The sequence below is a fragment of the Salvelinus fontinalis genome, chromosome 34, assembly GCF_029448725.1.
Source record: "Salvelinus fontinalis isolate EN_2023a chromosome 34, ASM2944872v1, whole genome shotgun sequence".
Lineage (NCBI taxonomy): Eukaryota > Metazoa > Chordata > Actinopteri > Salmoniformes > Salmonidae > Salvelinus > Salvelinus fontinalis.
In genome coordinates this window covers 36849186-37135182 of record NC_074698.1, presented here as the reverse complement: position 1 = coordinate 37135182, position 285997 = coordinate 36849186, and the positions used below count along the sequence as shown (strand labels likewise).

General features: G+C 43.2%; 20 protein-coding genes, 3 non-coding genes and 1 pseudogene across 33 annotated transcripts in view; 6 read left to right on the top strand and 18 right to left on the bottom strand.

Moving 5' to 3' along the window:
* LOC129833807 (septin-9-like) overlaps positions 1 to 30770 on the bottom strand; it is a 148901-nt gene extending 118131 nt beyond the window's left edge. The window contains exons 1-3 of one of the 2 annotated variants that reach the window (XM_055898613.1): positions 30447 to 30770; positions 28876 to 29003; positions 2713 to 2784 (exon numbers count right to left, since the gene is read on the bottom strand). In XM_055898613.1, the coding sequence (XP_055754588.1) occupies positions 2713 to 2784; positions 28876 to 28912 (109 nt within the window). In that variant the 5' untranslated portion in view covers positions 28913 to 29003; positions 30447 to 30770. The remainder of the gene's footprint in view (positions 1 to 2712; positions 2785 to 28875; positions 29004 to 30446) is intronic. The other variant, XM_055898614.1, reaches the window with a different exon arrangement.
* Positions 30771 to 44661: 13891 nt separating this feature from the next.
* LOC129833806 (uncharacterized) lies at positions 44662 to 51784 on the bottom strand. Its single transcript, XM_055898612.1, has 4 exons — positions 49750 to 51784; positions 48542 to 48874; positions 47685 to 47818; positions 44662 to 45527 (listed from the first exon to the last, which is right to left on the bottom strand). The coding sequence occupies exons 1-4, from the start codon at positions 49814 to 49816 to the stop codon at positions 45417 to 45419; spliced, it is 645 nt and encodes a 214-aa protein (XP_055754587.1). The 5' UTR covers positions 49817 to 51784; the 3' UTR covers positions 44662 to 45416.
* Positions 51785 to 56022: 4238 nt separating this feature from the next.
* LOC129833805 (uncharacterized) lies at positions 56023 to 68901 on the bottom strand. Of its 2 annotated transcripts, XR_008756110.1 has the most exons (9): positions 68726 to 68901; positions 58647 to 58788; positions 58120 to 58488; positions 57490 to 57639; positions 57082 to 57120; positions 56823 to 56974; positions 56453 to 56699; positions 56258 to 56348; positions 56023 to 56181 (listed from the first exon to the last, which is right to left on the bottom strand). XR_008756110.1 is itself a non-coding variant. In XM_055898611.1 (8 exons), exons 2-6 carry the CDS (start codon positions 58711 to 58713, stop codon positions 56611 to 56613), a joined length of 714 nt encoding a protein of 237 aa, XP_055754586.1. In that variant the 5' UTR covers positions 58714 to 58788; positions 68726 to 68896; the 3' UTR covers positions 56023 to 56181; positions 56258 to 56348; positions 56453 to 56610. The 2 variants fall into 2 exon arrangements, 1 of the variants encoding a protein (XP_055754586.1); XM_055898611.1 differs by lacking the exon at positions 56823 to 56974 and having other exon boundaries at positions 68726 to 68896.
* A 4063-nt stretch (positions 68902 to 72964) lies between these two features.
* On the bottom strand, positions 72965 to 76927 carry LOC129833803 (uncharacterized protein K02A2.6-like). Its single transcript, XM_055898610.1, has 2 exons — positions 73712 to 76927; positions 72965 to 73170 (listed from the first exon to the last, which is right to left on the bottom strand). Exon 1 carries the CDS (start codon positions 76646 to 76648, stop codon positions 75026 to 75028), a length of 1623 nt encoding a protein of 540 aa, XP_055754585.1. The 5' UTR covers positions 76649 to 76927; the 3' UTR covers positions 72965 to 73170; positions 73712 to 75025.
* A 1038-nt stretch (positions 76928 to 77965) lies between these two features.
* On the bottom strand, positions 77966 to 79125 carry LOC129833804 (uncharacterized; annotated as a pseudogene).
* Positions 79126 to 103253: 24128 nt separating this feature from the next.
* On the top strand, positions 103254 to 105128 carry LOC129833801 (uncharacterized). Of its 2 annotated transcripts, XM_055898609.1 has the most exons (8): positions 103254 to 103422; positions 103510 to 103686; positions 103777 to 103838; positions 103921 to 104001; positions 104089 to 104130; positions 104199 to 104372; positions 104452 to 104487; positions 104587 to 105128. In XM_055898609.1, the coding sequence occupies exons 1-7, from the start codon at positions 103359 to 103361 to the stop codon at positions 104485 to 104487; spliced, it is 636 nt and encodes a 211-aa protein (XP_055754584.1). In that variant the 5' UTR covers positions 103254 to 103358; the 3' UTR covers positions 104587 to 105128. The 2 variants fall into 2 exon arrangements, with proteins under 2 accessions (XP_055754584.1, XP_055754583.1); XM_055898608.1 differs by lacking the exons at positions 104452 to 104487; positions 104587 to 105128 and having other exon boundaries at positions 104199 to 104440.
* An 8936-nt stretch (positions 105129 to 114064) lies between these two features.
* LOC129833800 (uncharacterized) lies at positions 114065 to 116819 on the bottom strand. The gene is made up of 6 exons (XM_055898607.1): positions 116701 to 116819; positions 116034 to 116175; positions 115485 to 115865; positions 115011 to 115166; positions 114555 to 114593; positions 114065 to 114394 (listed from the first exon to the last, which is right to left on the bottom strand). The coding sequence occupies exons 2-6, from the start codon at positions 116098 to 116100 to the stop codon at positions 114330 to 114332; spliced, it is 708 nt and encodes a 235-aa protein (XP_055754582.1). The 5' UTR covers positions 116101 to 116175; positions 116701 to 116819; the 3' UTR covers positions 114065 to 114329.
* Positions 116820 to 117113: 294 nt separating this feature from the next.
* LOC129833799 (jupiter microtubule associated homolog 1-like) lies at positions 117114 to 128193 on the bottom strand. 2 transcript variants are annotated; one of them, XM_055898606.1, is made up of 5 exons: positions 127985 to 128193; positions 125515 to 125654; positions 122099 to 122226; positions 121844 to 121871; positions 117114 to 117617 (listed from the first exon to the last, which is right to left on the bottom strand). In XM_055898606.1, exons 1-5 carry the CDS (start codon positions 128038 to 128040, stop codon positions 117487 to 117489), a joined length of 483 nt encoding a protein of 160 aa, XP_055754581.1. In that variant the 5' UTR covers positions 128041 to 128193; the 3' UTR covers positions 117114 to 117486. The 2 variants fall into 2 exon arrangements, with proteins under 2 accessions (XP_055754581.1, XP_055754580.1); XM_055898605.1 differs by having other exon boundaries at positions 117114 to 117620; positions 127985 to 128192.
* A 645-nt stretch (positions 128194 to 128838) lies between these two features.
* Positions 128839 to 134255, bottom strand: LOC129833798 (small ubiquitin-related modifier 2). Its single transcript, XM_055898604.1, has 4 exons — positions 134149 to 134255; positions 131891 to 132022; positions 129765 to 129836; positions 128839 to 129480 (listed from the first exon to the last, which is right to left on the bottom strand). The coding sequence occupies exons 1-4, from the start codon at positions 134167 to 134169 to the stop codon at positions 129418 to 129420; spliced, it is 288 nt and encodes a 95-aa protein (XP_055754579.1). The 5' UTR covers positions 134170 to 134255; the 3' UTR covers positions 128839 to 129417.
* An 835-nt stretch (positions 134256 to 135090) lies between these two features.
* LOC129833793 (nuclear pore complex protein Nup85-like) lies at positions 135091 to 147767 on the top strand. Its single transcript, XM_055898599.1, has 19 exons — positions 135091 to 135282; positions 135568 to 135661; positions 135773 to 135929; positions 136126 to 136196; positions 136290 to 136333; positions 136556 to 136625; positions 137563 to 137684; positions 138695 to 138829; positions 138973 to 139095; positions 142847 to 142978; positions 143114 to 143220; positions 143461 to 143544; positions 143852 to 143917; positions 144213 to 144364; positions 144601 to 144718; positions 145110 to 145210; positions 146300 to 146451; positions 146812 to 146907; positions 147563 to 147767. The coding sequence occupies exons 1-19, from the start codon at positions 135250 to 135252 to the stop codon at positions 147659 to 147661; spliced, it is 1956 nt and encodes a 651-aa protein (XP_055754574.1). The 5' UTR covers positions 135091 to 135249; the 3' UTR covers positions 147662 to 147767.
* A 214-nt stretch (positions 147768 to 147981) lies between these two features.
* LOC129833792 (ADP-ribosylation factor-binding protein GGA3-like) lies at positions 147982 to 157837 on the bottom strand. The gene is made up of 17 exons (XM_055898598.1): positions 157750 to 157837; positions 157011 to 157095; positions 156812 to 156887; positions 156558 to 156656; positions 156330 to 156453; positions 155850 to 155953; positions 155467 to 155547; positions 154638 to 154775; positions 153592 to 153673; positions 153386 to 153502; positions 152889 to 153158; positions 152169 to 152251; positions 151851 to 152008; positions 151245 to 151549; positions 150882 to 151051; positions 150453 to 150563; positions 147982 to 150044 (listed from the first exon to the last, which is right to left on the bottom strand). The coding sequence occupies exons 1-17, from the start codon at positions 157814 to 157816 to the stop codon at positions 149934 to 149936; spliced, it is 2181 nt and encodes a 726-aa protein (XP_055754573.1). The 5' UTR covers positions 157817 to 157837; the 3' UTR covers positions 147982 to 149933.
* An 89-nt stretch (positions 157838 to 157926) lies between these two features.
* Positions 157927 to 161483, top strand: LOC129833795 (28S ribosomal protein S7, mitochondrial-like). The gene is made up of 5 exons (XM_055898601.1): positions 157927 to 158073; positions 158349 to 158540; positions 158674 to 158737; positions 160397 to 160564; positions 160868 to 161483. The coding sequence occupies exons 1-5, from the start codon at positions 158030 to 158032 to the stop codon at positions 161087 to 161089; spliced, it is 690 nt and encodes a 229-aa protein (XP_055754576.1). The 5' UTR covers positions 157927 to 158029; the 3' UTR covers positions 161090 to 161483.
* LOC129833796 (MIF4G domain-containing protein B) lies at positions 161480 to 167645 on the bottom strand. Of its 2 annotated transcripts, none has more exons than XM_055898602.1 (6): positions 167337 to 167645; positions 166411 to 166504; positions 166053 to 166162; positions 165471 to 165626; positions 164654 to 164746; positions 161480 to 164346 (listed from the first exon to the last, which is right to left on the bottom strand). In XM_055898602.1, the coding sequence occupies exons 2-6, from the start codon at positions 166487 to 166489 to the stop codon at positions 164119 to 164121; spliced, it is 666 nt and encodes a 221-aa protein (XP_055754577.1). In that variant the 5' UTR covers positions 166490 to 166504; positions 167337 to 167645; the 3' UTR covers positions 161480 to 164118. The 2 variants fall into 2 exon arrangements, with proteins under 2 accessions (XP_055754577.1, XP_055754578.1); XM_055898603.1 differs by having other exon boundaries at positions 167380 to 167645.
* Positions 167646 to 167742: 97 nt separating this feature from the next.
* LOC129833794 (mitochondrial thiamine pyrophosphate carrier-like) lies at positions 167743 to 176984 on the bottom strand. Its single transcript, XM_055898600.1, has 7 exons — positions 176833 to 176984; positions 175402 to 175563; positions 173102 to 173257; positions 172576 to 172746; positions 171985 to 172165; positions 171587 to 171717; positions 167743 to 169489 (listed from the first exon to the last, which is right to left on the bottom strand). Exons 2-7 carry the CDS (start codon positions 175531 to 175533, stop codon positions 169310 to 169312), a joined length of 951 nt encoding a protein of 316 aa, XP_055754575.1. The 5' UTR covers positions 175534 to 175563; positions 176833 to 176984; the 3' UTR covers positions 167743 to 169309.
* Positions 176985 to 179042: 2058 nt separating this feature from the next.
* Positions 179043 to 209401, top strand: LOC129833784 (testis-expressed protein 2-like). 3 transcript variants are annotated; one of them, XM_055898589.1, is made up of 12 exons: positions 179048 to 179578; positions 195460 to 196993; positions 202721 to 202921; positions 203037 to 203337; positions 203681 to 203859; positions 204488 to 204649; positions 205715 to 205814; positions 206355 to 206496; positions 206729 to 206878; positions 207159 to 207362; positions 207535 to 207655; positions 208049 to 209401. In XM_055898589.1, exons 2-12 carry the CDS (start codon positions 195734 to 195736, stop codon positions 208190 to 208192), a joined length of 2964 nt encoding a protein of 987 aa, XP_055754564.1. In that variant the 5' UTR covers positions 179048 to 179578; positions 195460 to 195733; the 3' UTR covers positions 208193 to 209401. The 3 variants fall into 3 exon arrangements, with proteins under 3 accessions (XP_055754565.1, XP_055754564.1, XP_055754563.1); XM_055898588.1 differs by having other exon boundaries at positions 179048 to 179842; XM_055898590.1 differs by lacking the exons at positions 207535 to 207655; positions 208049 to 209401 and having other exon boundaries at positions 179043 to 179842; positions 207161 to 207354.
* Positions 209402 to 209824: 423 nt separating this feature from the next.
* On the bottom strand, positions 209825 to 218896 carry LOC129833786 (60S ribosomal protein L3-like). The gene is made up of 11 exons (XM_055898591.1): positions 218789 to 218896; positions 217561 to 217789; positions 215375 to 215567; positions 214826 to 214994; positions 214486 to 214621; positions 212992 to 213178; positions 212338 to 212498; positions 211945 to 212046; positions 210955 to 211050; positions 210631 to 210750; positions 209825 to 209973 (listed from the first exon to the last, which is right to left on the bottom strand). The coding sequence occupies exons 2-11, from the start codon at positions 217561 to 217563 to the stop codon at positions 209911 to 209913; spliced, it is 1230 nt and encodes a 409-aa protein (XP_055754566.1). The 5' UTR covers positions 217564 to 217789; positions 218789 to 218896; the 3' UTR covers positions 209825 to 209910.
* Positions 210322 to 210447, bottom strand: LOC129834040 (small nucleolar RNA SNORA71). The gene has a single exon (XR_008756168.1). It is a non-coding gene; the product is annotated as a small nucleolar RNA SNORA71 (small nucleolar RNA).
* Positions 218897 to 219245: 349 nt separating the features above from the next.
* Positions 219246 to 224366, top strand: LOC129833789 (NADH dehydrogenase [ubiquinone] 1 beta subcomplex subunit 10-like). The gene is made up of 4 exons (XM_055898596.1): positions 219246 to 219475; positions 220034 to 220172; positions 221426 to 221565; positions 223907 to 224366. The coding sequence occupies exons 1-4, from the start codon at positions 219328 to 219330 to the stop codon at positions 223990 to 223992; spliced, it is 513 nt and encodes a 170-aa protein (XP_055754571.1). The 5' UTR covers positions 219246 to 219327; the 3' UTR covers positions 223993 to 224366.
* Positions 224367 to 226310: 1944 nt separating this feature from the next.
* Positions 226311 to 228520, bottom strand: LOC129833787 (40S ribosomal protein S2). Of its 2 annotated transcripts, none has more exons than XM_055898592.1 (5): positions 228341 to 228520; positions 227781 to 227870; positions 227206 to 227647; positions 226837 to 226928; positions 226311 to 226434 (listed from the first exon to the last, which is right to left on the bottom strand). In XM_055898592.1, the coding sequence occupies exons 1-5, from the start codon at positions 228482 to 228484 to the stop codon at positions 226354 to 226356; spliced, it is 849 nt and encodes a 282-aa protein (XP_055754567.1). In that variant the 5' UTR covers positions 228485 to 228520; the 3' UTR covers positions 226311 to 226353. The 2 variants fall into 2 exon arrangements, with proteins under 2 accessions (XP_055754567.1, XP_055754568.1); XM_055898593.1 differs by having other exon boundaries at positions 227781 to 227840.
* On the bottom strand, positions 228035 to 228171 carry LOC129834064 (small nucleolar RNA SNORA9). The gene has a single exon (XR_008756192.1). It is a non-coding gene; the product is annotated as a small nucleolar RNA SNORA9 (small nucleolar RNA).
* A 792-nt stretch (positions 228521 to 229312) lies between the features above and the next one.
* Positions 229313 to 233594, bottom strand: LOC129833788 (RING finger protein 151-like). 2 transcript variants are annotated; one of them, XM_055898594.1, is made up of 4 exons: positions 233103 to 233594; positions 232194 to 232363; positions 231786 to 231888; positions 229313 to 230084 (listed from the first exon to the last, which is right to left on the bottom strand). In XM_055898594.1, the coding sequence occupies exons 1-4, from the start codon at positions 233103 to 233105 to the stop codon at positions 229626 to 229628; spliced, it is 735 nt and encodes a 244-aa protein (XP_055754569.1). In that variant the 5' UTR covers positions 233106 to 233594; the 3' UTR covers positions 229313 to 229625. The 2 variants fall into 2 exon arrangements, with proteins under 2 accessions (XP_055754569.1, XP_055754570.1); XM_055898595.1 differs by having other exon boundaries at positions 231786 to 231882.
* Positions 233595 to 233698: 104 nt separating this feature from the next.
* Positions 233699 to 262475, top strand: LOC129833791 (transducin beta-like protein 3). Its single transcript, XM_055898597.1, has 23 exons — positions 233699 to 233877; positions 233983 to 234034; positions 234173 to 234268; positions 234441 to 234488; positions 235051 to 235192; positions 237973 to 238057; positions 238628 to 238798; positions 239956 to 240031; positions 240145 to 240241; positions 240573 to 240796; positions 241799 to 241940; positions 243397 to 243455; positions 243977 to 244083; positions 244199 to 244334; positions 246396 to 246638; positions 247646 to 247716; positions 247950 to 248106; positions 251678 to 251736; positions 253618 to 253721; positions 256919 to 256990; positions 258225 to 258383; positions 259902 to 259995; positions 261157 to 262475. The coding sequence occupies exons 1-23, from the start codon at positions 233846 to 233848 to the stop codon at positions 261560 to 261562; spliced, it is 2832 nt and encodes a 943-aa protein (XP_055754572.1). The 5' UTR covers positions 233699 to 233845; the 3' UTR covers positions 261563 to 262475.
* Positions 262476 to 263195: 720 nt separating this feature from the next.
* On the bottom strand, positions 263196 to 268097 carry LOC129833782 (NADPH oxidase organizer 1-like). Of its 2 annotated transcripts, none has more exons than XM_055898585.1 (8): positions 267951 to 268097; positions 267631 to 267711; positions 267440 to 267512; positions 267147 to 267330; positions 266796 to 266983; positions 266503 to 266613; positions 266118 to 266235; positions 263196 to 264870 (listed from the first exon to the last, which is right to left on the bottom strand). In XM_055898585.1, the coding sequence occupies exons 1-8, from the start codon at positions 268014 to 268016 to the stop codon at positions 264102 to 264104; spliced, it is 1590 nt and encodes a 529-aa protein (XP_055754560.1). In that variant the 5' UTR covers positions 268017 to 268097; the 3' UTR covers positions 263196 to 264101. The 2 variants fall into 2 exon arrangements, with proteins under 2 accessions (XP_055754560.1, XP_055754561.1); XM_055898586.1 differs by having other exon boundaries at positions 267631 to 267658; positions 267951 to 268021.
* A 7160-nt stretch (positions 268098 to 275257) lies between these two features.
* On the bottom strand, positions 275258 to 275410 carry LOC129834062 (5.8S ribosomal RNA). The gene has a single exon (XR_008756189.1). It is a non-coding gene; the product is annotated as a 5.8S ribosomal RNA (ribosomal RNA).
* Between the last annotated feature and the right edge of the window lie 10587 nt (positions 275411 to 285997).

Here is a 285997-nt window from a genome sequence, read left to right as displayed (position 1 = left end):
AGTGGCTATATCCAGGAAAGCCAAAGTTCCAAAAGCTGGGCCTAAAATAGTGTATGAGAGATCATACAAAAGATTTTGCTGTGACTCTTATGTGGATGTTAAAAATATTTGTTGGGCTGATGTCTTTAATAGGGAGCATCCAGATGCTGCACTTCATGAATTTATGAAATTGCTTCTTCTAGTTATTGATAAACATGCACTTGTTAAGAAACTGACTGTTAGAAGTGTTAGGGCTCCATGGATTGATGAGGAAACTGTATGGTTGAAAGAGATGAGGCAAAAGGAGTGGCTGATAAGTCTGACTTCACATCTGACTGGCTGACTTACTTCAAACTGAGAAATTATGTGACTAAACTCAACAAAAAGAAAAAGAAACTGTTTTATGAAGCCAAGATTAATGATATAAAGAAACTTTAAATGAAACTATGGGCAGAAAGACAAATTCAACTCTATCTTTCATCGAATCAGATGGCTTTTTCATCACAAAACCATTTAATATTGCCAAATATTTTTATGATTACTTCATTGTCAAAGTGGACAAACTTAGGCAGGAAATGCCAACAACGAACAGTGAGCCATCGTATTCATGCATAAAAAAAAACAAATAATGAAAGAAAAGCATTGCAAGTTTAAAATTGTAAAGTTAGTGTGGGAGAGGTGGAAAAATGATTGTTATCGATCAATAATGACCAACCTCCTGTCATTGACAACTTAGATGGAAAGCTACTGAGCTATCTGTCATATCTTTAATCTGAGCCTAGAGGAAAGTCTTTGTCCTCAGGCCTGGAGGGAAGCCAAAGTCATTCAGCTACCCAAGAGTGGTAAAGCGGCTTTTACTGGTTCTAACAGCAGACCTATCAGCTTGCTGCCAGCTCTTAGCAAACTGTTAGAAAAAATGGTGTTTGACCAAATACAATGCTATTTCTCTGTAAACAAATTAACAACAGACTTTCAGCATACTTATAGAGAGGGGCACTCAACATGTACTCCACTGACACAAATGACTGATGATTGATTTAAATAAATTGATAATAAGAAGATTGTTGGAGCTGTACTGTTAGATTTCAGTGCAGCCTTTGATATTATTGACCATAACCTTTTGTTGAAAAAATGTTATGGCTTTTCAACCTCAGCCATATAGTGGATTGAGAGCTATCTATCTAATAGAACCCAAAGGGTTTTCTTTAATGGAAGCTTCTCTAATGTCAAACATGCAACGTGTGGTGTACCACAGGGCAGCTCTCTAGGCCCTCTACTCTTTTCCAATGACCTGCCACTGGCATTAAACAAAGCATGCGTGTCCATGTATGCTGATGATTCAACCATATACTCATCAGCAACCACAGCTAATTAAGTCACTGAAACTCTTAACAAAGAATTGCAGTCTGTTTTGGAATGGGTGGCCAGTAATAAACTGGTCCTGAACATCTCTAAAACTAAGAGCATTGTATTTCGTACAAATTATTCCCTAAGTTCTAGACCTCGGCTGAATCTGGTAATGAATGGTGTGACTGTTGAACAAGTTGAGGAGACTAAATTACTTGGCATTTCCTTAGATTGTAAACTGCCATGGTCAAAACATATAGATTCAATGGTTGTAAAGCTGGGGAGAGGTCTGTCCATAATAAAGAGACGCTATGCTTTTTTGACACCACACTACAAAAAGCAAGTCCTGCAGGCTCTAGTTTTGTCATCTCTTAAATATTGTCCAGACGTGTGGTCCAGTGCTGCAAGGAAAGACCTAGTTAAGCTGCAGCTGGCCCAGAACAGAGCGACACGTCTTGCTCTTCATTGTAATCATAGTATAAATACTATGCATGCAAGTCTCTCTTGGCTAAGAGTTGAAGAGAGACTAACTGCATCACTTCTTTTTAAAAGAAACATTCATGTGTTGAAAATCCCGAATTGTTTGCAAAGTCAATTTATACACAACTCTGACACACACACTTACTCCACCAGACATGCCACCAGGGGTCTTTTCACAGTCCCCAAATCCAGAACAAATTCAAGAAAACGTACATTATTGTATAGAGCCATTACTGCATGGAACTCTGTCCCATCTCATATTGCTCAAATACACAGCAAACCTGGTTTCAAAAAATAGATAAAGCAACATCTCATGGAACAACGCCTCTGTGTATGTATTGCTATGTGTGCTTCAAAACCATTTTTTGATGTAGTTCTGTTCTTGTCTATTAATGTTCTGTATTATGTCATGTTTCATGTTTTGTGTGGACCGCAGGAAGAGTAGCTGCTGCTTTTGCAACAGCTAATGGGGATGCTAATAAAATACCAAATATCTCAATCTCTCTCCATCTCACCCTCACTGTGACTCTCTCCATCTCACCCTCACTGTGTCTCTCTCCTCTCTCAAGGGGAATATTTGTGATTCCTTCCTACCTGTTCACTGTAACATATCGCTCCATCTGTGCTGCAGGACCTGTTTCGTGGCTCACTTCTCAGAAACCCTGATAAAGTCTGATTGCTGACAGAATACAGTTAGTTACAGTCACTAAATCCAATGAAAAGTGTGAAGGGCAGTCTACAGTGCCTTGTCAACCCGCACTTCACCAATTCAGCTGTGCATTTTGCTCAGCCCACAACATGAACTCAGTAGCATTAATCAAAGTCCTTGTGTTGAGGCCAACAGATGTATGTAAGTAATAATGTGTGTGTATGGTGGATGCCTCAGATAGAAACAGTATGACTTACTGGGACTGGTGATGGCAGAAGAACCTTCTCTGTCTGTCCTCCTCAGTCTCCCACTGGTGGACCTGGCAATACCTGTCACACAGAGGAAGATAGAGAGAGAGAGGAGGGAGGGCGATCAATAAAGGTCATCCATTCTATGTTGCATAATACCATTATAACATAACACTACATATGCCTGCAAGTTAACAACACTAAAACCCACATGGCTGATAACCTGACAACAGAGAACCCAGTGACAGCCATCACAGATCCTAGGTGACACTGAGCAGCTCTGGAATCACTGGAATGTCTTTCGGGCGTTCCACTACGGCTTTCCATACAATGCTGACTGGGAGCTGCCTATTCCATTACAGATCAATACAGGGTCTGTTCTGTTGTGCTCTGTTCTGTACTGATCATTCCTTATTCCAGGCCAAGAGAGTTGAGGTGTTGGAGTGTGTGTGTGTGTGTGTGTGTGTGTGTGTGTGTGTGTGTGTGTGTGTGTGTGTGTGTGTGTGTGTGTGTGTGTGTGTGTGTGTGTGTGTGTGTGTGTGTGTGTGTGTGTGTGTGTGTGTGTGTGTGTGTGTGTGTGTGTGTGTGTGTGTGTGTCTCCAACCTGTGGTTACTGAGTCAACTGACCCATCCTGTTCTGGCTCCTCCTCTTATTGAGACACTTCCTTTCTCAGTTCTGTCCTGTATGACATCGTTCACCATCATGACCAAGAGATGTGGATTCCTCTCTGAAGTGTCACCAGTGTTTTTAAAGAGACATAGACAGCTGAGGGAGAGGAAGGAAGTCTAAAGGGGTTCTGACTGTATGTTACTGAATACTGTGGGAGGAGGAGCCTGCAAGACGTACGTGTGTGTGTGTGTGTGTGTGTGTGTGTGTGTGTGTGTGTGTGTGTGTGTGTGTGTGTGTGTGTGTGTGTGTGTGTGTGTGTGTGTGTGTGTGTGTGTGTGTGTGCGTGTGTGCGTGCGTGTGTGTGTGTGTGCGTGCGTGTGCGAGTTATAAGATAAAGGATGCCCGACAGACAGAAGAGCACCCAAGACACATGCGTAACATGTGAGCTCATCTCTCTCCCTGTTACATACAGTACCTATAATCCATTAACTTCTCTAGGATAGGGGGCAGCATTTTCACGTTTGGATGAAAAGTGTGCCCAGAGTAAACCGCCTCCTACTCAGTCCCACATGCTAATATATGCATATTATTAGTAGTATTGGATAGAAAACACTCTGACGTTTCTAAAACTGTTTGAATCATGTCTGTGACTATAACAGAACTTATTTGGCAGGCAAAACCCCAAGGACAAACCATTCAGAATCTATTTTTGAGGTCCCTCTCTTTTCAATGGGTTTTCATTGGGAATCCAGATTTCTAAGGGACCTTCCTGCAGTTCCTATCGCTTCCACTGGATGTCAACAGTCTTTAGAAATTGGTTGAGGTTTTTCCTTTGAGAAATTAAGAAGTAGCCATGTTCAGAATGAGGCTCCAGTGAAGTGTACTGTTTGTTAGAGGCGCGTGACCAGAAAGCATGCTACACATTGTTTTCCTCCGGTATTGAACACAAATCATCCCGTCTTCAATTTTATTGATTATTTACGTAAAAAAATACCTAAAGTTGTATTACAAAAGTAGTTTGAAATGTTTGGAAAACACTTACAGGTAACTTTTGAGATATTTGTAGTCACGTTGTGCAAGTTGGAACCGGTGTTTTTCTGGATCAAACGCGCTAAATAAATGGACATTTTGGATGTATATGGACGGAATTAATCGAACAAAAGGACCATTTGTGATGTTTATGGGACATATTGGAGTGCTAACAGAAGAAGCTCGTCAAAGTAAGGCATGAATTATATCTTTATTTCTGCGTTTTGTGTCGCGCCTGGAAGGTTGAAATATGATGGTCTGTGATTGTTAGCTGGGGTGCTATCCTCAGATAATAGCATTGTTTGCTTTCGCCGTAAAGCCTTTTTGAAATCTGACACGTTGGCTGGATTCACAACAAGTGTAGCTTTAATTTGGTATATTGAATATGTGATTTCATGAGAGTTTAATTTTTATAGTAATTTATTTGAATTTGGCGCTCTGCATTTTTACTGGATGTTGGCCAATTGGTACGCTACCGTCCCACATATCCCAGAGAGGTTAAAGCACAGCTCTCTCTCACACACAAATTGATGGTTTGGACATCCTAGGCATACTTGATAAGATGACAGGGCATGTACGTCTTTGGTTGTAAGACAGAAGAGAAGAGAGGGTCTGTCTGTTAAGTCTTTCTCAATGTCTGTGTGTGAGAGAGCAAAGAGAAATTAGGAAAAAAACTACCATCCACTGGATCCCACAGACTGCCGTTTGCTCTGGAATTTGTCTCTGTGGCCACAGAAAGCAATGCCTGGCTCTCCCAGACTGACCGACATCAGAGAAACCAACAGTCCAGTAACTTCAGAGCAGCAGTAGCAGCACAGCCACGCTCTAATTCCTCCTCCTACTGACCAAACAACAGACCGGCCAGAGAGAGGCTACCAGACCAGACCAGCTGAGCCCAGAGCCAACACACTCATTCACTCCTCCTGCCAGATAGATACAACTAACATTCAGAGACCCAGTGAAGCTACCAGTACCAGACCAGACCAGCTAAACCCAGAGAAAACACCCTCACTCAGCTAACCAGACCCCGGTAACATTGTACTGAAGCAGGGTTGGATGAGAGCTCGACAGAGCGACTACTCTCCCCTGCCACTCACCAAACGTGCCTCTCCTCCCTGCTCCTCTAGATCACAAATGGCCCAGTCACCATAGCAACAGTAGCAACAGGTCTGTTTTTTCAGGGAGGCGGTGGTAGTGTTGTAACAGGAGGATAAAACTATGTGGCACACACACACACACACACACACACACACACACACACACACACACACACACACACACACACACACCTCTGCTAGCTCAGACAACTGCTTATTTATTTACTGTAATCCCTCACTTAGACTGAGTTTGCTTCCCAAATGGCACCCTATTCCCTATATAGCCATTAGGGTCCTGGTCAAAAGTAGTGCACTACAAAGGGAATATGGGTGCCTTTTGAGACGTATCACAGATTGACTCACCATTCACTGTCACTGTAAGTAATGGCGATGAATGATTTAAATTGGGAATTGATCTCATTGTTATCTAAACTGTGGCTTGGCAGAGAGATTTAGACTAGGGCTTTGAATCAAAATGATGTAAGTCCTGGAGAGGCTATGGTTGTTCTAGAACAATGTTCAAACAACCTGACAATAAGGACATGAACTGAACAGCTGTGAGTCAATGAGGGATGTTGACATGTCAGTAAAGTACACACACCTGACCTGGGACAGGCAGCACATATATTTACAGTTATGAATGATGAGCAAGGCAGAAAAGCAAGTCCATGCTTTACCTTATTCTATAACTAATGCTGGAGAGCCACAGAGAGCTACAGCTCGTGAAAGGTGAATGGTGAGTCTAGAGTCTCTAGCACAACAACAGAAAGGCAGGGGAGGTGGTACATAAACGCAACATAGCTGACACTGCAGAACCTCAACAGGAAACTAACAGACGCTAACTAATGAGATAACTAGAGACAGCTAAATATGTACTACAACAACAAACAAATAGATAAGACATTAATACAACATGTATGCAGTACAAAAACTATCAAATAGATAAATATTGCATCCAAACTTTGTGAGACAGCGTAACACATGTAGGCCTAAGGTATACAAAACAGCCAACAATATACGGCATCAATTTGACATTCAGAATATGTTCAACTGAAAAAAACATGCAACATCCAAACCCATATGGCATCATTTAGTCAATGCTGCCAGTAGCTATAGGAGTCACATTGAGTTTAGGGAGTGGACAGATAGATCATAGGTACACTGGCAGAGTACAACAGTGTTTGAGCCAATCATCAACTCCTGTAAAGCCTGAATGAAAAAAAAAAAGTGTGAGCAACCCCAGAGCGGAACCCACAGTGTTGTCGGAACAAAAGAGATGTGTGTGAGAGAGAGTGTGTGTTGTTGAAAAGCCCGGGACAAGACTGAACAGGTGAGTGAAGCGCTACAGGGCCCTCTACAGCTCCACACACAAAACAACCACACAGAGAGACAGATGTGGCCTTCTTCACAACCACACAGAGAGACAGGTGTGGCCTTCTCTACAACCACACAGAGAGACAGGTGTGGCCTTCTCTACAACCACACACAGAGACAGATGTGGCCTTCTCCACAACCACACAGAGAGACGGGTGTGGTCTTCTCCACAACCACACAGAGGGACGGGTGTGGCCTTCTCCACAACCACACAGAGAGACGGGTGTGGCCTTCTCCACAACCACACAGAGAGACAGGTGTGGCCTTGTCCACAACCACACAGAGAGACAGGTGTGGCCTTGTCCACAACCACACAGAGAGACATGTGTGGCCTTCTACACAACCACACAGAGAGACAGGTGTGGCCTTCTCCACAACCACACAGAGAGACGGGTGTGGCCTTCTCCACAACCACACAGAGAGACAGGTGTGGCCTTCTCCACAACCACACAGAGAGACGGGTGTGGCCTTCTCCACAACCACACAGAGAGACAGGTGTGGCCTTCTCCACAACCACACAGAGAGACGGGTGTGGCCTTCTCCACAACCACACAGAGAGACAGGTGTGGCCTTCTACACAACCACACAGAGAGACATGTGTGGCCTTCTCCACAACAACACAGAGAAATGGGTGTGGCCTTCTCCACAACCACACAGAGGGACGGGTGTGGCCTTCTCCACAACCACACAGAGAAACAGGTGTGGCCTTGTCCACAACCACACAGAGAGACAGGTGTGGCCTTCTACACAACCACACAGAGAGACAGGTGTGGCCTTCTCCACAACCACACAGAGAGACAGGTGTGGCCTTCTCCACAACTCTACTCAGAGATAGGTGTGGCCTTCTTCACAACGCTACACAGAGAAAGGTGTGGCCTTCTCCACAACTCTACTCAGAGACAGCTGTGGCCTTCTCCACAACGCTACTCAGAGACAGGTGTGGCCTTCTCCACAACGCTACTCAGAGACAGGTGTGGCCTTCTCCACAACTCTACTCAGAGACAGGTGTGGCATTCTCCACAACTCTACTCAGAGACAGGTGTGGCCTTCTCCACAACTCTACTCAGAGATAGGTGTGGCCTTCTCCACAACCACACAAAGAGACAGGTGTGGCATTCTCCACAACTCTACTCAGAGACAGGTGTGGCCTTCTCCACAACGCTACTCAGAGACAGGTGTGGCCTTCTCCACAACCACACAAAGAGACAGGTGTGGCATTCTCCACAACGCTACACAGAGACAGGTGTGGCCTTCTCCACAACGCTACACAGAGACAGGTGTGGCCTTCTCCATAACTCTACAAAGAGACAGGTGTGTCCTTCTTCACAACTCTACACAGAGACAGGTGTGGCCTTCTCCACAACTCTACTCAGAGACAGGTGTGGCCTTCTCCACAACCACACAAAGAGACAGGTGTGTCCTTCTCCACAACTCTACTCAGAGACAGGTGTGGCCTTCTCCACAATGCTACACAGAGACAGGTGTGGCCTTCTCCACAACCACACAAAGAGACAGATGTGGCATTCTCCACAACTCTACTCAGAGACAGGTGTGGCCTTCTCCACAACCACACAAAGAGACAGGTGTGGCATTCTCCACAACTCTACTCAGAGACAGGTGTGGCCTTCTCCACAACTCTACAAAGAGACAGGTGTGGCCTTCTCCACAACTCTACAAAGAGACAGGTGTGGCCTTCTCCACAACTCTACAAAGAGACAGGTGTGGCCTTCTCCACAACTCTACTCAGAGACAGGTGTGGCCTTCTCCACAACGCTACACAGAGACAGGTGTGGCCTTCTCCATAACTCTACAAAGAGACAGGTGTGTCCTTCTTCACAACTCTACACAGAGACAGGTGTGGCCTTCTCCACAACTCTACTCAGAGACAGGTGTGGCCTTCTCCACAACCACACAAAGAGACAGGTGTGTCCTTCTCCACAACTCTACTCAGAGACAGGTGTGGCCTTCTCCACAATGCTACACAGAGACAGGTGTGGCCTTCTCCACAACCACACAAAGAGACAGGTGTGGCATTCTCCACAACTCTACTCAGAGACAGGTGTGGCCTTCTCCACAACTCTACAAAGAGACAGGTGTGGCCTTCTCCACAACTCTACACAGAGACAGGTGTGGCCTTCTCCACAACCACACAAAGAGACAGGTGTGGCCTTCTCCACAACTCTACTCAGAGATAGGTGTGGCATTCTCCACAACTCTACTCAGAGACAGGTGTGGCCTTCTCCACAACTCTACAAAGAGACAGGTATGGCCTTCTCCACAACCACACAAAGAGACAGGTGTGGCATTCTCCACAACTCTACACAGAGACAGGTGTGGCCTTCTCCACAACCACACAAAGAGACAGGTGTGGCCTTCTCCACAACTCTACTCAGAGATAGGTGTGGCCTTCTCCACAACCACACAGCGAGACAGGTGTGGCCTTCTCCACAACCACACAAAGAGACAGGTGTGGCATTCTCCACAACTCTACTCAGAGACAGGTGTGGCCTTCTCCACAACTCTACTCAGAGACAGGTGTGGCCTTCTCCACAACCACACAGCGAGACAGGTGTGGCCTTCTCCACAACCACACAAAGAGACAGGTGTGGCATTCTCCACAACTCTACTCAGAGACAGGTGTTGCCATCTCCACAACTCTACTCAGAGACAGGTGTGGCCTTCTCCACAACTCTACAAAGAGACAGGTGTGGCCTTCTCCACAACTCTACAAAGAGACAGGTGTGGCCTTCTCCACAACTCTACAAAGAGACAGGTGTGGCCTTCTCCACAACTCTACTCAGAGACAGGTGTGGCCTTCTCCACAACGCTACACAGAGACAGGTGTGGCCTTCTCCATAACTCTACAAAGAGACAGGTGTGTCCTTCTTCACAACTCTACACAGAGACAGGTGTGGCCTTCTCCACAACTCTACTCAGAGACAGGTGTGGCCTTCTCCACAACCACACAAAGAGACAGGTGTGTCCTTCTCCACAACTCTACTCAGAGACAGGTGTGGCCTTCTCCACAATGCTACACAGAGACAGGTGTGGCCTTCTCCACAACCACACAAAGAGACAGGTGTGGCATTCTCCACAACTCTACTCAGAGACAGGTGTGGCCTTCTCCACAACTCTACAACGAGACAGGTGTGGCCTTCTCCACAACTCTACACAGAGACAGGTGTGGCCTTCTCCACAACCACACAAAGAGACAGGTGTGGCCTTCTCCACAACTCTACTCAGAGATAGGTGTGGCATTCTCCACAACTCTACTCAGAGACAGGTGTGGCCTTCTCCACAACTCTACAAAGAGACAGGTATGGCCTTCTCCACAACCACACAAAGAGACAGGTGTGGCATTCTCCACAACTCTACACAGAGACAGGTGTGGCCTTCTCCACAACCACACAAAGAGATAGGTGTGGCCTTCTCCACAACTCTACTCAGAGATAGGTGTGGCCTTCTCCACAACCACACAGCGAGACAGGTGTGGCCTTCTCCACAACCACACAAAGAGACAGGTGTGGCATTCTCCACAACTCTACTCAGAGACAGGTGTGGCCTTCTCCACAACTCTACTCAGAGACAGGTGTGGCCTTCTCCACAACCACACAGCGAGACAGGTGTGGCCTTCTCCACAACCACACAAAGAGACAGGTGTGGCATTCTCCACAACTCTACTCAGAGACAGGTGTTGCCATCTCCACAACTCTACTCAAGAGACAGGTGTGGCCTTCTCCACAACGCTACACAGAGACAGGTGTGGCCTTCTCCACAACTCTACTCAGAGACAGATGTGGCCTTCTCCACAACTCTACTTAGAGATAGGTGTGGCCTCATACAGGTGTCATGTGAATCTCCTCACACAAAGCTAGAATGGCCCTCTTAACTCTGAGGGACTGCTACAAATCAGTTACAATATGTCAGGTTTATGATGGTGGTATGTAGGTTTCATGGTGGTAAATAGCCCTGCCACATGGCTGTTGACTCCCTCTTAGACGTCACCTAGGATTCAACAGCCATGTATCAGGGCTATGTGGTAAAGTTTAAAACACAAATACCACACACTGTTTCACAACAGCTTCACCACATTTTTCCCCCGACGGTTATACAGGTGAAGTATTTTCATGTTTTCATATGAACAATAAAGCTTCCTTTGGTACTTCCCCAGTCCTTTGTTATTAGTGAACTGAAGTGTCTGAACAGCCGTGCTTCAGAACAATCAGTGTGTCATGTAGTGTGATTGAGTGATCTGACCGGTCAAGTGAAGGCCTCGTCAAACATGTGAAACGATGAGTTATTGGTTCTGGAGGACTGAGGAGAGAAAACAAGAGGAATGGGGGGAGAGGGCTCGTCTCCTGCACTTTAAACCCTGTGACCCTGTAATACACTCTCACACTAGTGCGTGTGCACACAAGCACACACACACACACACAAACACACACACACACACACACTCCTCAATGGCCCTTGATCCTTCTTGACTATATTTGTAAAGGAGGCTAGTCACTGTTTGAGCAGGAGGGCAGAGTTGAGCACGATCCATCCCCCCTTTCCCCATCCCCCTCCCTCCTTCCCCCATCCCCCCTCATTCCTGCCCCCAACCCTCCTGCCCCCCACCCCCCGCCCCCCCCCCCCCCTTCTCCCCCATCCATCCCTCCTTCCTCCCCCCAACTCATCCATCTGACCCATTGTGTTTTTATGGCCCTCATTACACATGTTCAGAGCATGCTGCAAACACCACGCAGAGTTTACACAGTTTCACAACTGGCCTGTGAAACAGAGGCTGGGGATGGACAACCAGGGGAAATGACTGGAGAGATGGTCTTTTTTCATGTGTTTTCACAGCCCACAGATCCCAGATAAGGTCTTTACCTGGAAATCTCCTACCTTGAGTAATGACCACACAGAATGGTACTGACCGTGAATAGTACTGACCGTGACTAGACTGTGAATAGTACTGACCGTGAGTAGACTGTGAATAGTACTGTGAATAGTTCTGACCGTGAGTAGACTGTGAATAGTACTGTGAATAGTTCTGACCGTGAGTAGACTGTGAATAGTACTGTGAATAGTTCTGACCGTGAGTAGACTGTGAATAGTACTGTGAATAGTTCTGACCGTGAGTAGACTGTGAATAGAACTGACCATGACCCTGGACCGCACCAGGCTCAGATTAATTTCTAAATGGCAATAAGACCTGTGAGCACTGACAAAGCTCATGCTGTTAAAGGGACATTCCTCTCCAAAATCTACGTTTGTCAGATGTTTTCATAACCCAAAAGTGGTGTTCTGTCGGGATAAGTTGACATCCAGGCTTTCTGTTGTGTAGATTGAGCTACATGCCACAATCTAAAATGAATGGAAAAGATAAGCTCCTTGTAGGTCTAGTTTCCTGGTTTGTGGTGCTCATATTTTCCATTCATTTGGTGTTGAGGCATATACAGTAGTTGGATCTACACAGCCGATGGCATGGGATGTGGACGCATCTGGACATTAGAAAACATCGAACAAACGTTGAATTTTATTCAGAGTATAATGCCCCTTTAAACATGAAACCCGGTTTTATGAAAACTGAAAACTTTTAACACAAGCCTTTCTCTCACTCATCAAAACTCACCCAGGATGTTATCACCACTACTGACACAGGTGTGTTTAGTCATGATAAACTATCACAATCACACCAAAAACAGTAAAAATCATATCAGTGAAGCAACATGATGGAAACAGATTTTTAAAGCCAGTTTTTATGAGCTCAATGGGGAAACAGTCTGGAAGTAAGAGCAGTGTATAAAACAATGGCTTGTAGTGTAACAGATATGGATCGGCCTTCCATCTTGGCAGGTAGAGTAGAGATCAGTAACTAAAAATAACTGTATCCCAAATGGCACCATATTCTCTATGTAGTACACTACCTTTGACCAGGGCCATAGGGCTCTGCACTATTATAGGGAATATGGTGCCATTTGGGATGCAAATCAGATTTTAAAAAAATGTTTTAAAAAGTCCATTGAGTTTCTGGGTTTTAAATTCTCTCTGGAACACTTGGTTCCTAGCCTGGAATACATGTTGATATGTTCTGTTTCACCAGAATTGAGAGCCCTTTGAAGAGTCCTTTTTGGTTCTAGGTAGAACCTAGAAGAGTTATCATATGGGGACAGCTGAAGAACCCTTTTTTGAGAGAGAGAGAGAGAGAGAGAGAGAGAGAGAGAGAGAGAGAGAGAGAGAGAGAGAGAGAGAGAGAGAGAGAGAGAGAGAGAGAGAGTCGCCTTGCTATTGAGAAAGGTCGCCGTAGGCAGACCTGGCTCTCAAGAGAAGACAGGCTATGTGCACACTGCCCGCAAAATGAGGTGGAAATTGAACTGCACTTCCTAACCTCCTGCCAAATGTATGACCATATTAGACACATATTTCCCTCAGATTACACAGATCCACAAAGAATTCAAAAACAAATCAAATTTTGCTAAACTCCCATATCTATTGGGTGAAATACCACAGTGTGCCATTACAGCAGCAAGGTTTGTGACCTGTTGCCACAAGAAAAGGGCAACCAGTGAAAAACAAACACCATTGTAAATACAACCCATATTTATGTTTATTTATTTTCCCTTTAGTACTTTAACTATTTTCACATCGCTACAACACTGTAAATAGACATAATATGACATTTGAAATGTCTTTATTATTTTGGAACTTGTGGGAGTGTAATATTTACTGTTCACAATAAACTTTTTTGTATTTATTTCACTTTTGCTTAATATCTATTTCACTTGCTTTGGAAATGTAAATGTTGTATGTAAATATGTTTCCAAATTCCAATAAAGCCCCTTACAGTTTTTAACAATCACTTTGGCACTCATTTCAGAAACATGTGGTCATTTTTCAAAACTCTAGACACAAAACTCAAAACGGTCATCACTTGTAACACAGGCTGTCCAATGTTCAAAACATTGCATTGTGCATTCATATCTTTAAAGAAAACTTTCACTTGCAGAATCATTGGTTCAAATAACTAATTTATCATGAAATACCATAGGAACATTAATTTAGATCACCCACACACACGGTTAAATTCGAACAGCGAATCATGTGGCTGCCTGCAACTCAATATATAGAGTATATAGAGTAGAGAGCTTAAGATGTTGTTCGACCAAACATTAGAACGGGCAAGATGAGTAATCTAAGCAACTTTGACCGTGGTATGATTGTTGATGCCACACATGGTGATTCCAGCATCTCAGAAACAGCTGCCTTCCTGGGATTTTTACGCACTACAGTCTCTAGAGTTTACAGAGAATGGTGCGATAAACAAAACACATTCAGTGAGCGGCAGTTCTGTGGGCAAAACACCTTGTTAATGAGAGAGGTCAGAGGAGAATGTCCAGACTCATTCAAGCTAACAGAAAGGCCACAAACGCTCAAATAACAGCTGTTTAAAACAGTGGTGTGCAGAAGGGCATCTCTTAACGTACCACACCGTGAATAATTCAGGCTGTTGTGGAGGCAAAAGGGGGTCCTACCCAGTACTAGATAGGTGTACCTAATAATGTGGCCGGTGAGTGTACAGTAATGTCAAATCTGAAAACATGGTCTGGAAAAGTGGTACATGGGACCAAAGAAACTGTGTCTGATAAAGAATGATGATGAAATATTACATCCATAGATAATGAAGTCCAATTGGTGTCAATGGATCTCGTTATCCTGAAACTTTCATGATCTAAACATGGAATATTGTTTGTCAGTTTCCGTAACACTATGCATTAAAAGTAACGCAACAGTCACTTATCATTTTGAGCAGTTGCATCAATTGATAGTTAGATCATTGTAATGAAATGAATAGACAGTCATCTCAGATGTAATGTGTGAATTGCATTTTGAAATGGTAATACTTTGATGTTAAGTTGTGTCATTTTGAATAGCTGATTTTAGTTCAATGAACAAATGATCTTAGCTTTATGTGTATTGTATCCAAGCAATTGGAAAAAGTGTTAGAGTTTTGAAAAATTTGCATTTTGATCATTGGTTGTTAGTTTTGTGTCTAGAGTTTTGAAAATGACATCAAGGTTCCGAAATTAGTGCCAAAGTGATTGTAAAAAACTGTAAATTGAATTGAGAGGGGGGGGCTATCTACAGTATATTAACTATAGGGTCATCTAAGGTTAGAGGGTAACATATTTGTTTGTTTGTGTGTGTGTGTGTGTGTGTGTGTGTGTGTGTGTGTGTGTGTGTGTGTGTGTGTGTGTGTGCGTGCGTGCGTGCGTGCGTGCGTGCGTGCGTGCGTGCGTGCGTGCGTGCGTGCGTGCGTGTGCATGCATGTTTGCGACACCAAGAGAGATATGTGAGACACAGAGAGCGAAACAAAAAGACAGACGGACAAAGCTCTTGGCCTCATACAGTATGTGTCACTATGTACTATAGAAGACACTAACATAATCTGTTACAGCTCAGTCAACCCCTCCCCTGGCATCATCTCACACCCCTGACAGACAGCTATCATCACAGAGCTGCATTCCTGTCTTGAGTCCCAGATAAACACAGAGTGGACACTTCAGACCTGGCTCCATACAGTATATAGAGCACAGCATATGGTAGGAAATGGAGACTAGGGCCTGTAGTGTGTGTAGAGTAGATCACAGGACCAGGGGGAAAGTGGGGACACTATATACAGTATAGATAGAGATGGAGATGCAGCATTTAAAGGCAATGTTTCCACATTTACGGTAAACGGTGCGGCTGTCAACCCAATCGGAAATTACCTGTAAATGTCAAGTGATCTACAACACGGCTCGGATTGAATCCTGGCCGTAGTCTAGAATAGATTCCCTCTGTCTCTCAGAGTGGGAGAATGAAAAACGTAGCTCAGCTGTCGTCTATTCTTCTCTATACAAGACTCAACATCCAGAAGAAGTGGGAAAACAAAGTTGTTGTCTTTATCTTAAAGCTGGCCAGGCCTTCTGATGTGATGATAAACCACGTCATTAAACCCTGTCCATGTCTGGGCTCCCACGGACATCTCATCAGCATAATCATCCCCGTCAACATCCGCCTGTTTAAGCTAGAGATATCATTTTTTTTGCACGGGCTGCGTCTCAATCCACCACATCCGTATCTGTGGTGGAAGGTGGCCTAGCTACAGTGGTGTTTGTCAGACCTTGAGACATCCAGAAAGTGCCATGGGACTCATCTGAAGTCAGTACCGTCGATCTGCCAACTTCTGTCTGTAGCGCCTGTAACAGTTTGGGCTAATATGACCCCTCTATGAAAAGGTGAGTTTCCCATGAACGCGTACATGTTGTTTTGCTCTAGGAAGCCCACAAGCCTCACAAGACACGTCTGAAAGTAGCCGGGTACCAGCTAAAAATAATTATGGAAGTACACTACCGGTCAAAAGTTTTAGAACACCTACTCATTCATGGGTTTTTCTTTATTTTGACTATTTTCTACCAGGTTGAATAATAGTGAAGACATCAGATCTATGAAATAACACATATGGAATCATGTAGTAACCAAAAAAATGTTTAACAAATCCAAATATATTTTATATTTGAGATTCTACAAATAGCCACCACTTGCCTTGATGACAGCTTTGCACACTTTTGACCGGTAGTCTATATATGGAAGTAGTTTGGTTGTAAAATATGGGTAAAAAAATAGAAATAAATAATTTCCTGATTGATTTATTTTTTGACTATCTGTTGTTCCATGTCTGAATCTGTTATTCAATGCGTTTCTATTGGCTAATAGCAGTAAGGCCAAATTATTTTTTATACCTAAAGGAGTCCTAAAATCGCCCATCTTAAAGATACTGGCAAAGGACACACGATAAAGTAAGTGTAAGTGTAAGTGTGTGTGTGTGTGTGTGTGTGTGTGTGTGTGTGTGTGTGTGTGTGTGTGTGTGTGTGTGTGTGTGTGTGTGTGTGTGTGTGTGTGTGTGTGTGTGTGTGTGTGTGTGTGTGTGTGTGTGTGTGTGTGTGTGTGTGTGTGTGATAAGATAAAGGATGCCCGACCGACAGAAGAGCACCAAAGACACATGCATAACATGTGAGCTCATCCCTCTCCCTGTTACATACAGTACCTATAACCCATTAAAGCACAGGCCTCTCTCACACACAAATTGATGGTTTGGACATCCTAGGCATACTTGACAAGATGACAGGGCAAATAGTGTGTCTCAACAGAGTTTATAGGTTGACTTTCAAGTTCCATCTAATAATATCTTTACACACAGCAAATCTAAGCTTGTCTGCGGATATAAACAATGTTAAAAGCCATAATGCAGAGCGGTGCTTGCAATAAGTCAGAGAGGTAGTAGTAGTGTGTTTGGGGTTGGACTTGAAAGCGCATACCAGACCCAGCGATATCCTATTATGAGTAAATCAGTGCTGTGGGCTCTGTAAATTATGAGCCTGTGTGTGTGTGGGTGGGTGTGCGTGCATGTGTGTGTGTGTGTGTGTGTGTGTGTGTGTGTGTGTGTGTGTGTGTGTGTCCTAGCCTCTTCTTTGTGTGGTTGTTATTCATGTGGAGGTTACTGACTGATCCACCAGGCTGAGGGAGTGGCGTACAAGGCAGAGAGCAGCTCCACATACAGGGCTCAGCTACCAGGGTCAGACACTCACACACTGACACTAGCATGTGTGAGGTGAGCACCTTGATTTACAGTCTATGATGAATGCAGTCAGACAAATATGCACATTGCACTCTCTCACATACACACACACACATTCTGAAATACTGTAAAATAATACTGAGAGAAACATACAGCTCACAGTGTGTGTGTATACAGTATGCATCCCCACACAGACCCATATCCCTGTACAGTATCTCCACACACAGTTTCAGTTCTGATGTCAAAACCCCATTGTCTGATGGTAGCCCACTCCAAACACCCCCACACTGATCCTGAAGACAACCTTCTCCAAACACCCCCACACTGATCCTGAAGACAACCTTCTCCAAACACCCCCACACTGATCCTGAAGACAACCTTCTCCAAACACCCCCACACTGATCCTGAAGACAACCTTCTCCAAACACCCCCACACTGATCCTGAAGACAACCTTCTCCAAACACCCCCACACTGATCCTGAAGACAACCTTCTCCAAACACCCCCACACTGATCATGAAGACAACCTTCTCCAAACACCCCAACACTGATCATGAAGACAACCTTCTCCAAACACCCCCACATTGATCCTGAAGACAACCTTCTCCAAACACCCCCACACTGATCATGAAGACAACCTTCTCCAAACACCCCCACATTGATCCTGAAGACAACCTTCTCCAAACACCCCCACACTGATCATGAAGACAACCTTCTCCAAACACCCCCACACTGATCATGAAGCCAACCTTCTCCAAACACCCCCACACTGATCATGAAGACAACCTTCTCCAAACACCCCCACACTGATCATGAAGCCAACCTTCTCCAAACACCCCCACACTGATCATGAAGCCAACCTTCTCCAAACACCCCCACATTGATCCTGAAGACAACCTTCTCCAAACACCCCCACACTGATCATGAAGACAACCTTCTCCAAACACCCCCACACTGATCATGAAGCCAACCTTCTCCAAACACCCCCACACTGATCATGAAGCCAACCTTCTCCAAACACCCCCACACTGATCATGAAGACAACCTTCTCCAAACACCACCACCACCACGGTGTTATTGTTATTAGTCAATATCCTGTCTCCAGAGCTGAACAAATATGCCCAGAATGTGACAGCAGCTCCGCACACGTTCCGGCGGGAGACTAACAGGACAGATGACGACGACATGACCAGACATGCACTCCCTGCTCCGATGCAAACTGTGGGAAGGGAGTTGTTGGGAAAGGAGACATTCAATGGGAATGGGTTGTGTACACTACACAGAGCAGCACAGAGCCAAGGGCTTAGGGTTAGAGACTGTGGAGACTCAGGTTGCGCCCCAAATGGCCTAGCCCCTATGGGCCCCTGTCAAAAATAGTGCACTATATAGGGAATAGGGTGCTATTTGGGATGCATCCTCAGAGAACGGAAGCTGTAGGTTAAAGCAAATAGAGTGGGTTCTAGGAGTGGGTGAGTGAGTGAGAAACCGTTAAGGGTGAAAGAGTGGGTGAGTGACTGAGACACCATTAAGGGTGGAAGAGTGGGTGAGTGAGTGAGCCACCATTAAGGGTGAAAGATTGGGTGAGTGAGTGAGCCACCATTAAGGGTGAAAGATTGGGTGAGTGAGTGAACCACCATTAGGGGTGAAACGTGATGCTGGATACAGGCTTGTCTCCATGCTGAGTATCATGGATGGATGGATGGATATAACACCTTGTCTCCATGCTGAGTATCATGGATGGATGAATATAGCACCTCGTCTCCATGCTGAGTATCATGGATGGATGGATATAGCACCTTGTCTCCATGCTGAGTATCATGGATGGATGTATATAGCACCTCGTCTCCATGCTGAGTATCATGGATGGATGTATATAGCACCTTGTTTACATGCTGAGTATCATGGATGGATGTATATAGCACCTCGTCTCCATGCTGAGTATCATGGATGGATGTATATAGCACCTTGTTTACATGCTGAGTATCATGGATGGATGGATGGATGAATATAGCACCTTGTTTACATGCTGAGTATCATGGATGGATGGATGAATGAATATAACACTTTGTCTCCATGCTGAGTATCATGGATGGATAGATGTAATATAGCACCTCGTCTACATGCTGAGTATCATGGATGGATGGATGGATGAATATAGCACCTCGTCTACATGCTGAGTATCATGGATGGATGGATGAATATAGCACCTCGTCTACATGCTGAGTATCATGGATGGATGGATGGATGAATATAGCACCTCGTCTACATTCTGAGTATCATGGATGGATGAATATAGCACCTTGTCTCCATGCTGAGTATCATGGATGGATGGATGAATATAGCACCTCGTCTACATTCTGAGTATCATGGATGGATGAATATAGCACCTTGTCTCCATGCTGAGTATCATGGATGGATGTATATAGCACCTTGTCTACATTCTGAGTATCATGGATGGATGAATATAGCACCTTGTCTCCATGCTGAGTATCATGGATGGATATATATATAGCACCTTGTCTCCATGCTGAGTATCATAGATGGATATATATATAGCACCTTGTCTCCATGCTGAGTATCATAGATGGATGGAATGAATATGACACCGTGTCTCCATTCTGAGTATCATGGATGGATGAATATAGCACCTCGTCTACATGCTGAGTATCATGGATGGATGGATGAATATAGCACCTCGTCTACATTCTGAGTATCATGGATGGATGAATATAGCACCTTGTCTCCATGCTGAGTATCATGGATGGATGGAATGAATATAGCACCTTGTCTCCATGCTGAGTATCATGGATGGATGGATGAATATAGCACCTCGTCTACATTCTGAGTATCATGGATGGATGAATATAGCACCTTGTCTCCATGCTGAGTATCATGGATGGATGGATGTATATAGCACCGTGTCTCCATGCTGAGTATCATGGATGGATGGATATAGCACCTTGTCTCCATGCTGAGTATCATGGATGGATGGATATAGCACCTTGTTTACATGCTGAGTATCATGGATGGATGGAATGAATATAGCACCTTGTCTCCATGCTGAGTATCATGGATGGATGGATATAGCACCTTGTCTCCATGCTGAGTATCATGGATGGATGGATATAGCACCTTGTTTACATGCTGAGTATCATGGATGGATGGATGGATATAGCACCTTGTCTCCATGCTGAGTATCATGGATGGATGGATGAATATAGCACCTTGTCTCCATGCTGAGTATCATGGATGGATGGAATGAATATAGCACCTTGTCTCCATGCTGAGTATCATGGATGGATGGAATGAATATAGCACCTTGTCTCCATGCTGAGTATCATGGATGGATGGATGGATATAGCACCTTGTCTCCATGCTGAGTATCATGGATGGATGGAATGAATATAGCACCTTGTCTACATTCTGAGTATCATGGATGGATGTATATAGCACCTTGTCTCCATGCTGAGTATCATGGATGGATGGAATGAATATAGCACCTTGTCTACATTCTGAGTATCATGGATGGATGTATATAGCACCTTGTCTCCATGCTGAGTATCATGGATGGATGGATGTATATAGCACCTTGTCTCCATGCTGAGTATCATGGATGGATGAATATAGCACCGTGTCTCCATGCTGAGTATCATGGATGGATGGAATGAATATAGCACCTTGTCTCCATGCTGAGTATCATGGATGGATGGAATGAATATAGCACCTTGTCTCCATGCTGAGTATCATGGATGGAGGGAATGAATATAGCATCTTGTCTCCATGCTGAGTATCATGGATGGATGAATATAGCACCTTGTCTCCATGCTGAGTATCATGGATGGATGAATATAGCACCTTGTCTCCATGCTGAGTATCATAGATGGATGGATATAGCACCTTGTCTCCATGCTGAGTATCATGGATGGATGGATGGAATATAGCACCTTGTCTCCATGCTGAGTATCATGGATGGATGGATATAGCACCTTGTCTCCATGCTGAGTATCATGGATGGATGGATGGAATATAGCACCTCGTCTACATGCTGAGTATCATGGATGGATGGATGAATATAGCACCTTGTCTCCATGCTGAGTATCATGGATGGATGGAATGAATATAGCACCTTGTCTCCATGCTGAGTATCATGGATGGATGGAATGAATATAGCACCTTGTCTCCATGCTGAGTATCATGGATGGATGGAATGAATATAGCACCTTGTCTCCATGCTGAGTATCATGGATGGATGGAATGAATATAGCACCTTGTCTACATGCTGAGTATCATGGATGGATGGAATGAATATAGCACCTTGTCTCTATGCTGAGTATCATGGATGGATGGATGGATGGATATAGCACCTTGTTTACATGCTGAGTATCATGGATGGATGGATATAGCACCTTGTCTCCATGCTGAGTATCATGGATGGATGTATATAGCACCTTGTCTCCATGCTGAGTATCATGGATGGATGGATATAGCACCTTGTCTCCATGCTGAGTATCATGGATGGATGGATATAGCACCTTGTTTACATGCTGAGTATCATGGATGGATGAATATAGCACCTTGTCTCCATGCTGAGTATCATGGATGGATGGATATAGCACCTTGTCTCCATGCTGAGTATCATGGATGGATGGATATAGCACCTTGTTTACATGCTGAGTATCATGGATGGATGGATGGATGAATATAGCACCTTGTCTCCATGCTGAGTATCATGGATGGATGAATATAGCACCTTGTCTCCATGCTGAGTATCATGGATGGATGAATATAGCACCTTGTCTCCATGCTGAGTATCATGGATGGATGGATATAGCACCTTGTTTACATGCTGAGTATCATGGATGGATGGATGGATGAATATAGCACCTTGTCTCCATGCTGAGTATCATGGATGGATGGATGGATGTATATAGCACCTTGTCTCCATGCTGAGTATCATGGATGGATGAATATAGCACCTTGTCTCCATGCTGAGTATCATGGATGGATGAATATAGCATCTTGTCTCCATGCTGAGTATCATGGATGGATGAATATAGCATCTTGTCTCCATGCTGAGTATCATGGATGGATGAATATAGCACCTTGTCTCCATGCTGAGTATCATGGATGGATGGATGGATGTATATAGCACCTTGTCTCCATGCTGAGTATCATGGATGGATGGATGGATGTATATAGCACCTTGTCTCCATGCTGAGTATCATGGATGGATGGATATAGCACCTTGTCTCCATGCTGAGTATCATGGATGGATGTATATAGCACCTTGTCTCCATGCTGAGTATCATGGATGGATGTATATAGCACCTTGTCTCCATGCTGAGTATCATGGATGGATGGATATAGCACCTTGTCTCCATGCTGAGTATCATGGATGGATGGATGGATATAGCACCTTGTCTCCATGCTGAGTATCATGGATGGATGGATGGATATAGCACCTTGTCTCCATGCTGAGTATCATAGATGGATGGATGGATGAATATAGCACCTTGTCTCCATGCTGAGTATCATTGATGGATGGATGAATATAGCACCTTGTCTCCATGCTGAGTATCATGGATGAATGGATGTAGCACCTTGTTTACATGCTGAGTATCATGGATGGATGAATATAGCACCTTGTTTACATGCTGAGTATCATGGATGGATGAATATAGCACCTTGTTTACATGCTGAGTATCATGGATGGATGAATATAGCACCTTGTTTACATGCTGAGTATCATGGATGGATGTATATAGCACCTTGTCTCCATGCTGAGTATCATGGATGGATGGATATAGCACCTTGTCTCCATGCTGAGTATCATAGATGGATGGATATAGCACCTTGTCTCCATGCTGAGTATCATGGATGGATGAATATAGCACCTCGTCTCCATGCTGAGTATCATGGATGAATGGATGTATATAGCACCTTGTCTCCATGCTGAGTATCATGGATGGATGGATGGAATATAGCACCTCGTCTCCATGCTGAGTATCATGGATGGATGGATGGAATATAGCACCTTGTCTCCATGCTGAGTATCATGGATGGATGGATGGAATATAGCACCTTGTCTCCATGCTGAGTATCATGGATGAATGGATGTATATAGCACCTTGTCTCCATGCTGAGTATCATGGATGGATGGATGGAATATAGCACCTCGTCTCCATGCTGAGTATCATGGATGGATGGATGGAATATAGCACCTTGTCTCCATGCTGAGTATCATGGATGGAGGGAATGAATATAGCACCTTGTCTCCATGCTGAGTATCATGGATGGAGGGAATGAATATAGCACCTTGTCTCCATGCTGAGTATCATGGATGGATGGATGGAATATAGCACCTCGTCTCCATGCTGAGTATCATGGATAGATGGATGGATGAATATAGCACCTCGTCTCCATGCTGAGTATCATGGATGGATGGATGGATGAATATAGCACCTCGTCTCCATGCTGAGTATCATGGATGGAGGGAATGAATATAGCACCTTGTCTCCATGCTGAGTATCATGGATGGATGGATGGAATATAGCACCTCGTCTCCATGCTGAGTATCATGGATGGATGGATGGATGAATATAGCACCTCGTCTCCATGCTGAGTATCATGGATGGATGAATATAGCACCTCGTCTACATGCTGAGTATCATGGATGGATGGATGGATGAATATAGCACCTCGTCTCCATGCTGAGTATCATGGATGGATGAATATAGCACCTCGTCTCCATGCTGAGTATCATGGATGGAGGGAATGAATATAACACCTCGTCTACATGCTGAGTATCATGGATGGATGGATGGATGGAATATAGCACCTCGTCTCCATGCTGAGTATCATGGATGGATGGATGGATGAATATAGCACCTCGTCTCCATGCTGAGTATCATGGATGGAGCGAATGAATATAACACCTCGTCTACATGCTGAGTATCATGGATGGATGGATGGATGGAATATAGCACCTCGTCTCCATGCTGAGTATCATGGATGGATGGATGGATGAATATAGCACCTCGTCTCCATGCTGAGTATCATGGATGGATGGATGGATGAATATAGCACCTTGTCTCCATGCTGAGTATCATGGATGGATGGATGGATGAATATAGCACCTTGTCTCCATGCTGAGTATCATGGATGGATGGATGGATATAGCACCTTGTCTCCATGCTGAGTATCATGGATGGATGGATGGAATATAGCACCTCGTCTCCATGCTGAGTATCATGGATGGATGGATGGATGAATATAGCACCTTGTCTCCATGCTGAGTATCATGGATGGATGGATGGAATATAGCACCTCGTCTCCATGCTGAGTATCATGGATGGATGGATGGATGAATATAGCACCTTGTCTCCATGCTGAGTATCATGGATGGATGGATGGATGAATATAGCACCTTGTCTCCATGCTGAGTATCATGGATGGATGGATGGATATAGCACCTTGTCTCCATGCTGAGTATCATGGATGGATGGATGGATGGATGGATGAATATAGCACCTTGTCTCCATGCTGAGTATCATGGATGGATGAATATAGCACCTTGTCTCCATGCTGAGTATCATGGATGGATGGATGGATGGATGGATGAATATAGCACCTTGTCTCCATGCTGAGTCTCATGGATGGATGAATATAGCACCTTGTCTCCATGCTGAGTATCATGGATGGATGGATGGAATATAACACCTCATCTACATGCTGAGTATCATGGATGGATGGATGGATGAATATAACACTTTGTCTACATGCTGAGTATCATGGATGGATGGATATAGCACCTTGTCTCCATGCTGAGTATCATGGATGGATGGATATAGCATCTTGTCTACATGCTGAGTATCATGGATGGATGGAATGAATATAGCACCTTGTCTCCATGCTGAGTATCATGGATGGATGGATGGATGGATATAGCACCTTGTTTACATGCTGAGTATCATGGATGGATGGATATAGCACCTTGTCTCCATGCTGAGTATCATGGATGGATGTATATAGCACCTTGTTTACATGCTGAGTATCATGGATGGATGGATGGATGAATATAGCACCTTGTCTCCATGCTGAGTATCATGGATGGATGGATGGATGAATATAGCACCTTGTTTACATGCTGAGTATCATGGATGGATGGATGGATGAATATAGCACCTTGTCTCCATGCTGAGTATCATGGATGGATGGATGGATATAGCACCTTGTCTCCATGCTGAGTATCATGGATGGATGTATATAGCACCTTGTCTACATTCTGAGTATCATGGATGGATGTATATAGCACCTTGTCTCCATGCTGAGTATCATGGATGGATGGATGGATATAGCACCTTGTCTCCATGCTGAGTATCATGGATGGATGAATATAGCACCTTGTCTCCATGCTGAGTATCATGGATGGATGGATGGATATAGCACCTTGTCTCCATGCTGAGTATCATGGATGGATGGATGTATATAGCACCTTGTCTCCATGCTGAGTATCATGGATGGAATGAATATAGCACCGTGTCTCCATGCTGAGTATCATGGATGGAGGGAATGAATATAGCACCTTGTCTCCATGCTGAGTATCATGGATGGATGGATGGATGAATATAGCACCTTGTCTCCATGCTGAGTATCATGGATGGATGGATGGATGGATGAATATAGCACCTTGTCTCCATGCTGAGTATCATGGATGGAGGGAATGAATATAGCACCTTGTCTCCATGCTGAGTATCATGGATGGAGGGAATGAATATAGCACCTTGTCTCCATGCTGAGTATCATGGATGGATGGATGGATGAATATAGCACCTTGTCTCCATGCTGAGTATCATGGATGGAATGAATATAGCACCGTGTCTCCATGCTGAGTATCATGGATGGATGGATGGATATAGCACCTTGTCTCCATGCTGAGTATCATGGATGGATGGATGGATGGATGGATGAATATAGCACCTTGTCTCCATGCAGAGTATCATGGATGGATGAATATAGCACCTTGTCTCCATGCTGAGTATCATGGATGGATGGATGGATGAATATAACACTGTCTCCATGCTGAGTATCATGGATGGATGGATGGATGAATATAGCACCTTGTCTCCATGCTGGGTATCATGGATGGATGGATGGAATATAACACCTCATCTACATGCTGAGTATCATGGATGGATGGATGGATGAATATAACACTTTGTCTCCATGCTGAGTATCATGGATGGATGAATATAGCACCTTGTCTCCATGCTGGGTATCATGGATGGATGGATGGAATATAACACCTCATCTACATGCTGAGTATCATGGATGGATGGATGGATGAATATAACACTTTGTCTACATGCTGAGTATCATGGATGGATGTAATATAGCACCTCGTCTACATGCTGAGTATCATGGATGGATGGATGGATGGAATATATCACCTTGTCTCTATGCTGAGTATCATGGATGGATGGATGGATAGAATATATCACCTTATCTCTATGCTGAGTATCATGGATGGATGGATGAATATAGCACCTCGTCTCGATGCTGAGTATCATGGATGGATGGATGGATGGATGGATATAGCATCTTGTCTACATGCTGAGTATCATGAATGGATGGATGAATATAGCACCTCGTCTACATGCTGAGTATCATGGATGGATGGATGAATATAGCACCTCGTCTCCATGCTGAGTATCATGGATGGATGGATGGAATATAGCACCTCGTCTACATGCTGAGTATCATGGATGGATGGATGGATGGATATAGCACCTCGTCTCCATGCTGAGTATCATGGATGGATGGATGGATGAATATAGCACCTCGTCTACATGCTGAGTATCATGGATGGATGGATGAATATAGCACCTCGTCTACATGCTGAGTATCATGGATGGATGGATGAATATAGCACCTCGTCTCCATGCTGAGTATCATGGATGGATGGATGGATGGATGGATATAGCACCTCGTCTCCATGCTGAGTATCATTGATGGATGGAATGAATATAACACCTCGTCTCCATGCTGAGTATCATGGATGGATGGAATGAATATAACACCTTGTCTCCATGCTGAGTATCATGGATGGATGGATGAATATAACACCTCGTCTCCATGCTGAGTATCATGGATGGATGGATGAATATAACACCTCGTCTCCATGCTGAGTATCATGGATGGATGGATGAATATAACACCTCGTCTCCATGCTGAGTATCATGGATGGATGGAATGAATATAGCACCTTGTCTCCATGCTGAGTATCATGGATGGATGGAATGAATATAACACCTCATCTCCATGCTGAGTATCATGGATGGATGAATATAGCACCTCGTCTACATGCTGAGTATCATTGATGGATGGAATGAATATAACACCTCGTCTCCATGCTGAGTATCATGGATGGATGAATATAGCACCTTGTCTACATGCTGAGTATCATTGATGGATGGATGGATGGATATAGCACCTTGTCTCCATGCTGAGTATCATTGATGGATGGATGGATGAATATAGCACCTCGTCTACATGCTGAGTATCATTGATGGATGGAATGAATATAACACCTCGTCTCCATGCTGAGTATCATGGATGGATGAATATAGCACCTTGTCTCCATGCTGAGTATCATTGATGGATGGATGGATGAATATAGCACCTCGTCTACATGCTGAGTATCATGGATGGATGGATATAGCACCTTGTCTACATGCTGAGTATCATTGATGGATGGAATGAATATAACACCTCGTCTCCATGCTGAGTATCATGGATGGATGAATATAGCACCTTGTCTCCATGCTGAGTATCATTGATGGATGGATGGATGAATATAGCACCTCGTCTACATGCTGAGTATCATGGATGGATGAATATAGCACCTTGTCTACATGCTGAGTATCATTGATGGATGGAATGAATATAACACCTCGTCTCCATGCTGAGTATCATGGATGGATGAATATAGCACCTCGTCTCCATGCTGAGTATCATTGATGGATGGAATGAATATAACACCTCGTCTCCATGCTGAGTATCATGGATGGATGAATATAGCACCTCGTCTACATGCTGAGTATCATGGATGGATGGATGGATGGATATAGCACCTTGTCTCCATGCTGAGTATCATTGATGGATGGAATGAATATAACACCTTGTCTCCATGCTGAGTATCATGGATGGATGGATGAATATAGCACCTCGTCTCCATGCTGAGTATCATGGATGGATGGAATGAATATAACACCTCGTCTCCATGCTGAGTATCATGGATGGATGAATATAGCACCTCGTCTCCATGCTGAGTATCATGGATGGATGGATGGATGGATATAGCACCTTGTCTCCATGCTGAGTATCATTGATGGATGGAATGAATATAACACCTTGTCTCCATGCTGAGTATCATGGATGGATGGATGAATATAATACCTCGTCTCCAAGGCTCTTCGAGAGTAACTTTCCTCATCCACCACCCATGTATGGCACCTCTCTGGCACACATTCTGACGGCAGACATTTAGGACCAGAGCAGACGATCTGTTAGCCAATCCTCATCACCTATAGACCAGATATGAAGTAATCTGATGAGGGCTGTATATTGTATACCACAATACATTTACATTTGACATTTGAGTCATTTAGCAGACACGCTTGTCCAGAGAGACTTACAGTTAGTGCCTTCATTTTAAGATAGCTAGTTGGGACGACCACATATCACAGTCATAGTAAGTACATGGAGAAGATGACATGTTCACATCCGTCCATTGGTGAAACAAATGAATAGTGTTGCTGGACACAACCCTTGTCTTTCTGCAGGGCAGTGGAGAGGAAGCAGTGATGAGAGGTCCATCAACCTGTCAATCAACTGGATTTGCAACCAAACTGTCAAGAGACAACATTATCTCAAATGGAAACACACTCTACCACATCAATGTATTATTCATCTCTAATCTACATACAATGATACATAGAGACCATACTGCAAGTAAACATCATATTCTTCTTGAGGTTTTCATTAAGTATCTTAGGCCATTGTGTGATGTTCAGACCTTGAAAAGCACCTCTCATTATACCAACAGATTAGAGGTCAGGTAAGTTCACTAATGGCTCTTGTTAGTACTTTGCCATTCACGACAAAGTTTTCAAACATCTTGTGAATTATTTGACAGCAAGAATACAGACAGACTTAACTATTGTGAATAGTCAGACATTGTTTAGTCAAAGACTAACAGAAATGGCCACGCCTGGCTCCATGTGTGGCTCATTGAAAGGGGAAATTCACAACAAGGGTAACTTGATGATCAACTACCTTTAAGTAATAAGGCATCTCAGGGTTTGTGGTATTTGGCCAATATACCACGGCTAAGGGCTGTATCCAGGCACTCCACGTTGCGTCGTGCTAAGAACAGCCCTTAGCCGTGGTATATTGGCCATAATATACCACAACCCCCCGAAGTGCCTGATTGCTGTTATAAACGGGTTACCAACGTAATTACAGCAGTAAAAATCCATTTTTGTCATATCGATCGAATTTCAGGGCTGGAATCACCCAGTTTATAATATCTGATAACTGATCACAATCAACAGGACAGCAACATGTGTTGAAACAGTATATCACTCAACACTTAGACGATGAAGGTGGGCTGGTGGGATACTGTCAAGTGGTTGGAGCTTAGTGACTCATTCAGGGATCAAGGTGGCAATCATAACTGACCTTTAGAGTACAGGAAAATAAATCATTACCCCATGCCCATCTACATGTATCTCTCTGGGGCACGTTCACTTTCCCTCAACACAGATAACCTACGCGCACGCGCGTACACGTATCCTACAGTTACATATTTACAAGTAACCTAAAGTTACGGAATTGAAGCTGATACTGTGCACATTTAGATGGACAACTGTAAAATAACAATGTAAAGTGTTATAATAACATTACAGCAAAGTACTAAGAACAACAGGAGTATCCATAATAAATATTCCATCAAATGGCACACCTACCTGAATATCCGGATTTCTTCATGATGATCCTTCGTACAGAAACGACTTGCTTTAAGCCTCGATATGAGTTGCTATTTTAGCCAGGCAATGTCTCAGACGTGTTCGATGTTGTCCGTGGCAATCAGATCCTCATTTACAACCGTAGTTTCACAGGTATCTCGGTGCGCGCTTTTCTCCTTATTCCTCCCAATCCTGGAACGTTAAGCTTTCCGAACACACCTGGCTGCGGGGAAAATCAGGGGAACCTCTACTTCGTGTACTTGAAGTAAATTAGTGAATTATTTAATATATCAGGATCGAACGCGGACAACAGGGAGTTAACCTCGGGGCCAGGCTATCTCTAGATAAGTAGAATGGATACAATCACACCTGCGCTACCAACGCACGCCCAATCTGAAGGCGGGACTTGGAGCAATATACTGTACACAGTAATCAGAGGAAGTTATGTCAAAGTTCACGGTGATGACACTGGGCTAACCCATTGACAAAATATACATTTAGAAATCACAGTCTGACAACAAACAATTGCTTACGGCAGTAGGGTGGATCATTACTTACTTTAAAATATGAATCCACATCAGTGTTTGATTGTAAATAGGCTACAGTTGTAATATCCTTTTCGGGTACAGTATCACTTTAGTATGAAAAGACTTCGGCAAAGACGTTTTGCTGAAGTCAAAATTCTCGTGCTTATACTACAACAGATGTGTGAAAAGACCCAATTAACAGGTGATTAATGAAGGATGCAGCCAGTAGCTCATTCCACTGTGGGAATTATGTTATGTCAATCATATCAAAGTGTACAACTGTCAGTGTCATTCAATCATGCAAATAAGACTTGATGAAAATGATAATCCTCGACCTCATACAATGTGCTGCTATTCTGATCTGAGGAGACCTCTTGTGGACGTTTCTTGAAGGACAAACATTTGACATCCTGTGTACTTCTTCTAAAACCTAGGTGAATAGAAGCAAGTATGTAGATTGTTTTAATTAAATGTAAAAATAAGAAGCAAGTATGTGTAGCTGCTGTCCAATATGGCGACCTTCGTATAGGTTACTGGGTGTGCAGGGGCGAAAATCTGAGATCAACCTTGGAGGGGACAATTACATTAAATTTTATCAAGAGCAATTCCTGAGGGGGACACCAAAAGTAGTGCTGTAACACATAGCATACGTTGTTAAATGTATATTGAGGAACCATAATTCCTACAACTGGATAATTGATAGGTACAGTAGTTAACTGAAGGGTTTTCCCAACTTGTTCAAATGTTTAAATCATTATAATTCTACTACTAATAATAGTTATAGCAGTGCTCCTTACCAGTCCAGTATGTATGCAGGTATTCGTACTTACAACCAGCAATATCAAGAAAGGTCAGTAGGTGACAATGGTACTGTACACTGTATGGGTGTAGTTTTCATAAATACAATGAACATGGTGTGATCACATCTAAAAGAATCTCCATTGAGAACAATCACAAAGTTGGTCTCCGTATTGAATTGACCTTTTAATTTGACTTTTTCTGATACATTTATATAGTCATTAAATATGTGCACCTGGCCTGAGTCTACAATATCTTTGCAAGAACAAAAAGCTTAAAATAAGTACAGTTCTAAAAGCAAAATAACTACTTCAATGAAAAACCCAAATAAATCAAACAAAATATCCTTCAGTCAGTGTCTCAACTCTTCAAACAGCAGCTATGGACAAGTATGTTGCACAAAGTATGCCATTTTAAATAAAATAACATGAAATAAATCATTTGTAAGTGTACTGAAAACTACTAAACAAAAGAACAACTATCAATTACACCATGGGTTCTCAAACAGGGGTCCATGGACTAATTGCAAGGGGTCCGTGAAATAAAAAAGTGTAATGAATGTAGTCAGTACCACAAGGTTTCCAGTAAGTTTACATATAATATAGAGGGGGTGGAGGTCCCTGAGGACCACTCAAAACCTTGCCTGCCTTGCCTCAAAATATGCAGGGGTTCCAGTACCCCAAAAAGGTTGAGAACCACTGCTATAGACACTACTGAACAAAAGAACCAAGCATATGTTTGCGGGTTTCCTCAAAAACACATCAGTTGGCACTTTCGCAATGCCCTCGCCTGTTGTCTCCGACACCCTGTATAGCCCAATAAACTCCTTGTGAGGGACAAGGTCATGGTCAACATAACGCAGACAGACATTCTCCTGTTCAGCACCAGAGACATCTTGAGTACCATCAACAATTAATGAAAATTGTACAATCGGAAGAGACCTAATCTCAGCTGCAATGCCTCGAATGACTATTGGCCATGATGTTCAGAATTTCATTCTGTGCTTTTGGGCCTGTGTACATTGTGGTACGCTCTGTTAACCACTTCAGTAAAATGGGATCATCCTCTTCTGCCCTAAGTTTCAAAATCTGGTATAAATTCCCACTGTCATCCGTGTGGCCTCTAAAGGCTTGTCCCTGTCTTACTACATGCCGCACCGAACTAACAATTTTCATCAAGCAATGCCTTGCGTCATCCTGCTGTTTACCCCACGCGCTGGACATAACTGGACACTGATTGGATTTAGCTGGTGTGCTGTTACAATTACAAAGTGGCGGTGGGTTTGGCAATTTTGATGTGCTGTGAATTTTTCAATGGCTTTTCTCCAGTTCCTAAATCCTGCACTAATGAAGGCAGCATCAGCTCTTTGGCCAAAAGATGGCTGGCTTGAAAACCCTTGGCTACAGTGAAAACACAACACTCCTTTTATTGATGGATTATAATGTAGCCAGGAGAAATCGCGAAACCATCTCTCTTGAAACGTCAACACTCTGTTGGCAAGAGTTTGCGGTTCTATAAATTGTGGGTGTGGCTGATATGGTTTTGTGCCATCACTGTGGTAACTGGACAATGCTGTGCCACTGTCCCCTATACTGGTGCTGCTGGCAACAAGGGTGACACTTGGTCCTGCCGTGGCTGTGACACTCTCCTCTGAAGTCTCTCTCCCTGGCTCTTTCCCTTTCACCACCCTAACTGACTCAGTCTGTCTCCTAGAAAATAAATAAGGTGTTTGCCGTACTCCTAACTACCGGTACCCAAAACTACACAATTAATCACAACAGCAATACCATTGCCGTAAACAAATCTTAGTTTAGTCACCAGTTTAAGTTGAGAGTGGGGGTATCCATGGCATTTTCCAATTATGTCCCTATTTTACAAGTTAAAAAAATTGAGAACCTTTCATAATGTTGCCAAACAAAGACTCAACAAACTTACCTGAGACTCCCTGTCTGCCAATCTGTCCCTGCATATCTGTCCCCAACTCTGCTGTCTGTGTGCCATCTGTTGCCTGCTCTGCCTAATGACATCATTGTGAAACATTTCCATTAGCATTTCACTTCTTTCTTATGAACATTTTATCAACTAGTCTTTGAGATATTAGGATACTAGAGTTCTTTCTATGCGTTTTGGTGTACTGACAAATACTCTGATGTCCGTCTTCTTACTTTTTTCTGCCATTTTTCTACCTGGCTGGCTGGCTGGCCTAGCTGCACACACACACATTTACACAACACATGCTGCAACCTTTTGTAATTTAAATAGTTTGTTTCATATTGTCTGGCTTCCAACAATAGCTGAATTTGTAAAGCTAGCGAGCACCAATTCCGTTTCTGTGTGTTTGCTACAATCTTTGCTACCTGGATAAATAAAGGTGAAATAAAATAAAATAAAAAAAGTTCACTAGCGACAATTTATCTTTTGCAACGAGACCATTATATATATTTAAGACAATGGTAGAAGAGAGTGTAGTTCTGTTCTGTTCAGTTTGGACTTCAGTTTATTGCTAACCTTATCACAGGGACGTCGAAGCACTACAGCTGCATGCTGATCTTGGAATAAACTGACGATAGCAAAGATTCCATCTTTGACGACGCCACATAAATGGAATAGGTACTAGCTAGCTTGATAGTTAATGTTTGCTTTAGTTTGCGCGCTAGCTCTGCAAATTCCCCTAGTGTGTGAACCCTGCCAACATAAAAATAAATAAATAACATTGCTATGGACCTGCTATGGATTGACTGGATTAACCTCACGTCAGTTACGTACATGTGCCTTTCGGACAGTAGATACGAACCCTCTATTACCTTGCCAGCTAAAGAACTGGCAGTGGATCAAACCATTGTGCGGCAAAGGGCGGGGGGGGTCGCAATCTTTTGAAATTTAAATGCGCTATTAAGTGTCTATAATCAGCACAAGTGCTTTCATTGCGTATTATTAATATTATTGAAATTACATAGTTATGTTTACAGTGATATATTGGGGGGGACAAATCATATTTTTCCCAAGATGGGGGGGTCGTGTCCCCCCCGTCCCCCCTGGGATTTCCGCCTATGTGGGTGTGTCGAAAGGAGTGGGTGTATGTGCCTGCTGACCTGGCTGAGGTGCTTTCCACTGGGCAGCTGTATCACGATGTCGCCGGCGGTAGCTAACATTGCGACCAGTGCACCAGTGTTGTGTCAAGGTGCCTGCTGACCTGAGGTGTTTCCCTCTGGGCAGCTGTATCACCCCTACAAGCTCTCACAGTCTCATGTCAGAATTAGACGTTCATCCATGTTTCTCAAACGTCAAATTTTGAAGTTGTTCAAAACACCATATTTAGTGTTTAAGGTTAAGTTTAGACATCTCACTAAAGGCTTCAGTCATACAAAAGTTATACTTAAATCCGAACTGGTTCCCTAGCAGATTAGTAAGAATGTCTCACCTCATGTTCACGAATGGTCTTTTTACCTTTATTCAGATTACAACCTCTCAATTTCGGTTATTTGAAAATGAAATAAACTCCAAAATATGGCTATTTTTAAAACAAGCCATACAAAGTTGGTTGCAGTTTCACTTTAATCCATCAGGAAAAAACAGAACAAATATTACAACAAATATTATGGTTAAACTCAAATATACTAATTGATTTGAAAAAATCTACAGTACTGGTCAAAAGTTTGGACACACCTACTCATTCAAGGGTTTTTCTTTATTTTTACTATTTTCTACATTGTAAAATAATAGTGAAGACATCTATGAAATACCACATATGGAATCATGTAGTAACCAAAACAGTCTTAAACAAATCAAAATATATTTTATATTTGAGATTTTTCAAAGTAGCCACTCTTTGCCTTGATGACAGCTTTGCACACTCTTGGTGTTCTCTCAAACAGCTTCATGAGGTAGTCACCTGGAATGCATTTCAATTAACAGGTGTACCTTGTTAAAAGTCCAGTTGTGAAATTTATTTCCTCCTTAATGCGTTTAAGCCAATCAGTTGTGTTGTGACAAGGTTGGGGTAGTATGCAGATTATAGCCCTATTTGGTAAAAGACCAAGTCCATATTATGGCAAGAATTGCTCAAATAAGCAAAGAGAAACGGCAGTCCATCATTACTTTAAGACATGAAGGTCAGTCAACCCGGAAAATGTCAAGAACTTTCACATTTTCTTCAAGTGCAGTCACAAAAACCATCAAGCACTATGATGAAACTGTCTCTCATAAGGACCACCACAGGAAAGGAAGACCCAGAGTTACCTCGTCTGCAGAGGATAAGTTCATTGGAGTTACCAGCCTCAGAAATTGCATCCCAAATAAATGCTTCAGAGTTCAAGTAACAGACACATCTCAACATCAACTGTTCAGAGGAGACTGCGTGAATCAGGCCTTCATGGTCGAATTGCTGCAAAGAAACCACTACTAAAGAACACTAATAATAAGAAGAGACTTGCTTGGGCCAAGAAACAGGAGCAATGGACATTAGACCGGTGGAAATCTGTCCTTTGGTCTGATGAGTCCAAATTTGAGATTTTTGGTTCCAACCTCCGTGTCTTCGTGAGAGGTGAACAGATGATCTCTGCATGTGTGGTTCCCACGGTGAAGCATGGAGGAGGAGGTGTGATTTAGGTCAGTGATTTATTTAGAATTCAAGGCACACTTAACCAGCATGGCTACCACATCATTCTGAAGCCATACGCCATCCCATCTGGTTTGCGCTTAGTGGGACTATAATTTATTTTCATTGGTCAATGACCCAACACACCTCCAGGCTGTGTAAGGGCTATTTGACCAAGAAAGTGAGTGATTGAGTGCTGCATCAGATGACCTGGCCGTCACAATCACCCGACCTCAACCCAATTGAGATGGTTTGGGATGAGTTAGACAGCAGAGTGAAGGAAAAGCAGCCAAACAAGTGCTCAGCATATGTAGGTACTCCTTCAAGACTGTTGGAAAAGAATTCCAGGTGAAGCTGGTTGAGAGAATGCCAAGCGTGTGGAAAGCTGTCATCAAGGCTAAGGGTATTTACTTTGAAGAATCTCAAATATAAAATATATTTTGATGTGTATAACACTTTTTTGGTTACTAGATTATTCCATGTGTGTTATTTCATAGTTTTGATGTCTTCAATATTCTACAATGTAGAAAATAGTACAAATAAAGAAAAACACTTGAATGAGTAGGTATGTCGAAACCTTTGACTGGTACTTTATATATACAACCTATCCGCAATATTAAAGCTGATCTACCCACAAAAAAATCAATTGAAAAGAACACAAAAAAAGTTTAGACATGAACTCAGAATTTTTAAGTTACATTTACATTTAAGTCATTTAGCAGACGCTCTTATCCAGAGCGACTTACAAATTGGAAAGTTCATACATTTTCATTTTGGTCCCCCCGTGGGGAATGAACCCACAACCCTGGCGTTGCAAGCGCCATGCTCTACCAACTGAGCCACACGGGACAAGTTAGGGTTAAGTTTAGGCATTAACTCTGAATTCTTAAGTTTAGACATTAACTCTGAATGGTTAAGGTAAGGGTTAAGGTTTGGGATAGACTCAAAACCAAAATATCAAAACCAACTTTCTGTCGCTGGATTCGAACATGCAACCTTTAGCATTAGATTCAGATGCATCCACAACACCCTAGCAAAAACAGAACCTACTTGAAGGTAACACTACTCATAATTACTCCTAGTGGCTGGTTTACACGTCATCTCCCGACTATAGTATGTGAGCGGAGTTGAGCGTTCTGAAATCCCGCTCATCACTCAATGTCCTTTACTCCTTTACTCATTATTTTTGTGACTACTTGGACCTACCAGTTGTTTTTTTAGTACTGAAACCAAACCATATGATTTGAATGAAACATATTTTAATAAACAACTGTAAAACGTGACTATAGGCTGCATGTCATATCAACAGCATATACAGTAAACACTAAATAAGTCCAAATCCAGACAGGGGACGAAAAGGAATTATTTGGGCTATATTATTTCAAATATTTCAAGGCCACAGCCTATAAATAAACACATTGTGAAGCACTTGCGTGTGATACACACTAGGCTGGCAGTGACATTAAGCACTCAGGATTTAAACAACATTTCTTTGTATTAAATCATTATAGTCTACAAATTGCACACATGACTTACTAAGAATCAAATACAAAATAAACGAAATATGCCTTATTACTCTCCATCTACAGTGGCTTTGAATTCGTTTTTAGAAACATGAGTTTTGCCAGTCTGTGGCTTCATGCTCATGCGATGGTGCCTGGAGAGCAGGCGGAGAATACCCTCTCAGCGCTTGCAGAGCCAATGGGGATGCTAAACACCCTTCGGGACACTTTTGTCAGACTGGGAAGGGATATGTAGTTTTTTTTTTTCTGTAGGTAGGATTTTAGATAAAATAACCCTTTCAAAACAGGGTTATTTCCTTGAAAGAGATAACATGCCAGGACTATTGGGCCAAAATCAATATGGCCTATTGTATAGATAATAGAACAAATTTAGAAAAAAGAAGAAACCCGCACACTGCTCTTGATAGCATCACTGTTCTTTAATAAGCTTTACATATTGGGCACACGGCCTTCTTCAGAGCTTTTGTGAGTTTACTTTTTCGTCAATAGCGGCCTTGTGTAGACATAGCCCCACCCAGATCCGTTCCACGCATCGAATGGGGTTGGAGTCGAGGGAAAACAAATCAATTCTACCAAATATAACAATGTGCATTTCATAAATATTCGAATAAAGTGTGTACATAAAACGTATTAAACACGTCTGTAAAACCACAATGAGGACATGTCCTACCAAGCAAGTTGTCATAAATCATTTGGTACAGCACAAGAAAAACGTCAGAGTAATCTGAAATGGGTGCATAATTCATGTTCACATGTACAACATAACATGCATGGGCATTTCATCATTAAACCCTCTAGGAAATAACGTCTGGAGGGTGAAAATCCCAAAACATTATCTTTTGCTCGGAGTATTATTTATATCACCTCTCCTGTCTGATATATTCACTTTCTCTATGCCACAAATCTAAAGGTAGAAATGTCATGTTTTAGGTCATTAAAATGTACTGCGACTGGATAATCCCTGTCCTTTCTCCTGATTGAACTTTTATGTTCACTAATTCTGTTTGAGAGAACGAGAGGTTTTACCTACATAACACAGCCCCCATGGACATTTAATCATGTATATAACATTGGTGGTTGAGCACGTAATAATGTAATTTATTTGGAACCATTTTCCTTTATGTGGGTGGCAGAAATATTCACACTTCATCATATTGTTGCACTGTGAGCAACCTCTGCATTTATAGCTACCGTTCGGGAGAGGGCGTAAAAGAGCCTGGCTCATTTTCTTTAGTGGCTGGCAGTTGGCATGGACCAATTTATCGCGTAAATTGCGACCTCTCCTACATACAATAAGTGGTGGATTCTTAAATTCAGCTGGCAGAGCTGGGTCCGATGATTAAACATTATGGTGTTTCTTGACAGCATCTTCCAATTTTCGCAATTTCAGAGTATATGTGGTTGTGAACATTACAGTGTTCTTAAACTGTAGTTCGTCTTGTAATGCCATATTAAGAGCTTCATCCACACATTGTGGAGAGTAGCCTCTTCTTAGAAACCTATTGCGCATCTCCGCTGCTTTTTCTAGATAGTCCTCTGTGGAGTGGCATATACTGCGCAGTCTGAAAAACTGGCTTCTTGGAAGTCCTCTTTTTAACGGCTCAGGGTGGAAGCTGTCCCCCTGTAACAGAGTGTTTATGTCAGTTTCTTTTCTGTACAGAGTTGTAAACAGGGTTCCATTTGATTTCTCAATCCACATATCGAGGTAATGAACACGTTTAATGTCACATTCAACAGTGAATTTGAGATTGGGGTCAATGTCATTGAGTAATGCCATAAATGTCACATCTGCTCCTGCCACGCCCTCTACTGCTCATCCTGTGACTCCTTGACCTGCCACCATTCCCCCAGTGCTCTCTCTCTCTCTCTCTCTCTCTCTCTCTCTCTCTCTCTGTCTCTCTCTCTCTCTCTCTGATTGTGTGGGCGGAGACAGGTGTGCTGGAGTCAGAGCAGATCCCCACCAGCTGAAACCTGTTCCATAAGCAAGACCTCAACAAATACTCAGTAATCTCTGCTCAGTCAGTCTACGGTTCTAGCCGTTTGTTACTGTTTAGATCATGTTATGCCTGTTTTCCTTGCATGATGCTGTTTTCCTCTCCGCTACACTTCTGCCCGCTCTGACTCTGGTCCCTGTCTCCAGTCCCACGTCTTGGTTACCTTGGTTACTTCATCCCAGTCTCCTCGTCTGAGTCTGCTCTTGGGTTCCCCTGTTCCACTCCACGTAACAAAGTCTGACAGATCTTCTCCCGTTCCTCCCCATATGCAAAACGTTGCCAATATATCAATACCACCTCAGGATTTTGATGGGTATTCGCTAGTATCTCTGTCTCTCAAATAGTGAGCTCGGGCTGCCAGCCCCCGTATGGGGGAATGCTGGTATATAGACTCTCAACATCTAATGTGACCAAAATGCAGTTTTATGTTAATCCCGTTATTGGTGAGATCTTGTTGATGAAGTTTTGAATCTTTCACATATGATGGCAATGCTTGCGCATGAGATTTAATAAGAGTCTACGAAGGTCGACAATGGCTCTAGCATTGAGCCTATTCTTGCAACCACTGGTCTGCCTGGATAATTGCCTTGTTTTAGGTTTGTGTAATTTCGGCAAAATGTACAGGCATGGACGTATGGCACATTTGCAGCAAAGCTATTACTATTCGGGTTTTGAGATAAGGTTATTTAATAGGGCTCCAGTTTAGAGTGTATCTCCCTTTGGAACACCTGTGTGATCAACAATCCATTTTCTATAGAAATGTTCATTACTGAGTTGTTGTCACGTTCTGACCTTAGTTCTTTTGTATTTTCTTTGTTTTAGTATGGTCAGGGCGTGAGTTGGGTGGGTTATCTATGTTTTGTGTTTCTATGTTGGGTTTTTCGTTTGACCTGATATTTTTCTCAATCAGAGGCAGGTGTTAGTCATTGTCTCTGATTGGGAACCATATTTAGGTAGCCTGTTTTCTGTTGTGTTTTGTGGGTGGTTGTCTTCCGTGTTTGTGTGTTCCACACGGAACTGTTTCGGTTTTCTTATTCGTTTCACTTTGTTATTTTTGTATTGTTGTCGTGTTCAGTATTATTAAATATAATGGACACTTACCACGCTGCGCATTGGTCCGACCTTTCTTACTCCTCGTCAGATGAGGAGGACGAATTCCGTTACAGTTGTCTCTCAATCTCTTTGTATTTTTCCATAGTCTGAAATTACCACAGCACCACAGCCCTTGTCTGCAGGTTTGATAACCAAAGATGAATCTTTCACTAGTTCATTAAGTGCCTGTTCTTCTGTCCTTGTGAGGTTTTTCTGAATGTGGTTTGTTTTCTCCTGTATACTGACATGGCTTCTTGTTCGACTAATCTACAAAAGGTATTAATCGAGTTGTTAACTATAGGACAGAATGGGCTTTTGGGCTTTGTTGGTTTTTGTTGGTTCTTTGTTGGTTTTCTAGACCCGAAACAGTGTTTTGAGAAAAGGTGTTTAAGGCCGTGTGGCCGATACATAAAGCTGATTAAAGAACATCAAGAGCGGTGTGCGGGTTTCTTCTTTTTTCTCATTTTATTCAACTGTTAACATGCACCTGCAAAAAAGATAGCTTAGATGTGCCTTGCCTTTTGAATTTTATACATAATAGAACAAAAATGGACGGAACATTTAACAGATCCGATTATTTTGTTTGTAAATGCTTTGCTACAATGACACACTTAGCTAGCTACCCGCCTCGTTCCTTTCTGTTAGCATGTGCACATATTAAGTACACCATCATGCTTTAGGGATACCTGTCTTTTCAGATTCCACAATTATTCTTTAGTTGTGGACACTACATAACTGCACTCCCTATCTTGCTATTGGTCCTCATCTTTGTAAGCCACCTTTATTTTTCACCTGTGTGTTTTATCAGTTTCTTTGTGAAAAATGTAGCATAGTAGATGACAGTCGCTAAAGCAAGGAGCTATAGCAGCACACAAGTAGACTACAAATGCATGCTGGGCCGGGCACGCCCTGAGCTACTGGAGGGAAATTGGAGCAGCGAGAAGGCTGATGCTCCAGCCTTTGGGAAAGCCGCTCCACGCTCCAGTCAAATTGGGCACGCTAAGCTCCTCACCCCAGCTCTGCTCCGCTCACATACTCTGCTCCCGAAGTCCTCAGACATAGATGGACGTTGAATACTTACTTGTACCACGGGTGACCTGCCTGCTCACCCATGATCAGTACTTTTAATACAAAACAATCAGTTGCAAACTTAACTGATGATCCTATCAATTCTTTCTTATCTATGTTTTGAAATTACTGTATGTAGGTTACTGCATCTAGTATGAAACTGGTGTTATCACACCAGAGATAATGTAGGCTGTTATAACCACATCCTCTCAGTCAGATGCAGCCCCATGTATACTGATCCAAAATATGAACACAACATGCACTAATTTCAGAGATGTTACTGAGTTACAGTTCATATAAGTAAATAAGTCAATTTAAATAAAAATGAATAAATAATGCCCAAATCTATGGATTTAACATGACTGGGCAGGGGTGCAGCCATGAGTGGGCATGGGAGGGCATAGGCCCACCCACTAGGGAGCCAGGCCCAGCCAATCAGAATTAGTTTTTCCCCACAAAAGGGTTTTACTACAGACAGAAATACTCCTTTTTTAATTTCAGCTCATGAAAAACAGGACCAACACTTTCCATGTTGCATTTATATTTTTGTTCAGTATACAGTAGTTCAGCTCAGCCTTCCCCCTTTCAGTGTCGGACTAACACATCAACTGACTAGTGTTGTCAGCCAAGCAATTCATTCTGTATGTGCCAGTTCAATGTGGACCCTAAGAGAGCCAATTGACAGGGCAAGGAGAAAAACGTTACATAATGGCCATGTTGAGAGCCAGACCAGATATCGGAATGAATCATTGAAGGTTATCTTGACTCATTGGAGGACAACTACAGTGTAATAATAATGTAAAGTACTTTACATTGAGGAATTTTGGGGACTTTTCTTCCATCAGTCCAGGGTTGAGGTTCTACGAGACATCACAAGAAAGTAGGTGTAATGTTATGGGTGCTGCAGCCTCGTTGAAACAACGTTTCCATGATGAGCTGTTACAAAATCTCTCGACAGAGCACTTACACAGTACACACATTCTTATTTCCCAGTATCTCGCACACCCTTGTTTTTTCCTCATGAGAATGTCTTCTGGGTCGTTCCATATGATTTCCATCCCTTTCTGTCTGCACCCCTTTTGATTTGAACACAACGTTTCATACATGTTTGGCCATGGTGGAAGTGGTCAGAAAGGGACAGTTTGGACCTGAATGCCAAAACACTCAGGATAGAGGTGCTCAAAGTTGACCCATTTTTTACAGTTTGACAAGCCTGTTCGTAAACTTTCAAATGATGTCAAACTCAACCGTTCAGTGATGAAGACATGGCTGTCTCATGGTAGGGTGGGGAATGCAAAATGGGTAAACTTTTAATGTTTTGGCATTCAGGTCAAAAAGTCACTTTGAGCTCTTACTCTATGGGCAAACATGTATGTAAAGTTTCATTCAAATTAAAGGAGTGCAGTCAGAAAGTGATAGGAACTTCTTTTGAATTGACGTACAGGCCCATACTTCAGAATCAGCAATGTTACAGCTAAACAGGAAATGACTGGCTGTGAGTGTAACACATAATTTAAAGTATGTTTGTTTTTTCAGAAATTGAAGAATGTGAAATTGTCCTGAGAAATATGATGGATTGAAATCACTGTAAACATCAGCAGGGACTGAGTGAAAGAGTTACTTGGCCAGTTTGTGGTGAAGGTTATGACTGTTGACCTTTAATCAAGTTAGTCAACATCATGGTTGTGTGGGTAAGTAAGTGTAACCCATGTTGTATTCCTGTAAACGGGGTCTTGACTTCCACTCTGCTTGCAGTTTCGACCACCCGCTGCATCAACACACGTGCACAGACAGGAAGTCTCGTCTCTATGCCATCTCTAAGCCATCTCCATGCGCACACAAACACACACATACCACTACCATCAAACAAAGACACACACACACACACTACTACCATCACACAAAGACACAAACACACACCATTACCATCACACAAAGACACACACACCTCTGTACATGCACGGTACACTTGCTGCACTATATAAAAAACACTTGGGTTCACAGCGAGAGAAGAAAGTCACAGCTTTAACCAAACTTCCACCACACGTAAGTGATGTGTACAATGAAAACAACATGCACCTCCACTGTGGTCTGGTGTTGTGCATGCTCTAGTGACAAACAGTGTGACATTTAGGCCCTTGCCTTTTGACTCATGGAAAGACTGCCTTGCAAGGCTTTAGATGTAACGAATCTCTAGCTGTAACGATTAACCTTTTTGTCGCAGAGACTGAGCAAGCAATGGCTCCTCTCCCCATCCAAAAATGCTTTGATTAACACAAACTAGGTCAAACTTAATTTGTGTCAGCCAACCATCTGAGGGACCAGTCACTAACATCTCAGGGAACAGTGGTGGTCCACAGACCAGGGGTTGAAGACTACTGCTCTATTGGAAACCCTGAACACAGCTATTAAGTTGTTGTAGAATGACAATCCACTTGAAAATGATTCTGCATTAACACACATTAGTATAATCGTAATGCAGTATAACACTTGCGGTAAAAATACACTAATATTCCTTTAGACAGACGAGCCCTGCTGATGTGAGTTCTTAAAATGCAAACATCACAAAACTGCTGTGAAAAACATGAGATGCCACAATGACCACAGAAACGGAACTGTTAGTCTTATGACTCATTTATTATTTAAAAAAATAGACTATCATTACAGGAACAACATGATCAGTACAGGAACTAAAGAATGCAAAAGTATTACAATAAAATAGCAGTAAAAGTTGCCAGGCGCCTGAAAAATAGGCATAGGCCCAATGCAATCAAATATGTAAAAACATATATACAATAGAGAATCAATTCAACATTTAAAAGTTGTTAAAAAAAGATATTGTCAATCTATAAAGAAAAATAGAATGTACAGCTAAAGACATTGAAATTCCATGCACAGCAATCAGTGCTATTTTCAAGTTAAATTGTGGTTGTAATTACAAGACTCAAATTCTACCTGCTGCGTCAGGGTCAAGGACCATAAAAAACCTCTGTATGAACAACCATCTACAGTGTGTGATGTCAGCTGTGTACTTACTTAAGTAGCTACAGTATATAGGTAGCTTACCTTGAGGTTGAATGACTGACATAAGTGCACATCATTGATGCAAGCCCTTGCTACTTAACACAACCTGAGAATATATCTTTCAAAGTCCTTCGTTGACATCATGTATTACAGTATGTTGACATAATTGTCTCCTAGTCAGCTGACATGAGCTTCCATTTGGACCCAAATTAAAGATGGCTGCCGTGCATCATCAGTAACAAGCTGTCTGAAGGTCGTGCCCAAAGTAAAGATGACTGCCATGCAACATCTGTAACAACCTGTCTTAGGTTGGTGCCCAAAGTAAAGATGGCTGCCGTGCAACATCACTAATAACCCATCTGAGGGGGGTGTGCACGTCTGATGGTGGTGCGCATGTCTTCATAGACATCGCTAGTCTTGCCCTGTGTTGGTCTAATCGTTGCACGCCATGCCTTTAACTGGGAAGACAAGAGATATTGGTCAGATAAGGTACGGTTAGTACGCTATATTATTAACATTTAACTGACACTCTTATCCAGAGTGACTTACAGGAGCAATTCGGGTTAAGTGCCTTGCTCAAGAGCACAGCAACACATTTTTCACCAAGTCTGCTCGGGGATTCTAACCAGCGCCTTTTCTGTTACTGGCCCAACGCTCTTAACCTCTAGGCTACCTGTCACCCGTGTCTTTAGAAGGGGGAGGGATGTGGTCTTGTGTTTCAGTAAATATCTTTTGTATGGAATTGAAATGAATTGAACTAACATTATCATCAACACATTGCAAATGTCAAAAATGTACATGTATACTGTAAACACACACGCGCGAGTTAGATGAGACGGAATATGCAGGGGCAGAATTTGAGCAAGACCGCAGAAGCAGTTCATAACTCATGAAATACGATCAATGTAGATCAAATCAAACAATACCACTGAACATGTCTAGTATAAGGAGCTATTTCCTGTCAAATATGTTGTTACCTGTACTGATAATAGAACTTCCCCAACAGATTCCATCAGGTCTACATATATGAGTCAAAGCAAAAGGCTGAAGTTAAAAACGGTGCATTTCCCCACCAAAGTCAGGTCAGTGGAGACAGTGCTGAGGTGGCAATCTTGCCACCCGACACACACACTCAAACACCTACACACAGATTCACAAGCTTAAACACCTACACACAGATTCACAAGCTTAAACACCTACACACACACACACAAAAAAAATACTATAGTATAATATACATACTGTGGTATTCGCTGTAGTGTTTTTGTGGACTAAAGTAGTATTTACTGTAGTATTTACAGTTAACTATAGTATAAATACTGTAGTAAAAGAAAATTGTATTTTATACTATAGTATTTACTGTAGTGTTTTTGCGGACTGTAATATACTTGTCACGTTCCTGACCTTATTTCCTTTGTTCAGTATTGTTTAGTTGGTCAGGACGTGAGCTGGGTGGGCATTCTATGTTATGTGTTTCTATGTTGGGTTCATTGTATTAGCCTGATATGGTTCTCAATCAGGGGCAGGTGTTTTACGTTTCCTCTGATTGAGAACCATATTAAGGTAGGCTGTTCTCACTGTTTGTTTGTGGGTGATTGTTGCTGTGTCTGTGTTTGTTCGCCACATGGTACTGTTTCGTTTCGTTCATTTGTTCCTTCATGTTCGTGCGTTCATTTTTATATGTTCTCAAGTTCAGGTCTGTTCACGTCGTTTATTGTTTTGTAGTTTGTTTAAGTGTTTTTCCGTCTTCGTTTACATACTAAATAAGTATGTATTCAAACCACGCTGCATATTGGTCCGATCCTTGCTCCTCCTCAGACGAGGAGGAAGACGAGCGTTACAATACTGTAGTATTTACAGTAGTGTTTTTGCGTACAAAAGTAGTATTTACTGTATTATACTTTAGTATTTACAGTTAACTATTGTAAAAATAATGATGTAAATTAACTGTATTATATAATAAACTATTTAATTAAGTGTTTTTGCAGAGTGTAGTATTTACTGTAGTATACTGTAGTATTTACTGCAGTGTGCTTGCGGATTGTATACTATAGTATTTACTGTCGTGTTTTTGCGGACTGTAATATACTGTAGTATTTACTGTTGTGCTATTGCGGACATTACTGTAGTATTTACTATAGTTTTTAGTTTTATTATCTTTGACATAGAAGTGGAGGCCTTTTCCTTGAGGAAACCTACCGGAGAAATACTAAAAGAGAACATTTTCCATAACCTGTAGGTAGGTAGGTAGGACTGGGGTCTGAAAAGATATAGAAAAAAGCAGAAGCTCTGAACTAACCTAGCACAAATGTGGATATGGGGAGGGGAATGGGCAGGGGTTATGCATATTAAATACTGTAGTATTTACTATTGTTATAGTTTAGTGTTTTTGCGGACTGTAGTGTTTTTGGGGACAATACTGTAGAATTTACTCAGGTTTTTTCAGATAATACTGCATTATATAACAACATTATATAGTAAGTACTACACATGATCGAGGGGTACTACAGTGTATTGTACAGTATACTACAGAATTCTATAGTAACTACTGTAGTATTCTATAGTAAACTGCAGTATTTTTCATGTGGGCACACACACTTTACTGTAGTACTTACCCTGGGGATGACCCAGATGAAGAGGATGAGCAGACTCAGGAGAAGCACAGAGCCAGCAGTGACAGCTGAGACCAGGACCAGATACCAGGACATTCCTAGCCCTGAGGACGCGTCATTCTGGTCACACTCCTCATCTGTAGCACAGCAACACACCAGGGTAGCACACATGTTTTAATTCAGTTCAGTCCAATACTACTCAACAAACGGACCAGTCTGAACTTGTATAGAAGTTACAGCCTGGTAGCTCAAGTTAGGATTAGTTCCTATGAGACTGCGCTGCTCAGAGATCACATTAAGACAATGGTCCTGAATCATTCCCTAACCCTCCTCTTGACCCCATTACCCTTCAATATTTGCAGATCTGAAGGATCTGGACAGGTATAACGAGTGGAGCAGCTTCCAACGTACAGATCTGTATCCAGGACGTACATGCCAGGCAGTCTGAGAAAGGCCAGAAAAATTGCCGTCTGGCTGACGGTACCGGTCCATCAAGGCTCAGACCAACAGGCTCCTAAACAGCTTCTGTCCCCTGGCCATAAGACTGTTCAATGGTTCATAACTACTGCTCCCCCTTTGGATTAGATTTATTACTACCACTACACTACTGTTCATGGATTACTGATTTCCATTCATATCTATTTATCCAGCTCCCTATCTTATTTCTCATGTTGTTTTCTATTTCATTTCTTATTAGTTATACTATTTTGATATTGAATGCTGCACCGTAGGGTAAGGCTTACAAGTTAAGCATTTCACTGTACTTGAGCATATGACCACAAAAAACTTGAACATTGAAGGGTGCAGTAAGTGCCAAATGGAGGGTTAGGGAACTAATCAGGACTGGCTGAGACACTCACCATTCACCACCACCAAAACAGCTCCTTCCCCCTCAGTCTTCTCAAGCTTGGGTGTCTTATAAACACTGTACACACACCAGTAGGCCCCAGAGTCTTCTATGGTCAGGTTTGTGATGGTGATGTCCATTTTGTTGAGTCTTCCATTAGTCATCAATCTGAGTTTGAACCTCTCGTTTTGGGTTAATTTTTCTGTTTCCTGGTGAAAGTAGAGGACTTGAATCTCTTTTGTCAGGCGCATGTACACACTCAGGTCTTCTTGGTCTGGCAGAGAGGTGCTGCAGTGGATGGTCATAGTGTCTCCCTCCTGCTTTCGGACCAGCAGTCCCTTGTTCCCTTTCATGAGCAGATGGGAGAATGGAAGAAAAAAACACATAACATGTGTCAAATCTTTAGTTTTAATGATAAACCAATACCAACCAGTTAAGGAGATCTTCACGACCCAAAACTACTTTCACACAAGTCTGGGTCTATTTTTGGAAATGGATTATGAATACAAGGAACCATCTACTACTCTAATTTGAATATTACACTTGAAAAGTAAATGACTTGAAAACAGCATCTTGTACATCTATGATATTGCAACTCTATAGATTACAGTGGACTCTATAGATTACAGTGGACTCTATAGATTACAGTGGACTCTATAGATTACAGTGGACTCTTGATTACAGTGGACTCTTGATTACAGTGGACTCTTGATTACAGTGGACTCTTGATTACAGTGGACTCTTGATTACAGTGGACTCTTGATTACAGTGGACTCTTGATTACAGTGGACTCTTGATTACAGTGGACTCTTGATTACAGTGGACTCTTGATTACAGTGGACTCTTGATTACAGTGGACTCTTGATTACAGTGGACTCTTGATTACAGTGGACTCTTGATTACAGTGGACTCTTGATTACAGTGGACTCTTGATTACAGTGGACTCTTGATTACAGTGGACTCCTGAAAAAGGCAATGTCTTGGGACTGTTGTGCCAGATATGCAGTTATCAGGAGCACGCTATTAAAAATCATGTAATTGAAATGAGACTGGAAAACTGTATTGTACTTATTCAAGGTGCACTAATCAGGAGTCAACTGTACATAATATATTTTAAATGTAAAATTGACGAGATGAAATGTTAAATGAAAAAACACCCCTTTCCATGAACTCAAAAGGATGTCCACCTCCCAATAGAAAATTAAAATAAACACCACTCACCTTTCTCAGCCAGGGTGCTGCAAAGGAGACAGAGGAAGATTGCACAACACAGAAAGGGTGCAGACATCGTGCTAAAACAACATGAGCTTCACATCACAACTAAACTGAGCCTTCAAATAACAGGAAATATACAGTATGTCTATACCACAGTGGCGTCTGCTCTAGAACCTCTCCACCAATAGGAACACAAGGTAGGCCTACTTTACTGCTAGGTTCTGAACAAACAGAGTAAAATCTCTCCACCAATAGGAAAACGAGGAGGGCCTACTAAACCAAGAAATTACATTGAAACATACAGAGAATCAAGACCTGAAGATATTTCAGTTGCAATTGTGGGTGTCAGTGTGTGAAAGAGTCATAGGTTAGGGATAAATGAGGTTAAACAACAAAACACAATTATTTTCTGAGCATTCATTTGAGGGTTTGTCATTCAAAGACAGTCACTTCAAGTACAACTGGAATAGTACGATACAACAACCACTTCAAATGGACACGCCATCAACTTTTCAAAGTTAGTTCACACTGGTGTGACCTGTTATTAGTGAGACTATAGGCAGGTAAATATAACAAACCAGAGTGTGTGACAACAATGACTTCAAACTCTACTGATGCTTTCTATGTGCAACCTGGGATCAGGTGATGTGTGTAACACTAGACTCCCTACTGCCAGAATGGTTCACTACATAACATATCCTCTACTCCCAGACATGAGAGGTGAATGGTTCACTACATAACATATCCTCTACTCCCAGACATGAGAGGTGAATGGTTCACTACATAACATATCCTCTACTCTCAGACATGAGAGGTGAATGGTTCACTACCTAACATATCCTCTACTCCCAGACATGAGAGGTGAATGGTTCACTACATAACATATCCTCTACTCCCAGACATGAGAGGTGAATGGTTCACTACATAACATATCCTCTACTCTCAGACACGAGAGGTGAATGGTTCACTACATAACATATCCTCTACTCTCAGACATGAGAGGTGAATGGTTCACTACATAACATATCCTCTACTCCCAGACATGAGAGGTGAATGGTTCACTACATAACATATCCTCTACTCTCAGACATGAGGTGAATGGTTCACTACATACAGTGGCAGAAAAAGTACCCAACTGTCATACTTGAGTAAAAGTAAAGATACCTTAATCGAAAATGACTCAAGTAAAAGTAGTCACCCAGTAAAGTTCTACTTGAATAAAAGTCTAAAAGTATTTGGTTTAAAATATACTTAAGTATGAATAGTAAAAGTATAAATAATTTAAAATTCCTTATATTAAGCAAACCAGATTGCATAATTTTCTTGTTTTCTAAATTTACGCAAAGCCAGGGGTACACTCCAACACTCAGACATAATTTACAAATAAAGCAGTTGTGTTTGGTGAGTCCGCCAGATCAGAGGCAGTAGGGATGACCAGGGATGTTCGGTTGATAAGTGTGTGCATTTGACAATTTTCCTGTCCTGCTAACCATTCCAAATGTAGTACTTTTGGGTGTCAAGGAAAATGTATGGAGTAAAAAGTACAATATTTTATTAAAGAATGTAGTGAAATAAAAGTAGTCAAAAAATATAAATAGTAAAGTAAAGTACAGATACCTCAAAAAAAGTAGCACTTTAAAGTATTTTTACCTAAGTCCTTTACACCACTGACTACATAACATATCCTCTAGTCCCATACATGAAAGGGGTGAATGGTTCTCTACCAGTGGTGTAAAGTACCTAAGTAAAAATACTTTAAAGTACTACATAAGTAGTTATTTTTAGTTATTTGTATTAATATTTTTGATTACTTTTACTTCACTACATTCCTAAAGAAAGTAATGTACTTTTTACTCCATACATTTTCCCTGATCCCCAAAAGTACTTAAATCATGCCGTCTGGTTTGCTTAATATAAGGAATGTGAAATTATTTATATTTTAGCAATTACATTTACCTTTATTTTACTGGTTGGCTTATTTTACTGGTTGGCTTTCACCTTGACTTGAGTCATTTTCTATTAAGGTATCTTTACTTTTACTCAAGTATGACAGTTGGGTATTTGTTCCACCACTGTTCACTACATAACATATCCTCTACTCCCAGACATAGAGGTGAATGGTTCACCACATAACATAACCTCACCACAACATATTTAACAGCAAAGAAAGCCACACTGTGGAGGAAGTGTGTATACACACCTGATTCAATAATTATGGTCTAAATTGAAGACCATGGTAAATTGCTTATTGAATCAGGTTAGAGTGGGTCTGGTCAATTGCTTGTTGAATGGGGTTAGAGTGGGTCTGGTCAGTTGCTTATTGAATCAGGTTAGAGTGGGTCTGGTCAGTTGCTTATTGAATCAGGTTAGAGTGGGTCTGGTCAGTTGCTTATTGAATCAGGTTAGAGTGGGTCTGGTCAGTTGCTTATTGAATCAGGTTAGAGTGGGTCTGGTCAGTTGCTTATTGAATCAGGTTAGAGTGGGTCTGGTCAGTTGCTTATTGAATCAGGTTAGAGTGGGTCTGGTCAGTTGCTTATTGAATCAGGTTAGAGTGGGTCTGGTCAGTTGCTTATTGAATCAGGTTAGAGTGGGTCTGGTCAGTTGCTTATTGAATCAGGTTAGAGTGGGTCTGGTCAGTTGCTTATTGAATCAGGTTAGAGTGGGTCTGGTCAGTTGCTTATTGAATCAGGTTAGAGTGGGTCTGGTCAGTTGCTTATTGAATCAGGTTAGAGTGGGTCTGGTCAGTTGCTTATTGAATCAGGTTAGAGTGGGTCTGGTCAGTTGCTTATTGAATCAGGTTAGAGTGGGTCTGGTCAGTTGCTTATTGAATCAGGTTAGAGTGGATCTGGTCAGTTGCTTGTTGAATCAGGTTAGAGTGGGTCTGGTCAGTTGCTTATTGAATCAGGTTAGAGTGGATCTGGTCAGTTGCTTGTTGAATCAGGTTAGAGTGGGTCTGGTCAGTCGCTTATTGAATCAGGTTAGAGTGGGTCTGGTAAGTCGCTTGTTGAATCAGGTTAGAGTGGGTCTGGTCAGTCGCTTGTTGAATCAGATTAGAGTGGATCTGGTCAGTCGCTTGTTGAATCAGATTAGAGTGGATCTGGTCAGTCGCTTATTGAATCAGGTTAGAGTGGGTCTGGTCAGTCGCTTATTGAATCAGGTTAGAGTGGGTCTGGTCAGTCGCTTGTTGAATCAGGTTAGAGTGGGTCTGGTCAGTCGCTTATTGAATCAGGTTAGAGTGGGTCTGGTCAGTCGCTTGTTGAATCAGGTTAGAGTGGGTCTGGTCAGTTGCTTGTTGAATCAGGTTAGAGTGGATCTGGTCAGTTGCTAATTGAATCAGGTTAGAGTGGGTCTGGTCAGTTGCTTATTGAATCAGGTTAGAGTGGGTCTGGTCAGTTGCTTATTGAATCAGGTTAGAGTGGGTCTGGTCAGTTGCTTGTTGAATCAGGTTAGAGTGGGTCTGGTCAGTTGCTTGTTGAATCAGGTTAGAGTGGGTCTGGTCAGTTGCTTGTTGAATCAGGTTAGAGTGGGTCTGGTCAGTTGCTTGTTGAATCAGGTTAGAGTGGGTCTGGTCAGTTGCTTATTGAATCAGGTTAGAGTGGGTCTGGTCAGTTGCTTATTGAATCAGGTTAGAGTGGGTCTGGTCAGTTGCTTATTGAATCAGGTTAGAGTGGGTCTGGTCAGTTGCTTGTTGAATCAGGTTAGAGTGGGTCTGGTCAGTTGCTTATTGAATCAGGTTAGAGTGGGTCTGGTCAGTTGCTTGTTGAATCAGGTTAGAGTGGGTCTGGTCAGTTCCTTATTGAATCAGGTTAGAGTGGGTCTGGTCAGTTGCTTGTTGAATCAGGTTAGAGTGGGTCTGGTCAGTTGCTTATTGAATCAGGTTAGAGTGGGTCTGGTCAATTGCTTGTTGAATCAGGTTAGAGTGGGTCTGGTCAGTTGCTTATTGAATCAGGTTAGAGTGGATCTGGTCAGTTGCTTATTGAATCAGGTTAGAGTGGGTCTGGTCAGTTGCTTATTGAATCAGGTTAGAGTGGGTCTGGTCAGTTGCTTATTGAATCAGGCTAGAGTGGATCTGGTCAGTTGCTTGTTGAATCAGGTTAGAGTGGATTTGGTCAGTTGCTTATTGAATCAGGTTAGAGTGGGTCTGGTCAGTTGCTTATTGAATCAGGTTAGAGTGGGTCTGGTCAGTTGCTTGTTGAATCAGGTTAGAGTGGGTCTGGTCAGTTGCTTATTGAATCAGGTTAGAGTGGGTCTGGTCAATTGCTTGTTGAATCAGGTTAGAGTGGGTCTGGTCAGTTGCTTATTGAATTAGGTTAGAGTGGGCCTGGTCAGTTGCTTATTGAATCAGGTTAGAGTGGGTCTGGTCAGTTGCTTATTGAGTCAGGTTAGAGTGGATCTGGTCAGTTGCTTGTTGAATCAGGTTAGAGTGGATCTGGTCAGTTGCTTGTTGAATCAGGTTAGAGTGGGTCTGGTCAGTTGCTTATTGAATCAGGTTAGAGTGGGTCTGGTCAGTTGCTTATTGAATCAGGTTAGAGTGGGTCTGGTCAGTTGCTTATTGAATCAGGTTAGAGTGGATCTGGTCAGTTGCTTGTTGAATCAGGTTAGAGTGGATCTGGTCCGTTGCTTATTGAATCAGGTTAGAGTGGGTCTGGTCAGTTGCTTATTGAATCAGGTTAGAGTGGATCAAATCAAATCAAATTTTATTTGTCACATACACATGGTTAGCAGATGTTAATGCGAGTGTAGCGAAATTCTTGTGCTTCTAGTTCCGACAATGCAGTAATAACCAACAAGTAATCTAACCTAACCTAACAATTCCTGGTCTGATCTGGTCAGTTGCTTGTTGAATCGGGTTAGAGTGGGTCTGGTCAATTGCTTATTGAATCAGGTTAGAGTGGGTCTGGTCAGTTGCTTGTTGAATCAGGTTAGAGTGGGTCTGGTCAGTTGCTTATTGAATCAGGTTAGAGTGGATCTGGTCAGTTGCTTGTTGAATCAGGTTAGAGTGGGTCTGGTCAGTTGCTTATTGAATCAGGTTAGAGTGGGTCTGGTCAGTTGCTTGTTGAATCAGGTTAGAGTGGGTCTGGTCAGTTGCTTGTTGAATCAGATTAGAGGGGATCTGGTCAGTTGCTTATTGAATCAGGTTAGAGTGGGTCTGGTCAGTTGCTTGTTGAATCAGGTTAGTGTGGGTCTGGAACTAAAGCCAGTGCACACAGCACCTACTGTTGGTAAACCTCAAGTCAGGGTGTGAGAACAACGCTCTCTAGTGGGGGGGAGAGGTGTTTGCATAAAGCCAACAATTTGGGTACTTTTGAGGGCCAGGCCTCAGAGAGCTGGAAACACAAAAGGAAATATTATTATTCATTTTTTTAATTTTACCCCCTTTTCTCCCCAATTTCTTTTTGTGGTTTCCAATTGCTAGTAATTACTATCTTTCTCATCGCTACAACTCCCGTACGGGCTCGGGAGAGACGAAGGTTGAAAGCCATGCGTCCTCCGAAACACAACCCAACCAAGCCGCACAGCTTCTTAACATTGCGCGCCTAGAACCCGGAAGCCAGCCGCACCAATGTGTCAGAGGAAACACCGTGCACCCGGCTCCCTTGGTTTGCGCGCACTGCATCCGGCCCGCCACAGGAGTCGCTGGTGCGCGATGAGACAAGGATATCCCTACCGGCCAAACCCTCCCTAACCCAGACGAAGCTAGGCTAATTGTGCGTCGCCCCACGGACCTCCCGGTCGCGGCCGGCTGCGACAGAGCCTGGGCGCGAACCCAGAGTCTCTGGTGGCGCAGCTAGCGCTGCGATGCAGTGCCCTAGACCACTGCGCCACCCGGGAGGCCCTAAAAGGAAACATTTCTGGGCCAAACACTGGAGAAAATATCCTCTTAGAAAACAGTTCATCACAGATCTCAAGTGAGGTACCCATACACAAAAGTTGTATATTGAAATACTGTATATGGTGGTACATTAAAAATGCTTTTCTATATTTTTTGTAATGCATGTTCATATATTAATAAAATATTGATTTACATATTGTACATCTGTACAGTGATGATGATGGAACATACAGTATATTAAATGAATGTGAACATCAAGACATGAAGTAGAGGGATACTTGTTTCAATAGTTTTTCTATGCTGAAATATTCATGTGGATATGGTCCCTCGGGGCAAATGGCCTGTGAGACAAAATGAAAAATAGTGCTACTGCTACTTCAACCACTTGCTATACAGCTGTAAAAAGCTCCGTTTATGAAATCAATTAACTTTGGAAGGATTCATACCAAAGTAGGGTAGAGTTCCAGGGGCAAGTTTCTGTCATCTGTGCCATGAGGGTGGAGTGTTGGGCGGGGAACTGTCAAGGGAGCTGGCTAGGTGGTGTTGAGGTGGTCCCATCAGAGTAGAGCATCCTGGGATATTTTTCCCATAGACCTGCTGTTAGACTAGAGGAAAGAGTCAGGAGATCACCAGAGAAAGCGATGATTGGCTGGCACAGTATTTCAATTAAACCATATTCACCTGCTTTCCTGAAGTAAGGATTCACCCCTTTGGGAAGACCAGAGTTCCCCAGATACATTCCCATCGGGGGAGGAGGCGGTACAGGCTTGTTCTGTAAACCACATCAACAAATTCTCCAAATGATTAGTACCATTCTCACAGTTAAAATACAATGATCAGCCGCTATTTTTAACTGAGATGATTTAAAGTGAATACCTCAGCCTGGGGGTCAGTTTTGTGTCTCCATAGAATATTTAAACAGGTTCCATACAGAGTTGTCTTTCTCATCAGATAGATGAATCTCCTTTCCTCTCCTGAAGATCCAGCTGAGCCATCCTCCACTGTTCTGAAGCGCTACAGCAGGGGTCTCAGGCTCAGCCCCCAGCCGGCTGCCAGTCTGGCTCTGAGGGTTGGCCTCGGTGATGGTCATTATGGAACAATCCACCACATCTACTCTGGATATCTGTGACAAGTGGGAGAAGTCAGTCCACTCATGTCACCATACAGAACAACCACTAATTAAATGTTTTATTTAACCTTTATTTAACTAGGCACATCAGTTAATTAAGAACAAATTCTTATTTACAATGACGGCCTACACCGGCCAAACCCGGACGACACTGGGCCAATTGTGCGCCGCCCTATGGGACTCCCAATCACGGCCGGATGTGATATAGCCTGCCAACCACGGGAATGCCTGGAATGTTCTTGTGCTGGGCATGCTGGTGGTTGGTGGAGCTGTACACATTTTATAAAGTGCATTTTACTATACATTTGATACACTTTGATAGTTCGGACAGGAATCCCTTTTCCATTAGGTAGACAAATAATATACTCAAACATACCTTCTGGCACAACAGAGTCCTCTGGTATCAAGGACTCATCTGGAAAGAGAAACCAGAAGCAACCTTTTACAGTGCTCTACCATGCTTTGTGATTTATCACTCACTGACAATACAATAACAAATCCTGTATTCCTATCTGGGAAGGAGGAGAGCAATAGAGAAAGTAAAACAATTCAAAAACTAAGTTCAGTCCTCTTGTCTGAGCAGTTAGTTCCACTTATTCTATTGCAATTCTACCAATCTTCCCAGACCTCTGCATTCCTTTCTGCGGAGACTGTGAAAAGCAGGGTCATGTTCACTAGGCATGAAAAGGAAAGAAGCAGTCTGAAATGGGGAGGAACTATCTGAATAACATCTTGAAGCATTTTGCAACAGTGTGCCCTAATGGACATGACCCTGGGTGCTCACGTTGTCTGAGTCTTCTGGCTTGAAACAGCTTGAGAAGCGGCAGTCCAATGGCAAGAGAGCCTACTACCACAAATACAGCAGCCACACTCATGTAACTGTTCTTTGGAATTTCCTTTCGATTCGCAGGATTTTCAGGAACCTGGTCTCGTACTGTAACACACAAAATCAGAATCATTTTAAATGAAAATCATGTCACATTCAGGTTTTCGATCAGGGATGCAATCAATTAAGTAATGTTTGTAGGGTATTTGGTTTAAAGGTAGCTAAGTCAATTTATATAACATATGGATACTAATAGAGGATAACATCAGAAAAGAAAGAATTCTTGATGGATCCTCTGCACAGTGGAAATCATGACGCAAAAAGGAGAATACTATATTGTTACACTGTGAGGAGATATCCCATGCACTGTGTGACAGCCACACTGGTGCCACAGCTGTCTCTATACATTAACTCCAATGAGTAGACACAAGCACTGAGAAAATCCTTGCCATAGACATACAGTAAATGCTTACAAGATTTTCCCCTAGTAGGCCAGTCTAACTGTAATCATCCATTCACAAGGAATGACCCCCCCCCAGCCCCCTTGAGCTGTCCATGTGTTCTATGTAAGAGGATTACTGAGCTCACCTGTGACCTCCAGCATGAATTTACAATTTGTGTTTCCACTGTCAGTGTTCACTACACACTCATATGTACCCTCGTCTTCAGGCTGGGTTTCTTTGACCAACAGGGACACAACTTTGTCTTTCTCATTGGCAGGTGGCATGGAATGCTGATATTTTTGGCTCTGCGGCATCCTGGGATTGGAGGATTGTTGAGTGTATTTGAACACAGGTTCACCTTTGTGACTACTATTCTGGTGCCGCCTCCACAACTGGACCCGCTCTATGTTTACATTACCAGGGGATTCCGCACTGAACTTCACAGAGCACTCTAGGACTGCATCCTTCCCAGATTCCACCTGGATTACCTTCAACTCTGAGCACTGACTTAGACCTGTTTAAGCAATAGATAACAAAATTAAACAGTACTGTAGTACGGAAAATGTCACGCCTGATAAATGTAGTTGGATAAAACAAAACTCCTAGACCATTCATTTTGGAAGTTGTGGTGTTGGCAAAAGTATTACAAATTGAGCCTGCAGAATGCCTTACTTTTGGATGTCTCCATCCCAGTGATGAGGACAAATATGAGAGTGGACAAGCTGAAGACCAACGCCATGTTAGGGCCTTTCTCCTTAGTAGAAAAACAGTGGTTCTGAGAAACAGTGGTCTCTCCACAGGAAAGGGTTCACACCTGACAACAATCAGTGGTTGAGCCAAATTAAATCTGAGAGCAACAGTGGATAGCCTGAATAATATGCATTGACTAATACAAGCATTGACTCAATGAACATGCTCTTCTTGCTTACTAAGCGACCAGGGTTGGGTAGGTTACTTTCTAAATGTCATCAGTTACAAGTTACCTGTCCAAAATTGTAATCAGTAACGTAGCTTTTGGATTACCCAAACTCAGTAACGTAATCTTACTGAGGCATTAGAAGAAGACACAAATGTATGTTACCAATTGCAAAACATATTGCAGGACACATCAATGTTAAAGTTTACATAGCTGGCCATATATGGATGTTACATTTTACTTTATGGGTTGGTTATGTAGGCTTCTTTTTATTTTTTAAAGGTAAGTTGACTGAGAACACATCCTCATTTACAGCAACGACCTGGGGAATAGTTACAGGGGAGAGGAGGGGGATGAATGAGCCAATTGTAAACTGGGGATGATTATGTGACCGCAATGGTATGAGGGGCAGATTCTTCTAACCCATCGCTTTGTGCTACATATAATGATACGATTAAATGATATCTTTACATTAAAAACCAAAATCTATCAGAATTCCAGTCATTCCAATAAATGTTATACCCCTTGATCTTCAAGAATAGGACTTGGAAATATGGAAGTCAGACTCGAGTCACAAATACGATGACTTTGACACCAATGACTTGTGACTTAACTTGGACTTGAGCCTTTTGACTGGAACTGACTTGATACCCTCCCCAAGCCCAAATATTAAAAATGATGCTATTAAAAAAAGTGTACAGCGCATCAACTCTTCATTTAACGGATTACAGTTTGAATCGGACAGCAGCCAATCAAATTGTGCCAGCTGAGAAAAAATTGCGTGTGGCAATGCAGAGGAACAATGGCGGGTGAATTCAGATGGAGCCCTTGGAAAGATGATAACCAAAATTATTATTTTCGGATATACAGACTACGCTGTAGTCAACAAAAAATGGATTGCAACTTGCAAAACATGCGGGAAGAAAATTACAGATGGAGGCGCAACAATTTCCAACTTTGTTCGACATTTTAAGCTGCACAAAGAACCATAAATCGTGGCTAATATAGCCGACAGCTATATATAACTTTTCTAGTGTAGCATGTAGGCTAACGTAACGTTAAATCAATGAGCCTCCACACAGACAGTCAGTGCGGGAACATGATCATTGCACCCAAGATTGAGCTACAACTGGCTAGGTAGTTGGTAGCCTAAAGCCTGCCTGATGTTACTGCTGTTCCTAAAACCATTGAAATACGTTAGCCTACTATAACCACACACAGAGAGGGTGTGTGTGTGTTAAGGTTGGGCGATTGTGTACAAGCCTACATCACCCGATTGTGCCCTATAGCGATCCTCGATAGTCGATCGCTAAGGGGGGGGCGGGTCTTTCTCATGGCTACCCATGTATTTCCATGGAAATATAAAGTTAATTTGGAAAGTAATAAACATATATATTTGTAAAAGCATTCATGATTTGCGTAAATGTAATATACTAACTATTACTCTTGTTAAAAATATGAAATGGTATAACATTTGGTGAAGAGCACATTATGACTTGTTTAGGACTCGAAACTCAAAGTTTAGGACTTGAGACTTGTCGGTCTTGACTTTAAACTTGACTCGGACTTGCCTGTCTTGACTTGGGACTTGTAAAACAATGACTTGGTCCCACCTCTGGGAAGTATAGATTAGCCAAATTGTTTTACCTGAGCATGACCCCAAAACTAAGGACTTATTAGGCAGCCCTACTCTGTTGTTTATGATTTTGTCGTCATGAAGGACTGGTTGGGCTCATTGATTCGAGTTGAAAAATAAATGCTGCGCTCATAGAACGGCATGCTTTGCCAAGAGTGTGCAAAGCTGTCATCAAGGCAAAGGGTGGCTACTTTGAAGGATCTAAAATCTATTTTGATTTGTTTAACACTTTTTTGGTTACTACATGATTCTTTATTTGTTATTTCATAGTTTGAATGTCTTCACTATTATTCTACAATGTAGAAAACAGTAAAAAAAAAAAAAAAAAACCTTGAATGAGTAGGTGTGTCCAAACTTTTGACTGGTACTGTATAAATCATTTTAATTCCAAAAATATATGTAACAATTACAGACTGCCCCTTTAAGTCTATCAAAAGTGTGCACGTTTGAGTATGTGTCCATTAGGCCTTTTTATCAGCATGAATTAGATTTAGCAATAAAAGCCCCACTTTTATTCCATAGGCTTGGATCCTCACTGTGCAGATGTTGCAAGAGGCCTTTTTCACTGGCTGTCCACTGGTTTCAAAAACAATGATTGATAGGCAGTGTTAGGATTTATGTTTATGCGCTATAGTCTGTTAGCATATTGTTTGAAGATAAATATTGTTTTGTTACACACACACACAAACAATACAGAGGGGGGTGAGTGTGTAGGTGTAAGGACTGACCAACACAGGCCATAAAAGCTGTGGACAGTCTGGAGAGGGGAGGGGTGCATCTCTCTAGGCCAACCAGGAGGGTAGATTACTGGACACATAGGCGGAAATCCCAGGGGGGGCGGGGGGGACACGACCCCCCCCCATCTTGGGAAAAATATGATTTGTCCCCCCCAATATATCTCTGTAAACATAACTATGTAATTTCAATAATACGCAATGAAAGCACGTGTGCTGATTATAGACACTTAATAGCGCGTTTTGAAGTTTCAAAAGATTGAGACCTCCCCCGCCCTTTGCCTCACGATGGTTTGATCCACTGCCAGTTCTTTAGCTGGCAAAGTAATAGAGAGTACGTATCTACTGTCCGAAAGGCACATGTACGTAACTGACGTGAGGTTAATCCAGTCAATCCATAGCAGGTATCCATAGCAGGTCCATAGCAATGTTATTTATTTATTTTTATGCTGGCAGGGTTCACATGTAACAGTATAGCTTTACGTCGTCCCCTCGCCCCGACCCGGGCGCGAACCAGGGACCTTCTGCACACATCAGCAACTGACACCCACGAAGCGTTGTTACCCATCGCTCCACAAAAGCCGCGGCCCTTGCAGAGCAAGGGGCAACCCTACTTAAGTCTCAGAGCAAGTGACGTAACTGATTGAAATGCTACTAGCGCGTACCCGCTAACTAGCTAGCCATTTCACATCCGTTACACTCACCCCCCTTTCAACCTCCTCCTTTTTCCGCAGCAACCAGTGATCCGGGTCAACAGCATCAATGTAACAGTATAACTTTACGTCGTCCCCTCGCCCCGACACGGGCACGAACCAGGGACCTTCTGCACACATCAACAACGGTCGCCCACGAAGCATCGTTACCCATCGCTCCACAAAGGCCACGGCCCTTGCAGAGCAAGGGGCAACCCTACTTAAGTCTCAGAGCAAGTGACGTAACTGATTGAAATGCTACTAGCGCATACCCGCTAACTAGCTAGCCATTTCACATCCGTTACACACACACTAGCTGAGTTTGCAGAGCTAGCGCGCAAACTAAAGCAAACATTAACTATCAAGCTAGCTAGTACCTATTCCATGTATGTGGCGTCGTCAAAGATGGAATCTTTGCTATCGTCAGTTTATTCCAAGATCAGCATGCAGCTGTAGTGCTTCAAAGTCCCTGTGATAAGGTTAGCGATGAACTGAAGTCCAAACTGAACAGAACTACACTCTCTTATACCATTGTCTTAAATATATATAATGGTCTCGTTGCACAAGCTAAATTGTCGCTACTGAACTTTTTTTTAATTTTTTTATTTCACCTTTATTTAACCAGGTAGCAAAGATTATAGCAAACACACAGAAAGAGAATTGGTGCTCGCTAACTTTACAAATTCAGCTATTGTTGGAAACCAGCCAATACGAAACAAACTATATTAAAATTACAAAAGGTTGCAGAATGTGTTGTGTAAATGTGTGTGTGTTCAGCTAGGCCAGCCAGGTAGAAAAATGGCAGAAAAAAGTAAAAAGACGGGCATCAGAGTATTTTTCAGTACACCAAAACGCAAAGTAAGAACTCTAGTAGCCTAATATCTCAAAGACTAGTTGATAAAATGTTCATAAGAAAGAAGTGAAATGCTGATGGTAATGTTTCACAATGATGTCATTAGGCAGAGCAGGCAACAGATGGCACACAGACAGCAGAGCGGGGGACAGATATGCAGGGACAGATATGCAGAGACAGGGAGTCTCAGGTAAGTTTCTTGAGTCTTTGTTTGGCAACATTATGAAAGGTTCTCAATTTTTTTTACTTGTAAAATAGGGACATAATTGGAAAATGCCATGGATACCCCCACTCTCAACTTAAACTGATGACTAAACTAAGATTTGTTTACGGCAATGGTATTGCTGTTGTGATTAATTGTGTAGTTTTGGGTACCGGCAGTTAGGAGTACGGCAAAACCTTATTTATTTTCTAAGAGACAGACTGTGAGTCAGTGAGAGTGGTGAAAGGGAAAGAGCCAGGGAGAGAGACTTCAGAGGACAGTGTCACAGCCACTGCAGGACCAGGTGTCACCCTTGTTGCCAGCAGCACCAGTATAGGGGACAGTGGCACAGCATTGTCCAGTTACCACAGTGATGGCACAAAACCATATCAGCCACACCCACAATTTATAGAACCGCAAACTCTTGCCAACAGAGTGTTGACGTTTCAAGAGAGATGGTTTCGCGATTTCCCCTGGCTACATTATAATCCATCAATAAAAGGAGTGTTGTGTTTTCACTGTAGCCAAGGGTTTTCAAGCCAGCCATCTTTTGGCCAAAGAGCAGATGCTGCCTTCATTAGTGCAGGATTTAGGAACTGGAGAAAAGCCATTGAAAAATTCACAGCACATCAAAACTGCCAAACCCACCGCCACTTTGTAATTGTAACAGCACACCAGCTAAATCCAATCAGTGTCCAGTTATGTCCAGCGCGTGGGGTAAACAGCAGGATGACGCAAGGCATTGCTTGATGAAAATTGTTAGTTCGGTGCGGCATGTAGTAAGACAGGGACAAGCATTTAGAAGCTACACGGATGACAGTGGGAATTTATACCAGCTTTTGAAACTTAGGGCAGAAGAGGATGATCCCATTTTACTGAAGTGGTTAACAGAGCGTACCACAATGTACACAGGCCCCAAAGCACAGAATGAAATTCTGAACATCATGGCCAATAGTCATTCGAGGCATTGCAGCTGAGATTAGGTCTCTTCCGATTGTACAATTTTCATTAATTGTTGATGGTACTCAAGATGTCTCTGGTGCTGAACAGGAGAATGTCTGTCTGCGTTATGTTGACCATGACCTTGTCCCTCACGAGGAGTTTATTGGGCTATACAGGGTGTCGGAGACAACAGGTGAGGGCATTGCGAAAGTGGCAACTGATGTGTTGTTGAGGCTCAATTTGCCCATGTCTGGCTTACGTGGGCAGAGTTACGATGGTGCCTCAAACATGGCAGGAAAATACACAGGTGCACAGGCAATTGTGAGGAGGCAGCAGCCGTTAGCCCTCTATGTCCATTGTGGAGCACACAGTAAATCTGATTACACAGGCTGGCTGCTCAGCCTCCCCACTGATCCGGAATTCCCTTTCCTGGGTCCATCAGCTAGATGTCCTCTATGGCCAGTCAGGAAAGTTTAAGAGCATGTTTGAATCAATTGCCACGTCCAAAGATACAAATCTGACCACCCTGGTCAGGGTGGACTGTGTGGAATACTGCTATTAGAGCTGTGCTAGGGCAGTATGAGCGGGTACTAAGCAGCCTAGAGGAGATGGCAAAATCTGCATCCAAGACAGCTTCAACTGCCAGTGGCTTATTCGAGCACTTCAGCAAAGGCAAGACTGTGTTGGGCCTCACACTTGCCTCTGCTGTTCTTGGAGAGCTTGAATGTCTAAACATTTCACTGCAGAAGAAAACTAAGACTGTCTCTGGTATGCAGGCTATAGTCGAGTGTGTGCGGTCATCTCTTAGGGGCAAGAGAAATGACGAAAGCTACCTTGCACTGTATGAGAAAGCAACAACATTGAGTGACTCTATTGAAGACCAAGTTGACCAAGTTGAGGTGCTGATCAGAATTTTGTTTGTGGTGCCAGTGTCTTCATGTGAGGCTGAGAGGAGTTTCAGTGCACTCCGCAGGTTAAAGACTTGGTTACGGGCTAGCATGGGCCAAGAGAGACTGAACGGCGTAGTTGTCTGTAATGTACATAAAGACAGGCTGGACAGTCTCAAGAGGGAAAATATCTGCCAGCAATTTGTTGGATCCATTGAAACCCGCAAACATATGTTCGGTTCTTTTGTTCAGTAGTGTGTATAGCAGTTGTTCTCAACCTTTTTTGGGTACTGGAACCCCTGCATATTTTGAGGCAAGGCAGGCAAGGTTTTGAGCGGTCCTCAGGGACCTCCACTCTATATTATATGTAAACTTACTGGAAACCTTGTGGTACTGAATACGTTCATTACACTTTATTTTATTTCACGGACACCTTGCAATTAGTCCATGGACCCCTGTTTGAGAACCCCTGGTGTAATTGATATTTGTTCTTTTGTTTAGTAGTTTTCAGTACACTTACAAATTATTTATTTCATGTTATTTTATTTAAAATGTCATACTTTGTGCGACATACTTGTCCATAGCTGCTGTTTGAAGAGTTGAGATACTGACTGAGTTGAGACACTGACTGAGTTGAGACACTGACTGAGTTGAGACACTGACTGAACGATATTTTGTTTGATTTATTTGGGTTTTTCATTAAAGTAGTTATTTTGCTTTTAGAACTGTACTTATTTGTATCTTTTTGTTCTTGTAAAGATATTGTAGTAGACTCAGGCCAGGTGCACATATTTAATGACTATATAAATGTATCAGAAAAAGTCAAAATAAAAAATCAATTCAATACAGAGACCAACTTTGTGATGGTTCTCAATGGAGATTCTTTTAGATGTGATCACACCATGTTCATTGTATTTATGAAAACTACACCCATACAGTGTACAGTAGCATTGTCACCTACTGACCTTTCTTGATATTGCTGGTTGTAAGTACGAATACCTGCATACATACTGGACTGGTAAGGAGCACTGCTATAACTATTATTAGTAGTAGAATTATAATGAGTTAAACAAGTTGGGAAAACCCTTCAGGTAACTACTGTACCTATCAATTATCCAGTTGTAGGAATTATGGTTCCTCAATATACATTTAACAACGTATGCTATGTGTTACAGCATTACTTTTGGTGTCCCCCTCAGGAATTGCTCTGAGAAAATTTCATGTAATTGTCCCCTCCAAGGTCAGTGGCATGCCGTGGGCTTGGGGCCTGGGCCTTCAGTGAGGCACTACACAGTCCCACCCGAATTAATCCACCTCATTATGATGCCATGGCTCTAGACACTATACATTTAGACAGAAACGCAGTATAACCAGGCGTTGCGTCACCTTGAAATTGACAAATTGACATTTTTGGGTAAACAGTGTTTACCTAAAAACATGACACAATCAATGAGTCTTTTCAATATTTCCCTTCACCTTTTCATTGTGCAGCTCCGTTGCCCTGCACGCTTGTTCTTTGAACTGTAGATCCATTCCGGTGTCCCCAAAAGTTTTCAAAAGCACCATTGCTTGTTAGTGCCCAGCTGGACTTTGGTGTCTCGTTGCTGCCTTGGTTAGACAACTCAAGTTTGCAAAGCCAGTGTGGCTCCAAACACCAAATCGATCACTTGCAAATAATAGGCATTCCCAGCAGTACAGTTTGCAGTGCGTCTCGGAGCCAAGGCGCCTGTGAGCCATTGACAGCGCTCGTAGTTGAAACTTTGAAAGTGGCGAGCGAACAAAGCCCTTTCCCGCCTGTGGCAGGCTTTGTGGCGTCGGGCGACCTCTCCTTACAATGTCTAACTTTTCTTGAAAAGTTCGTCTTGAGAATGGCGTTATAATTATATCCTCGACCAAATCGATATCTTCTCCTCCTTCCGCCATTGTGGGTTGAAAAAACAGCTTAGTAGTACGCTAATTAATTTGTTTATCAAATTCAGTTTCCTAGATCTCCATAGAACCTGCCTCTCATTATTGGTAATCCAATCAAAAGACGTGCACGCACTACGCCTGCTAGCTGGCTCCTGTGTAACACTGGAGCCAGCCAGCAGGCGTACAATAGCCAACTCTAAAGCTGATTGGTTGACACTAAATTTTCATTTCCATTCACTATAAGCTACAAGCGCCCGCACTGTTGATTCTGAAGGCCTGAGGGCAGATTTTAGACCCCTGGCAACACATGATGGCTGAATATGATTGGATAAAAGATCTAACAAAAAGACCAGCCCTCCAAATCTCAACCTGGGGCTGGAAGCAGTGCAACCAAGAGGAAAGCTATGAAATGAAGAGTATAACTCTTACTCTTGGGAATAATTTAATACATATTGGTGGGAAAATATATTTTTAAAAAATTATATTCTGATGATGTTTAGGCCAGCAGAGAAGGCCTTGCAGGCCCTGACGGCCCACCACTGTCCAAGGTTGATATCAGATTTTCGCCCCTGACTGGACAATACCATATTAGGAACTGTTCCAGTGTAGAATCGACAGACACAAGACGGATCTAATCTACCCAGCAACCAGATGTGGACAAAAGGAACGCGCCAAGGGGCTTGGACAAATCCGAAGGCCAGCAAAGGCGGGGCAAAGTCTAAACCGCGCCCAGCCTCTACTGTGATAGGCCAACAGACGCGTTGGAACTACGTCATCACGGTATAAGAACAGCTGTTTACGTACTTCCTGCCAGTTCCCTGTTAACCCTGCGTGGTGATACAGCGAACTGTATATACGAAAATTGCATTTGCCATTCATTGTTTGCGGTAATTAAACATAATTAAAGAAAGTTAGCAGACCTTGCTTTTTATTTATCCTGATACCGGATGTGTTACACGCAGCGTTCACAGCAGCTTAAACATCTTGAATTCAACTATTATTGGGTTCAAATACACATTTAGATTTGTGAACAGCCATCCACAACAACCACAATCCATAAGGCGCAAATAGCTAAATGAGAGAGCAGAACATCAATGCGCTAACGTTATGTAGATTTTAATAATAAGTTATCCGTATCGTCGTAGACTACACCACTACGATCATCTTCACCTCCAAGCGTTTATTCAAATTGGATAATCTTTGGATGCCGACAGCAGTCGCAGCATTGGAAGACATAGCTTGAACTGTAGCCTACACAAACCTATTCCTGTTCTGTTCCCGCGATCCATCAAACACATTTGGTGTATCATCATAGTGGTCTCTGACTTGTGGTCAGACTCGCTCAGGTGGAACAAACTTACATTTGTGCCTTTTTACAATGCTTATTTGAATGTCATTGTGAAAACAAAAGTGTCAACGATTTTTTCCCCGCAAACATCCTTTCTGAATTGAAAAGTAATCATTGAAGTAATCATCTAGTTTTTCGAAAGTATGGGTTATCTGATCACAATATTTTTGCTTGTATCGTAACGGATTACAGTTAGCGTTTTTGTAATACGTTACAAGTAATCCATTACTGTCCAACCCTGTAAGCGAGCAAGGACGATGTATAATGTCTAAAAAATAAAGTCGCACTATATATACACTCCCAAAAATGTAAAGAGTAAACCTAACAACCAACGTTTTGTCAAAAATCTAGTGTCGACTAACAGTTAAATGCTTACTTACAGGCACTCTTAACAATGCAGAGAAAAAGACATATTAAAATAAAACGCGCAATAAAAATGATACTAGAAAACACAAAAAATCGCTGCGTTGCCGAAACGATTGTTATTAGGTTCAACTTTACTTTTCATAGTTTTACTCTGTTAGTCAGCCCCTCTACAAAAATGTTTGTGTGCGTCATGCGCTTTACTATACCATGTTCAAAGTCACTAACAAAAGTTAAGGGTGCATGAATCAACAAAATAATACTTACAATTATATTCCAAACTCCCTATAGCCCAGTCCTCATAGCAAGTCTGTTGAGCCAAGAAAATGCTTTCTCTTGGGGGAAATACTATCACTTTGTGGTTCACCCTCATTTGACTATTCCCTGCAGTGGGAAGGAGGGGGCAAGTCATTCCAATGCTCAATGTGTTCCAGACAGTATCAGCCCCACCCTGTGGACATTCTTTTAAAAGTGCTTTGGAAGTGTCTTAACATGTCAAATGGGATTTATCTGTAAAAAAGAGGCTGACCAAATCGTTACTCAGATGTTTCACTTTTGGCTTCAAATAGTTGGCTTACAGTAAATTATCCGTGTAGTATGCCATGCATAACTAAAAACATTTAGATTTTTTAAAAACCTTTATTTAACTAGGCAAGTCAGTTAAGAACAAATTCTTATTTACAATGACAGCCTAGGAACAGTGGGTTAACTGCATTGTTCAGAGGCAGAACAAGATTTTTGCCTTGACAGCTCAGGGATTCAATCTAGCAACCTTTCGGTTACTGGCCCAACGCTCTAACCACTAGGCTACTGCCGTTCTAGTGTGTGTGTGTGGTGTGTGGTGTGTGTGTGTGTGTGGTGTGTGTGGTGTGTGTGTGTGTGTGGGTGGGTGGATGGGAAGGAAGGAGAAGGAACAAAGCCAGACAAAGGGATGATTCTTGGTCAATATATCACTGCTTGTTAACGAAGTGAGAGGAGTAAGTATTGTTACAAATCTTCACTTCTAGATAATTTTTTATGGAGTGTCGTTCCAATATGCGCGTCACAGTTCCCATTTCTGAGGCTGAGAGATAAACAGGCAGAGATAAAGTCACACTGGTTCAGTGGGTTGTTATGAAGCACAGTACTGTTCTGATTACAGAGTGGCCTTTGTGTGGCTGGGAGTGGGCCCTTGAATAAAACCCACTAAGGATCATCTCAAGGTCATAGTGAGTTTAACCGGGCATCACCAGAAAAGGCTATGGCAAAAGCAATGTAAGCAGAGCCCAATGACTGAATTATAATATCACAATGCTATATTGCAGTATATATTCTACTACACCATGTGGGTAAAACTTCACAACTAAATATGTCATTATGGTTGTGTAGAGTAAGTATGATCATATATGTTGAGGACTAGTGTCACGTTCTGACCTTTATTTTCCTTTGTTTTTGTCTTTAGTTAGTATGGTCAGAGCGTGAGTTGGGGTGGGCAATCTATGTTATGTGTTTCTATGTCGAGGTTTGTCATTTGGCCTGATATGGTTCTCAATCAGAGGCAGGTGTTTTGCTCTGATTGGGAACCATATTAAGGTAGCCTGTTTTCACTGTTGATTTGTGGGTGATTGTTCCTGTTCGTGTGTTCCTGGTTTTTTCTGTGTTCACTAGTTCGGGACTGTAGCTTCGTTGTTTTTTTTTGTCTGTTTATTGTTTTTGTTCATAATGCGAAGTATTTTTTTGGCTACATTTCCAGATTGTGATGTCATTAGGTAAACGGCAGCCTAAGTAAACATCATCCTAAAGCCTACTAACAGAGAAAACAGTACATGCAATCAAGAATATTCAGACCTAATCCAGGTGTATTAATGGAAATATATCGACTAATGCAATTTTTATTAAATATAGGCTAGCCTAGACCAAGTACTCAACTTCCAGGCGAAACGGCACCGAAGCCAACCTAACCAAATAATCCAGGTGTATCCATTGAAATGTGCATACCATGACACCGTTCGTTTGTCTGAACTGAACTTGAACCTAGCCTGAGACAATGTGGAATAGCCGGAAGGCAGAGTGTGAACACTGCATGCAGCTGTCGGCTCCGGAGGTCAGAGGTTACAGTGAACACACACATGCACACCACATTCTCCACACTTCATGCGTGGGCACGGATGTGCCGCTACAACAGTAAATGGATTACTACATAAAGGGGTGATGCGATTGTGAAAACATGTGGCTCCCCCATCAAGATCCTGCTGTACTACAAGTCAGTCTATGTAGGTCAGGTGGAAAAACAGTACACTATGCACATTATCCAATGTGATTGACTGGAGTCTGGACACTGATTGAATGAATGCCCACAGTTTTACCCCAAAGGGTCTTTGTCAGCTTGATTCCCATTTTGGGCCCCATTATTCTTCTTTTGCCATTTCACATTTTTGTACCCTGCCCGAGTGGACGTTTGTTGGATGTGTACGTACACTAGCTTTTAACCAATGTGAGTAGCTAGAAGTAGGGCTGTGCGATATGGCCTAAAACTCATATCTCAATTTTTTCAAATTTATGGGTGATTCACGATAAACAGATCTCAATTTTTTTATGTTTTCTCTAAATAAGCTTTTTTTGTCCAGTTGAAGGTCGAATAAAATGCATTTAAAACAGTCAGCAATAATCTAATGAATTCATGGCGTGTGAAATTATACCTAGGCAGTACCAGTCAAACGTTTGGACTCATTCAAGTTTTTCTTTCTTCTACATTATAGAATAATAGTGAAGACACTAAAACTACAGTATGAAATAACACATATGATGTTGTAACATAAAAAGTGTTAAACAAATCAAAATATATTTCATATTTCAGATTCTTCAAACTAACCACACTTTGCCTTGATGACAGCTTTGCACACTCTTGGCATTCTCTCAACCAGCTTCATGAGGTAGTCACCTGGAATGCACTTACATTTACATGTACATTTAAGTCATTTAGCAGACGCTCTTATCCAGAGCGACTTACAAATTGGAAAGTTCATACATATTCATCCTGGTCCCCCCGTGGGAATTGAACCCTGGTCCCCCCGTGGGGAATGAACCCACAACCCTGGCGTTGCAAGCGCCATGCTCTACCAACTGAGCCACACGAGACCACTTCAATTAACAGGTGTCCCTTGTTAAAATGTTATGAATTTTCTGAGCCAATCAGTTTTGTTGTGACAGGGTAGGGGTTGTATACTAAAGATAGCCCTATTTGGTAAAAGACAAAGTCCATATTATGGAAAGAACAGCTCAAATAAGCAAAGAGAAACGTCAGTCCATCATTGCTTTAAGACATTAAGGTCAGTCAATCTGGAAAATGTCAAGAACTTTGAAAGTTTCTTGAAGTGCAGTCGCAAAACTATCAAGCGCTATGAAGAAACTGGTTCCCATGAGGACCGCCACAGGAAAGGAAGGCCCAGAGTTACCTCTGCTACAAAGGACAAGATCATTAGAGTTACCAGCCTCAGAAATTGCAGCCCAAATAAATGCTTCACAGAGTTCAAGTAACAGACACATCTCAACATCAACCGTTCAGAGGAGACTGCGTGAATCTGGACTTCATGGTCGAATTTCTGCAAAGAAACCACTACTAAAGAACACCAATAAGAAGAAGAGACTTCCTTGGGCCAAGAAACACGAGCAATGGACATTAGACCGGTGAAAATATGTTCTTTGGGTCTGACGAGTCCAAATTTGATATTTTTGGTTCCAACCACCGTGTCTTTGTGAGACGCAGAGTAGGTGAACGGATGTTCTCTGCATGTGTGGTTCCCACCGTGAAGCGTGGAGGAGGAGGTGTGATGGTGTGGGTGTGCTTTGCTGGTGACACTGTCAGTTATTTATTTAGAATTCAAGGCACACTTAACCAGCATGGCTACCACAGCATTCGGCAGCGATACGCCATCCCATCTGGTTTGCGCTTAGTGGGACTATCATTTGTTTTTCAACAGGACAATGACCCAACACACTTCCAGGCCGTGTAAGGGCTATTTGATCATGAAGGAGAGTGATGGAGTGCTGCATTAGCTGATCTGGCCTCCACAACCACCTAACCTCAACCTAATTGAGATGGTTTGGGATGAGTTGGACCACAGAGTGAAGGAAAAGCAGTCAACAAGTGATTAGCATATTTGGGAACTCCTTCAAGACTGTTGGAAAAGTATTCAAGGTGAAGCTGGTTGAGAGAATGCCAAGTGGGCAAAGCTGTCATCAAGGCAAAAGGTGGCTAATTTGAAGAATCTCAAATATTTTAAATGTTTTATTTAACCTTTTTTTAAGTAGGTAAGTCAGTTAAGAACAAATTATTATTTTACAAAAAAAGCACATTCACTAAGCAGTTCATGTTCCATCTAATCTGTTCAATTAAAAAAAATATATATATGGACAGAATAGTCCAATGCCAGAGTCGCATCACCAAGGACAAACCTTTTAACTTCTCCAACGTTAGCCCAGCTGTTGGTTATACACACAAACACACAGAAGAGGAAGAGTGAAACTAACTGATTGTGAGATACATCCCATTCTTCAAAATCCAGTATACCTCAGTTTGTTTGTCTGATGCTCCTCCGACAAAGCAGTAAACTTTGTCTTGGGCACAAAAGAACAGCCCAGCATGTTTGAGACTCTCAATGTTGGTCCCAGACAATCTTTTTCTTGGAAGCCCAAATAGAGCATCAGCTTGCAATAATTTGATGACCATTTTCCTTTAAAACAATGATGCAAATAATTAATTATGCAAAATGATTAGGGATACAGGGAATGGACATTTGCAAGGGTATTACTTAAACCCTTTTGCTCTTTGGGAAGCACAGGTCATTTACGCTGTAGTTTCTTCAAATGTATCTGTACTAGATAGTATCCACTAAGCAGATGATTGGTGCACCTAGCTTTACTAGAGCTCCATTATCCAGTGTGTTGTGGATCCAGACAGGCCATCATAGCAACGGTAGCACCCTGGGTGGCAAAGGCACCCACAAAACTTTGCCCTGTCTGGCAATTCCGTACTTTACCTGTTTCCGCCTCCCACAATTTGGACGAGGGGTTGGGTTTTTGAGAGGCTTGCAATGGTATTGCCGCACAACATTACTACTGTTTGGAAAGGCAATGATAGAATATATAAAGAAAGACAACGGAGGTTGGATATGTTTCCCCTTATAAATTCTGTGTGAACAACACAGAATTCAAATAAGAATCCTAGCTTACTGAGACTTCATAGTTGTTCCTTAATTGCTATCATTGACATACCTGTGGACAGAGAGGAAGGACACTTTGTTCTGTTCGAGGTCAGTGGCGCCTACTTCCTGACAGTCTCTCGTTCAAAGTGCCAATGTTTGAACTCCTCAAATGACTAATTTGTGAGCTTCCAGTAGAGCTCAACTGTCTGGACACAGAAAAAAAAAACTCTTCTTTGTAAAAAACACTTACACGTATAATTTGATTTCCAATGTAAAATACAATAACTACTTCCAGCATGCATTGGATTTATGGAAAGCTAAGGTAATCCCCCTCAAAGACACCCCACACTCCAGCTGCAGGGCTGCAAAGTGGCGCAGGAGGTCCTCTGATATTGCTGTTTGGCAGGCCAGAGTCTGTGGCGGATCAGGGTAACAGGTTCCAGCTCACAGCTGCAAAAGTGCAGCCAGACGTCATGAGCTCTTCCTGAAATGAGGACATTCCGTTTCTTAGATTGCATTGCTAAACATTATACCAGTAGAGCTCAACTGTCTGGGAACTCCTTCATTAAAAAAAGAATAATAATTATGCAAAATTATACCCAATGTTGGTGAGATGCATGTCTCTAAAGAACTTTTGAAATGACTCCATATTTTCATCATAACAACAGAGTGAACAGGGTTATGGTAAACTGTATCAAATGAAATCAAAGTTGTCATTTGTGCAGGAATACAGTGTAATGTGCACAATGCAATGAAAGAAGTATATAACTACAGTATATTAAGTACAGTACAGTAGTTGCCATAGCAGCAAACCCTACCACCTCTCCCCCAATTGGAGTAAACTAATAAGCAATAATACTTAGACTTCTACTTCTACTCCCAGTTTATACATACTATACCACATTTTACAGACACAATCTATTTTACTGTAGTATCCTTAAAGGCTTCTTAGAATTACGACTCATGAGACTTACATACGGTTTAGTATTTAATTGTAACTGAGATTTACATCATTTTATGCACCTGGCTTAAAACCCCTGAAGCTTTCTTAATCATGGTAATATAGGCAGACATAGAAAATAGCTACGGATAGCGGGATGCAAACCCCCGTCTTGAGTCAATACTGCCATCTATTGGTAAACAAAAATATACCAGGTTACTACATTCCCCCCCTTTAAAGCTAATAACCCAATTTCATTCCTTTCTGAGCTATGCTATATTCTTATTTACATTTTTACAAAAATGATCTCTTTTAGGATCTGAAAAAGTCTGGCGGACGTCTCTCTCTAATAGAGCGTCTCAGAGGTGGTGTAGCTGGTGCCACCAGATCTTCACCCCTTGATGCTGAAACAAAGTCCTTTTGTGGAGACTTCACAGGAGGAGGTCATCCAGGACTGGTGGTCTCAGGAAGTTGAGCATTGTTGGTCTCAGGTGGTTTGTCCAACTGCAACTCTGGGGAACGTTCCAATGTCCTGTCCTGCTCGTTTAAGAATTTATCCAGATCTCCGGATGGAACTGGAATTCGAGCTCGGATCTGATCCACGTGTCTCCTTAGTCTTTGTCCACTTCCGATAATCACAGTATAAGATACTGGTCCTGAGCAATCCTCAATGGTAGCTGGAATCCATTTAAGACCAAACCCATAGTTTCTTGTGTAGACATCATCTCCAGGTGAGAAACTTCTGAGTTTGGCTCGGGTGTCATGATTACATTTTTGATTCCATTGCTTTTGTTGTATTTTCATTTTCAGGTCTGGTCTGATGAGATCCAAGGTTGACCTTAACCTCCTTGACATCAACATTTCTGCAGGTGACAACCCAGTCGTAGCTTGAGGAGTAATCCTGTAGCTAAACAAGAATCTTGACACCTTTGTTTCAATGCTGGGCCCTTGCATCTTCCTCATCCCCTCCTTCAAGGTCTGAACTGCACGTTCTGCTAATCCGTTTGAAGATGGGTGAAAAGGGGCCGACGTTACATGCTGAATACCATTTTGTTTCATGAAACTTGTGAATTCAGTGCTTGTAAAACAAGTAGCATTGTCACTAACCAACATTTGAGGCAATCCCATAACACTGAAGCTTTGTCTCAACTTCTCAATCGTAGCGAACGATGTTGACGTGTTCATGGGGTAAACATCCATCCACTTTGAATGAGAATCAATCAGCACCAGGAACATTTTCCCTAGGAAAGGTCCAGCGTAGTCCACATGTAGTCGTGTCCATGGTTTTTCTGGCCATTCCCAAGGATGTAATGGAGCGGTGGGGGGTGACTTCCTGTTACTCTGACAATCCTCACACCGGCTAACCTCCTTTTCCACATCGTGGTCCATCTTTGGCCACCAGACATATGACCTCGCTAGGCCTTTCATCCTCGACATACCTGGATGCGACTGATGCAACAACTTCAGTAGCAACCCCCGCCCTTGTGGTGGGATAACTACTCTTGAACCCCACAGAACACATCCATCTCGAACACTCAATGCCAAGCGGCGAGTGTAGTAAGGCATGATCTGAGGCTCTGTCACTGTAGGCCATCCTTTCAGGATAAATTCATGCACTTGTGATAACGTCACATCCTTTGAAGTCCATTGCCTGATTTGTGCTGTGTTCACCGGTGCATCATCCAGCACGTCGATCATCAAAACCTGGTCATTTTCTTCTTCCTGAATGATGATTTCTGGAACGGGCAGCCTACTCAGAGCATCAGCATTCCCATGGTATCTACCTGGTTTGTAAATGATTCTGTACTCGTAGGCCCTGAGCCACACATTCCAACATTGAACTCTTGGAGAGACCATTTGTGGTATTGGCTTTTGTTCATGGAACAGAGAGATCAGAGGCTTATGATCCGTCATAATAGTGAATGTTCTCCCGTACAAGTACTTGTGGAATCTCTGTATTCCGAATATGACAGCCAGTCCTTCCTTGTCCAGCTGAGAGTACTTTTTCTCCACTGGCGACAACGTTCTTGACATGAACCCGATAGGTTTCTCTGCACCATTCTCCATCCGGTGGGATAGCACCGCCCCCACACCATACGCTGAGGCATCACACGATAAGATAAGATCTCTGTCTGATGAGTAGTGCACTAGCACTTCAGCTGATTGCAGTAACACCTTTGACTTTGCAAAAGCTTCTTCCTGACTTTCTGACCATTTCCAGGCCACATCCTTCCTTAACAGTTGATGTAGAGGAGCTAAGAGGGTAGAGAGGTTCGGGAGGAAGCGATTGTAATAGTTCAGTAAGCCTAGATAGGCTTTCAGCTCTAACGTTTGTCGGAGCTGGAGCTTCCACAACAGCCCTCACTTTAGCTTTGACAGTGTGTAACCCCTTGGCATCCACCTTGTGACCCAGGTACTGCACTTCATCAGCTAACAGTGTACACTTGCTCCTCTTCAGCCGGAGACCGGCGTCCTCCATCCTCCTCAAAACTTCACCTAAGTTTCTGAGATGTTCCTCCTTCGTGACTCCCGTGACAAGAATGTCGTTGAGGTAAACTGCTACCTTGGGTATCCCCTGCAGAATTCCCTCCATAGTTCTTTGGAAGATAGCTGGTGCAGAAGACACCCTGAAAGGCAAGCGTTTATAGGTAAACATCCCTCTGTGGGTGTTTATGGTCAAGTACTTCTGTGAAGCTTTATCCATTAGCACTTGCTGATATGCGTGACTCATGTCCAGTTTTGTAAACTGTTGCCCTCCGGTTAACGTTGAAAGCAAATCCTCAACTTTGGGTATCGGGTATTGCTCCAGAGAGGAAACTCTATTTACAGTCAGCTTGTAGTCACCGCATAATCTGATTGAACCATCTGGTTTTAGTATGGGAACAACTGGTGCTGCCCACTCAGAAAACTTGACAGGTACAATTATATCCTCTGCTAAGAGTCTGTCAATTTCCACATCCACTTTAGGCTTCATGGCATATGGAACTGATCTTGGCATATAGAATCTGGGAGTAGCATCAGCAGCAACATGAATGGTAGCTTGGACCCCTTTTAATGTCCCGAGCTCTTCTTTGAAAACACCCTCATGCTTTGAAAGCACCTGCTGTAGTGTCAATGTCTCTGTGGTGACATGTTTGATTTCATCCCAGTTCAATTTTATTTCCTCCAACCACCCTCTTCCTAGTAAGCTGGGGCCAGTACCTTCCACTACTAAGAGAGGCAGATTTTTCTTTTGTCCATGATATTCCACTTGAACATCAGCAACTCCAATCACAGTGATCTTCTCCCCTGTGTACGTTTTGAGTTTAATGGGGGTGTCTCTCAGTTTAGGCACTTCAACGGTTTTCCACTTGCTATAGAATTGGGACCTGTTCATCAGAGTGACACTACATCCTGTGTCTAGTTCAAACGGTACCTTCAATCCATTTATTCCCATTTCCACAATGAAACGCTCCACCTTCTTCATATTCGCCCCCTGTACACTGTACATTGAGAATGCTTGCTCCGCGTCTGCGCACTCACTTTCACTTTCTCTCACTTGATTAGAGCTGTAGCTTGAGCGTCTGGAGATATTCGGTTTTCTGTCCGTCCTCTTTTCTGCAGCCCGTGGCTTTTTTTATTGCGGCACGCCCTCGCAATGTGGCCTATTATCCCACATGCATAACACTTTTCGTGTTTGAATTTACAGTCAAACGCTGCGTGTTTGCCTTTGCAACGATAACAGTCTCTATTGGCTGCTGCACCACGGCTTTCTGTTCTTTGAAATTCTACGCGCTCAGCGCTGCTCTCTTTTACTGTATGGCACGCAGTTGCGCCCCTTGCCTGCAAATCCAGTGCATTTCTATTTGCGGACTCCATGGCCTGGGCCAGTTTGAGTGCATTCTCAAACGTGAGATTAGGCTCTGATAACAATCGTATTTGTATCCTGTCATCATTAATCCCACACACCAGCCGATCGCGTAGCATTTGCGATAGTGTATTCCCATAGTTACAGTCCAATGCTAGTTTTCTCAACTCAGCCACATATTCCCCCACTGATTCGATAGGTTCTCATGCGTGAATCAAACTTGAATCTTTGTACTATTTCACTGGGTTTGGGGTTGAAGTGATTTTTTAATAACTCGACTAAATCTATGAATGACTTTTCTCCTGGTTTATCTGGGCTCAACAGGTTTCTCATTAAGCTGTACGTCTGTGCACCGACAACGCTTATGAGTATGGATTTCTGTTTAGCGGCATCAGTTATTTCATTAGCAGCAAAGAAATGTTCCATTATTTCACAGTACTCCTCCCATTCCTGATTTTTAGGATCAAATGGTGGTAGCGAGCCTATTGTTGCCAAAGCCATCTTTTCCGATTCTTTCTCCCCTCACACAGTCAATAATTTGTCCTACCCGTATCCAGGGAATCAAGCCTTCAGAATCTTCCACCGTTCACTTGAGTATCACCTCCCGCGTCGCACGCCAAACACTCCGTTAACTTCGTGGCAAAAAAAATCCAACGCAGTTTTCCATAGTTATCCTCATCGCCAAATATGTAGTATCCTTAAACCTGTCTAGGATCAGCGTGGCGCTAGCGGCACACCCCCCCCCCCCACTGAAAAACCAGTGCCGCGAAATTCAAAACAAATATTTTTTTTAAATATTTAACTTTCACACATTAAAGTCCAATACAGCTAATGAAAGACACAGATCTTGTGAATCCAGTCAACATGTCCGATTTTTTAAATGTTTTACAGGGAAGACACATTATGTAAAGATGTACATCTATTACCTAAAAACACATTAGCATAATCCACCATCTTTTATTTGTCCACCAACACCAGTAGCCATCACCAATTCGGCTAAACTAAGATATTTATAGCCCCTAACCAACAAAAAAACTCATTAGATGACAGTCTGATAACATATTTATGGTATGGGGTAGGTTTTGTTAGAAAAAAGTGCATATTTCAGGTAGATGGCATAGGTTACAATTGCACCCACCGTCACAAATGGAATAGAAAAACTACTTAGAGCAACGTGTTTACCTACTTACTAATCATCAAACATTTCGTAAAAATACACAGCATACACGAATCGAAAGACACAGATCCTGTGAATACAGACAATATTTCAGATTTTCTAAGTGTCTTACAGCGAAAACACAATAAATCGTTATATTAGCATAGCACATAGCACATAGAAGCCCAGCATTGATTCTAGCCAAAGTGAGCAATAAAAGTCAACATCGCCAAAAGATATTAATTTTTTCACTAACCTTCTCAGAATTCTTCCGATGACACTCCTGTAACATCATTATACACAATCCATATAGAGTTTGATCGCAAATGTTTATATTTAGCCACCAAAATCATGGTTAGACAATGTGAAATGTAGACAAGCTGGTCAGAAAATGTCCTTGCGCCACTTAGACAGTGATCTACTCTTATACATAAATACTCATAAACGTGACTAAAAAATATAGGGTGGACAGGGATTGATAGACAATTTAATTCTTAATACAATTGCGGAATTACATTTTTTAATTTATCCTTACTTTTCAATACAGTTTGCGCCAAGCGAAGCTACGTCAAAAAACATGGCGTCCTAAGCCACTAAAATGTTTCGACAGAAACACGATTTATCATAATAAAAATGTCCTACTTTGAGCTGTTCTTCCATCAGTATCTTGGGCAAAGGATCCTTTCTTGGGAGTAATCGTCTTTTGGTGGAAAGCTGTCCTCTTGCCATGTGGAAATGCCAACTGCGTTCGGGATGAACTGAAAAGCGTGCCCAACTATTCACATCGTTGCAAAAATAACTGTCCCAAAATCGCACTAAACGGATATAAATTGCTATAAAACGCTTTAAATTAACTACCTTATGATGTTTTTAACTCCTATAACGAGTGAAAAGATGACCGGAGAAATATAACAGGCTAAACTAACGCTTGGAACAGGAGAGGGTCGGTGTCCTCCACGCGCGTGACGCACCAAGAAAAGACTTGCTAGCTACAGGGTTTTTTGATTTATAGGGCCTGTGAACGCGCAATCGACCCCATTGGAATCGTCATCACGTAAAGGCATCCAGGGGAAGACGTAAGAAGTGTCCGTACAGTCATAGCAATAAGAGTGCCCTTTTAACTGACTTCAGAACAGTGGCCAACATTTCTGAAATCTGAATCCATGTCAGGGAAATTGCTGTAGAATGGGCTCTGTTCCACTTAGAGACAAAATTTCAACTCCTATAGAAACTATAGACTGTTTTCTATCCAATAATAATAATAATATGCATATTGTACGATCAAGGATTTTGTGGGAAGCCGTTTCAAAAATTACCCAATTAGCATAAATAGTCTAAACAGCGCCCCCATCCCCAACAGGAAGGCTTCTTAGAATTACGACTCATGAGACTTACATACGGTTTAGTATTTAATTGTAACTGAGATTTACATCATTTTATGCACCTGGCTTAAAACCCCTGAAGCTTTCTTAATCATGGTAATATAGGCAGACATAGAAAATAGCTACGGATAGCGGGATGCAAACCCCCGCCTTGAGTCAATACTGCCATCTATTGGTAAACATAAATATACCAGGTTACTACATTTGCAATAGCTATATTTTGTTTGTTTTTAGTCCTGGCCCTCCTCTATTTCTGGTCCATACAGTTTGATTTCTATTTGCCATATATTTGTAACTGTGCTATTTCACAAAAGTTCTGAACCTATATACATTTTACAGACCCTGTATGTTTTACATTTGTAATTTTGTTGTTATCAGTCCCACCCTTCAGCTCCATTCAACCCCTCCCATCTATCTCTTAACACCATCCATATTGGATTTCTATTTGCCATATATTTTTCAACTGGGCTGTGATGCTTCACAAAAGTACTGAACCTTTCTTTTGGCATCATTAAAGTGAAAACTGTTATTTTATCAAATCAATTCTATAATTATTATTACGTGATTACACTAATCATGTTAATGTAATTAACTAGGAAGTCGGGAAACCAAGGAAAATCTACAAAGTTATAATTTTCCAAATAACTTCAGATATTTTAATATCTGATTAATTAGTCTTGTAAATAATGAATTATTCTTTACGTCACGTCTCATTCCAAATGTCGTAAATTGTTGGTTATCTGCACGAACCCAGCCTTTACTATGAATCATCCATACACCAATTGACTTAATCATTTTTTTTTTTACTAACTAAATAATCACAGAAATGCATAAACACACAAACAGTAGATATGGTTACAAGGAAATGATAGGGGAGGTTCCCTAGTTGGCTAAGCCGATATGATGGCTTGGTGGACAAAGGGAAGTGGGTGTGGACTGAAAAGGGCGGGAAAGACAAAAGGAGTCACTACACAGTTGATAATTATATTAATTGAAATGCTAATCCTTTGCACATGAACGCTCACTCATTCAGGAATAATTGCAATCAATATACACTGCTAAAAAAAATAAAGGGAACACTTAAACAACACAATGTAACTCCAAGTCAATCACACTTCTGTGAAATCAAACTGTCCACTTAGGAAGCAACACTGATTGACAATACATTTCACATGCTGTTATGCAAATGGAATAGAGAAAAGGTGGAAATTATAGGCAATTAGCAAGACACCCCCAAAAAAGGAGTGATTCTGCAGGTGGTGACCACAGACCACTTCTCAGTTCCTATGCTTCCTGGCTGATGTTTTGGTCACTTTTGAATGCTGGCGGTGCTCTCACTCTAGTGGTAGCATGAGACGAAGTCTACAACCCACACAAGTGGCTCAGGTAGTGCAGTTCATCCAGGATGGCACATCAATGCGAGCTGTGGCAAGAAGGTTTGCCACAAACCTTGAGGGCCCGACGTCCACAGGTGGGGGTTGTGCTTACAGCCCAACACTGTGCAGGACGTTTGGCATTTGCCAGAGAACACCAAGATTGGCAAATTCGCCACTGGCGCCCTGTGCTCTTCACAGATGAAAGCAGGTTCACACTGAGCACATGAGCACATGTGACAGACGTGACAGAGTCTGGAGACGCCGTGGAGAACGTTCTGCTGCCTGCAACATCCTCCAGCATGACCGGTTTGGCGATGGGTCAGTCATGGTGTGGGGTGGAATTTCTTTGTGGGGCCGCACAGCCCTCCATGTGCTCGCCAGAGGTAGCCTGACTGCCAATAGGTACCGAGATGAGATCCTCAGACCCCTTGTGAGACCATATGCTGACACATGCACATTTGTGGCTGGAGGTCATTTTGCAGGGCGCTGGCAGTGCACCTCCTTGCACAAAGGCGGAGGTAGCGGTCCTGCTGCTCCTGTGAAATCCTTTGTTCTCTCTATGTGTCTCTTTCTGCATGGCCAGGGGGAGAGAGTCTCCGCCAGGAATTTACGGCCTGAGACAACAGAACCTGGGTATATATAGATAGAGATAGAGAGAGAGAGAGGCCACAATCTATACCCAGAAAGGGCCACGTCATGACACTATTCTCATAGTTTCTATAGATTGTAAATTAAAGATAAACATTTTTGCTAAAATAATTATTATATTATTGATTGGTTGACCATGACTTTTTAAATCACTCAGTATTGCTATCTGCAGTGTTAGCTCAAGGTAAATGTTGCAATTCTTCATCCACACTGCTACTGTATCACACTAGTGTCTTCACTGTCAAATCAATGTCCACTAAATATGAGCAAATGTGTGTGTCCTTACACAGATAGTCCTATATACAGTTGAAGTCAGAAGTTTACAAACACCTTCGCCAAATACATTTAAACTCCGTTTTTCACAATTCCTGACATTTAATCCTAGTAAAAATTCCCTGTCTTAGGTCAGTTAGGATCACCACTTTATTTTAAGAATGTGAAATGTCAAAATAATAGTTGAGGGAATTATTTATTTCAGCTTTTATTTCTTTCATCACATTCCCAGTGGGTAAGAATTTTACATACACTCAATTAGTATTTGGTAGCATTGCCTTTCAATTGTTTAACTTGGGTCAAACGTTTCGGGTAGCCTTCCACAAGCTTCCCACAATAAGTTGGGTGAATTTTGGCCCATTCCTCCTGACAGAGCTGGTGTAACTGAGTCAGGTTTGTAGGCCTCCTTGCTCGCACACGCTTTTTCATTTCTGCCCACACATTTTCTATAGGATTGAGGTCAGGGCTTTGTGATGGCCACTCCAATACCTTGACTTTGTTGTCCTTAAGCCATTTTGCCACAACTTTGGAAGTATGCTTGGGGTCATTGTCCATTTGGAAGACCCATTTGCGACCAAGCTTTAACTTCCTGACTGATGTCTTGAGATGTTGCTTCAATATATCCACATAATTCTCTTTCCTCATGATGCCATCTATTTAGTGAAGTGCACCAGTCCCTCCCGCAGCAAAGCACCTCCACAACATGATGCTGCCACCCCCGTGCTTCACAGTTAGGATGGTGTTCTTCGGCTTGCAAGCCTCCCCCTTTTTCCTCCAAACATAACATCATTATGGCCAAACAGTTCTATTTTTGTTTCATCAGACCAGAGGACATTTCTCCATAAAGTATGATCGTTGTCCACATGTGCAGTTGCAAACCGTGGTCTGTCTTTTTAATGGCGGTTTTGGAGCAGTGGCTTCTTCCTTGCTGAGCGGCCTTTCAGGTTATGTCGATATAGGACTAGTTTTACTGTGGATATAGATACTTTTGTACCTGTTTGCTCCAGCATCTTCACAAGGTCCTTTGCTGTTGCTCTGTGATTGATTTGCACTTTTCGCACCAAAGTACGTTCATCTCTAGGAGACAGAACGCGTCTCCTTCCTGAGCGGTATGATGGCTGTGTGGTCCCATGGTGTTTATACTTGCGTACTATTGTTTGTACAGATGAACGTGGTACCTTCAGGCGTTTGGAAATTGCTCCCAAGGATGAACCAGACGTGTGGATGTCTACAATTTTTGTTTTCTTATTTTCCCATGATGCCAAGCAAAGAAGCACTGAGTTTGAAGGTAGGCCTTGAACTACATCCACAGGTACACCTCCAATTGACTCAAATGATGTCAATTATCCTATCAGAAGCTTCTAAAGCAATGACATTATTTATGGAATTTTCCAAGCTGTTTAAAGGCACAGTCAACTTAGTGTATGTAAACTTCTGACCCACTGGAATTATGATACAATGTATAATAAGTGAAATAATCTGTCTGTAAACAATTGTTGGAAAACTTACTTGTGTCATGCACAAAGTAGATGTCCTAACCGACTTGCCAAAACTATAGTTTGTTTTTGTCAATAGGGGGCGCTATTTTCACTTTGGAAATAATCGTGCCCAAATTAAACTGCCTCGTACTCTATTCTAGATCATACAATATGCATATTATTATTACTATTGGATAGAAAACACTCTCAAGTTTCTAAAACTGTTTGAATTATATCTGTGAGTAAAACAGAACTAATTTTGCAGCAAACTTCCATACAGGAAGTGAAAAATCTGAAAACGAGGCTCTGTTTCAGGGCCTGCCTATTCAACTGGCTTATATTTATCGATATGCATGCACTTCATACGCCTTCCACTAGATGTCAACAGGCAGTGGAGGGTGAATGGGGTGTCTAGCTTGATCTGAGGTCGAACAAGAGCTTTTGGAGTGGCAGGTCAGGAATTTCCTTTCTCTACCTAGGCGCGCGAAGCACCTCCATATTGTCTTCTGATAAGCGTTCGGTATACATGGCTAATATCTCCGGCTCTGATTTTATTTGATACATGTGATAATAACATCGTAAAGTATGTTTTTTCAACCGAGTTTTATCAGATTATTCAACATTTATTGGGACTTTTGGAGTTTTCCGTTCTTTGCGTCGAGAGAAACTGGGAACGTCATCAACATTGGCTAGCATTGTGGCGCGAATTCGACAGGAGAAAAGGACATTCTAAAACCAAACAACGATTTATTCTGGACAAAGGACTCCTTGTACAAGATTCTGATGGAAGCTCAGCAAAAGTAAGAACAATTTATGATGTTATTTCGTATTTCTGTGGAAAATTTTATTTCTATTCTCCGCCGTTTTGTCTCGCAATAACGCAAGCTGTTTGTTATGGTAAAGTTATTTTTAAAAATCTAACACAGCGGTTGCATTAAGAACCAGTGTATCTTTCATTTGCCATACAACAAGTATTTTTATGTAAAGTTTATGATGAGTTCTTTGGTCAGATTAGGTGAGTGTCCAAAATATCTCTGGAGATTCTGGTGAATCGATGCTACGTATTCACAATGTATAATCAGGATTTGTAGCTCTAAATATGCACATTTTCGAACAAAACATAAGTGTATTGTATAACCTGATGTTATAAGACTGTCATCTGATGAAGTTGTTCAAGGTTAGTGATTCATTTTATCTCTATTCTGTTGGTTTTGTGCAAGCTATTTTGGCGGGGAGTAAATTGCGTTGTGTGTTTGGCTACTGTAGTGAGCTAATAGAAATATATATTATATTTTCGCTGTAAAACACTTAAAAAATCTGAAATATTGGCTGGATTCACAAGATGTTTATCTTTCATTTGCTGTACACCATGTATTTTTCATAAATGTTTTATGATGAGTATTTAGGTATTTCACGTTGCTCTCTGTAATTATTCTGGCTGCTTTGGTGATATTTTTGATGGTAGCTGCAATGTAAAACTATGATGTATACCTCAAATATGCACATTTTCGAACAAAACATAAATGTATTGTATAACATGTTATAAGACTGTCATCTAATGAAGTTGTTTCTTGGTTAGTGACTAATTATATCTCTATTTGGTTGGTTTTGTGATAGCTACCTATGCGGTAGAAACATGGTGAAAATATGCGGTTGAGAGCCTCCTGGGTGGCGCAGTGGTCTAGGGCACTGCATCGCAGTGCTAACTGCGCCACCAGAGTCTCTGGGTTCGCGCCCAGGCTCTGTCGCAGCCGGCCGCGACCGGGAGGTCCGTGGGGCGACGCACAATTGGCATAGCGTCGTCCGGGGTAGGGAGGGTTTGGCCGGTAGGGATATCCTTGTCTCATCGCGCTCCAGCGACTCCTGTGGCGGGCCGGGCGCAGTGCGCGCCAACCAAGGGGGCCAGGTACACGGTGTTTCCTCCGACACATTGGTGCGGCTGGCTTCCGGGTTGGAGGCGCGCTGTGTTAAGAAGCAGTACGGCTGGTTGGGTTGTGCTTCGGAGGACGCATGGCTTTCAACCTTCGTCTCTCCCGAGCCCGTACGGGAGTTGTAGCGATGAGACAAGGTAGTAATTACTAGCGATTGGATACAACGAAAATTGGGGAGAAAATGGGATAAAAAAAAATAAATAAAAATAAAAATAAAAAATATGCGGTTGAGTCTTTGGCTATTGTAGTTAGCTAATAGAAATACATATTGTGTTTTCGCTGTAAAACATTTTAAAAATCGGAAATGATGGCTGGTTTCACAAGATGTTTATCTTTCATTTCCTGTATTGGACTTGTGATTTCATGAAAATTATATTATATGATATCCCTGTCCCGTTAGGCTAGGCTATGCTAGTCAGCTTTTTTGATGAGGAGGATCCCAGATCCGGGAGAGAGAAGTGGTAGTGTGGGCTGCTGGAGGTCATTTTGCAGGGCTCTGGCAGTGCTCACCCTTGCACAAAGGCGGAGGTAGCGGTCCTGCTGCTGGGTTGTTGCCCTCCTACGGCCTCCTCCACGTCTCCTGATGTACTGGCCTGTCTCCTGGTAGCGCCTCCATGCTCTGGACACTACGCTGACAGACACAGCAAACCTTCTTGCCACAGCTCGCATTTATGTGCCATCCTGGATGAGCTGCACTACCTGAGCCACTTGTGTGGGTTGTAGACTCCGTCTCATGCTACCACTAGAGTGAAAGCACCGCCAGCATTCAAAAGTGACCAAAACATCAGCCAGGAAGCATAGGAACTGAGAAGTGGTCTGTGGTCACCACCTGCAGAACCACTCCTTTATTGGGGGTGTCTTGCTAATTGCCTATAATTTCCACCTTTTGTCTATTCCATTTGCACAACAGCATGTGAAATTTATTGTCAATCAGTGTTGCTTCCTAAGTGGACAATTTGATTTCACAGAAGTGTGATTGACTTGGAGTTACATTGTGTTGTTTAAGTGTTCCCTTTATTTTTTTGAGCAGTGTATATTACACTGGATCTTTCTTAAATAAGTTCCAAATGAAATCAAAATCAAAGTTGTAATTTGCGTAGGAATACAGCGTAGTGTGCACAATACAATGAAATAAGTATTTAACTACTTAAGTACATTACAGTAGTTGCTATAGCAGAAAGAGACAGTTCAGTTTATCAACAGTCTTATGGCTTGGAGGGAGAAACTGTCTCTGGGCATGGTGCTTCTACACTTGATGCTCTGATACAGTTTGCAAGACGGTAATGGAGCCAAATGTCTTAGTTACCAATGTTGATATAAGGCCTACCTCGAACGTCAACAACAGTCAGAAGGCGGTTGTACTGACTGTGAAAGTCATGGTCATTTGTCTCCTCCACTCGGATCGTAGGCCCACCGGGACTCATGGGATGAACTGCCCTGACTAAGAGACACAAAGTTGTTGTAGAACAACCTTTTTTGGTCATTGTAGCCCCAATCACATCTTGCTCTGCCCATAGTGCCCCAAAGTACCACCTCATATGCATTTTAAACGTAGGCATATCATATTAAATTATTCTTTCTAAGTACCCACTTAGAATATTGTTTCCTGGTTATATGAATGGTGTAAACATTGGCTAGAGAGTTTAAATCCATGCGAGAAATTGTACATGTCGGGAAGAGTATTAAGATTTAAGACACAGACAGGAGTCACAGCCAAAGAAATTAGACCCAAACCTTTAAAGGATCGACCCTTTTTAGAAATTATCGCCTTAAAAGACATACCCAAATCTAACTGCCTGATGCAAGGATATGCATATTCTTGATACCATTTGAAAGGAAACACTTTGAAGTTTGTGGAAATGTGAAATGAATGTAGGAGAATATAACACATTAGATCTGGTAAAAGATAATACAAAGAACAAAAATGCGTTTTCTATTTTTTTTCATCATCTTTGATATCACCTGAGTCCAGGCACCATTTAGATTTTGTCCACTAGATGGCAGCAGTGTATGTACAAAGTTTTAGACTGATCCAATTAACCACTGCATTACTGTTAAATGTCCGCCCAAATGTGCCTAATTGGCCAATTGAAACATTTTCAAGTACATAACTGGGCACCCTCCTCAAACAATAGCATGGTATTCTTTCACTGTAATTGCTACTGTAAATTGGAAAGTGCAGTTAGATTAACAAGAATTTAAGCTTTCTGCCCATATAAGATATGTCTATGTCCTGGGAAATGTTCTTGTTACTTACAACGTCATGCCAATCACATTAGCGCACGTTAGCTCAACCATCCCGCGGGGGACACACCGATAAGAAAGCAAATACATTAGCTTTGTAAATCAGTTAAAAAAATCTGATTATGTACCCTTGATGAGCGGAAAGGACATAATATCTTCTAGTTTCAATTAAAGCACAATAAAAAATAAAAAAATTATCACCACCAACATATACAGGGTGTAATACCAGCCATGGTTGATGCTTTATGCCTATTCTGAAATTATGATATGAAACGTTGATTTGAACATTTTGACCAACTAGTGGGTCAGGCGCCACCCCACTGTCTGATTCATATTGCGTGATTTTTTTATGATTGTTGTTGATTATATTGACTGTATGGGGGTGGTAAATCAGGAAAAACTGCCTGACAACTGACCTACTTACGTATTTCATTATGTAACTCGGCAGCACATGTAACGGATGTGAAATGGCTAGCTAGTTAGCGGGTGCGCGCTAGTAGCATTTCAATCAGTTACGTCACTTGCTCTGAGACTTAAGTAGTGTTGCCCCTTGCTCTGCAAGGGCCGTGGCCTTTGTGGAGCGATGGGTAACGATGCTTCGTGGGCGACCGTCGTTGATGTGTGCAGAGAGTCCCTGGTTCGCGCCCGTGTCGGGGCGAGGGGACGACGTAAAGTTATACTGTTACATTGATGCTGTTGACCCGGATCACTGGTTGCTGCGGAAAAGGAGGAGGTTGAAAGGGGGGTGAGTGTAACGGATGTGAAATGGCTAGCTAGTTAGCGGGTACGCGCTAGTAGCATTTCAATCAGTTACGTCACTTGCTCTGAGACTTAAGTAGTGTTGCCCCTTGCTCTGCAAGGGCCACGGCTTTTGTGGAGCGATGGGTAACGACGCTTCGTGGGTGTCCGTTGTTGATGTGTGCAGAGGGTCCCTGGTTCGCGCCCGTGTCGGGGCGAGGGGACGGTTTAAAGTTATACTGTTACACACATACACACACAAAAACTGAAATATTTACACTGACAGTGCCAACATTGCTACGTGGCATTTTAAACAGTCAATGGAGATCAAGCTTTACGGTTAAAACACCGTGGTGGTTTTTCACTGATAAAATCTCCATAATGTTTTCATACTGAAAAAGGGGATTGGTGAACATGAGCTGTTGTATGCACAAGGACGCACTCTTAAAATGAATGATTACAAATATTTGCACCGGTTTTAATGACCCAGTCACCCACGAAACAGAGACAAAATAAATTGAGTTTGGTTAAAAAAAGAGAATAACTTTATTTTAACAAGACATTTATGAGACAATACAGATGTTTACCTGGACTAAAACATCTCTTCAGGGTTTCCTTATTACAAGCATGGCCTAGTCAAACTATGTCCAAGACATGTTTCATTCTACACAACCACTACTATATAGAAAAATATATAAAACCCATTTTCTGAAACAGAAAACAGAAAATGAAGTTGAATAACAAACCAGTCTTATTCTCAAACAGTGAACGGGGTGGAAAATAACTTTTCTTGATCTCTGAGTAAGTGATAACCAACCAGTCACCAAAACAATGGACTTTTTAAGAGCTGGATCTTGCAGTGTTCATTCGCAGCACACCTTGTATGAATGTTACTCAAATCTGAGTTGTTTTAGCAGAGGTTGTTAATTTACAAAACAGGAAGGAAACAAATGCAAGAATGAAAACACTATAGATCAACAGTTTTGTATAACTGTGAGCAGGACTTCTTCCGCATGGTATTGGTTCTGTGGTGGGAAATGGGACAAGCTGCAAAGCAGCCGTCTGGGGGGTGGAGGAAGATGTGGGGGAGTACTTGATATGCTAGTAGAGGCCTCCTGTCTGTTGCTGGAAAACGTCAATCGTGTCTTCATCCTCCATTTCCAACTGTCAGGAAAAAGGGAGGAAATTAAGACAATTTGATAAAAACCCAATATCAATAGATGACTTGGCATTCATGACAAAAATGTACATAAATTAGCTGTGAATGAAAAGCTTTCTTTAGAAGCCATTTTGCATTTAACATTCTTTCGGCATGCACAAATGTTCATTGATATTCTCAAAACAGGGAGGAATGCATATTATACAACGGGTGGGTCTAATCCTGAATGTTGATGGGTTAAAAGCGCATTCCAGCCGGTGTCTATTCCACAACTTACCACCAGCTAGATCTATTACGTTAAAATGCCTGTTCCATCTGACTGCGCAATCCACTGTCTCATCAACCCAGCCATAAACTTGATCTCCACTATAAAAAACATCTAGACATTATCTCACCTTTCTTTTAGACAAACATTCCGTTTTCAACAGCGGAGATTTGTATAAACCTTGCTGTCTGTCTCTCCAGCTGTCCCATGTTAATGAACTTGTAGGGGTCGGGAGTCAAACGAGAGAGCAAGGCAGGCAGTGTTTCTCAGCCAGTCGAAATCATGAATAAGCTGGCATAATTTTTTGGGATATATACAAAGAAATATAAATTTAAAAAAGGTCAAACGAAATGAAGTCCAGCTAGTTTGCAGTCTTTCCAGCTTCAGTTTGAAGTTATTGTGTTAGCTGTGTTGTTGGCTAGCTCCTCTAAACAACAGTGCCGTAACAAGAGAGCACATTTTCTATGCCAGGCGAAATCTCACCTCATTAGCTCATTGTTATGGATGTATCCAAATAAATGTCACTAGAAAACAGCTTACTAATGCCTGCGAGAGACCTGCGTGTAACATACCAACGCCTTACACCCTGACTACACCATTCGCATCGCGTGCGTGAGCGTTGGAAAATACATTTAGAAATGTATATTATTCAATTATTGCACCCACACTGCTCGCGAGCGTCTGCGTTCCCAAGCTCTAAAATAGAAGTCAGTTCTATTTGTGATGCAGATTGCGCTGCAAGTCCTGCCTCTCCCATCTCCTCATTGGTTAATAGAAGCAGGTACCCATGTGCCATCCCCTCAATGGTTATACCCACGTGGGTGACTGAAAGACGAACGAGGTCGGTGGTGGTAATGCACCTAATTTATGAAAGTTGCCAATCGCAAGATAAAGTCCAGTGAAGAAAAAGCCTGGAAGGAGAGATGACTAGAAATGATTCGATTGGCCGTTTTATGTGTGATTTGATTTCCAGAGTAGAGGACCTTGTGCATTTCAGGTAAAATAACAACTCAATGTTTATATCCCAGGACAAATTAGCTAGCAACAGCAAGCTAGCTAAATAGGACAAATTAGATAGCAAGTGAAAGCTAGCTAGCTAAATTGCCATAAATGTTTAATGCTTTTTGACCTTTCCCCAAATGAATGTAATTTGGGGAATTTAATGTAGAGTTTGTTTGATATTTTAACTTGCGTGTCGTGAACGCGTTTGGTGTGGGGGGGACAAAATACATTATGCACGCGCGCAGCCGGTTTGGGTTCCGTGTTACTAACATCTGCGTGACGCCTGCATGTTTTTTGTTTTATTTTTTAAATTTTTATCCCATTTTCTCCCCAATTTTCGTGGTATCCAATCGCTAGTAATTACTACCTTGTCTCATCGCTACAACTCCCGTACGGGCTCGGGAGAGACGAAGGTCGAAAGCCATGCGTCCTCCGAAGCACAACCCAACCAGCCGTACTGCTTCTTAACACAGCAGAGAGAGCGTGTCACGTGACGTGAACGTGATGTGAACTCAACGGCAGTTTGACACCTTCTAAAAAAACTTGCCTCCATTAACAGTCCATGTTTATTCATGGATGGTATTTTATGGTGCTAGGAAGACGTTAGCTGACCTCGTAAAAGGTATCAGTAGCTTCACAAGGCTTAATTATGGCATGTTAAACCCCCCATACAGCTTAAACAAATGTAAACGCAGCTACTGTTGTTATTCTGTCTGCACTGTTTGACGGGACTGTAAGTTAGCCGTAGATGGCTAGCGAGCAACCAAGGGATTAGAACGTTGCCAGCCAGTATGGCAATGGAACATTTAGAACAAACGACTGGGTTGCGTCCATAGATACAGAACGACTGGGTCGCGTCTCTGGCAAACGAACCAATAGAACGAACAACCAGTCAGCTTGGGTAGCAACCTTAGATGTGTCGGGACTATATTTTGGGGAAGGATGAAATAGTATGAATAAATTCATTAAAAGAATGTTTTTAACGCAAATATGTCAATCATTATTTGAATATGTTGGTAACCCGTATAAAAGTGATAATGCCCTCAAAGCCGGTGTTTGGAGATGATATTGGCACGGTTTGCCGACCCTCGAGTTCTTCTCGGGCCTAACAACACCCGTGCCATTATATCCTCAAAACATCGGCTCCTCTGGCATTATCACTTAAATGTATTATTGCTGGAATGGTGTTGTTCAAGCAAAATAGAGTGAATTGACACAATAAATCAGTTAATCCCATAAGACTCCAGGCTTACCTGTGCAGGTGTGTGTCTCGTTTATCCATCGAACTGGACTCCTGTCACTTCTCTACTATGTGAATGAAAACACTGCAGAAAGGAAGGGATGAGGAGATAGGGAAGGGCGTTACTATATTGCCACTCCATATCCACGTTGGCCGACATCATTTTTATCAGATAAAGGAAGAAACAACAGGATAGGAGGGAAGTGGCTTCTACTCAACAAAGCCTGTAGAGCCTTGCCTACTTACATGACTTCACTGGTCTAAAGAGACACACAAGATCCATTAAGGGGAGGGCACACACGCACGCACACACAGCATTGAGATTAGGCCTACTTTTTCCTAAATAAAAATAGTTTCAAGCACTAGACAGTACAGAATCATAACATTTTACTCATTTAGCAGGAGCTTTTATCCAGAGAAATTAGGGTTAGGGCACCAACAGATTTTTCACCTAGTTGGCTGGGGGAGTCAAACCAGCAACCTTTCGGTTACTGGCCCAACGCTCTTAACCACTAGGCTATATGCCAGACAGAGCTGGGACACTGGAATAATGAGGATGATGAAAAGGAAGATGATAATATGATGAAGACAACACAGCCCATAGCGCTCGTCTCCTGTCACAGACAATATAGACTACATCTGACAGTGAACAGATCAAAGAGATACAAGTGTATAAAAGGGTGCATGTATCGCCTTCTCTCTTCAATGAGTTTCCTTGTCCTCAATGGATAATATGAGCTGTCGTCTTTCATCAACCCCTGTGTTCCCATAGTTAGGGTCATGACTTTTTCCATGTCAGGTCATTAGGGAAAAGTTCCTGGGCCCATAGTCATAAAGCGTCTCAGAGTTCAAATGTATTATTCCTATACCTGTACACATGACATACATGGAGTACACAGTGCAAATAAATGCTTAATTACAGGTTCACCTGTCGACAATAGGAAAGTAAATAAGAGTTCAAAAAAGAAAAGCTGGATGAGTAAGAAGGAGGATAAAAACGTTGCTAACATATATTACAGGGAGACACTCAAACAGATAGTTCAGAGCTTCTGGTCTTTTCTATAACCTGGCACAATTTGGGATCTGGGGGAAGGGAATGGGCAGGGTATATGCAAATTAAATACTGTAGTATTTACTATAGTTAAAAAGTCTGGCGTGTTTGCGGACTGTGGGGTTTTTGAGGACAATTCTGTAGTATTTACTAGTGTTTTTTGTGATGATAACACTGTAGCATTTACTATGGTATTCTACAACATCATATAGTAAGTACTACACATGATTGAGGAATACTACAGTGTGTAGTATAGTATATTACAGTTTACTACAGAATTCTATACTAAGTACTGTAGTATTATATAGTAAACTGCAGTATTTTTTCATGTGGGCACACACACACACACTTTACTGTAGTACTTACCCTGGGGATGACCCAGATGAAGAGGATGAGCAGACTCAGGAGAAGCACAGAGCCAGCAGTGACAGCTGAGACCAGGACCAGATACCAGGACATTCCTAGCCCTGAGGACGCATCATTCTGGTCACACTCCTCATCTGTGGCACAGCAACACACCAGGGTAGCACACATTTTTAAATTCAGGTCAGTACATATCATAAAAAATATGCCCAGGTGCAATTTGTTATAAAATAGATGTTGAAGAATCCAATACAACTCAACAAACTGACCAATCTAAACGTGTTTAGAAGTTACAGCGTGTTAGCTCAAGTTAGGATCAGTTCCTATGAGACTGCGCCACTCAGAGCTCACATTAAGACAATGGTCCTGAATCGTTCCCTAACCCTCTTGACCCTAACCAATGTTCCCTCTGAGCTACCCTTGGACTGCCACACAGATTAAATATCAGCACGCACAGAGAAGCACAAGATTGAACTTCAATCAACTTTCTAGAGTTTTTCCCTTAAGTTAACACTAACAACGCTTCGCTCTACTGTGGTAATTGTGCTCGAATCAACGCAATTTTAGCCACTTTCAATGCATCGAAACAAAATGAACTATGCAAGACTTTGAATGCAAAACTAACTGTGCAAGAGAGTTTCTTGTAGGCAGCGCACATCAAAGTAGGACTCTATTGAATTGACAGGCCCGTACTCTACATAGACCGGTGCGCCATAACCAATCAGAGTTGCAGTAGGCTTATATGCAAATAGCCATATACGGATCTGTGCCATTCACTTTGAACAGGACAGCATGAGCAGTCCTGAGTAGATGCACTTGTTTTGAGATCAAAGCGAGAGCTGCATGTAGCCAGCTGTGCACATTTGTTCATATTCTTTGCTAGTGAGTTATTAGCCTAGTTATGGCTAATTTCTTGTCAACAATGGGGGAGTGGTTGCTTCCTACAAGAGCACAAAATGTGTGCATTTCTAGCCATCTTTGAAAAGCAAGTCAGGTAAAGAGCTTTTTTTATGTCTTAAAGGGGCAGCACAGATGGAACAATGATACAGATATTTCAAGCATCCGCTTGGCGTTTCCACTCACTACCAAATATAGTAGTGAGAGGAAGCCAACTGGCCTGCAGTGGGTAAAGATGGATTTTGGCTGACATGCTGCACATTCTCTTATCGATGAAACATTTGATTTCAATACAGTTTTCAGTTCCCAAAACTAGAATGTTATAAACAGAGCGTACTAAGTTTTGTAGACTTTACCCCTTGCAAATGTTTTTTTTTTAATTGCATTGTTTAGAAGGAGAGCATAGGTGAATTGAGTTACTGCACACCCGCACTTCACAGAGTAGCCGTTCCCTAACAGAAATATGCAGATTTATGCTAGAACGCACCAATAGGATCTCGCTAGCTTGTGCTTGGCTTTGCCCACCTCCTTGTCTGTTCTGCCCACTATGACTCATTTGTTCCCAATGGAAACGATAGGCTGTGGTGGCAGTGTTGTATTTTGAGACAGTATTGAATAAGCTAAGTAGCCAATAGGCAGAGGGTAGCATTTGTCTGATTCTCTGTAGTAATGGTATAGGAATAATAATGAATTGTATTTTGCAAAATGGTTTCTTGCATCAAACACAACAGAGTTAGTCACCTCCTTGTCTGAAGGACAAGTGAATAAACAGGTTAATGTCAAGCCCTGCATGTTTTTTAATTCAAGAGTCTCATAGAATGTAGGCTACATTGAACACCACACATTTGCTGTTACTGTAGGCTGAATGATAGAACAGCTATTTCCATGTTAAATGTTATGGGATGCATTTTTCTCCATTGTTTTTGATGGTAGGCCTACATTATAATCAAATAGCCACAGCAGCTAACTTGGCCACTGATAAAACTGTACCTTACAGCGGGTACAGCCTCAGTGATCACAGTGAACGCGAGCCAGAATCTTTTTTTTTTTAACCTTTATTTAATTAGGCAAATCAATTAAGAATAAATTATTTTTTACAATGACGGCCTACCCCGGCCAAACCTGGACAACGCTGGGCCAATTGTGCGCCGCCCTATGGGACTCCCAACCACAGCCGGATGTGATGCAGCCTGGATTCGAGATGCAGTGCCTTAGACCACCGCGCCACTCGAGTTGCACAACATTTTCACAATGTTCAAATCTGCGCTGGGCATACCTGAAATTTACTCAGTGCCAGAAAAAAATAAAGGAACATTGTTCCTATTACCCTTCAATATTTGCAGATCTGAAGGATCTGGATAAGTATTACCCGGGGAGGAGCTTCCAACATACAGATCTGTATATTTTACTATAAGTATTTATATATTTCTGCAACCAGCCCTGTTTACATGTATATCCACCTATCACATCTAAACTGACACTTACACACACCCACCCACCACTTATGCTGCTGGCGCCATACTGTTTATCATTATTATAATATATTTTTGTTATCCTGCTACCAGTCACCTTCTCCTAATCTCTGCCTGTGTACATATCTACCTCAATACTCCAGTATCCCTGTACATTGTACAACTGGTACTGACCCTGTATTTACTGTAGCTTCCTATCTTAATTCTCATGATTTTCAATTTTCTTATTAGTTATACTATTTTGATATTGAATGCTGCACTGTAGGGTAAGGCTTACAAGTTAAGCATTTCACTGTACTTGAGCATATGACCACAAAAAACTTGAAGGGTGCAGTAAGTGCCAAATGGAGGGTTAGGAAACGAATCAGGACTGGCTGAGAAACTCACCATTCACCACCAGCAAAACAGCTCCTTCCCCCTCAGTCTTCTCAAGCTTGGTTTTCTTATAAACACTGTACACACACCAGTAGGCCCCAGAGTCTTCTATGGTCAGGTTTGTGATGGTGATGTCCATTTTGTTGAGACTTAGGCCTAATAAACCAAAAAATTACAAAATAACATACAGAGAATCAAAACCTGAAGATATTTCAGTTGCAATTGTGGGTGTCAGTGTGTGAAAGAGTCATAGGTTAGGAATAAATGAGGTTAAACAACAAAACACAATTATTTGACTAACTTTTAATTCACTACATTCCAAAACAAAATATTTACTTTTTACTCCATACATTTTCCCTGACACCTGTGGAGGAAATGAATATTCACGACATACTACAATCGTGGCCAAAAGTTTTGAGAATGACACAAATATTAATTTTCACAAAGTCTGCTGCCTCAGTTTGTATGATGGCAATTTTCAAATACTCCAGAATGTTACGAAGAGTGATCAGATGAATTGCAATTAATTGCAAAGTCCCTCTTTGCCATGCAAATGACCTGAATCCACAAAAAACATTTCCACTGCATTTCAGCCCTGCCAAAAAAGAACCAGCTGACATCATGTCAGTGATTCTCTCATTAACACAGGTGTGAGTGTTGATGAGGACAAGGCTGGAGATCACTCTGTCATGCTGATTGAGTTTGAATTACAGACTTGAAGCTTCAAAAGAAGGGTGGTGCTTGGAATCATTGTTCTTCCTCTGTCAACCACGGTTATCTGCAAGGAAACACATGCCGTCATCATTGCTTTGCACAAAAAGGGCTTCACAGCCAAGGATATTGCTGCCAGTAAGATTGCACCTAAATCAACCATTTATCAGATAATCAAGAACTTTAAGGAGAGTGGTTCAATTGTTGTGAGGAAGGCCTCAGGGCGCCCAAGAAAGTCCAGCAAGCGCCAGGACCGTCTCCTAAAGTTGATTCAGCTGCGGGATCGGGGCACCACCAGTACAGAGCTTGCTCAGGAATGGCAGCAGGCAGGTGTGAGTGCATCTGCACGCACAGTGAGGCGAAGACTTTTGGAGGATGGCCTGGTGTCAAGAAGGGAAGCAAAGAAGCCACTTCTCTCCAGGAAAGACATCAGGGACAGACTGATATTCTGCAAAGGGTACAGGGATTGGACTGCTGAGGACTGGGGTAAAGTCGTTTTCTCTGATGAATCCCCTTTCCGATTGTTTGGGGCATCCGGAAAAAAGCTTGTATGGAGAAGACAAGGTGAGCGCTACATTCAGTCCTGTGTCATGCCAACAGTAAAGCATCCTAAGACCATTGGGGGGGGGGGGGTTGCTTCTCAGCCAAGGGAGTAGGCTCACTCACAATTTTGCCTAAGAACACAGCCATGAATAAAGAATGGTACCAACACATCCTCCGAGAGCAACTTCTCCCAACCATCCAGGAACAGTTTGGTGACGAACAATGCCTTTTCCAGCATGATGGACACCTTGCCATAAGGCAAAAGTGATAACTAAGTGGCTCGGGGAACAAAACATCGACATTTTGGGTCCATGGCCAGGAAACTCCCCAGACCATAATCCCATTGAGAACTTGTGGTCAATCCTCAAGAGATGGGTGGACAAACAAAACCCCACAAATTCTGACAAACTCCAAGCATTGATTATGCAAGAATGGGCTGCCATCAGTCAGGATATGGCCCAGAAGTTAATTGACAGCATGCCAGGGCGGATTGCAGAGGTCTTGAAAAAGAAGGGTCAACACTGCAAATATTGACTCTTTGCATCAACTTCATGTAATTGTCAATAAAAGCCTTTGACACATTAAATTTTTTTTTTTTTTTTTTTACCTTTATTTAACTAGGCAAGTCAGTTAAGAACAAATTCTTATTTTCAATGACGGCCTAGGAACAGTGGGTTAACTGCCTGTTCAGGGGCAGAACGACAGATTTGTACCTTGTCAGCTCGGGGATTTGAACTTGCAACCTTCCGGTTACTAGTCCAACGCTCTAACCACTAGGCTACACTGCCGCCCCAAATTGGAAATGCTTGTAATTATACTTCAGTATTCCATAGTAACATCTGACAAAAATATCTAAAGACACTGAAGCAGCAAACTTTGTGGAAATTAATATTTGTCATTCTCAAAACTTTTGGTCACGAATGTATACTGTTTAATTAGACATAGAATTCTGTTTTTTACTTAAAGATTGTCCATTGTTAAATGCTAGTATTTTTCTTATCTGATACAAAGTTGTCTTTATGTGACAGTCACGACTGGGTGATTTCGTAAGATCCGTTTGGGTGCGAGCGCAGCATGTGACACATCCCGTGGTTTTCTGCAGGAACTCAGCTGTATGGGAGGTTGCAGGAAGGAGCACATTATAGTGTGAACTGTGACGAACGCAGTTATATGGTTGAGCCCTTGTGCTATCAACCTCAGGCTATCTCCTTTTAGACACTATGCTCCGCCCGTTTCCACCCATCTGCTAAACTGCCACGAAGATAGAGATTGCATTTTCTATAAAAGCTGAGAGCCAACGCTATTCATTGGGCTTTCTGAGTACGCACTGTTGAGTGATTGTCATTTATTGCTTCATTTTTGCAAATCTTATAATAAAGTTGTTTGAAAGAATCTGCAGATCTGCAAATCTTATAATAAAGTTGTTTGAAAGAATCTGCAGTCTCTCTTCCTATAGAATGTCTACCACACACCCAAAAGTACTTGTTACATTTCGAATGCTTAGCAGGACAGGAAAACTGCCCAATTCACAAGCTTAGCAAGAATGATGCAATGTTTAGCAATAAGGTGGAGACAGGGGTATGAATACTACCATGGGGGAGGCCATGTCTGTGTCTGAATTACAGTTGTATCGACGCTTTGGGAAGAATTAAACTTGGTTAAGCTTCTCTAGTGTCTGAGTTATTTACTCAAAATTATAACCTAACACTACATAACATATCCTCTAGTCCCAGACATGAGAGGTGAATGATTCAAGTATGCCATATCAGCTATGTTTTTTTTAAAAGGCAGTAAATGAGGCTGGCAGTAAACTTAACCTGGGCTGTTAACTTACCTTGGGTATGTGGTAAGTTGATCCTCCAGACAGTGGAATTTAAGCTTTCTACACATTTCTGTACTGAATTAAATATTACCACTACCTTTATAAAACCATGTCTATCTTTATTTTCCAAACACAATTCAATGCAATCACTTTGTCTTTTAATGATTTTAAGCATATTTTATCACAGCAGGCTTAACGCCTTACAAAGGCTTTGTACTTTTAAAAACATGTTTAACATAGGCCAGGCCCTTTTAACATAGGCCAGGTCCAAATCAAAATTGTATTTGTCACATGCGCTGAATACAACAGGTGTAGACCTTACAATGAAATGCTTACTTACAAGCTGTCATGACGTTGGCCTGAGGGGGAGGTTTATGAACCCCATAAATACCATTCCCCTTTTTCCTCTCTCTACTCTACCGATGTGACTATTGAAAATCCCTTTGTTAACATTGAGAGAGAGAGTCTGGTGACATCAAAAGATGGGAAACGGAACCAATATTTCGGTAATCCAACCAGTTGAAAATATGCGTTGGGATGAATATGATGTCAGTTCAGTTGGCATCTGAGACATGATTACTGATGATAGGACGACAAACTATCTTGGAAAATCTACACATTCTAGTTATCAGATTCACATGGAATTGTTGTGCAATTTAAATGTTTAAATATGAAACTATTTGTGAAAATATTAAATGTAATTTTTAGCTTCTTAATGAGAGAACGGTCAGAAGAACACCACTCTGCTCACTCAGAGGCCCAAGTGAACAGACATGGGTTGTAAACTATGAAACACGGCCCTCTCTCCCAATCCTATATAAGCCCCTTGACGAAAATGTAACTTTCTGTTCCAAGGACGTGAGGACTTACCGTCCCCAAGTTGAAAGGACAAAGACCACCTACAGAACTAAGTCAACCTCAGCAAGAACCTAACAAAATTGGCATCGAATTTCAATGTGAAGGTGACGACCTACACGCCGGGAGGATGAATTTCGACTATACTAGCCAGAATATAGCATGAGCTTAAAAGTATGACAACTTGGTATGAACTTTGAATTCTTATTCACTCCAGAAGTGATACCTCCTAGCCATTGAGTTAGCAGCAGCCGCTGTAAACGTGGGCTAGGAAAGGACGGACGACGTACCCAGTCTAACACACACAACGATAATACAAAGTATTTGTTCTACCACCAGACATTATTCAAAGGACAACCCGGCCTACCATCTATGACCAATCTACCAAAGCGCAGCTCAGAGTAAATATTTATTGCATATTCCTTTTTCAAATGGGCGGTTATTTAGAATGCATAAGATTCTGTATGTATGATAGCATAGCTTCTCCCTTTGTTACTCAGTCTTCCCGCTCTTTCACTCACCCCCTCTCTTTCTGTAACCAGCTGTCATATCTGTTCCGTCCACCAGGGACGTTTTCCTTTATGACATAATTTGTAATAAATGTATGATACACTCTGTGTATATGTAATTCTGTGTGATTATTTAGGTATTTAGTAAATAAATAATCAAACCAAATTTTGTATTGCTGATTCAACTTGTTAGCCAGGGTTCGTGAAGATAACCAAGAACTTTCAGATGAGACTAAATAAGGTGACGATTAAATATTGACTGCTATTGATGTAAAAGATTACTAGGTCTTACTAGGTCTAAGAGTTTATTCGGAAGATAACAGCTCTATAAACATTCTTTCATGGTGCCCCAACTTTCTAGTTCATTATTTACCTGACTAGCTTAATCAGCTTAATTAGCTTAATCAGGTAATATTAATTACAGAGAAATTATTTTATAGAATAGCATGTCATATCACTTAATCCGGCATAGCCAAAGACACGACAAAGCCCTTAACCAACAATGCTTTAAGAAATTAAGAATAAAAACATGTTAACATAAATAATAAAAGTAACAAACATCAGCAGTAAAATAACAATAGCGAGGCTATATACAGGGGGTACCGGTACAGTAAATGTGCGGGGCACCGTTTCATCAAGGTAATTGAGGTAATATGTACATGTAGGTAGAGTTAAAGTGACAATGCATAGATAAGAAACAAAGTAGCAGCAGAGTAAAAGAGGGGTCTGGGTAGCCCTTTGATTAGCTGTTCAGGGGCCTGTTGCACAAAAGTAGAATTAAGACATCCGGGATAAATGACTCAGCTGAGCTCAATGAAGCCAAAACATGTGCGTCCAGGCTTAATTGGTTGCACAAAGACCAAGCCAGGATGAGCAGACACGGATTCATTAAGCCAGGTGAAACCAATCCTGGATAGGTGCGCGCTCACGGCTCACTCAAATAGACCCCGCCACAGATCACAGATTAACTGATTTACCATGGCAACTAGAGCCGCGTACTTTTCCCCGTCGGAAGCACAAATCCTCATGGAGGCATACGAGGAGGTAAAAGATATAATTAAGAAGAAAGGCAACACCGCCACAGTGATAAAGCAAAGAGAAAAAGCGTGGCAAAGTATTGCAGACCGCCTGAATGCGTAAGTAGTGCACAATTACACAGTCACCGCTCCGCTGAAACATCACAATTACAATTCAAATATTTAATTCACATCTCCAAAAATGCAGTTGTACTGTAATTATGAAACGGTTAAATTTTTAATTGAAATGCACTGCAGATATGAGTGAAATTGTGTAAAGTAACTCCATCACACTGTATAAAGCTATGATAAGTTTTTTGATATTTTTACTGAAAACAAGACAAAAATACCAAGTAATTTTTTGCAGTGTGACTCCATTAAATGTGTGTGTGTGTGTGTGTGTGTGTGTGTGTGTAGATTAAACATGAACGGGCCAAAACGGACATGGCAGCAGGTCAAAATCAAATACAAGAACATTCTGCAGAATGGTATGGTCCCTGACTAATATTTAACAAAGCACAAGCATATATTGTACCCAGAAGGTGCCTGCTCACACATTGTCTGTACTGTTTTAGCAGTGAAAAAGAATACCCACAGACAAGGCACGGGTGGTGGGTCACCAAAGGCTGACCTTACCCCAGCAGAGGACATGGCCTTGGAGCTAAATAAAGGCAGGCCCGTCTTAGAGGGGATCCCTGGGGGGAAAGAGACGAGCATAGGTTCCTCCCAAGATGCCACCCGCTTCATTCAAGGTATGTCCTTCCATCTCTACATGGGATACAACCACATTCATATTGAATCAATTTGGACTGTCTGACTTTGGTTTACCTATTGCCTTGCAGTGTCTGGCAGCACTGTGTTCCTGTTAGAGCCACCAGCACAAGCACCAGACGATGCTGATCCAGTGAGTACTCCATCAAAGGCATACTGTAGGCCTGGCATGTCTTGTCTACTAGCTTCAATATGAATCCGATTAAATGTGATAGGGTGAAGGCCCCAGTGCAACAGCACATGATGGAGACGATGATGAGGAGGAGACCATCTCTCTGGATTCCAGAAGGCATGAGGTATCATGTTAAGACTGTGAAAGTACTATTTACTCTACAATGGTGAGGAGTCCTCATCAAAATCAAAAAATCTAATTTCTTTTACAGGACCCAGATGCTATACAGTGGGAAAACCAGCCTGGCAACATAGTGCGTATTAATAAAAGGACACCACATCCTGCCAAATTCCAGCTGCGCTAATTGTATTGTGTTCACAGAGCTCACAAGCTATCAGAAAGTTGTATGGCAACCACCTCCGGCGCCAAATAGAACTGGCAGACATAGACATTCAGTACAAGAAGAAAAAGATGGAAAATCTTGCACTGGAGTCCGAAATAAAAAAGAGGACAATTAGGAAACTGGACCTTGAAATAAAAAAACTTGAGAGGGAGGTGAGATATGCCTTCAATGTACACTGTATGCTAACTGTAACACAAATGTATTAATCATTATTTTTCTTTCCTCCCCCAGCTCCAAGAAGATGACACAGCTCAAAATAAAAATTAGGTATATTCTCGTAAAGTCAAGTGAGCCATGACATATGAGCTCTTATTGTGAGCACACAGGACGGTGGCATCTTTCTAAGGTTTTTTTTTATTTTCCCAGCAATCAGTACAACCAAGTCATCGTTATAAGGCATCGCCCTCTTTTGCCCACCCCCCCAGCACCAGGTGTGGCCACTAGCCTATGAAGGCCCAAAATTGTGTGTTCCTTTCTGCTCTGACAATGGCATGCCCATTCGTGCGAGATGTGGTGGATGAAGAAGCACTTGTGCTGAGGAGAGCCTTCAGGCGAGAAAGGGTCTTCAGGGACCGGTTGGACCCACTGGCCTTCCCTGATGACCATCTATATGAAAGATACAGGTTTTCTGCAGATGGCATCAGGTATCTATGCAGACTACTGGGTCCCAGGATTAAGCACCGCACTGCACGGAGCCATGCACTGAGTGTGGAGCAAATGGTTTGTGTGGCCTTGCGCTTTTTTGCTAGTGGAGCCTTCCTGTACTCAGTGGGGGATGCAGAACAGCTGAACAAGGCCACAATTTGCCGCACAATAAGGAGTGTGTGTCTGGCTATCAAAGCATTAGCAGATGTCTTCATCTCCTTCCCTGGCCACAGAAGACTCTGTGACATCAAAGAGGAGTTCTATAGGATTGCAGGTAAGAGGATCTACAAATTACAGGACAACTGTTAACACATAGTAGGATACTCATTACTTTGTGTGACAGGTTTCCCCAATGTCATTGGTGCAGTGGACTGCACACACATAAGGATAAAAGCCCCCTCAGGTGCCCATGAGGCCGATTTTGTGAATAGGAAATCCTTTCACAGCGTTAATGTTCAGGTGAACATAACTTTTTGATATTGTCCATTGACGAACACTCTGCATTGCCAGTGATGTGCATTGATTGGTGTAATATTCCTCATCTTATGATTTCAGATGGTCTGCAATGCTGACTGTGTGATCAGCAATGTTGTGGCAAAATGGCCTGGCTCAGTCCATGACTCCAGAATCTTTCGGGCCTCTGAAATCTATCAGTGCCTATCACAAGGTAAGCCACACAACCCCTATTTATAACCATCATGGCTGTGTCAAGAATATCACTGTGTTTATGAGGTAGTAATGATGAGATTTTGTGTTGACAGGTGAATTCTCTGGTGTGTTGCTGGGAGACAGGGGGTATGGCTGCCAGCCTTTTCTCCTGACACCTTTCACAGACCCCCAGGAAGCACAGCAGGCCTACAACCATGCCCATGCCAGGACCAGGGCCAGAGTTGAAATGACCTTTGGCCTCCTGAAGGCACGCTTTCACTGCCTTCACAAATTAAGGGTCAGCCCTGTTAGGGCATGTGATATTACTGTGGCTTGTGCTGTCCTCCACAATGTGGCCTGCCTGAGGAAGGAGAGGGCCCCCAGAGTGCCACCAGCCATGGACTGGGACAATCCGGCAATCTTCCCTGATGACGACTGTGGTCGGCTGCTGAGGGACCAATATGTGTTGAATTATTTTAGTTAGTATGTGTGCTTTCAATTTTGGTTAAATATGTCCTGCGGTGGCAGAGGAATTTGGTTTTTTTTGGGTTCGTTTTGTTACGAATTTGGCCTCTTATGATGTTTGTGCGGTATACTGTGTGTAATACAAGGCTGCAGGGAGGCTACTGCATCCATTCATTTGTCTGTTCAGTTGATGTGTATGGATTTGTCCTGCATTTATTTTAGTGTGCAGACATGCAGGGTGTGTTATATACAGACCTTTGAATGTGTATGTATCATTTTGTATAATATGCTTGGATTCTGTGCTTTCCATCTTGTAGAGTCACTGTGACTTCAGTTTCGAAAGGAGCTGATGGTTTACCTGCTTTGTTTTGTCCTTATTCAATAAAGGAACATAATGTTACACATTGTGTTTTTATATTCATATGGAATGTGTATTTGTTTATATGACAGAGTACTAGGGCCACACTGAAGAAAAAGGATAAAGTCATACATTTATGAGGCTGGTTCTTTCTGCAGAAAAGCTACATATTGTTTTTACAGTTTTGATACTTATGACAATGTGATACTTAATATTCTGGCACATCAGCATGTCTTTGTTTATGAAACCATACTGAAGTACAATTTCACGAAATGCCCCACATCTGTCATTTTAACAACTGTCCTCCTTTAAAACAACTGGTTACAATATTATTACTTGTGTTTTTTTCCCCTCTGTGGCCCTAATATTCTATCATTTTATATATAGCCTTATAGTCTATGGGAAACTGTAAATTATCTAATGATAGCAACATAATCTAAAAATTATTTTTTATCCAAAATCATTGAAATTAATGATCACAAACGTTTAAATAATGACAGTGGGTCTAGTTATATGTGATAACAATGTATAGTGAGCAGTGAAATAACTATCGGTTTCCATTTGTGGTGACTGCTGACTGACATTAGGGATGAGATTAAATAGATCCTGGAATTTAGCCTGGTCTGGAGAAGGCTAGCTCCACAGAATAAATCTCCATGGTAATTTATACCATAACATATCCTCCTGCCCCCTATCCATCTTTAGTGCAACCGGATTACGGATCAATTGAGCCAGGATCACCAAGATATCCTGGCTTAATCCCTTATCCTAGTTTTGTGCAACAGGCCCCAGGAGTCTTATGAGTTGGGGTAGAAGCTGTTAAGAAGCCTTTTAGCAGAGAGAACAGTCTATGACTAGGGTGGCTGAAGTGTGACAATTTTTAGGGCCTTCCTCTGACCCTGCCTGGTATAGAGGTCCTGGATGGCGGGAAGCTTGGCCCCAGTGATGGTAGTGCGTACTGCCCAGTACATCTGTAGTGCCTTGCAGTCGGAGGCCGAGCAGTTGCCATATCAGGCAGTGATGCAACCAGTCAGGTTGCTCTCTGGTGCAGCTGTAGAACCTTATGAGGACCTGAGGACCCATGCCAAATCTTTTCAGTCTCCTGAGGGAAAATAGGTTTTGTTGTGCCCTCGTCATGACTGTCTTAGTGTGCTTGGACCATGATAGTTGGTGATGTGGACATGCAACAATTTAAAATAATTGACTGAATTGCAGTTCATATGACCCAAATCAGTGAATTCAAATAAATTAATTAGGCCCTAATCTATGGATCTCACGACTGGGAATACAGATATGCATCTGTAGGTCATAGATACCTTCAAAGAAATTGGCCTTGAGATCTCGTCATGGTATTTCTAAGCTTTCAAATTACCATCAATAAAATGCAATTGTGTTTGTTGTCCTTAGCTTATCTGCCCATAACATAACCTCGCCGCCACAAATGGGGCACTATATTCGCAACATTGACATCAGCAAACCACTCGCCCACAAGACGCCATACACATGCTCAGCGGTTGGACATAATGCCAAGTTCTCTAAAAAGACATTGGAGGTGGCTTATGGTAGAGAAAAGACCATTAAATTCTCTGGCAACAGCTCTGGCAGAGATTCCTGCAGTCAGCATGGCAATTGCAAGCTGCGTCAACTTGAGACATCGGTGGCATTGTGACAAAACTGGACATTTTAGAGTGGCGTTTTATTGTCCCCAGCACAAGGTGCACCTGTGTAATGAGCATGCTGTTTAAATCAGCTTCTTGATATGCCACACTTGTCAGGTGGATGGGTTCTCGTCAAAGGAGAAATGCTCACAATAAGGGATGTAAACAAAGTTGTGCACAATGAGAGAAATAAGCTTTTTCTGCATATGGAACACTTCTGGGATTTATTATTTCAGGTCATGAAACGGACACTTGACATGTTGCGTTTATATTTATGTTCAGTGTAAATATCATCCAAACCTTGAATTGATAGAAAATATGATATATCTGACAATAGTAGCACTTTTGTTGTAGCAAGGACAACTGTTATAGAAATCCATATGATTTATATGTTTAAGGTAAATGGTAAGATAATGACTAAATTAACTTGTGACCACTGTGAAACTGATAACAGGGAAAGGGTCCACCCAGGGGGGGAGAGAAACCGTTAGATTTGCAATAGATTGTGTAATATATTGCAGGATATGATAAGCAATGTGTGTGTTTAGGAGAAGACTGGTAAATAGTATTGACAGTGTTAGGAGAAGAGGGGCATTTATGACCAAATGTGAAGTATATAACCCAATGTGCATTGTATGATATTTAGAGCTCTCGTGAATAAACTTTCTGATTATTGTAAGCTGGGACTCTGTCTGTTTCATTCAACTAGAATCTTACAAATTCTGGGTTACAGACTGAGTAGTTTAATTGAAGTTCAGTTTATGAACATTGATAACATAATTCTCGTAACAATTTGGTCCTTCGGAGCCGGATTCCAATACCTGTCCCTGCCGTCCGAAGGTACCATGCCGAAAACCGTGCACGGACAGGTCGTTGACCAGTAAATTAAAGATCTGTCCCCTGACATTGGGGTTCCATAACAGGCCGGTACATATCTAAGGTCAGCAGAGACGGTGACGGAATCTAACCCACACTGCTTTTCTCATCCTACGAGACGAAGGTCAGTAAATCTTTATTCCAGAATTTGGGGGAATGATTTAAGATATCTTTGATTTGATGTTCTAAATTAAATTATTATACTTAAAATTTATCAATAATAGGAGCTTAGTTACTCTAAACAGATTCACTAGGAGGTTTTGACTTTGTGTATTAACCAAAATCGATAAGGGAGCAGGTCCGCGATGACCTGAGGTACATGTGCACTACCATAAATAAAACTAGCTTAATAATTGAGGTCTGTAAGGGATGGGCGAGAGGTTATTAAGAAGGGATATTAAATAGGTACTGTGAGATAGGACGGTGATTTTGTGCAAATAGGATAACTAAAAATGGTTAATTAACATGTGGTAAATTAGCCATAGATCCAATTTAAAAAACATACCTAAATAAAGTCCTAAATTGTGAGGATATAAACTAGGTTTTGTGAGATAGGACGGTAATTCTATGCAAGAGTGAATTAACAAGAGTGAATTAACCATAGATCCGATTCAAAAGACAATACTGAAATAAAGTCCAAAACGGAGGAGAGGCGAGAGATTTGAATTAAACGAAACGCGGTAACCTAATCATAGATCCAAATGAATAGATTTGAATTAAACGAAATAAGATAAACTAATCATAGATCCAAACTAATAGTCATAACACAACAGAACCAGGTTAAAATAGGAAGTAAAGGTTCTAAGGGATGTGGAGAACTTATGGGCGATGAACGATATATGGAATCAAAAGATAAAATAAATATTTATTTCGGTCCAAAATGGAGAAAGAAGTATGAATTTGATGGAAGTCTAGATGTAGGAAAGTTGGAATTATTATAAAGCAGATACAATAGACGTGTGTAGATAATCAAGGGAAACAGCAGGTCGATGGTTAGATATAGCCAGGGTGTGGCTGTCTGAAGCCCGGAAAAGAAGGCACGAAGGCAAGTGTAGAGAAAGAGTGGGAGAAAGTTTCAAGAAGGATATCAGCAGGGGGAAATTATGTGCGTGTGAGAGGTTTATTGACCAGTCAAAAATCATAAGAAGCGGTAACTCGTATACGTGTGAGACCTAATAACGTATCAAGAGTCACAATAGTAATTATTCCTAAATTCAGAGAAGGAGAAAGAGAGAAACAGAGACAACGAGAGCAAGATAGAGAGACAGAGAGAGAACACGAGAAAGCTAGAGCAGAGAGTGAGTGAGTTACATGTAATTTTAGAAGTTCTTATTTACTGAGTTTTAATTAAATACGTGAATTCTCTTGACCTTTATCATGACTTTCCATTGTGGATTGATCACCCTCATTGGAAAGCTATTTGGATGGAGAATTTAAGGTCATTTGCAATACTGATTTCAAGGTAATTTGTGAAATTGATAATTATGATGAAGTTATTTGAAATGTTGTTTTATCCTTTGACCAGTAGTAGTGTTTTTTTTATACATTACTCTCAAGAAGATTCGGCCAGGAGACTGGGTCTGGGTCCAATCACTAAAGAAAAAGGACTGGAAGCAGCCACGGTGGGAGGGGCCATACCAAGTACTCCTGGTGACTGCCTTCGCTGTGAGAATAGCTGAAAGAGCTACCTGGGATATTGCGAGAGGGTAAGACACACTGACACTGTCGAACAATCACAGAGACAGGAGAAGAACCGAATACCAATAAGGTTCGGGGGTTACCTCTCTAACAAAGATTCCCTAACCCGCCCTATCCTCCCTGTGTGCGTTTATAGAAGTGAAAGTATGGGTTGGCCTCTGGCTGATGATATGTTCTCCGGGAAGGGGTGGGGCTTTACAGGACTGCTGCTCGGTCTGAGCTGTTTGATTGTGGGAGCCATATTACTAATATGCCATGACCCACCTGAGAAGGCAGAAGGGGGTAACTTGACCCATAGTGTAGACGATGGATTTTGTATTACCAAAGTATAAAAGGTCACTTGAACTGGATAGAAGGGAAGTGAGAGTAGAGTTAGGGAAGGATGTCTCAGTTGAGTTATATGTAGACCAAATGCGGTCCCTAACCTCTTGGCAGTCTAGAACTATGGGCCTTTATGGAAGATATCTGTGCAGGTCATAGCTCACACAGAGACGGAGGGCTATGTAAACCCACACTCCCAATATGGAAGCAGATGGAGTATAGTAAAGGGGAGAGTTTTTGACTGCAATCCGGAACAAAGGAAGTATTGCATAAAGGTACGAATTACCATTACAAATGTAAAGAAAGAGGATCTCGGGTTATGGTATGTTGGTTTGACCAGGTTTCGGTCGACAGTACAGTACCATTCCGGGTCGCAGAGATTAGAGCCGGTGATAGTTCTATGGCCAGTCAGAATCCAAGCAGTTCCCCTGACAAAACGGATATTACCAGTACAGTCACCCAGAGCCAAGGACCGGTGCGGATAGATCCAACAAATGATCTTAAGGAAGTGATTGAGGTGGAGACTGGGTTTGGGGTTTCTAACCTGTGGTTGGAGTGGATTCAGTATACAGCTAGATCAGTAGCTAAAGAAGAATGTTATGCCTGCGCCACAGCCAAACCTCAGCTGACAACCATCCCCTTTCCACTCGATGGAATTAATTCACCCAGGAGAATGGCCTGTATGGTAAAGCTGTTCATGAAGGCAGGGAAGCCAGACAATGACAGTTGCACTGATCTGCATTATCTGTATCCCCATGTGCCCATTACATCCAGACTTCCCCTTTCACAGTTGCAGGAGGAAACTATTATTGTATGGCTCGATACAACACACACAAACGGGACGTAGGGGGAGTAAGAACATGCAGTAGGACAGAGAATGTTACAACTGACAAGACAATGAGGGACCTGACTGGGTGGTTGAGTTCCGAGGACTTTAGTAAGATAAAAAGGCCTAGAGCGGATGTCTGGTGGTTGTGTGGAGGTTTGAAGCTGTGACCTAACCTGCCTACAAATTGGACCGGTATTTGTGCATTAGTACAGTTAGGCATGCCCTTCACTCTTATCAAACACAAAGACCTAGTGCCAGGTAGGAGAGAGAGAAGGAGTGCTCCGCCAGGGTCTTTTGACAATAGAGTTTACATTGATAGCATTGGGGTTCCAAGGGGGGTGCCTGATGAGTTCAAAGCTAGGAATCAGATATTGGCTGGATTGGAATCAAGCATCTTCTGGTGGTCAACTCTCAACAAAAATGTAGATTGGATAAATTATATCTACTATAACCAACAGCGTTTCATCAACTATACTAGAGATGCAATAAAAGGGTTGGCAGAACGTTGCCTATGGGCACAAACCCACCGTCGCTGGACCAGACAGGACTGGCAAAAAGTGCTCTTCACTGACGAGTCACGGTTTTGTCTCACCAGGGGTGATGGTCGGATTTGCGTTTATCGTCGAAGGAATAAGCATTACACCGAGGCCTGTACTCTGGAGCGGGATCAAGTTGGATGTGGAGGGTCCGTCATGTTCTGGGGCGATGTGTCACAGCATCATCGGACTGAGCTTGTCGTCATTGCAGGCAATCTCAACTCTGTGCATTTCAGGGAAGACATCCTCCTCGCTCATGTGGTACCCTTCCTGTAGGCTCATCCTGACATGACCCTCCAGCATGACAAGGCTACCAGCCTTGTCATGTGCATGATTTCCTGCAAGACAGGAATGTCAGTGTCCTGCCATGGTAAGGGAAGAGTCCGGATCTCAATCCCATTGAGCACGTCTGGGACCTATTGGAAAAAAAATCTATTGGAAAAATTGGACCTATTGGAAAAATCCCTATCCGGGAACTTGCAGGTGCCTTGGTGGAAGAGAGGGGTAACATCTCACAGCAAGAACTGGCAAATCTGGTGCAGTCCATGAGGAGATGCACTGTAGTACTTAATGCAGCTGGTGGCCACACCAGATACTGACTGTTACTTCTGATTTTGACGCCCCCTTTATTCAGGGACACATTATTCAATTTAGGTTAGTCACATGTCTGTGGAACTTGTTCAGTTTGTGTCGCAGTTGTTGAATCTTATGTTCATACAAATATTTACATGTTAAGCTTCCTGAAAATAAAACGTGTTGACAGTGAGAGGACGTTTCTTTTTTTGGTGAGTTTATTAGATACTTCAAAGTAGCACACAGTACTACATAGAGCCATGACTACATGAAACTCTGTTCCACATCAGGTAACTGATGCAAGCAATAGAATCAGATTTCAAAAGCAGGTAAAAATCCACATTATGGAAAAATAGGGACTGTGAAGATAAAGGCACAGACACACACGTACACCTGGATTTTGTGTTGTAGATAAGTGATAGAGTAATGGCCTGAGGGAACACACTTAATGTGTTGTGTAAAATGTTATGAAATGTAATATTTTAAATTGTATATAACTGCCTTAATGTTCCTGGACCCCAGGAAGAGGAGCTGCTGCCTTGGCAGGAACTAATGGGGATCTTTATTAAATACAAATACCATGAGGCCATTCGTGTTTTTATTAAAACAGCTACAGAGTTCAATGGCTGTGATGGGAGAAAACTGAAGATGGATCGACAACATTGGAGTGACTCCACATGAATAACCTAATTGACAGCGAAAAGATTACAAAAATGATTGCACTGTGTTTGCACAAGGTGCTAAAGTAGTACTGCAAAAAAAAGAACACCAAATACACTTTTAGATATAGGTGCAATTACCTTTGGGGCAAACCCAAAACATCACTGAGTAACTGACTCCTTATTTTCAAGCATAGAGGTGGCTGATTCATGGTATGTGTATGCTTGACATCAGCACACACTGGGGGAGTTTTTCGGGATAAAAAGAAGCAGGATAGAGCAAAGCCCAGGTAAAATACTAGAGAAAAACCTGCTTCACACCAACACCGGTCAGACAATAACCTAAAAACACAAAGCCAAATATAAACTGGAGTTGCTTACCTAGAAGACAGTGAATGTTCCTGAGTGGCCAAGTTACAGTTCTGTACTTAAATCTGCTTAAATCTATGGCAAGACTTAAATTGCTGTCTAGCAAAGATACCCAACAGCTTCACACAGATTGAAGAAATTTCTAAATATGGACAAATATTGCATAAAACAGGTGTGCAAAGCTGTTATAAAACTTACCCAAGAATAAGTAACGGTATTTTAGTGTTTAATTTTTCATTCATCTTTGAAAACAATATTATAATTTTTGGCCTACTTTGACAGAGTATTTTATGTAATGATACCGACACCCCACCACCAAAACACAGGACAAAATCCCATCTCCAAAATGACAATTAAATCAATTTGAATTCCTCATTGTAACACAATATGAAGAAATCTACGGGGGTTGAATACTTATAACTACAGTGGCAGAATCATAACACAGCCCATAACACTCCTGATAACACTCTGTCGCTACGGAAACAGTCCTGTCCTGGTGCTGGGGTCGTGCTCTGCTGGGACTGCTGTATCTTCAAGCTCTGGTTCCATAGGGGACAACAGGAATACCAACACTGTTATACCCCATTTTACCACATTTTATACATAGCATTTTATAAACTGCATTTGACTATGAATTTGATCGTTTTGACAGGAATCCCTCTTCCATTAGGTAGACAAATATAATATACTCAAACATACCTTCTGCCACAACAGAGTCTTCCTGTGTCACTGGTTCAACTGGAAAGACAAACCAGAAGCAACCTTTTACAGGGGTTGATACTGTGTGCTCTACCATGGTTTGTGATTTGTTACAAAGACAATAGAATAACAAATCCTGAATTCCCATCTGGGGAGGAGAAGCAGCGCAATAGAGAAACTAAAACAATAAAAACTCAACTAAGTCATCTTGTCTGAGGAGTTAGTTCACCATTCCACTTATTCTACAGCAACATCCTGGCATTTAGCCAGAACAGAAAGTACTCTACTAATCTTCCCAGACATCGGCATTCCTCTCTGCGGAGACTGAAAAGCAGGGTCATGTTCACTGGGCATGAAAAGCAAAGAAGCAGTCTGAAATGGGGAGGAACTATCTGAATAACATCTTGAAGCATTTTGCAACAGTGTGCCCTAATGGACATGACCCTGGGTGCTCACGTTGTCTGAGTCTTCTGGCTCGAAACAGCTTGAGAAGCAGCAGTCCAATGGCAAGAGAGCCTACTACCACAAATACAGCAGCCACACTCATGTAACTGTTCTTTGGAGTTTCCTTTTGATTTGCAGGATTTTCAGGAACCTGGGGCTGGTCTCGTACTGTAACACACAAAATCAGAATCATTATAAATGAAAATCACGTCACATTCAGGTATGCAATCAATTAGGTCATGTTTGTAGGGTAAGTCAATTTATATTGGATACTAAGATGTTAATGTGAGAAAAGCAAGAATTCTTGATGGATCCTCTGCACAGTGGAAATCATGATGCAAAAAGGAGAATACTAAATGGTCAGTGTTAGGGTGTGAGGAAGGCACTTTGAATTCAAAACTATGTGTAAAGCACTTAGTTTTTCCTGACTGGGAAATACTCAGGGCCCTACCTATAAACGTTGGACTCCAAAAGCTTTGAGCTCACCTGTGAGGTCACCTGTGACCTTCAGCATGAAGTTACAATTTGTGTTTCCACTGTCAGTGTTCACCACACACTCATACGGACCCTCGTCTTCAGGCTGGGTTTCTTTGACCAACAGGGACACAACTTTGTCTTTCTCATTGGCAGGTGGCATGGAATGCTGATATTTTTGGCTCTGCGGCATCCTGGGATTGGAGGATTGTTGAGTGTATTTGAACACAAGTTCACCTTTTCGATTACCATTCTGGTGCCGCCTCCACAACTGGACCCGCTCTATGTTTACATTACCAGGGGATTCCGCACTGAACTTCACAGAGCACTCTAGGACTGCATCCTTCCCAGATTCCACCTGGATTACCTTCAACTCTGAGCGCTGACTTAGACCTGTTTAAGCAATAGATAACTAAATTAAACAGGACTGTAGTACAGAAAATGTCACGCCTGATAAATGTAGTTTGGATAAAACAAAACTACTAGACCATTCGGTGTGAGCATTTTGGAAGTTGTGGTGTTGGCAAAAGTATTACAAATTGTGCCTGCAGAATGCCTTACTTTTGGATGTCTCCATCCCAGTGATGGGGACAAATATGAGAGTGGACAAGCTGAAGACCATCGCCATGTTAGGGCCTTTCTCCTTAGTAGAAAAACAGTGGTTCTGAGAAACAGTGGTCTCTCCACAGGAAAGGGTTCACACCTGACAACAATCAGTGGTTGAGCCAAATTAAATCTGAGAGCAACAGTGGATAGCCTGAATAATATGCATTGACTAATACAAGCATTGACTCAACATGCTATTTTTGCTTACTAAGCGAGCAAGGTCAATGTAAAAAAAATAAAGTCTCACTATATACGCTCCCAACAATTTAAAGAGTAAATCTAACAACCAACGTTTTGGCAAAAATCTAATTTTACTTGTCAAATAATACTTGTTTCGACTAACAGTGAAATGCTTACTTACGGACACTAAACAATGCAGAAAATGAAATTAGAGAACTAGATAAGACAGGCAATACAGTGAGAGTAAAAAAATAAAAATCACTGCATTGCCGAAACAATTGTTCTTGGGTTTACCCATTCAATTGTTGGGAGCATATAGTGTGATTTTACTCTGTTAGTGAACACCTCTACAAACATTTATGGGTGTGTCATGCGTTTTTCTAGACTGTTCAAAGTCACAACCAAAAGTTAAGGCTGCATTAATCAACAAAATAATACTTACAATTATATTCCAATGTCCCTATAGCCCAGTCCTCGTGGCAAATCTCACGAGCCAAGAAAATACTTTCACTTGGGGGAAATACTATCACTTTGTGGTTCACCCTCATTTGACTATTCCCTGCAGTGGGAAGGAGGGGGCAAGTCATTCCAATGCTCAATGTGTTCCAGACAGTATCAGCCCCACCCTGTGGACATTCTTTTAAAAGTGCTTTGGAAGTGTCTCAACATGTCAAATGGGATTTATCTGTAAAAAAGAGGCTGACCAAATCGTTACTCAGATGTTTCACTTTTGGCTTCAAATAGTTGGCTTACAGTGAATTATCCGTGTGGTATGCCATGCATAACTAAAAACATTCGTGAGATCCACATAAAATACATAATTCCTCCGATAAAAATAAAACCAGGAGCAAAATGAACAAATTCATATCAATCTTTATTGTATTTAGAAATTCACGCATCAAATCTTTTTTGAATACTTTCCTTTACCATTTACAACAGGGCGAGAATGAGACAAGCAAAAACGGCATGCCTCTTCCAGCAGGCGCAATATAGGCACACTACAGGATGGACTGAAATGGGGTGAGAAAGATACATAAAGTGCTTCTGTCAACTGTTCTCTTTAATTACAAATAAAGTGTAAAAACATGAGGGGGTTGGCAGGAAGGGGGGCAAATTCCATGGCTCAGAGGGGACGTGGTGGATTGTATAAGACAGTGGGACTGAGGTGGGGAAGGGGGAAATGGGGCCAATTCTTTCAAAAATAAAAACGTTCCAACAAAAGCAGACTTCAACCCAGGATGAGGCTGGACATGCCCCCTGGGGGGTTTCTTCGGCCGGAGGGGGCGGCTGCGTTGGTGGCGGCTCCCGAGGGGGCAGAGGGCTGTGGTGCCTCCTCCTCTTCAGGTTCCTCGGGGCAATCTACTTTACCACACAACACAGAGGAGACGACACTATCAGGGTCATCACTATCTGGCCCACTGATCACAGATCTGATCCATTTGATACACGACTGAGGCTGCGTTTACACAGGCAGCCGAACTGATCTTTGGCAAGAGAGCTGATCTGATTGCTCAAAAGGACAATTGTGATAAAAAAAATAATAATAAAATCAATATTGGGCTGCCTGTGTAAACACAGCCTATGATCTAGCCATGCTAGAATGGAGAGAGGCACAGCACTTACTCACTAAACACATATCTTGAACAAAAATATAAAATGCTGCATGAAACAATTGTAAAGAATATACTGAGTTACATTTCATATGACCCAAAAACAGTCAATTGAAATCTATTATTTAGGCCCTAATCTATGGATCTCAACTGGGAATACAGATATGCATCTGTTGGGCACAGATACCTTAAAAAAATGGGCCTTGGGATCTTGCCATCGAAGCATTCAAATTACCATCAGCAAAATGCAATTGTGTTAGTTGTCCTTACCTTATCTTCCCATAACATAACCTCGCCGCCACAAATGGGGCACATTAATGTCAACGTTGTGAACAGCAAACCACTTGCCCACAAGACACCATACACATGATCAGCGGTTGGACATACTGCAACATTCCCTAAAATGACGTTGGAGGCGGCTTATGGTAGAGAAAAGACCATTCAATTATCTGGCTACAGCTCTGGCAGATTCCTGCAGTCAGCTTAGCAATTGCAATCTGCGTCAACTTGAGACATCTGTGGCATTGACAACTGGCCTTTTATTGTCCCCAGCACAAGGTGCACCTGTGTAATGAGCATGCTGTTTAAATCAGCTTCTTGATATGCCACACCTGTCAGGTGGATGGGTTCTCGTCAAAGGAGAAATGCTCACAATAAGGGATGTAAACAAAGTTGTGCACAATGAGAGAAATAAGCTTTTTCTGCATATGGAACACTTCTGGGATTTATTATTTCAGGTCATGAAACGGACACTTGACATGTTGCGTTTATATTTATGTTCAGTGTAAATATCATCCAAACCTTGAATTGATAGAATATCTGATGCATCTGACAATAGTAGCACTTTGGTTGTAGCAAGGACAACCAGATGGGTCCTGCTACCACTTTCCAAATGACAGATCAACAGATTACCAATAGCAGGGGATAAGTGCCGCAAAATGTGATGCTTTCAGTAAAATATGTGCATAAATGTGCTAGTATAACTCAAATCCAAGCAGATGCAATCAATTGTACTGAACAGTCCTCCATGAGGCAAATCTCATCTGTAATGAAATCACACTGCTGGAGAGACAGGCTGTTAATTGCCCATTAGTGATGTAGAATCTCAAAGTCACATTTCCTGAGAGCCATTACAGTATGGTGTAGGTAGGGGCTTACAGCAGCACATAGGCAAAGTGTGTTAAGCCAGTGTTTAAGCCTATTTTGGTATCAAGGAACATAAAGCTGTGTTTTTTCCTTCAGAACACTGCTTGAATTACATTTTACATTGAAAATTGTACAACATCAGTGTCAGTCAAACACTTGGAGGGACCAGACAAGATCATCCCAGGGTCCGCTGCCAGTCCAGAGACCGTTCCAAGCCCCCGTCTACAGTGCTTACACAAGACCATAACAGCGGAACGGATGTATTGATATTTAAATGCACCAAGATGATGTGATGCCTTAACCCTCCATTATCCAAAGAACACACTATCACTAATGTTTGCAGCACCTGGAAGTTAATAAATAGCCTTGCTCCTCATAGGAACAGCATTATATCATTACAGAACAGATGAGTGACCACAGAGACATTATGAGAGGGGTGGATCAAAGAGAATCTGATTGAGTTGTGACTACAAGGTGTGCCCTAAAAATAAAAAGCCTTCTATGAGTCATGTGCTGTATAACTGGGACACCGGAGTTTCTCCTGGTTAGATCAACAAGGTCAGGACAAACTTCCCAGGTATGACAAATGTCATTGTTGAAAACAAAGGGAGAGACATGACCACGTTTAAAAAAGGCTGGAAGGGTGGAATTATCGGAGCTGCCACGGTCGACCATGATGCCATTCATTGTGGCCATTCGTAACTAATGGGAGTCATGCACTGCTGTTTACAGACAGCTCTGAGAGAACGAGGAATGTGGAGTCTTTGCTTCCAGTCTGTTAGGGACTTCTTTTAAGTGGTGTCTCTTCAAAAGACTTCAATGAGATTCATCATTGTAAATTAAATTATTTTGGTAGCAGTCAAAGGTTTGAACACACCTACTCACTCAAGGGTTTCTTTATTTTCTACATTGTAGAATAATAGTAAAGACATCAAAAATATTAAATGGCATATGAAATCATGTAGTTAAAAAAGTATATTTTTCAGGACCCTGTTTTAAAAAAATAATTGGTAAATATCCAAATAACTTCAGATCTTCAATGTAAAGGTTTACAACACTGTTTCCCATGCGTGTTCAATGAACAATTAACAATTAATGAACATGCACCTGTGGCACGGTCGTTAAGACACTAACAGCTTACAGACGGTAGGCAATTAAGGTCACAGTTATGAAAACAGGACACAAGAGGCCTTTCTACTGACTCTGAAAAACACTAAACAAAGATGCCCAGGGTCCCTGCTCATCTGCGTGAACGTGCCGTAGGCATACTGCAAGGAGGCATGAGGACTGCACATGTGGCCAGGGCAATAAATTGCAATGTCCGTACCGTGAGAAACCTAAGACAGTGCTACAGGGAGACAGGACAGACAGCTGATCGTCCTCGCAGTGGCAGCACACGTGAGCATTACACAGAGGCCTGTACTCTGGAACGGGATTGATTTGGAAGTGGAGGGTCCGTCATGGTCTGGGGCGGTGTCTCATCCTGACATGACCCTCCAGCATGACAATGCCACCAGCCATACTGCTCGTTCTGTACATTATTTCCTGCAAGACCGGAAAGTCAGTGTCCTACCATGGCCAGCGAAGAGCCCGGATCTCAATCCCATTGAGTACGTCTGTGACCTATTGGATCGGAGGGTGAGGGCTACAGCACTCCATCACTCTCCTTCTTGGTCAAATAGCACTTACACATTCTGGAGGTGTGTTGGGTCATTGTCCTGTTGAACAAAATATATAATCCCACTAAGCGCAAACCAGATGGGATGGTGTATTGCTGTGGTAGCCATGCTGATTAAGTGTGCCTTGAATTTAAAAAAAAAAAAATCAGACAGTGTCAGCAGCAAAGCGCCACCACGCTTCATGATGGGAACCACACATGCGGAGATAATCTGTTCACCTACTCTGCGTCTCACAAAGGCACGGTGGTTGGAACCAAAAATTGACTCATCAGACCAAAGGACAGATTTCCACTGGTCCAATGGTCCTGTTTCTTGGCCCAAGCAAGTCTCTTATTGGTGTCTTTCAGTAGTGATTTCTATGCAGACATTCTACCATGAAGGCCTGATTGATGCAGTCTCCTCTGAACAGTTGATGTTGAGATGTCTGTTACTTGAACTCTGAAGCATTTATTTGGGCTGCAATTTCTGAGGCTGGTAACTCCAATGAACCTATCCTCTGCAGCAGAGGAAACTCTGGGTCTTCCTTTCCTGTGGCGGTCCTCATGATAGCCAGTTTCATCATAGCGCTTGGTTTTTGCGACTGCACTTGAAGAAACTTTCAAAGTTCTTAATTTTCCAGGTTAAGACATGAAGGTCAGTCAAAGTAACGGAATGTCGTTTCTCTTTGTTATTTGACCTGTTCTTGTCATAATATGGATTTGGTATTTTACCAAATAGGGCCATATTACGTATACCACCCCTACCGTGTCACAACACAACTGATTGACTCAAACGCATTAAGGAAAGCAATTCCACAGATGTACTTTTAAAAAGGCACACCTGTTAATTGAAATGCATTCCAGGTAACTACCACATGAAGCTGGTTGAGAGAATGCCAAGAGTGTACAAAGCTGTCAAGGCAAAGGGTGTCTACTTTGAAGAAAATTAAATATGAAATCAATTTTGATTTGTTTAACAATTTTTTGGTTACTACATGATTCTATATGTGTTATTTCAGTTTTGATGTGTTCACTATTATTATACAATGTAGAAAATAGTAAAAATAAAGAAAAATCCTTGAATGAGTAGGTGTCCAAACTTTTCACTGGTACTATACATAAATACCATATATTAAAATACTGACATTCGAAATGGAAACAGAGATACTTACCATTGTTTGCCTGCTGGCACTCCTCAACCTGCCAGATGGAGAATAATAACAGTCAGCATTTTACTTTATTTTGGCCGAGTCATTTTACTACATCAATGGCATTTAAGTCCGTTCAAAAACACAGGACTGAGAATCACTGAAAACCATCCATGACAGCAGACTTGTAGAAACCAACGTCTTACCAGTGGAAAGCCCACACATTACATCTATGAATAAAACAATGGCCAACATATGTCAATGTCAGTGACCCCTCACCCCTAAAGGAACGTTGATGGAGGTGATGACCTCGTCTGTCTCATTGTTTTTGGGGAAGAGGAGCGGCTGCTGGCACCGTCTTAGAGGAGCGGACGGTTCTCCGCACAGAGTACCCTTGGCCGTCCCGCCTACGGAGAGAAACAACACCCAGTTAATACGTGATGACTCAGACTTCACATCACAAATGAATCAGAGGAGATGACCTCACTACTAGAGTTCTGTAAAGCAGACCTCCTCCTGGAGAGCTACCTCCTGTAGGTTTTCCAGCACACCTGATTCTACTAATTAGCTGCTGGCCAGGACATTGATGAACTGACTCGGGTGAGTAACACAACAGGGTTGGAGTAATAGCCTGCATACACAGTAGCTCTCTGAGAGAAGGGTTTAGGTCAGTGATAGGGACTAGTGTTAGGCCTAATGATAGTGTCAATGCGAGAAGTGCTAATAAACACATGACTATTACCTTACGGTTTGTTTCCACTTCACATTTCATTGATCAAAACAAACGTATTTCACTGGCCGGGGCAGATTTTACAATTTCGTTGAATGGGTCTAAATCGATAAAAGACTGGTGTGGAAGGCTGTAAACAGTTTCCTTTAACATCTTGATTTGTGGTACATTCCTGTTTTAGTGGAACTGAGTGACTAACATGCAGCATGGCAGTGTTTTTACTGAGCATAATGCTGCTAGGAATTATTTGCCAAGATGACATGAGAAAATGCAGGAAAACCACTAATGCAAACAAATCCGATGGCCTACCTATCAGTCTCAGACAGATACCAACAGACCAAGCAGCAAAGCAGCCAGTGGATGTAGGCTAATCCAGACAAATGCTGAGCCAAAATTCAAAGGCTAACCCACATACCCCACTCAGCGAAAGGGCATTTTGGCCAACATTTAAGCTCGGCTACAGTCCCATACAAACTTCCACTGAGCAACAACTGTACAGCAGAACCAATGGGAAGTCAACAGATTGGTCTACCTGCCATCTATGTCTAGAAGGAACAAAGCCAGACAAAGGGATGATTCTTGGTCAATATATCACTGCTTGTTAACGAAGTGAGAGGAGTAAGCATTGTGAAGTAATGGCACAGTGACTCAACAAGGTTTCCTTTATTATGGCTCTGCATCTGTTTATCAGGCCCTGCTGAATGACTGCTTTAATGCTTTTACATTAGCTTTGGCAATGGGACATAACCCGTGGACATGGCCAATAAGTGATGCTTTAATTGACTATAGTGCCATTACATTTAAATTAAACATTGAGATTGATACAGACTTACATCTTGCTGTACTATGTTAAGCCGAAACTGGATTTTTGGCCATTATGTAGAAGGTACTTCTTGACCAAATCTTCACTTGGATTATTTTTTATGGAGTGTAATTCCAATATGCGCGTCACAGTTCCCATTTCTGAGGCTAAAAGATAAACAGTCACACTGGTTCAGTGGCTTGTTATGAAGCTCAGTACTTTTTATTTAACTAGGCAAGTCAGTTAAGAACAAATTCTTATTTACAATGATGTCCTACGGTACTGCTCTGACTGCAGAATGGCCTTTGTGTGGCTGGGAGTGGGCCCTTGAAAAAAACCCACTAAGGATCATCTCAAGGCCATAGTGAGTTTAACCGGGCATCACCAGAAAAGGCTATGGCAAAAGCAATGTAATCAGAGGCGAACGGCTGAATTTAAATACCACAATGCTACATCGCGGCATATATTCTACTACACCATGTGGGTGGAACTTCACAACTAAATATGTCATTATGGTTGTGTCGAGTAAGTATGATCATACATGTTGAGGACTAGTTCACCATTTGACGTTAGATGTTCCTCACTCTGAAAGTAGTCTATGGGCCAGGAGAAACTAATTCACAGTTCAGTTCTGTAAACAGACACAATCAATGGAAGTGATGGGGGCATGTGAGCATGTTCCTATAATTGTATTATTTTTTTAATGGCCTAATCACCTTTAGGTAACAAACAAAATATCCCGTGTCCCGTGTGGCTCAGTTGGTAGAGCATGGCGCTTGCAACGCCAGGGTTGTGGGTTCAGTTCCCACGGGGGGACCAGGGTTCAATTCCCACGGGGGGACCAGGATGAATATGTATGAACTTTCCAATTTGTAAGTCGCTCTGGATAAGAGCGTCTGCTAAATGACTTAAATGTTAAATGTTAAAATGTTAAATGAATTGATTTGGACATTTTGTCATGACTAAGGTGAACTGAAGTTTGTAATGGCTGTTTAAAGAAAACTGAACCACAGATTATTGTTTTTGTCTTGACCCAGACTACTTTCAGGGTGAGGAACCATCTAACAAAATTGTAAAATAGTAAACTACTCCTTTATTAAGTATATATTCATGCATGGTCATGCCCTCTAACCTCAAGGTTAGTGACCTCCCGTGACTATCCTTGAAGATGAAGACCAAGGAAACAACGATACATTGTTGGCTATCTTCTACATTCACGGAGCCAAGAGACAAATCTCTTTGGCTACATTTCCAGATTGTGATGTCATTAGGCAAACAGCAGCCTAAGACAACATCCTATAGCCTACTAACAGAGAAAACGGTGCATGCAATCCAAGAATATCCCAAACTAAACACAGCCAGAAAATCCAGGTGTATTCTTGGAAATATATCAAGACTAATGCAATTTTAATTAAATATAGGCTAGCCTAGACCAAGTACTCAACTTCCAGACGAGACGGCACCGAAGCCAACCTAACCAAATAATCCAGGTGTATCCATTGAAATGTGCATACCATGACACCGTTCGTTTGTCTGAACTGAACTTGAACCTAGCCTGAGACAATGTGGAATAGCAGGAAGGCAGAGTGTGAACACTGCATGCAGCTGTCGGCCCCGGAGGTCAGAGGTTACAGTGAACACACACATGCACACCACATTCTCCACACTTCATGCGTGGGCACGGATATGCCGCTACAACAGTAAATGGATTACTACATAAAGGGGTGATGCGATTGTGAAAACATGTGATCTTGTGCCATGTGAGATCAGTTCCCACCACACCCTTCTTTTACATGTGTAGGTGTACACAACTAGAGCCAGGGAGGGTCAGCCAGATCCAGCCTGACAGACAGAGGTGGCTCCACCATCAAGGCCCTGCTGTACTACAAGTCAGTCTATGTAGGGCAGGTGGAAAAACAGTACACTATGCACATTATCCAATGTGATTGACTGGAGTCTGGACACTGACTGAATGAATGCCCACATAGTTTTACCCCAAAGGGTCTTTGTCAGCTTGATTCCCATTTTGGGCCTCATTGTTCAAGCACTCAAAGTGTGTGGGTATTCTTTTGCCATGCCACATTTTTGTACCCTGCCCCAGTGGACGTTTGTTGGATGTGTGCGTACACTAGTTTTGAACCAATGTGAGTAGCTAGGAAGTACCGGGTGGGTTGCTCCTCCGATGGGCGTGGGGATCGTCAGGCTCTAGGAAAATGTTGGAGCCCATTTTGTTCTTGCGTACAGGGGGGGCTTCGTCTGTGCCGAACGTTATGTTGGAGGCCCCGCCCGGCGGCCGCAGCACCCTGCAGGACAACAAAGGGAGGGTCAGGACTGTCATTTGACTGACTGCTACACACACACACTATTGAACTGCTAAATACACAAAGACCATGTCACACACTAGTGATCAGCGGCAGCACTGCTGAAATCATTACATGACAAATACAAACATATTGCTCTGAGGCTGCACAGACACCTCAGTGCTCCAGTCTCCTCTCTCGCTCTCCATTCACAGTAGGGTCCACTCCCTAAGCTCCAGCTGTCAGACCGAGGGATACTTCCAATCTCTCCTGGCTACAGCTGACTCCACGCGCCTGCAATCTGCCAGGCTAGCCAGCCACTGATTTGAGCTCGGCAGAAATTCCGCAGCAGTTATATATGGGATGGCTATCATTCCAGACAGCATAGCCGTTCCAACATTTGATTGGAGAAATCCAGGCTAGATCATGGCTGGACATGGCCTGCGCTTAAGCACACGGAACAATGTCAAGGTAAAAGAACACATTAAGTCTCTGATGTTATCTGAATAGCAAAAAGGCAAGAGAGGATAACCAGAGCCCACAAGGCCCACTTCCAAACCGACATTCATTCCTCCTAGCGAACAGAAGGGTCACAAGAATGAGAAGGAAAGCCTTTTTCCCCTTGACTAAGGACAGTCGGGTGGAGGAATTGATGCGTTTGCAGAGCTATTCCCCAAACCCTCCTCCCCTCTATTCAGCTCCAGACTGCTGAATGCACCAGCTGACACCAGGCAGCTGTCCAAAAGCAGACGGGATACAAAAATCAACTTCCCTGCCACCATGGGGTAAAAAAAAGACAGAAGACAGTGGCGAGATGAAAGAACTGGATTTGGGTATTGCTGGTGCTGTATGTATGCCACGATTAGTTCATGTAATGTCCAAAGCAGACTTGTTAACCCTTGTGTGATAGCTAAGATGAGCTCATGCTTTCCACCAGGCTGCAAAGAGAAAAGGCTATTTGAGACCCCACCCAACAATGAAACGGCAAATATTTCCTGTGAGAGGCACTGTGGTTAGAAAAGTGGGACAACTCGACAGTTGTTCAACAGTAACGTTAGATTGATTGAAAAGATAGCGAGCCTGATGCTGTCACATATATTGAAAGCCTTTGATAACCTTATCTGCCATTACCAAAGGCTGCCAAAGTTGGATTGCTGCTGTCGGGAAAGCCTGCATTTCTAGACTGGTCAGCAGCAGGGCCGACCAAGATGGCTAAAGCAAAGATGAACCGAGCAAAGATTTGCAGGCTTAGCTAAGCCCCCCCACCCAAGTAAAACCCGCATTAGCCACCAATTAGTCGACAACGTAGCTAGCTGGAATACAAATGCCTGAAAGAATGGTTATGATTTCACCGTCAACTTGTAGCAAAACTATCCAGCCCAAAACGGTGTTACAGCTCACGTTTTGGGTTAACAACGAAATAGCCTATTGTCCGGCCTGCCCGAAGGGCAACAAAGGTTGATAAAACATTAACTATTTTTCTTCCCCATGCCATCCAGCCGCCTCAAAGGCAGGAGTTCCCATACTATAGCATGAATGCACGCGGTGCATCAGTTTTTCTGGCAGTGAAACAAAGTTGATTGCGTGCAGACCCTTGGCCTCAAATAAGTCCTCAAAACGTAGACAATACATATTTTTAAAGGATTTAATTAACTCCTAATAAATTGTTTGGGTCAGCCGTATTCTTAGAAACATCCATAAAAGGAGCTAAATTTGTCATGTAGGCTAATCTAGCTACCTAACCAACAAGCTACCCAGTTTTGGGGCACCAGAGGCCGAAAGACTATAGGGTTTGGAGCTTGCAAACGAAGAGCAAGTGCTTGTTTCTGCAAATAAAAGTGTTACGCGACAGCTGAACTTGCTGCTAGCCAGAGTGTGAGCTAGCAATCCATACCAGTCACTAGCTAACTAAGTAGACAAGTTAACAAAACAAGTTGCAGTCCAGACAGACAACTACTATAGATAGCTATGTAATTAACTAAGTTGTCCTCATTGTCCATTCTGTTTAAGTGTCCCGATGCCGAATCCTTTACACTGAACAGCTAATTTTCAAAGCTAAATCCCAACTTCCACTAACGCCGCGGGCCTCTGGTGTAGTAGCTAGAATCGCTAGCAGCAGTAACCAGGTCGCTGATGCCGCTACTAGCCCAAATGCCCTCTTCACACCATCATATCAGCTAATTAGAAAGACAAATTGTGCCATTAATACAATTCAACTAAATCAGGAAAAATCAACCGCCCAAAAACTGGACGGTTAGCTTCCAATACTGGCTGGTAAGTGGATCCCATTTTCTTTTGTTTGTCCATGAAGATTTTTCGGATATCATTTTTACCTGGAACTGCTTTTCGCACCGGGATCCATCCCTTGAAATGTTTTTGTCGTCGTCATTTCGACTGTCTAATTTACTACTTTCGTATGTCGATATGTAACTCGATAAACTACAAAAATATGATTTTCTAAATCATCCGCAGGACACACACAGAAACTGAAATACTGACTCCACCCGACTGAGCGCCCGAGAGACCAGACGGAAGAGCGCAGACAAGTTATCCCAGCCCATAAGTTACAGCCCACCTCAGTTCCACTCGCTCTGGTTGGACGGACCCTTACCGACCCTCTTTCTGGTTGGTGGCACATACCACCAGTCGACGTCAATCGTTTTTCTTTGAAAGGCAACATTCTCTCCCTGTGCGAAGCAATTGTCTCAAAAAGTAACCTTAAATCATATTAAGTGCTATTTACTACCAGTTTCACATCCCATTCTGTATCTTATATTAGATCTTGATTTAGATTAAAATGCTGTCAGTACAGTATCTTTACAGTATCAATATGTTATCCAATGGTGATGAGTATGGACACAATGTTACTCAAGAGTTACTATTTTAGTTTGGCTTGGCTTCATACAATAGTCCCACTGTCCTAACATCCTCTTTCCCAGTTTTGAGTGACTCTTTACACTGACAGTGCCAACATTGCTACATGGTATTTTATACAGTCAGTGGAGATCATCAAGCTTTACAGTTCAATCACTGTGGTGGTTTTTCACTGATAAAATCTCCATAATTATGTTTTCATACTGAAAAAGAGGATTGGTGAACATGAGCTGTTGTACGCACAAGGGCGCACATTAAAATCACCAGTTTTAATGACCCAGTCACCCACGAAACAGAGACAAAATAAATTGAGTTTGGTTAAAAAGAGAGAATAACTTTATTTGAACAAGACATTTATGAGACAATACAGATGTTTACCTGGACTAAAACATCTCTTCAGGGTTTCCTTATTACAAGCATGGCCTAGTCAAACTATGTCCAAGACATGTTTCATTCTACACAACCACTACTATATAGAAAAAGATAGAAAACCCATTTTCTGAAGCAGAAAACAGAAAATGAAGTTGAATAACAAACCAGTCTTATTCTCAAACAGTGAACGGGGTGGAAAATAACTTTTCTTGATCTCTGAGTAAGTGATAACCAACCAGTCACCAAAACAATGGACTTTTTAAGAGCTGGATCTTGCAGCGTTCATTCGCAGCACACCTTGTATGAATGTTACTCAAATCTGAGTTGTTTTAGCGGAGGTTGTTTATTTACAAAACAGGAAGGAAACAAAGGCAAGAATGAAAACACTATAGATCAACAGTTGTGTATAACTGTGAGCAGGACTTCTTCCGCATGGTATTGGTTCTGTGGTGGGAAATGGGACAAGCTGCAAAGCAGCCGTCTGGGGGGTGGAGGAAGATGTGGGGGAGTACTTGACATGCTAGTAGAGGCCTCCTGTCTGTTGCTGGAAAACATCAATCGTATCTTCATCCTCCATTTCCAACTGTTAGGAAAAAGGAAAGAAATTAAGTCAATTTGATATAAAACCCGATTTCATTAGATGACATGGCATTCATGACAAAAATGTACATAAATTAGCTGTGAATGGAAAACTTTCGTTAGAAGACATTTTGCATTTAACATTCTTTTGACATGCACAAATGTTCATTGGTATTCTCAAAACAGGGAGGAATGTATAATGTATTATTGCTGGAATGGTGTTGTTCAAGCAAAATAGAGTGAATTGACGTAACAAATCAGTTCCTCCCAATTATACTCCAGGATTACCTGTGCAGGTGTGTCTGTCTCGTTTATAGGCTGTCCATCGAACCGGAACCGGATTTGCCTAATTGTCAACCCCTACAGACACAGACACACAGATACTAAATTCCATTAAACTGTCTGGCACAAAACAATCTCCTTAAGTAAAATGTCCAAAGAAAACAACGTTTTCCCAACCCTTGCCAAGCAATCCATTAATAGTGTACGGCAATGAGGAAGCAAGGTTAGCCATTCCTTTAAAATTTCCTGTCACTTCTCTACTATGTGAATGAAAACATTGCAGAAAGGAAGGGATGAGGAGATAGGGAAGGGCGTTACTATATTACCACTCCATATCCACGTTGGCCGACATCATTTTTATCAGATAAAGGAAGAAACAACAGGATAGGAGGGAAGTGGCTTCTACTCAACAAAGCCTGTAGAGCCTTGCCTACTTACATGACTTCACTGGTCTAAAGAGACACACAATATCCATTATGGGTGGGCACGCACACACAGCATTGAGATTAGGCCTGGGCAAGCCTGGATAAGACAGGCCTAGCACTAGAGAGCAAAGGCTCAGTTTCTACATCTCTGCCTCCATCTCTACATCTCTGTACTTGCCAGTGCAAGCAGCATGAACACAATCATTCAAAAAGACATGTAGAACAGAACAGCTCCAAGTGCACTAGGGAAGAGAACAAAAAGACCTTTGATATGTTGGCAGAATCCAAAGCAAAGAACCCTATTTTAAAAGTACTTATTAGGTAATGCAGTGTAAATCCCCTCAATTAGCCTATAAGATCATAAATAGCACAGATCAGATTGGCCATAATGATCCAGCAGTAAGGCTTAGTATTTACTAATCAGCCTACAGCCAGAGAGATAGGCAAGCTAAGCTTAAGCCTTACTAATGCAAATTGCATTGAATATGACAAGTACATTTGGTGCATATTAAAATAAAGGGTATTTGACCAAATAAAAAGTGTTTCCAGAACTAAAATCAAAAGAGTGGACAGTACAGAGTCATTACTACAATACATTTTAGTCATTTAGCAGAAGCTTTTATCCAGAGCGACTTACAGGAGCAATTAGGGTTAAGTGCCTTGCTCAAAGACACCAAAAATATTTTTCACCTATTCGGCTCGGGGGAGTCAAACCAGCGACCTTCCAGTTACTGGCCCAACGATCTTAACCACACATATAGCTGAGACACTGGAATAATGATGATGAAAAGGAAGATGATAATATGATGAAGACAACACAGCCCATAGCGCTCGTCTCCTGTCACAGACAATATAGACTACATCTGACAGTGAACAGATCAAAGAGATACAAGTGTATAAAAGGGTGCATGTATCGCCTTCTCTCTTCAATGAGTTTCCTTGTCCTCAATGGATAATATGAGCTGTCGTCTTTCATCAACCCCTGTGTTCCCATAGTTAGGGTCATGACTTTTTCCATGTCAGGTCATTAGGGAAAAGTTCCTGGGCCCATAGTCATAAAGCATCTCAGAGTTCAAGTTTATTAGTCATATACCTGTACACATGACATACGTGGAGTACACAGTGCAAAGAAATGCTTAATTACAGGTTCACCTCTCGACAATAGGAAAGTAATTAAGTAAATAAAAGAGTACTAAAAAGAAAAGCTCAATGAATAAGAACGAGGCTTAAAATGTTCCTAAGACACAAGGAGGCACTCAAACGAAGTAGGATATTTACAAATGTGCCAGGGAATTGTGCAATACATTGTGTGATAATAAATTCTAAATAGACATTGTGCAGGAATATTAATCATTCCTCTTCCTCTCAGGAGGAGAATGATGACATAGTACCAGTTTAGCCTTGGCCCGTTTAGATCACAATTAATAAATGACATGGACAGAGCGGGACCTGATCCTTGATCAGCACTCCCATTCTGAGACACTTTATGAATACTGGCCCTGGCCAAATGTATAGGGTAGAGGTGCTGCTAGTTGCTTATGACTTGGCCTCTGTCCAGAAACCACCTCTACGCCCTCGGCACATTATGCAGATTAAAAAGGACTTGATAGGTATAACCAATATGGTAGTAGCTCAACCTTGCCCTCTGATGCCGCTGCTGATGTTGTGCACTCAGTGGCATCACCATGGTTGCCACGTCAGACTCACCTGTCTCTCGCAGTACGCCTTCATGAGTTTGCTGAGCGGCGTGTGTCTCTTGATCTTGAACTGCACCACCGAGCCGTCCTGTCCCGCCACCTTCAGGTTTATGTGGTCGTTGTTTTCTGTTTTCACTCCCTCCTGATGGACACAAAAAACATTGGGGGTGTATTCAGTGAGATGAAACGCAGATACAGTCTAAATGTAATGTCTAGAATTACCATCATACCCACTATTACATGTGACAGATAATCAAGTCTGTTAAAAGTCGAATAGTCCACCTAATTTCAGTTTAAGTGACAACAAAAGCAAGTATAGTGTAGAGAATTATTGTACAATTTAAACCGCTGTGAAATATCTTTTCCATAACCAAAAATATAGTATTTTCAGTTGTTTGAAGCTGGTGTACAAAAGTAAAAAAGTAAAAGACGTAAAAACTAAACTTAAGAATGGGAAGCATAGAAATAGAGCAGAGAGAGAAATAGAGAAATTTACCACTTCTTAGACTTGCTTTCAATGAGAATGACATATCTATAACTCACATTTCTATGTGAATTTTGTCAGGTCACCCAAAAAGTTACATATTGCAGCTTTAAACATGGCTAGCTCATATAGACAAACACTGAATACAATATATGGTAACCTAGTTGCTTTTAGAAACGCTAGTATTTACACACTAGGGTTGCTGGGAATTAGCTTGCAAAAAACAGAATAGTCCGCCGAAAGCCAGAAGTTAAATAAAATTAACTTTCATCTTACTCTGCCGATTGTCTGTAGGCTTGGACCTTATGTTGGGGGGAATTTGAGAAAAAAAAAAACATCTAATGGAACGTCTAATGGAACATCTAATGGAATTAAACAGACTTTCCAAACGTGGATCTGTTACAGACCCATGCAGTTCCTCAGCGAGGTCAGTTCCTCTCTGCTTACCTCATGTCAAAATAAAAGTTCTTGCTTTCTTTTGTGCTGGTATGGCGCAGTGCAGGACTTTTATTTTGACAGGGGAGAGTAATTGGGTCTACAATAGACCCACATTTGGAAATTCTGAATGTTCCATTAGATGTTTTTTTTCCAATGTCCCCTCTGCATAAAGACCAGCCCTACAGACAATCAACAGAGTAAGTTGAAATGTTATTTTATTTAACTTCTGGATTCTTGCAGACTATTCATTTTTTTTGCAAGGTAATTCTTAGTAACGCTAGTGTATGAATACTAGCGTTGATAAAAGCAGCTAATGGTAACCTTGCCTGGGACGATCAGATACAAAGGTTGCTTGGCTGATACAGTTGATGCAAAGCAAATTATCAGTCAGGTCCCAGGCTAATGGCAACCTTGATATGACCATCATTGATTTTAGGCCAGCAGAAACATTTACACAGAGTTTTTGTCAGCAGTGCACTGTCTGAATATAAGCAGTTTCTGAACAGTGAAAATAGACCAAATATTTAAAGTTTTCTAGAACACTTACAAGGGCCTTGGATAGTTCAGCAATGACATACAAGTTCATCTGTCTTGACTATTATTTACTTGTTCTAAAAGTCATGGCGCTGTGGCAATGTAATGAGACAAGAAGTGCTTTTGGACAATGTTTAGTCTACCCCTAACCCCAGAGTGGAATTTATCATGCTGACTACAGGATAGGTGCTTTCACATTCTAGAATTCATCCAAATGAGGACACATATTAAACATGGATGTGTCAAACATCTGATCATTGGTCAACACACACACATGATTGATGCATTTCAAAATATTGATCATACTTTTATACATATAAACACATAGGAGTAAAACATGGTTTTTAACACTCTCAGTCACACCATTTCACTCATTTGTAACATGCTGTGATAGCTGGCTCCATAAGCAGATGAGAGGGACCCTTGCTGTAGCCATGAATGAATGTATGTAACAAGTTTGTAACTGAAGAAATTAACAAAGTGATGATTGATAGAACCGCTTGGATCTGAACTGAGTTTGTCAGATTACATTTGCAAATAGAAAAGATTAAGAACTGAGAGTGCATGCATTGCTTACTGTCATGTTCAGCTAGCAAACGCTAGTTGGCTGCGAATCAAGCAGCAAGCCACGCGCCCATTCAGGCGCGTGCACAGGTCTTCCGGTGTCTCCAATGGAGTACTTGCATTTTCAAAACTTGAGTCTACTAAGACCTCAAGTAAGGAAATATTACATGTACATTTTCCTTAGTTCCATTTGAGTTATGTATGTGAAAAAATGTGATGAGATGTAAGCATATTTTCAAGCAACTCACCTTGGGTTTCTCGTCAGCCATGGTTACTCTATTTGCGCTTCTCTACGCCGCCACACAACGAATAGACGTGTACGCGCACGTACCCGCTCCCGATAAAAATACCGGCCTTACGTGCGCGATCACAAACACATGCTCGTGCCCTATACTTCACATTCATTGGCCAACGTTGGTCACAGGGTAAGATGTTGAGCGCTGGCAGAGGGCGGGAATGTCGTAATGCGCGTTTCTGTAACACGTGCACGCGCATTTATAACACGTTCTCTTTTGTTTTGTTTTATGAAAATATTCTCCGAAAACGTCCTAATGCTTTGATGTTAACAGTGCCATTGCTGTACATTTGCTCAATAAAAATCTGGTTATTTAAGAAAGTGTACTGAAGGGTCAATGTTTGGGAATTTAAACCATTCTGGAATTTTGTCATGGAAGAGAGGACTGATCCTCAGTAGCCATCTTGTTTTTATAGACCATAACATTCAGCCAACAAATGATGCTGTACCACAGATGGAACAATGAAATATTTGGTTGTACAGTACTTGTACCAAAATAGAGATGATCCAGCAAGAAACTAATGTTGCCCACACAGTATTGGATGGATGTTGATAAAGTCCAGAATGGTGCAACATTGTAAAAATCCCATATTTGCCTATTATGCCATTGGAAATAGCCTAAATGTTATAAGGAACATTTCATTAGACAATTAATTATTACTAAAATCTGCACATTGGGGTAAATAAATAACTGTTTGCATCTGGTGGCCATTAGTTCTTACCACTTTGAGCAAATTAGTACCAAAACATTATGATTGGTAGATATTGGTATAAATTGATTTTATTCATTGGAATAATATATTCTCATGGTGACATTACTTGTCAAGTTGACAACTGACTAATTGTGTCCCCTTCAGTGCAAGCTTGCATTTCTAGTCAGGCACGACACAGAATTCCAATGACATCAGACATGCGCACGCTTTGGGTCCTTCAGCTGAATGTTTGAAGCGCCTAATTTCTGTATTATATTATTTGAAATGGCAGTATTTGGATCGCTCGTGGATTAAGTTATATTTATTGATTCGCCTTATTGATTTGATCAAAGTGGGTGGTAATGGAGGAGGTAGATGTGGAGCCAACAACTACTGTAAGTACCGCTCGTGCTCTGTTGTTGTCGAATCCAAATGTGTCCTGGCCAGGCTATGCAGCTAGCTAACGTTAGTTCGCTAACTAGCTGACACTTCATTCAAACGTCTCTGAGTTCAAGTGTCCACAATAATACTGGCAGCACTGCACAATGTTGATTTGTCATTTGTGATGACTGGTTTCAGTGGGTTGAAAGATACTGGCAGCAAGGCAGAATAATCTCTAGACGGTTAACTACCTAGCTATGTCCACATAAATAAACTAACGAGACGTTTCTCTCTTTCAGCCTATCCCTGGGTTCGACAGCAACCAAAAACACTTGGGATTTGTGTGGGGTCCTGGAGATATCCTGGTTTATGAGACCATTTACAAAGCATCAGGTAGATATGAGAGTTGAACATATAACTTGGTAGTGAAGTGACTCATGACTCAAATCATGTCAAAGTAAAAAGCATCCTCCTCTAACTCTCTCTCCCTCTGCATCTCTTCAGGTGGATCTGCAGGGGGTTGTCCCTTTGTCCATGAGGTCAGGAAAGATGAGGACATCTATTCCCCTATTTTGCGTAAACTCTTCAATGAGTCCCATCACATCTTTGTTGGTCTGCAGAGGATCAGAGAGGATCTGCCCAGCAAGAACAAGAAACCCCAGTAAGGATGGGATAGACTACTTTCTCTTGTAATTCAAACTAGGGCACTGAGTTTTCCTTTGTCATGTGGTCAGGAAAAACTCCTGGTTCTAAATATAACCAAACAGTGGTGATGTGTGTGACTTAATCTCATAGTAATCTAAATGTTTTGCATTATAATGTGTATACTCGTTTATCAATTTCACTTATTTATTCAGGTTCGTCAGTATTAGCAAGAACTACAGGTCTGTGATTCGAGCATGCATGGAGGAACTCCAGCAAGTCGCAGGTATAGTATATGGCAACATTTCACCAATTATATGTTTATCTATGCGGTTCACAGACAGACTTAAGTAACATGCTATTTCCCCTCACTTTGCAGTTTCTACACAAGATGCAGCGTTGGCTACACAGTATGGAAATCAGGTAGAGTACATGTCTGTGCCTATTCAGTTTGACTAACCACTTACCCTCATGTCAAGAGAACATAACCCAAGTAATATAACATTGAATCAGCAAACGTGAGAAAAGTATCTTGAATCAACGATGAAGATGAACACCTTTGTAATGTTATACACTAAAACAGTCTATGAGTTGTATCAAAATGATTCCCTTGGCACGACTCTTCTATCCTGTGTTTCATAATAGGTGTCAATCCTGCTGGCAGTAGAGCTGATCTGGAATCTTTGTGAAGTGTTGTTCATCGATGCAGCTCCAGGTAGAGTTTATATTTTGTATGTCGATGTTGCTTTGGACACAGAAGCATCCTCTAGGTGTGAACCATAGAGCTAGATAGAAGACTCATCTTTGTGTCTGTGTAGCATGGGCAGCACCATTGAGGCTATCTCCATTTTAAAGTAACCCATTTTCTACTTTTTCATTGGCTGATCGCTCCTACAGGGGTTGTTGCGTTAATGCAGGATTCTGCATTTTTCATACAGATCTAAAATGCTTTGTATTGTAAATTCTGCTAGTCTTCAGTCAGGGTTTGCGCAAATAATCATGATTGTAAAATTACACATTTTGTGCTTCAGTTCTACTTCTTCACTTGGATGAAATATATTTGCTCTCGTCATTGGCTCATCAGTGCCCTGGCTGATGTGTAGGCTACTTTTCTCCAGTACTTTCTTCCAGTGAAGGTTTTCTCCAGTAGCTAGTTAAAATGCAATATTAACTTCAAGCTAAACATTAGAAATATGATGGCAATGCATTGTTTATGCAAAATATACTTTGCTTTTTTATTGTAGGCTAATTTATTTATGTCTGGCTGCTAGCCAAATAGCGTTGCACTTCTGTCAGCTGATGAAAACGATTTTGCACTAATGTATTTTGTGTAAAGAAACTACAGTTGCAAGCCCCTGATCACTCTAGTGAAGCCAAAAAACACTGTTGACTTTCAATATGAAACGCAGGTTAAATGGTTAAAAACGCAGATTTTTTTTATGGTCTGAGTTTTGAAAATGCTGATTTCTGAAAGCTAACACGACCCCTGTCCAAACTCGTATGAATCCCCACCCAGTTGACTACTTTAAAAGGGTGGAAGCCCTCATTGTACACGCTAAAAGGGGTTATATCCATAATGAGTCATCTATCTCTATGGTGTGAACAGAACATTAATATATTCTGCAACCTGTTTTTTGTATGTGGCCCTCCAGCTGGCTCCCTTGTGCTCCACCTCCTCGACTGGGTTAGGCTGCACAAGGCTGACGTGGATGAGAAGGCCAGGGAGGTGCTGGCGAGTGAGAGCCCCGCAGAGCACCAGGCCTACTGGGACGTGGTACGTACACATACACAACTCTCCTGTCTTTCTCTGCCTTTTTAGAACTATTGGCACAGTGTGCACATACGTCAGACCGACTTTTGTCATTGACCGGCTGTACAGTGTGATATTTTACTCACATATACGCCTAAAAATAGATGTGTGCGAACTGAAAAAGTTATGTATGAACATGTGATTTATAGCGGGGAAAAATTGCTGCTGTAACTATTTTCAAAGTAAACCTGCTGTTTTTGTTTCATAGCTGGTAGCTAATCACACACAGAACTACAGATCCCATATAGCTTTCCCACCTCGAGCAGCAACAGCGCCTGGGGTGCTGTGCGCACTGTGATTGAAGTGCTGAAAGATACATTTTTAGAAGTGCACAGCGTAGAAGTTGGTTGATTTCACCTGAAAGTCTACTAACGTGTGACTTTGTTCTCGTGTTTCTTGGCTATTTACAGTGTTTTGTTCACACGCTATGCGGTTTTTCAATGTTAGTTTGAGCTTGCTCAACTGCTAGTGAAGAGACACGTCGGAGAACTCAAAGGGGCAACTGAACATTGTTGTCTCACCTAAATTACTTATATTTGAGCGTACATTGTAATTGATTGAGCATGGAACACTCCAAAAAACATTTTATTCATAAACTTTTATTAATTTATTTTCATAAAAACACTTTTTCTACTTCTAATTTTTCTACTTACGAGCACATGTGCTCCTTGTAAAAACTGTCAGCGTAGAGCCCTGTTTGATCAAAACTTCTTTAGTGGATCCTCAAAACCAGTGAAATTGAGGTGAATTTGCCTTTTTAAATGGTTCTCCATGATTGCTTCCAATGTGGTTGAAATTAACTAATTGATATACTATGTATTTTATCTGTGCAGACTTTCTTTGCCCAGTTTAACTCCTATAACTTATGTCAATTGTGTAATAACTGCTATTCATGTTTATTTGTGCACTAGTCTGTATGCCGATATTCTTTCTCCCCTATTGAACCACACTGTCCCCCCTCTGTGTGTCTCCAGGTGATCAGCTACGTGCTGCAGGGCCGGATGGACGAGGCCAGGCAGGTCCTGGTGAAACAGACAACTTTGCAGCCTGCAGCCAGGGCCATGTTCAAGCTGCTGGACAACCTGCTCATGAAGATGCCCATCTTCAATGTACATAGTGCATTTCTATCTGAACGTTTCAACCTCCTGAACAGCACCCAGTTTTAACCACAGAATCAAGTAGAACACGTATATTATATGTATCTCTATGGTTGTAACTCTAGCTCTCTCTCCTCTATGACATCTTACTGTAGCCTGGTGAGACTCAGACCCTGACAGAGTTTGATGTAAAGTGGAGACACTGGCGCGAGGAGGTGGACCGCTGTCTCCAGGACCAGTCCTTTGCCAGCAACCCCCACCTGGAGGACATCTGTAAGGTCAGTGGAACTGCCCAATACCTGCCCTGGCACACTGTACCTGCATCTGTGTGGTGATCAGTGGAGGTAGGTGACAGGTACACACTGAGTGTACAAAACATTAGGAACACTGTCGTAATATTGAGTTGCACACCTTTTGCCCTCAGAACAATCTAAATTCATCGGGCCATGGACTCTACAAGGTGTCAAACATTCCACAGGGATGATGGCCAATGTTGACTCCAATGCTTCCCATAGTTGTTGAAATGTCGTTTGGTTGGTGGACCATTCTTGATACACAAAGGCAACTGTTGAGTGTGAAACCCAGTAGTGTTGCAGTACTTGACACATTCAATCCAGTGCGCCTGGCACCTATTACCATACCCTGTTCAAAGTCACTTAAATGTTTTGTCTTGCCCATTCACCCCCTGAATGGCACATATACACAATCCATGTTTCAATTGTTTCAAGGCTTAATAATCCTGTAACCTGTCTCCTCCCCTACATATACACTGATTGGAGTGGATTTACCAGGTGACATCAATAAGGGATCATAGCTTTCACCTGGTCAGTCTGTCATAGAAAGAGCCTAATGTTTTGTAGTCAGTGTAGCTACCTGTAGTATACAATGTATACCTTAGCCAAAAGGAACTCGCTCTGTACATGTAGAGTCCATTCTTTGGCTCTGTACCTGCATCTGTGTGAGGGTGAACTGTAAAGGAGCTAAAATAATCTCTTGTTGGTGCTGTCTGTCTCTTCTAAATTAAATCAAATCAAATCAGATTTTATTAGTCACATACACATGGTTAGCAGATGTTAATGCGAGTGTAGCGAAATGCTTGTGCTTCTAGTTCCGACAATGCAGTAATAACCAACAAGTAATCTAACCTAACAATTCCACAACTACTACCTTATACACACACAAGTGTAAAGGGATAAGAATATGTACATAAAGATATATGAATGAGTGGTGGTACAGAACGGCATAGGCAAGATGCAGTAGATGGTATAGAGTACGGTATATACATATGAGATGAGTACTGTAGGGTATGCAAACATAAAGTGGCATAGTTTAAAGTGGCTAGTGGTACATGTATTACATAAAGATGGCAAGATGCAGTAGATGATATAGAGTACAGTATATACATATGAGATGGGTAATGTAGGGTATGTAAACATTATATTAAGTGGCATTGTTTAAAGTGGCTAGTGGTACATTTTTACATAATTTCCATCAATTCCCATTTTTAATGTGGCTGGAGTTGAGTCAGTATGTTGGCAGCGGCCGCTAAATGTTAGTGGTGGCTGTTTAACAGTCTGATGGCCTTGAGATAGAAGCTGTTTTTCAGTCTCTCGGTCCCTGCTTTGATGCACCTGTACTGACCTCGCCTTCTGGATGATAGCGGGGTGAACAGGCAGTGGCTTGGGTGGTTGTTGTCCTTGATGATCTTTATGGCCTTCCTGTGACATCGGGTGGTGTAGGTGTCCTGGAGGGCAGGTAGTTTGCCCCCGGTGATGCGTTCTGCAGACCTCACTACCCTCTGGAGAGCCTTATGGTTGTGGGCGGAGCAGTTGCCGTACCAGGCGGTGATACAGCCCGACAGGATGCTCTCGATTGTGCAACTGTAGAAGTTTGCGAGTGCTTTTGGTGACAAGCCGAATTTCTTCAGCCTCCTGAGGTTGAAGAGGCGCTGCTGCGCCTTCTTCACGACGCTGTCTGTGTGGGTGGACCAATTCAGTTTGTCCGTGATGTGTACACCGAGGAACTTAAAAACTTTCCACCTTCTCCACTACTGACCCGTCGATGTGGATAGGGGGGTGCTCCCTCTGCTGTTTCCTGAAGTCCACAATCATCTCCTTTGTTTTGTTGACGTTGAGTGTGAGGTTATTTTCCTGACACCACACTCCGAGGGCCCTCACCTCCTCCCTGTAGGCCGTCTCGTCGTTGTTGGTAATCAAGCCTACCACTGTAGTGTCATCCGCAAACTTGATGATTGAGTTGGAGGCGTGCATGGCCACGCAGTCGTGGGTGAACAGGGAGTACAGGAGAGGGCTCAGAACGCACCCTTGTGGGGCCCCAGTGTTGAGGATCAGCGGGGTGGAGATGTTGTTACCTACCCTCACCACCTGGGGGCGGCCCGTCAGGAAGTCCAGGACCCAGTTGCACAGGGCGGGGTCGAGACCCAGGGTCTCGAGCTTGATGACGAGTTTGGAGGGTACTATGGTGTTAAATGCTGAGCTGTAATCGATGAACAGCATTCTCACATGGGTATTCCTCTTGTCCAGATGGGTTAGGGCAGTGTGCAGTGTGGTTGCGATTGCGTCGTCTGTGGACCTATTGGGTCGGTAAGCAAATTGGAGTGGGTCTAGGGTGTCCGGTAGGGTGGAGGTGATATGGTCCTTGACTAGTCTCTCAAAGCACTTCATGATGACGGAAGTGAGTGCTACGGGGCGGTAGTCGTTTAGCTCAGTTACCTTAGCTTTCTTGGGAACAGGAACAATGGTGGCCCTCTTGAAGCATGTGGGAACAGCAGACTGGGATAAGGATTGATTGAATATGTCCGTAAACACACCAGCCAGCTGGTCTGCGCATGCTCTGAGGACGCGGCTGGGAATGCCGTCTGGGCCTGCAGCCTTGCGAGGGTTAACACGTTTAAATGTTTTACTCACCTCGGCTGCAGTGAAGGAGAGCCCGCAGGTTTTGGTAGGGGGCCGTGTCAGTGGCACTGTATTGTCCTCAAAGCGGGCAAAAAAGTTGTTTAGCCTGTCTGGGAGCAAGACATCCTGGTCCGCGACGGGGCTGGTTTTCTTTTTGTAATCCGTGATTGACGGTAGACCCTGCCACATACCTCTTGTGTCTGAGCTGTTGAATTGCGACTCGATTTTGTCTCTGTACTGGGACTTAGCCTGTTTGATTGCCTTGCGGAGAGAATAGCTACACTGTTTGTATTCGGTCATGCTTCCGGTCACCTTGCCCTGGTTAAAAGCAGTGGTTCGCGCTTTCAGTTTCTATCTACTATCCATATGTTCCACCTGTTGATTCATTCATCCATGGTTTATCCACACCCTCCTAATTATCCATCCATGGTTTATCCATACCCTCCTAATTATCCATCCATGGTTTATCAATCCATGGTTTATCCATACCCTCCTAATTATCCATCCATGGTTTATCAATCCATGGTTTATCCATACCCTCCTAAATATCCATCCATGGTTTATCCATACCCTCCTAAATGAATATCCATCCATGGGTTATCCATACCCTCCTAAATGAGTATCCATCCATGGGTTATCCATACCCTCCTAAATGAGTATCCATCCATGGGTTATCCATACCCTCCTAAATGAGTATCCATCCATGGGTTATCCATACCCTCCTAAATGAGTATCCATCCATGGGTTATCCATACCCTCCTAAATGAGTATCCATCCATGGGTTATCCATACCCTCCTAAATAAGTATCCATCCATGGATTATCCATCCATTGATTATCCATACCCTCCTAAATATCCATCCATGGATTATCCATACCCTCCTAAATATCCATCCATGGATTATCCATACCCTCCTAAATGAGTATCCATCCATGGGTTATCCATAACCTCCTAAGTGAGTATCCATCCATGGTTTATCCATAACCTCCTAAGTGAGTATCCATCCATGGTTTATCCATACCCTCCTAAATAAGTATCCATCCATGATTATCCATACCCTCCTAAATGAGTATCAATCCATGGTTTATCCATACCCTCCTAATTATCCATGTAGATTCTGGTTGGTGATGAGGATGTTCTCCTGGAGCACAAGGAGCTGCTGAGTACATGGTATCACTTCCTGGTCACCAGACTGCTGTTTTCCCACCCCACTGTCAAGCCCACAGAGCTGCACTACTACGCACAGGTACTTACTACTACACTTCACACTTACTACTACACACTGGTACCTACTACTACACTATACAGAGTTGCACTAGTATGCCCTGGGACTTACCAAACACTATGAGTAAGTGTCCTGTCCTATGTGTGTGTGTTCCAGTCTAGCATGCACATGTTCCTGGACACGAGGAGTGTCCCAGAGCCCCTGGACAGCATCCTGCTGGCAGCCTTTGAGTTTGACATCCACCAGGTCATCAAGGACTGCAGGTGAGGAGGAGCGTCTATAGACCATAGAAATACAGAAACCAAAAGAATTATATTTCTATGGTATAGAAGCCAGGGAGAGTAGCTGTGTTGTTGCTAAGGTAACAGTAACTGCTAATGTGGATAAGATGAAATAAATGTTGGGGCTAGACACACAATGTGATTTCCCCTCTGTCTCTCATGTAAACTACTGTTCAGTTTCATATGTTGTGATATTTATGACATGTTATTTGTGCTTTCCAGCATTGCTCTCAACAACTGGTGGTTTGTGGGGCATCTGACTGACCTGCTGGACCACTGTAAACTGCTCCAGTCTCACAACCTACAGTAAGTTAAGGACACCACTGTCCCACAAAGGGTTGACATTAACTGCCAATATTGTTCTAATGGTAACATTGATCATAATCATAGAAAGTGAAGTTGGCGTGCTCAGCTCAAATGTTTGTGATAACAGGAAGTATTTGGGTGCCGGGTTCAAAGGGCATACACTTGAATAAAGGAAGAACCCACACTCACTGAAATATTTTACTGTGTTTTTTTAGCAGCAGAGGTCAGAACAAACGGAAGTGTTTCGGTGGCAGCCTTTGTCAACGTTGATCATAATAACATGTGTTCTCTGTTTGTGTTGATTTAGTTTTGGCTCAAACCTGAGGGAGTTTCTACTGCTGGAGTACGCCTCAGGACTCTTCACCCATCACAGGTGAGACAGACCCACTAGTCTGGTTAGCTTGGACTATATGCATAACTCCCAGTGCCAACATGTCTGTTTTTCTAATAGATAACTTTCATATATACAATCACGTCTGCAAAACTACACATGCTGAGGTCCACTGTGTTCAGTAGTTATCTTTTATAGAAAGAGTGTTGTCGGCTACGCGTATAGGCCTCTTCCCCTGTTTGACCTCCTCCCCTATTTGACCTCCTCCAGTGCTGCTCCTATTGGATGATCGGTTAAGCTGTGCATGATTAACAAGCTATTTCTCTCTGGTCCTCAGCCTGTGGCAGCTGGCTGTGGACTACTTTGACCACTGTCCAGAGTTTGGCCGTGTGTACCTGGAGCTACAGATCGAGCGTGTTCCTCTGGACACGGAGCGCAAGGCCCTGAAGGTGATCAGGATCTGTGAGCAGAGGCAGATGACTGAACAAGGTAGATATGATGCATACACGTACGCATGCATACTCATGTGCTCTTACCAAAACAGTTGTCCATCTTACTCTCATGCATGAAGCTCTCACTGAGACCCACATTCAGTCTCACTCCCTCAATCGCAACATGGACACTTACTAAAACACACATGGAAAATATATTCAAACTCCCCCTGATTTCTGTCATGCCTGTTGTGGATATCACCCCCTGGTAAAATGTGTCTCTCTGTGTTGCAGTGAGGAGCATCTGTAAGATCATGGCCAAGAAGGCCCTGAGGAACAACAGACTGGGCTCTGCTCTCTCCTGGAGCATCAGAGCCAAAGATGCTGCCTTTGCCACCCTCATATCAGAGAGGTGCTGTATATCTACAGGTTTTACTGATCCTGACCATGTGACCTGTTCAGGAAAGCTGTGTTTTTTTCCTGAACAGTCGTCGGCCTGTTTTCAATACTTTGAAAATACCTTCTTCCTTCCTCCTTTCCTTGATGTAACCACTGATCTAACATGAGGGGGTTTATGAAAGCTACGTAGTGGACTCACCACATTGGATCTGGATTTACTTCAAGAAGGGCCGCAAAGATGTCCTCCCATGACATCTGCTCCCACACCACTAGTTACCAGACCACCCTGTAGTCGCTCACTCTCTCACTCGCTCCCCACCCCCCCGTGGGTTTAACCCAGTCTGTATCCTAGATATACTGCATCTCTGTGGTCTATAGATGTATCTCTATGGTCTGTATCTCAGGTTTCTCCAGGACTACTGCGCCAAAGGGACCTTCTCTGATCTGGACCTGATTGACAACCTGGGTCCAGCCATGCTGCTCAGTGACAGGCTTACTTTTCTAGGTATGGGGTGCAGACGTGTACATACAGACATGAAGCACTGTGAACACACACAAGCAAACACTCCTTGGCAGGGCTCTAAGCTGACCTGTTTTACAAGGAGCACGTGTGCGCCTAAGTTGAAAAATATAGGAGCACACAAAGAAATTCAGGAGCACAAATCAAAATATATTTTAGGGAATAAAGTTAGAATCATACGTTTTTCTAGGCACGCTGGTGCTCCTCAATTAAAATTCCAGGTCGCACAGCAAAATATTTAGGCACATATGCGAGTAAAATGGTCGCACTGTAAAGCCCTGCTTGGTGTTGCATGTTAACTTGACATTCAGTCAGCCACATATCACTCACATGCGCGCGCACACACACACACACACACACACACACACACACACTGGATCAGACCCATAATGTATTTTGTCCTTTCTATTCGATGATTTACTCTCACGTAGGAGAAAAGTGGTCCATATAAGGCTGCAGTCTGTGGCCTAATGCTGTTGTAACAGCTGATGATAACCTACAGCTGGGGAAAATGTAACGTGAGTGTAATGTCTCACGTTACAATTAGTCACTCATGAAGGCAGAACTAACTGTTCATTGACTATGATGTATATCATGTTATCTTGTTCTTAAACATTCAAGTGGAACCACAGTGTATTTCCATTTAGGCCATACAAGTTCTACCAGTGCTGTAGCGAGTAGAATGAGAATCCAATTTCTAAACAATTCTACAGTGACCATGTTGGGTGTCCCAGCTGGCATCATGTGTGATTGATAGATGGTTCTCACATCATTTCTGTGAATTCGGTGCACTTCTCATTGTTCTATACTGAAACCGTGGCAAATACATTTTACACCATACTATGTCATTGATACTGTGTCTGTGTAACCAATGATGCCAATGAGAGAGCATCCCAGGTTGTCAATCATTCTGTTCCCCTCCTGTCCTGGGTCATATTCATTGGGCACCATTTACGGAAGGAAACAGGATGGACTACCTGAACTTGTCCAATCAGAAATGCGCGTTACCACTTTCTGTAGAGAAACAGTTTTTGCTACGCTTTGCCTTGATGAATGTGATCCTGTTGTCTGCAGGGAAGTACCGTGAGTTCCATCGGCTGTACGGCGAGAAGCGTTTCTCTGACGCCGCCAAGCTCCTCCTCTCCCTGATGACGGCCAAGATCGCCCCACGTTCCTTCTGGATGACTCTGCTGACCGACGCCCTGCCCCTGCTGGAGCAGAAAGAGGTCAACTGGCCCACAGCATTAACTTCCATCCTTGACTTAACATTGAAATTAACTTCTACTTACCTAGTGTATAGCATATTCCATAGATTGAATTTCCCTTTTTTTGGTTTACTAACTAAATATGAACGGCAACACATCTTTGTAATCTTAAAGAAAATAAATGAATGGCATATTATATATATATTTTCACAATATTTAAATTAAGATATCGCCTTACCTTATTGATTCCTATCAGATCTGTATCTCTGAATATATGCTCTTACCTTTGTCTTTGGAAGGTAGTTTTGTAGATGTTGCCTCTTTAGGCTAATAGCCTTTTGTTGCAGTCAGTTGCTCATCTCTGGGCTTGTCCTCTTGCAGGTGATCTTCTCTGCTGATCAAACTCATGAGCTGATGTTCTGTCTGGAGGAGCTGACCTCAGAGAAGAGTGTTCCCAACCCAGACAGACCGATGCAGGTACTGGGTTATACCCCCCCTTACCCTCTATCTAATGTCTGTTTCCCTTTCAATCTCCTAATGCACTGTTTTATAATATGCTCTAATCTCTACAGTTGCTTAGCCCGGGGTTAGCAACTGTTCACACTGCACTAAGAGCCTCCTTAGCCTGGGTTAAGTAACTGTTCACACTGCACTAAGAGCTTCCTTAGCCCACGGCTAATCGACTATTCACACTTGCACATTCTAAAATGGGTTAACACCAACCTTAGCCCAGGGCTAAGCTGGCCCTGCTCCAGAGAGGGGTTAGCACAGACTTTTCATGGCTAGCCAATCGCACAGTTCCATTGTCACCTAATTTGAATATTGTATTCCAGAAAAAGTGACTGTTGGTTTCATTAACATCAAGTATTATATAATTATGAGAAGAGGTTACCAAGGACATTTTCCAAAAGGGTTAATTCAAGGTAGAAAGTAGTAGTAGGAGCACTCAACAACAAAAAATCTCTTGAGTGCTCCTTTTTCGAATTAGTTCTTTGAAGTTGTTCTTGGTAAGCTCTTGTCATTGTTGTTTACCAGCCCTCCTTTCCTGTTTGCATTACATCAGATTGAATATGGAATCACTAAAAACATTCTGATGAGGATCCATTAAATGTGTTTCCCTGTCCGTTTTCAGGATGAGGACATCGAGACGACCAAGATTGAGCTCCTGCGGCTAGCGCTAGCCCGTAACCTGGCCATGGCCATAGTGAAGGAGGGGACAGTGGAAGTTTGACCAACACTTAAAGACGAGCACTTATCTTTTTATACTGTACATAAAACAAATCAAGTCTGATCAAAATGTGCTATTTGATAATAAAGAAATGTTTTCATTATTTGAATTTGGTTCTGTGGAAATGCTTGACATGAACACTGGCCTGGATTCAAATGTGCATTGTCAACAATGTGCCTTTTTTTAAAAGGAAATTTCCCTGACATTCGCTGAGATCAAATTCACAGTAAACGCTGTGGATGTCGGCACAAGTATGACCTTTAAGTCAACTTGATTTACTAGCCTACGGTATGAATAGAACAACAAAGACGAGTACAATCAGCTAAATTACACCAGATCAAAAATCCTTTAATTCCTCATGCAGCAAACAAATAGCACATAATACAGTATGTACAATCGTAAAACATCTTTCAAGACATTTACACATCACATTGACCTCTACACATCTCCTGACTACAGACGATAAGTACACCTATGTACAGAGCTATTGTGCCTCTCACAATGCTACAAGTCAGGGACAACCAGAGAGAGGACATGGGGAGGAAGGGGGCAAACTATCTGTTTTCCAATTCTCTAACCTCCCTGAAGTGTGGATTTAAAAGCAATGTATTAGTGCAAGCATGGGTAAGGTGTTTCAACCATATTCTCATATCCGTCCATTCCTTTTGAATGTTAGGATGAAGGTTAGCGACTCAACCTTTCATCATCGATGAAGTATGAAATCACTGCCCTATTGTGGGCTCAATATTACTGGAAATGATTTTGACTTCTTGGTTTCACCTTCCTCCATGTTAGTTCCAACTTGTCAGATGACACTTTCAGCCAGTGTTAAGCTTGGTCAATTCAGTGATGCACTGAAATACTACAACTGAAATAAATAAAATACAATTTCAATACTGACAATGGAGAAAATAATACACATCCTAAAACTCAGGACTAATGGATATCTTAACTCGGGTTGACAGACCACTTTGAAAGCTCAAACACCATAGTTAAACCAGATGGCAAGCATCAGAGGGAGCATAAGAAGAACCCGTACATTAAACCAAATAGAAACCAGCTATGGCATGCATTTATGATGACAACTTACAGAAGCATGCCAGGAGTAACCACAATATTGATTACAGTGTTGCTAGGAAACCCAGTCATCAAAATAGTAGCTGTATATTAGTATGTGGTAAGACCTAAAGATGTTCCAGCAAACCCATTAAATAACTAATATCATTGAGAAACACAATATACAACACTTTAAAACAATGTCATAATTGCCACAATTATGTCTAATAAGCGTGATCACTGGATATGCACTGAAGAAATATTGAAACACCTCATGGAATCATGTTCGAGGCCTTTGTCAACAGCCAGCTAGCACCCACATCTAATCAACATAACTTTCTGTATCTTGACTCAAGTTTTAAGTATGAGCTACTCTGAGCTAACATGCTAGCAAGTCCTCCGGATAAGATTCCCGGATTTCACCAAATTCTATTCCAGGTATAGGATTAATCAATCATTTTTTCCTAGTTATAAGCTCTGAATAATAATGTCCCTTCTAGCTCATTAGAAACAAGCATTCAACAATGCTGTGGTATAAACATTGGCATATATACTGTAAATATATATATACATACACACAAATATATATATATACACACAGTATATACACTGTATGTATGTGTCTCGCCATAATAATGGATGTAGTGTTGATTATATTTCCTTTGCCAGCAAGTCTTGTGGGCGGGACTACGTTTGTTAGGAAATGTCCTGCAGTGCTGTATAAGGGACAACTGGCTGGCCTGCTAAAATACCTTGTAGATGTTCTCAGTTAATGAACATACTTAATAACAAATAAAGAGTGACACTTGGTGCATCTTTGTATCAATTTCTGAAACATGGAAAAAGCACTTGTAACCCTTCAGTTGAGATGCAGTTCTGGAATAATATTCAATACAAGCTCTGGAAGCTATTGTAAAACTGGCTTAAACTTCAATGTATGCTATATTATGCTTACAAAGTTACAATTGCCTCAATAGCAACTGGGCAATTACAAAAACGGTAAATATCAAAACAATCTAAAAGAAACAGAATGGTTGGCTGGTAGACAGCACTATGTTGGTACTGTAACATTGCAGCACAGTTCTCCCACCCTATCCTCTCCTTGGCTCATCTATCTCTCTCTCTCTCTCTCTCTCTCTGGGGTATGTGTGGTTAACACCCCCATCATGGAGTGTTGGTTTGGCCCGTTCTGGCTCGGCTCTGTGGTGTATGGGGGTGGCTATAGGTGACCCCATCTGTCTGGCGGGGGGAACTGGTCCACCTCGCCCACCTCTGAGCACTGCCTGTTTCCGAGAGTGAACGCCAGCTTGTAGCGCAGACGGACCTTCTCCTGCAAGAGGCAAACATTGGAAGAGGGTCAGCAAGTGGTTTCACAAAGACTACAAAGAGAATGGAAGCCCATCAGGTCCAAAAAGACCTAGACTCTCTCTCAATGAATCTTTCATTAATTCCTCAAATCCTCTCTCTCCGTCTCCCAAAACCACATTGGATAAGAAAGTCAGAGAGGGACCTTCAACCTCCAATACGGTTGAAAAGATGAGGAGATAGGTTGCAAGGAACCATGGAAAGATGAAAGATAGAGCCCTAGTTCTACAGTGACTCTGGCCTGTGTATTAGAGAAGTGGGCTGCTCCCTAACCACGTGACCTGAATCGGACAACCTCTGGGCCCTGGAAGATCATATGACTTTTCCCTGACCATGTGACCTTACCAGGAAATACTCGTGGCCCTGCTCTTACCTTCAGGGGATTGGCCAGTAGCATGACCTGTGTGATGGAGGCCGGGGGAAGGATGGGGTTAAAGGGAGGCAGCTCTGTTCCTGACGGAGGCTGCAGCTTCACCTTCATGGACTGGAGGACAAGGAGAGGAGGGGTTAGTAGTGTGTGAAAGTTACACACTGAAGATGGCTGCAAAGCCTGTGTACGCTATCCCTGATGCAGTGAAAATAATACAAATAAATACAAAAATGAAGCTTTATGCAACATACTTTGAGTGAGGACCCCATCACCTTTTGTTTGGATGAAATGATACAATGTTTGAGTGAGTAAGTATACAGGAGTGAACACGTGTAAGTATTATACGAGTGCATGTGTACACACTGCCCTGAGACATGGCTGTAGACCCCTACGGCGTCTGTGTACCATGTGTATATTGCGCCTGTGTGTTACCTTGGGAACGGCGGCCTGAAGGACCACGTTCTGAACGGGCAGTGGTGCAGTGTTCAGCATGGACACCACTAATACCAGCACGTCTGGTCTGCAAGGGGGACAGTCTGAGGCAAAGTTCAACAGCACACGCACCCCGTCCTTATCATAGGCTGTTACAGGGAGCGCTTTACCTGGAGGGGACAGGACAGAGGCAATGAGAGGCTCTATCAATGTTATCCAGACAGTGTACTGTGGACATCAAAAGGTTCAAAAAGACGAACGACGTTCAATTTCACAGGAGGATATATAGCATTTCCCGTTTCCCTTTGCACACTCCCCTCTCTCTCTCCCTTTCTACCTCCCTCCCCTATCTCCAGTACTCACTGGGTCTGATGGCCTCCAGGGGGACGTGCACGTTGCCCAGGGAGGCCTCCGGTCCTAGCCCCCTGGCTGGGCTGCCCCCCTGGAAGGAGGAGTGGTGGAAGGGGGAGAGGGAGCTGAACAGGGGGCTGCCCGGGGCAGAGCTCAGCGTCTGGGCTTTGGTGTGGGACACCGCAGGGGAGCCAGGCATGGGGCCAGGGAGGAGGGAGGTCGAGGAGAAGGGGACCTGGGGTACCATGGCCCCCAAGGAGGGTGGTACTACGGCCCCCATAGAGGCTGCCATCCCGAATCCGCCGCCAACACGCAAACTGGAAACGACAGAAAAATAACATGAGCTCTCTCTGGAAACATAACTAAATCAAACAAGCAAGTGTGCAATCAAGAGCATGTTGATTTGTACCATATTCAGGATAATGTTGAGTAGCATCTAGTAATGTAATGATGATGCACTATTAATGACAACCCTGAGCCTTCGGATTACCTCAGAAGTGTTGCTTCACTTTAGCCATGCGCTGAAGCACCTGATCTAATTCAATGTGGGTAATATAATACCTTGAAGTGATCTACAATATTACCAGTGAAGTGAAGGGAATAAGGTTAGTTGAGCACCTCTTTGGCTCTCCAAAGTCCAGCATGGCCATGTCTTGGAGGTCCTGGAGGCTGTGGGTGGCGGGGGCCGTGGCGGGGGCTGGCGCTGGCTGGACTGGGGGAAATACTAGGCCTGGCCCTGCTATAGCACCAAACAAGTCAAGGCCGGGGTCAGCAGCCTGGAGATGGATAGAAAGGAAGCAACACTTACAAATCTACCCAATGTATCACAAGAGTTGTTCAAAACTCCTCACTGGTAAAGAAACAGGAAATGACAGCAGAAAAAAAGTTATGCTTTTTAATGCTCTGACCATTGTGGTCATCATCAGGAAGAACTACCTGTAAGGAGGTCCACGGATTCGCTATTTCATTCAGCTTTGGTTTTGATTGGCTGTTCAGAGAAGGAACTGGATCGTTCAGGCCTGAGAAAACACACAAGGGTCATTAGTATTGACCCTTCTTTTACCAGGTAAATTGACTGAGAACATATTCTCTTTTACAGCAACGACCTGGAGAATAGTTACAGGGGGGAGGAGCGGGGACGAATGAGCCAATTGGAAGCTGGGGATGATTAGGTGGCCATGATGGTATGAGGACTAGATTGAGAATTTAGCAAGGACACTAGGGTAAACACCCCTACTCTTACAATAAGTGCCATGGGATCTTTAGTGACCACAGAGAGTCAGGACACCCGTTTTATGTCCCATCCGAAGGACTGCACCCTATGCAGGGCAATGTTCCCATCACTGCCCTGGGGCATTGTGATCCCCTTAAGACCAGAGGGAAGAGTACCCCCTATTGGCCCTCCAACACCCCTTCCAGCAGCATCTGGTCTCCCATCCAAGGATCTGCTTAGCTTCAGAGGCAAGCCAGCAGTGGGATGCAGGGTAGGATGCTGCTGGCATAATGAAATTAAGTACCATGGGGCATTGTCTGAACATTGGTGAACACAGTCCTCATGAATAAATTTGGAATACAAATCAAATAGGAAATATGGCCTATATTTAACAAGAATACATTTACACATAACTTCCATAAAATGCAAGGTCAGTGAGGTACCTAAGGACAGCAACTCATCGTCAAGGAGAGAGAGAGAGTTGAGGGCCTTGTCGGTGGCTGGGTGGCTGGGGCTGTTGTTCTGACTGGCATGCAACCCGGCCAACCTTTTTGGAGGAGGAGGCAAGACAGGGATTGGGAACCCCAGGTGATTGGCTGAAGTGTGATCGGAGACCAACGGGAGAGGGGCAGGCGGAGGAGAGGTGGAGTTTGGAACGTCAATGCCAGCCAGGTCAATCAAGGTCTCTGTGTTGTAACTGTTCCCTGTGGTCTCTGTAGAATATAGAGGGAAAGAAGGAGAGGTGGAGAGAGGTAGAAGGAAGCAGAGAGAGGAATTGAAATCGAAGGAGGTAGAAAGAGAGAGATACAAAATGGTAGAAAGGAAACAGTTTGCTCTGAAAGTGTGTGTGTGTGTGTGTGTGTGTGTGTGTGTGTGTGTGTGTGTGTGTGTGTGTGTGTGTGTGTGTGTGTGTGTATATACACTACGTGCCATCACTCACCTTCACCAGCTGCAGATCTAGGATCCTCGATGTCTCCATTCACCGTCTGTCCCTTGACAATCTTCTTGTAGGAGTTGATGACCCGTGAGAGGTCATCGCTGGCCTGCAGGATGTCACCTGGAGGGCAAAGGTCAGAGGTTAAGAGATGGAACAACAAATAACAATCTAAGAGGTTGAAAAACATTCAAATAACTTTATTTCCTCACCTAAACTTGTGTCGTTATCTTCAGTCTCTGTGGCCATTTTGAAAGCAGCGCGTCTCAACTTGTCGCAGCGGTCGTATAGTTCCTGGTATTACAGGAAATGTACGACGACATGCTTCAATCAGCCACTGACACAGTTTACAATTCGAATTAATTTCACATAACATCAAAGTCTACCACGCTCGTATCATTCTAGCAGCCATTCCTAATTCACTCCCTACCCCTTTCCCGTGGCCCTACCCATTCCCCTTTCCCTTCCCATTGGCCCTAACACTTTGGTGTTTGCCGATAGGTAAGGATTTAGCAATATGATAGAAGCTACACCACTAAACTGCTTATACCTATCCAGACCCTTCAGATCTGCAAACATCGAAAGGTTAGGGCCCAGGGGAAGTGGTAGGGAACAAATTGGGACTAGCTGTAAAACTGAGTTAAGGACTGGCAATAGCCTGAGGTGATACATAAGGCTTTAATGCTTCACAGCGAGCAAAGAGGATAAGTATCTAAGTAACGCACAGTTCAGACGCCAAACTTTTGGCGAGTAGAACTGAATAGACATGAAGAGCGGGCTGGCAAGGCTGAGAACTCTGCTTGACATACCAATTGGTTTCATACAATCGCTCTCTCAACACTGCAGGCATACTCATTGCTTTTGGGTTGAATTCAGGTATAACAGCCACCTCTCAGAGGTCCTCCACCTGCGTATCAGCCTTGACTGTGCTGCCGTTGTGGGTGTGGTAGCCAAGCAACCTTTATTTGCACGCAATTAACATATATTAATATGCATTACCATTTTTCCTGACAGTGGAAGAACTCCTCTGGCAGAACTGCATGAAACAGAGGCGTGCCTCACCCGCACCGTGCCGAAAGTGCGGCAGAGGCTGACCAACTATTGTCAAAAGTCAGACGAGGTGCACTATGGCTTCACAAGGCACTCTATCCCTGCTCTCCCAAAGAGAAAGTTACATGCTTTAGTTCGGTGCGGCGATAGAGCGGTGTTTGAACTAGGGCTAAGTGTGATGTGTGTGGAGTCTGAACGGAACACACACCTTGATGATCTCTCTGTCTGACTGGGAGGACCTGTCCTTGTCGTAGTGGGACAGCATCTCACTCAGCAGCTTGACGTTGATGCCCACCTCTTCCAGGGTGTGGATGCGTTTGGTCACTTTCTGAACCCTGACATCGTCCTGGGAGAATGAGGGTTAATAAGATGTTCAAGACTTGTTATAACATTGTTATACATTGCTATAAGAGCCTTCTATGTATGCGCAACAGTTATATTGTAAATGCATTCAGCCGTCCTGGGAAACAGAACAATACAAGTGTTATAGAGAACTACTAACATGGACGCATGATCGGTTATGATCACATTGTCTAAGCTCCATCTGTGTGTAATGTATTCTGTAGTGTATTAATTATCCCATGATGAACTATTAAAGCAATAAGGCACAAGGGGGTGTGGTATATGGCCAATATACCACTGCTAAGGGCTGTTCTTATGCACAATGCAACGCGGAGTGCCTGGATACAGCCTTTAGCCGTGGTATATTGGCCATATACCACAAACCCCCGAGGTGACCTATTGATATTATAAACAGGTTACAAACATCTATTAGAACAGTAAAAATAAATGTTTCATCATACCTGTGGTATACGGTTTCATATACCATAGCTTTCAGCCAATCAGCATTCAGGGCTTATAAAATACTCTATTAGCATTTAGTACCACTCAAAGCTAGTTAGAACAGTCTTATGAACCCATTATAACAATAAACACACAGGTGGTATGTCACAGGCTGAGTATGAGCATTCACAACAGCTTACGGCTCCTTACAACCGCCTTTATAAGCACTTAAAGGGCATGTCGTTGTCTCTCACCTCCTTCACCATGTTCTTGATGAGCCTGTTGGCTTCCTGCAGGTCCTCTGGGTTTTTGCTCCTCAGAAGCTCTGCTAGTAGCTAAACACACATGAAGGCATGTCTCTGTCAAATCACCATGGTGACACTGACATCTGCTGGTTTGACTATCTGTACATCAGTGGTCAGCAATGCTGGTCCTAGAGAGCTAAAGGGAATGCAGGCTTTTGTTCCAGCCCGATAACCCCCGTTTTAGCAAATCAATGTTTCAGTGATTTGTTGTAAGTAGGTGTGTTAGTGCTAGGCTGAAACAAAAGACTGCACACCACATATGCAGTAGTTCTCTAGCACCAGGGTTAAAGACCAGTACTGTGGATACACTCAGTCTGAACCCAGTGTCTCACCTTGCCCATGTCCTCATTGTCAAACACAGGGTTCTTGGGACGTGTGGGGGGTGAAGGAATCAGAGTCTTGTCCACTGGGAGCTCAGGGTCCATAGTTACAAGACCTGGGAGCGGAAGATGTGTGTGATTTAGATCATAGATAAGATTATTTTTGCGCTAGTTTACTGTATCTAAAACCAAAACTCCACTATTTTTCCTTCATAGCCTGTTTTTAAATAGGGAGCCAATTTGTTATGAGCTATTTTATTTCCATGACTGATCAAAACTTGTTTTCTCATGGCTTTCTTGTCCCTCTGCATCAGACATATGGTGAGCAATATGTTTGAAACATCGAATCGCAATAAAATCACAGTATTGAATCGCAATACATTTTGAATCGTGAGAATTGCAATACATATCGTATCGGCAGCTCAGTATCGTGAGGTCCCTGGCAATTCCCAGCCATAGTGGCTGTGGTAACTAGAGAAAACCAGGTCTTACCCTGTCTCCTTAGTGTCTGGTATGCTTCGTTGATTTTGGCCTCGTTGGGGAAAGCCACTGTCCAGCTGTACAGCATCTCAATGATCTTTGTCTTTACCTTCTCTGGTACTCTGTCTCCCATGTACTAGATAGAAGTGTACCAGATCTTTGTCAGTGACGTATTCACACACAGAACACAAGGAAAATAGAAGAATAGAATAACGCATTCAGGATAGCAAGTCCACTCACCTTGGGAGAAACAACTTTGATCAGCTCGTTCAGAAACCGATATTTCCCGATTTCATTATGAAACCTTCTCCCGCAGTTCTTCATACATGCCTCTAATACCTGGGAGAATTACACGTGGACATTTTGTCAAACACATGGACACATTGGTAGCCCTGAGACAAGACTGTATACACCATAGGAGTATATACAGCTATGCCTCAGGACTAGAACAGAATATTGGATGAAATGAAATAGTACAAATAAAGAATACTTACTGTTAAAGCCTGAAGCGCCTCCCATTCTTGCGGCGATTGGATTTTGTGAACCAGCAACCTGACAGCTATCTGGGGACTGCACAAAGAGATCGGGTTAAATTGGCCCATTTCCTATACATACTATAGCAATGGGTCAAATATAGCTAATACATACTGAATTTACACATGATGGTATCAGGTGAATCAGGAAGTAACATACCCTTCCAATTCCTTATTGATCTGGTCACAGAAACCGATGATGTACTCCCAATCCTCCTGTCTGTTTGTTGGATGGGTGGCTTTATCTATAGTGAGATCAAATAAAAAGAAAATATGTTTAACACATGCCTTTACAGTTGAGAGTTGACAGACTTGAAAGGACAACACATGTGAGCAACCGGACACTGACAGTAAAGAATTCGACTGACATCCATCCTCTGTCATCCTCCACATTGCACTTGCTACTAGCATCCATACCACAACGCGCATACATGCAGTGAAGCCACCACCAAATATGTTTTATCTGTGCCACCACTATAACGTTAGCCCCCAGTTCCTCGAAAGGCTATCAATTATATCTGTCAACCAACACAAGATAGACGCTTGATACCAAAATCACAATCCTCAACTTAGCTGTCTTAACTCTCGAAATCAAAAGGGAGCTCAGCTGAGGTTCAGTGGCCACATCCCCTGGGTTTATGCTTGAATGTCCGCCTCCCACAACTGATCCTGATTCAGTGCACAGCTTTCCTGAAACGGCTGCTTAGAACGACAACGCTAACACAAATCTTATAACGGGGATGCCTCGGAGGCAGTAGCCCTGGAGGATTGCAGACAGTTCAACAGATCGCACTCTTCATTACTTCATTCAAACATGCACTCCATTCATTCAATGCAATGCAATGCAATATGCTAATAATATAAATGAATTGACTGGATACATAGGTTAATTCACTCACTGAGCCAGGATTCTAGCGTCTCCCCTTCCTGGTACGCCATAGCATTGGAAACATCGCGTGATGACATCACCAATGTGTGCAACTATGCGCGAGAATCACGCAGTCTGCGTTGTCAATAAAACCTAGAAAAATATGAATTTATTGTTTGGTGTAAAATTGAGAAATTCAAACATTTAGCTGAATAATGCTTTATTTTGGAAAATAAATCATAGAAATTAGTTTTGCTTTATGGCATCTACCAGGGAGCTTACCCAGGGGTCTTCGCACCACACTTTCCAAGATGGCAGCCGCCATCACAGGTTTACTAAAACCTTGGACACCAAGGTAATTATAATTTTGCTGATTAACGACGCTATGGATGTGTATCTTAACACTGTGATACTGCACTAGTATGACACTTATCATTGCACAAGTTTATTACAACCACGTTTGCTAATTCAGCTACCTACAGTCAGTGACATTCAAATTGTTTCTGCAAGCAACATTAGATGGTTATATGATCATGTATAGATATTGTTCAGGATATGCTATAACCATTGCGTTGTATTTGACTATTAAACATGAAGTGTCATAACTTTCTGTTGCTCATGCTTCTCTAGGGTACTCCTGGTGAGATGGAGCAGGTACAACCCTTACTACCTGGAGCCTGAGCCTCGGAAAGAGGTGTACCACATCCCAGAGACTGAGCTCACACCTGAGCAGAAAGAGGAGAGGGAGCTGAAATCTGTCAGGCCCATAAAGGCAGCCACCAACTCTGTCACCAGCTCTGTTTTCAACGACCCTGTGTTGAGGTACCTAACCCCAACACACATTAATGCATAAGCCTACAAACACTGAAATACATGTAGCTCGGTCATGTGGTTGTATGTTTACCCTGTCAATGCAGTGTGAATTACAGCTCATCACTGTTCTTTCTCTTCACAGCAAGTTTGTCAACATGATGATGAAAGATGGTGACAAGATTATTGCCAAAGGTATCATCACACAGGTATAAGTGGGATTCTATGGGACTGTTTGATATACACTGCTCAAAAAAATAAAGGGAACACTTAAACAACACAATGTAACTCCAAGTCAATCACACTTCTGTGAAATCAAACTGTCCACTTAGGAAGCAACACTGATTGACAATAAATTTCACATGCTGTTGTGCAAATGGAATAGACAAAAGGTGGAAATTATAGGCAATTAGCAAGACACCCCCCAAAACAGGAGTGATTCTGCAGGTGGTGACCACAGACCACTTCTCAGTTCCTATGCTTCCTGGCTGATGTTTTGGTCACTTTTGAATGCTGGCGGTGCTTTCACTCTAGTGGTAGCATGAGACGGAGTCTACAACCCACACAAGTTGCTCAGGTAGTGCAGTTCATCCAGGATAGCACATCAATGCGAACTGTGGCAAAAAGGTTTGCTGTGTCTGTCAGCGTAGTGTCCAGAGCATGCAGGCGCTACCAGGAGACAGGCCAGTACATCAGGAGACGTGGAGGAGGCCGTAGGAGGGCAACAACCCAGCAGCAGGACCGCTACCTCCACCTTTGTGCAAAGAGGTGCACTGCCAGCGCCCTGCAAAATGACCTCCAGCAGGCCACAAATGTGCACATGTCTGCTCAAACGGTCAGAAACAGACTCCATGAGGGTGGTATGAGGGCCCGACGTCCACAGGTGGGGGTTGTGCTTACAGCTTAACACCGTGCAGGACGTTTGGCATTTGCCAGAGAACACCAAGATTGGCAAATTCGCCACTGGCGCCCTGTGCTCTTCACAGATGAAAGCAGGTTCACACTGAGCACATGAGCACATGTGACAGACGTGACAGAGTCTGGAGACGCCGTGGAGAACGTTCTGCTGCCTGCAACATCCTCCAGCATGACCGGTTTGGCGATGGGTCAGTCATGGTGTGGGGTGGCATTTCTTTGTGGGGCTGCACAGCCCTCCATGTGCTCGCCAGAGGTAGCCTGACTGCCATTAGGTACCGAGATGAGATCCTCAGACCCCTTGTGAGACCATATGCTGACACATGCACATTTGTGGCCTGCTGGAGGTCATTTTGCAGGGCTCTGGCAGTGCACCTCCTTGCACTAAGGCGGAGGTACCGGTCCTGCTGCTGGGTTGTTGCCCTCCTACGGCCTCCTCCACGTCTCCTGATGTACTGGCCTGTCTCCTGGTAGCGCCTGCATGCTCTGGACACTACGCTGACAGACACAGGAAACCTTTTTGCCACAGTTCGCATTGATGTGCTATCCTGGATGAACTGCACTACCTGAGCCACTTGTGTGGGTTGTAGACTCCGTCTCATGCTACCACTAGAGTCAGAGCACCGCCAGCATTCAAAAGTGACCAAAACATCAGCCAGAAAGCATAGGAACTGAGAAGTGGTCTGTGGTCACCACCTGCAGAATCACTCCTGTTTTGGGGGGTGTCTTGCTAATTGCCTATAATTTCCACCTTTTGTCTATTCCATTTGCACAACAGCATGTGAAATTTATTGTCAATCAGTGTTGCTTCCTAAGTGGACAGTTTGATTTCACAGAAGTGTGATTGACTTGGAGTTACATTGTGTTGTTTAAGTGTTCCCTTTATTTTCTTGAGCAGTGTAGTTTGCCAAGTAAATGTAAATATACACTAATGCCCATCCTTTTCTTCTTAGACATTGGAGAACATTAAGAGAAAACAGGTGGAGAAGTACCACAAAGCCTCTGAGGGAAAGAAGGCAGAGATCGAGTGTAATCCATACGCCATCTTCCACCAGGCTCTGGAGAACTGCAAGCCTGTCATTGGCCTGGCTAGTATTCAGAAAGGGGGCAAGTTCTATCAGGTCAGTACGCTCACCATTTCTAGAGTCACCAGGGTCTTATTCATTAGTTCACAACGTAGCAAAACATTTCGCATCGTAGCAAAACGTTCTGCAACGTAACGAAAACAAGCGTTCAGGTAGTCCCTCCCTGTTTATCTCTTTTTTTGTCTTTGGTGCCTAATGAGCACAACCTTGGGGTGATAGTTTGTAGAAAAGTATACATCAACTCTTTATTCTCCACGATAGACATGACAAATGTAATTTATCTTTAGTCTCATACAGTATGTGTAATGACATCCTGTATTGTCCCTCTCCACTCTGCAGGTGCCCATACCTCTGACAGACAACAGGCGGCGCTTCCTGGCCATGAAGTGGATGATCACAGAGTGCCGGGACAACAAGCACAGACGCACACTAATGTACGAAAAACTATCCCAGGAACTGCTGGCCGCCTTCTCCAAGGAGGGCAACGTGGTCAAACGGAAACACGAACTGCACAAGATGGCCGAATCCAACAGAGCCTACGCCCACTATCGCTGGTGGTAGTCAACTCTGAAGCTTGAGTGCAGCATTCAAAATGGGACCTTTTGGACTGGAAGGAATTCAATCCATTGTCCCTTTGGTCAAACTTGAGGAGTTCCTTGTTGGAAAATAAAAACATCATGGACATTTGTGCAACACATGGGAGATTGTCTTCAATGTAGGGCATTGACAGGCTATGTAAATATACATCTCTTGGACTCCATTGTGAAATATTTGGAATGGTGTGTATCCAAGTATACTGACCAAATACAGTTACTGTAAATGTGGCTTTTACTAACATTGTATTATTGTTAAATAAAGAATGATTGTGAAAACATTACAAATGACATGATCACATACTGTATTTAGAATATATATACATCAGTGTCATCTTCAAATAAATACAAAGCTTAGTTAACCCAGGTCGATTTTATTTAAATGTGATTTTTATTCATCTGCAGTCAATGTACAACAGTAGCAAAAATGAAATTGACCAATGTTTGTACTTCTGACATTTGAACAGATCATCAGATACCCAACTATAGTAGTGGGAATATTTATAGGAAAATATAATACACTGAGCTCTGTCTTCACGCAGTAAACTCAAACTTTCTATATATCTACTTGAGTAGATAAATGTACAAAATGCTCAAAGTTATTTGGTAATTCTGTGAAAAACAAAAAGGCATGTACGCAAACCACTAGTAGGCTAATTGTGAGTGCTGCACTTCCTGTCCAAATTAGGTTTCTTCTGAATTACTTTACTTTGAATACTTGGTCTTTATGTAGCAATAAATAGGCCCTATAGCATATACACATTTACTTCAATACTCTTCTTTCAACATCATGGCCCTATCAAATATGCTCAAACTAGTGGATAACCAAGTTTATTTTAGTGCAGTGCTTAGCAGCCTCGTTTTATTTAAGATGTACACTGAGGAGAACCACAGTTTTGAATGAAAACTGTTGAGAAACACTGATCTAGTGAACTAAATGTCAAACAATAGAAAAGTTGTCAGTCAACCAAGTGTTACTATTCCAATTCCACAACTACTATTACCAAATAAATGTTTCAATCTATTCGACAACTGTCCACTAGGGCCAAGAGGTTGCTAAAATAGCCTACTAATTAACACAATATGTGTGATCATATCTTCAAAAAAATTATATGGTTCTTCCCTCTTCAAAGAGTTTCATTTAGTCAATGGCCTTGCTGGAATAATCAACCATTCCCCATGCCTCCCTCACTTTCTTGCAGTAATCACTGAGCTGACATAACTAGGATAGGAAAAAGATAATCCAATGTATTACATTAGATCAGTGATTACTATGAGGAAGGAAGGATAGATGAATGTTAAAGATATTGGAACAAGACCTAGAAATAGTCTGCTGCTTGTCTCAACTCATCGTGTTTGGTTTTGTGAGCGTATTAAAGCACTCGGTCAGCACACAGTGTAAACATTATAAAACATACATATTCTGAACTACAAAAACTAGTAGATGTGGACTTATATAAAGTGAACCTGGTAAAAGCTTAGTGCTGGTGGAATGAATCTCAGATGTACTACTGTTTTGAAAATATAACAGCAACGAGTAGTGTACAGCCAGACAGAACTTAAAGTCACTATAATGCAGTAATATTCTCAGCTTCCAAACTGAATAAACGTTTGCATTGTGGTGCACAGTTTTCCCAAGCCGAAAGCAAAAAGCCAGCATCCATTTGTAGCACCAAAGTGTGGACTATGTCGTTTAAAAGAGGTACAGTACCTCAGAGGCTTGTGAATACAAAAACATCTGCAAAACTAGTTGTTCTTATTAGAATCAGCAAAAACTGACTATAACTTCCAGCTTTGACGATATTGCTGTCCATATTGGCACCACATGTACTATAAAATTATTTTTCAGATAAACTTGTGATATTAACAATTCAGAAACTAGAATTCAGACCATAAAAAGTAAAATATATTGATATTTTCAGAAAGGAAATATTATAAATTACTTTTGACAAATCTCTTGGTCCCAAATCCTAATAATAACAAATTGTCACCCTCTCTTGTCATGTGTTTTTTGACCATAATGGAAACAAAGAGGCTTAAGAGTCATTGGCAGCAGGGTGGACCCAAAAATCCCTCAACTCAAGCCAAAATGCTTTTCAGACATTTTAATCTACCACTCAAACAACAGGTGCTTTTATAACAAACGTTGACTGTAAAGTATTTTGTACAATTGATTTGGACCCTATGGCTGTATTTAGACAGACAGCCCAATTCTGATATTTTGCCTAATTATTGGCAAAAGAGCTAATCTGATTGGTAAAAACACCAATTACTGGTAAAACAAAATAAAGACCAGAATTGGGCTGTCTGTGTAAAAGCAGCCTATTTTGTAAAGCATTGATTGTAAGATCATAATTTGATCTCTACATTCACTTGGGCCTAATGAATGTCTAAGCTCTCGAAACGTTCTGCACACCTCTCAAGATTCTTTGTAGAAAAAGTAACGAAGATCATCACCTTTGAAAACAGTATCAGTAACGACTGGCAGAAGATCTATAAGATTAACTCAATCATGGTCAAGCCCACGTGACTGGAATGTGTATCTGAACTACTTATGTACAATGTCTCATAACATTGGAATGTCAGAAAGGAAAGGGATTAACAATAAATAATTTGACTGGAGTAAAAACTGCAAATCAAACCCACGAAATGTCCTGAAATTCAGTCAAACTTGCTTCAAACCAACCCAATTCAAATACACATCTCGCCAACAAAAACCTTTTAACAACCATTTACAATTGCACATTTCCAACTGACTATCTGGCTAGTGGAAATATCCCTGCTGCTAACCACACTGACTAGTGGCTACCCCATGGCAAAGCCCAGCAAAAAAAGTGTCCTTTCTGGAATCATCCACCATGCAGCCCCTCTCCCAATACTATCATTCAGGGTCACATTCAGTAAACACGAAACGGGAGATTCCAACCCGAGCTCGTTCAATCCCATTTTGTTCCTATTGAACACCATCCACCTACTGTAGCCTGGCCTAGCCTCAGTCTAGTCAGTAACTTCGCTGTAGTAGTATTTCTGGGCCGTGTCGCTGAGCATCCAGCCCCCGGCTCTGAACTCCAGGATCTCCAGTAGCAGAAGACGGGCCATGGAGCTCAGGCCCTCCTGCAGTAGGAAGCCGTCCCGCAGCAGGTAGAAGAGCTCGTCCATCTTCTGTTCGTCCATCTTCTCCAGCTGGTCCCCGATGCGGTGCAGCTGGAGCACCAGGCAGTCTACCTGGGGGAAGGAAAGGAGAAGCAGAGGAGCACAAATATTAAACAAACGCATATCATCATCAGAGAAGGGGAAATCACATTCAGAGATGTACATGCTATAGCCTGAGTACATTTGTTTTCAGATTTCAAACACTAGCCAGTATATAAAGCAGAACATTTTAGCAAAAACATGTAAATTTGGTTCTCCCTTTAATCTGAAATGTATGCTTGGTAAATAACCAACATATTGCGCTTTAAGAAGTGAGAGACAATTGAAATATGTCCTCAGTTGAAATACTAAATTGGGTGCTGTGCCATCTTTGACCGACCTCTTCCTCGTTGTTTAGTGAGTCGGGCTGAGCCAGCCTTAACAGGCAGTCAAACACAGGATGCACCAGAGCCACCATTGGCATGTTGTTCACCTGGGGAGGGGAAAACACAAGGAGCTATTAACATTTCATTGATAAGAAAAGCTTCTATGCGTATATATTTTGGGGCGGCAGGGTAGCCTAGTGGTTAGAGCGTTGGGCTAATAACCGAAAGGTTGCAAGTTTGAATCCCCGAGCTGACAAGGTAAAAATCTGTCGTTCTGCCCCTGAACAAGGCAGCACTGTTCCTAGGCCGTCATTGAAAATAAGAATTTGTTCTTAACTGACTTGCCTAGTTAAATAAAGGTAAAAAAAATAAAAAAATACAATCCATGAAGAAACAGCTCAAATAAAACTGGAGAGTACTATGCCTGATTCACACTATAGGGATGAACCGTACTGCGCTGGTTTTGGATATTGTCCTTCCACAATGTTCTTTCCAGCAATTATGGTGGATGCGTAACCAGGCCAGCTCAATTCAGTCTTGTGAATAGGTTGTTAGATAAAAGAAAGGAGGACCAAGGCACTCTTAATATAATTAATTAAAATTCCTTTATTAGTATGGCATGTTCAATAGAAACAAAGTTGTTTAAAAACCGACGCGTTTCGGCTGCATGGCCTTCGTCAGGGAGGCCATGCAGCTCTTTTACCAAAGAGCACCTTCTATCTACCAAAATATACTATAGTGTACCTTAGTAGCGCTTCCCTTCCTCCTCTTTCTACAGGTTGTTAGATACCTTCAGTTAGAATAGGGATTCTGGAATGTTTTGGCCCGTACCTTGAGGTAGTCGAAGACGTTGCAGATGAAGGTGACGAAGCAGACCCACTCCTGCAGCGAGCGAAGCCGTGTGTCCTCCCGGGCCACGAACTCCAGCTGCAGCCGGTTGAGCAGATTTCGCCGGAACACGTTTCCGTTGTTGTGCTTGGCCTCAGCCTGCAAGGTGTGGTAGAGAACAAGATCACACAGTCATAAGCATCTGTATGGTTCCAGTCTATGGATATATACAACTAGGAAGCTAAAGCACTGATCCCGGGAAGCAAAATAGTAGGATTGGGTTGAGTAGGCTTGTGTTGCCATTTGACAATGATAAACCCCTTGATCCCCGCCACCCCTAAGCTGCCCACCCACCAAATGGTTAGGATTTGAAGACGGTAAGCTGATCTTAGATCTAAGCTTCTATAGAGGAGCTCATTTGACTTTGTTTACAATCAAACTCCAGCTTTAGTTCACACCATGTTCTAGGCCTAGGTGTGAAGCCCTAGTCAAACAAAATAATCAAAGATAATTCACCTTACTGTTGTTACCACCATTACTATCAGCCAGAAAGGCAAGTAGTTATTAAGGTGAATATTACCATACCTGAACGATAGTGTAGCAAATGCGTCCTGCCTCTTTGCTGAAGACCCGGTCCTTCAAAGACTGGTCCACGAGGACATTGGACACCTTCTCCAGGTCCACCGTGCTGGGCTCTGAGGGCAGAGAGAGGGCTAATCACATTCAATAGGCACAAAATTTGACAATAACGCTCTGAAACGGCAAGGTTCCATCTGAGCTTGCCCAATAATAAATACTTGTTTTCTTTTTTCTGTTTGCCCCTAATGAACATGACACTGTACTATGTACTTAATTGTAAAAACAAAACATCAATCTGACCGTGTTGATTTTTCACACAGACCATTATATACATCTTCACAGAATCACTACATTAGGGACTGACCTTTCAGGGCTGTTTTCAGCAGCTTCTGGGTCTCCAAGTCGAAAGACTGAATCTTGTAGTCCTCTTTAGAGTTTTCCATTTTTTACAAGTGATACTGAAATAGACAGTGGATACAGACAGACTATGCTCTCAAACAGAATTTCAAGCGAAATTCATTAGACAGAACTATTTGTCTCATCACAAAGCTGTCTAAAGCTGTTGTCATCAATCTGGCTGCCCCCCAGGCCTCTTTCATAGGGGGATATGGGGGATTAAGCCAACATACGCAGTTCCTCTAATATTGCCCAAATAAAAAGGTATTGGTTTGCATACAAGCAATGAAGAAACAGATTTATCATATCTTCAAATACCAATAGTTAATTGCCATTTGTGGTGGTATTTTGTATGTTAGAGGATGCATTTCCCACCCATCCATTGTAAAAAGTCACAATGAAATTGCATGACTTCTACTGGGTCAGGAGTTGCATTTTCAAACAAACGAAACCTTTGCAGCAGCCTAACCTCGTTCCCTGGATATGGAAGGGCAGCAAGTCTGGTGCACGAGACTAGCAGCAACCTGTCCCGTTGCATCAAACTGCACTACATGCCAACCCAGCAATAAATACCGGTAATTAATATTTCATCATTAGAGATTGGATCGAGCTAGCTAAAAAGTGGCTGCTACTAAACATGCACGCAATTAATGCAAAAAGTACGTACAATTTAGCTAGCTACCTAACTAGCTGCTAAAATTAGTAACGAAACAACTAGCTAGCTAGTTAACGACTTGTTACACAGATAACGTTAGTTACCAAGCAAATATGTTTGAAAAGGAGTTGTTGTTGAGTGGCTAGCTAGCTAAGCTAACTGACTTGCCAAGTCTGATTTACAAGAGTTCAAATTATGTTCGTTCAGGTTTCTAAATATAAACTTAAATCAAGACTTACTTTCCTAAAGTTAAGTTTGAAGCAGTGATTACATTGTACATACACACTCCACTGTGCTGTGCTGTTTGCTCCCCACTTCCTGAGTGCTGTCTGCGCACGCGCTGTGTTCCAACTGTATAGGACAAAATGCGCGTGCACTGACGCTTATGGAGAAGTGTCCAGTGACGTTAAATAAACTGTTTACCCAAAGCATAAACCCACATTATTAAAAGTCTGTTCTATTCTGACTATATCATTCCAATGATAAGAAAATGCATGCAAATTAACCTTATTCAAAAATAGTTAAAAAATAACAAAACATGAGTAAGTACGATACAATGTGTTTTAAATAAAAAACCAAATATAGACTGATACACCTGCCACCACTTTGTACAGTGCATCAGTAGCCGACACAATGTCACACATATTGCACTTGGTGGGACAATTTATTGTACTCTTTCCAGCATTAAACACACACAGAATAAATATTCAATTTTAAATACAGTGTTAGATATGCTGTGTGTAGACGTTTACATTTTAATAATTTAGCAGACGCTCTTATTCAGTTGGTCATATATTTCAAACAAACATACTCCGTCATGCTTCTTTACTCATAATTTAGCACTGAGCGAGTGCCAGTTTGAGAATTTCGCAAAAAACTCCAATGCTGACCCATAAAAGCTGTTACAACAGGTTACTTGAAATTAAAGTACAGTACATCAAAGAAAAGGAAACTGAAAACAGCAGATGGTAAATGTACTTATGTTATTAAATAAGCCTTACCAACCATATATAAATGGTTATAAATATTGAAACACATTCCACACAGAAAGCAACAAACCCTTGCACCTCAATTAGAATGTATGATCATTTTGAGTCTATTCTAACACATTAGTTAACACCACAACTTTTAGGTAAAATGTATTGAATCGTCCCTATTAAAGAGCATTCTGTGATAGGATCAACTTTGACCTGGTTCTGACAATTTATTTTAGCCTAGATCAAGCATCTCTTTCCCTTCGCTCCATGGTATCTATCCGTTTCAAGAGCAACCATTGTGTGTTATCAATTTAACACACAAAACATTGAAAAGGAGAATTTAAGTGATTTTTCCCCATTCCGCAGCTGTCAAAACACAGAAGAACACTTGCAGAGGTATATTCTCAGTACATGATCTAAGACAATGGTTATATCCTCCTTATGCTGCCGTCAAATATCAGGCAATTCTGCACGTAGTTGAAACAGAATACATTGTTACAAATTTTGTCATTTTTGGTAAATTACAAAAGTCTTCAAAAACAAGAGGCATCCTGTCCTCAGTATAGACTGTGCACCACAAACCATGAGTATTGTAATAAAAACAACAGCAAAGAGTTCCAGTAGAGACATACTTACATCAAGGTGTTTGGACACTGACACCAAACACATGGTAAGGTGAGGTGACATCAGTCCTTATGTGGAAGGTCCAGAGCAGCACCACACCTTGACTTTCCCAACTTATAGGATACACTATAGGTAAACAGCAGTAAGGAGAGCCTTTTTTCCTTCTTCCTAGCAATGTTGACTCCTATCACCAGTGGGATGGGGATATGGCATGTACGATGTAGATGTGCGTGATTCTGCCATTCCCTCCTTTCTTTTCCAGTGCTTTGAGTTCCTCTGCTTCTTCAGTCTTCCCTAAGCCAGGGTTTCCTAAACTCGGTCCTGGCCCCCGGGTGGACGTTTTGGTTTTTGCCCTAGCACTACACAGCTGATTCAAATAATCAACTAATCATCAAGCTTTGATCATTTGCATCAGCTGTGTAGTGCTAGGGCAAAAAACAAAACGTGTACCCTTTGGGGTCCCGAGGACAGAGTTAGGGAAATGCTGCCGTAGACACTGCTCTATGGTCCATTTTTACATTTTACTCATATTGGTTGAGGTTCAAATTTGGGGTGGTTGAGCTGATCCTAGATCTGTGCCTAAAAGCAACTTCTACCCAGAGCGCCTCTGCTCACTGGCTGCCTTTCAGGTTCTGTATGGCATTAAGGAAGAACTCATACCAGAAGAAGGTGAAGCCCGTGGAGACAGCTGCTTTCACTAGGCTGGGAGATAGGCCTTTGAGAAAGCCCCGGAGACCCTCCTCTCTGGCGATCTGGGACACACAGTCTACAAAGCCACCATACTTCCGCACCTGCATACAGTAAGCAGAGACAACACACTTCAATGTCATGTAGATGGATGCCCCGTATGACAGCCATCTTCGCTCTAATATAAGACCTGCTGTCAGGCACATGACTGAATGAAACAATGTAATGAGATTAGAGGTCGACCGATAATGATTTTTCAACGCCTATACCGTTACCGATTATTGGAGGACCAAAAAAAAGCCGATACCGATTAATCGGACGATTTAAAAAAATATATTGTAATAATGACAATTATAACAATACTGAATGAACACTTTAATTTTAACTTAATATAATACATCAATAAAATCAATTTAGCCTCAAATAAATAATGAAACATGTTCAATTTGGTTTAAATAATGCAAAAACAAAGTGTTGGAGAAGAAAGTAAATGTGCAATATGTGCCATGTAAAAAGGCTAACGTTTAAGTTCCTTGCTCAGAACATATGAAAACTGGTGGTTTCTTTTAATATGAGTCTTCAATATTCCCAGGTAAGAAGTTTTAGGTTGTAGTTAATATAGGACTATTTCTCTCTATGCCATTTGTATTTCATATACCTTTGACTATTGGATGTTCTAATAGGTACTTTAGTATTGTCAGTGTTACAGTATAGCTTCCGTCCCTCTCCTCGCCCCTACCTGGGCTCGAACCAGGAACACATCGACAACAGCCACCCTCGAAGCATCGTTACCCATCGCTCCACAAAAGCCGCGGCCCTTGCAGAGCAAGGGGAACAACTACTTCAAGGTCTCAGAGCGAGTGACGTCACCGATTGAAACGCTATTAGCGCGCACCCCGCTAACTAGCTAGCCATTTCACATCGGTTACACCAGCCTAATCTCGGGAGTTGATAGGCTTGAAGTCATAAACAGCTCAATGCTTGAAGCACAGAGAAGAGCTGCTGGCAAACGCACAAAAGTGCTGTTTGAATGAATGCTTACGAGCCTGCTGCTGCCCACCATCGCTTAGTCAGACTGCTCTATGAAATAATAGACTTAATTATAACATAATAACACACAGAAATACGAGCCTTAGGTCATTAATATGGTCAAATCCGGAAACTATCATTTCGAAAACAAAACATTTATTCTTTCAGTGAAATACGGAACCGTTCCGTATTTTATCGAACGGGTGGCAACCATAAGTCTAAATATTCCTGTTACATTGCACAACTTTCAATGTTATGTCATAATTACGTAAAATTCTGGCAAATTAGTTCGCAACGAGCCAGGTGGCCCAAACTGTTGCATATACCCTGACTCATATACCCTGACTCGCGTGCAATTAACGCAAGAGAAGTGACACAATTTCCCTAGTTTAATATTGCCTGCTAACCTGGATTTCTTTTAACTAAATATGCAGGTTTAAAAAAAATATACCTCCGTGTATTAATTTTAAGAAAGGCATTGATGTTTATGGTTAGGTACATTCGTGCAACGACTGTGCATTTCTCGCAAATGCGCTTTTGTTAAATCATCCCCCGTTTGGCGAAGTTCGCAACGAGCCAGGCAGCCCAAACTGCTGCATATAGCCTGACTCTGTTGCACAGAACGCAAGAGAAGTGACACAATTTCCCTAGTTAAAAGAAATTCATGTTAGCAGGCAATATTAACTAAATATGCAGGTTTAAAAATATATACTTGTGTATTGATTTTAAGAAAGGCGTTGATGTTTATGGTTAGGTACACATTGGTACAATGACAGTGCTTTTTTTTTGCGAATGCGCTTGTTAAATCATCACCCGTTTGGTGAAGTAGGCTGTGATTCAATGATGAATTAACAGACACCGCATCGATAATATGCAACGCAGGACAAGCTAAATCAATTAGTAATATCATCAACCATGTGTAGTTAACTAGTGATTATATTAAGATTGATTGTTAAGATACATTTAATGCTAGCTAGCACCTTACCTTGGCTCCTTGCTGCACTCGCATAACAGGTAGTCAGCCTGCCACGCAGTCTCCTCGTGGAGTGCAATGTAATCGGCCATGTGTCCAAAAATGCCGATTACCGATTGTTATGAAAACTTGAAATCGACCCTAATTAATCGGCCATTCCGATTAATCGGTCAACCTCTAAATGAGATGTCTGCCGTACCTGTCCAAAGTGGGCTCTGGCTTCTTCAAACCCTCCCACCTGCAGTCTCTTTTTGATGAGGTCAAAGGGGTAGGTCATTGTCTTGCTGATGACTCCAGCACAGCTTCCACATAACAAGCTTCTGAGGTTGCCTTCAATAGAAAGGGAAAAAGCAGTAATGTTCAGGTAGTTTCTAGGCCCCTATCCTTCAAAGTTATGTTTATGTGTTCAGTCAGTGGTACTGGGCACTATCCAGGCCCTAGTTACAAAGTTAGTTTCCTGTTTGCTAGCCAAGCGAAGGTTATATTTTAGTTTCTAGGCCCTATTCCCTTAACAGTCATTGGTGTGTGTGCAGTGTTGTGTGTTTAAAACAGTGTCATGGTGTCAAAGGCATAACCGTCCCTACACTGGCCACTGACCTCCGACGTTGCTGTCCTTGGGCGGTGGTCCCATGAGGTTCTTGAGGACCTTGTAGAAGAAGAATTGCAGGCCTGCGTAGGGGAACACTGCCACCAGTGTTGGACCCAGGCCACGGTAGAACCCCAGGGCCCCCTCAGTGCGGTACATGGTGGACACAGCATGTCTCAGACTGTGATACACCTATGTTACAGATTATGCCTGTGGGTTGGCTAGTAGCTATCAGTAGCACAAGCCAAATATTCAATGATAACACTTTAACAAAGCCAAAGTGTGGATTGCAGTCACTCCTTGTCCATAGACTGCCTTCAAGGTAAGGAAAAAAATATCTAAATAAAGATATGACATTTTTCTAAACTATCCTTTTTAAGGGGTTATAAGTAGTTTATTGACAATTATTATATAGAATTTACTATAAATATATATTTAGTTTATAAATAATAAATTACTGGTTGAAATTGTGTGGTTGTCATTTATTTGCTTGGCAAATTATGGGTTGCACAGTTAATGGACTATTACTGCTTTTGATAATGGTAGAATAAAGCTAATGCTTTTCGATAGAAAAACATACAGTATGAATCTATGTCTCTCACCTTGGGCTCTCCCTGAGCTGCGAAGCGTGTTCGCAGTGTGTCTAGTGGCTGGCAGGCTACAGTGGCAGAGCAGGCAGCCAGACCGCCACACACAAAGTGCACCCCCGCTGTCTGGCTGTCATTTACGGTGCTCTTGTGGGTCATCTCAGTCAGGAACTCAAAGCTGGCAAACTATGGAGGGATGAAAACACAGCCTTAAAACACAACCTTAAACCACAGATGAAATCACAGCATCAAAAACAAAGTTCAGACAACAGCTCCAAGTTATACAGCACCGCCATGAATGGAGACCACAGGGATAAAAACAATAGAAATGTAAAAAGTGAGGCACATGACTATATATTATAATCTATCAACCCACTACCATGTGAGAGATGCTATTGAGGCGTTACAGGGCAAAGGCTAGCTAGGGACAAAGAGTTGAGTCAGAAAACAGCTCTCAGAGATCCACTCATTCAACTACAACACTGTGTGACATACAACAGGGCATTCTGACAGGAGAAATGCCCCAGTGTATGTTCCCTACCTGTACTGCCCCGAAGCAGACAGAGAGGAGCTGGGCGGGGATATGTCCTTTCCAGAAGGCAGGCAGCCCCTCCTCTGCCAGGATACAACGTGATGCCTGGAACAGGCCCCAGTACTTCCCTTCGGGGTGCCTTGACGATACGCGCTCTATCTGCAACTGTGTACGCAAGGAGGGGTGTGTAGTGTCAGACAGGGGAAAGAAGACATTCTGCTTTAGACATTCTTGTGTAGAACAAAATACACATATGCACGTACACACACACACACACACACACACACACACACAGTTGTAAGTAATTCCCCAGCAAATGCTGAGCACATCATCAATGTGTGTTGCCATGGCCACCAGTGTGTTGTGAGAAACTGGGCATGCCCAGTGGTGTCTGAGGATCTGGGTGTGGTGCTGTGACTCACATCAAAAGAATGCTGTACAACCAAACAATGTTTAGTAGCAATGAAACAAACTTCTTCAGGACTAAAACGCTTGATTTCATGGAGTCTCACAACACTGCGCTTTTTGGTTTGAGTCATAAAAGCCTGGGCAAAGGTTATCATGCACAAATAACAGAGTTGTATGTTTACCAGAACCACTAGAGTTAGGCCACAAAAACAGTGCATTCGGAAAGTATTCAGACCCCTTGACTTTTCCATATTTTGTTACGTTACAGCCTTATTCTAAAATTGATTAAATAAAAACAATTCTCAGCAATCTACACACAATACCCAATAATGACAAAGCGAAAACAGGTTTGTAGACATTTTTGCACATTTATTAAACACAAATATCCTATTTACATAAGTATTCAGACCCTTTGCGATGAGACTTGAAATTGAGCTCAGGTGCATCCTGTTTACATTGATCATCCTTGAGATGTTTCTACAACTTGTAGTCCACCTGTGGTAAATTCAATTGATTGGACATGATTTGGAAAGGCACACACCTGCCTTTGTAAGGCACAGTTGACAGTGCATGTCAGAGCAAAAAAACAAACCATGAGGTTGAAGGAATTGTTCATAGAGCTCCCGAGACAGGATTGTGTCGACGCACAGATCTGGGGAAGGGTACCAAAACATTTCTGCAGCATTGAAGGTCCCCAATAACACAGTGGCCTCCATCATTCTTAAATGGAAGAAGTTTGAAACCACCAAGACTCTTCCTAGAGCTGGCCGCCAGGCCAAACTGAGCAATCGGGGGAGAATGGTTTGGTCAGGGAGGTGACCAAGAAACCGATGGTCACTCTGACAAAGCTCTCGAGTTCCTCTGTGGAGAAGAGAGAACGTTCAAGGACAACCATCTCTGCAGCACTCCACCAATCAGGCCTTTGCGGTAGATTGGCCTGACGAAAGCCACTCCTCAGTAAAATAAATATGAAAGCTCGCTTGGAATTTGCCAAAAGGCACCTAAAGACTCTCAGACCATGAGAAACAAGATTCTCTGGTCTGATGAAACCAAGATTGAACTATTTGGCCTGAATGCCAAGCGTCACTTCTGCAGGAAACCTGGCACCATCCCTATGGTGAAGCATGGTGGTGGCAGCATCATGCTGTAGGGATGTTTTTCAGCAGCCAGGACTGGGAGACTAGTCAGGATCAAGGCAAAGATGAACATAGAAAAGTACAGAGAGATCCTTGATGAAAACCTGGTCCAGACCACTCAGGACCTCAGACTGGGGCGAAGGTTCACCTTCCAAAAGGACAACAACCCCAAGCACACAGCCAAGACCACACAGGAGTGGCTTCGGGACAAGTCTCTGAATGTCCTAGAGTGGCCCAGCCAGAGCCTGGACTTGAACCCGATCGAACATCACTGGAGAGAACTGGAAATAGCTGTGCAGCAACGCTCCCCATCCAACCTGACAGCTCTTGAGAGGATCTGCAGAGAAGTGAGAAACTCCCCCAAATACAGGTGTGCCAAGCTTGTAGCGTCATTTCCCTAGAAGACGCAAGGATGTAATCGCTGCCAAAGGTGCTCCAACAAAGTACTGAGTAAAGGGTCTGAATACTTATGTAAATGTGATATTGCAGTTTTTAATTTTATAAATTGGCTAACGTCTAAAAACCTGTTTTTGCTTTGTCTTTATGGGGTATTGTGTGTAGATTAAGGGAAAAAAATATTTATAATACATTTTAGAATAAGGCTGTAACGTTACAAAATGTGGAATAAGTCAAGGGGTCTGAATACTTTCTGAAGTTCCAACTTACATTATGTTGCATTTAATTGTGTAGTAAATTAGGGTCCAAAGTTGCCATGCAACTAAAACATGCACCACAATAATATCCATCTGATGATGCATACTGTACCTGGAATCTTATCTTGATGACATCCAGTGGGCTGATCAGGGCTCGGGTCACCATGCCTGCGGCCGACCCAGACAGGGCAGCATCTTCTGGGGCTGGAGCAGCGCCCTTAGACCCTGGGTCATAGCCCACCATGATGACTCCACAGCAGCCTCACCAGAGGACCTCAGGTCCGGGGGAGAGAAAACATGTTATACAGCACAGGAGGTTGGTGGCACATACCACCCTGCATACCACTGCTGGCTTGATTCTGAAGCTAAGCAGGGTTGGTCCTGGTCAGTCCCTGGATGGGAGACCAGATGCTGCTGGAAGTGGTGTTGGAGGGCCAGTAGGAGGCACTCTTTCCTCTGGTCTAATAAAATATCCCAATGCCCCAGGGCAGTGATTGGGGACACTGCCCTGTGTAGGGTGTCGTCTTTCGGATGGGACGTTAAACGGGTGTCCTGACTCTCTGAGGTCATTAAAGATCCCATGGCACTTATCGTAAGAGTAGGGGTGTTAACCCCGGTGTCCTGGCTAAATTCCCAATCTGGCCCTCAAACCATCATGGTCACCTAATAATCCCCAGTTTACAATTGGCTCATTCATCCCTCTCCTCTCCCCTGTAACTATTCCCCAGGTCGTTGCTGCAAATGAGAACGTGTTCTCAGTCAACTTACCTGGTAAAATAACGGTAAAATAAAATAAATAAAATAAAATAAATTGGGGAGGACGGGCTTGTGGTAATGGCTGGAGCGAAGTAAGTGGAATGGCATTCAATACATCAAACACATGGTTTGATGCCGTTACATTTCCGGGATTCCATTTGCGCCGTTCCAGACATTATTATGAGCCGTCCTCCCCTCAGCAGCCTCCACTGTATACAGGGTGACTAGTAGTTTCTCTGAGAGACAGTAACTGTAAATATGGATAGGCTATTGTGATTCACGAGGAATGATTCAGTATGTTGCTATTTTTATTGGAAGCCAATTCTGTATCACTTACTTATTTGTGCATCACTGCCACTAGAAATAGTTAGTAGCTGTATAAAGGAGTCATCAGGCAAATTCCACTGATCAATCATGTGTGATGGAAGTTGACTCTGCTGATATTGACATGACACCTGCATCTAGCTGACAGCTACAGTAACTCACTGTTGTCGAGTAGCCTAACTAGCTAACTAACTACCAAGTTATTGATCAGCCCTTCCTCCTAATCAGACACATGTGGAGATCGCAAACGTTGACTGCCCTTGATGATCACGTCCTTCTCTTCGGTACATTAGTTGCAGTGGTAATTCATAGTAAATACAGTAGGTATTAACGTTCTTCAAAAAATACCATAGAGGACAGGACCTTGGCATAACTATGAGGTTAGCTAGTGTAGCCACTCAATCTGGTTTCCTTCAATGTATCTCGCAATTTATAGCTAAAATGCGTAGAACTGTCGACTCACTTTTATGTGCTGCTCTTCCGTGGAAATGTGTGAAAAAATAGTTGGTGAAGGACAGGTAAGGCTACATGTACTTCTTCTTTTCATACAATTTAGCTTACTCAAACCAATCTGGGGACTGGAGAATGGTGCAAATCGAACCAATCCGCATGGAGGGATGGATCACGTGACCATGCAATCCCAGTTGCACTACATGTGTTCCCTTTATGACACAAGATGTCGCTGTTGTTAAGTAACCAGTTTCAACATTCAGTACTGTATCACAATGTCTGCATAGTTTCAGGTAAAGCATATTGTACAAAAGTCATCAAATTAATAAAAACAAGACAGCCTAAGGTTGATGCTCTACAACAATATTGTTAAAGGTCCAATAACATTGATTTACTGCACAATCTTACGTTTTATTGACTGTAAAAAAATAAATAATAATAAACAGTCTGTGACCAAGACTCATTATATTGTAGCAATCACGTTTATGTTAAAGTACAGCAGGTCAATAAAATCAGAGCTGAAAGTCTGTTTGAATCCCAAGGTCATATAGATGATGTGACATTTATTATAATCATTACAGAGTCAACGCTTGTGAGAAAGAACAATTAGTCGACTTTGTTGGCTCTGTTTTAGTATAGTGTGGAAGGAGGTGGTTGAGACCTGAAGACTTACGTTATTTCCCAGAGTGCCTTTAGATCAGTGGGCTAAGGTGGTATTGAGCCATGCAGATGAACCTGGTTGAATACCTGGTCGCTCACACATATGTGCAAGTCCAGGACCATATAGACATGAAAACACCTCTTGGCAAGAGAACCATAGTCTATAATACTACATTTAGACTCTATATGAACATAATGCCATGTTGATGATAATGTATTGTCCTGTTAAATGCTGAAGGTCAGTGTATTGTGTTGGTCTGTTCTCCTTGCCCCCCGCAGTGTCCAAACAAGATAAGCAGGAACTCGTGTAATCCATTGTGTCCCAAAGTTCATGTCCAGCCTGGCCCCAGCTGTGCTCACTCACACACACACACACACACGCACACACGCACACACGCACACACACACACACACACACACACACACACACACACACACACACACACACACACACAAGATCTCATAGTTTGACCAATTTGACTTCAGATTCCGCCGTTTGTCCACATTTCTCAAATTTCGAGGTGTTTTGGACACCACAGGTTGCACCCCTGCTGTCACAAGTTTAGGCATTCATTTTGAATGTTTAAATTAGGGTTAAGGTTTGGAATAGGGTTAAAACCCCCCAAAAATCAAAGGAGTGCCTATACTTGGCTTTGAACACACAACCCTCGGGGCCGAGGTTCGCAGCTTAGGGTTAAAACAAAAACAACTCCACAGTGAAGTTTAGGCCTTCTTTCTGAATGTTTAAGGGTTAAGGTTTGGGAAAGGGTTGAAACAAAAACATTTAAAACAAGTGTCTATCACTGGGATTGGACATACAACCTTCAGAGCTGGAGCTCGCAGTTCACGCTCATCTGCCACCCCGGTCCACAATATCCACAACGCTCACTGTTGCCCTTAATGGCTGGTTTTGGGTACCTGGCCGGATGTCGGATTTCAAAGTGGATCATGAGCAACCTGGATGCACACACACACACGCACGCACGCACGCACGCACGCACGCACGCACACGCACACACACACACACACACACACACACACTCACACACACACACACACACACACACACACACACACACACACACACACACACACACACACACACACACACACACACACACACACATACATACACACATACACACATGCAAGCACAACCAAACACATATACACAGGTCCTGCCAGGCCCCAGCTGTGCTCACACACACACTACGAGGCATGATGGATGGGGAGGCAGATGAACAAACCCCCACTGGATGTAGATGGATAAAAACAGAGGGATGAATTAAGCAGCAGCAAGACGGTTGAAAAATAGTGGTCAACTTATATTTTACTAGAAACAATGGCTATATATTATTAATGTAAAAGTTAAAAAATGTATGTACCAATTCCAGATTGCTCCTGTAATGGAGAATACATTGGTTGTGGTTTTAGCATTCAACTTCACCTGTCCAAGGAAAACTACCATAGAAGGTCATTCATTTGGATAAATCAGTATCCCTGATGGACACTTCTAACCAGTATGAGTCTGAAAGGAAAATATCCCATGGTGATATTGGATTTATTTTGATGTGGTGGACAGTATTCACAGAGGGGTTAAAATGTTATTCTCCATTGGTTTAACCTTCAATTTAATCCATGCGTTTACATAACTCTACTTTATTGCACTGCTAGAAAGACCTGGATGCGTTTTTAGAAGTGGTGGTTTGAGAGGCTGACCAAAACACGTGTGAGTGAAGATCCTATCCTATAGACAAGTGTGACAGTGTTTTCATACTGAGCCGAGAACGACATAGGCGCTGCTGTACGACTGTTTTAATCTGGATTAGTGTTTCTCTCTCTAGCCAGGACTCTAATAATCCGATTATTCGGAGTTTGCTTGGCGCTTCTTCAAGGGGGGAAAAGAAGATGAGGGAGACGCGAAGCAAGGTCTCTTCGGTTATATTGCGGTGTTTCGGCGCATACTGTTACTGTTCATGCTGGTTCAGGCGATCTGCACTTTTGAAGTGAGGCTACGAGAGGCTATCCGTGCTATTAAATATATTGGAAGATTTTTTCTACGCCATGCAAGGCAAGTCGAACGCGTCTCTATGCAAAGCGTGATTAAAGTTATTTTAACAGGGTTTCTATTCTAGTCAGTCCACTGCAGTGCATCCCTGTGCAGTATTCGGACATATAGAATGCTGCGCTCTGCTCTGCAGTCAGACTGCGGCTTTGACAGAGTTTTGAGAGCGAAATCGAAAGACGACTGAATTTAATGAGAGTGACTTGGGTCTTTTTCCATACCTTTCAATCAACGGGGATAACGGTATCGGCTATAGCCTACATTATGGGTCCTTCATTGTCGTTTTGATGGTGTTCAGGTGAGTAGCCCTAAATTCGAGTGGGTAGGCTATGTTTTGACATCGCCAAAGATATTGAAATAAATATATTTTTTATCAACAAAATATTAGCCTATGTTTATTAGTTATTTAGCCTACATGGCTGAGCCCTGAAATATAGGCCTGTGTTTAGCAGTTATTTAGCCTACATGGCTGAGCCCTGAAATTGGACTTGAATTAGCCCATATTGAAGTTTGATCATGTTTACATTTGCCCTTTAGGCCTGTGGACGTTTTAATAACAAAACTAAGTAGAAATTACATTTATACCTGTGGGTGTCATGGGAATAATAACCAAAACCAAAACACAGTACATCTGATGCAACCGGTGGATAAACACTCATCAACCACTTGTGCGTGTAGCCTTATGCCCTAATGTCAGGACAGCTTTATTGTTCTCCAGGATAATCCCATCAGATTATTTGTCTGATGTAGGAATAGGATGCCCATCAATTAGACATAATTTGTTTAATCCAGACTAGTTAGATTTCTCTGCCTGCCTGCCCTCCTGACTGGTCCCCACATGAAGAGGCCTACACAGGCATGCACAGGTCAGGTAAGGACAGTGGTGTTTAGTTTAGTTTATTAGGATCCCCATTAGCTACTAAACATGCAGCAGCTACTCTTCCTGGGATCCACATAAAACATACAAATACAGTGCCTTCAGAAAGTATTCATACCTATTTTGTTGTGTTACAGCCTGAATTCAAAATGATTTAAATTAGAAAAAATTATCTCACCCATCTACACACTCCCCCATAATTACAAAGTAAAAACATGTTTTACATTTTTTTGGGCACGTTTTTTGATTAAGAAATACAGAAGTACTGTATCTCATTTAAATAGTATTCACACCTCTGAGTCAATACATGTTAGAATCACATTTGGCAGCGATTAAAGCTTTGCACACCAGGATTGTACAATATTTGTGCACATTATTCTTTAAAAAATTATTTAAGCTCTGTTAAATTGGTTGTTGATCATTGCTAGACAGCCATATATTTTCAAGACGATTTAAGGTCAAACTGTAACTAGGCCACTCAGAAACATTCAATGTCGTCTTGGTAAGAAACTCCAGTGTATATTTGGCCTTGTGTTTTAGGTTATTGTCCTGCTGAAAGGTAAATTTGTCTTCCAGTGTCTGGTGGAAAGCAGACTGAACCAGGGTTTCCTCTAGGATTTTGCCTGTGCTTAGCTCTATTCTGTTTTTTATTATCCTAAAAAAATCCCTAGTCCTTGCCAATGACAAGTATACCCATAACATGATGCAGCCACCATCATGCTTGAAAATATGAAGAGTGGTACTCAGTGATGTGTTGTGTTGGATTTTTCCCAAACATAACGCTTTGTATTCAGGACATAAAGTACACTTCTTTGCCATATTTTTTGGTAGTTTTACTTTGGAGCCTTATTGCAAACAGAATGCATGTTTTGAAATATTTGTATTCTGTACAGTCTTCTTCTTTTCACTCTGTCATTCAGGTTAGTATTGTGGAGTAACTACAAGGTTGTTGATCCATCCTCAGTTTTCTCCTATCACAGCCATTAAACTCTGTAACGGTTTTAAAGTCACCATTGGCCTCATGGTGAAATCAGAAAGATGCCGTATCTTTGTAGTGAGTGGGTGTAGTAGTACACCATCCAAAGTGTAATTAATAACTTCCCCATGCTCAAATAAATATTAAATGTCAGCTTTTTTCTTCTTCCCATCTGCCAATAGATGCCCTTCTTTGCCAGGCATTGGAAAACCACCCAGGTCTTATGTGTGTGGTACAGAGATGAGATAGTCATAAAAAAATCACGTCAAACACTATTATTGCACACAGAGCGAGTCCATGCAACTTATTATGTGACTTGTTAAGCACATCTTTACTCCTGAACTTATTTAGGCTTACTATAACAAAGGGCTTGAATACTTACTGACTCAAGACATCTCAGCTTTTCATTTTTAATTAATGTGTAAACATTTATAAAACATAATTCCATTTGGACATTAGGGGGTATTGGGTGTAGGCCAGCGACAAACAATCTCAATATAATCCATTTTGAATTCAGGCTGTAACACAACAAAATGTGGAAAAAGTCAAGGTGTGTGAATACTTTCTGAAGGCACCGTACATGACAAAGTACAGAACAGTTATAGACAAGGACATGAAATAACATTGTATATACAGTATATACACAACAAAAATACTATTTACACACTATTATGACATACTCATATTCTTATACACAGTTCAATTAGATCTTTAGAAAGAGGAGAGGAAGCTGTGATACAATATACAGTGGGGAGAATACTGCAGAAACAGTGCTGTTATACATTGACTGTGGCTAACCAACTAGGAGGAGTAGGTGAGAATTGCAGACAACCGTGACAGACGATGGCTGTCAGAGAGTTGCAGTAGGCCTATAGATCCAGCCTGTACACAAACGTAATACTACTCATACCGACTAAAAATAGTACATGTTTTCGTTAATGTATTAATTATGTATCTTTTTATAATGATGAATAAAGAATTGAAGCATGCAGTCTTTTTAGTCAGTATGGCTAACTCACAGAATTCCACAAAGGTCTCAACTGGGCCATGGAAAAAGGACCTTCAAAAGATGTTAGCTTCATTGATCCTGAGAATCACTATGGACTCATATCAGTGCCTGTGGCTGCAGTTTCAGTTTCTACTAAACCTGTCCACCAAGGAGTGTGTCTGAAATGCTGCCAAACGTTTGCTGACTCAAGGATTTCGAAGGAAGAGAGTTTTTACTATCCCTGTCAGTGTGGATTGATCTAGATTGACTGTGAAGTCGAAATTGATTAAGATAATGCCATTGGTATCTGTTATAGAGAACTTACATAGACACGAAGAACGCACGAATAGGAAACAGACTACATAAACCGAACAAACCGTATACAGTTCCGTATGGTGCAAACATAACACAAACACGGAAGACAATCACCCACAACGAACACTGTGACAACGCCTACCTAAATATGACTCTTAATTAGAGGAACGCCAAACACCTGCCTCTAATTAAGAGCCATACCAGGCAACCCAAAACCAACACAGAAACAGAAAACATAGAATGCCCACCCAACCTCACGTCCTGACCAACTAACACACATAACAACTAACATAAATAGGTCAGGAACGTGACATTACCCCCCCCATAAGGTGCGAACTCCGGGCGCACCAGCACAAAGTCTAGGGGAGGGTCTGGGTGGGCATCTAACCACGGTGGTGGCTCAGGCTCCGGGCGAGGTCCCCACCCCACCATAATCCATCCTAGCTTCCTCCCTCTAAGAATGTCCACCCTCCTTTTACCCCCACAAAATCCTCTTAATAACATCACTGATAGGGACAGCACCGGGACAGAGAGATAGATCAAGACAGAGGGATAGATAAGAATAAAGAGGTAGATCAAGATAGAGAGGGAGATAATGATAGAGGGGCAACTCCGGACTGAGAGGCAGCTCCGGACAGAGAGACAGCTCTGGACTGATGGGCAGTTCTGGGTATCTAGCCGTTTAAGGCTGAAGGGCAGCTCATGGCTGACTGACGAATCTGGACGCTCATGGCGGGCTGACGGCTCTCGACGCTCATGGCGGGCTGACGGCTCTCGACGCTCATGGCGGGCTGACGGCTCTCGACGCTCATGGCGGGCTGACGGCTCTCGACGCTCATGGCGGGCTGACGGCTCTCGACGCTCATGGCGGGCTGACGGCTCTCGACGCTCATGGCGGGCTGACGGCTCTCGACGCTCATGGCGGGCTGACGGCTCTCGACGCTCATGGCGGGCTGACGGCTCTCGACGCTCATGGCGGGCTGACGGCTCTCGACGCTCATGGCGGGCTGACGGCTCTCGACGCTCATGGCGGGCTGACGGCTCTGGCTGCTCATGGCTCGCTGGCGGCTCTGGCAGATCCTGTCTGGTTGGCGGCTCTGGCAGATCCTGTCTGGTTGGCGGCTCTGGCAGATCCTGTCTAGTTGGCGGCTCTGGCAGATCCTGTCTAGTTGGCGGCTCTGGCAGATCCTGTCTGGCGGGCGGCTCTGGCAGATCCTGTCTGGCGGGCGGCTCTAGCGGCTCCTGTCTGGCGGACGGCTCTAGCGGCTCCTGTCTGGCGGGCGGCTCTGCAGGCTCATGGCAGACGGGCGGCTTTGCAGGCTCATGGCAGACGGGCGGCTTTGCAGGCTCATGGCAGACGGATGGCTCAGACGGCGCTGGGGAGACGGATGGCTCAGATGGCGCTGGGGAGACGGATGGCTCAGATGGCGCTGGGGAGACGGATGGCTCAGATGGCGCTGGGGAGACGGATGGCTCAGATGGCGCTGGGGAGACGGATGGCTCAGATGGCGCTGGGGAGACGGATGGCTCTGGCCGGATACGGCGCACTGTAGACCTGGTGCGTGGTGCCGGAACTGGAGGCACCGGGCTAAGGATAAGCACCTTCCTACTAGTGCGGGGAGCAGGGACAGGGCACACTGTATTCTCAAAGCCCACTCTATACCTGATGCGAGGTACCGGCACTGGTGACACCGGGCTGAGGACAAGCACATCAGGATTAGTAGGGGGAGAATATACAGTGTGTTCAGGGCTCTGGAGACGCACAGGAGGCTTTGTGCGTGGTGCCGGAACTGGAGGCACCGAACTGGATACACGCACTACAGAGAGAGTGCGTGGAGGAGGAACTGGGCTCAGGAGACGCACTGATAGCCTAGTGCGTAGTGTAGGCACTGTAGGTACTAGGCTGGGGCGGGGAGGTGGCGCCGGAAATACCGGACCGTGGAGGCGTACTGGCACTCTTGAGCATTGAGCCTGCCCAACCTTACCTGGTTGAATACTCCCGGTTGCCCGACCAGTGCGGGGAGGTGGAATAACCCGCACCGGGCTATGTAGGCGAACCGGGGAAACCATGCGTAAGGCAGGTGCCATGTATGCCGGCCCGAGGAGACGCACTGGAGACCAGACGCGTTGAGCCGGCCTCATGACACCTGGCTCAATACCCAATCTAGCCCTCCCAGTGCGGGAAGGTGGAATAACCCGCACTGGGCTATGCACTCGTACAGGAGACACCGTGCGCTCTACTGCGTAACACAGCGCCTGCCCGTACTCCCGCTCTCCACGGTAAGCCTGGGAAGTGGGCGCAGGTCTCCTACCTGCCCTTGGCCCACTACCTCCTAGCCCCCCCCCAAGAAATTTTTGGGAATTACTTACGGGCTTTTTGGGCTTCCGTGCCAGACGCGTTCCCTCATAGCTCCGGTTCCTCTCTCCGGTAGCCTCTGCTCTCCTCAGTGCCTCCAGCTGTTCCCATGGGAGGCGATCCCTACCAGCCAGGATCTCCTCCCAAGTGTAGCAACCCTTTCCGTCCAATACATCGTCCCATGTCCATTGCTCCTTCTTTTCCTGTCCCTTACTCCATTTACTCCGCTGCTTGGCTCTGGAATGGTGGGTGATTCTGTAACGGCGATCCTCCTCCTCTCCATCTTCGGAAAAGGAGGAGTATTGAGGGAACCAAGGCGCAGCGAAGTTTGAACACATATTTATTAAACAAGACGAAAAACGAACACGAACTACACTTGAAATGATACAAAATAACAAACGACGTAGACTGACCTAAACATGAGAACTTACATAGACACGAAGAACGCACGAATAGGAAACAGACTACATAAACCGAACAAACCGTATACAGTTCCGTATGGTGCAAACATAACACAAACACGGAAGACAATCACCCACAACGAACACTGTGACAACGCCTACCTAAATATGACTCTTAATTAGAGGAACGCCAAACACCTGCCTCTAATTAAGAGCCATACCAGGCAACCCAAAACCAACACAGAAACAGAAAACATAGAATGCCCACCCAACCTCACGTCCTGACCAACTAACACACATAACAACTAACATAAATAGGTCAGGAACGTGACAATGGCAGGCTAGACGAAGCCCATATATGCTAGTAAGTAATAACACTGGGTCAATCTCAATTGGTTCTATCATGATTCCTCTTGTCCTCTGTCCTAGTCTCCTTCTCAAAGCAAATTAGAGCAGAATATATATATATATATATTTTTAGGGGATAGATCAGCTATGAAATTAGCAGATTGAATTGGAGACTATCAAATAACATTACATTAATCATTTCCAATCCCCTTTTTATATATATACACTACCGTTCAAAAGTTTGGGGTCACTTAGAAATGTCCTTGTTTTTGAAAGAAAAGCACATGTTTTGTCCATTAAAATAACATGAAATTGATAAGAAGTACAGTGTAGACATTGTTAATGTTGTAAATGACTATTGTAGCTGGAAACGGCTGACTTTTCATGGAATATCTACATGGCTTTTTTTGCAACTCTGCCTAGAAGGCCAGCATCCCGGAGTCACCTCTTCACCGTTGACATTGAGACTGGTGTTTTGTGGGTACTATTTAGTGAAGCTGCCAGCTGAGGACTTGTGAGGCATCTGTTTCTCAAACTAGACACTCTAATGTACTTGTCCTCTTGCTCAGTTGTGCACCGGGGCCTCCCACTCCTCTTTCTATTCTGGTTAGAGCCAGTTTGCGCTGTTCTGTGAAGGGAGTGGTACACAGCATTGTAAGAAATCTTCAGTTTCTTGGCAATTTCTCGCATGGAATAGCCTTAATTTCTCAGAACAAGAATAGACTGACGAGTTTCAGAAGAAAGGTCTTTGATTCTGGCCATCTTGAGCCTGTAATAGAACTCACAAATGTTGATGCTCCAGATACTCAACTAGTCTAAAGAAGGACATTTTTATTGCTTCTTTAATCAGAACAACAGTTTTCAGCTGTGCTAACATAATTGCAAAAGGGTTTTCTAATGATCAATAAGCCTTTTAAAATTATAAACTTGGATTAGTTAACACAATGTGCCATTGGAAAACAGGAGGGATGGTTGCTGGTCCAAAATCAAAAGTAAAAGAGACAGAACCCAAATGTTCCCATCGGCGGAGCAGCAAGAACTGTGGTCTAGGACTGAGGACATCTGATATAGCTACAATATATAGAGCACATTCATAACCACTTTGATATGTATTATGGCACGATAATTGGTTTCCATTCAGCTTTGACTTTGGGACATTTGTTTGGATTTATCTGATGTAGTCTGACAAGCAGTGAAAATGGTGGTTGGTCCGTAGAAAGAGAATGAATAGAACGGGCTTGGAACCGCGCTGACCTTGGCAATTTGACTGGTAAATCATTCTACTCATTCTAATTACAAGGTTAGAACCATATACATAAACCAGTTGTCCTATCTCTATGGTAGAACAGTCAGTGTTTCAGATTTAAAGGAGAGGATCACTGTCCCTGTACTCAGGAGTGTCACTGGCCCAGACTTGACATGCTTAACAGAAATAGAAATAGGAATGATTCTTCCAAATACCCTGGGTCTGGATTATGCGAGCTAAGTAGAGCTTTGCCTGATATTCATTTGTCAGTTATTATATTCTGAGCCCTCACTCAGCATGGTTACTCATTGGAACGCACGCTGTCAACTGTCACAACTGTGCCATGGTGTGCTATGACAGTGTGTGTGCATGTACTTTATGTGTGTGTGTACAGCCAGTCAGTCACTGTGTAAGCCAATGTATGTGTGTGTAAGCATGCAATGTGTATGTGTGTCTGTCTGGCTATGTGTGTGTCTGACTGTGTGTATTCCCTGTGATTCACATCCTAAGTGACATACAGCTATTTTAATATGGAAGATTAAAGATAATCCAGTCTGTCTCGTTGACATGTGACTCACGTGATGATGGTAACTGTCTCGTTGACATGTGACTCATGGTGATGATGGTAACTGTCTCGTTGACATGTGACTCACGGTGATGATGGTAACTGTCTCGTTGACATGTGACTCATGGTGATGATGGTAACTGTCTCGTTGACATGTGACTCACGGTGATGATGGTAACTGTCTCGTTGACATGTGACTCACGGTGATGATGGTAACTGTCTCGTTGACATGTGACTCATGGTGATGATGGTAACTGTCTCGTTGACATGTGACTCAAGGTGATGATGGTAACTGTCTCATTGACATGTGACTCATGGTGATGATGGTAACTGTCTCGTTGACATGTGACTCATGGTGATGATGGTAACTGTCTTGTTGACATGTGACTCATGGTGATGATGGTAACTGTCTCGTTGACATGTGACTCACGGTGATGATGGTAACTGTCTCGTTGACATGTGACTCATGGTGATGATGGTAACTGTCTCGTTGACATGTGACTCACGGTGATGATGGTAACTGTCTCGTTGACATGTGACTCACGGTGATGATGGTAACTGTCTCGTTGACATGTGACTCATGGTGATGATGGTAACTGTCTCGTTGACATGTGACTCAAGGTGATGATGGTAACTGTCTCGTTGACATGTGACTCATGGTGATGATGGTAACTGTCTCGTTGACATGTGACTCACGGTGATGATGGTAACTGTCTCGTTGACATGTGACTCAAGGTGATGATGGTAACTGTCTCGTTGACATGTGACTCACGGTGATGATGGTAACTGTCTCGTTGACATGTGACTCAAGGTGATGATGGTAACGTTGTCCTTGTTGACATGTGACTCAAGGTGATGATGGTAACTGTCTCGTTGACATGTGACTCAAGGTGATGATGGTAACGTTGTCCTCGTTGACATGTGACTCAAGGTGATGATGGTAACTGTCTCGTTGGCATGTGACTCACGGTGATGATGGTAACTGTCTCATTGACATGTGACTCATGGTGATGATGGTAACTGTCTCGTTGACATGTGACTCATGGTGATGAGGGTAACTGTCTCGTTGACATGTGACTCATGGTGATGATGGTAACTGTCTCGTTGGCATGTGACTCATGGTGATGATGGTAACGTTGTCCTCGTTGACATGTGACTCACGTGATGATGGTAACTGTCTCGTTGACATGTGACTCACGGTGGTGATGGTAACGTTGTCCTCGTTGACATGTGACTCATGGTGATGATGGTAACTGTCTCGTTGACATGTGACTCATGGTGATGATGGTAACTGTCTCGTTGACATGTGACTCATGGTGATGATGGTAACTGTCTCGTTGACATGTGACTCAAGGTGATGATGGTAACTGTCTCGTTGACATGTGACTCATGGTGATGATGGTAACTGTCTCGTTGACATGTGACTCATGGTGATGATGGTAACTGTCTCGTTGACATGTGACTCAAGGTGATGATGGTAACTGTCTCGTTGACATGAGACTCATGGTGATGATGGTAACTGTCTCGTTGACATGTGACTCATGGTGATGATGGTAACGTTGTCCTTGTTGACATGTGACTCAAGGTGATGATGGTAACTGTCTCGTTGACATGTGACTCATGGTGATGATGGTAACTGTCTCGTTGACATGTGACTCAAGGTGATGATGGTAACGTTGTCCTCGTTGACATGTGACTCAAGGTGATGATGGTAACGTTGTCCTCGTTGACATGTGACTCAAGGTGATGATGGTAACGTTGTCCTCGTTGACATGTGACTCATGGTGATGATGGTAACTGTCTCGTTGACATGTGACTCAAGGTGATGATGGTAACTGTCTCGTTGACATGTGACTCATGGTGATGATGGTAACTGTCTCGTTGACATGTGACTCACGGTGATGATGGTAACTTTGTCCTCGTTGACATGTGACTCAAGGTGATGATGGTAACTGTCTCGTTGACATGTGACTCAAGGTGATGATGGTAACTGTCTCGTTGACATGTGACTCACGGTGATGATGGTAACTGTCTCGTTGACATGTGACTCATGGTGATGATGGTAACTGTCTCGTTGACATGTGACTCAAGGTGATGATGGTAACGTTGTCCTCGTTGACATGTGACTCACGGTGATGATGGTAACTGTCTCGTTGACATGTGACTCATGGTGATGATGGTAACTGTCTCGTTGACATGTGACTCAAGGTGATGATGGTAACGTTGTCCTCGTTGACATGTGACTCAAGGTGATGATGGTAACTGTCTTGTTGACATGTGACTCACGGTGATGATGGTAACTGTCTCGTTGACATGTGACTCATGGTGATGATGGTAACTGTCTCGTTGACATGTGACTCATGGTGATGATGGTAACTGTCTTGTTGACATGTGACTCATGGTGATGATGGTAACTGTCTTGTTGACATGTGACTCACGGTGATGATGGTAACTGTCTCGTTGACATGTGACTCATGGTGATGATGGTAACTGTCTCGTTGACATGTGACTCAAGGTGATGATGGTAACGTTGTCCTCGTTGACATGTGACTCATGGTGATGATGGTAACTGTCTCGTTGACATGTGACTCAAGGTGATGATGGTAACTGTCTTGTTGACATGTGACTCACGGTGATGATGGTAACTGTCTCGTTGACATGTGACTCATGGTGATGATGGTAACTGTCTCGTTGACATGTGACTCATGGTGATGATGGTAACTGTCTTGTTGACATGTGACTCATGGTGATGATGGTAACTGTCTTGTTGACATGTGACTCACGGTGATGATGGTAACTGTCTCGTTGACATGTGACTCATGGTGATGATGGTAACTGTCTCGTTGACATGTGACTCATGGTGATGATGGTAACTGTCTCGTTGACATGTGACTCATGGTGATGATGGTAACTGTCTCGTTGACATGTGACTCACGGTGATGATGGAAGTTGGGTCCCTTATCGCACCCTATTTCCTACTAAGTGCATTCTTTTTTCCCAGAGCCCTATGAGCCCTGGTCAAAAGTTGTGCACTAAGTTGGGAATAGTGCTCCGTTTGGGACTCAGATGAGGTTCAGCTCTTGAGTTAGCATTACCATAGAATTAGCATCACCTACTATTTCTAATCTCCCAATAAGACAATGATTGACACGTGGAGACAAGTAGGTGAAAGCTTGTCAGCAGTGCACCAGGGGTCTGTCAAATGGCACCCTTTTCCTTATACAGTGCACTACTTTTGACCAGAGCCATATAGGCCCTGGTCAAAAGTAGTGCACTATTTAGGGAAAAGGGCACTATTTAGGACACACTGCAGCACTCAGCGTTCTGGAAGGAAACCAGCTCTGTTTAATGACCACCCGCCCCTCTCTAGAATTTGCATAACCATAGCTGACTGGTTCAGTTCATCTTTGACTCATTATGGCAAAATGTACGAGGCTGTTTCCTCTGCTGCAATGTGTCAGCAGCATAACAAACTGTTTGATGTGTGTGTGTGTGTGCTTTCAATAAACATGGTGTTCTTTCGTAGCATGCTGTCAATGTGTGTCTAGAGGCACTTGTCATCCTCCGCAGTGTTTGGAATGTCTATTTTCCTCTCTCTCTCTGAGACACATACACATACACACACACAACACACAACCCTTGTGTAAACCTGTAATCTGACTGGGGTAATGGTCCATAATGAGAGATTAGGAGTGTCCGCCCTTGGACAACAGTGGGATTAAACCCTAAATTCGTTCACTGTCCTACTTCTCAGATTAATCCAGAAAGTGAAGGAACTCACCAGTGTTGGAATCTCTCTCTTCCTCTCTCTGTAAGACACACACACACGCACTCACACACGCGCAAGATTGCACGCAGACATGCACGAGCGCACACTCACACGCAAGCACACACAAGCACACACACATACACATACACACACACACACACACACACACACACACACACACACACACACACACACACACACAGAGAGAGAGAGAAACAGACACCAAACAGTTTGCTTCAGAAGGGAACAGCCCACCATGCCGCCTACCACCCACCTCTATTCTATTTCTATTTACATCCACAGTCAGGGCTGATGCTGCCTGACAGACCAGAGCAGCTCCCCTCTTCACCTCGAGGGAAGGAGGAAAGGAAAGGGTAGAGGAGAGGACAGGGTGAAAAGGAAAGGGAGGAGAGCGATGGGAAGAGAGGAGATGGTGAGAGGGAAAGGGAGGAGAGGGTGAGAGGGAAGAAGAGAGGAGCGAGAAGAGATGGATGTGGACGAGACAGGAAGGGAGAGGAAAAAAAAAGAAAAAGACAAAATGAGAGCGGAGAGGAGAAGGGGCTGAACCTAAAGCCATTAGTCAGGGACCGGGCACTCTAGTGTTGAATGGTGTGGGGGGGAACAGTCTGTCTAGTGTTGAATGGTGTGGGGGGAACAGTCTGTCTAGTGTTGAATGGTGTGGGGGGGAACAGTCTGTCTAGTGTTGAATGGTGTGGGGGGAACAGCCTGTCTAGTGTTGAATGGTGTGGGGGGAACAGTCTGTCTAGTGTTGAATGGTGTGGGGGGAACAGTCTGTCTAGTGTTGAATGGTGTGGGGGGAACAGTCTGTCTAGTGTTGAATGGTGTGGGGGGAACAGTCTGTCTAGTGTTGAATGGTGTGGGGGGGAACAGTCTGTCTAGTGTTGAATGGTGTGGGGGGAACAGTCTGTCTAGTGTTGAATGGTGTGGGGGGGAACAGTCTGTCTAGTGTTGAATGGTGTGGGGGGCGAACAGTCTGTCTAGTGTTGAATGGTGTGGGGGGCGAACAGTCTGTCTAGTGTTGAATGGTGTGGGGGGAACAGTCTGTCTAGTGTTGGATGGTGTGGGGGGAACAGTCTGTCTAGTGTTGAATGGTGTGGGGGGAACAGTCTGTCTAGTGTTGAATGGTGTGGGGGGGCTCCGTCTGTCTAGTGTTGAATGGTGTGGGGGGAACAGTCTGTCTAGTGTTGAATGGTGTGGGGGGAACAGTCTGTCTAGTGTTGAATGGTGTGGGGGGAACAGTCTGTCTAGTGTTGAATGGTGTGGGGGGAACAGTCTGTCTAGTGTTGAATGGTGTGGGGGGAACAGTCTGTCTAGTGCTGGACAGTGTGGGGGTAACAGTCTGTCTAGTGTTGAATGGTGTGGGGGGAACAGTCTGTCTAGTGTTGAATGGTGTGGGGGGAACAGTCTGTCTAGTGTTGAATGGTGTGGGGGGAACAGTCTGTCTAGTGTTGAATGGTGTGGGGGGAACAGTCTGTCTAGTGTTGAATGGTGTGGGGGGAACAGTCTGTCTAGTGCTGGACAGTGTGGGGGTAACAGTCTGTCTAGTGTTGAATGGTGTGGGGGGAACAGTCTGTCTAGTGTTGAATGGTGTGGGGGGAACAGTCTGTCTAGTGTTGAATGGTGTGGGGGGAACAGTCTGTCTAGTGTTGAATGGTGTGGGGGGAACAGTCTGTCTAGTGTTGAATGGTGTGGGGGGGAACAGTCTGTCTAGTGTTGAATGGTGTGGGGGGAACAGTCTGTCTAGTGTTGAATGGTGTGGGGGGGAACAGTCTGTCTAGTGTTGAATGGTGTGGGGGGCGAACAGTCTGTCTAGTGTTGGATGGTGTGGGGGGAACAGTCTGTCTAGTGTTGAATGGTGTGAGGGGAACAGTCTGTCTAGTGTTGAATGGTGTGGGGGGAACAGTCTGTCTAGTGTTGAATGGTGTGGGAGGGAACAGTCTGTCTAGTGTTGAATGGTGTGGGGGGAACAGTCTGTCTAGTGTTGGATGGTGTGGGGGGAACAGTCTGTCTAGTGTTGAATGGTGTGGGGGGAACAGTCTGTCTAGTGTTGAATGGTGTGGGGGGAACAGTCTGTCTAGTGTTGAATGGTGTGGGAGGGAACAGTCTGTCTAGTGTTGAATGGTGTGGGGGGAACAGTCTGTCTAGTGTTGAATGGTGTGGGGGGAACAGTCTGTCTAGTGTTGAATGGTGTGGGGGGAACAGCCTGTCTAGTGTTGAATGGTGTGGGGGGGAACAGTCTGTCTAGTGTTGGATGGTGTGGGGCGAACAGTCTGTCTAGTGTTGAATGGTGTGGGGGGAACAGTCTGTCTAGTGCTGGACGGTGTGGGGGGAACAGTCTGTCTAGTGTTGAATGGTGTGAGGGGAACAGTCTGTCTAGTGTTGAATGGTGTGGGGGAACAGTCTGTCTAGTGTTGAATGGTGTGGGGGGAACAGTCTGTCTAGTGTTGGATGGTGTGGGGGGGAACAGTCTGTCTAGTGTTGAATGGTGTGGGGGGAACAGTCTGTCTAGTGTTGAATGGTGTGGGGGAACAGTCTGTCTAGTGTTGAATGGTGTGGGGGGAACAGTCTGTCTAGTGTTGAATGGTGTGGGGGAACAGTCTGTCTAGTGTTGAATGGTGTGGGGGGAACAGTCTGTCTAGTGTTGAATGGTGTGGGGGGAACAGTCTGTCTAGTGTTGAATGGTGTGGGGGGAACAGTCTGTCTAGTGTTGAATGGTGTGGGGGGAACAGTCTGTCTAGTGTTGAATGGTGTGGGGGGAACAGTCTGTCTAGTGTTGGATGGTGTGGGGGGGAACAGTCTGTCTAGTGTTGAATGGTGTGGGGGGAACAGTCTGTCTAGTGTTGAATGGTGTGGGGGGAACAGTCTGTCTAGTGTTGAATGGTGTGGGGGGGGAACAGTCTGTCTAGTGTTGAACGGTGTGGGGGGGAACAGTCTGTCTAGTGTTGAATGGTGTGGGGGGAACAGTCTGTCTAGTGTTGAATGGTGTTGGGGGCGAACAGACTGTCTAGTGTTGAATGGTGTGGGGGGAACAGTCTGTCTAGTGTTGAATGGTGTGGGGGGCGAACAGTCTGTCTAGTGTTGAATGGTGTGGGGGGAACAGTCTGTCTGGTGTTGAATGGTGTGGGGGGAACAGTCTGTCTAATGTTGAATGGTGTGGGGGGAGCAGTCTGTCTGGTGTTGAATGGTGTGGGGGGAACAGTCTGTCTAGTGTTGAATGGTGTGGGGGGAACAGTCTGTCTAGTGTTGAATGGTGTGGGGGGCGAACAGTCTGTCTAGTGTTGAATGGTGTGGGGGGAACAGTCTGTCTAGTGTTGAATGGTGTGGGGGGCGAACAGTCTGTCTAGTGTTGAATGGTGTGGGGGGAACAGTCTGTCTAGTGTTGAATGGTGTGGGGGGAACAGTCTGTCTAGTGTTGAATGGTGTGGGGGGGAACAGTCTGTCTAGTGTTGAATGGTGTGGGGGGAACAGTCTGTCTAGTGTTGAATGGTGTGGGGGGAACAGTCTGTCTGGTGTTGAATGGTGTGGGGGGAACAGTCTGTCTAGTGTTGAATGGTGTGGGGGGGAACAGTCTGTCTAGTGTTGAATGGTGCGGGGGGGAACAGTCTGTCTAGTGTTGAATGGTGTGTGGGGAACAGTCTGTCTAGTGCTGAATGGTGTGGGGGGAACAGTCTGTCTAGTGTTGAATGGTGTGGGGGGGAACAGTCTGTCTAGTGCTGGACGGTGTGGGGGGGGAACAGTCTGTCTAGTGCTGGACGGTGTGGGGGGGGAACAGTGTCAGATACCCAGGATGAAGAAACCTGCAGAGCGCTATGTTCCAGACACTGATGCTGTGTCTCAAATGGCACCCAGTAGGGAATATGGTTCCACTTGGGACACAACCTCTACTGTCCTCCTTCAGGGATGTGTGTGTGTATGATTGACATCCATCATCCTCAATCAGAGTGATGTTACTAATATGAGTCTATTCTTATGTTATATAACATTTCTGATTGATGTTTGATGAAAAGGAAAATATCACTCAATGTCGCCTTTCTTTCTTCCCCATGTCTCCAGAGTCCTGGGGTTGAGGGATGACTCAGACTGGGGAAGAGAATGCTACTCACCGTGCAGCACCCACTGATCCCCAGCGCCATGTCTTACTACCCTAGAGCCAACCACTGTGTTTGGGGGACCACGTCTCCATAGCTACAGCAGCAAAATATACACATCTTCAATACATGAAAACTGAGAGAGGGATGGAACCATATTTCAGATTGAATGTGAGTACTGTGGATATTAAGTAACAAACACAGTCTTACAAACTGTCAGAGGCAGAGAGAAGAACAGCATGGAGGACAGTGAGCTTATCTTTCTGGAGCGCCATGATGAAGGCGAGGGCCCTACCGTGGCCTTCTCCAAAGACAAGCCTGGAGTCAGGGAGTCCAGGGACAGTAGGCCCGACTCAGGCCTGGGGCTAGGTTTGGGGCTGAAGCCAGGCCAGGGACGCCGCTCCTCGGGCTTCCACATCCCCCTCTCCCCCTCCTCTCCGGGCTCCCTGGCTGACCTGGCCATGGCCTCATCGCCGCCCCCCGGCCTGGTGAAGTCCTCCTCCACAGAGCTGCAGAACAAAGAGACTGGTTCCTTGAGAAGCTCCAAACCCCTCCTCAGCCTGGTCAAGTCCCTCTCCACCGAGATCTCCCACCTCGAGCCCGAGGTCTACCTCTCCAAGTCGGACTCCAAGCTCCACATGCACCCCTGGAAGCAGTTCACCCAGACCCAACCCAAGCTCCAGGAGGCTGGTTCTGGGAATGATAGCTGGATGGCACCCCCGTCCCCCGTCTCTCCCACGGAGCCCAAAGGAAGTTCCCTGATGACCGAGTTCGAGGACACGCGGAGGAAGTTCTCGGAGGCCATACAGGACCCCATGAGCATGTGGGGTAAAATGATGGGGGACGAGTCGAGCTCGGGGAGCCCCAAGCAGAAGGTGTCTGGGGGGGTCGGGGACTCACCTGCCTCCCTTGGTAGCTATGGAGGTGGTGGGAGTGGGACCCCATTGAACATTGAAGACGGGAGCACAGAGACACAAGTAAGATACAGACGTGGAACAGACAGCAAACTGGGTGTGTGTGAAACCCCACTAAGGAGACCCAGGAGGGGCCCTTTGAAGCCCTCACTTTCCCCAGAGCACCACAGCCAGCTGGGGGATAGCCTCTACGAGATCTGCACCAATGGAGACCTCATCCAGGTGGTAGAGGTCCAGGGGGGCGGATCCAGTGGAGCTGGTACCAGAGGCCAGCATCGAGGAACCCGTCCCCAGGCTCGAGGCAGGATTCCTGTGGCCTCAGTGCCTGTCCGCTGGCTCTTGTTTGTGGGCGTACTTGCCTACGGGTTCTTTGTGCTCCCTCTGCCCTCCTATGTGACTGGGCTGTCCCTGGGGCTAGCATGTGGGTTCCTGTTAGGGTTGGTGGTGGTCCTGGTGTTCACGCCCCGTCCGGCATCCAGAGCTTTGCCACCCTGGGGCACTACAGAGGCCCGGTGGTCCCAAGACAACAGCCTGCTGCCCTCGGACCCTGTTGGTGGGCCGCGCACAGATGCAGAAGTCCTGGAGGTGAGTTTGAGGATATGGGAGTGGTTACACACATAAGTAACATAGATTGATAGAGTTACAGTAGGTAAACACAGACGGACGGACGGACAGACAGATTGTCACAGTCAGACAGACAGATACATAGACAGACAGACAGACAGACAGACAGACAGACAGACAGACAGGCAGATGGTCAGCCCTAAAAAAAATACAAAGAGAACAGGCTTTCATCAATTTTTTAAATATTTTTTATAGTTGATACATTTCTGTCTCATGAACCAAAGCGCGAGCCACATACTGTATCTATGGTAACAATCATTACTACTGTCTTTGTCTCTATAGAGTGGAGGAGTAGAGACCTTTGTTTCTGTGAATGGGTGAGTGAATGAGGCCAGGTGCTGATTAGAGAGGATAGTGAGAACTGAGGGGCTTACAGCCATGGGGCTGCTTCCGCAATAGCAGCCTATTCCCTTTGTTGTGCACTACTTTTGACCAGGGCCCTGTTAAAAAGTGGTGCACTACATAGGGGATAGGATGCCATTTGGGACGCATACCATCTCCCTCAGTTGTAGCCCATGTAGTTCCTGTACATCCTCTGCCCCTTGGCCTTTGATTAGTGAGGAATGAGGGGCTTATAGCCGCCCGGTCCAGATAAGGCACAGCATCTCAGTGTACTGTAGCCCAGGTAGTCCCTGTGTTCCCTCTGGCCCTTGGCCTTCTAGAGCTGGAGCTACACAGTGCTAAGAACCCTCAGAGCGTGCGTGCGTGTGTGTGTGTGTCATCTCCCAGTCCATTAGCTGTAGCAGCTGTGATATTTCTGTCTTGATTAATTCAGTTGGCTCTAAGCTGAACCCAAGACATAAGAAACACAAATTAGCTCAGTAGAACACTGCAAAACAGTCAAATTAGGTTGAAGCTTTTAAGGCTATAAGCCAATACAATGTTGCATGCTGCATTCAATGTTGTATTTCAGTTTACAGTATGCATGTGTCACGTTCTGACCATAGTTCTTTTGTGTTTTCTTTGTTTTAGTGTTGGTCAGGACGTGAGCTGAGTGGGCATTCTATGTTGTGTGTCTAGTTTTCCTGTTTCTATGTTTGGCCTGATATGGTTCTCAATCAGAGGCAGGTGTTAGTCATTGTCTCTGATTGGGAACCATATTTAGGTATCCTGTTTTGTGTTGGGTTTTGTGGGTGGTTGTCTTCTGTCTTCGTGTGTCTGCACCAGACAGAACAGTTTTTTTTCACATTTGTTGTTTTGTATTTTGTAGTGTTTATTGTCTTTATTAAACATGATGAACACTAATCACGCTGCGCTTTGGTCCTCTCCTTCGTCCACAGAAGAAAGCCGTTACGGCATGTATACAACTTAGTACATAAGATGCAAGTATTTGTATTTGTACGTATTATTTATTATTAATGCAGTTTATACAATTTTAAAAACATTACAATACATTCACGGACCGTGTGCCCTCAGGCCCCTACTCCACCACTACCACATATATACAGTACAAAATCCATGTGTACGTGTACGTGTACGTGTGTGTGTATAGTGTGTGTGTGTATGCATGTGTCTGTGCCTATGTCTGTGTTGCTTCACAGTCCCCGCTGTTCCATAAGGTGTATTTTAATCTGTTTTTTTAAATCTAATTTTACTGCTTGCATCAGTTACTTGATGTGGAATAGAGTTCCATGTAGTCATGGCTCTGTGTAGTCTGTTCTGGATTTGGGGACTGTGAAGAGACCTCTGGTGGCATGTCTTGTGGGGTATGCATGGGTGTCCAAGCTGTGCGCCAGTAGTTCAAACAGACAGCTCGGTGCATTCAACATGTCAATACCTCTCATCAATACAAGCAGTGATGAAGTCAATGTCTTTTCCACTTTGAGACAGGAGAGATTGACATGCATATTATTAATATTAGCTCTCCAGCCGTGCTGCCCTGTCCTGAACTAATTGCAATTTTCCTAAATCTTTTTTTTGTGGCACCTGACCACAAGACTGAACAGGTGCGACAAAACTAGGCCCTGTAGGGCTGACCCAACCTGTACTGGTCTGGCTTGAATATTTTATTTTCATATTGTTCTTTCCAGCGTGGTTGCAGCAGCTATGATGGAGGTGTAACCATGCCAGTCCAGTACAGCTCCACTTGGCTCAGTAGTGTAAAGGGGTAATAGAGAGCTGCCCCTAGCTCTGGTTTCACTGCCACTGATTTGACTACAGGTAAATCACGGTGCTCAATAACCAATGAGTATTCAGGTAATACTAGGAAGGGTTATACTAGAACAATTACAGCAGGGAAGGAAGACAGATTTGAGACAGATTTGCTGACTGAGAAAGTTAACTGCCACAATATCTGACAACAACAAAAATGTCAACGTACAAATCGCCTTTATGAAATAATTCATGGTAAGCAACTGTAAACAACAATAGCAAAAGTAAACATCAATTAACAGCTGTGACTGCCCAAGTGAACACAATGTAAGAAAGTGAAAATAAGGTGAGTTTATTAGTGAGAGAAAAACACTAACAAACAAAAAAAGCTCACCAGGCAATACCCCAGAGCGCTAGAGCCAGTCTCCTGTGATAGATAAGACATGTATAAAGCCAGTCTCCTGAGATAGATGAGACATGTATAGAGCCAGTCTCCTGTGATAGATAAGACATGTATAAAGCCAGTCTCCTGTGATAGATAAGACATGTATAGAGCCAGTCTCTTGTGATAGATAAGACATGTATAGAGCCAGTCTCCTGTGATAGATGAGACATGTATAGATCCAGTCTCCTGTGATAGATGAGACATATATAGAGCCAGTCTCCTGTGATAGATGAGACATGTATAGAGCCAGTCTCCTGTGATAGATGACACGTGTATAGAGCCAGTCGCCTGTGATAGATGAGACATGTATAGAGCCAGTCTCTTGTGATAGATAAGACATGTATAGAGTCAGTCTCCTGTGATAGATGAGACATGTATAGAGCCAGTCTCTTGTGATAGATGAGACATGTATAGAGCCAGTCTCCTGTGATAGATAAGACATGTATAGAGCCAGTCTCCTGTGATAGATAAGATATGTATAGAGCCAGTCTCCTGTAATAGATGAGACATGTATAGAGCCAGTCTCCTGTAATAGATGAGACATGCATAGAGCCAGTCTCTTGTGATAGATGAGACATGTATAGAGCCAGTCTCTTGTGATAGATGAGACTTGTATAGAGCCAGTCTCCTGTGATAGATGAGACATGTATAAAGCCAGTCTCCTGTGATAGATGAGACATGTATAAAGCCAGTCTCCTGTGATAGATAAGACATGTATAGAGCCAGTCTCCTGTAATAGATGAGACGTGTATAGAGCCAGTCTCCTGTGATAGATAGGACATGTATAGAGCTAGTCTCCTGTGATAGATGAGACATATATAGAGCCAGTCTCCTGTAATAGATGAGACGTGTATAGAGCCAGTCTCCTGTGATAGATAGGACATGTATAGAGCTAGTCTCCTGTGATAGATGAGACATGTATAGAGCCAGTCTCCTGTGATAGATGAGACATGTATAGAGCCAGTCTCCTGTGATAGATGAGACATGTATAGAGCCAGTCTCCTGTGATAGATAAGACATCTATAGAGCCAGTCTCCTGTAATAGATGAGACATGTATAGAGCCAGTCTCTTGTGATAGATGAGACATGTATAGAGCCAGTCTCTTGTGATAGATGAGACATGTATAGAGCCAGTCTCCTGTGATAGATAAGACATGTATAGAGCCAGTCTCCTGTGATAGATAATATATGTATAGAGCCAGTCTCCTGTAATAGATGAGACATGTATAGAGCCAGTCTCCTGTAATAGATGAGACATGCATAGAGCCAGTCTCTTGTGATAGATGAGACATGTATAGAGCCAGTCTCTTGTGATAGATGAGACTTGTATAGAGCCAGTCTCCTGTGATAGATGAGACATGTATAAAGCCAGTCTCCTGTGATAGATGAGACATGTATAAAGCCAGTCTCCTGTGATAGATAAGACATGTATAGAGCCAGTCTCCTGTAATAGATGAGACGTGTATAGAGCCAGTCTCCTGTGATAGATAGGACATGTATAGAGCTAGTCTCCTGTGATAGATGAGACATATATAGAGCCAGTCTCCTGTAATAGATGAGACGTGTATAGAGCCAGTCTCCTGTGATAGATAGGACATGTATAGAGCTAGTCTCCTGTGATAGATGAGACATGTATAGAGCCAGTCTCCTGTGATAGATGAGACATGTATAGAGCCAGTCTCCTGTGATAGATGAGACATGTATAGAGCCAGTCTCCTGTGATAGATAAGACATCTATAGAGCCAGTCTCCTGTAATAGATGAGACATGTATAGAGCCAGTCTCTTGTGATAGATGAGACATGTATAGAGCCAGTCTCTTGTGATAGATGAGACGTGTATAGAGCCAGTCTCCTGTGATAGATAGGACATGTATAGATCTAGTCTCCCGTGATAGATGAGACATGTATAGAGCCAGTCTCTTGTGATAGATGAGACATGTATAGAGCCAGTCTCCTGTAATAGATGAGACATGTATAGAGCCAGTCTCTTGTGATAGATGAGACATGTATAGAGCCAGTCTCTTGTGATAGATAAGACATCTATAGAGCCAGTCTCCTGTAATAGATGAGACATGTATAGAGCCAGTCTCTTGTGATAGATGAGACATGTATAGAGCCAGTCTCTTGTGATAGATGAGACTTGTATAGAGCCAGTCTCCTGTGATAGATGAGACTTGTATAGAGCCAGTCTCCTGTGATAGATGAGACATGTATAAAGCCAGTCTCTTGTGATAGATGAGACATGTATAGAGCCAGTCTCCTGTGATAGATGAGACATCTATAGAGCCAGTCTCCTGTGATAGATGAGACATCTATAGAGCCAGTCTCCTGTAATAGATGAGACATGTATAGAGCCAGTCTCTTGTGATAGATGAGACATGTATAGAGCCAGTCTCTTGTGATAGATGAGACTTGTATAGAGCCAGTCTCCTGTGATAGATGATACTTGTATAGAGCCAGTCTCCTGTGATAGATGAGACATGTATAAAGCCAGTCTCCTGTGATAGATGAGACATGTATAGAGCCAGTCTCCTGTGATAGATGAGACATGTATAGAGCCAGTCTCTTGTGATAGATGAGACATGTATAGAGCCAGTCTCCTGTGATAGATGAGACATGTATAGAGCCAGTCTCTTGTGATAGATGAGACATGTATAGAGCCAGTCTCTTGTGACAGATACAGAGCATTCGGAAATTATTCAGACCTCTTGACTTCATTTATTTTTTGTTACGTTACAGCCTTATTCTAAAATGGATTTAATAAAACAATGTCCTCATCAATCTACACACAATACTCCATAATGACATCACAATACTCCATAATGACATCCCAATACTCCATAATGACAAAGAGAAAAACCTTTTTTATAAATGTTTGCAAATGTATTAAAACTAAAAAACAGAAATACCTTATTTACAAGTATTCGATAAAATAGAGTGTCGCGCCTCTACCTCTTATGGTGTCCAGCTCTTCTCCTGCTGTTGGAGCACGGAAACCCCATTTTTCCCTCTTAGGGAAAGTGTTAGGTGAAATGCTGTTGTTCACGGTAAGCCCCAATGGGCCCTGGTCAAAAGGAGTGCACTATATAGGGAATAGGGTGCCATTCCAGACACAACCCAAACCTGTACCATACATCCTCCATGCATTCTAGGGCTGGATGAACGAGATGCCCGTGTACGACCCGGAGACATACCACCCGTCGCTCACCCACTCTGTGTATGCCACCCTGTCGGGCAGCTGCCTACGCCTGGCCTACCCCCGCACCAACATCCCCCGACGGGCAGCCTTCGACGAACTGCCCCATGAAGCCGTGTTCCTGCGCTCGCGCTGCTACCAGCTGGCCAACTGCAAGGTCAGTGTGTCCATATAGCATGACATTTGCTTAAGGATTTCTGAAGCATCTAGGCTTTATAAAGGCTTTGTTATGGTAAGTTGTTCATTATTTCTTGTTTCTTATTTCAAACCAGGTCTCCCTGTTGCCTGCTGCCTTGGCACGGAAGAGAGTTTGGAATAAGAAGTACCCTATCTGTATCATACTGGCCGAGGGAGAGGTGGGGAGAGAGGAGGAGGAGAGATTGGAAGAGGGGCAAGAGGAGGAGGAGAGGACAGACAAGCAGACACTCCCAGACACACAGACACAGGGCCTCCCCGACACTCTCTACCTCTTTGGTCGTACAGGAAGAGAGAAGGAGGATTGGTTCCAGCACTTCCTGTTAGCCTCGAGGTCAGAGTTCAAGATCAGCCCAATCAGAGACGTACCCAAGTCTGGTAAGAAACCGTGCTGCCCCCTACTGACATGGTAGGTTACATCCAAATGGCACCCTATTCCCTGTGGGTCCTGGTCAAAAGTAGTGCACTACATAGGGAATAGTGTGCACACGCTGGACAGGAATCTGTGGTTTATAATTTTTTCATATATAATTAGTATTGAATTGAGTGTAATGCTATTTTAACCACCTTCCTCCCCTGTTCCTTACCCGCCACTTGACCTGTCTGCCTGTTTTCTTGACTCTCTCCCTCACTCTATCCTCCTCCATCTCTCCCCACTTCCTTCCTTCCTTCTCTCTCTCTTTCTTTCTCTCTCCATCTCTCCCATCTCTCTCTTCCCCAGAGGTGTTATGTAGTGGGAGATCCAGTATGGACAGTACGGAGAACCTTCCCCCTCTGATTGGCCTGCGTGACCTGGTGGACTACGGCTCCTACATGAGCCGCCTCATTGGCTTAGAGGGTAGCAGTCCCAGCCCCAGCCCCTGCCACAGCGACCAGGGAAGCCCCACAGCCAGGAAGAAGGTACACTACAAGACTGGACTATTAACCTGGTGGTTCAGTGGTGTTTCAATACGAAGACATTTATTCTTCCCCATACAGCTCTGGTCAAAAGTACTACACTACATACAGTATCTGCGAATCAGATCACCATTTTGGGTTCTTAACCTCTGAACCCTTAACAATTGTTTGAATCCTTAACATAACTCACACTGATTAGAGTACATCAATACAGCCACAGTTACAGTCCAGTCAGTCTTTGGCCTTGGAGAGAGGAGGATAGATACTGACTGACTCAGCTAGATGCTGTATACATGCTGAGTGGACCAAATGGTTCAGATATCACCTGGCTGGGATATTAATAGGAGCAGTGTACCTGCCTGTGTCGTATTCATTGGGCACCCAGCGGAAGCAAACAACCAAAACGGGGAGGGACCTACCTGAATTTGACCGATTTGTTGTGGCTTGTTTGCTACGGTCTGCACTAAGGAATATGACCCTGGCTTGGCTGTGTGTTCTGTTCTGATGTCCTGTGTGGTGAGCATCTGTTGTAGAGTAGGTAGTAGTGAGATCGGGCCTGATCCTAGATCAACACGCCTACCGCAATATTTTTTTGGTAATCCGGCTCTGTTCTGTTCTCTCCTCTATCCAGTTCCCCAGTGAGGATGCATCAACAGAGGGGGGCTGCCCAGCAGAGGGCCAACCGGCCTGGGTCAATGCCCTGGTGGGGAGGATCTTCTGGGACTTCCTCCGGGAGAAGTACTGGGTGGACCTGGTGGCCCACAAGATCCAGAAGAAGCTGAGTAAGATCAGGGTGAGTCTGGGAGTTGGGGGTTGGTGGATGTATGAATTGATGAGTAGGTGGGTGGGAGTGTTGGTGTCTGTATGTAAAGAAAGTAATATCAATATCCTCCATATCTCTGCACTACATGGTAAGTCCTATAGAATCCAACTTCAGTGCATGATCCTCTCACTCTCACTGCGGTACTGGGGCACTGGAGCACTGGGGCACTGGGGTACTGGGGCACTGGGGTACTGGGGCACTGGGGTACTGGGACACTGGGGTACTGGGGTACTGGGGCACTGGAGCACTGGGGCACTGGGGCACTGGGGTACTGGGGTACTGGGGTACTGGGGCACTGGGGTACTGGGGCACTGGGGTACTGGGACACTGGGGTACTGGGGTACTGGGACACTGGGGTACTGGGGTACTGGGACACTGGGGCACTGGGGTACTGGGGCACTGGGTACTGGGGCACTGGGTACTGGGTACTGGGGCACTGGGTACTGGGGCACTGGGTACTGGGTACTGGGGCACTGGGTACTGTGGTACCAAGGTACTGGGGCACTAGGGTTCTAAGGTACTAGGGCACTAGGGTTCTAAGGTACTGGGGCATTAGGGTTCTAAGGTACTGGGGCACTGGGGTACTGCTCTGTGCTTGTTACTTATACATCAGTCATACTGTTGAGCACAAGGTCAGATGCGGGCAGCAGGCCATCAACATTGGACAATGGAAAGGGGGATGAGAGGAGAGGAAGAGGAGGGTTAATGCCTTGTCAGCTCCCTCTATCATGGGCTGTCATGTGCTGCAGCTCCCCATTACTCACTTTCCTCCCGATCACACATGCACACATGCATACACACTTGCACGCTCACACTTGCATGCATGTACACACACACCTGCACACATACTCCCCGCCACCACACACACACACACACACACACACACACACACACACACACACACACACACACACACACACACACACACACACACACACACACACACACACACACACACACACACACACACACACACACACACACACACACACATCATACATTTTCTGAACACCATTATTGTATGTTCTCCTACAGTTGCCGTACTTTGTGAATGAACTGAAGTTGGCTGATCTGGACATGGGTACCTGCATACCTCAGGCGCTCAGCATCTCCAAACCCTCACTGGACCACAGAGGTGTGTGTGTGCATCTGTATCTTTCCCCTGCTCAGATTGACATCCAGCGCACACACACACATTACTTTCCCAGACCAGACCCAGTGCTGACTTGATCCCATTTGTGTCCTACTTTAAGACCGAGTCCCAAATGGCACCCTATTCCCTTTAGAGTTCACTACTTTTGACCAGGTCTGTCACTATAAAGGGAATGGGGTTCCACTTATCCTAAAGCTCCTTCCTATTGTCTCCCTCCGCAGGATTAGCAAACCACTTAACATTGATCTACCTACACACACAATAACAAGCTAATGCTACTTCCCATCAGGCTACTATTGTCATTAGTCTCAATTTGCTATATGACACAGAATGACAATACTACATCTGCCCCCTTCCTTTCCCTTTATGATAACATGACAACAATAATGGTTGTCTCGAATAGGAAATCCTGATTCGATCCAAAATGTATGTGTGTGTGTGTGCCTGACTGCATGCGCAAATCTCTCGCTGGCTTCTGTAGCACCTTCATAAATACCTCTCTCTCTCTACCCCTCCCCCCAGGCCTGTGGTTGGAGATGGAGGTGGTATATACAGGCTGCCTACAGATGACCCTGGAGACAAAGTTGAACCTGTGTAAACTGGGGAAGGAGAAGTCCATTGGGGTGGAGGCTGACGGAGACATCCCAAAGACCAGCCAAGTAGGGTAAGACCTGATCCCCATGTCCTCGTACACCACAGATCAGCCTGCATCGCAGATACACTGTTTTGGCTCGTGTGTGTGTGTGTGTGTGTTTATGTGTTTGTTGTCTGTATAAAGGAGACAGTTTTGTAACCCTGATTATAACAGAGATAGTTGTACCATGACTCATGATGACTCACAATCATTTGGATCCAAATGCAGTATTTAAAGTATTTTGTGTGTGTGTGTGTCTCAGCTCCAAGCCCAGGCTGTGTGTATTAGCTGACAGCGATGAGGAGTCCTCCAGTGCCGGCTCGTCTGATGAGGAGGAGGTGCCGCCCACTGAACCCCAGGGAACTCTGGGAGATAAGAGCACAGGCACGCCACCACCACCAGCGACTGATGGGTAAATTGATAGTGTCCCAAACGGCACCCTATTCCCTATGGGCCTGGTCAGAAGTAGTGCACTATAGAAGAAATAACGCGCCATTTGGGGCACAGGTCATTACTTTTATTTTTTACATTCTTTAATGACAAGTTGTTAACCCTTGTACTGTTTTGTTCACTGATGAGAGACTGTTGGTCTCACTTTAGAGTTCCACAGGTTGAGCGTTTTTTAAAGTTTGTAAGTATTTTTGAAAGAGTGTTTTTATTGAGCTGCATTTCATGACTCCTCCCATTGGGAGAGGTGGGAGCACCGGCAGACGGTTCCTGAGGTTCGTGGACAAGATCGCCTCGTCCAAGTACTTCCAGAAGGCCACAGAGAACGAGTACATCAAGAAGAAGATCGCTGAGGTCTCCAACATGCCACTGATGCTCACTGTGGAAGTTCTGGAACTCTCAGGGACTCTGGCTGTCAACATTCCACCTCCCCCTACTGACAGGATATGGTACTGCAAACCTGCTAACTTTAACCATATGAATAGAATCAGTCTAGTTCTGTGGTTTTATATCATTCTATAGATACACTGAACTGAAAGGTACATTGGCTCTTGTTTTTGTTTAAGTCTCAAACTGGTCTTTCTTTCTTTTTGTTTTCCTTTTCTCTGTCTCCCCCCACAGGTACAGTTTCCGCGTGCCTCCCAGGCTGGACCTGCGTGTGCGTCCCATGCTAGGGGAGAGGGAGGTCACCTTCACACACGTCACAGAGTGGATCGAGAAGAAGCTGAGTCGAGAGTTTCAGGTCAGTCTGTCCTCCACCTGTGAGGTGGTGCCTCAACATGACATCATACACGAGACTGACGTCATGATATAGAGCTGTGATCAGGGTTAGCGTAGGTCCAAGCATGATGATACTGTAGCAACAGAATGGTTGTTTGATGCCTGTCTGGACTTATTGTACTCCTAGGTAAGGGGCAGAAGTGTTTGCATCAGCTATTTTCATATCTATACATATCTTGACTAATACAGTTGTCACAAATTATGTGTAATACTATAAATCCAATCCCAGCCATCTGGTACCATACCAGTGTTAAGGTGCACCATATGTTGATCCTACAAGTTGCTAGGATTTCATCTTCTGTATTGTTATCTATGTATATTTGTTTAGCATTGCTTGTTCTTGCATCCACTGCAGAAGGAGTTTGTGATGCCCAACATGGACGACCTCTATCTTCCTCTCATGTCCTCCGTGCTGGACAACCCTCCAGCAGCCCAGTATTCCCCAGCCCACTCCTCACGCCGCTCCTCCAACAACTCCCAGTACTATGTGTCTGAATAGCACCTCACTGTGGCAGTGGATGGAGAAGAAAATACATGGAAAACCAGTGGGCATGGATCCACAGTGGATTCTGAGCAGATAGCGCTTGGTTCAGTCCTAGCTTGTGAGGGATGGTCATACGTGCACGTACAACGTGGCATGACGACTGGAGAGTGGCATGCAGGAGATAGTGGCATGGCTATGCTCTGAGCAGCAAGAGGGACTGGTATAATCGCAGAGCCTGTTACAGCGCCCGGCCCTACTGATCTAGAAGACTGAACTTAGACAGCACTCTGCAATAGGGAATGTGACCTGCAATAGCCCTGTAATGAACCAGGCTGACGTTTATTGGGATGAGTCTTGTCCGTGAGGCAGAACTGAACGATTTCCACTGGATGGAACAGCAAAAATTCAAAATTGGCTGCATTGTAAAAATTCATACACAAAAATGTGCTTTTTGGTCTTAATTTAAGTTTAGGGTTAAGGATAGGTTTTCAAATCAGATTTTGACTTTGTGTCATTGCCAGCAAGTGACCACTCTGCATAGCTGCCTCCAGAACAAAATAGTCTAACCTGCGTAATGAAGACAGCGAGTGTGACCCAGCTGGCACCATAGATATATATATCACAGGAGGTTGCAACCATGTTAGATACCATTCCACCTATTCCGCTCCCATCGTTAACACGAGCACGTTCTCCGCAATTAAGGTGCCACCAACTTCCTGTGCTATATAGTGCACTGCTTTTGACCAGGGCCCTGCTATGGTAATGCACTACATAGGGAATAGGGTGCCATTTTGAATAAAACAGCAACAGGTAGATATGTTTACTTGAAGGAAAGTGAATATGGGCATTACTGGTATGAACTGTGGCTGTAAGATGACTATGCTGTGATATACTGAATCAGTTTGTCCTCAACTCTTGCAGGTGAGCGTTGTACTCATGTTGTCCAGTGGGCTGGCCAGAACATTGGTGTATTATTGGCCTGACAAAATGGACTCCTTGAACAATTCCTATTTTAAAAGTGATTGTAGCCCAGAGAAGATTCCCTGGAGATTATTAGTTCTCTAAAATGTTCTCGTCATCAAATGGCTCAGTGGTTTTTGGACAGCGTACCTCCTCTTCATTGATCAACCGATACTAAAGCATGTAGAAATGGACAGGCTATCAAGATGTTGATAGACTAGTGGGAAAAATAAAACGTTATAAAAATACAATACCTATACATGATTAAGATATCTAGTGTATCTTCATTGGTCAATTGCACACAAGGTCCAACCAAAATTTGACTTCCGCTTTTAACCGTGCGCCACCAGTAGTATAGTGGAGGGAAGCCACAACTACTCTGTTTAGCCATAAATAGTTTTTTATTGGGGGGGGGGGGGGGGGTGATGCATTGAAAGTATAGGGAGTTACTTTCTCCCCACGACCAGTTTAGCCACCAATTTTATTTACCAATACATCACTGTGCCACCATTAGTCACTTATCCAAACTGGTCCCCCAAATGGCAGCCCATTTATACAGGAAATAGGATGTCATTTGGACCCTGAACAAAAGTAGTAAACTATTTGGAGAATAGGGTGCATTTGGGACATAAGCGTAGTCTAAACTAAGCCGAAGCTTATTTGAAAAGAATATCCAAACATCGCCCGGATAGATAAAACTGTTTTATTAGAAGACTTAATATAAGAATTTGTTTCTCTGTTGAGCTAGTTTTAACGGTGGACCACCATCACTTCTAAGCCTCCCCTGGCAATGGTTCGGCGGGCAGTTTCTTCAGCACATCCTTCTTCAGTGGGCCCTGTAGGTCAAAAGTCACAGCAGGGTCAACAGAAGTCCAGTATTAAAGCAGCAGGTGCACCCAGACATGGGTCATGTCAGCTGAGCTAGAGGGTAACATCCCAAATGGCACCCTATATAGTGCACTACTTTTGACCAGCGCCCTACGGGTGCGTTGGAACACAGAAGGGAGAGCACCACTCCACCTCATTACCCATCATGTTCCAGTCCACATCCCTTTAACCTTTTTCCCCCAGCTAATACACATCCAATTTCACAATTGTCATAGCATTACATCAAACCATGGGTTCAAGCAAAATAAAACATTGTTTTACACGTTAAAAGTATTGATTGTTGTAGACATGGAAGATGTTCGAAAGATACAGGGTTTGACAGGAACAGGTATTCCAACAAACACGGGAAAATCTTTCATCACTATTCCTGTACTATCAATGACTAGGACAACAGTCATGCCATAGTCACTTTCGATACAGGGTGCCCGCCTTTACACAGAAACACTTCAGTGCCTCCACCCCAACCTACGCTGTCCCTACATAAACATCCAGCCTTTCCCTTTACTTACCCACACTCCATCACTAACATTGTCAGTCCCACTCCCCTCTACAATGATTCAGCTCACTCCCACATCCACCCAAGCCCAAACCCAGCCGGTACCCACCATGAAGGCCCTCTTCTCCTGGTGGGTCTGGAAGTGGCCGTAGCCAAACTTGGAGGTGGTGTCGATGAACTTGAGGTCGATGGTCTCCTTGGACTTGCGTGATGTGTGCACCAGCATGGACTGTGAGAGAAGCAGATGACCACACACACGTGGTTAGAGTTCAACACACGGTCAAATATGTCCCATGCTTTAGCATCCCCAACTCCTATGGTCATGTTTTCCTCTCTGGCATCAGTGGTTTGATTCCTTCATTATTATTCAGAAATTAAAACATAATACATCATCTGCACAGAGGTAGTTGTCACTAACACATGGGCACAGTACCTTTCTCAGGGTGAGAACACGTTTCTTGCAGCCGATCACACAGCCCTTCAGCATCAAGAAGTCATTTTTCACGTCACCATAGTGGGGGAACCCTCCCTACAGACAGACAACAGGAGAGGATGCATGAATAATTATACAGATTAAACGAGTAGTACACCACATTAATGGCCACAACCTGCAATACATACTCTATTATAGTGCAAATACTGGCTATATCAGCCATTTACCCATCTGGCATGTCAGGCGTCTACATTTGGCTTTACAATGTGACATCATCAGATAAAGCTGGTGATCAAAAGCAGAGGATGCATCACGTCATTAAAACCTCTTAAAGACCCCCCCCCCCCCTCACCTAAAATGACATACCCAAATCTAACTCCCTGTAGCCCAGGACCTGAAGCAAGGATATGCATATTCTTGGTACCATTTGAAAGAAAACACTTTGAAGTTTGTGGAAATCTGAAAGGAATGTAGGCCAATATAACACAATAGTTCTGAAAAAAAAAAAACATATTTGAAATGCAAGAGAAAGGCTATAATGTATTATTCCATTTTTATTTTGGCCACTAGATGGCAGCAGTGTATTTGCAACGTTTTAGGCTGATCCAATGACCCATTGCAATTATGTTCAAAATTTTGTATCAAGACAGCCCAAATGTGCCTAATTTGTTTATTAATAACTTTAGGTTCAAAACTGTGTACTCTCCTCAAACAATATAACTCTAATAGCTACTGTAAATTGGACAGTGCAGGTAGATTAACAAGATTTTAAGCTTTCTGCCCATATAAGATGTGTCTATGTCCTGGGAAATGTTGTTACTTACGACCTAATGCTAATCGCATTAGCCTACGTTAGCTCGACACCGATCCCGAAGAAGTTTGAACCAATAGTAAGAATTAGAATGGTTACCATGTTATATCACATCATTTCCAGGCTCAGTACCATGTCAATAACATTATTAGGACGTTATAGTGATGTTATTATATTACCATGGGGGTGATAGTCTTCTGGGTAGTGTCGTAGTTAGTGGAAGCGTTGTTCTTGATCACTTTGCCATCCTGGACATGGATCCCTTTGCCAATACGGTAGATCTGTAGACAAGAGTAAAACACTGAAACAGCATGATGGTGGTGAACCTCAGTCTAAGCAGTACAGTATGAACCTCTACGCAATTACAGTCACAACACAACCCAAACTATTTCCAGTTGTATACGCAACTCAAACATTCACATAGATCGTTCATTAACAAAGTATAATGTATGAAGAAAACTATTTTACAAGGTAGTCAGTCCCTTTGAGGTCAAAACACCTATTTTTCAAGGAACACCCGGTCAAATGATGAATTTCATATGCCCATCTCAACTAGAGCCCTGGTGCCGGACCTTCTTGTTGAGCTCTGTGCGGTGGTGGTAGCCCTTCTGGCCGGCACGGGCGATGGTGTAGCCCACACGGGAAGGGTGCCAGGCTCCGATACAGGCCACCTTACGCAGGCCCTTGTGAGTCTTCCTGGGAAGTTTCTTCACTCCCCAACGACTGGTCACACCTGACAACCAATAGGAAAATCAGTAGGAAATGAGTTATGCCACAGGACCAGCCAATACAATATAATAGCTGAACAGTAATATACCGTCAGTCAGCAGACATTGACATGCATCTTTTACTAATTAGATTATTATTAGTAAGTAGGAAAACTCTGGGTCTTTGAGCCATTCTGTTAGATCTAGAGACATGTCTCAACTATGGAGATATTATAACCAATGGTACTGCCATGTCATTAATGTCCATATAGATTTCTTCCACTCATCCCGGGCTGAGTGACAACTCATATGGTTATTCTCAACAAAAATATCTGGCATCAGTGGTTTGATTCCTTCACTATTATTCAGAAATTAAAACATCATACATCATCTGCACAGAGGTCATTGTCACGTTCGGTAGCAAGACAGAACAAATGGATGAGTGGGAGATCTGTACCTAGGAATATCTTCTACGGTGACCCTTTGACCTCGATGACCATGTACCTCAAAACCTCTTACCTTTCATCCCGTGACCTTTGGTGACCCCGATGACGTCTATCATCTCGTCCTGGTAGAAGACTGAGGACACAGGGACGGGCTGCTCCAGCTTCTCCTTGACCCAGTCCACCTTCTCTGAGATGGTGCCGCCGTTCAGCTGCACCTCCATGATGTGGGCCTTCTTAGCTTTGAGGGGCAGCAGACGAATCTAGAGAGACACAATTATAAAATGTACAGAAGCCAGCAAGATTCCCACACACAACTTTAGTGGCTCTGCTCCCTTCGCTTCCACACTGACTAAATATGACTTATTCTAGGATTCAGTCTCTGATCCAGGATTAGCTTCCCTTTCCCCAATCCTACCCATTATTGGGGGAAATCTCAAGATCAGCGCCCAGGACAGGGTTGTCAAACTCATTTTGCCCCGGGAGCAGCATTCAGTCTACAACAACATCCGGAAGGCCGCACTGAATTTAGCAAAATATTTACTTGCCACCAATTTGCAAAAACAGATCCTCTATCTGTCTAGCTTTCATTTGGGAGATTATTAACGAGCTAGACAACTTCAAGAAACTGAATGAATGTAGGTCTATTATTTCTACAGTTTAGATTTGGTTTTAGTCAAAGCTTTTAAAGTTTGTTTTCCTACACACACAAATCTAAAATTATATATAGATATATATATTTTAAAATAAATGTTATCTATACACCCGCGGGCCGTATGTTGGACACCCCTGGTGTAGAGGCAACTTCACCCTACAGTCCTGTGAGTCATCAGTCAGGTCTCTGATAGCCTTGTCTATTTGTGCAGCCCCAACTCCTATGGTCATGTTTTTCTCTCTGGCATCAGTGGTTTGATTCCTTCACTATTATTCAGAAATTAAAACATCATACATCATCTGCAGAAAGAGAAAAAACATCTGCCAAATGTGACACTGACCATAGGAATTATCAAGACCGCTAGAACAGATCTGGAAACAGGCTAATTCTCTCACTGGAGACATGATTCACATACACATTGCTTTATCCCCACATCTTACAGTAATCATATAGCCCCACTGCTTCGACAAACAGACACAATACCCTGAATTCAATCAGTAACATTGAGTAATGTTTGTTGCCAACACAAACTTCCCTCAGGGGAAGCGTTGTAAGTGCAGTCGAGGTTCTGCTCCCCACAGGAGTATTTTTAAAGTGTAATTTGAAACGCCATACTCTAGTACTCCTCTGCATGTGTGCGTGCGAGAGAGAGAAGACATTTGTTCGCAACAGGGGCCTTGAGATTAGGGAAGGTTTTTACCCCCCTTTCAGTTGCCATGTGACTGGTAGGAGCTGGGTAGGCTATAACTCAGACAGCCGTGCCCGTTCTGAAGGGAGGTCCTTGGGGTGGAGACAGATGAACCCCAGGGATACCACCAGCTGTCACTTAATCACCACAAGCCAATAGAAACTCACCGAGGATAGGAGTGGAGGATTTCTGTTGGATCACATGATTGATAAGAGGGTTCTATGTACCTGAGTGTGGATGAGGACCCGGATGGATGTGCAGTATTTCTTCATGTTATTAAAGTCCTTCTCCAGCTGCTTCTTGCCACTCTCGTCTGTCCACTTCTTGGCATATTTGGTGAATGCCTTCTTCTTGCTCTTGTACCTGGAAGAGTTTACATACAGGGTAGAGATTTAACAAATAATCTCTTGATCATATGTTACTTCCCCTCCCCTTCTCTGGCATCAGCGGTTTGATTTCAACACTATTATTCAGAAATTAAAACATCAAACATCATCTGCACAGAGGTCAGTCACGTCTCTAAACTTCAATGTGACACACACACACCAGACGCTCATTGCCACCCACCAGCTTTTGTAGAATCTGCGCTTGCACTCGTCACTGAGGTGCTCAGCGAAGATGGTCTTGAAGGACCTCAGGCCACGGACTGTGTCGATGTACCCAACAACCCCCACCACCATCACAGGCGGAGTCTCGATGATAGTGACCGCCTCCACAGACTCACGTTTGGCTTGCTCTGTTGGGGGGGAGGGAGAGGAGATATGGGTCAGTTGCCACAAAAACGATAAAGCCAAATGGCCTGTGTGTAGCCGACAGGAGAAACGACAAAGTGTCATATCAATGTCAGAGCAGAACAGAGGAAGAACACTAGGATTGAAAACAGAGCTGGGCTCTATGGTCATCCTTTTCTTCTTTCTGGCATCAGTGATTTGATTCCATCACCATTATTCAGAAATGAAAACATCATACAGCATCTGCACACAGATCCTTGTCAAGACAGCACAAACAGATCTGGGACCAGGTCTAATTCTCCCATGGCTCTTACTCCTGATTCACATATACATTGCTCTATCCAAATCTTACATCATCCCAGGATGTAAGGCAGAATGTACATACTCAGGCCAGTGCGGTGCACCTCGCGCAGGATGTGGGTCATGCCGGCCTTGTAGCCCATGAAGGCGGTGAGGTGGACGGGCTGGCTGGGGTCGTCCCGGGGCCAGCTGCGGGGCTTTCCCCGGTGCTTCTTGCTGCGCTTGCAGGGCAGGAAGCCCATGTGCCCATGGCGGGGCGCGTGGAATTTACGGTGAGACTGGGAGGGAGCGAAACATATGTACACGTCAATAAACTTCCGATAATGCTTCAAGGGCTCTAAAACCCTCAGGTTATTGCTGTGCTTTAACTTTGATAAAGTACATTTTGATGTCTATTTTTTTTTTTACATTTCAGTTGAATTCATATCACCCTTCTCTGAAGTATCAAACATGGGTTACTAGATGTTGGCTCTAAACACTATAACTATAAGTAGTAATGTAATAACCTACAAGGATTAGTGAAAACAAGTACAATATAAACTAATAATCAGACTAGACGTAACATATTAAATGTAAATCCGGGACACTCAAATATGATACATTTGGTATGGTTACATAAGACAGCGGGTTACTTAAGGCAAACACAAGGGTGGGTGGTCGGGTTAGGTGTATAACGCGAACATCCAGCAAACCGAAGGTGGTGAGTACAAATCTCATTAACAACTTTCACATTTCAGCTAATTAGCAACTTTTTAACTACACTGCAACTACTTAGCATGTTAGCTAACCCGTTTGATATATTTTTTTTCCTCCTTTGCACCCCAGTATCTCTACTTGCACATTCATCTTCTGCACATCTATCACTCCAGTGTTTATTTGCTACATTTTTATTATTTCGCCACTACGGCCTATTTATTGCCTTACGCCCTAATCTTACTTCATTTGCACACACTGTATAGACTTTTCTATTGTGTTATTGACTGTACGTTTGTTTATTACATGTGTAACTCTGTGTTGTCGTACTGCTTTGCATTATCTTGACCAGGCCACCATTGTAAATGAGAACGTATTCTCAACTAGCTTACCTGGTTAAATAAAGGTAAAATAAATTTTAAAAATAGAACCCAATTCCTAATATCTTAACCCTAACCCCTTGCCTATCTAACTTTAGGCAGCTAGCCACCTAGCTAGAATTGGTAAAATATCATACTTTTTACAAATTCGGAACATATGAATTTTCATTTGTAACATATTACACGAAATGGGTGAAGATGGGGGGGGGGGGGGGGGTGTATAGCCCCGACGAATCCCCCAAATCACCTCCTCCCCATTCGTACCGCCAGTAACCCACACATCCTACGTGTTTATGACAGACGTCTTGTCCAGTTTAGCTCGGTGCCAAGAACAGGTGTCAGGAAGAGGCCTAACGGCTGCATTCTGAGAATGAATGGCCATGTTGTGTGCCCTGTCGGCCTCGGAGCTTAAGTAACGGTTGCTCAAGACAAGTGTCCGTGTGCTGAACAGCCTATACACTGACTAATACAGGCAAAGAGACAGTCTTGAGAAATTTAGTGACGATCAAGATTCATTAGCCATCAGAACACATGTAGAGTAACAGTGGAAAATTCATTTTACAGGGATCAACATATCTACACTAGAAATATGCCTTCATAAGCTGACTGAACAGACGACTGAATTTGTGACATCAAAAAAATTAAGAATATTCTTGCAAATGGACCAATAATGCAAGCGTTGTACATTTCTGTACATGTTGGAGATTTGAAAAACAGAACAGAAGAAAACCTGGGAAAAGGTGTTAAATCAAGGTCAATAGATTCATTTCTGTCCACATGAAACAAATCCTTCATTATTCAAACCAAGTTAATAGCACAACCAATGGGAAATATTTCCTATACAGCATTCATTACAAATTAATGAGAAACTCAAAGAAAACGTCTCTAAAGTCCTCGTGACGGCAGATGATTCTGAGGTAGCCGAGAAACAACAGCCAAAGTCCAAAGAAATGAGGATATTACAGACGTTGAGACCATGTGCACAAAGCACAACGCCATTGCCCTCTTGCACATGGCATACTGAGAAAGAACAGTGAGCATGCAATGTGTTCAACAAGTCGTCTTAATACCCAACAAAACACACCCGATAAACTTAAAATCAAACCATACACACATAAACAGAGCCCCTGACCAAAGTTAGTAGACCCCAAGGTGCCCTTCAGGTTAGAAATATAGAAAAGACAGCAGGAGCACTGACCATGTCTGTGTGTGCCGTCCAGGCAAGGGACAGAAAGAGATAGGAACAAGTGCTGATGTCAGAGTCATACTCAAGATGTTACTCTGTGCAAGGGCTCTAATTTGGTGGCTGGCCCAGTTAAGGAGCCGTATTCATTTTCAAACAAGACCAGGGCTGCCAGCACTGGCTCATGGTGGGCCTCTGGTGGTGGGTCATGTGGTGGGGTGCCCAGACAACTGGCTGCAGACATCTGTGGGGAGAGAGAGACATCTACTGTTTATCTATTGTTACTGTACCAATTCATAACATGTTTGGGTGGACGACTTATATGTAGGCTTATCAAAGGCTCTTATGAAGATTGAACGCATGACAAGGTTCAAGGGTATTTATCAGTCACTTTCACGAGCTAATAAACATGACCTGTTCCCCAGCGCAAAACACAGAATTTTTGTTAAGTTCAAAAAAGCAAAAATAGGAATACACCCAAGAATAATAACAATAGCTATTCAAACCGCTAAATGACTTCATAATGCAATTGTTTTACTGACAAATATTTTTACACATTTTGAGACAGAACTTCCTGTCACCGTACAGTACAATTTAGCTAACGAATGAGCTAGCTACATGCAGTAAAAAGATCAATGGAACGCAAAACGTGTGGGATAGAACAAGGGACACATTCATAGGCCCAAATTCAAAATCTTATCCAACAACATGGATATTGGTCAAATCCGACATAATGTGTGTTCCAACAGGACCACAAGGTGGTAACTAAAATCCGGGTCTGATATACTTGACTGTTTTCGCTGCATAATATTTAAAGTTCTCCTTCTCTGGGTTAGAAAATAATTCGTCTAAATGCTAACTCCAGTTCTTATAAACTGGTAGCATAGCTAACGTTAGTCATATAGAAATTGTTTTTTTGGTGACGATGACATGAACAAGCTTTGCGGTTGACACCCATACAAGTATTACTCCAATTTTTACCCCAACATGAGTGTCAAATACACAAAAACAGCCTTAATGTAGGCTAATTTGGATTGGCGGCAACGAGGAGATTCTGGATCTAGCTAAAATGATCACCCCCACGTGGCACATGCGTAGCGTTTTCATGGCATTTCCATTGTTTTAGTCGAACTCTTTACTACTTTAGATAGATAGCTAACTAACTACCTGATCTAGTCGAGGGAAATACCTCCATTTGATAATCGTAACGCTTATCATTAATAGTTTCATTAATACAACTTACTGTAACAACTCATCCTCTTCCGCTCACCACCCTCAACTAGATTTGCGCACACTGACGACTTTCTGGACGTTTTTCTGTAATTTGATGTTTTATGCCACCTTGTGGACTGGAAGTTCATTAAATTAGAACACACCAGAGATCTGTATATAATGACGAGATCCCAAAGGCGGGAAGGCAGGCGCCAAGCGTAGGTCCAAAACAAACCCATAGAAACGCATTGGTCTTGTTTTGGACATATTTTGGTTCAGGGTCGCCTCTTCCTGTCTGACCACACATTTTCTCTGCGCTGAACTTTTACCTTCGACCTCTGCTTGAAAAATGAAAGAAATGTAAATGCAATATTTGAGATAAAGGGTGTAAATAAAATATATAAATCGTTTTTTGGTAATCTTACTGAAATTGTATTTAAGTTCACCATATTACATTTTAGATTTACTTCTGACCTACAACGCCATGTAGTTCCTCCTACGCATGCGCATAAGCGTAGAAGAGGTCGAATTGAAGAAGTTTCATTTTTTTCTTTAACAAAAAACAGCAAAATGCCATCGGACTATGATAAAGATGCGTATCCAGAGCCTCCCCGCCAGACTCCAATCGTGGACAAGCAGACGACCCTTCCCAACCCAGCCCTGATTTTGACTAAACTCTTCTATTATTCCGTGGACCTCCCTGTCACCACATTCAGAGGTGAGCTAGCTAGCTAAGCTAACGTTTTGCCAAATATGTTTAACTAACCCATCTGTGGTGTTGCTAACATTAGCTAATGTTGGATATCTAGCGAGATACATGGAGACAGACCATGGCATTAAACATTTATAATGATACTTGAGGATTTCAAATGTCAGATGTGCAGTTAAGAGAAATTGATTCAGTTAGCTTACTAGGTAGCGTTAGCTGTCTAAACTAGCAAGTGTTGCTGTTATGCTTTCTACCTAGCTATGTGTGTTGCAGTTTTAGTTAGTTTATTCAGGTGTAATGCATAATGTTGCATGCAGCGCAATGCACTTGACATTAGCTAGATACTACTCATTAAATTTCATATTACTGTAATTCAGGGTCTAGAAATGCATCCTTCACCTCTTTCCAGTAATATCACTGATCTAACATTGGATAGCTATGTGAAAGCCAATGTTCCACACACCTTTAACCAATTCTTTCATGTGAAATCAGTGAGCAATAGGAGTACTTTGTACCACATGATCAACAAGAGGTAAATGTTGACATGCTCCCCTCATCTCTCAACAGAACTTGTAGAGGGCATCCACTCCGGCAACAAGTACAACTACTACCACCAGAAGTTCCGCCGTGTCCCCGAGCTGACCGAGTGCACAGAGGGAGACTACACCTGTTACTATGAGGCTGAGATGCAGTGGAGGAGAGATCAGTAAGTATTCCTCTTTCAAGCTCTAGGGCCGCAGTGCCTCTGGCTTTACTTTCCTCCCAATGAAGGTGATTACCTTGGAAGTACGTAGTCATGGTTTTCCAGTTTGAAATAAAGGAAAGTGTGAAAACCAGCAGACATTGTGGTCCTCCAGAAGTTTGACACCCCTCTACACCAACTCTCATCATGAGGAAAAACCCATTGACTGGATTAAACGACAGACATACTGTAACAAAAGGTAGGCCATTTTATCCAGAGCGACTTAGTGCATTCATCTTAAGATGGCTAGGTGGGACAACCAGTTATAGTAAGTCATTTTCCCTCAAAGTACCTATCAGCAAAGTCCGCTAGTAAGAGGGGGAAAAAGTCAAGTGCGAGTTCACAGAAGGCTTTCAACATCTGTTGTATGAAAAGTCTGAATCCGCATCAATCGGTTACCGTGAAGTTGACCTTTACATAGTTTGTCCAAGAGATTAATGTTCTGTGGTCAGATATGATAGGACAGTTACAGGCTGATTGTGTAAAAAGGTAGGCCATTTTATCCAGATTTTATCAATTATTGCACCAACGAGTGTCTGCGTTGCCAAGGGCTAAAATAGAAATTCAGTTATATTTCTGACGCAGATCAGAAGTCCTGCCTCTCCCATCTCCTCATTGGTTTATAGAAGCAGGTACCCACGTGCCATCTCCTCATTGTTTATACCCACGTGGGTGACAAAGACGAACGAGGTCAGTGGCGGTAATGCACATAATTTATGAAAGTTGCCAATCGCAATATAAAGTCAAGAGAAGAAAATGCCTGGAAGGAAGAGAGATGATTAGAAACGATTCGATTGACTGTTTTTATGTGTGGATTAATTGGCGGAGTAGAGGACCTTGTGCATTTCAGGTAAAATAACAACTCAATGTTTATATCCCAGGACAAATTAGTTAGCAACAGCAAGCTAGCTAAATAGGACAAATTAGCTAGCAAGTGCAAGCTAACTAGCTAAATTTCCATAAATGTTTAATGCTTTTTGACCTGTCCCCAAATTAATATAATAATTGGTTCAGAGATTGTTTTGATATTTTAACCTGTGTTTGGTGTGGGGGGTACAAAATACATTTATGCACGATGGCGCACACGCACAGCCGGTTTGGGTTCCATGTTACCCACTGCTTTTAACCATTCATCAGCATGTCCTGTTTAGTGAATTCACAAGCACCCTACCCTTGACGCTAACAGCTGTCTGTTGTGTTCCCCCCCCCCCGCCCAGTAAGGTGGACCAGGAGATCGTGAAGGTGGTCCAGGAGCGTCTGAGGGCCTGCCAGCAGAGGGAGGGTACCAGCTACCACCAGAACTGTTCCAAGGAGCTGCAGCAGTTTGCAGACGTGGCCAAGGCCTACCAGTCACGCTGTAAGTACCCCTCACTTTAGTCATGCCTCAATTACAATTCAGGGTTGGAAATATGGCAGTAACACTGTTGATAGTATGTTCCAAGCATCTACGCGGAAAGAATGACAGCTAGACCTATGCTTCGCTCGAACATCCAACTTGCAACCACTGACAGCACCCATCATTGAGGCTGTGCAGATATGTTTTAATTTCTGAATAATACTGATTTTAAAAAATCTGAAAACTCATGCCAAAGAGAGATCAACAGACCCAAACCTGGAAAAATGAAGGTTACGTATGTGACCACGGTTATGTGAGCTATATGGATCACGCCAATATATTGGTATCACTCAGCAGCGGAGGAATACATCCGAGGTGAGGATTTACAGATGTACACCTGTGTAACGGCTAGGGTCTGGCCCTATATATAGACCCCATGGCCGTGACATGTCATCTACATCATTTTTGAGAGCATGGCTTGAGCACAACCTCAATACTAGTGCACCAAGAGCAGAACAACTGCCAGCACAACTGGTATGCCGCGGTTATAGCCGGCGCCCTAGCGTTCTGCATGGTGTTCATTACACCCTCTTGAAGTCTTAACATGGACCATTGGTGCTGTTCAGTGGCTAATCCCACAGACTGAGGCGGTGCGGCCTCAGATGCCACAGAGTTCCCCGTCCTGAGACAGCAGGTCTGGTCTCGGGAAGTTGCCAAGGTGTCCCAGACAACAGCGACAGGAGAAGGCTGAACCAGGGTCGTCTGGGCCAGTATGGGGCCACCAGAAGCAGACGATGCCCTGCCAACCTGGTCCTGTCCAGCACAGACTGGATCAGGGGGGAATGGGTAAAGCTCCAGCCCTGGCCAATCGTAAGCCAGAGCATCCAAGCCCAGAGGCCCTGGTGGCTCCGACATGGAGTACTACAGGGGGCAGTGCGCATTGTCCAGGGAGGCAAACGGGTCCACCTGCGCCCTCCCGAACTTGTCCCACGGGTGCTGCACCACCTGGGGATGTAGGCTCTAGTCCCAAGGGGGTGGCCTCCCTTGAGAGCATATATTCTGCCACATTCAGGATGCTAGGTACGTGCGTTGCGTGTAGAGACGCTAGACGTCCCTGAGCCCAGAGAAGGAGCTCCCGTGCCATAAGAGACAGGCAGTGCGACTTTAGTCCACCCTGATGGTTGATGTAAGCTACCACTGTGGTGTTGTTCGTTCTCACCAGGACATGTCTTCCCTTCAGATGTGGAAGGAAAGACTGCAGGGCCAGCAGTACAGCTCGAGTGTATTGATATGCCTGCTGCTCTAAGGATGTAGCCAACAGCTGCTGGCCGACCTGCCCTTAGTCACCCCCCCCCCAGCCGAATTGGGAGGCGTCTGTGCTGACCAGCTCCCGGCGGCACGTCCTTAGCATTTCCACCCCACCTGAGAGAAAGGAGTGACAGCGCCACCTCAGCAATGCCCTGAGGCACTGTGCGGTCACCCGCAGGTGACGGTGGCGCTTCGGGTGCAGCCGGTGGGAGTTGAACCACCGTTGAAGAGGCCAGAGATGGAGCAGGCCCAGGGGAATCAACAACGAAGCCGCCGTCAGCAAGCCTAACAGGTGTATACAGGTTAGGACGGATACCATCCGCCCCTGCCGAAAGTGGTAGAGGAAAGATAAGATCGCCTGAACTCTTCTGGTGGGCAGGCATGCTCTCCTGAGGACTGAGCCCAGTTCCATGCAAATTACCCAGTACCTCGGCAAAAACAGGCAGACAAAAAAAAGTGCAATGAGGTAATGGATTTTTATTTTTTTTACACCAACTGCAATATTACCTAGCAGTAAAAAAAAACAAAAAAAACAGCACCATATGATGGAGTAACTCCTTTAAGTAACTCCCAAAGTTATTGTCTCAATGTAGTGGAAGCCCACCATGATACTGGCTACTCCAGGCTGCAAACAGCCAGTGAGTACCGGTATACTTCCACAACAGTGACTTACCAAGCGAACTACAGAAAGTTTGTACCTCAACCCATACGGACATCCGCCGAGAAAATGAAAGAACGTGTGTTGCTGCCATGGGGTCTATATATAGGGGTGACCCCAGCCATGACACAGGTGTACACGGCAGTAAATCTGTAAATCCTCACCTCTGATGTATCCCTCCGCCGCGGAGTGATCCAATATAGTGAAACATAACGTCAGTTGTGTTCAGTAGTAAACATTTCTAAACGTAAGTGCTGCTGCCCAAATTGTTTTTCAATATAAATAAATTCATGACACCTCCCGGGAAGAATTTCCTGCAGTGGAATGCAGAAATGTTAAGGCTGTGAGGCTACTGTTCCATTGCATTGTCAAACTGTTGTCCTTCCTCTGTTGTAGATGGGGATCTGGGTGCCTACGCCAGCTCAAGGAAATGTCTGATGAAGCAGAAAGACAGGATGATGGCGGCCGAGGCAAAAGCTTAAACAAGATAACCCCTAATCACTCTGTTCCAAGTCTCTCTTCTATGTATGAAATGTAGAGTAAATATGTTTATTGGGAAAAAGAACTGTCCTCATTGTATTGTTTAACTGTAGTAACAGACAACTTTTTGAATGAGCTGCATTTACCCTTGACTCCAGCAGTTTTTAGCCTTCTCCAGAACTCAAACCATTCTTGAATAGGAACTGTTGTGGTCTAGTCCCGCAAGTACACTGCCACAAGTAGTACTGAATCTCAATGTATTTGATTGCGCGTCCCTGCTCCTCACTTGATCAAAACGCATTGGGGTCTGAGCGGAAAAGCATTGAATATTCTCCTAATTTCAAGGGGACACAGAATACAAGAAATCTGACTCATTTGGGATTTGTCCTGGTCGAATTTAAGAAGTCCAACGTTGTGAAATGAGCAGCCATGATTTAAATCTACATGATAGCACATCTATCGAAGCCTGAGGTTTTACCCCACTGAACACAAGTCATTTTTAAAGCAGTCAGATGTTCATTCTCTGATTCTAAAAGAAAGCTGGTTTGTCAATGAATTCAAAATGGTTTCAGATTTTTTTCCCATTATCAAGACCACTGGGCCAGTCAGTCTTATAGTACCTGGGCCAGCACAGATGTAACACCTTCCCACTAATGTGATGGCAACCATCACAGGTGTAACACATGCTGACTAATGAGGTGACACCAATCAGCTAAAGAGATATACGTGCTGACGCTCAACCTTAACAAATGGAAAAACCAAAGCTTGTAATATGCAGGAGCATTGGCGCTGTTGCTACATCAGTGCCTTCAGAAAGTATTCATACTGCGACTTATTCCCCATTGTTACAGCCTGAATCTAAATGTTTTTCTCACCCATTTACATGTAGTGCCCCATAATGAAATCATGTTTTAAAATAAATACATTGCTTACATAAGATATACCATGGCTACGTGCTGTTATCACGACTCAACGCAGTGCCTGGATACAGCCCTTAGCCGTGCTATATTCTACATATACCAAACCCCCAAGGTGCCTTATTACTATTAAACTGGTTACCAACCATGGTATACATTACGATATACCACAGCCGTCAGATTAACTGCTGAAGTGGATTTTACCGTACTATAAACGAGTTCTTTTTCTGGGTATGTCTAAGAGCTATGCACAATATTTGCACACTTAAATTATTCAAACCCTGACTATTGATCATTGCTTGACAGCCATTGGCAAGTCTTGCCAGAGATTAAACTCACCTAGGCCACCCAGGAACATTGGTCTCTGCAAACTAATATTTGGCCTTGTTTTAGACAAATTCACATTTCGGCAGGACAATCACCTGTCAAAAGCAGACAAGTTCTCTAGGATTTTGCCTGTGTTAATTTTTTCCCCTAAAAACCAATAAATGACAAGCATACCCATAACATGATGCAGCCACCACCATGCTTGACATGGTGGTACCCAGCGGTGTTGGATTTGCCCCAAAAGTCATCTCCGCTATTTTTTTTGCAGTTTTACTCAAGCCCTACTACAAGCATGCATATTTTTGTATATATATATTCTGAATATGCTTTCTTTTCAGTCAATTGGGTTAGTATTATGGAGCAACTTCATTGCCACATCCAGTTCTCGCAGCCATTAACGTCACCATTGGCCTCAAGGTGAAATTGCGGTTCCGTCCTCTCCAGCAACTAAGGCAGGACGACTATCTTTGCAGCGACTGCATGTATTGAAACAGCCAAAGCGGAATTAGAAACTTAAATCATGCGGCAAGGGATATTCAACGTCCACTTTTTATTTTTAACCACCTAACAGGTGCCCCCTGCGAGGCATTGGAAAATCTCCCCGGTCTTTGAATTCGCTTGAAATTCACCTCTAACTTACAAAACCTGTGGGATACAGCAATAAGGTAGTCCTTCAAAACTCATGTTAAACACTTACCGCACTCAAGTCCATGCAACTTGTTAAGTATATTTTTTGCATACTTATTCAAGACCTACCAGATTTTTTATTTGCAAAGACAGTACGAATTTGCGGAACAGCCTCAACTAAGCCAGAGGAATCTTAATCTATGAGGTTAATTAATTGCACCCACCTTGTCTCCAAGGTCTTAATCAATATGATTTATAGGGAAGACTGGGTGTTAAGCGCAGTGCTGGTTAAATCCAGATTTGAAGGAGGGAACTAAACCCTTGAAGTCCTCATTACCTGAATTAACCATGGTGCCAAAATGCCTAAAATAGTTTGATCTTACTGTCACATGATCTAGCAATCAGCATCTTGAATCACACAATATTATAACATCAGTTTTAGAAGACAGTAAAGTTGTTAAACCCTTTATTTAATCCACTGTACAAAAGTGTTTAGGAGGATGCCGGGACAGCTGCGGCCGTCCTCTGCACAGACACCCTGGTGTGGGTCTTGGCCAGGTGATCAGTGAACTCCTGCAGGACACAACATTGACATTTTCACACATCCAAGTTCCTTAGTGTCAATAACATACTTAACCAAGTTAAAATTTGTGAATAAGAACCAGGCCTGTCAGTTTATTAACATATCACAGCAACAGATCTAGACTGCCCATTTGTACATTAGATCTATCATGTCGCGCTACAGTTGTGTTGTTGCAGTTGATCGAATTGAAAGGATTTGGTGCGCACCTCTCACAGACAACCACAATAATTACTGTATGCCTCCTTCAGTAACCCATTCACTTTTGAGAAGATGAACAGGCAATACAAAGGCAACATTATCTTTGTTCCCACCTTACAATGAAACACAGAAAAGGGATTATAAACCCAATCCATTATCATGAATGTGGAGGGCATCAAGGCTTTAGAACTGACCTGGTAAGGAGACTTGGTGAAGACTGTCTCCTTCCACAGATCAGGGGTCAGGTAGCTGTAGGTCTTGGAGATGGCATCAAAGGTAGCCTTGGCTGTAAAGACACACACTTAGTATTAATTCACTTTTATGTAACCGGCTATGCTAATGTAGTGACCGGGGCTGGATGTTGAGCACAGAAAAGGGGAACAGAAGAGACTATTAGGAAGTCTTTCTGCCGTGCATTACCATACTCGTTAGTTTACCTCTCAATTAAGACAGCTATACCACTTATGGGGTAAGCTGAGCAGAGCTAGGAGGGGGATGCGACTGCACCGATAATACCGATTAAAACACAATTGAAAATGAGTCACACAGCGTAGGTTTCTTACCGAAGTTGCCTAGAGTGGCAGTGCAGCCCCTGGCCGAGGTGTAACAATCGTCGATACCAGCCATAGTGAGCAGCTTCTTGGGCACAGGGGCAGACACAATGCCAGTACCACGGGGCGCAGGGATCAGACGCACCAGGACTGAGCCACAACGACCAGTCACCTTGCATGGCACGGTGTGGGGCTTGCCGATCTTGTTTCCCCAGTATCCTCTCCTCACAGGCACAATGGACAGCTTTGCCAGGATGATGGCTCCTCGAATGGCAGTGGCCACCTCCTTGGAGCACTTCACCCCCAGGCCCACATGGCCGTTGTAGTCACCAATGGCAACAAAGGCCTTGAACCTGGTGCGCTGGCCAGCCCTGGTCTGCTTCTGGACAGGCATAATCTTCAGCACCTCATCTTTCAACGAGGACCCCAGGAAGAAGTCAATGATCTCAGACTCCTATAACGTGGTAGAACACTTTCAGAAAAGGCAGGATGGAAACAAAACTTTCAAACACATATGAGTGAACTGCTCATAGTGCTTTTAGTTTAAGAACATGTATAGCTATGGAAACCATTAAGTTTTAATTTACCTTGATGGGCAGGGAGTAGAGGTATATCTCCTCCAGAGACTTGATCTTCATGTCCTTAACAAGGCGGCCCAGCTTGGTCACTGGCACCCACTGAAAGCGAAGCAGTTATATTAACATTTTTTTTTTTACATTTAGTAGACAGTAAACAAATCGACTTAGTGGCACATGAGAACAGAGTTTCTCACACAAGTGGGAATCAAACCCAACCCTGCAAACGCCATGCTCCCAACTGAGCCACAGGACCACCAACTATTAGTTGTCTGAGATATACCTATAACCTTGCCATGGAAGAGACACAGCAGGGCCTCAAACCATCTCAGTTCTCTCTAGCAGACACTACAGGAAAGAACTAAGCCACTCCAGGCCAAGCCTTGCTGACAAAGGTCTGCAGAATCAACTTCTGTAGGGTTTCAAAATTGCTGACTAAGCATCACTTGAATTATAAATTAACATAAACCGAACATATTGCACATACGTCACTCAGGCCAGTTTAGTCTCCATTCGTGATCGCCTTCATTGTGACCAGAAAGCAAGACAAGGGCTCAAGGATGTCAACTCACTTCCTTGTCCTCGGACTTGCCGCCCCTGGCACCGCGTCCACGACCTCGACCACGGCCTCTGCCGCGTCCACGACCACGACCCCGGTCGCCACTGCCAAAACCTCCACGGAAACCTCCACGTTCTCCACCGGCGTTGTCCGCCATTTGCTGTTGAGAAAGAAATGAGTAAACGTCAGAATAAGTAACGATGAGCTACCTAAATTCGAGTCACCAAGGCCGCATCAACGTCATGGCTCGTGGAATTGTTTAGCGCACTGGCTAGCGAATGAAATATTATAGGATAAAAAACACAAACGTAATGAACAGCGTCACATCGTTAAGGTTTCTGACCGACATTTACATATTGTACAGTAAACATAACGAGTACCACATGGATATTTTGCATTGTAGCCATGTGCGCTAACGAGGAACTAGTATTACCTTCAGTCATTCACAATTATCATTAATTGCCTAAACATTTTTCAATTTGGTTATAAATCAGCTGTTAACAGTACAATTAAGGATTTCTGCCATCAAACAGTGACGTTTGTAAAGAGATCACAGAGATGATTGTGGATTTCGTTGAATAAAGAATTGTTCGACATGTTACTTACGTGTTCTGTATAACAGGAAGAAGGCCCGAGTCTGGTTCCGTTTGTATTTATATGAGGGCAAACCTCGCGATATTTTCTACACCCTGTAATCTGTATGATAAAACTTCTGGATTCTATTAAATATTTTTGAAATATACTGACTTCTATGCATACAAATATGGGAGTTGTATTATGTCTTATTATGGAATTGCATGTTGCTGTGGTTGGTGAGCTCTGTTCCATATGGAATATATAAATAGTTGCAGTAGTTTATTATAGCCAGTAAGGGCCAACATTGGACCTCCTGGAAGTAACATTTCATGCAAACAGATTAAACATTTGTTTTTATTGTCACATGTAGAATGTGCATATACATAATGATATAACACAACAAATCACACAGGTTAAAGGTTGCTGACTTTATTTATAAAATATATCATCCTTTACAAATCAAAATGTTAAAGGACACAGTACAAAATTGTTCTAACTTTATACATTTTCAAATTAAATATGAAGTTTCATTATCAACACACCCTCAAAGCAATTATGACTAAATGTGCTATTTGAGGCAGTCCATCCCTGAAAATTCAAATTCCACAGGTCTTTCATACTTGGTGCTAGGAATAAAATAAAATCTGCATAGTCCTAAACAGTTCAAGTGCCAGAGATAATTGTGTGTGTGAGTCATTTTTATAAATACATTGCATCAGGACTCAGGAGCTGCTGTTACTGCTACTGAAACTCCCACTGGTTTGACCCAGGTCCTCCTCTTCCACCTCCTCCAGTTCGTCCATGACCTCCAGGCTCTCACAGATCAGGCCGATCTGCCTCTTCATGTCGGCCATGGTGCTCTGCATCCTCCTCATCTTCCTTTGGAGGGCTGCTGCGATGGCCCGGTGGTTCCTCTGCCTGGCCTCGTACTCATGCCTCAGCTGCCTGTAGCAGTTGTGCTTGGCCTGGGTGCGGTGGGACAGCACGGTGCCACAGCCCATGTGGCATGGTTGGCTCCAGTGCTCACAGTGCCTGGCGTGGGCATCCAGGTCCCTGCGGAGGAGCTGGGCACGGCAGCCCTGGTAGGGGCAGGGAATGAGCTCGAACAGGCAGCTCATGCTGTGGCAGTACTGCTCTGACAGGGCTAAGGTATGCGGGCAGCCACGGATCTTGTTTTTACACTGGGGGAAAAGATGGGGGAGAGAAGGGCAGAGGTCAAAGGGTAGTGCATTCGGAAAGTATTCAGACCCCTTGGCATTTTCCACATTTTGTTACATTACAGCCTTATTCTAAATTTATTAAATAGTTTTTTCCCCCTCATCAACCTACACACAATACCCCATAATGACAAAGCAAAAACAGGTTTTTCAAAATGTTTGCAAATTTATAATAAAAATAAATAAATATCACATCTACATAAGTATTCAGACCCTTTACTTAGTTGAAGCATCTTCGGTAGCAATTACAGCATCAAGCCTTCTTGGGCAGGACACTACAAGCTTGGCACACCTGTATTTGCGGAGTTTCTCCCATTCTTCTCTGCAGATCCTCTCAAGCTCTGTCAGGTTGGATGGGGAGCGTCGCTGCACAGCGATCTTTGATCGGGTTCAAGTCCGGGCTCTAGCTGGGCCACTCAAGGACATTTAGAGACTTTTACCAAAGCCACTTCTGTGTTGTCTTGGCTGTGTGCTTAGGGTCGTTGTCCTGTTGGAAGGTGAACCTTCTACCCACTCTGAGGTCCTGAGCGCTCTGGAGTAGGTTTTCATCAGGTATCTCTGCACTTTGCTCCGTTCATCTTTCCTGACTAGTCTCCTAGTCCCTGCTGCTAAAAAACATCCCCACAGCATGATGCTGCCACCACCATGCTTCACCATAGGGATGGTCCCAGGTTCCCTCCAGACGTGGAGCTTGGCATTCAGACCAAAGAGTTCAATCTTCGTTTAATCAGACCATGGGATCTTGTTCCTCATTACCTTTAGGTGCCTTTGAGCAAACTCCAAGCCGGCTGTCATGTGCCCTTTTCTGAGGAGTGCCTTCTGTCTGGCCACTACCATAAATGTATGATTGGTGGAGTGCTGCAGAGATGATTGTCCTTCTGGAAGGTTCACCCATCTCCACAGAGGAACTCTAGAGCTCTGTCAGAGTGACCATCGGGTTCTTGGTCACCTCCCTGAACAAGGCCCTTCTCCCCTGATTGCTCAGTTTGGCCGGGCGGGCAGCTCTAGGAAGAGTCTAGGGGGTTCCAAACTTCTTCCATGTAAGAATGATCTAGGCCACTGTGTTCTTGGGGACCTTCAATGCTGCAGAAATGTTTTGGTTCCCTTCCCCAGATCTGTGCCTCGACACAATCCTGTCTTGGAGCTCTACGGACAATTCCTTCGACCTCGTGGCTTGGTTTTTGCTCTGACATGCCCTGTCAACTGTGGGACCTTATATAGACAGGTGTGTGCCTTTCCAAACCATGTCCAATCCATTGAATTTACCACAGGTGGAATCCAATCACATTGTAGAAACATCTCAAGAATGATCAATGGAAACAGGATGCTCCTGATCTCAAATTGGTTACAGAGTAATTATAAGACCCACATCTGGTGACTTTTCAGTAACTTTTTATTTAACAAAGCGTTTGTTACATATTTAATGCCAGCTTTTAACAAGAGTATCTGATGCTCCATTAATACTTACTGTAAACCAAGTTAGCATGTGCTAATCTTGTGTGCCAGACTGTCGGAGTATATGCAATATTCAGAGGCACACGCATCTGGCTCTATGAGATTAAGCATGAACACACCCATGGGGCAAGTAAGCAGAAGTTTGCTGCAAGAGATTAGGTTGCTCCAAGTGTGTGTTTTTTCTCTAACAAAACATTTACATTTCTTTACCTTGATCTTTAGGCGACCGATCACCTTGCTTAGCTTGAACATCACAAATATCAAGCTCTGGTTGACAGGCTTTCTGCAGCAGGGGCAGGTCTGCTGTCTGCACCTCAAGAACAATAATGAATAATCTTCACTCACAAATTGCAATCATCGGTTTAAATTTAGGCTACAGTAGAATAATAACCTATTTCTTACTATAGTAACAAATATACTAATAACTATTACTATAGGCCTATACTACGACAATGTAAATTTGAGACATTTTGGGACAGTTTCCCTGACACAGATTAAACCTATAGTATTGGACTATGAAGTTATTTCAATGGAGAAAGTGTCTGGGAAACTGTCTCTTCATCCAACCATGATCTATGGACGCAATAATGTTTGCTTGTGATGAGGCACAGACAGTACCTCTTCAGCCATTGTAAAATGCATTTCTTGCAGAAGATGTGGTGGCATGCAGCTCTTACTGGGCACCTGAGGACCCCCTGGCAAATGGTGCAGATCAGGTCATAGTCTGGGGTCTCTACGAACAGCTCCACATCATGACCCCCACTCTGCGAAGACATGTCCGGGTCGGCCTGAACACAACAGTTACAGAAAAGTGTCTTTATTTTATTTATACTTTATATTGATAGGTTCTTCTTCTTCTTTTTTTAGGCAAAATGCATTTCACAGATTATTTTATCCAGAGCATCAAAGTGCACTGAGACTAGAGCAGAATAAAGAAGTATGTATGTTACAATCTGAGAAAGTATATAATTCTGGTTTGTAATGATGAATATTTAGCCTAAAGAAAGGGCCACCACCAGCCCATAATAATGTCAACAATTCAGTGGCACCCATGAGCAGTGACAATAGACTTCTTCTGGAACGTCATAATATGAGACAGACCATGTGACTAAAAAAACAGTTCTGTTTATTCTCATACCTAGGAATAACATGAAATAATTAAGAATGTTTTAAATGTTCAGCTTGTCATGACTGATTAAAAAATAAGTGTGTTTTTAACCCCCACCCCTTACAATCTTTTCTGTAGTGGCTATCAGAGCGCAAGTATATTTTGGTAGTGGCTCAGTTTTTAAACATAAGGAAAAGGGAATGTCTGCCCCACAAACATCACAATATGACAAATGCCGTTCAATCTTTGTAAAGAGTTATAAATCAAAACGAATAGTAAAACAACATAGCCATGAAATAATACAAAAAAATGATATTATAACAGAAAATATTTGATAAATACTTTACACCTATTGTCAATAGCATACTCAACCTTTGATTACTCAAGTTACAAATATAGTTATTAAGTTATTTACTCACCATAATAATCACCTCTGTTCAGCAAGTATCCATTCCTGTTGTCTATTAACGTATCATACACACTCATGTAGGCAACTCAGAGAACACACACACAGATGAACATTCCTGTGGTAACATAAGAGAGTGACCATGCGCACTGACACATTCAAAAACCTCTAAATTATATAAAGTACGGAACTGTGGTAAATTGTAATAGGCCGTGTCGTTTCCCTCCTGTTCTAGCACCAGTCGTCAATCCCCTACCTGTGAATGAGAACTTTTTGTCGTTTTGAATAGGTGTTTACTCTCTAGTATCATCTCTTCACGATTGTATTGTCACCGGTTACAGGTGTGGGACATTTGGCAGTTTGTTCATCATATTATTTGTATTACATCAATGAAATGCACCCTATGTTTACATTTATATTCAGTATATTCGTATCTTTCTGCGTATGGTGCAGAAAACACATAGAATATAAAATGGTTTAACATTTATCGAGTTTTTTCCTCCGGGAATTTCTTACTGCAGAGAAGCCCAAAACGTTCGGCTGTGCATTCTAGCCAATCACCCTGTCGTGCGTTTTTTTTCCACGCTCGCAGTCATATGACGTACAATGTGAGAGACCGAAAGCCACCTCTTGAACAACACATGTGGGGATTTTGTTGATCGGAGCTAATGAATTTTAACAACAAGTGATCGAAATCAGTTCATCTGTCTTTAAACTGCAAAATTGTGGGGGTTTACCCACGTCTTCCAAAGCAAGATGGCAAAAAGCAATCTCCAGTTCAAGACCAAGTAAGTCGAACGCACTTCACGTGGATAGCTAGCTAGATAGCTAACGCTGGGCAAATCTTAACTATCTTCTTGCTAAATTACCGTTGTTTTTTCTTCTTCATGTAGTTATGCTGTTTCCAGCACCATCGAGCCATTCTACAAGGGAGGAAAAGTACAGGTATGTTATCACTGATAGTTACCTCCCTCTGTAAAACAGTTAGCTAGCCAACTACCCAACGTTACTGTAGCTATAATTAACTAGCTATACCGTTGACAGATGTGTTATGGTATTTCAATATGTTTTCCTTCGTTACAGATCAGTAAAGATGAGAAATTCATATTTTGTACGTGTGGCACACGTGTCAACGTCTTGCAAATCGTTACAGGGAAGATTGTTCACAGTATTGAACAGGTGAGACTGTCTCGCTCTCTCTCTCTCTCTCTCTCTCTCTCTCTCTCTCTCTCTCTCTCTCTCTCTCTCTCTCTCTCTCTCTCTCTCTCTCTCTCTCTCAACACTCGTGTGCAGCTAGTTCAGACATTAATGTCTGTGCAGATTCTAATTTCCGTCATTTTTGTAATTGCAGGATGATCAGGAGGACATTACATCATTCGCCCTCAGCCTTGATGATGAGGTAAAACATTTGACATTCCATTCCAGACCTACCATTTACACAGGCAGCCCAGTTCTGATCTTTTGCCCAATTGGTCGAAAAAGATCTGATCAGATTGGTCAAGAAACCAATTTACTCTAAAAAAATATCAGAATTGTGCTGCCTGTGTAAACACAGCCTTAGTGTCACACTCAATACTTAGTTTGACTACCTTAAGGCATCAGCATGCTTCAGTTCGGCTGCCGCCTTTTTCATGAAAACAAGTCGTCACTCCTTGAATGACTAGACTTTCTTGAAGAATCCCTACTCTTGACTGATCATCGAGGAAGGGCTGTAGACTTCACCTCCGAACTTCAGCTTGCCTCCAGAAAAAATGTGTGCCCGAACAGCCCAAATAAAAGACAACTGAAGTGCAAAACGAACAAAAACGTCACAAACATGTTGTCATAATATATGCACAAACTCTATCAAACTGTTTTAGCTGGGAAGCATGTGAACACCTTTATTCCCCTCTTCCCTTCATCCCTTCCCCCTTTCTCCTCCCTCACCCTTTTTCTCCATCCATTCCTCCTTCCCTCCCCAGATCCTGGTAACAGCCAGCAAGGCTCTGCTGCTGAAGCAATGGGACTGGAAGCAGGCCCAGTGCACACGCTCCTGGAGGGCCATCCACAATGTGCCTATTGCCAGCATGACCTTTGACCCCACCTCCACGCTCCTGGCCACAGGTGAGCGGATCGACCTCATAGGATAACTTCCCACACCCATCATACCCTAGCCTGGTCCCAGATCTGTCCCACACCCATCATACCCTAGCCTGGTCTGTGCAGATGATGTAAATTGTTTTAATTTCAGAATAATCGTGCTGAAAGAAACCACGGATGCCAGTTGGCAAGAAAGCACTTACAGATCTGGTACCAGGCTATATCTTGTAACAGTATTAATTTTGGCAATCTTTTAGAGTATTTTAGTCATTTTGACAAAAATATAATTGTCTTAGTTACATTTTACCATTTGAATAATGATGTAGTCTAATTATTGTCAAAATAACTAAAACAGGGCCTCCCGGGTGGCGCAGTGGTCTAGGGCACTGTATCGCAGTGCTAGCTGCGCCACCAGAGTCTCTGGGTTCGCGCCCAGGCTCTGTCGCAGCCGGCTGCGACCGGGAGGTCCGTGGGGCGACGCACAATTGGCATAGCATCGTCTGGGTTAGGGAGGGTTTGGCCGGTAGGGATATCCTTGTCTCATCGCTCTCCAGCGACTCCTGTGGCGGGCCGGGTGCAGTGCGCGCTAACCAATGGGGGCCAGGTACACGGTGTTTCCTACGACACATTGGTGCGGCTGGCTTCCGGGTTGGAGGCGCGCTGTGTTAAGAAGCAGTGCGGCTTGGTTGGGTTGTGCTTCGGAGGACGCATGGCTTTCGACCTTCGTCTCTCCCGAGCCCGTACGGGAGTTGTAGCGATGAGACAAGATAGTAATTACTAGCGATTGGATACCACGAAAATTGGGGAGAAAATGGGATAAAAAAAAGAAGAAGATAAAAGAACTAAAACATGGGCCATTTTAGTCCACTAAAATGGACTAAAATTTAGAAATGTTTAGAAATGTTTGCAAATGTATTAAAAATACAAAACTGAACTATTCCATATTCATAAGTATTCAGACCCTTTATTCAGTATTTTGTTGAAGCACTTTTGGCAGCGATTACAGTGTCTGGTCTTCTTGGGTATGACGCTTCAAGCTTTGCACACCGGTATTTGGGGAGTTTCTCCCATTGTTCTCTGCAGATCCTCTCAAGCTCGGTCAGGTTGGGTGGGGAGCGTTGCTGCACAGCTATTTTCAGGTCTCTTCAGAGATGTTAGATCGGGTTCAAGTCTGGGCTCTGGTTGGGCCACTCAAGGACATTCAGAGACTTGTCCCAAAGCCACTCCTGTGTTGTCTTGGCTGTGCCCCAAGGGTCGTTGTCCTGTTGGAAGGCGAACCTTCGTCCCAGTCTGAGGTCCTGAGCGCTCTGGAGCAGGTTTTCATCAAGGATCTCTCTGTACTTTGCTCCGTTCATCTTGCCCTTGATCCTGAGTAGTCTCCCAGTCCCTGCCGGTGAAAAACATCTCCACAGGATGATGCTGCCACCACCATGCTTCACAGTAGGGATGGTGCCAAGTTTCCTCCAGACTTGACGCTTGGCATTCAGGCCAAAGAGTTGAACCTTGGTTTCATCAGACCAGAGAATCATGTTTCTCATGGTCTGAGAGTCCTTTAGGTGCCTTTTGGCAAACTCCAAGCGGGCTGTCGTGTGCCTTTTACTGAGGAGTGGCTTCCGTTTGGACATTACAATAATGGCCTGATTGGTGGAGTGCTGCAGAGATGGTTGTCCTTCTGGAAGGTTCTCTCATCTCCACAGAGGAACTCTGGAGCTCTTTCAGAGTGACCATCGGGTTCTTGGTTACCTCCCTGACCAAGGCCCTTCTCCCCTGATTGCTCAGTTTGCCCGGGTGGGCAGCTCTAGGAAGAGTCTTGGTGGTTTCAAACTTCTTCCATTTAAGAATGATCTAGGCCACTGTGTTCTTGGGGACCTTCAATGCTGCAGAAATATTTTGGTACCCTTCCCCAGATCCTGTCTTGGAGCTCTATGGACAATTCCTTCAACCTCATGGCTTGGTTTTTGCTCTGACATGCCCTGTCAACTGTGGGACCTTATAGACAGGTGTGTGCCTTTCCAAATCATGTCCAATCAATTGAATTTACCACAGGTGGACTCCAATCAAGTTGTAGAAACATCTCAAGGATGATCAATGGTAACAGGATGCGCTTACGTGCAATTTCGAGTCTCATTGCAAATGGTCTGAGTACTTATGTAAATAAGGTATTTCTGTTTTTTATTTTTAATAAATTAGCAAACAGTTCTGAACCTTTTTCGCTTTGTCATCATGGGTTAATGTGTGTAGATGTCTTTTTTAGTCATTTTTAGAATAAGGCTATAACGTAACAACGTGGGAAAAGTCAAGGGATCTAAACACTTGCCGAATGCACTGTATAACAATTCCTAATTTAGCCTACATAGCTATTGTTTTGTATGTAATGTGCAATCAGACACACACAAGCGCAGAGAGAGAAAGAGTAGCACCATCTAGCTAAAATTGATTGAGAGTTTTTCAGTGATAAGCACAGTCTCTCCAAAGCTCTTGTCCAGTTCACTTAGTAGTCTGATTTTTAGTCACAGAGAGAATTTAGTCTCGTTTTAGTCAACTGAAATAAAAAATCATTTTTCCATGAGTTATATTTTTTTATGGGTCTATTTAGTCAGTTATAGTCTCGCCAATTGCCACTGAAAAATAGGTGTTTGAGAAATATTTTAGTCACTATTTTTGTTGATGAAGTTACCACTGCCTAGTACCTACCTGTTATACCCAAAACAACAGTGAGTGAGCTCAATCAAATGCTCCCACTTTAAATGGGTACGCTGAGATTACACCTCGTACTTCCTGTCTGTCATCCCGTTGGTGTGTAGGAGGCTGTGATGGCACCATAAAGCTGTGGGACGTGGTGAAGCAGTACTGTACGCACAACCTGAAGGGCTCCTCTGGGGTCGTACAGTAAGTTACTGACCACCTCTTTACTCTGATCTGAACTGCTGATCTAGGACCAGTTTAGCCTTTCAGATCGTGAATAAGATCACATGGATGGGGGGGGGACCTGATCCTGGATCAGCACTCCTACTCTGAGACGCTTTATGAATACTTGCACGGGTCAATTTATCTCATGGTTTATAAATGAGATCTATTCCTCAGAAACTGGACAAACCCTTGTAGATGTAGGTGCCTTCGATAAGTTGATACATTGACAACAAGACATGACTTAAATCTAGTTGCTAGTTTGACGTGTGGAAATTAATATTTGATATCATGATTCAGCATGTTTGAGGGGATCAGTTAAATCAAGGCGAGCCACATAATTGTTAATCTTAATTATATAATGAGTAGTTTTTATGGATGCAATGTGGTTTGTAGATCAGTGATTAAGCACAGTCCGACTGAAATGTTGTCGATCTCAATCACTCACATAAGTAGTTATTAGGGATACAAGGTGTTTTGTAGATCAGTGATTAAGCTCAATCCGACTGCAATGATCTCAAACACTCACGTTGTCCTCCTCCTGCCCTGCAGCCTGGTGGAGTTCCACCCAGACATAAGTCTACTGCAGCTCTTCTCCTCAGCGTCAGACTGTGGCATCAGGATGTGGGACCTGCGCTCCAGCCAGTGTCTGTGCGTGCTGCAGAGCCACTACAGCCCTGTCACCTCCCTGGCCTTCACCCCCGATGGAGCCTCCATGGTCAGGTACTGTAACAATCAGTCAACGGTTTCTTTTCTGCAGCTCTTTTTACATCAACAGTTGTTAGAAAGAGCTCTACAGTAGAGCAGACCGAGATCTAAACCTGCTGTACTGTAGGACAGCTGAGCTGACTGGCCTGCTCCTACCACTCTCTGGCTAGGTTTCCATTCACTGTTTGTTTTTTTGAAAGTTTACATAGAAAATAGATGAGACAATTGCCTGCTGGGTGCGTTTCCATTTAACTATCTTGTGTTGATAAAAACAACTGGACGTAATGACGTCAAACCAAAAAAGTACCTTCAGAATTATTCGGCAATCTTCATTTATTTGAAAAACACAGTTTCCATAATTTGTTGCAATAAAGAAAAATCCATCCCAGTCAAAATTATATATTTTTTGTCAATCTTAAGAAAATGTCTCATATCTGCCGTTTCTATTATATATGTCGCAATAATATATATTTTTTGCGTCATTGCTGCTGCTGAATAAACCTGGGTCAAGAAACCTGCCTTCTGACACCTATCATACCCTAGGCTGGTCTCAGATCTGTTTGTGTTGCTCCAACTCCTATGGACCTCTGCAGATCATGTATATTGTTTTCATTTCTGAAGAATTGTGCTGAAAGAAACCAAACGGCACTTACAGATCTGGTACCAGGCTATACCTAGTACCTACCTATCATAGCCAAAACAACATGGTGAGCTATTGGTGCAGTGTTGTCCAAGATATTCAATTCATGCGTCAATTTAGTGTTTGGAACTACTCTAGACCAGTGGTTCCAAATCTTTTCCATTCCGGGGACCATCAAATCACCATCAAAGCTCTTGAGGACCTCCATTTGTGGAGTCGCAAAGATTTTTATTAACATAAAATATTTTGCTGGTCAAATTTAGCCTATTTGATCACAAATGTAACCCATCAAAGGCCTGTTATAAAAATGTAAAAAGCTTTGTGAAAAGTAATGTCAAATTGCATATAATCGCATTAATAATCCCATGAATACTCCCAACTGTTATTATAAAAATAATATTTATTTATTTATTTTGCGGCTCACCTGCAGTACCCCCGCGAACCACAGGTTAAAAACCACAGCTTTAGACCTCATCACAGCTGATCAGTTCATTTCGAGCTAGCTGAATGTTGGATGCTTGTTTGGTTGCAGCTCTGGCAGGGACAAGATCTGCACAGTGTGGGATCTGAAGAGCAGGACTGCCAGGAGGACAGTGCCCGTCTATGAGGTACTCTCATACTCTACTTTCTTCCAGAGTTGTTTTAGAATGGCTTTTGCAACTAAAAGTTGATTGGTGTATCATCAGCCTAATTGCATGAAATGCGTTGCTTCCCTCGCCAGGCTGTGGAGAGTGTTGTGCTGCTCCCTGAGGACGAAGATTTCTCTGAGATCGGGGTGAAAACTAAAGAGATCCACTTCATCACAGCAGGCAGCAAAGGTATGTGCTTACAGTCCCGCTCCTGGGTGAAGTTCCCCCTAGGTACATATCTAGGATCAACTTCCCTAACCTTAACCATTAGTGGGGGAAAATGCAAAGCTGACTCAGATCAGTGTCTAGGGGCCACTTCTCCTTACTCCAACAATCCCCAGGCTAGATGGTGGATGCATGTGGAGGAGTTTGCCCACCAATATAGCTAGATAATACTGAATGAGACTAGTGTATAGTTTTAGCAGCCAATAAGAGATGATCATAATTTTATAGTTAGCCAGAACAACACAGGGAGCAAGCCCAATCAAAGACCCCCACTAAAGGGATTCTCTCTCTCCAGGTGTGTTGAGGGTGTGGGATGCCAGCTCGGCCCGCTGTGTGTTCGCCCAGACGCTCCCCTCCGCTCCCCCCGCGGGGGGCTCCGAGGAGGGGGGAGAAGAGTATGGAGACCCCCGGAGCCTCACCTACTGTCTGCCCCTGCCCTCTTCCCTCAGGCTGGCCACGGTCACAGCAGAACATAACATCCTGCTCTACCAGCTGCCCTCCTTCACCACACAGCAACAGGTGGGTACCAGCTGCCCTCCTTCACCACACAGCAACAGGTGGGTACCAGCTGCCCTCCTTCACCACACAGCAACAGGTGGGTACTAGCTGCCCTCCTTCACCACACAGCAACAGGTGGGTACCAGCTGCCCTCCTTCACCACACAGCAACAGGTGGGTACCAGCTGCCCTCCTTCACCACACAGCAACAGGTGGGTACCAGCTGCCCTCCTTCACCACACAGCAACAGGTGGGTACCAGCTGCCCTCCTTCACCACACAGCAACAGGTGGGTAACTGATAACAAGGTCTCTGCCAGCTGCCCTCCTTCACCACACAGCAACAGGAGGGTAACTGATAACAAGGTCTCTGCCAGCTGCCCTCCTTCACCACACAGCAACAGGAGGGTAACTGATAACAAGGTTTCTACCAGCTGCCCTCCTTCACCACACAGCAACAGGAGGGTAACTGATAACAAGGTTTCTACCAGCTGCCCTCCTTCACCACACAGCAACAGGAGGGTAACTGATAACAAGGTCTCTACCAGCTGCCCTCCTTCACCACACAGGAACAGGAGGGTAACTGATAACAAGGTCTCTGCCAGCTGCCCTCCTTCACCACACAGCAACAGGAGGGTAACTGATAACAAGGTCTCTGCCAGCTGCCCTCCTTCACCACACAGCAACAGGAGGGTAACTGATAACAAGGTTTCTACCAGCTGCCCTCCTTCACCACACAGCAACAGGAGGGTAACTGATAACAAGGTCTCTACCAGCTGCCCTCCTTCACCACACAGGAACAGGAGGGTAACTGATAACAAGGTCTCTGCCAGCTGCCCTCCTTCACCACACAGCAACAGGAGGGTGGGGGGGTGAAAGGGATGTTAGGATTGTTCTTAGGGTTCAGATGGTAGGTCTTCTGTTTGTTTGAAGATGTTTTCTCCCATGCTGATGGTTTATTTGGATCAAGAGCCTTGCTTCTGTGTTGCTGGTGTTCATTCTCTAATGTTCTCTCTCCACCCCCAGTTTGTTGGCTTCAATGATGAGGTCCTTGATGTGAAGTTTCTGGGCAAGGGTGACACTCACATTGTCGTGGCGACCAACAGCTCCCAGCTCAAGGTGTTTGACCTGGCCACCAGCAGCTGTAAGATCCTCTACGGACACACAGGTGAGTCCTCTGACCAACAGAGGGCAGCACCTCTCTGCTTGTCTGTATGGGGTTTTCACTAGGTAGGAAGATGGAATGGAAACCTAATTCACATTTGTAAAAAGGTTAGAAACTGAGAATAATAGTTCTCAGAATAAGTATATTGTTTGTTTCTTTTGAATCTGGCAGCTCCGTTCAGCCCAGTTCTAACATTAATGCCAACAACTTATAGTTAATATTTCACCCAGATGATCTAGTACCTCACTCAATAGAACATCTGGACAGTTCTGAAGATTTACCAGGAGGAGGCAGAGTTGCTGTGTGAAACACTGATCCCCAAACTGCACCTTGCAGCGGGTCTGTAGAATATCTCCATCCTGCAGCGGGTCTGTAGAATATCTCCACCCTGCAGCGGGTCTGTAGAATATCTCCACCCTGCAGCGGGTCTGTAGAATATCTCCACCTTGCAGCGGGTCTGTAGAATATCTCCACCCTGCAGCGGGTCTGTAGAATATCTCCACCATGCAGCGGGTCTGTAGAATATCTCCACCATGCAGCGGGTCTGTAGAATATCTCCACCCTGCAGCGGGTCTGTAGAATATCTCCACCCTGCAGCGGGTCTGTAGAATATCTCCACCCTGCAGCGGGTCTGTAGAATATCTCCACCCTGCAGAGGGTCTGTAGAATATCTCCACCCTGCAGCGGGTCTGTAGAATATCTCCACCATGCAGCGGGTCTGTAGAATATCTCCACCCTGCAGCGGGTCTGTAGAATATCACCACCCTGCAGCGGGTCTGTAGAATATCTCCACCCTGCAGCGGGTCTGTAGAATATCTCCACCCTGCAGCGGGTCTGTAGAATATCTCCACCCTGCAGCGGGTCTGTAGAATATCTCCACCCTGCAGCGGGTCTGTAGAATATCTCCACACTGCAGCGGGTCTGTAGAATATCTCCACCCTGCAGCGGGTCTGTAGAATATCTCCACCCTGCAGCGGGTCTGTAGAATATCTCCACCCTGCAGCGGGTCTGTAGAATATCTCCACCCTGCAGCGGGTCTGTAGAATATCTCCACCCTGCAGCGGGTCTGTAGAATATCTCCACCCTGCAGAGGGTCTGTAGAATATCTCCACCATGCAGCGGGTCTGTAGAATATCTCCACCCTGCAGCGGGTCTGTAGAATATCTCCACCCTGCAAGGATGCAACATATACGGTATGTAAGCCTTGGAAGTCTTTCTAAACCATGGCGATTGGAGGGATTCTAATTAAATTGTATCTGTGAAGGTATTTACAAGAAGCCTAAGAAGCCTGATAAACTGAGCAATCAGTCAGACAGAGTTACTGCCATTCAGGATTAGAGACACTGATAGCTTGGTAACTGGTCTGGTTTGACAGTTTGACTGACGTTGAGAGAGTTGCTCTTTTCTCACCTGGCTCGCCGCTTTTCAGAAGGGTTGACCTTTCCTTTCTCCTCCACAGATACCGTCCTGTCACTCGACGTGTTCAAGAAAGGGTCCCTGTTTGTGAGCTGTGCAAAGGTGAGGCTACAGCTTGACTGTTTCCTTGTTTCATCAGGAATGTTCACCATTCCTCATTTACGAATGGAATCCTCTCCTCAACCTTTCGTCAACAGAGTAGGATGAAATCCACACGTACACAAACACATTCATACATACCTACACACACACACACTCCCTACTAACCAGTAGCATCTAATCAATACTATTGAACCCTAGCCTGGTCCCAGATCTGTTTGTGCCGTTTTGCCAACTCCTATGGTCATAGTTATGCCAAACGTGACAATGACCTCTGTGCTAATGATGTATGATGTTTTAATTTCTGTATAATAGTGATGGAATCAAACCACTGATGCCAGTTGGCAAAACAGCACAAACACACACACATAATACACACTCCCTCTAACCAGGGTCCCTTCTCTCTCTGTGTACAGGAGAAGTCAGTGTTCTCTCTCTCTGTCTCTATGTGTACAGGATAAATCAGTGTCCTCTCGCTTTCTCGCTCTCTCGTATATAATATTTTATTCTTTCTTTCCCCCCAGGATAAGTCAGTGCGTGTGTGGAGACAGGATCCAGACAGTGGTCAGGTGTGTTGTGTGGCCCAGGGCTGCAGCCATGCTAACGCTGTGGGTTCCATCACCTGCTCCAGGTAAACCACTACACACCAGGGTCTCCTCAGTTCTGACCCTGGAGGCCCTCTGTGGATGCACATTTCTTCACTATTGGGAATGCCAATATCCAATGTGTTTCTCTCTTTTTTTCAGGATGAAGGAGTCGTTTGTGGTGTCTGGTAGTCAGGACTGCACCATCAAGGTGTGGGATCTCCCAGAGACCATCCCGGAAACAGACGGTGACATATTCCAGCTGACCGCCCGGGTCACAGAGAAGGCACATGACAAAGTATGCCACGCGCATTCACATACATTCAAGCATCATACAGTTGAAGTCAGAAGTTTACATACACCTTTGCCAAATACATTTAAACTCAGTTTTTTACAATTCCTGACATTCAATCCTAGTAAAAATTCCCTGTCTTAGGTCAGTTAGGATCACTACTTTATTGTAAGGATGTGAAATGTCAGAATAATAGTAGAATGATTTATTTCAGCTTTTATTTCTTTCATCACATTCCCAGTGGGTCAGAAGTTTACATACACTCAATTAGCATTTGGTACCATTGCCTTTAAATTGTTTAACTTGGGTCAAACGTTTCGGGTAGCCTTCCACAAGCTTCCCACAATAGGTTGGGTGAATTTTGGCCCATTCCTCCTGACAGAGCTGGTGTAACTGAATCAGGTTTGTAGACCTCCTTTTTCAGACCCTTTTTCAGTTTTGCACACAAATTTTCTATAAGATTGAGGTCAGGGCTTTGTGTTGGCCACTCCAATATCTTGACTTTGTTGTCCTTAAGCCATTTTGTCACAACTTTGGAAGTATGCTTGGGGTCATTGTCCATTTGGAAGACCCATTTGCGACCAAGCTTTAACTTCCTGACTGATGTCTTGAGATGTTGCTTCAATATATCCACATAATTTTCCGTCCTCATGATGCCATCTATTTTGTGAAGTGCACCAGTCCCTCCTGCAGCAAAGCACCCCACAACATGATGCTACCACCCCTGTGCTTCACGGTTGGAATGGTGTTCTTCGGTTTGCAAGCCTCCCCCTTTTTCCTCCAAACATAACAATGATCATTATGGCCAAACAGTTCTATTTTTATTTCATTAGACCAGAGGACATTTCTCCAAAAAGTACGATCTTTGTCCCCATGTGCAGTTGCAAACCGTTGTCTGGCTTTTTTATGGCGGTTTTGGAGCAGTGGCTTCTTCCTTGCTGAGCGGCCTTTCAGGTTATGTCGATATAGGACTCGTTTTACTGTGGATATAGATGCTTTTGTACCTGTTTCCTCCAGAATCTTCACAAGGTCCTTTGCTGTTGTTCTGGGATTGATTTTCACTTTTCGCAACGAGGTACTTTCATCTCTAGGAGACAGAACGCGTCTGCTTCCTGAGCGGTATGACGGCGGCGTGGTCCCATGGTGTTTATACTTGCGTACTATTGTTTGTACAGATGAACGTGGTACCTTCAGGCGTTTGGAAATTGCTCCCAAGGATGAACCAGACTTGTGGAGGTCTCCAATTTCTTTTCTAAGGTCTGATTTCTTTTGATTTTCCCATGATGTCCAAAAGGCACTGAGTTTGAAGGTAGGCCTTGAAATATATCCACATGTACACCTCCAATTGACTCAAATGATGTCAATTAGCCTATCAGAAGCTTCAAAAGCCATGACATCATTTTCTGGAATTTGTTTGTAGTTCATTTAGTTCAATTGGTTTCAACAAGGACACATAACTGTACAGACACATACCCACCCACACAAAAGCACAAACACATACCCACCCACACAAAAGCACAAACACAAGGACACACACTAACACATGTCTAGAAGCACGTTCACAGGTGCTCCATACTGGTAGGTAAACTGACAGATACGCTGTAGTGATAAGACTGTTTGTCTGGTGACTCAGGTGCTTGATTTGTTCACTGTGATGGGAATATATATATAGCTTTCCTCATAAGGAAGTCAAAGTCCCAGCTGATAATGTCCTGTTGTGGGCTCCTTTGTCTGTATGAACTATTGTTGTCATAAAAATGCACTCACAACATAGATGGTTTGAGGTTTCTATGTATAATGTGGGTGCCTGTTCTGTGAAATGTATACTTGAGAAGGAAGAAAGGACTATGTGTTCGGTAGGTCTTGTTCCTCCCTGTCTCTCACCCTCCTATTCCCCATCCTCTCCCCCTGGCCACCCTCTTTCTCTCAAACCCCTCTCTACTTCCTTTTTTAACCCCACTTTCTATTTGTCATCTGTCACTTTCTAATTTCCCCTTTGTTTTGATCCCTGCTTTGTGTCACACTGACCCCATAACCTTCCATTTCTCTCTCCCCCTCCCTCCCCAGGATGTGAACAGCGTGGCAGTGTCCCCCAACGACAAGCTCTTGGTGTCTGGTTCCCAGGACCGCCTGGCCAAGCTGTGGTCCCTGGGGGCCCCCGGGGCCGACCTGGCCCTTCTGGGGGTGTTCCGGGGCCACCGCCGGGGGGTCTGGTGTGTCCAGTTCTCTCCCATGGACCAGGTGCTGGCATCCTCCTCAGCTGACGGCTCTGTCAAGCTCTGGAGCCTCCAGGACTTCAGCTGCCTCAAGGTGGGTGAGGGGTGGTGAGGGTGGGAGGTAGGGGTGTGCGTGTATGATTGCTAGTTTGCGTGTGCGTGTGTTTATGTGACGTGTTTAATTCTTATATTTGTAAGAATTTACATTTGCAAGAATTTACATATTTTACGTTGCTCATCAATTGCTCATTTCCCTCGTACAGTAGGTATGAGATAATCAACCCCATTTTAGTTCCTCCATTACCTTGGCACTCCCGAACACTCGTCAAACCAATTAAAACCAAATGAACCATGTATTGAATGGTAGTTGTGAGTGATCGTGATCATTGTTAGTAGATGACGTTATCACCACATAGTAGCTTTATGCACTAATATAATGGCTCATGGAGGGAGGTTGTGTTCAACTTGTGGCTCCCTCCCACGATATCCTTTCTGCCCTTTGTGAGTGACACATTCTTTGAACAGTCATGGTCTCCTGTATGGAACTGTTCTGGAACACAGGAACAACAGAACCTGATGAAATGGCGTGCCTTGGTTTGTTATGTACAGTATCTTCAAATGTTATCTAAAACACCCGTTAGTCTTTTTAATTAACCTCTCATCGGAAATCCAATATAGCCTTTTGCTCTGTCACAAATGAATGGCCACAAAATTCGCAGGTTGACGTTTGTCATCAGTCTTGTCCTGGAGGCAGAACAGCAATTTTTTTATTTTTTTTATTTTTTTTTTTCCCTAGATGGACCAGTGGCAAAAGTAAAAATTGGCTATATTGTAAAAAGGTTAGGTTTAGGTTTAAAATCTGATTTGTTGTCTGTGGCTGTGCCAGCTAGTGACTACCCCGCAGAGCTGCCTCCAGTACATGTGTCATCACAATAAATGCCAACCTGCTCAAAGCGCACGTGTGGCGTGGGCCCGTATACTTGTGATAGGAGCACTCCTACTCACTGACGCTTTTTGACTACGTGCCCTGGTGGAAGAAATTGAAGTTATATCTGGCCATTCTCTGGCAGTGAAACTGGTGTGGCATGTTGTGTCTTGCAGACGTTTGAAGGCCACGATGCCTCTGTGCTGAAGCTCATCTTTGTGAGCAGAGGGACTCAGCTACTCACAAGGTACGACACACACTTTAGTGTTTTTTATCCTTCCAGAATTCTTATGGTAGCATGCCAATATCACATCCCAAGCATTGGTTATACTGTTTTTTCCCTTAAACACATCTCGCTCTCTCCCACCCTCTCAATCTTTTGAGTCTCTTTCTCTCACACTCGCTCTGCTCGCCCCTCTCTCGCTCTCTTTCCCTTTTTTCCTCTCCGCCCGTCTCTCTCTCTTCCCTCTGTCTCTCCAGTGGGTCAGATGGGCTGGTCAAGCTGTGGACCATCAAGACCAATGAGTGTGTGAAGACGCTGGATGCCCACCAGGACAAGGTGTGGGGTCTCCACGCCACCAGGAAGGACGACCGCGTTGTCACCGCCTCGGCCGACTCCAACATCACTGTGTGGACGGTCAGTACTGGCCCTAACCGACTGACGCTCACTGATTGATTGAGTTAAATAATTAGAAATGCATGTAAAGCTCGTCCAGTTGGAAACCACGTTATGACCCGGTTAATATAGTACATATACTGTTTGTCAATTAATCCACCAACCAATCAGTCAGTCTAATCTATTTCAAAAGATCTTTTTTTATCAGCAGTTGTCACAAAGTGCTTCAAAGTCTTGACATCTCCCACCAACACCTTAGAACAAGGCGTACCTACCTGGGGTAGATCCATGATGGACAAGGCCTTAGAACAAGGCGTACCTACCTGGGGTAGATCCATGAGGGACAAGGCCTTAGAACAAGGCGTACCTACCTGGAGTAGATCCATGAGGGACAAGGCCTTGGGCAGGAGAGTAATGTAGTATGCAGAACTCAGGCGTGGGTAACTCCACCAGTACTGACACCATAGAAATATAATTACTAGAAATGCTATTAGTCACACTCTTACCTGTAAATGAGTAGATAACCAGCTGTATTGCCCCTATAAAAACTTGTGATAGGAGCATTGTCAGCCAGTGATGCCAACTTAGCAATTTTGTTGCTAGATTTAGCAACTTTTCAGACTACCCTGGCAACTTTTTTTTTCAAACAGCACTTAGCAACAAATTTAGCTACTTTAAAAAATGTATTTGGAACTTTTAGCAACTTTTGAAAAGTGACTCAAATGCTAAAATGCACGCATTTTCCCTCTAAATGACCCAAAAACGATTTTCTCTGTCACACACTCAGTCACAACACACGTGCCTGGCTGCAAAAGTGGATTGTGAGTGACGTCAGCAGCAGGCGCTCAGCTCGTGCCCAGCCAGCAGCAATTTCAGCAAATTGCAAATCATTGTTGGCTGACTGCAGCAGCAGTAGTACGGGTTCGACGAGCCAAACCCAATGAATATAGTTGGTCACGAATGTTTGATCTTGAACAAAACTTACAACATCAATCAACATTCCTCAATCAAAAATGTACAGAAAAGAGTTGGAGTCTGTACCTGAACAAATGTCAAATCATAGTTTTTTTGCCGAGATGGCCAGTCAATTTGAGTAACGTTATTGTGTATTCTACGTAATGACGCAGTTTTACGTTATCACGCAATGACATCACAACGTCATTTAGCAACTTTTAGCAACAAATCAACCTGTCTCTAGCAACTTATCCTGAAAATTTGTTGGCAACACTGTTGCTAGCTCCATTTCCTGTGTCCTGGCTGAGTCCAACAAGGTTCACACAAGGTGCTTGAAGTACTGGAATACCTTGAAAATCTGAAGTTTTCTCAAGTTGGTACTGAAAGGAGAACAGAAAATGATGAAATATGAAAAATATTGGAAAAATGTATTGGTCTTGCAAGTTAATTTCCAGGCAGTGTCTCGTGCTCTGGTTGCCAGGTGAGCTCTCTCATTCCACCCACACTGGGCGGCAGGTAGCCTAGTGGTTAGTGTTGGGCCAGTAACCGAAAGGTTGCAAGATCGAATCCCCGAACTGACAAGGTAAAAATCTGTTGTTAGCCCCTGATCAAGGCAGTTAACCCACTGTTCCTAGGCCGTCATTGAAAATAAGATTTTTTTCTTAACTGACTTGCCTAGTTAAATAAAGGTAAAATAAAAATGAACACTGCCTCTTAGCCAGTCAGGTACAGAACTGACTGATTAGGCGCCACCAAACGTCACATTGATAGCTAAAATGGCGGGCAAATGTAGATTCAACCCTGCCTGGCAAGATATTGACATTTATGTCTGGGTTTTGCCAGACCCAACCAAGGATGTAGTGGAGGGTAAACGCCGTTTACGCAGCTTTTTATTTGTGAAATAGCGTTTGATAACCTTTTTTAAAAAATGTAATTATTGTGAGAGACTGGAATTATGATTCATGTATTCTCGTTTTGTTCGCCTGCTCCCCCAGATTTGCCTTGTTAGCAGTGCATTCATTCACTATTCTGTCCAATGGGAAACACTACCCACGACATAGCATAGACCGAGGGGTGAAATCAACTACCTCAGCCCAGACCTACAGTGCCAAGTAGCGGAGAGACTCTGCTGACAGTGGAAATTATTTTAACATCCCTCAACTCCTGCCGTGTCAACAGACACCCACCAAACAACCCCCCCCTGACTCTCAGAGAATGAGTGTACAACTGGTAAATAGTCGCTGATACTTCAGTCAGATGTCTAGCTAGCTATGTAGCTCAATGCCTCTGGCTATTAGCCAGGTAGCTAGCTGGCTAGAAGGATGAAGTTAGAAGCTAACGTTGAACAGAGCCTGACCTCCAGCAGGAGTAGTTGACTGAAATTAAGCTAGCTTTAATTAAAAGATTGGCTACTATACGTTCTCATAACAAAATAAATGTTCTTTGTAGTGAGACGGTGGTGAGTCAGGCTGCAATGAAGGAGGCAAAGGAGATGCACAGAGAGAGGAAGCATTGAAGCAAGCAGGGAGTGAAGTGGTTCCCAAACTTGGGGTCCTCTAAAATTTAAATAGGGTCCCCTGAGAGAGTCTAATCTTATCAAACACTAACTTTCTCTTTGGTCTATGTCATGGAAAGAGCTCATACCATTGCATTACTTCCTGTTAACCTCACAGTGAGTACCATGTCATTTCCAGGTATAACTCCCCTAGGCATTGGTAACAGGTTTCATGATGATGATTTGGAAGCCTCATGGCTGTGGTTATTCTACAGAAATTGTACCTTAAGGAAACATCAAATAAAAAGCTGGTGTGACAATGATTGTGTACTGTATCATGTGCTGCATGTTACCGCCATCTGATTCCTTGATGTTTAGGAGAAGACGACAACTCCTATTGTCATAGTAACTCCAAACGTGACCGCTACCTCTATGCAGATGATGTATGATGTTTTAATTTCTGAACAATAGTTAAGGAATCAAACCACTGAAGCCAGAAAGAGAGAGGAAAAAATATGACAATGACCATAGGAGTTGGCAGGTGTGTGTGCAAGCACGTGTTTGTGTGCACGCGAGTGACCTCTGCATAAAGGAAGCAGCCTTCAGCTGAATAAAGGTCTTCATGCTGTCAGTATAACACCTCCCTCTGCCAGGATGCAGTGGTAAATACTTGTCATGGAGATAGTCGGCCATCCTTTTGTATGCAACATACCTGCCTGTATTATGAAAGATGGGAATTCAGTCTGTTACATAAGTGTGCCTCAAAGCTAATGAAACCAGGCAATGCCTCGTGTGCCACTTCATGCCAAGAATGATTCAGGAATGACACCAGACTGGATTTTGAACTTGGTCGTGATGTCCATTGCGTTTCAGATCTTTATGAAAAGGATTAATGAAAGGTGTGAATACTGAGTTAATGTAAACTAGTTTAGGGAGTGTCTTGGTACTCTAACTATTCCAACTATTGTCACACCCATCCTAGATCGTCTAGCGATTCGGGTTAAGTTTTAAACTAGATGCTATATGTATTTAAAACTGGGGTATATTTGTATGGCAAATCTAGAACTGTTAGCCAGACTTATGTTGTTGTATAAATTGAATGAGTGACATGATAAATGTGTTGTGTGTGCCTTTCCCCTGTAGGACGTGACAGAGGTGGAGCAGGCAGAGGAGCAGGCGAAGCAGGAAGACCAGATACTCAAGTGAGTTCACCTTCGATACAGATATCAACTGGGCATTAAAACATCCTTCACCTTCAATACAGATGTCAACTGGGCATTAAAACATCCTTCACCTTCAATACAGATATCAACTGGGCATTAAAACATCCTTCAATACAGATATCAACTGGGCGTTTAAAACATCCTTCAATACAGATATCAACTGGGCGTTAAAACATACTTCAATACAGATATCAACTGGGCGTTAAAACATCCTTCAATACAGATATCAACTGGGTGTTAAAACATACTTCAATACAGATATCAACTGGGCGTTAAAACATCCTTCAATACAGATATCAACTGGGCATTAAAACATACTTCAATACAGATATCAACTGGGCGTTAAAACATCCTTCACCTTCAATACAGATATCAACTGGGCATTAAAACATCCTTCACCTTCAATACAGATATCAACTGGGCATTAAAACATCCTTCAATACAGATATCAACTGGGCGTTAAAACATCCTTCAATACAGATATCAACTGGGTGTTAAAACATACTTCAATACAGATATCAACTGGGTGTTAAAACATACTTCAATACAGATATCAACTGGGCGTTAAAACATCCTTCACCTTCAATACAGATAACAACTGGGCATTAAAACATCCTTCAATACAGAAATCAACTGGGCGTTAAAACATCCTTCAATACAGATATCAACTGGACATTAAAACATCCTTCAGTACATATAGTTCAGTTGGTTGGAGCATTGTGCTCACAAACACAAATGTTGTGGTTGTGATGTTTGCTTGGGACATACAGTCTGCATATATAGGTTTTACATGTAGGTGGTTCAGCAAATGCACTGAAATTCCAATTCATCAATGTTTTTCAATGAGGACAATTTGGAACTGGAATTTGGTTTACTTTCAGTGGTCAGTTTAGGGTAAGTGGTTAATTTTAGTATCAGCGGTTCACTTTAGGGTCAGTGGTTTAGTTTCGGGTCGTGGTTGGTGAGGGGTTAGTATTCTGAGTTTTAACACTATGACCCACTTTGTAGACCCAGCTGCTCCTTCCAACATCTGATAAATATCTACAGATCAAGGGTTTGTTAGACCAATGTTTGCCCACTGCCTAACCACACTAGAGGCCATGTTGGAAAGAAGTCCAGGGGGATAACATGTTCTATTTACATACTTCTAAACACACACACACACAGGCGGAGGTCCAGACATAGAAATGTTGTCTTCCCTTTGGCCCACCTGTTAGTGTTCCTTTTAAAAGTCACGACCTGTTATCTGGAACCATATGTAAGGATAACCACGGGGATTGATAAGACTGTCCACCCACCACTGGTTTTTCATACAGTGTAGTGTGCCTCTGTGCATGGACCACCCAGCTGAGCTAATGGCTGCGGTAATTCTGCAGAAATTGTACCTCCGTCTTAAGGAAACAGCCCCCGGCTAAATAAAGAGCTGGTGTGTCACAATGAGCGTGTATTATATCTTGCTTCTGAACGTCGCCGCCACTTCATCTGATTCCTTAACATTTAGGTGAAGACAGCAACTCCTATGGACTGACCTCTGTGCAGATGATGTATGATGTTTTAATTTCTGAATAATAGTGAAGGAATCAAACCACTGATGCCAGAGCGAGAGAGCGAAAAACATAGTGATTACCATAGGAGTTGTGAATGCGCGCTTTTGTTCGCATGTTTGTGTGTCTTTTCTGGGTCGTGTTTATTAGGACACGCTAACGTTTTAAGACATTTTGCAATTGGAAACAAAAATGTGCGTTTCTTATTGGAAAAATCCAGGTGGTCCCTCATTGTCTCAGTCCTGTTTTGTGCGTAATGAACGCAGCCCCGGTTTTTCTACTTTCAGATGTAGTGGTGTGTTGTTGTGTTGTGCAGGAAACAGGAGTTGTCTAACCTGCTTCATGAGAAGAAGTACCTGAAGGCTCTGGGCCTGGCCATCTCCCTGGACCAGCCACACACTGTACTCAAAGTCATTAAAGGTATACTTCTGTCCTCTCGCGCTTCTTCTATATCCTACTACACATCCACACACACTCACACACCGTGCTCCACATCATCAAAGGTACATTTCTCTACCCTCTGTCTCTAGTCTCTCACATGTTTTCTCCACACTGTACATACAGCATGTTGATCCTCCAGATTCTTCCTCACGTCTCCAGAAATAGCTGCTGGATTCCACATTGCTAATGTTGTCACTCACCTTCCACTCTGTCACTACCTATTATCCTAGTGTTTCCTCTGTAGTACTCCCCCAGTCCTCCAGGCACTAGTGTAGACTAGACCTGTGGGAACTCTACATAACGAGGACTACATAGAGCAACATTACTCAGTAACCAGTTCAGACTCTCTAAACCTCTCTGTCATTAAGTTAATGGATGACGTGACCTGCATACAGACAGGTCCACTGACAGTCTGACACCAAGGCCTTAGAGGCAAATAGACTAAATGGACCAAATCACTCTACCCACATTCCAGGCCTTTATGTTCCCTACATGGACCTTCTTCTGAGCCAAAACATAGATAGTTGTGCATAGGTGCACTTTCGTGTTTGTTTATCGAAACAAAGAAGATTGGAACATACTTGTTTTAGACATTCCTTGTATTGATCATGGATGAGAGAGACTGGGTGGTGTTCATTAGGGCAAAACGTTGCACAACAAAAATTATATAATTTCTTATTTTACAAGTTCCGATAGTACCAGCCCGTTTCGGAACACTTTACCTCCGTCTCGTGCCTATTGAACATGGCCTGAGAGAGATCAGGTTCTGAGCTAAATAAAGGTACAGTTTATAAACACAGGAGTGTTCACATACTCAGTGTTTAGGCATGTTGGTGTTGGGAACATCATGTGTATATAGTCAACACACTAGTGCAGCTCCAAAACAACATGTCCTCTTAAAACTACATGGAACACATTCTGTTTACCATATTGAAATTCTAACAACATATAACATACGTGTGTTAAAAATACTTATTTAGGAAAAGTCAAGGACTGAACGGTAATGGCTTTAAAAATGGCATATATATATATATATATATATATATATATATATATATACACTGCTCAAAAAAATAAAGGGAACACTTAAACAACACAATGTAACTCCAAGTCAATCACACTTCTGTGAAATCAAACTGTCCACTTAGGAAGCAACACTGATTGACAATAAATTTCACATGCTGTTGTGCAAATGGAATAGACAAAAGGTGGAAATTATAGGCAATTAGCAAGACACCCCCAAAAACAGGAGTGATTCTGCAGGTGGTGACCACAGACCACTTCTCTGTTCCTATGCTTCCTGGCTGATGTTTTGGTCACTTTTGAATGCTGGCGGTGCTCTCACTCTAGTGGTAGCATGAGACGGAGTCTACAACCCACACAAGTGGCTCAGGTAGTGCAGTTCATCCAGGATGGCACATCAATGCGAACTGTGGCAAAAAGGTTTGCTGTGTCTGTCAGCGTAGTGTCCAGAGCATGCAGGCGCTACCAGGAGACAGGCCAGTACATCAGGAGACGTGGAGGAGGCCGTAGGAGGGCTACAACCCAGCAGCAGGACCGCTACCCCCGCCTTAGTGGAAGGAGGTGCACTGCCAGAGCCCTGCAAAATGACTTCCAGCAGGCCACAAATGTGCATGTGCCAGCATATGGTCTCACAAGGGTCTGAGGATCTCATCTCGGTACCTAATGGCAGTCAGGCTACCTCCTGCGAGCACATGGAGGGCTGTGCGTCCCCACAAAGAAATGCCACCCCACACCATGACTGACCCATCGCCAAACCGGTCATGCTGGAGGATGTTGCAGGCAGCAGAACGTTCTCCACGGCGTCTCCAGACTCTGTCACGTCTGTCACATGTGCTCATGTGCTCAGTGTGAACCTGCTTTCATCTGTGAAGAGCACAGGGCGCCAGTGGCGAATTTGCCAATCTTGGTGTTCTCTGGCAAATGCCAAATGTCCTGCACGGTGTTGGGCTGTAAGCACAACCCCCACCTGTGGACGTCGGGCCCTCATACCACCCTCATGGAGTCTGTTTCTGACCGTTTGAGCAGACACATGCACATTTGTGGCCTGCTGGAGGTCATTTTGTAGGGCGCTGGCAGTGCACCTCCTTGCACAAAGGCGGAGGTAGCGGTCCTGCTGCTGGGTTGTTGCCCTCCTACGGCCTCCTCCACGTCTCCTGATGTACTGGCCTGTCTCCTGGTAGCGCCTGCATGCTCTGGACACTACGCTGACAGACACAGCAAACCTTTTTGCCACAGTTCGCATTGATGTGCCATCCTGGATGAACTGCACTACCTGAGCTACTTGTGTGGGTTGTAGACTCCGTCTCATGCTACCACTAGAGTGAGAGCACCACCAGCATTCAAAAGTGACCAAAACATCAGCCAGGAAGCATAGGAACTGAGAAGTGGTCTGTGGTCACCACCTGCAGAATCACTCCTGTTTTGGGGGGTGTCTTGCTAATTGCCTATAATTTGCACCTTTTGTCTATTCCATTTGCACAACAGCATGTGAAATTTATTGTCAATCAGTGTTGCTTCCTAAGTGGACAGTTTGATTTCACAGAAGTGTGATTGACTTGGAGTTACATTGTGTTGTTTAAGTGTTCCCTTTATCTTTTTGAGCAGTGTGTATATATGTATGTATGTATGTGTGTGTGTGTGTGTGTGTGTGTGTGTATATATGTATATGTATATACACACATTTTAAATTCATGTGTAGTTAAAATGACTGCCTCAGCACTTCTAGTGTTAAAATCCATTAATACAACTGGATGGGAGAGACTGGGTTCCATGTTTGACCGTCAAGGATTGGTCAGAGGTCATTGTATTGGAATAACAATGGACCGTGATACTGACACTAAAGGGTCTAGAATGGGGTTGTAGACGGGATGGGTCACTTAGGTCATGATGCGTACTAGGTTGCATCCCAAATGGCACCCTATTTGCTATCTAGTGCACTACTTTTGCTCTCCATAGAGCTCTGGTCAAAAGTAATGCAGTTTGTAGGGAAAGTTAGTTATGTAATTATTTAATAGACTGGCCGTTGAACTTAGGTTATGTATTGTGTGCCATGACACTGGTTATGTATGCTAGGATCGTAGGCTTCTATATCTGATGTGGGTTACTCTGTGTGCACTGTCTGTGACCTCGTGACTTAACTGTGTGGCCTCTAGCGATCCGCCAGGGGGAAGATGGTGCTAAGCAGCTGGAGAAGACTGTGCTGAAGCTGCGCCAGGACCAGAAAGGTGAGCTCAGAAAGGATTGGGATATACTAAGCTGGCCCAAAAAAACACTTTTTACTACGTTGCAGAACATTCTGAAAACGTTTTGTGCTTGGTGGGTATTCAATATAGTGATGGAGCCACCTGATAATGGTCTGTGATAAAGGTCTGTGTATAATAAAGATCCGTGTATGGTAATGGCCCGTGATAAAGGTCTGTGTATGGTAATGGCCCGTAAAAAAGGTTCTGTGTATGGTAATGGCCCGTGATAATGGTCTGTGTATGGTAATGGCCCGTGATAATGGTCTGTGTATGGTAATGGCCCGTGATAAAGGTCTGTGTATGGTAATGGCCCGTGATAAAGGTCTGTGTATGGTAATGGCCCGTGTATGGTAATAGCCCGTGATAAAAGTCTGTGTATGGTAATGGCCCGTGATAAAGGTCTGTGTATGATAATGGCCCGTGATAAAGGTCTGTGTATGATAATGGCCCGTGATAAAGGTCTGTGTATGGTAATGGCCCGTGATAAAGGTCTGTGTATGGTAATGGCCCGTGATAAAGGTCTGTGTACGGTAATGGTCTGGGATAAAGGTCCGTGTACGGTAATGGTCCGTGTGTGATAATGGTCTGTGATAAAAGTCTGTGTATGGTAATAGCCCGGGATAAAGGTCTGTGTATGGTAATGGGCCGTGATAAAGGTCTGTGTATGGTAATGGGCCGTGATAAAGGTCTGTATGGTAATGGCCCGTGATAAAGGTCTGTGTATGGTAATGGCCCGTGATAAAGGTCTGTGTATGGTAATGGGCCGTGATAAAGGTCTGTGTATGGTAATGGCCCGTGATAAAGGTCTGTGTATGGTAATGGCCCGTGATAAAGGTCTGTGTATGGTAATGGGCCGTGATAAAGGTCTGTGTATGGTAATGGCCCGTGATAAAGGTCTGTGTATGGTAATGTCCCGTGATAAAGGTCTGTGTACGGTAATGGTCTGGGATAAAGGTCCGTGTATGGTAATGGTCCGTGTGTGATAATGGTCCGTGATAAAAGTCTGTGTATGGTAATAGCCCGGGATAAAGGTCCGTGTACGGTAATGGTCCGTGTGTGATAATGGTCCGTGATAAAGGTCTGTGTATGGTAATGGCCCGTGATAAAGGTCTGTGTATGGTAATGGCCCGTGTGTGATAATGGTCCGTGATAAAGGTCTGTATGGTAATGGGGTGTGTAATCCTAACCCTGACTCTCTCTACTCCCTCCCCCCCAGAGTCTATGCTGCGCTACTCTGCTGTGTGGAACACCAACGCCCGGAGCTGTCTGGACGCCCAGGCTGTGATCCAGGTGATGCTCACACACCTCTCCCCTGAAGAGCTGCTCCAGTACCAAGGAGCACGCGCACACCTGGAGGGACTCATACCTTACACTGGTGAGGAGGGGAAGAGTGGGACTGAGGAGTGTGTGTTAGTCACATTGATGTATAGACTCACGCCAGACGTGACCGCTACCTCTGTGCTAATGATGTATGATGTTTTAATTTCTGAATAATAGTGAAGGAATCAAACCACTGATGCCAGAGAAAGTGTCCTCTGATTGTGTGTGTGTGACGGTGTCCGCTGATTGTGTGTGTGTGACGGTGTCCGCTGATTGTGTGTGTCCGCTGATTGTGTGTGTGTGACGGTGTCCGCTGATTGTGTGTGTGTGACGGTGTCCGCTGATTGTGTGTCTGTGACGGTGTCCGCTGATTGTGTGTGTGTGACGGTGTACGCTGATTGTGACGGTGTACGCTGATTGTGATGGTGAACGCTGATTGTGTGTGTGTGATGGTGTCCGCTGATTGTGTGTTTGTGATGGTGCCCGCTGATTGTGTGTGTGTGACGGTGTCCGCTGATTGTGTGTGATGGTGTCCGCTGATTGTGTGTGATGGTGTCCGCTGATTGTGTGTGATGGTGTCCGCTGATTGTGTGTGATGGTGTCCTCTGATTGTGTGACGGTGTCCGCTGATTGTGTGTGTGTGACAGTGTCCGCTGATTGTGTGTGTGTGACGGTGTCTGCTGATTGTGTGTGTGTGTGACGGTGTCTGCTGATTGTGTGTGTGTGTGACGGTGTCCGCTGATTGTGTGTGTGTGACGGTGTCCGCTGATTGTGTGTGTGTGATGGTGTCCGCTGATTGTGTGTGTGTGATGGTGTCCGCTGATTGTGATGGTGTCCGCTGATTGTGTGATGGTGTCCGCTGATTGTGTGTGTGTGATGGTGTCCGCTGATTGTGTGTGTGTGTGTGACGGTGTCCGCTGATTGTGTGTGTGTGTGACGGTGTCCGCTGATTGTGTGTGTGTGATGGTGTCCGCTGATTGTGTGTGTGTGATGGTGTCCGCTGATTGTGTGATGGTGTCCGCTGATTGTGTGTGTGTGATGGTGTCCGCTGATTGTGTGTGTGTGATGGTGTCCGCTGATTGTGTGTGATGGTGTCCGCTGATTGTGTGTGATGGTGTCCTCTGATTGTGTGACGGTGTCCGCTGATTGTGTGTGTGTGACAGTGTCCGCTGATTGTGTGTGTGTGACGGTGTCCGCTGATTGTGTGTGTGTGTGTGACGGTGTCTGCTGATTGTGTGTGTGTGTGACGGTGTCTGCTGATTGTGTGTGTGTGATGGTGTCCGCTGATTGTGTGTGTGTGATGGTGTCCGCTGATTGTGTGTGTGTGATGGTGTCCGCTGATTGTGATGGTGTCCGCTGATTGTGTGATGGTGTCCGCTGATTGTGTGTGTGTGTGTGATGGTGTCCGCTGATTGTGTGTGTGTGTGTGTGACGGTGTCCGCTGATTGTGTGTGTGTGTGACGGTGTCCGCTGATTGTGTGTGTGTGATGGTGTCCGCTGATTGTGTGTGCGCCTCTTTACTTGTTTGTTGATACAGTTCCCTTGTTTGATTTGACCCTGTTTGTCCCCCCAGAGAGACACATGCAAAGGATAGGCCGTCTGCTGCAGGCCTCCATGTTCCTGGACTACATGTGGCAGAAGATGAGAGTGACAGGAGCTCCAGTCAGGTGAGGAGGACCTTAAACACAACAGCCACCAATCACAATCCAGGGCTTATACTAACGCTATACAGCCCTGCCCAATGACTTTCAAATGTTTTCTTCAAATGCATTGCTTTTAGAAAGATTCAGAATAAAAAACACATAAATTGCATTGTTTTGAGTTTATTTTAATAGGGATTGATGGTGATGACAGGATTCGCCCCTAAAACAGATTCTAACATACGCTTAAGTCAAATTTTCACTTAGTCTTCCATCAATATCAATGCATTGACTGAAGTGGAAATTCAACTTAAGCAATAGTTAGGATTCGCTTCTCTGAAGTGAAAGACATATTTGATTTCATGTTTCCTTGTAGGCTTCTAAGTAACTTCGTAGCAGGACACAGTCATCCGACCTATCAGCGTTGACAGTATGGCACGCGAAGGTTGCTCTAGATCTAATCTGAGTCTAGAACAATGGCTGTTGTTGTTCATAGGAATAAATCTGGGCAAGAGAGAGAACTTTCACATATCTGTGGTTTGAGACCAATGCCTGTGTAACCAAACTGATGTTTTTACTGTAAGTACTGTAGTAGATTTCATTCTGAAACCACACACACACCCACATTTCCCTCTCTATGGTTGCTTCCTAAATGGCACCCTATTGCCTATATACAAGTGCACTGCTTTTCACTAGGGCTCTGGTCTAAAGTAGTGCACTACATAGGTAATAGGGTGCCATTTGGGACACAGTTTATAAGCTTTGCCAGCACTGTAATGATGAATAACAAACTGATTGAGGAATGTTAACAGCAATAACCAGGTCCTGTACAATCACATACTGTACCATGGAACGTAAACTCCAATCTGGTACATCAACACTGAAACTTCTGGAAGAATGGGACAGGTTTGAAGAATGATTCTTTGAAGTCATTATCTAGAAAGTCATTGTCATGGGTCAAGCATAAAGATAATGTCTTCTGCAGTACCCCAATGTATGATGTGATAGGAAGTATGCAGCAGAACCTAATTCTTCAACATGGTCTTAAGACCCAATAAGAATCCAGCTAGAGTCCAGCTTTAGGAAATATGACAGAGCAAACATGGGTCTGTGTGACACGTGAATTAAATGGATATTTGACCTCCTTTGTTGTTGGTTGCTGATGTGTGATGTCATATCCTTTTACAGTATGGACTCGCAGGATGAGGAGATGGACACTGCCTCTCTTCAGGTGCCACACCCCCTGTTCATGATTGACAAGCGACCAGGCGAAGGTGGAGATGGGACTAGGGAACAGGGGAATGGAGAGCAGAGATGGAATGAGGGAGTGGCGGAGGAGGATGGTGGTCTCGAGGAAGATGCCAACATGGAGGAGGAGGATGATGATGAAGTCAGTATCACCAGGAAAGCCTCAGTCAGCGGACAAAGGGTGGAAAATGGACAGAACAGAAAAGAAAATGGCAACCATCACTCTGGCAGTGAGGAGAGTTCAGGAGAGGAGGACCGGGGAGACCAAACAGAGGCTAAGATGGCCAAGTGTCAGATCCTCCTGTCTGCAGCCTCCCTTCCACCCCTCCAGGCAATTATTAGCTGATGGGAGACTCTCTGACACCAAGCCCACTAAGGATGCCTGGGTGTGAACCTGCGGGAATCTCCTTCAGCATGGACCACTGCCTGGAGCAACAGTGTGGCTTGATAGACACTGACAGACAGAGAACAGGTCCCGAATGACCTTTTATAATAAACTGGTTTTGAGGTCGATAGGCCTGGCTGGCAGCCATTTTGGAAAACCGTGTCATTTCTCATAAATAGTGGCAACCGTGTTAACTGATCAGGAAAAACTCTGGGAGCTAATTGAAGCCTACTGCTGGTACCTAGTGGAAGCCTGCTGCTGGTACCTAGTGGAAGCCTGCTACTGGTACCTAGTGGAAGCCTGCTGCTGGTACCTAGTGGAAGCCTGCTGCTGGTACCTAGTGGAAGCCTGCTGCTGGAACCTAGTGGAAGCCTACTGCTGGTACCTAGTGGAAGCCTGCTGCTGGTACCTAGTGGAAGCCTGCTGCTGGTACCTAGTGGAAGCCTACTGCTGGTACCTAGTGGAAGCCTACTGCTGGTACCTAGTGGAAGCCTGCTGCTGGTACCTAGTGGAAGCCTGCTGCTGGAACCTAGTGGAAGCCTACTGCTGGTACCTAGTGGAAGCCTGCTGCTGGTACCTAGTGGAAGCCTGCTGCTGGTACTTAGTGGAAGCCTGCTGCTGGTACCTAGTGGAAGCCTGCTGCTGGTACCTAGTGGAAGCCTGCTACTACAGGTCAGGAATTGTCGAGGCTCTACCCGTAACTTCCTCCCCATTCTTCAACAGAAACCAGTGCTCATTAATTTTAATATTTGTTCATTGTTGTGCAGTCCTGCTCTTCCACATAAACAAAAACAAACGCCTCCTTTATGTAACATATTTTGTTTGTCATGATTACAAATGCATCTGGAATAAAATGTGTGCCTTGCGGAAGTAATTATTGTGTTTTTTCATATTCATTTGAACCATCAACCAATATGTTCATGTAATAGAGTATGTTTGAATGCTTAACATAAAATTCCCATAGGAGCATAATGCTCCCAACTCCCATAGGAGCAATATGCTTAACAGGCTGGACTAGTCTAATAATGTGGTTAAGGAATGTAGGCTTGACCTTTTCACCCCAGACTTAACAGGCTGGACCAGCAGATTGTCACCCTGTGTATTTCTGTCACACTTTAGGGAGAGCTCTAACAGTATAAGCCAGTGGACTCAGGGAGAGCACTAACAGTATAAGCCAGTGGACTCAGGGAGAGCACTAACAGTATAAGCCAGTGGACTCAGGGAGAGCACTAACAGTATAAGCCAGTGGACTCAGGGAGAGCTCTAACAGTATAAGCCAGTGGACTCAGGGAGAGCTCTAACAGTATAAGCCAGTGTACTCAGGGAGAGCTCTAACAGTATAAGCCAGTGGACTCAGGGAGAGCACTAACAGTATAAGCCAGTGGACTCAGGGAGAGCTCTAACAGTATAAGAGTATGATTAATAGTAAGCTAGTGGTGGATAGAAATGGTGACTCCAAGACAGAAAGTGGGTGCTTTGCTATGGATGAAAAGAGGTGGAACCAGTGTTATCTGTAGGGCACTCGGCGTATGCCACACACTCACAACATCCTGTTAAGTTTAAATCAGCATATTTTCTCCATTCAAAGAGGCGGACAAGTTATTTTAGTATGATATTTTAGAATTTATTGCAGTTTGCAGTACAACATGATATAGAATCAACTATAGTTGCTAGTTATTTTAGTATTAGAATTTGTTGCAGTTTGCAGTACAATATGATATGGAATCAACCATAGTTACTAATAACAGTTTTCCAGTATGGAAAAATAGAGATCCCTAGATTAAAAGGCCATACTATGAAAACACATTTTTGGATTTAACAGAAGGCACTAATTCATGACAATCACAGAAATGTTTTCTTGTTTTCTATCAAGCCTATCTAAATTGCTACTGAATATTTATTTACACCAGTATAAAACCTGACTTTTCACATTAAGAAAAATTCTTCATTAAAACAGGAACGTAAACAAATGACAGTAAACCCCCAACCTTAATATTTGTTCATCCACAAAATGAATCCTGAATTAACAGACAGCATTTAAAATAATGTCTACAATGCAGTTATCAGTATTCATCTGCAGGTGCATGGAAGTAGGCCTGACGAACAGAGCAAGAAGTAAACCTCCACATTAAAAAAATAAAGACTCAATATGTGACTCAGACTATTACAGTAACATATGATTCTTCCTCTCATATCACAACTCATGGTTACATGACCAGCCCCAAGGCAGTTAAACATTTGTAAACCATGTCACAGTGTAATCATGTTCAGGTAACTTCATAACGGATAAGTCTCAGTCTGTCTTCTGGGCTTCTAGTACAGTGACTTTCTGTGCTAAAGCCTTTGGATTCTTCCTGGAACCCATCAAGACACCACACCACAAGTCCTGGCCACAACCCAGTCTTCACCCTCGGTTTTAAAGGGCTAAGGAGGAACTGGCTACCCATGACTCACCAGTGGGTCTGGACCCACCACCATTTAGGGTCAACACTGCTCCAATTTAGCGGCTCAGTATCACAGCAGGCGCTGGGGACAGCTTGGCTTTGGAGGCGTTCTTGCGCGTGACGGTAGTGCAGCGCATCAGGATCTCCTGCGCCCTGGGCCTGGGGGGCACCTTGGGGGTGGTGGGGGCCATCTTGAACAGGTTTGGGTCAGATCTTCCGTGGACCATCCTCCCCTCCGACACGCCGCTGTTGGGGTTGAGGCGGTCGGCCACCACCATGGGTGGCGGTGTGCGGGCGCGCCTGAGACACTCGTCCATGTCGGCGTGGCTCAGGTTGAGCGACAAGCTGCAGGACGACGAACTGAGGTCGTCGCTGAAGCTGAAGTCGCTGCCCTCGCTTCCCATGCTGCCCTCACTTCCCATGCTGCCCTTGCTGCCAGCGAGGCTGCGCTTGTGTCTATCCACCTCCCCGTCCACCTCCACCATGACAGTAGGTGTTGGAGTGCCCTTGCTAGGGTATGCCAGGGCGGGGGTGGTGACCATCACAGGTGAAGGGCTAGGCCGAGGCACAGATAGAACATTAAAAGAATGAGACTTGAGCTTGTCGGTAGGCTTGAGCTGATTTGGTGTGGAAGGACTGGAGCCGGGTAGCTGTAGGAGATTGCCTTGGGAACGACTGCGCTCGTGGGAGTGTCCGGCCAGCGTGTGGTCAGAGCTGGAGCCGTGGACCTGCAGCTGGGCCAGGTTGAGAGCCGCCAGGCGGACACGAGGGTTGTTGTAGGGCTGCAGGTACATGGCAGGTACGTAGCCGGTCTTGCCATTGTATCTGTCAAGAGGAGAAAGAAGAAGTGAGAAATTGGAAACTGACATGAGTTTGGATTTCATAACAGAAATCCCAATGTTGTCAAAGCCTTGGGACAATATGTTATCCTAGGTAATGATAGACGACAAGTCTGTGGCCTTTGTACACATTTGTCTGTCTAGCTTTCACTTAAATTGACAAGTCAATGGCCGTGTCCGAAATATGGCTTGGCTACTACTTAAACTACATACTGTGTACTAATCTTACTACATACTATTTTGAACATACTGTTTAGTAATAAGGTATGCAGTAAAAAACTAATTCAGAACTTGAGATTATAACCCACTGGGCAAAAACTGATTGAATCAGTGTTGTTCCATGTAATTCCATGTGATGACGTTCAATCAACATGGAAAACTGATTGGATTTGAAAAAAGTCAACGTAGGGGAATTTTGTATTTTTTTCACCCAACGTTTAACCATTTTTTGTTGAATTCACATTAGATGACAAATCAACCAAATGTAAATCAAAACTAGACGTTGAACTGATGTCTGGAAGGTTCTATCTGCATTTTTGTCAAAATGTAGTTATTGACATATCCTTGTTCTGTTCAATGTTCTCTACGTATATAGTACTCTAAATACCCCCATTAATGTTGTGAAGTTCAAATGAATAAAATATAAAAATTGCTGATACTATTCAAACCAATGAGGATTCAGGACATTAAAGCCAATTATCAAATAATACTTTTGCAGATAGAACCTTATTGGCTATTTGGACACGGCCATTGTCAAGAGAATCTTTGGATTTGATTCAGTGAAAAGATAACAGCTAAGTAATTCAGTCATCCGTCAACTTCCAAGGGGAAGCTACCAACTGTTTTCTAATGATAGGGACGGAACACGCTGAGAGGTTGTCTCAAAAGAGCATTGAGCAGACAATGGCTCAGCTATCTCTGGTATTGGGTTGTTCAGAATCAACCAATGATGACTTGTGATGTAGTGAGAGAATTACAGCAGCGTTGTTGTTCCTGCATGATATGTGATGGACGGGCAATGATACTCTGCATGCCTGTCTGCACCATGACTTTCAATTCACATTCACTTCCTATTCTCTCAATGCATTTGCTGCCATCTGACCATAGAATTAGTATGAGTTGTAATCATTTGGATTCCATGGTTCCGACAGTCTGGAAGTCATGCTTCTCTTTTACAGCTATAGCTACTGTATTCTCTCTGTTTAGTCAGACAGGTGTTGTTCAGTAACATACCTGATCAGCCACCAGCCATTGTCAGACTTCTGCAGGACTTCCACCACTGAGCCAATGTCCACAGACACCTCGTCTCCATTTGTGGCTTTGTAGCTTCTGACAGCACTGTACAGCACACCTATTTGTGGGCGATTCAGAATGTTAGGATAGGTGCAACATCAATATATGGCAATATACTGTCAGTGGTGGTCCACACCTTGCAGTACATGCACAGTACAGTATTTGCAGTGTATATGTCTTGACGCTGGTGCATCAGCTATATGTGAATGTGTTATATATTTGTTGATGTGAACATTTTTGCACACAGTACCCCTGATGATCCCCTCCCAGTCTATAGAAAACATAAATACATATGTGTAAGGGGTAAGAGATGATGGTCTCTTACTTTCTCCATAGGACCTGTCACTATCGTCCTCCTCATCCCCCTCTACCTTCTCCAGGTATGGAGCAGGGAACCAGGCCATACGCTTGTCCTCATTCTCCACCAGCCACCAGCCTGGGAGCAGAGGGAGAGGGGTTAGACTGGTGATGGACATTTATGATCAGCTCTCTCAAACCCATTACATGTCACAGAATCAATACATTCATGCAGAGATTAAAAGTGATGCGATTTTACATGTTCATTACAAAGGAAAATACGTGCGCATTATACTTTACGAAAGGCAGACGTTCTCTCACCTGCTTTGTCTTTGATGAGCACGTCCAAGTTTTCGTCCACGGCCACTTTGAACGGCCGGTTCTTGGTGTCTTTGGTCTCATAGGGTGCCATGCACCGGTATGCCTCTGTTACGAACGGCTGCGTAACGTTGCCAATGTTGACACTCTTGCCATGTCCAGCGGAATCCTCTGAAGGCATGATCATGATACTGAGGAAGGAAGTCACATTGTAAATGTATAACTATTTATTGTACTGAATTAAATCACCAAAACATAACGGGACACTGGGTTTGAAATCGATCCACTTGTGCGTAATGCTCAGGACACAGTGGTATTCCCTAAGCAATGTGCGTAATTCTCACTATAATCTACCTATTCTTGGCAAACTCTGGCTGTAGATCTTGGTCCTTCGGGTGGAAGTACCGGATGAGTTCAGGACACTGTGAGACTCGCGGGTCACAGCTGAGGAGCTCGCTGCAGTATTTCTCCAAAAACTTGAGCTGGACCATCGACTTGCTTGGACCATTATTCTTTGTGTTAATCTTCATCCTCCAGTCTGATGAAGGAATATACGACGATTACTAATGAATTACTTATTAGTTATTAAAGGATACAAATGATAGACATCAACCGGCAACGTGATATTAAAAGTAAAACAGGCTTACCTCGAAATCTAGGAATAATTCTGTCCGATTTTTTAAGTGGGTTCGCAGGTGGGAATTTCTTCTTCATTTGTTCCTGTTTTGGATAAATAGTTTGGCATAAGTAAGAAAAGCATGGCTACATATTATATTTTGCATTTATGTAGCCTACATTAGATCAGACAATTTGAACTGTAGTTGATGATGTAACTTACATTAAGTGTCTTGAAGTCCTTGAAGGTTCTGTAAACAATGATGTCATTCTGATCTGACCAAAGCACCGATGTCATGTACATCTGGACATTTGAAATAAGTTATAAATATCAATTAAATCTTTGGTAAAATAATTTATGCCAAATTCAAAAATAAAATGTTTTAGTTAATTGGACTCACAAAATACAGCAAACAAGAATCAACAATTTTCGGGAAATTATTAATTAACAGGCATAAAAAAATAGTTGTACATCTCATGCAGAAATCTGGAATAATATCCCATAACAACAGCAGTAATATTACATGCATCAAGTATCCATACTTTGCTTTTCTCCTTGTGCATCACTCCAATCAGTCGGACATTAACCGGATACCGTTGCTCCTCCATGTTAGTCAGTAAAAAGCCTAGATGCGTAAAGTCCTAAGGAGATGTGTATTCTTAACTAACTGACTGGATCTTAAATGGTCAACAGGTTAATATATCTCTCCGAGTAAGAAGGCGTGGCAGTAGAGGCACGTAAGCAAACAAATAGGAGGACAACATTTGCGTCACGTGAGCAGCTCCGGCTGTAGTGGCGCAAGTGGGGGAAGTACACTGATGCAACCGATGTATCATCATTTCAGTGGCGACCCATCATTCAGGGCAGGTGGGGGCAGACCCTGTTTCGAGACCCATCTGTTAAGCCAAAAAATAAGATGTTGTTGCCTGTGTTACATATTAATACCAAAATAACATGCGTCACATATCAGTTTGCAAACAAATAAAATAATAATTGAGTTAATAAAGCCACATACGAACATGGTCTCTTTTTTGCTTTCTTGAGTAAGGCAGCTCCAAAATGTAGGTGTTTCATCCTAGCTCAGTGCTTTCTGTGGTGGTGGGGCAGCCAGCAGAAAATACGGTGTAGGGGTTGGTAATGTTCTCTAGATGCGCCATGATTGGCTCAGTGTTCTGTCACTCATGGGGACACTACGTCACCACAAATTCTAAGGGGAGAGCTTGAAAATTCAAGCACCTTGGGTGCTGCCATAGAGTTACATTAGAAGTGCCCATTCAAGAAGGCTCAAGGTCATTGGCCACAGATAAAATTACATTAAATCACATTATATCTACTGTAGCTTTGATTGGACTAATCATGTCAACATCATACCTTCAAAATCTTAGCTAGCAAGCTAGAAGTCATCATGAATAAACTTGACAATCTACTGGTAAATCCTTTTCAATCCTTGTCATATGAAGAGAAATTATAGATAAAACGTATCATGCTCATAAACATTACACAAAAAGTTGGAAATAGCAAATTCAACAATGAGTGGTTTGGAAGGAATCAGTGGCGGCTAACGGCAAGCGTTGCAAAGAAATTACTAGCCTGCTATTCAGTAGAGTGTGTGTGTGGTCTAAGTCTTGGTCATTCATGCTGTCAATCCAGCATGACTTCTGCCGCATTCAAAACACCTGAAAACTCGGAACTGGGAAATCTCAGACTTCAGTGAGTTCAAGACAACTAGGAACTAAAACAAAAAGAGCTCTTATTGGGAAATACGTTTTGAACGGTCATCCAACTCAGAATTCCAAGTCGGGAACTCGGGTCTCTTTCTAGACCTGAAGATCACTGACGTCATGATTCAACCTTGTTTTTTTCAGAGGTCCCAGTTGTCTTGAAAGCCCCATAAATCCAGAGAATGCCAGACTTTGATGACAACATTTGCCCACAAGGACCGCCATGCCACCTTCCTGTCTCAGCATCTTTCTGGAGATATTGCATTTATTGCTTTTACTGAGCTTTGATGACATGTCATTTTATTACTTGTGATAAAGTAGTAGTCGTTTTATTACAGTAGACAGGCCCACCTCTTCTCTATTCAGTGAAACACAACAGCTACAACAGCCTTATAAAATAAGCACAGAATAAAAACAGTTCCGCCTTTAACTGCCTGTTTTTGGAACCTCATTTCTTCCTAGCCTATACTGGGTTAACCTTTGGACTCATATCCCAGGGATTACACTGATTCATGTTGTGCCCATTCCTTATTCATCTGGTGTGAAATGGAAACGTTTTTTTGCATATCCTACAGAGAATGGGGTCACAACCAGGGATCAGCTATTATTGATGGCAACACTGGAGTAATTAGGGTTACGTGCTTTGCTCAAGGACAAATTGATAGATTTTTTTACCTATTTGGCTCAGCAACTCAAACTAGCAATCTTTCGGTTACTGGCCCAATGCTCTAATGCCTCGATCACACCGACAGCATCTTTGCAGTTTGGTACACCAAAGGTACATTAATTTCCCCTGGAACGCTGCAGTGCGTTCCGTGTGGTGCAAACTTTGGATTTATCGAACGTATGCATCAAACTGTATGTGAAGACGGCCTGACAGAAATGGTAGCAGAAGGGGAATGTTGAACTTTTGTTGAACACATATCCAGATGATGCTGTGTCAGTGGAGGCTGCTGAGGGGAGGACGGATCATAACACTCCATTCTAGCCGTTATTATAAGCCGTCCTCCACTCAGCAGCCTCCACTGTGCTGGATAGTGTTTTGTGCAATGACACTGTAGGTGGGTTCGAGGCGTAACCACTAGGCTACCTGCCACCAGTAGGGGAGGGGAGCCATGAATGGCCCGTATTCATAAAGCAGAGGCCATATAAAGAGAATTAATAAAATGATGGCATAATTGCGAATGTACCTATAGGACAGGTTTCTCAAACTCGATCCTCGGTACTACAAGGGGTGCACGTTTTGTTTTTTGCCCTAGCACTACACAGCTGATTCAAATAATCAGCTAATCATCAAGCTTTGGTAATTTGAATCAGCTGTGTGATGTTAGTGCAAAAACCAACATTTCCACCCCTTGGGGTCGTGAGGACGGAGTTTGGGAAACGCTGCCATTGGAGCAAAGCAGGAAGTAAAAGCAGAAAGTGTACCCATCAATATGTACTGTGATTTGTTGATTAAACTCAACTGACATTAGAAAAAATACATTATATTCCACGAGTCACATCAGTTAACATAATTTGAATGAACATTCTACATTACCATGGAAATTATTGCATCACAGTACCAGGTACTGGCACCATTGCGTGTGCACCCATGACTTTACCAGTCAAAATGCCAGGGTTAGAGGTTTCAAGCCCGCTATATTCAGTCTATTTCTATGGCAGAGGTTAAACTTAGTTGTAGCAGGGACTAAAGGTTGCCCTATTGCCTGGGGAAAGTGACCTGAGCAGTTAGACAAGTTGAGCCTGCTCTAAAGGTTTTTTACTGAAAACAACAAGACTGTAAGGAATTCCAGTAGGTGTAGTCTAAAACGGATCATTCTGGTTCATCCCCATTGTTTAAGTGAAAGATGGACAATTTATGGCATTTATGGCAGCTGGGCAGGTTGAGACTGCCCCCTGGGCAAAAACTGCTTGAACATTGTTTCCACATTTCAACAACAAAAATGAAATGTGATAATGTTGAATCAACGTGTAAAACTGATTGGATTTTCAGAGTCAACTTTTAACCTGAATCCAATGACATGGTGAAATGTTGTTGATTTCACGTTATTGGTCTCCAAGCTAAAGCCTACAGAGCCTAATCAACCACGTCTCTCAACCACCAGCACATCATTGTTTAACGTCCATTAAGGTAGCCCCCTGTACCTCTCTGATTCAGAGCGGTTGGGTTAATCAGAGCAGTTGGGTTAATCAGAGCGGTTGGGTTAATCAGAGCGGTTGGGTTTATCAGAGCGGTTGGTTTAATTAGAGCGGTTGGGTTAATCAGAGCGGATGGGTTTATCAGAGCGGTTGGGTTAATCAGAGCGGTTGGGTTAATCAGAGTGGTTGGGTTTGTCAGAGCGGTTGGGTTTATCAGAGCGCTTGGGTTAATCAGAGCGGTTGGGTTAATCAGAGTGGTTGGGTTTATCAGAGCGGTTGGGTTAATCAGAGCGGTTGGGTTTATCAGAGCGGTTGGGTTAATCAGAGCGGTTGGGTTTATCAGAGCGGTTGGGTTAATTAGAGCGGTTGGGTTAAATGCGGAAGACACATTTCGGTTGAATGCATTAGTTATAAAAAATCTTTGATTCAGTTGTGCAACTGATTAGATATCCCCTTTCCCTTTAACTCTGAACTTGGTTTCTTTCTTCATTCAGGCTCCTCTCCGGTCGTCACTAGTTACCACAGCCACAACGTCATCATTATGGCTAAACCTATTTCTACAATTGCTCTTCTTAAAATCTGATTAAAACCTGACCATAACCACACTGATAACCTTATTCCTAACCTTAAATTAAGACAAAGAAGCAATTTTAAGTTATCATGACTTTTTAAGATAGCCAATTTTGCACTTTGTGACTGTGGTTACTAGTGACAACCCTCTCCTCATTGCTTGCCTCGTGAGAGAGAGAACACACATTTTCATGGAAAACAAGGTTATGTGTTAATAAAAGCAGTTTAGTTGTCCTATAAATCTAGCTAGAAGGATCCATTCTATAGCTAGCTAACAAAACTACTAACGTTAGCTGTAGTAGCCTAGCTAGCTAACGTTAAAAATGTAGACTCCCTGAATAAATATATTTGGCACAGGATAAAGATTAAAACGATCTGCTGAGGCTACGCGAGGCCAAGTAATGTTGGCACATTATTTTCTTTCCACTGCTGGTGATTGTTCACAAATGTTTGTGGCGCAAATGTCAGTCTCAAAGTCCCAGTTCAGTCAAACTATTATGTATGTGTTTTATATATACAGTATATATATTTCCACACTATGAGTTAGGAATAATACTGTGAAAATTATGATAATGCCTTTTTAGTGTAAGAGGTGTTTGAAAGGCCTGAAATTTCAGCTTTTTCTTCTTGATCTGGTTGGCGGATCGCATCCAACTTTTAGGCGCATACACTGCCACCTACTGTACTGGTATGTGAGGCCATTCATGGCCTACCTACATTACATTATTTGATACCAGTCTAAACTCTAACATAATCTCTACCCACATCAGTTACCTGCTTCTTGTTTATCTAATTGATTAGCTCAAACAGCGCAATTAGCCATGTGCTCACTTTCCTTTCACCAACCGTGAGGCCATTCACGGCATACCTACAATACATACTTTGATACGATACTAGTCTAAATTCCAACATAACCTCTACCCACATCTCAACATTCTATACTCTAATGTAACCTCAACCCACGTCTCAATGTACTTAAACCAACCTCAGCCTCCCAGTGACTGGGATTACAGGCACGCGCCACCACAACCGTCTATTTCAGCCTGTTTTGGTGGGATGGAGTTTTGGCCTGCCAGGTAGTAAATTAATTAATAGAATCATAAGAAAGATTTCCAGAACTCTCTGCCAATAACAGCTATACTGAACAAAACTATAATCTCAACATGTAAAGTGTTGGTCCCATGTTTCATGAGCTGAAATAAAAGATCCCAGAAATTTTCCATATGCACAAAAAGCTTATTTCTCAAAAATTGTGCACAAATGAGTTTATATCCCTGTTAGTGAGCATTTATCCGTTGCAAATATAATCCATTCACCTAACAGGTGTGGCATATCAAGAAGCTGATTTAACAGCATGATCATTACACAGGTGCAACTTGCGCTGGGGACAATAAAAGGCCATTCTAAAATGTGTGGTTTTGTCACACAACACAATGTCACAGATGTCTCAAGTTGAGGGAGCATGCAATTGGCTTGCTGACTGCAGGAATGTCCACAAGAGCTATTGCCAAATAGAATGTTCTGAAACAAAGCTGAAAATTCCCAAGTTCTTTCATGGCCTGCATGTTCACCAGACATGTCACCACCCATTGAACCGTTTGGAATGCTCTGGATCAATGTGTCAGCATGTTCCAGTTCCCGCCAATATCCAGGAACTTCGTACAGCCATTGAAAAAGAGTGGGACAACATTTCACAAGCCACATTCAACAGCCTGATCAACTCTATGCAAAGGAGATGTGTCGCGCTGCATGAGGCAAATGGTGGTACTGACTGGTTTTCTGATCCACACCCATACTTTATTTTAAAGGTTTATGACCAACGGATGCATATCTGTATTCCCAGTCATGTGAAATCCATAGATTAGGGCTTAATGAATTAATTTAAATTGACTGATTTCCTCATATGAACTGCAACTCAGTAAAATCTTAGAAATTGTTGCATGTTGCATTTATGTATTTTTGTTCAGTTTACATTGAAACCTGTCTGTCTTTTGTATTGTCCACTGCTTAACATTGTGTGTGTATAGAGTGAAATTCATATTTAAAGATATTGTAACCATTCTTTGCAGAACGCTCAGCCCTGCAATAGTAGTTCACTAAACTACAGAGTATGTTGTCCATTGAAGTTGTTGTCTCTGGCTTTAAAAAAATATATTTTCAGAATGAATAATAAAGTTTGTGGTCGATTGAAATGGTCTAATCTACCTTAGGCCAGGAGTGTTTCCAATTCACATGACCCGACAAGAAAAACCCCAGCCCTATAATCATAACACAGGTAATAATATTTTGTCATAGCCTACGAATAGGACACAGAGTTTTACCTGACCAGGTCATAAGGCCATGCTCCTTATAGGACACATCACTGCACTCTATACTCCTCTGTAAACTGGTCATCTCTGTATACCCGCCGCAAGACCTACTGGTTGATGCTTATTTATAAAACCCTCTTAAGCTTCACTCCCCCCTATCTGAGAGATCTAATGCAGCCCTCATCATCGACATACAACACCCGTTCTGCCAGTCACATTCTGTTAAAGGTCCCCAAAGCACACACATCCCTGGGTCGCTCACCTTTTCAGTTCACTGCAGCTAGCGACTGGAACGAGCTGCAACAAACACTCAAACTGGACAGTTTTATCTTAATCTCTTAATTCAAAGACTCAGTCATGGACACTCTTACTGACAGTTGTGGCTCCTTTGCGTGATGTATTGTTGTCTCTACCTTCTTACCCTTTGTGCTGTTGTCTGTGCCCAATAATGTTTGTACCATGTTTTGTTCTGCTACCATGTTGTTTTTCTACCATGTTGTTGTCATGTTGTGTTGCTACCATGCTGTGTTGTCATGTGTTGCTGCCTTGCTATGTTGTCTTACGTCTCTCTTTATGTAGGGTTGTGTTGTCTCTCTTGTCTTGATGTGTGTTTTGTCCTATATTTATATTTTATATATATTTGTATTTTTAATCCCAGCCCCGTAGGAGGCCATTTGCCTTTTGGATGGCCATCATTGTAAATAGGAGATTTTGTTCTTAACTGACTTGCCTAGTTAAATAAAGGTTAAATACTTTTTAAAAAATTAAACATGAAATCAGGAAAAACTCAAGCCCATAGACAATAAAATATACATTTTGCCACACCACTTCTGAACCTGTGGTGTCACCTCTGCTAAGTACAAGTGGGGGGTGGGCCTTTCCTCTTTTGAGACAGAGTCCACCGGCAGCCGCGCCCGACCATGCAGGGAACGTGGGCGCCTTCCGCCGAGGTCGGAAGGGAAGGAAGGGCGCACGGGGGAGAGGAGAGAGAGCCGAGGCCCCCTCTCAACACTCCCACCGAGCCGTCCTGCTCTGCACTTAGGTGCACGAAGGCGGCCTGCGACGCCCCAGTCGCGGAAACCCCGGGGGTTCCGATTGATGGCAAAGCGACCCTCAGAAAGGCGTAGCCCCAGGAGGAACCTGGGCCGCAAGGTGCGTTCGAAGTGTCGATGATCAATGTGTCCTGCAATTCACATTAGTTCTCGCAGCTAGCTGCGTTCTTCATCGACGCACGAGCCGAGTGATCCACCGCTAAGAGTTGTACTCTTTTGTTTTGTTGTTTTATGCAGAGGCTAGTGGCTAGGCGGGGTTGGGGAGGTTGCCCTCCTTTCCCTCGTCCGCCCGCCCTTCACCAGAGGCCACAGTTCACGGAGCAAAAATGTTTGAGGTTGAACGAAAAGCATCTGGGTGCTCCGCCACCGCCGTCGCCAAGGCGACAGGAGGGGAGACATTGATCCTGCGCCGGGGCGCAGAGCGGTTGGCTAGGTTCCCGGAGCCGTGCGAGGGTCCTGGGCGAGACACAAGCAGCTTAATGGTGTAGACCGAGGCGGGGAGACCCGATTCACCGGCAACCCCCAAGCCCACAGGTGCGCAATGCAGCCGTGCCTAACGGGGAAAGGGGGGGTGGGCCTTTCCTTTTTTGTTCTCTATTGTTAATTTATTGTTCCTCAAGCAAGGGGGGAAGGCTGATGACATCCGGATTCCCATCAGACCAACTCCTTGAATGCATCTTACTTGAAGTTCGCAGTTGTGTCTAAAAAACACTGTTTTGCTCAACCCTACTTTACTGTATTTACACTTGGGATATCGCTTTTCAACAGGAAAAGTTAAACAGTTTCTTGTGGATGGTAGGTGTTCAAGGAAGTAGCTTCACACTAGAAACTTATTTTCAGACCATTAAATTATAGGTAACGAGAATGATTCATCCTCTTCCACCATGCCTTCTTCCCCATAGAGAATTGGCAGGCATTCAGGAAGTATCATCAAACTGGTAATTCCTTATTTTCAGACCATAACATTCAAGTTAACTAGACCGATTCATCCTCTCCCTCCACACCCCACCTCTCCTTCCTCCAAGCCATCCCACCCTTCCTTCTTTGTGATAGTCTTTTTATCATCCTGACCAACGAGGAAGATCTCTTCTTTTGGCTCTGGCTCTAAGGATCACAACAACCTCACTTCCACAATGTGTGACTAAGGTTTCTGGCAGAGCAGTCAGAGGTATTGTTTTTAAAATTATTATGATGACAACATGGAATTTCCTGATGACCAGAAAGGAAGGTGTGTATTTCTTGTGTATTGCAGTATCTCCAGTACAATAGGGATATTCTGAGGTGAGATCAGGCAGCTCTATGAGGTGAAAAGGAGACTGGAGTACCACTTTAAATGCACCTTTTTCTAGCAGACACATTGACAGGTGACAGCAGAGTTCCGTGGGATTGAGGCACATGCTAATTAATATGGCCACAATATTTTTAAACAGTGCCAGTGGGAACGCACTAATGTCAGCGAGCTAGTAAGGATGCAAAGACTACAGAGTTACACATAGTATGTGAATGTGGTCAGGCACTGAACAATAAAACAACACGAAAGAAGAACATTTCTGTAGACTGAACAATAAAACACGAAATAAGAGAATTTCTGCAGACTGAACAATAAAACAACATGAAAGAAGGACATTTCTGCAGACTGAACAATAAAACAACACGAAAGAAGAACATTTCTGCAGACTGAACAATAAAACAACACGAAAGAAGAACATTTCTGCAGACTGAACAATAAAACAACACGAAAGAAGAACATTTCTGCAGACTGAACAATAAAACAACACGAAAGAAGGACATTTCTGCAAACTGAACAATAAAACAACACGAAAGAAGGACATTTCTGCAAACTGAACAATAAAACAAGACAAAAGAAGGACATTTCTGCAGACTGAACAATAAAACAACACGAAAGAAAGACATTTCTGCAGACTGAACAATAAAACAACACGAAAGAAGAACATTTCTGCAAACTGAACAATAAAACAACACAAAAGAAGGACATTTCTGCAGACTAAACAATAAAACAACACGAAAGAAGGACATTTCTGCAGACTGAACAATAAAACAACACGAAAGAAGGACATTTCTGCAAACTGAACAATAAAACAACACGAAAGAAGGACATTTCTGCAAACTGAACAATAAAACAACACGAAAGAAGGACATTTCTGCAAACTGAACAATAAAACAACACAAAAGAAGGACATTTCTGCAGACTGAATAATAAAACAACACGAAGAAGGACATTTCTGCAAACTGAATAATAAAACAACACGAAAGAAGGACATTTCTGCAGACTGAATAATAAAACAACACGAAAGAAGGACATTTCTGCAAACTGAATAATAAAACAACACGAAAGAAGTACATTTCTGCAAACTGAACAATAAAACAACACAAAAGAAGGACATTTCTGAAGACTGAACAATAAAACAACACGAAAGAAAGACATTTCTGCAGACTGAATAATAAAACAACACGAAAGAATGACATTTCTGCAAACTGAATAATAAAACAACACGAAAGAAGGACATTTCTGCAGACTGAACAATAAAACAACACGAAATAAGTACATTTCTGCAAACTGAACAATAAAACAACACAAAAGAAGGACATTTCTGCAGACTGAACAATAAAACAACACGAAAGAAAGACATTTCTGCAGACTGAACAATAAAACAACACGAAAGAAGAACATTTCTGCAGACTGAACAATAAAACAACACGAAAGAAGGACATTTCTGCAGACTGAACATTAAAACAACACGAAAGAAGGATATTTCTGCAGACTGAATAATAAAACAACACGAAAGAAGAACATTTCTGCAGACTGAACAATAAAACAACACGAAAGAAGGACATTTCTGCAGACTGAACAATAAAACAACACGAAAGTAGAACATTTCTGCAGACTGAACAATACGGCAATTATTTCTTTCATTTATTGTTTCGTTTTTTATTGTTTCGGTCCCGTGTGGCTCAGTTGGTAGAGCATGGCGCTTGCAACGCCAGGGTTGTGGGTTCAATTCCCACGGGGGGACCAGGGTTCAATACCCACGGGGGGACCAGGATGAATATGTATAAACTTTCCAATTTGTAAGTCGCTCTGGATAAGAGCATCTGCTAAATGACTTTAATGTAAATGTTTAGATTTTTGATCTGTGTACATTGAAACCTGTCTTTTAATTTTTTTCAAGTTCACTGCTTGACATTGTGTGTGTAGAGTGGAATTAATATTTAAAGTCATTGTAACCATTCTTTGCATAACGCTGGGAGGTGGGCCTTTCCTCTTTTGTTCTCTATTGTTAATTTATTGTTCCTCAAGCAAGGCGGGAGGCCGATGACATCCGGATTCCCATCAGACCAACTCCTTGAATGCATCTTACTTGAAGTTTCCAGTTGTCTAAAAAACACGGTTTTGCTCAAACCCATACTTTACTGTATTTACACTTGGGATATCGCTTTTCAACAGGAAATGTTAAACAGTTTCTTGAGAACGGTAGGCATACAAGGAAGTAGCTCCACACTGGAAAATTCTTTTCAGACCATTAAATTCGAGAATGATTCATCATCTTCCACCACACCCCATGCCTTCTTCCCCATAGAGAACTGGTAGGCATTCAAGGAAGCAGGAAATGACTTATTTTCAGACCGTATAATTTGAGTCAACGAGTGTGATTCATCCTCCACACCCCACCCCTCCTTCCCCCATCAAATCAAATCAACTGTTATTAGTCACATGCGCTGAATACAACAGGTGTAGTAGACCTTACAGTGAAATACTTACTTACGAGCCCCTAACCGACAGTGCAGTTTCCAAAAATACGGATAAGAATAAGAGATAAAAGTAATTAAAGAGGAGCAGTAAAAAGTAACAATATATACAGGGGTGTACCGGTACAGAGTCAATGTGTGGGGGCACCGGTTAGTTGAGGTAGTATGTAGATGTAGGTAGAGTTAATTAAAGTGAGTATGCATAGATGACAACAGAGAGTGGGTGTGGAGAGGGGAGGGGGGGGGGGGGGCAATGTGAATAGTGGGTAGCCATTTGACTAGATGTTCAGGAGTCTTATGGCTTGGGGGTAGAAGCTGTTTAGAAGCCTCTTGGACCTAGACTTGGCGCTCCGGAACCGCTTTCCGTGTGGTAGCAGTCTATGTCTAGGGTGGCTGGAGTCTTTGACAATTTTTAGGGCCTTCCTCTGACACCGCCTGGTATAGAGGTCCTGGATGACAGGAAGCGTGGCCCGAGTGATGTACTGGGCCGTTCAAACTACCCTCTGTAGTGTCTTGCGGTCGGAGGCCGAACTGTTGCCATACCAGGCAGTGATGCAACCAGTCAGGATGCTCTCGATGGTGCAGCTGTAGAACCTTTTGAGGATCTGAGGACCCATGCCAAATCTTTTCAGTCTCCTGAGGGGGAATAGGTTTTGTTGTGCCTGCTTCACAACTGCCATGGTGTGCTTGACCCATGTTAGTTTGTTGGTGATTTTGACACCAAGGAACCTGAAGCTCTCAACCTGCTCCACTGCAGCCCCGTCGATGAGAATGGGGGCGTGCTCGGTCCTCTTTTTCCTGTAGTCCACAATAATCTCCTTTGTCTTGATCACGTTGAGGGAGAGGTTGTTGTCCTGGCACCACATGGCCAGGTCTCTGACCTCCTCCCTATAGGCTGTCTCGTTGTTGTCGGTGATCAGGCCTACCACTGTTGTGTTATCGACAAATTTAATGATGGTGTTGGAGTCGTGCCTAGCCGTGCAGTCATCCCATCCTTCCTTCTTTGTGATAGTATTTTTATCATCCTGACCAACGAGGAAGACATCTCTTCTTTTGGCTCTGGCTCTAAGGATCACAACAACCTCACTTCCACAATGTGTGACTAAGGTTTCTGGCAGAGCAGTCAGAGGTATTGTTTTTAAAATTATTATGATGACAACATGGAATTCCATGATGACCAGAGAGGAAAGGTGTGTATTTCTTGTATAATGCAGTATGTCAAGTACACTAGGGATATTCTGAGATGAGATCAGGCTGTTAGGATGGCTATTTTTTCAAAACATTAACATAGCATATTTTTGATGTCATGAAATTACAGGTGCCTCAGTCAGTCACATTGTATGGCCTCAAGTAAACAGAATTCTGTCAGTAATAAAGTAGTTTTTTTGGCTTGATTTTTCCTCCAGTTTGTCCTCCAGTGATTTTGGAACGTTTCCTGTTGAAAAGCAATAGCCTGAGTATAAATACAGTAATGTACACACTCTAAAGGTCAACAAAATATGTTTTGAGCAAAATAGTGTTTTCTAGACACATCTGCAAACTTCAAGTAGGACAGCATTCAAGCAGTTGGTTTGTTGGGAATTCGTGATGTCATTGGCCTCCCCCCTTGCTTGAGGAACAATAGAGAACAAAAGAGGAAAGCCACCCCCCCCACACACACTTGTGCTATGTCATGACTTACTGTACCTGAACCACCTATTGAGATGTGCCCTTTGTTGAGTTAAACCGGTCGTTAAATGAGGTGAAAGGAGACTGGAGTGCCACTTTAATTGCACCTTTTTCTAGCAGGTACATCAAATCTAATTGTATTGGTCACATACACATGGTTAGCAGATGTTATTGCGAGTGTAGCGAAATGCTTCTGCTTCTAGATCCGACAGTGCAGCAGTATCTAGCAGGTAATATCTAACAATTCCACAACAAAACCTAATACACACAATCTAGTAAAGGAATGGGATGAGAATATATAAGTATAAAATATATGGATGAGCAGTGACAGAGCGGCTAAGATGCAATAGATAGTAAAGAATAGATAGTGAAGGATACAGTATACAGTATATACATATGAGATGAGTAATGCTGTCATGCTCTGACCATAGTAAGCTGTTTTTTCTCTGTGTTGGTTGGGGCGTGATGGTGACTTGGGTGGGTCATCTATGGTTTTTGTATGTCTATGCTGGCCTGATATGGTTCCCAATCAGAGACAGCTGTTTATCGTTGTCTCTGATTGGGGATCATATTTAGGTAGCCATTTCCCTTTTGTGTTTGTGGGATCTTGACTATGTTTACTTGCCTGTCTGCACTATTTGGTATAGCGTCATGGTTCGTTTGTGCTTTAGTGTTTTGTTTTAGTGAGTTTTAAGTTTATTAAAAATATGTGGAACTCTACTCACTCTGCGCCTTGGTCTCACTCATACAACGATCGTGACAAATGCAAGATATGTAAACATTCTTAAAGTGGCATTATTAAAGTGACTAGTGTTCCATTTATTAAAGTGTCCAATGATTTCAAGTCTGTATGTAGGCAGCCGCCTCTCTGTGCTAGTGGTGGCTGTTTAATAATCTGATGGCCTGTCACATTGACAGGTGACAGCAGAGTTAAGTGGGATTGATGCACATGCTAATTAATATAGCCGCAATATTTGCAACCAGTGCCAGAGGGAACACACTGTGTGTTGCCAAAACTATACAGAGTTACTCATAATATGTGGATGTGGTCAGGAAGGACATTTCTGCAGACTGAACAATGAAACAACATGAAAGGACTTCCCTGTCTTCACTGATATTTTCAACCTCTCCCTAACCGAGTCTGTAATACCTACATGTTTCAAGCAGACCAAGAAAGCAAAGGTAACCTGCCTAAATGACTACCGACCCGTAGCACTCACGTCGGTAGCCATGAAGTGCTTTGAAAGGCTGGTCAGGACTCACATCAACACCATCGTCCCGGAAACCCTAGACTCACTCCAATTCGAATACCGCCCCAACAGATCCACAGATGACCCAATCTCAATCGCACTCCACACTGCCCTTTCTCACCTGGACAAAAGGAACACCTATGTGAGAATGTTGTTCATTGACTACAGCTCAGCGTTCAACACCATAGAGTCCACAAAGCTCATCACTAAGCTAAAAACCCTAGGACTAAACACCTCCCTCTGCAACTGGATCCTGGACTTCCTGACGGGCCGCCCCCAGGTGGTGAGGGTAGGTAGCAACACATCTGCCACGCTGATCCTCAACAACGGGGCCCCTCAGGGGTGCATGCTTAGTCCTGTACTCCCTGTTCACCCACAACTGCGTGGCCAAGCATGACTCCAACGCCATCATTAAGTTTGTCTGCAGACCGAACAACAAAACAATACAAAAGAAGAACAATTCTGGAGACTGAATAATAAAACAACACAAAAGAAGGACATTTTTGCAGACTTTGGGCTAGGAAACACAAAGGTCATGAACCCTAGTCTGTCAGAAAGGAGCTCTCCCATTGGCCAGTTTTTCCCCCCCTAACAATCTTTATGTGTCTATGACCCCACACTGGTGCTGCGTTCCAAATGGCATCCTATTCCCTACATAGTGCACTACCATATGGGCCCTGGTCAACAGTAGTTCCCTATATAGGGAATACGGTGCCATTTTGAACAGACACATAGTCACACGGCTCAATTTGACAATGGAGGAGATGGTTAGGTCAGGTGCACTACCAGGAAGACAAACAAGGACTTGGGAAATCCACAGATTCAACAGTACTGTACATGTCCCTTCCTATAGAAGAGACAATGCTATCTCCCCATGGATCAGCATCTGACTTAGAATATGTGGACAACTACAAATACCTAGGTCTCTGGTTAGACTGTAAACTCTCCTTCCAGACTCATATTAAACATCTCCAATCCACAATTAAATCCATAATCGGCTTCCTACTTCCCAACAAAGCATCCTTCACTCATGCTGCCAAACATACCCTCGTAAAACTGACTATCCTACCGATCCTCGACTTCGGCGATGTCATTTACAAAATAGCCTCCAACACTCTACTCAGCAAAATGGATGCAGTCTATCACAGTACCATCCGTTTTGTCACCAAGGCCCCATATACTACCCACCACTGCGACCTGTATGCTCTCATTGGCTGGCCCTCGCCTCATATTCGTTGCCAAACCCACTGGCTCCAGGTCATCTATAAGTCTCTGCTAGGTTAAGCCCCGCCTTATCTCAGCTCACTGGTCACCATAGCAGCACCCACCCGTAGCACGCGCTCCAGCAGGCATATTTCACTGGTCACCCCCAAAGCCAATTCCTCCTTTGGTCGTCTTTTCTTCCAGTTCTCTGCTGCCAATGACTGGAACGAATTGCAAAAATCACTGAAGCTGGAGACTCATATCTCCCTCACTAACTTTAAGCATCAGCTGTCAGAGCAGCTCACAGATCATTGCACCTGTACATAGCCCATCTGTAAATAGCTCAACCAACTACCTGATCCCCATATTGTTATTTATTTTTTTGCTCCTTTGCAACCCAGTCTCTCTACTTGCACATTCATCTTCTGCACATCTATCACTCCAGTGTTTAATTGATAAATTGTAATTACTTCGCCACTACGGCCTATTTATTGTCTTACCTCCCTTATCTTACCCCATTTGCACACACTGTATATAGATTTTTTCTATTGTGTTATTGACTGTATGTTTGTTTATTCCATGTGTAACTCTGTGTTGTTGTTTGTGTCGAACTGCTTTGCTTTATCTTGGCCAGGTCGCAGTTGTAAATGAGAACTTGTTCTCAACTGGCCTACCTGGTTAAATAAAGGTTAAATAAATACAAATAAAAAATAACAAAAATGGGGGAATTTGTCCCCACATTTATCAGTCTGGCTCCCTACTGGCTCCTTTCTCTTTTGTCTCTTCTCAGGGAAGGACTAGGACCATACATTGTCCCGGGCATTGCTAATGCATCGTCAACATTTTTCCTAGAGGCCCCCACATCAGTCCATTTTTTGCTTGAGGCAACCATTAATAGCCCAATAATGATCATTCTGCACCAAAAAACTCATTAAGACAGACACACTGAGCTAAAAATGGACTAGTCCATCTGGCTTTTTTCTGAACTGCCCTATGGTCGGTCCGTTTCTGCTGTACACCAAATACACAGGCGGCTGGTGGCACCTTAATTGGGGAGAATGGGCTCATAGTAATGGCTGGAAAATATTAAATGGAGTGGTATCAAACACATCAAACACATTGTTTCCATTTGATTCATATCATTCCATTTACTCCATTCCAACCGTTATTATGAGCCGTTCTCCCATCAACAGCCTCCTGTGACCAAATACCTTCCTCACTCATACAGCTGTAAAGCTCTCTACTGGACCTTTTGGTACTTTGGGTAATTAGAATCATTGGGGTATTGAGACGTTCTTGTCATCATGAGTACAGAGCCTGGTGTCTGTGGAAGGAGAGAGAAAGGCAGTATCATTTATCAGTGGAAAAGTCCAACCTCTCAATAAATTCACAATGGTCTTGTATTTCTCATAAGATAAAACACATGAGAGATGTTGAACCAAAGAGTCTGTTCTTGGATCAGCTCTCCTTACCTTTAATCAGTAAAACAAACAGCAGCAAAACAAGTGTGGAATATATGTGTTTTTCTCACAGTAAAGACACCTCAAAGAATACATCAGCTAACAATAATCATGTTTTCATATATTTAATTGGAGTTTTTCCTTTTTTAGTGCAAGACAGAACAAAACATGCCTCCTGGTGGCAGACAAGCAGACACACATCCATAATAGACTAATAACAGTTCTGCGGTTAGTTGGGGTCCTTTACCACATCATTGGGTGCATCATGTCAGACCTATATAGGCTGTCGGAGATGCACCCAGAAAAAGAAAATATACAAATAATAATTCACCTGCTCACACCTAAGTGGCCCTGTTTGAATATCTGATTTTGTGATGGCGTTATGCATAATATGAATACAGAGAATACCTTTCCTTGCCAACAAAAGTAGTTTTACACTGTTTACAGTTATTCTCCTAAATCCAATGACATGGGGATTTTTTAAATGTTTATTTCATGTTGAATTCGCCTTAGTTGACAACTCAACCAAATGTAAATCAAAACTAGACGTTGACTGATGTCTGTGACCAGTGGGGTATTTCAATAGTGAAAATAGGCTTATTCTCCTCCTCTCTTCTCCTTCATCTGCTGCGCTGGTCTAAAAAGACAAGATTAGTGAAATCATTATGGAGGACTGATTTCAGCAGAATGAATAATCATACCTTGGTGGGTGCTTATTCGTTCTGTTTCACACATGTACAAGTGTTTATTATACACTGCTCAAAAAAATAAAGGGAACACTTAAACAACACAATGTAACTCTAAGTCAATCACATTTCTGTGAAATCAAACTGTCCACTTAGGAAGCAACACTGATTGACAATAAATTTCACATGCTGTTGTGCAAATGGAATAGACAAAAGGTGGAAATTATAGGCAATTAGCAAGACACCCCCAATAAAGGAATGGTTCTGCAGGTGGTGACCACAGACCACTTCTCAGTTCCTATGCTTCCTGGCTGATGTTTTGGTCACTTTTGAATGCTGGCGGTGCTTTCACTCTAGTGGTAGCATGAGACGGAGTCTACAACCCACACAAGTGGCTCAGGTAGTGCAGTTCATCCAGGATGGCACATCAATGCGAGCTGTGGCAAAAAGGTTTGCTGTGTCTGTCAGCGTAGTGTCCAGAGCATGGAGGCGCTACCAGGAGACAGGCCAGTACATCAGGAGACGTGGAGGAGGCTGTAGGAGGGCAACAACCCAGCAGCAGGACTGCTACCTCCGCCTTTGTGCAAGGAGGTGCACTGCCAGAGCCCTGCAAAATGACCTCCAGCAGGCCACAAATGTCCATGTGTCTGCTCAAACGGTCAGAAACAGACTCCATGAAGACTCCATGAATTTCTTGCAGAACACCAGACCAGTATCGTTGTATTTTGGTACATGACCATAAACAATGTGTTAGGGTGCC

Bases quoted from the DNA above. Each gene is read 5' to 3' on its own strand.
- LOC129833798 (XM_055898604.1), bottom strand. From the start codon at position 134,169: ATGGCTGACGAGAAACCCAAG. The intron at 132,023-134,148 runs GTGAGTTGCTTG...TGTGTCCATCAG, and splicing joins TGGCTGACGAGAAACCCAAG to GAGGGAGTGAAAACAGAAAA. The intron at 129,481-129,764 runs GTAATCCTGGAG...TTTTCCTAACAG, and splicing joins AGACAGACACACCTGCACAG to TTGGAAATGGAGGATGAAGA.
- LOC129833793 (XM_055898599.1), top strand. From the start codon at position 135,250: ATGGAGGAGGTAGATGTGGAGCCAACAACTACT. The intron at 136,197-136,289 runs GTATAGTATATG...CTCACTTTGCAG, and splicing joins GGAACTCCAGCAAGTCGCAG to TTTCTACACAAGATGCAGCG. The intron at 138,830-138,972 runs GTACATAGTGCA...ATCTTACTGTAG, and splicing joins TGAAGATGCCCATCTTCAAT to CCTGGTGAGACTCAGACCCT.
- LOC129833792 (XM_055898598.1), bottom strand. From the start codon at position 157,816: ATGTCATCACGCGATGTTTCCAATGCTATGGCGTACCAGGAAGGGGAG. The intron at 156,454-156,557 runs GTGAGTGGACTT...ACTTCTATCTAG, and splicing joins TCAAAGTTGTTTCTCCCAAG to TACATGGGAGACAGAGTACC. The intron at 153,674-154,637 runs GTGTGTGTTCCG...CTGTAATACCAG, and splicing joins CAGACAGAGAGATCATCAAG to GAACTATACGACCGCTGCGA.
- LOC129833794 (XM_055898600.1), bottom strand. From the start codon at position 175,533: ATGGTGGGCTATGACCCAGGGTCTAAGGGCGCTGCTCCAGCCCCAGAA. The intron at 172,747-173,101 runs GTAGGGAACATA...ATCCCTCCATAG, and splicing joins TCTGCTTCGGGGCAGTACAG to TTTGCCAGCTTTGAGTTCCT. The intron at 171,718-171,984 runs GTCAGTGGCCAG...TTTCTATTGAAG, and splicing joins CAAGGACAGCAACGTCGGAG to GCAACCTCAGAAGCTTGTTA.
- LOC129833784 (XM_055898589.1), top strand. From the start codon at position 195,734: ATGGAGGACAGTGAGCTTATCTTTCTGGAGCGCCATGATGAAGGCGAG. The intron at 196,994-202,720 runs GTGAGTTTGAGG...CATGCATTCTAG, and splicing joins CAGATGCAGAAGTCCTGGAG to GGCTGGATGAACGAGATGCC. The intron at 206,497-206,728 runs GTAAGACCTGAT...TGTGTGTCTCAG, and splicing joins CCAAAGACCAGCCAAGTAGG to CTCCAAGCCCAGGCTGTGTG.
- LOC129833799 (XM_055898605.1), bottom strand. From the start codon at position 128,040: ATGACGACGACAAAAACATTTCAAGGGATGGATCCCGGTGCGAAAAGC. The intron at 121,872-122,098 runs GTGAGGGGTCAC...TCCATCTGGCAG, and splicing joins CCATCAACGTTCCTTTAGGG to GTTGAGGAGTGCCAGCAGGC. The intron at 117,621-121,843 runs GTAAGTATCTCT...TGTGTGGTAAAG, and splicing joins GTGCCAGCAGGCAAACAATG to TAGATTGCCCCGAGGAACCT.
- LOC129833786 (XM_055898591.1), bottom strand. The intron at 212,047-212,337 runs GTCCGGCACCAG...TCTTGTCTACAG, and splicing joins GCACAGAGCTCAACAAGAAG to ATCTACCGTATTGGCAAAGG. The intron at 211,051-211,944 runs GTAATATAATAA...GTCTGTCTGTAG, and splicing joins AGAAGACTATCACCCCCATG to GGAGGGTTCCCCCACTATGG.
- LOC129833801 (XM_055898608.1), top strand. From the start codon at position 103,359: ATGAACGGGCCAAAACGGACATGGCAGCAGGTCAAAATCAAATACAAG. The intron at 103,839-103,920 runs GTGAGTACTCCA...TAAATGTGATAG, and splicing joins CACCAGACGATGCTGATCCA to GGTGAAGGCCCCAGTGCAAC. The intron at 104,002-104,088 runs GTATCATGTTAA...TTTCTTTTACAG, and splicing joins TGGATTCCAGAAGGCATGAG to GACCCAGATGCTATACAGTG.
- LOC129833788 (XM_055898594.1), bottom strand. The intron at 231,889-232,193 runs GTACTGTCTGTG...ATTGTTCTTGAG, and splicing joins ATTTTACAATGGCTGAAGAG to GTGCAGACAGCAGACCTGCC. The intron at 230,085-231,785 runs GTAAAGAAATGT...CTTTTCCCCCAG, and splicing joins TCGGTCGCCTAAAGATCAAG to TGTAAAAACAAGATCCGTGG.
- LOC129833782 (XM_055898585.1), bottom strand. From the start codon at position 268,016: ATGGAGGAGCAACGGTATCCGGTTAATGTCCGACTGATTGGAGTGATG. The intron at 266,984-267,146 runs GTAGATTATAGT...TTCCTTCCTCAG, and splicing joins CCAGAGTTTGCCAAGAATAG to TATCATGATCATGCCTTCAG. The intron at 264,871-266,117 runs GTATGTTACTGA...TCCTCTTGACAG, and splicing joins AATGGCTGGTGGCTGATCAG to ATACAATGGCAAGACCGGCT.
- LOC129833795 (XM_055898601.1), top strand. From the start codon at position 158,030: ATGGCAGCCGCCATCACAGGTTTACTAAAACCTTGGACACCAAG. The intron at 158,738-160,396 runs GTATAAGTGGGA...TTTTCTTCTTAG, and splicing joins CCAAAGGTATCATCACACAG to ACATTGGAGAACATTAAGAG. The intron at 160,565-160,867 runs GTCAGTACGCTC...TCCACTCTGCAG, and splicing joins AAGGGGGCAAGTTCTATCAG to GTGCCCATACCTCTGACAGA.
- LOC129833789 (XM_055898596.1), top strand. From the start codon at position 219,328: ATGCCATCGGACTATGATAAAGATGCGTATCCAGAGCCTCCCCGCCAG. The intron at 219,476-220,033 runs GTGAGCTAGCTA...ATCTCTCAACAG, and splicing joins CCCTGTCACCACATTCAGAG to AACTTGTAGAGGGCATCCAC. The intron at 220,173-221,425 runs GTAAGTATTCCT...CCCCCCGCCCAG, and splicing joins ATGCAGTGGAGGAGAGATCA to TAAGGTGGACCAGGAGATCG.
- LOC129833806 (XM_055898612.1), bottom strand. From the start codon at position 49,816: ATGTCTGCACCCTTTCTGTGTTGTGCAATCTTCCTCTGTCTCCTTTGC. The intron at 48,875-49,749 runs GTGAGTGGTGTT...TGCTCATGAAAG, and splicing joins CAGCACCCTGGCTGAGAAAG to GGAACAAGGGACTGCTGGTC. The intron at 47,819-48,541 runs GTGAGTGTCTCA...GCTGTGCTACAG, and splicing joins TGTTTTGGTGGTGGTGAATG to ATGAGGAGTGTGACCAGAAT.
- LOC129833803 (XM_055898610.1), bottom strand. From the start codon at position 76,648: ATGGAGAATGGTGCAGAGAAACCTATCGGGTTCATGTCAAGAACGTTG.
- LOC129833796 (XM_055898602.1), bottom strand. From the start codon at position 166,489: ATGGAAAACTCTAAAGAGGACTACAAGATTCAGTCTTTCGACTTGGAG. The intron at 165,627-166,052 runs GTATGGTAATAT...CACACCTTGCAG, and splicing joins TTTGCTACACTATCGTTCAG to GCTGAGGCCAAGCACAACAA. The intron at 164,747-165,470 runs GTACGGGCCAAA...TCCCCTCCCCAG, and splicing joins ACGTCTTCGACTACCTCAAG to GTGAACAACATGCCAATGGT.
- LOC129833787 (XM_055898592.1), bottom strand. From the start codon at position 228,484: ATGGCGGACAACGCCGGTGGAGAACGTGGAGGTTTCCGTGGAGGTTTT. The intron at 227,871-228,340 runs GTGAGTTGACAT...CTTCGCTTTCAG, and splicing joins GCAAGTCCGAGGACAAGGAA to TGGGTGCCAGTGACCAAGCT. The intron at 226,435-226,836 runs GTCAGTTCTAAA...TGTGTCCTGCAG, and splicing joins TCACCAAGTCTCCTTACCAG to GAGTTCACTGATCACCTGGC.
- LOC129833805 (XM_055898611.1), bottom strand. From the start codon at position 58,713: ATGGCGTTGGTCTTCAGCTTGTCCACTCTCATATTTGTCCTCATCACT. The intron at 58,489-58,646 runs GTAAGGCATTCT...TTGCTTAAACAG, and splicing joins TGGGATGGAGACATCCAAAA to GTCTAAGTCAGTGCTCAGAG. The intron at 56,700-57,081 runs GTATGTTTGAGT...CACTTGTCACAG, and splicing joins GGACTCTGTTGTGCCAGAAG to ATATCCAGAGTAGATGTGGT.
- LOC129833800 (XM_055898607.1), bottom strand. From the start codon at position 116,100: ATGGCGATGGTCTTCAGCTTGTCCACTCTCATATTTGTCCCCATCACT. The intron at 115,866-116,033 runs GTAAGGCATTCT...TTGCTTAAACAG, and splicing joins TGGGATGGAGACATCCAAAA to GTCTAAGTCAGCGCTCAGAG. The intron at 114,594-115,010 runs GTGAGCACCCAG...TTGTCTTTCCAG, and splicing joins AGCCAGAAGACTCAGACAAC to TTGAACCAGTGACACAGGAA.
- LOC129833791 (XM_055898597.1), top strand. From the start codon at position 233,846: ATGGCAAAAAGCAATCTCCAGTTCAAGACCAA. The intron at 234,269-234,440 runs GTGAGACTGTCT...TTGTAATTGCAG, and splicing joins TTGTTCACAGTATTGAACAG to GATGATCAGGAGGACATTAC. The intron at 247,717-247,949 runs GTACGACACACA...CTGTCTCTCCAG, and splicing joins GGGACTCAGCTACTCACAAG to TGGGTCAGATGGGCTGGTCA.